General features: G+C 31.9%; 21 protein-coding genes and 4 long non-coding RNA genes across 38 annotated transcripts; 16 read left to right on the plus strand and 9 right to left on the minus strand.

Moving 5' to 3' along the window:
- Positions 1 to 8,420: 8,420 nt before the first annotated feature.
- On the minus strand, positions 8,421 to 134,081 carry Ten-m (teneurin transmembrane protein Ten-m). Of its 10 annotated transcripts, none has more exons than XM_074253076.1 (14): positions 133,690 to 134,081; positions 92,485 to 93,230; positions 89,525 to 89,582; positions 71,954 to 72,253; positions 21,344 to 21,526; positions 19,790 to 19,874; positions 19,560 to 19,723; positions 17,676 to 19,484; positions 17,273 to 17,550; positions 16,233 to 17,190; positions 15,957 to 16,164; positions 15,724 to 15,750; positions 15,315 to 15,531; positions 8,421 to 15,242 (listed from the first exon to the last, which is right to left on the minus strand). In XM_074253076.1, the coding sequence occupies exons 3-14, from the start codon at positions 89,538 to 89,540 to the stop codon at positions 9,864 to 9,866; spliced, it is 9,624 nt and encodes a 3,207-aa protein (XP_074109177.1). In that variant the 5' UTR covers positions 89,541 to 89,582; positions 92,485 to 93,230; positions 133,690 to 134,081; the 3' UTR covers positions 8,421 to 9,863. The 10 variants fall into 10 exon arrangements, with proteins under 10 accessions (XP_074109177.1, XP_074109176.1, XP_074109178.1 ...); XM_074253075.1 differs by lacking the exon at positions 133,690 to 134,081 and adding an exon at positions 106,396 to 106,490; XM_074253077.1 differs by lacking the exon at positions 92,485 to 93,230.
- Positions 100,878 to 104,680, plus strand: LOC141533962 (sialin-like). Of its 3 annotated transcripts, none has more exons than XM_074253099.1 (7): positions 100,878 to 101,602; positions 102,305 to 102,620; positions 102,695 to 103,280; positions 103,344 to 103,476; positions 103,546 to 103,787; positions 103,855 to 104,019; positions 104,663 to 104,680. In XM_074253099.1, exons 1-7 carry the CDS (start codon positions 101,599 to 101,601, stop codon positions 104,663 to 104,665), a joined length of 1,449 nt encoding a protein of 482 aa, XP_074109200.1. In that variant the 5' UTR covers positions 100,878 to 101,598; the 3' UTR covers positions 104,666 to 104,680. The 3 variants fall into 3 exon arrangements, with proteins under 3 accessions (XP_074109200.1, XP_074109199.1, XP_074109198.1); XM_074253098.1 differs by lacking the exon at positions 104,663 to 104,680 and adding an exon at positions 104,188 to 104,527; XM_074253097.1 differs by lacking the exon at positions 104,663 to 104,680 and having other exon boundaries at positions 100,882 to 101,420; positions 101,490 to 101,602; positions 103,855 to 104,124.
- Positions 105,208 to 107,462, plus strand: LOC141533969 (fatty acid-binding protein, liver). Its single transcript, XM_074253107.1, has 4 exons — positions 105,208 to 106,540; positions 106,613 to 106,785; positions 106,852 to 106,956; positions 107,356 to 107,462. Exons 1-4 carry the CDS (start codon positions 106,471 to 106,473, stop codon positions 107,413 to 107,415), a joined length of 408 nt encoding a protein of 135 aa, XP_074109208.1. The 5' UTR covers positions 105,208 to 106,470; the 3' UTR covers positions 107,416 to 107,462.
- On the plus strand, positions 111,023 to 112,267 carry LOC141533971 (uncharacterized). The gene is made up of 3 exons (XR_012480357.1): positions 111,023 to 111,565; positions 111,626 to 112,021; positions 112,131 to 112,267. It is a non-coding gene; the product is annotated as an uncharacterized LOC141533971 (long non-coding RNA).
- On the plus strand, positions 114,065 to 118,942 carry LOC141533958 (uncharacterized). Of its 2 annotated transcripts, XM_074253092.1 has the most exons (5): positions 114,065 to 114,328; positions 114,386 to 114,637; positions 114,698 to 116,663; positions 116,754 to 116,990; positions 117,052 to 118,942. In XM_074253092.1, the coding sequence occupies exons 4-5, from the start codon at positions 116,943 to 116,945 to the stop codon at positions 118,774 to 118,776; spliced, it is 1,773 nt and encodes a 590-aa protein (XP_074109193.1). In that variant the 5' UTR covers positions 114,065 to 114,328; positions 114,386 to 114,637; positions 114,698 to 116,663; positions 116,754 to 116,942; the 3' UTR covers positions 118,777 to 118,942. The 2 variants fall into 2 exon arrangements, with proteins under 2 accessions (XP_074109193.1, XP_074109192.1); XM_074253091.1 differs by having other exon boundaries at positions 114,698 to 116,990.
- Positions 134,082 to 134,379: 298 nt separating the features above from the next.
- LOC141533974 (uncharacterized) lies at positions 134,380 to 134,908 on the plus strand. The gene is made up of 3 exons (XR_012480359.1): positions 134,380 to 134,541; positions 134,615 to 134,711; positions 134,791 to 134,908. It is a non-coding gene; the product is annotated as an uncharacterized LOC141533974 (long non-coding RNA).
- A 14,955-nt stretch (positions 134,909 to 149,863) lies between these two features.
- On the minus strand, positions 149,864 to 151,310 carry LOC141533855 (uncharacterized). The gene is made up of 4 exons (XM_074252947.1): positions 151,072 to 151,310; positions 150,780 to 150,985; positions 150,241 to 150,391; positions 149,864 to 150,131 (listed from the first exon to the last, which is right to left on the minus strand). The coding sequence occupies exons 1-4, from the start codon at positions 151,308 to 151,310 to the stop codon at positions 149,864 to 149,866; spliced, it is 864 nt and encodes a 287-aa protein (XP_074109048.1).
- A 278-nt stretch (positions 151,311 to 151,588) lies between these two features.
- Positions 151,589 to 156,371, plus strand: LOC141533967 (3-hydroxyacyl-CoA dehydrogenase type-2). The gene is made up of 4 exons (XM_074253105.1): positions 151,589 to 151,613; positions 155,185 to 155,336; positions 155,396 to 155,822; positions 155,883 to 156,371. Exons 1-4 carry the CDS (start codon positions 151,589 to 151,591, stop codon positions 156,056 to 156,058), a joined length of 780 nt encoding a protein of 259 aa, XP_074109206.1. The 3' UTR covers positions 156,059 to 156,371.
- Positions 156,372 to 156,514: 143 nt separating this feature from the next.
- LOC141533970 (uncharacterized) lies at positions 156,515 to 157,689 on the minus strand. Its single transcript, XM_074253108.1, has 2 exons — positions 157,472 to 157,689; positions 156,515 to 157,391 (listed from the first exon to the last, which is right to left on the minus strand). The coding sequence occupies exons 1-2, from the start codon at positions 157,550 to 157,552 to the stop codon at positions 157,305 to 157,307; spliced, it is 168 nt and encodes a 55-aa protein (XP_074109209.1). The 5' UTR covers positions 157,553 to 157,689; the 3' UTR covers positions 156,515 to 157,304.
- Positions 157,690 to 158,773: 1,084 nt separating this feature from the next.
- Positions 158,774 to 160,135, plus strand: LOC141533966 (uncharacterized). Its single transcript, XM_074253104.1, has 2 exons — positions 158,774 to 158,907; positions 159,377 to 160,135. The coding sequence occupies exons 1-2, from the start codon at positions 158,809 to 158,811 to the stop codon at positions 160,091 to 160,093; spliced, it is 816 nt and encodes a 271-aa protein (XP_074109205.1). The 5' UTR covers positions 158,774 to 158,808; the 3' UTR covers positions 160,094 to 160,135.
- Positions 160,136 to 205,727: 45,592 nt separating this feature from the next.
- Positions 205,728 to 208,726, plus strand: LOC141533961 (putative cytochrome P450 305a1). Its single transcript, XM_074253096.1, has 7 exons — positions 205,728 to 205,996; positions 206,930 to 207,184; positions 207,255 to 207,498; positions 207,569 to 207,840; positions 207,899 to 208,076; positions 208,144 to 208,400; positions 208,467 to 208,726. The coding sequence occupies exons 1-7, from the start codon at positions 205,906 to 205,908 to the stop codon at positions 208,643 to 208,645; spliced, it is 1,476 nt and encodes a 491-aa protein (XP_074109197.1). The 5' UTR covers positions 205,728 to 205,905; the 3' UTR covers positions 208,646 to 208,726.
- A 317-nt stretch (positions 208,727 to 209,043) lies between these two features.
- On the plus strand, positions 209,044 to 210,066 carry LOC141533965 (uncharacterized). The gene is made up of 2 exons (XM_074253102.1): positions 209,044 to 209,118; positions 209,292 to 210,066. Exons 1-2 carry the CDS (start codon positions 209,065 to 209,067, stop codon positions 210,057 to 210,059), a joined length of 822 nt encoding a protein of 273 aa, XP_074109203.1. The 5' UTR covers positions 209,044 to 209,064; the 3' UTR covers positions 210,060 to 210,066.
- A 729-nt stretch (positions 210,067 to 210,795) lies between these two features.
- Positions 210,796 to 211,708, plus strand: LOC141533856 (apolipoprotein D-like). Its single transcript, XM_074252948.1, has 4 exons — positions 210,796 to 210,879; positions 210,947 to 211,077; positions 211,321 to 211,491; positions 211,561 to 211,708. The coding sequence occupies exons 1-4, from the start codon at positions 210,796 to 210,798 to the stop codon at positions 211,706 to 211,708; spliced, it is 534 nt and encodes a 177-aa protein (XP_074109049.1).
- A 239-nt stretch (positions 211,709 to 211,947) lies between these two features.
- On the minus strand, positions 211,948 to 212,838 carry LOC141533973 (uncharacterized). The gene is made up of 2 exons (XR_012480358.1): positions 212,465 to 212,838; positions 211,948 to 212,132 (listed from the first exon to the last, which is right to left on the minus strand). It is a non-coding gene; the product is annotated as an uncharacterized LOC141533973 (long non-coding RNA).
- Positions 212,839 to 212,966: 128 nt separating this feature from the next.
- Positions 212,967 to 215,182, plus strand: LOC141533959 (esterase E4). The gene is made up of 6 exons (XM_074253093.1): positions 212,967 to 213,273; positions 213,331 to 213,456; positions 213,515 to 214,220; positions 214,291 to 214,484; positions 214,592 to 214,736; positions 214,806 to 215,182. Exons 1-6 carry the CDS (start codon positions 213,037 to 213,039, stop codon positions 215,099 to 215,101), a joined length of 1,704 nt encoding a protein of 567 aa, XP_074109194.1. The 5' UTR covers positions 212,967 to 213,036; the 3' UTR covers positions 215,102 to 215,182.
- LOC141533964 (retinol dehydrogenase 14) lies at positions 215,112 to 218,888 on the minus strand. The gene is made up of 6 exons (XM_074253101.1): positions 218,666 to 218,888; positions 217,110 to 217,390; positions 216,366 to 216,605; positions 216,075 to 216,297; positions 215,841 to 216,000; positions 215,112 to 215,771 (listed from the first exon to the last, which is right to left on the minus strand). Exons 2-6 carry the CDS (start codon positions 217,384 to 217,386, stop codon positions 215,667 to 215,669), a joined length of 1,005 nt encoding a protein of 334 aa, XP_074109202.1. The 5' UTR covers positions 217,387 to 217,390; positions 218,666 to 218,888; the 3' UTR covers positions 215,112 to 215,666.
- Positions 218,889 to 219,554: 666 nt separating this feature from the next.
- On the minus strand, positions 219,555 to 223,038 carry Trc8 (TRC8 ring finger protein). Its single transcript, XM_074252787.1, has 4 exons — positions 222,935 to 223,038; positions 222,238 to 222,652; positions 221,329 to 221,702; positions 219,555 to 221,256 (listed from the first exon to the last, which is right to left on the minus strand). The coding sequence occupies exons 2-4, from the start codon at positions 222,533 to 222,535 to the stop codon at positions 219,883 to 219,885; spliced, it is 2,046 nt and encodes a 681-aa protein (XP_074108888.1). The 5' UTR covers positions 222,536 to 222,652; positions 222,935 to 223,038; the 3' UTR covers positions 219,555 to 219,882.
- A 1,212-nt stretch (positions 223,039 to 224,250) lies between these two features.
- Positions 224,251 to 229,767, plus strand: Cln7 (CLN7/MFS domain-containing 8). 2 transcript variants are annotated; one of them, XM_074252762.1, is made up of 9 exons: positions 224,251 to 224,459; positions 226,473 to 226,523; positions 226,600 to 227,085; positions 227,263 to 227,506; positions 227,599 to 227,907; positions 228,169 to 228,268; positions 228,356 to 228,490; positions 228,554 to 228,666; positions 229,031 to 229,767. In XM_074252762.1, the coding sequence occupies exons 3-9, from the start codon at positions 226,891 to 226,893 to the stop codon at positions 229,591 to 229,593; spliced, it is 1,659 nt and encodes a 552-aa protein (XP_074108863.1). In that variant the 5' UTR covers positions 224,251 to 224,459; positions 226,473 to 226,523; positions 226,600 to 226,890; the 3' UTR covers positions 229,594 to 229,767. The 2 variants fall into 2 exon arrangements, with proteins under 2 accessions (XP_074108863.1, XP_074108866.1); XM_074252765.1 differs by lacking the exons at positions 224,251 to 224,459; positions 226,473 to 226,523 and having other exon boundaries at positions 226,951 to 227,085; positions 227,267 to 227,506.
- Positions 229,768 to 230,602: 835 nt separating this feature from the next.
- Positions 230,603 to 234,886, plus strand: LOC141533714 (uncharacterized). The gene is made up of 4 exons (XM_074252738.1): positions 230,603 to 231,053; positions 231,120 to 232,559; positions 232,619 to 232,770; positions 232,837 to 234,886. The coding sequence occupies exons 1-4, from the start codon at positions 231,020 to 231,022 to the stop codon at positions 232,948 to 232,950; spliced, it is 1,740 nt and encodes a 579-aa protein (XP_074108839.1). The 5' UTR covers positions 230,603 to 231,019; the 3' UTR covers positions 232,951 to 234,886.
- A 126-nt stretch (positions 234,887 to 235,012) lies between these two features.
- On the minus strand, positions 235,013 to 237,543 carry LOC141533715 (uncharacterized). Its single transcript, XM_074252739.1, has 5 exons — positions 237,493 to 237,543; positions 236,730 to 237,173; positions 236,483 to 236,630; positions 236,156 to 236,298; positions 235,013 to 236,094 (listed from the first exon to the last, which is right to left on the minus strand). Exons 2-5 carry the CDS (start codon positions 237,118 to 237,120, stop codon positions 235,136 to 235,138), a joined length of 1,641 nt encoding a protein of 546 aa, XP_074108840.1. The 5' UTR covers positions 237,121 to 237,173; positions 237,493 to 237,543; the 3' UTR covers positions 235,013 to 235,135.
- A 295-nt stretch (positions 237,544 to 237,838) lies between these two features.
- LOC141533623 (uncharacterized) lies at positions 237,839 to 238,805 on the minus strand. The gene is given in 2 exon segments (XM_074252612.1): positions 237,839 to 238,608; positions 238,611 to 238,805. Coding segments are annotated over 2 exon segments (807 nt in total). The 5' UTR covers positions 238,728 to 238,805; the 3' UTR covers positions 237,839 to 237,918.
- A 2,082-nt stretch (positions 238,806 to 240,887) lies between these two features.
- LOC141533581 (uncharacterized) lies at positions 240,888 to 242,565 on the minus strand. The gene is made up of 2 exons (XR_012480317.1): positions 241,147 to 242,565; positions 240,888 to 241,026 (listed from the first exon to the last, which is right to left on the minus strand). It is a non-coding gene; the product is annotated as an uncharacterized LOC141533581 (long non-coding RNA).
- A 339-nt stretch (positions 242,566 to 242,904) lies between these two features.
- LOC141533580 (uncharacterized) lies at positions 242,905 to 244,933 on the plus strand. Its single transcript, XM_074252526.1, has 5 exons — positions 242,905 to 243,382; positions 243,675 to 244,019; positions 244,103 to 244,188; positions 244,273 to 244,513; positions 244,589 to 244,933. Exons 1-5 carry the CDS (start codon positions 243,208 to 243,210, stop codon positions 244,846 to 244,848), a joined length of 1,107 nt encoding a protein of 368 aa, XP_074108627.1. The 5' UTR covers positions 242,905 to 243,207; the 3' UTR covers positions 244,849 to 244,933.
- Positions 244,934 to 247,496: 2,563 nt separating this feature from the next.
- LOC141533760 (uncharacterized) lies at positions 247,497 to 248,399 on the plus strand. The gene is made up of 4 exons (XM_074252799.1): positions 247,497 to 247,910; positions 247,982 to 248,014; positions 248,082 to 248,174; positions 248,245 to 248,399. Exons 1-4 carry the CDS (start codon positions 247,813 to 247,815, stop codon positions 248,333 to 248,335), a joined length of 315 nt encoding a protein of 104 aa, XP_074108900.1. The 5' UTR covers positions 247,497 to 247,812; the 3' UTR covers positions 248,336 to 248,399.
- A 25,965-nt stretch (positions 248,400 to 274,364) lies between these two features.
- Positions 274,365 to 279,198, plus strand: LOC141533678 (toll-like receptor Tollo). The gene has a single exon (XM_074252681.1). The coding sequence runs from the start codon at positions 274,544 to 274,546 to the stop codon at positions 278,435 to 278,437; it is 3,894 nt and encodes a 1,297-aa protein (XP_074108782.1). The 5' UTR covers positions 274,365 to 274,543; the 3' UTR covers positions 278,438 to 279,198.
- The last annotated feature ends 9,160 nt before the right edge of the window (positions 279,199 to 288,358 follow it).

Below are 288,358 nucleotides of genomic sequence, written 5' to 3' on the forward strand. Positions count from 1 at the left end.
CTGTATGACAAGACGGAACTTACGAAAGGATAGAATTCAATTCTATTGAAAAAAATCCATTTTTATGGGGGTGGGAAAATTTTTTAATTTTTATTGAAATTTATGGTGCTTAATTCTTTTTTTAGTGGGGTTATTTTATAAAATACAAGACCTGAAAATAATTTTTAGCCTTTAAAAAACTTTTAAATAAACATAAAAATATCAAAACTGTAAAAAATTTATTAAATTAATTTTTAAATACGATTTTTTTGGATATGGTACTGGATAAATACATATTGTAGTATATCATTTTACGCAAAATTGAGTCTTCTACAAGATCCATCCATTTATTTTTCTGAAAAAAATTTTTAAACCTAAATAGATTACAATTTAATGCAATAAAGTTGAAAAATCTTAAAATTTGGTACGAAAAAATTTTGAAAGTAATTTTATAAACAGTTGGATTACTCAAAATCAATATCATTATACATCATTTTACGCAGAATTGAGTCTTCTATAAGATACATCCATTTATTTTTCTAAAAAAAAATTTTAAACCGGAATAGATCACAATTTAATGCAGAAAAGTCGAAAAATGTCCAAATTTGTGCAAAAAAATTTTGAAACTAATTTTAAAAATAGTTGGATTACTCAAAATTAATATCATTATATATCATTTTACGCAGAATTAATCCCCCTATAAGATGAAATCATAAAATTTATAAATATAATTAATTTTCTCCGAAAAAATCCCATTTTCGTACAAAAATACCGGGCAAAAAGATGAAAAGAGAGTGTCAAGGCCAAGAATTTGGTAATTTGCGGTTGGAATTGTAAAAAATACGTTGAAAGGAGAACTTATTTGTTACGTAACAAAACATAATACACCATAGAATTACCAATTAAATTAGGGGGCCCAACCGCAAGTACCATCGCCTCCGCAATAATAAATAATAAATAATAAATAATAATGTTAACCAAAATGTACAGAACTCGATAATAATAAAATGATCATCAATGCAGATGTTGAGACTTCCGACAGTCGTGAGAGTATCCGCTCTTTTTATAATTCTAAATATATATATATATATATATATATATATATATATATATATATATATATATATATATATATACTAGTAATTCGATCATGTACACATTTAGTTCCACAAAAAAGCCCATTTTCGTACTATCCAACGACTTACATTCTCAAAAGCCGCATAATAAAATTTAAATGCATATCGATACCTATATACGTGGTATAGTGTTTCTATATACCCTCGGATAACAAATAAATGATGCTGAGAAAAACACAAAGGCCTATTTTCTTCAGCAGGTCAAATTTTGGGCCTTATACAGAGCGTGGGAGTTCAGACAGGTGATCTTGCTTCTTGTTGCTCCTTCAGGAATAAATTCTGATGTTTGTACTGTTGAGATAAAAATAATCCCAGTTTCATTCAAGAAAATAGGAATTTTTCGAAATTATTTTTTTATACGGTTGTAACTTGAAAAATATTGGGTTTATAAAAATTTTACAAGAGATAAAAGTTGTAGAGAATTCAATTTCCTTTCAAGAAAATTAAGGATCTATAAGAATTTTTCATTCTAAGATAAAAAAAATCCTAATTTTAATTTTTATAAATTTTTAAAAACACTTTTTTCCAAAAAAAAAACTATAACTCCGAAACTATTGAATTTTCGAAAATCTTATAAGAGATCAAAGTTGTAGAGAATAAAATTTTAAATCCAGGGAGTTGAAGATCGATGGAATTTTCCAAGTCTAAAGTAAAAAAAATCCTAATTAAAGTTATAAAAAACTGAAAAACTCTATAATGGGGATTTGTTCTGAAGGAATCACTTGTTTAATAGGTTTAAAATGTCGTAGCGATTAAATCAGAGGGTAGTGGAGTGAAAACGAGTCGAACTGTAGATGTAGCTGTAGATGTTGCTGTAGCTGTAGCAGTGTCTGGGTGTCCTTGGACACTCGCAGATCGTCGGGCACCGCCAGTCAATGACCTAACATTCTTAAAACACACTACAGATCTACACACACATAATAAGAATAACATCTATACATCTATACATCTATAACTATATCTAAAACAAGTATGGCGACGGTGGTTCCCGTGGTGCCCGTCTTATTCTTCCGTAGCCTCGGTACGCTTCGTTTCGCTTCGCTTATGTTCGTTCGCTCAAACTTGTAATCATTATTATATTCTTTTATGCCTTGTACTACCTACTATACTACCTTTACCTCTACCTCGTGCCTCTACCTCTTTTGTATGTAGAAATAAATATACCAAGGGACAAGTGTCTAAATATAAGAAAATCCATGGGAAAATTTACCCGCTAGATTCATTTGTGCTGATAAGAATGGACGTTAGGGTGATTTATGAACAGTTTTTTTCTATTTCTACTCTCAGTAAGCTCAGTTTGATTTTTTATTACAAAAATATTATAGAATTTTTAAACTAGATAATCATTTCTCATGGAAACTTGATTTAAAAACCATTGATTTTTTTGAAAAAAATTTTTTTACTTGAATAGATCACGATTTACTGCAAGAGAGGCGATAAATCTTCAAAATTCATTAAAAAAAACTTTTCTCTTAGCGTTAAAAATAGTTAGATAGATCAAAATCAATATTGTTATATACCATTCTACGCAGAATTGAATATTTTACAAGCTTTATCCATTTGTTTTTCTAAAAAAATTTTTTAAGCCCGAAAAAATCCTAATTTAGTATAAAAAAGGCGAAAAACTCCTAAAATCCTCTAAAAAATATATAATTACTTATTAAAAATAATTAGACTACTCAAAATCAATGTTGTTATACATTATTCTACGCAGAATTGAGTACTCTACAAGTTATACTCATTTATTTTTCACAAAAAAATTTTTGAGCCCAAAAAAATCCTAATTTAGTGCAAAAAAAGGCGAAAAACTTCAAAATTCATTCAAAAAATATGTAATTACTCATTAAAAATAATTAGACTCCTCAAAATCAAAGTCATTATATATCATTACACGCAGAATAAAGTCTTCTAAGAGGTTTTTTCTTTAATTTGGAAAAAAAAATTTTTTTTCTCAACAAAAATCCCGATTTAAAACAAAAAATGTAGAGAAATCATGAAAAAAAACCTGTAAAGATTAAGATTTCTATTAAAAATCCTAAACTTAAATGACGCCTTTGTATACTTGTTATTATAAATCAAGTGTCGAAATAAATAAAATGCTCGGAACCCTAAAAAGTCACGGTGTCGGGTTTTAAAATAAAAATCCAGGACCTGTAAAATGGGGTCAAGAAAATATAATCTCGACAACAGGTTTTTTTTTATTGTTATCGTTGCTTCGAATTCCTGGGGAATTTTCTCGAGTCATGGTCATTTAACCCGAAGAGGGGAGAGAAGAATAAAACCTGATGCGTTGAATTATCGAGGATTCAATGCCCCTTACACAAGTACAAGCCGGATTATTTATAATATTTTTCTAATAGGAGGTTTTTTAATCTCCAAGATTTTAACAAAAATTCTTAATAAATTAAATGTTAAAAATATTTTATCTCTACTCTGAATTTTTATAATAAAAAATTAAAAAAAAATTGGTAAATCATGATTGTTAATTGCTCGTTACTCCCCTTGCAGCCAGGCATTGAAATCTCCAGTCAAGCACTGATAGCTAAGCGCAAGAATAAACAGTAATAATAGGTAAAATTCATGTATAACAAAAGTATAACAATAAATACAAAAGTAACACGAGATGGAATCTGATATTACCTCACATACCGTGGCAGTGACAGTGGCCCTCACTCTCCTAGCTGGACGAGGTATGCTACTTCTCCAGGTAAGTATTTTTATCTCTATTTATTTTAAAATCAACCGATTTAATGGATTTTTAAAGTTATTTATTCTTAGACGGAGAATTCTACGTTTCTTTTTTATTTTTGGTTGAATATTTTAAATTGTTACGCTGAATTAAATTATGATTGCTATGCATCATTTTACGCAGAACTTAGCCCTCTACAAGATGTTACCATTGGTTTTTTGGAAAAAAAATTTTTTACTCCAATAGATCACGATTTAATCGGAAAAAGTCGTGAATTCATCAAAAATCATGAAAAAAAATTTTTGAGTTAGTTTTTAAAATAGTTAGATTATTCAAAATCATTATTATTATACATCATTTTACGCGTAATGAAGCCCTCTACAAAGTACAACTAGTCAAATTTCAAAAAAAAATTTCTAAACCCAAAAAAATCCTGATTTAGTACAAATAAATCGAAAATCGTGAAAATTTGAGAAAAATAAAATTCAAATGATCTAAAAAAATAGTCAGATCATTCAAATTTGATATTATTATACCCTATTTTACGCAGAGTTGAACCATCTACAAGGTACAACCATTCAATTTTGAAAAAAAAATTTCTTTACCCAAATAAATCTCGACTTAAATGGAAAAAGTGAAAAAATCACAAAAATAAATGAGATCAGAACAATTTCAAAAGTTATTTATTTTCTATATTCTTAGACAAGAAGCTGAGGACTAAGATGAAGAAAGAGGACAGAAGTTTGCGTCCGTAAGAGGCCGACGACCTCCCGGGTACTCAACCAGAGATTACATGGACTCTTACTACGGCTTGCCGGCCATCTTTGTTTCGTTGGAACCTTGGAGAGAGGCTAACGAATGTATACTTGTTGGCTGGGAGAGTCTTTATGTGAACGAGTGTTGCTCTTGCTCTTGAGCCTTACACAATCCAACACCCCGCAAGGTCATAATTGCCGCCGCCATTTTGGTCTCCAATGTCGGCAAGTCCGTATCTGACCCGTTTTTCGCAGCTTGTTTTATTATATTTGCCTTTAACATTACTCAATATATTTACTTTTCAGGTTTTTGGTTCTTTTTGGGTGGTTTTTGGGATTTTTGACGAAAATATCGGAGATATGAAACAAATTACAGAATACAAAATTGTAGAACAGTAAATTTTCTACAAAAATGGTAGGAAAATTTTTAAAAAAAATCAATCTAAGTACTGATAGATCACGGTTGAAAAATACTGAAAAAAAATTCTGAAAAAATGAAATTTCGTTTTATTTTTGAAAATATCCAGCTAAAAAATGGAGATACAAAAAAATTAAAGAATCCAAAATTGTAGAACATTAAATTTTTTAAAAAAAAGATATGAAACTTTTTTCAAAACAATCAACGTAAATATCGATAGATCACATTTCAAAGAGGACAAAATTTCCAATTATAAAGAATTGTCATTTTTAACAAGTGGTATTATCTAAACGTGAAAAGTAAGAAAAATCTAAAAATGAAATGAGGATACACAATGGATCCATGTATTTGTTATTGATATTTATGTATGTGCATACATGTATTTTGAAAATGTATGTTAGAAGAGAGTACACTGTAGTCTCACGACGTAACCACCGAGATAGACCTTATAAGTAGGCAAACGTAACTGTTTTATTAACCGTAAACTGAGAGCTCTTGTATACATGTATAAATATATATATATATATATATATATATATATATATATATATATATATATATATATATATATATATATATATATATATATATATATAAATGAACGAACAAGCGGCAGAACCTCGCTTACATAATCGAAAACACAGAGAGTGAAAATTGTGTAATGGTGATCCTACTTTCGTTATCGTAAATTATACGCATGAGATAGTGCATCGATTCCTTTATTAGATGCTTTGTTTAAATCCATTATATTGAAATTTAACTGTCTTACAGATTCTGGGACTGAGACTTTGACAATTCAACAATCTTACGCAATTCTTCGGCCAATCCAAGATGTAGATCTACTTTTTATTCAACGCTGGTTACACAACGTTCAGGAAAAGTAGGATTTTTTAGCACTAAAAAATTTTTTTTTCATAAAGTAATAGCAGCATCTTTTAGGTCGTTAAATTCTGAGTAAAATGATATATAATAACATTATATTTTGAGAAATAATAGTTTTCAAAATGCCTTTTGAAGTTAACATTAAGAAATTTCACGAAAAAATTGTGTTTTTTGCCTTAAAATAGGATTTTTTTGTACTAGAAAATTTTTTTTTTCCAAAACTAATGGTCACATCTTTTAGGCCATTCAATTTTGAGTAAAATGGTGTATAATAATAATAATAATTTTGGAGTTCAGAAACTTGGAAAAAATTTATTGAAACCTCAAAATTCAATCATTTTGACGAAATCAGCGATCTATCACACTAAATTGTGATCTATTTAAGGGAAAAATTTTTTTTTCCAAAAAACTATGATTGTACCTTATAGAGGACTAAATTATCCGTAAATTTATCAACAAAGAAAAGTTTTCCAAGCAACAGGGCTCCGAAAAACTAAATTCTTATGCAACAAAAAGCGCTTGTAGCTCATAAATCATGTGACCTACAAACTTCCCGTAGTTTTTCTTCCTCGAATCGAAATATTAGCATCTTAAATTTTGGGTAAATCCGAATCCTCAACACGACCACCACCTAAAAGCAAAAGAGCCTTAGTCTTGTAGATCATTGCCCTGAAATAACCTTTAAAAACATAAAGGCCATAAATCCAGTCTATTATCAAAAAAGTAACAAAACCTAGTCTGTCCGAGTCCTGAATAAATTAAACGGTCAATACCGTCCGATTTCCAAAACTCGTCTCGTTAAAATCACCTATATATCCGCGTAGTTGGGTATTTCTCCAAAAATAACCCCTTGAGTAAATTCCGTAGTTGACGTCCTTCAAAATGAGTACTCACAAGCCCTACAAGTCTTTTGGGTCAATGATCTATGGATCATTAATGATCTATGGATCACCTCGGCGAAAAAAATTATATGGGTACTTAAATTAAAGGTCTTGCTGAGTACAAGCTTATGGAGAGTCTGTTTTTGAAAAAATTTCAGTATTTTGGAAGATACGCGGAGATTTAACGCGAGTAGTACCTGGAAAATTTTGAAAAGTCAAGGTTATAAGCAGGTGGCTTGGATTAGGAGGCTTACTAGCGGAAGGAGCGCTGAAGGGGAGAGGGAATGTTGGATAATGGCCCGCGGTTGGAAGGAACAATAATGATGATGACGATAATGATAATAATAATCTAAAACTCAAACAGTTGGTTGGCTGCGTCCGGACATCGCTCCCTATCCCGCTTGTAGCTGGCTATTGAGTTGCGGGGCCAACTAACGGTCTCAACCACCTCCGAGCCGGCTCATCTCGGCTTCAAGCTACGAATGTTGCTGCACTCAACTAAGAACTCGGGGAAAACTCGAGCCGCTTGAGATATCATTGTATCGTTTTTTTTTTTTATTTTTAATTATAAATTTTTGATTTTTTAATTGTGAGGGTTCAAAAAATAATTATCTTTTGTATCTAAGAATTTTTTGAGACGATGCAAAAAAAAGATCTATACACCGGAGTCTACGCCAGGGCCATCTATGGGAAGAGTTTGAAAAATTGTCAGTCGGTAAGAGAGAATAATGCAGTTTGACAGAAGGTAATCTGTCTGAGTTACCTGCAGATCGAGCTACGGAAGTTATTATCAATGGATTGGAGGAAAGTGTGTTATCGATACAAGGTACAGCTATTAAATTTTGAAAAAAAAATTTTTTTACCTAAAAAATCCCAATTTAATGCAAAAAAACTCGTTAATTCATCAAAATTCATCAAAAAAAATTTTTGAATGACTTTTAAAAATAGTTTTATTACTTTAATTCATTATTCTGATACACCATTTTACGCGAAATTTAATTCTCTACATGGTCCATTTATTTGTTTTTGAAAAAAAAATTTTTTTACTTAAAAAAATCCCAATTTAATGGAATAAAGTCGCGAATTCTTGAAAATTCACCAAAAAAAATTTTTAAATGCTCTGCAAAACTACTTGCATCATTCAAACTTACTATTATTATATATCATTTTATGCAGAATTGAGTCTTCTACAAGGTGTATTCATTTGTTTTTTAAAAACAAATTTTTTTCCTAAAAAAAATCCCGATTTAGATAAAAAAAAAAAAAAAAGTAGCGAATTCCTAAAAATTCACTAAAAAAATTTTTTAAATGCTTCCCAAACTACTTGCATGATTCAAACTTATCATCATTATACATTATTTTACGCAGAATTTAGTGTTCTATAAGGTGCATTTATTTGATTTTCAAAAAAAAATTTTTTTCCCCAAAAAAATTCCGATTTAGAAAAAAAATTAGCTAATTCTTAAAAAATCACAAAAAAAAATTTTTGAAGGCTTCGCACAATTACTTGCGTTATTAAAATTTATCATCATTATATATACTTTTACGCAGAATTCAATGCTTTACAAGGTACATGCATTATTTTTCAAAAAAAAAACATTTTTTTACCCAAAAAAATCCCAAAAAACTAAGACCAAACGCTTCTTAAATTCTAGAGGTGAGAATAAATAGAAGATCAGATTATTTGTCATATATTTTATTAGATAGCGTCAATAGAATACGTATTCTAATACCGGATATACATAGTCTTACACAGTTAGTCTTACACAAAACATAAAAAAAAATATTATACTTTACATCAGATTAATTGTCGGTGACATATATATACACACACACTTATATGTACATTTCACCCTCACCCCCTACCCTACTTTCATGTGTCCTTTTGTCTACCGTACGAGTATTTACAAAGCACATTACCCACAACACAGGCACTCAGACATAAATCGCGATAGGTCTATGCGTATTGCTTATTTTTCCATAAATCTACTCTTTTTTATAATTTTTTTTTTTTTTTTTTTTATTTATTCAAATTTCGCCGCCACAGGAGCGTATTTACATTTCCACCCTACCCAGTGGCAACATCTAGAATCGTGATACACTTCTATAACTTAACATTTCCTAGTGAGTACAAAGCTAGATATCATGTAAGCTTTTTCTCTCTCCTGCGATATTTACAATGGGCTCATCAAAAGATTTTTTTTAATTATTTTTTTTTTTTTAATCTCCAATTATAAAATCCTTAACTTTTTACAACGTTGGCAGTCGCTGATTTCTTACAGTATAATTATCATCAATAATAATCATAATATTAAGGTTAGGTTACGTATGTGGTGATTATGTATTGGTTTTTTAGTAAGTATTACGTGTTGCTCCGCAAATATTACAAAAATCCGCACAATAGCCATACAAATCTGCAGAAAATCCGCACGGCTATTCTGCGGCTGTTCTGCGGATTTTCATAACAACCACTCGGATTTTTGTGGCAACATGCTTAGTAAAGAAAAAAAAAATAACATTACATGTCATATATTTTATTATCGAGTATGTACAGTTAAAAAAATTTTATAAAAAAAAAATAATAGTACAATTTTTTCTTTTAAATATATAAAAAAGCCGATTAATTAATAATTAATAATATTGATACTATCTACAATTAGATATTTGATGAATTAGGTCGATATTTACAAAATAATAAGTAATTTGCTCGTAAAAATATTGGCTCGTAAGCCATCTATGTGTAAGTTTTGTGTACCAACAATTTTTGTTTTGGACGAACGTGGACAATGAACATTCTTTAGTGAATTATTGTTTTATTAAATATTTGTCTTTTAGACCCTGTGTGATGCTAAGACGCCATTGTCCGGATATATATTCCTTAACCACTTGATCACCCCCCCTCCCCCACTTTACAGCCTTATCCCCTCCATAGTCACAAAATGACCATACAATTTTCCCCTCCCTTCTCCCCTCCCTTCTCCCCTCTCCTCCTAATATACTTAATATATAACACCTACAAAATAATTATTTTACTAAGCGGACTAGCTTAATTTTGACACTTCCATATACAAATCACTGATAATCATCACCATCATCATCATCATCATCATCATGGCACCATGATCACGTGTCATGCCTGAGGAACCTGGCCCTACGATTGCCGCTCTTGCGGCGCTTCCTCTTGGTGTCTCTAGTGAAGGCAACATTCCCTGGATCATCAGCCAGCTGAGGATACCTGTGAACACTGTGGATGTCAACGCCCTCGTAGCCATCAACGCTGCCTCTGGTGAGCAGCTGGTCCTTTTCCTCTTTGGACCAATCACCTCGGCCTTGGAACCCAGCACCAACCAACTGCTTCTCAATCTCCCAGGCACGCTCGACCGCTCTCTTGTGGGCGTGCTTCAAAATTCTGTGTCGTTCCTGCTCAGGATCAGCACCGTACTTGATGACCACCGCAGCATCAGGATTGTGGAGCCTCAATTCCTTCCAGGTGCCTGCTCCGTGCTCAGTAGTCTCGTGAGTCGACACATTGAACATCCCTCCGAGTCTCCTGAGCTCCTCCATGTCGTCCCGCATCTTCAGAGCATTGTCCTTGACGAAGTAGAAGACATCCTGGTCATGAACGCTGAAGTGCAGCGGCAGGAAGTACGAGTTGTTGAAGACACTGGTGACGACATCCTGGACCACGCTGTTGACGCCATCGACGACGCTCACCAGCGCACGGCCTCCAACTCTAGACACCAGGATTCCTTCACCAAAGACAGCTCTTCGGTGAGCGACACGCGGCAGCAGGTTCCGGGTCTTGGGTTCCAACTTCAACAGCGGCTTGGGCACAAAGTCAAGGTCTGAGAACTTGTCATGGACCCGGTTGACGATGCACTGGAGCCCAGACATCACTCCAAAGTCCGGAGTTAACTGCGGCGAAGTGATGGTAGCTGAAGGCTGGTTCACCATCTGCTTGGTGTACTCTGATCCTAGCATCGAAGGGATGTCGTAGCCGTAGAGCTTCAACCAGCTGGCTAAATCAGTCATGTAATCCACAGACAACTTGAAGTTGATCGGGTCGTTGTTCCTATATCGGTAGATGAAGACATCCGTTGGAGTTGTCAGCTGGTTGACCATCTGCTCCCAAGCTGGTGTCATCCACTGGCCGACTGTTGGATCGTACAGTCGCTTGTTCAAGTAGACCAATTTGGTCACCGGGTCCAACAATCCTGAGTGGAAGTCTATCGGTAAGTAGAAGTCAGGATTAGTGTCCTTGATGATCTTTCCAAAAGGTGTTCTTCGCATCTCCTTGATCAGGTTCCCGTTGGTGTCAAACAACGCCAATGGTGATCCATTCTGATCAGAAGCAACATAGAATCTCTGCTCTGACGTTTCGACAGTCGTCAGGAAGTTCCGGGCGTCGTAGAGGAACCTGAAGGTCTTTTGGGTCTTGGGGAAATGAACGTGGGTGATCAATTCCGGGGTCTTGGGATTCGCGTAGAAAAACTGAGTAATGTTCTCTCTGTCGTCGTTCCAGGACACTAACCGACCTTGGTCGTCGTAGTAATACCAAATCTGGAACTTCTTGTGCTCTGAAGCGTGGATCAGCTGACCTCGGGAGTTGTACCGATACTTGTGCTCTCCACGAATCACAACGAACCCACGGCTGTCATAAGAATTGAACTCGACGTCTCCATACTGGACAACCCGATCTCCACTGTCGTACCCAAGAGTTATCTTTTCATTGTGCTCTGTAACACCAACGACGTTTCCATTCTCATCGTAAGCATACTGCCAATTGTTGTCAGTGTCTGCCACTTCAAGGACATGACCATCGGCATTGTAGGTGATCTTGTCCATCCTGGACCATTCTTTCTTATCCATAGAATCCTTTCCAATAGTAAGCTTCCGCATCTTTATCCTATTCCGGTTATCATACTCCAGCTCCATCCTGAAGACGTCCAAAGACCTGATGTTCATCACGACACTCTTGGTCCTTCCACGGTCATCGTAATCCGTCACGGTGAAGAACTGCTTGCTTGCGTCCTGCATCACTGACCTATTGAAAGTGTTCCGGTAGATCCTCAGGTCTCCAACTCCTTCAAGGACTCCCAAGTTTTGGTTGTACTTGAGCCTCAATTGGGGCAGCTGCTTTCCGTTAATATCAACTTCAATTCCCGAGATCCTGGCATTCCCGTCATACTGATAGCGATAGTGAGCGTTGTCCATGCCACTCTTGCTGCCAAACTTGATCTTCTCATCTTTAACAATTCCAGCGTGGTATTTGTACTCTACTCGCATTTCAAAGTTAGGCTCATTGATGTCAATGCTCCTAACCAAGGAAGTGGTTTCTTGATAAGTATAGTGAATAGACGACAAACCAGCCAACGTGGTCTCCAATTTTCCAGCGTGGTCGTAGACGTAAGCAACCTTGCCACTTTGATGTGGCAATATCTTGGCCAAAATCTGGCCATCATCGTTGTAGAGGATTTCATAGGGGTGTCTGTTCATCGGGGAGTAGTACTGGTACTTGTAGAATCCAAGTGACGTTTGTAGGGAGAACGCATGAATGTGTCCTCTGGGTGTCGTCAAAGACTGGAGTGCTCCGGCTTCGTCATACTGAAGCAGATAGTCGCTTCCTCGCGGCGTTGTTACTTTCAGCGGAAGGCTGCTGAACATGTCCTTGAAGGCGTAAACCATCGCGGTGCCGTCGGAGTACTTTATTTCAAAGAGCCGTCCAGCGCGATCGAACCCGTAGCTCTCGCTAATGTCACCCCAGGTCCACCTGGTCAACCTGCTGAACCTGTCATACTCAAGGTCAACACCTGAGAAGATTCCGTTCCTAGGTAGCCACTTCAGCGGCTGAGCATTCCGGTCATAGGTGACATTTAGCAGCTCCACGCGATCGTCTATAAACACTGCTACTGTGTTGCTATCACGGTCGTACTCCAATGACAGAAGAACATCACCGTTGACCCTTAATTTTTTGCCAACTTGTGCCACTGCTTTAGAATTGCCCCGCTTGCCCTGGACCTTCCTCAAGTAGTATCTCCACTCGAATCTATTAGCTAGATCACCAGCGATCTCAGTCCTTTGCTTCGCTGGTACCGGGTAGCTTTCTCCCAACAGCGGTTCGATTTCCGCTAAGATAGCATAAGGCAGCGTGTCTGTGCTGACAGTATGGCCCCAAGAAGTAACCTTGCCAACGGAACCGTCTCCAGCGACGGTAGTTCGGCCCTCAGCTTCTCCGACCTTGGTTAGAACACTTGACCCCTTGATCAGCATGGACACTGGTTTGCGGTTGTTCTGTCCGATTTTAACCGTAGCACCCTTGACACTTAGGTCAAACGTCAGGTCAATGACTTTTCCAGTTGGTGTCACTGAGCTGGTGAGTCTTCCAAACTCGTCGTAGTTATAAACGTAGCTTCTGCCGGTGCTGTCCAGCTTGGTTTTGAGCAGCCCAGAAGTTCCATGATAGTCAAAGGTGACGTTGTAGTTGTCCGGAGTGCTGAGTTCGTGGAGCATCTTCATCCTGGACATTCTGAGCCGGCACTTCTGGCCCTTGGTGTTCTCAATAGAGTTAACCTGGCTGCTGTAGTCCCTGAGCAAGAATACTTTATTCCCGCTGGCATCGGTGACCGTGCTCAGCTTCCCGTTGCTGGTGTTGACGTTGTAGGTAAACACGTAGAAGGTTTCTCCAGTTAGGATGTTCTTGGTGGAGATGTGCTGCCCAAACCGGTTGAACACGTAGATTTCTTGAGTATCAGGCGAGTAGATCTCGTACTCCCTCGCTCCTGAAGCATCGGGAATGCTGGCCATCACGGACCTGATCCGGTAGTTAGCTTGATCTCCAATGTGGACCACTCCGTCAGGTGAAACTGCCACAGCAGAAATTGTGTTGAACTTGGACGTAGAAGCTAAGTAGTGATCAGCCTCGAAACAATCGCACCCACGCTCAAGACAATTGCACTTGGACTCTGCTCCAGCGAAGGGACCAATCTTGCCGTCAGTCAGGATGACTCTGACGCGGTTGATCCGTTGGGAATCGCTTTCGGCAATGTACAAGCTACCGGATGGTCCAAAAGCGATGGACTGAGGCATCACCAGAGTGGCATGAGTCGCTAATTCGGTGTCTGACATAGATGCGCTGGCACAGTGCAAGGGTCTGCCTGCTACTACCTTGACGCGACCATCAGGGGCCAGTTGAAGGACCATGTGGTCGTCGATTATGTGCAGGCTGTTGTCCAGAGGATTGATAGCAAGCTCAGTTGGCCAGCGAAGATGAACCTCTTCGACGTTCAAGGTCCCTTCGCAGGGGATAGGCTTCCAGTGGGACTTGTGCATGTGGTTCCCAATCACAGTGGTGATGATCCCGTCCCGGTCAACCATCCTGATATTGGTGCCATCAGCAAAGTAAAGGACATTGTCCGCTGAAACGGCGACGCCTTTGGGGTAAGCTAGTTTGGCGTCTCTAGCAAGCGCTCCATCACCACAGTGGGCTTCGTCGCCAGGTAAGCAACGTTCTCCTGATCCTACGACAGTCTCCCAATTGTGGTCCGGGTCTGTGTAATCATTGACGTCCCTGACGCGGATGATCTGGTGGGATTCTGGGTCTGAGATGTACAAGACACCATCCAGAGGGCTCAAAGCAATGTGATACCTGTAAGACACTCTAGTAGCGTTGAGTCTTACGACAGTCTTAACTGTGCCATCAACCAGGATCTTGCGAATCAAGTTGAAGTCTCCAACAAAGATAGCACCATCTGGAGAAGCTGCTAAAGCTACTGGAGCTAGAAGCCGTTGCTTGGAGGCTTGGCCATCGCAATCAAAGCAGTCCAAAGGTCGTTGGTGTCCATCGCCCATAGTAGTAAGGATGACTCTTGGCTTATGCTTAAGGTAGATGTTGCTACCGTCACCCTTCTGCAAGATTCCCTCGTGGAAGTTGTAGCGGTGGTGGATGTCCAGGTTCCAGCCTCCTACTTCTGAGATAGACATATCATGGCCACTGAGCTTGGTCGTCTGGACGTCCCAGATGATGTCTTTGCAGTCCGCATACTCGTACCCGACTTTGACCATGGCTGTCGTCACGCCGTAGACTCTTTGCCGGTAGACGTTCAATCGGTTCCAGGCGTAGGTGAACTTGATCACTGGATCAGCCTCGAAAGTCTTTTCAAAGAGAATTCCTTCAATGGTGATGCGGAGGTGGATCAGGTTCAAAGTCGGTGGGATGCTTTCTGGAGTTAGCTGCAGCTGGATCGTTGATAAGTAGCCTGATGCGCGTGAACTATGGTAGACCAGGTTCAAACCAGTTCCAGGGATTTGCAGACTTTCTTGGACCACTTGGGACTCTGCTAGAATGGCGCTCTTCTCAGGACACGCTCCTTGGAACCCATGCTTCCAGGTGGCCAAGACGACGGGCTTCATTTGGTCGTAATCGTGCGCCGCACAGGCATGGGCGATGTGAATTGGAGGCTTTTCGTCGACGGTGCTCATTACAATCCGGTCGATTATCACCACCTAGAACAATTCAAAGGTTAGGATCCAATTTCCAAAGTCTTGGAGGATTCAAGGTGATAACTGATGACGTACCTCATTCCAGGGAACAAAGACAATGTGGGTCTGGGGCTTGAACGGCGAACGGCCAAATTGGAGAGTGACAGCACCACCGCCATTAACCAGAAGATCGAACCATCCGTCATCTCGGGTCAGCGTGAAGCCTTCCAAGGGTGTACTGGTACTAACTCTGACTCCCATCAGGCCAGTTCCCATTGATGTCACCACTCTTCCACGCACCACAGCAGATCGACTGTGGAAGAAATTGAATTAGTTTGTGATAGCTGACAGATTATTGATAACACTAATGATCTAATTGCTAGCATAAAAGAATGATAAGCTTGCAAAACGTCAACACAGGAGGAAAATGGTCATGCAAACATAAAAATTCGCCGGTTAAATCTACGTTCACGCGCAAGGAATTAATTGGTCACCACAGTCTTACCTGGTGTTGAAGTGATTCCAGAAGACGCTAGCAGCACGGATAAAACAGATTCGTTAGAAATAAATTTATAAATTACTGAGTAGGCTGAATTAGAAACAAGAAAAGCCGAACGAGAGATATGCCTTTATTCCCGGTAGGACAGGGTTAAGTATTTACATCACATGGTATTGACATGGGTCACAACATTGCAGTTATTGGTTTGTCTCTGGGTTAATCTTATTGACGATACTCACCTTTCGTTGAAGCTCTCCTGTCGTGCGTAGTTCTGAAGGCTGCCTTCGTCAATCAGGAATTTCATTCGCTCAAAGAATGACGCTGTTATTGCTGGTGGCTGCTTTCTTAAAAGGATATCAATAGGTTTGGGCGCGGACACGCACAATTGGCTGCCTCTGCAAGCGTGGTTTCCACAGCACTCGGGATCAGCGCAGTCGATTAGTCCATCTGCAATATCATAATCATTATCCCACTGTTAACCACTATCATCATCATCATCATCATCATCAACCTACCTTTGTCGTTGTCCCGCTGATCACTGCAATTCTGCTCCAAGAGAACGCCGCAGTCCTTTCCATCCCATCCATCATAGCACCTGCACTCCCACTGAGCGTCAACATTGACCCTGCACTGGCCATGACCGGAACAAGAGTTAGGACAGCCCTCCATGGTGCAGTGCCTTCCGTTCCACCCAGTAACGCAAAGACAGGTTCCGTTTTTGCACTGACCATGTTCGTTGCACCTGGGATCGCATTGCTTCAGATTGCAAAGCTCGCCAGACCACCCTGGAACGCAGTCACAAGCATTATCCACGCAGTGACCATGAGGACCGCAGTCCAGGTCACAAAGCTCCTTGGAGCAGTCATCCCCTGACCACATAGGCTCGCAGTGACACGTCTGAGTTTCCAGATCAAAGTTCCCATGGCCACTGCAGTCTGGGAGACACTGCAAAGCTTCCTTGTCCATTTGACTGCAATCGACTCCCTTCCAGCCTTTCTTGCAGATGCAGGTTCCTTCAGCGCAGAACCCGTGACCTGAACAGGTCGGATGAGGACAGTCAGGTTCCTCGCAGAACTTGCCCTTGTACCCTCGAACGCAGTTGCACTTGCCGTTGGTACAATGGCCGTGACCATTACAATCAGGAACTTCACACTCGTCGTGCCTCAATGAGCACTCTTTGCCTTTCCATCCGGGATTGCATTGACATTCGCCGTTAATGTATTCCCCGCGCTGGCTGCAGAGCACGGGGCACACACTCTCGCTGCAGTCCTCACCTCCGAATCCTGGGTTGCACTGGCAATGGCCTAGAAGACACTCTCCTTTGCCGCTGCATCCGTTGGGACAGTTGTGGGTCATGTCTTCAGCGATCACCGCGATGAAGGATATTTCTTGTGGGTCTCCGTCGTCGTTGTACAGAGATAGAAACCAGTGACCAGGTTCCATGTAGTGGGTTACCTCCTTTTTAATTGACGGCTGGAACAGATAGGATCATTATCATCACATTGATTAGGAAACATCAGAACCATCAGTTTGGACCAATGGATCATCAACTTACATGAGAAGCTCTGGTAGTTCTAGCTTTGAATCCACTGAGGACCTCTAGGAGATCATACTGAGTGTGAGTAGGCAGCGCGTTTCTCCTGGCATAGACGCCAATAGACGCTCCTCGGGGAATACTGTAATCAAACCTGACGTAAGCAGCCTCCGACTGGTAGAACTGCATATTCCAGTAGCTGTACGCAGGAATCTCCTTGTTTAAATGCTGGCCCAAGCTGACCTGAGCAAAGGTTGTCCCATCTGGAGGAAAAGACCTGGCAGGAAAAGTTCTAGCACCTAAAATTTGAAAAATACTTTAGAAAAGATTCATCAACTGGTGAGATATCAAAGACTATCAAAGGTTAGTTAGACAGCAGTTAGTGTAACTGTGTAACATGCAGAAGCTGTGGCAGCGACCTCACCTTCAAGGATTAGGATTGTTGGCTCTTGTGGCGTGCCACAAGAGTCATTACCAACAGAACTATCAGTAACACCAGTATCATCAGTGACATTATTAGTAGTACCACTTGCATCATCTAAAGTGGTTAAGGTATTAAACTCCTGAGTGTCCTCGGCTGGAAAAAAGCCCCAGTCATCATCGTCAGAGTCCATGCAAGGGCAAGAGCACTCACACTCGCCTCCAGCCCAAATTGGTGGAGGTGTAGCTGGAGGCTTGGGAGGAGGAGGAAGTTCGTATGAATTAGGAATTGTCACCACATTAGGATTAGTGCCAGGATCACGCGGGACAGAGATAGACACTACATAGAGTTGCTTGGGGGCTGACTTGGTGTCCGAGCTGGAGATAGTCACATTCACCTGGATCATTTCTGTGGTAGTATCATGCGAAGTTTCTGTTATTTTGTTGGTCTCCACCTCCATTGATTCTCCAAATTCCGAGCCCAAAGTTGGGGGGTCCTCTTCCTCAATAGTGTATGTATTTCGTCCTGAGTTTGCTCGGTCGTTCAGCGCGACTATCTCAATTACCTCGGAGTTGTACAGCGAACCCGGAAAATCTTGCTGGGGCACTTCATCTAGCAAATCGCGGTCTGGCTCCTCCCTGGAGGACTCTCTAGGAAGGTCAGCGGTGATCTTTACCACTGGAGCATTAGTCATTGGTGATCTGTCAGCAGTACCTAGCCCCAAATTATCAGTAAGTGGGCTTGAATCCTCTAGAGTTGAAATTTGAGGATCGAGATTGCCAGTAGTTGATGTTCTTAGGTGATCAGTCGTTGAAGCTTGAATTATTGAAGGTGTTTTTTTGGCTAGAATTGATCTTCGATCTTTTGAGAGTGATTTTTCAGAGTCTGGAGGGACCTCGATGGCTAAGATTGAAGCTTGATCGTCGGAAAGTGTCTGAAGGTCATTGAGAGTTGAATTTTGAGCCTTAGAAGTTGGTGGAGCAGTTGAAGATGTCTCCTGATCATCAAAAGTTGAAGAGGATATCTCCTGATCATCAGAACTGGATATTGCATCATCAGGATCAGGTGTTTGACCTTCAGGGAGAGTTTGATCAACAAAAGCTGATGGATCAGTCACAGAAGAAGCCTCTTGATCATCAAAACTGGTTTTTGCACCATCAAGATCAGGTTTTGGACCTTCAGAAGGTATCGGATCATCAAATCCCTGGTTCTGATCATTCAAAACTATCTCCTGATCACCAAGAGCTGGCTCCAGAGCTTCAGGATGGACCTGGACATCCAAAACAGAGTCCTGATCATCAACCCTGACCTGCTGATCATCAAAACCTGAGGTTTGACCTTCAGAAGCAGCATCCTGATGATCAGTAGTCAACGTCCAAGCATCAGAAGTCGCCTGATCATAAGAAATCGTTGTCCCGTCATCGCTGAAGGTTGTCTGCTCTTGAAAAGTGGAACTGCTAGTGGTAGACCCGAAAGAAGCGTCACTTGCGTCACTACCTATAGAACTAGCTTCAGAAAACCCACCACCGTGCTCAGTTAAATGATCATGCATAGTTACTGTGTCAAACGGAGGGTTAACCAAGTCCCAATTGTCATGCTGACTAGTGTCTCTACGCTTTCTACTGTAAACATAACCATTACTATTTATATGATCTCCTGGATTCTCACCTCCTGCAGGTTGTCTTGCTCGTCCAGGGCTTGACGTAGCCGAGGCTGACGTCGCGTTCTTTGTCTCCAGGCTCTTGTCCTGGCTGTCCACCAAAACGTTGCAGGCTTTGGTGGCGTGGTACGGCCAAGTGACCGAGCTTGATGCTGGAAAATTGATAATCATTAGAATCAGATTGATGATCATGATTATTGATTATTGATTGATGATTGTTTACTTACCGGCCAAGTAGATCAAGGCACCAATCAAGCAAATGGCAATGGTGATCGCAACTATCGCGATCAACTTCCAGCTGCACCAGTCCATGCCCTTGCGAAAGTGGCACCTGATGCTTTGTCTCCTCATTGGGATCATCGATGGCGCGTGGCCGTAAGGCAGTGGTACCCTGCAACTTTTTTTTCATTAGAATTTGCGGATAAAGAGGGGGAAAATTAAAGAATTTATTACTCACCTGTCCATATTGTTTTGTAGCTCTACTTTTATTGGACTATTTCCCGTTGACTGGTGCTTGTTATTGTATTCATTTTTCGTATTCTCTGGAAAATTCAAAAGAAGTTAGGTTTTGATAGTGAAAATGATGTGTTGGGAGGACTAATCAGTCGATATTGAGTTTTTTTAATCAAATTTTAGCGTTTTTGAAGACTAAATCGGGATCTATTGGTGTAAAAAATTTTTTTTTATAAAAAATTATGATTGGCTCTTGTAGAGTATGAAATTCTGCGTAAAATGATGTATAATAATAATACTTTTGATGGCCTAGATCATTTTTAAATGGATGTTGAAGTGAAAGTTGTGAGAATTTTGAGGAAATTCGAGTTTTTGGTACTAAATCGAGATCTATTGGGGTAAAAAATTTTTTTTTCTCAAAATTTATGACTGTATCTTATAGAATATGAAATTCTACATAAAATGATGTATAACAATAATATTTTCAATAGCGTAAATCATTGAAAAATCACTGTTACAATAAAACTTTAAGAATTGTGTAAAAAATTTTCTCACATTTTTTGGGCGATAATTTGTCGTAGTATTATAAGTGTAGCAATACTTATCCTTGAGCGAAAACTTGAATTACTCGGAGAAGATGGAGGGGGAAAGGAGAAGGGTGGATTGAAGTTCTCAATCGGAGGGTCGATACTTCCTTGAAAGGCTTTGTCTTGCGCTCCAGGACCTCCGTAACCTCTATTTATCTACAGTGCAGTCTAGCGTGGGAAGCCCCTGTAATGCCCCTCTAATTACGGGTGTGCCCAGAGGAAGGCCCCGAATGACCAAGTGATTACGCCAACCGTTTACTGAGATTGCCAGGGCATTTACTCACGTGATATTCTCGTTCTGACTCCAACGAATAAGGCCCCGGGGTAGAAAAACGAAAAAGATTGATCGAATGGGATGGTCTAAGAACATTTTTTCTGACAGTATTTGACGATCACGTGCTTAATTTTACGGAATTTATTTTTTGATCGGGATTTTTTCGGACATCCTGGCAAATAAATATAAATTATTATACATCATTTTACGCAGAATTTAATACTCTATAAGATCCTATCACAAATTTTTAGAAAAAAAATTTTTTTACCTTAATAGATCACGATTTAGGATCAAAAAATTCAATTTTTTCTAAATTCTCCAAAATTTTTCTTTTCTTTACATTTTAAAATGATCCAGACCATAAAAATCCCTGTTATTATACACTATTGAACGCGGAATTAAATACTCTACAAGATACATTTGTTACTTTTCAAGAAAAAAATTTTTTTTCCTCAAAAAATCCCGATTTATCATTAAAAAATTTCTCTTGGCTACCTCAAGTCCGAAAATTCTCACTCAAAAAAATTGTGGGAATAATTTTTTACAACAGATGGACAGCATACGTCAAATCGTCACGCAGCACTTAGAATAAATTAAACGAAAATAATTTTATAGCCCATGAAGCATCTGGAAGGTCAACAGGGTTCGAGCGTGGGACAGTACATAAAAGATTGATGGTCCATCAAAAGAAACTTACTTGGTGGTTTGTTGTAAAAATTTCCTGATGGCGTTCTCACTAGACAGGAGGGCTCCAAATCAAGATCGCGGTCGTGGTCGCTCGCGTGGCTACCGGGCAGTCTTCCGTTGAGCCGACTCATTGTGGGGTTGCGAGGAGGCACATCGGGCGGGCCCCGGGGTGCCGAGTTGTCCAATAAACAACCTGAAAGAAAAATGTCCCTCATTAAGAGTTCTCATAACTCCTCCCAGGAGCCTCCCAATTTAAAATCACTCCTGAAATCTTTATCAGTATTTAATTCTGCGTCATTTAAGCCCCCACATGCCTATATTCGCCATTTGACGCACACAGATAGCACACACGACGCACACAGGGATAAATAATTGTATATAGGCTTGCGGGTATTCATTTTACGCGAAATCGAGTGCTGGTTACGCCACTTGAGCCTGTTTTTCTCTAAAAAAATCCTGGCGCCAGCCAGAGTGGGTAAAACGGGTCACTGACTTGAAGGAGTGTGTTTTTCCGGCTGACAAGATTGTATAAACATGTTTTATGAGTGTTTATCTTTATTATACACTTTTTGGAGCCAGAACCGTTATCACTACTCGAGACTAATATATATATATATATAGGTTTTTATTTTATCTGCTCGGATCTTAGCCCCGAGCTTGTCTCTTCTTTTCAGTCTCAGCCGCCATCAATGCACTTGAGACAGCTATCCACCCACGCTATGAATAAGCCCATAGAAATAAAACGGCTTTTTAAATTCTACAGTTGCTCTTTTCATTTTTTGTTACGTAAATTCCGGTTCTAAGTCGCCGTTTTTCGTTTTTTTTTCTTATAAATAAAATTTCTAAGAAAAAAAATACGGAGATACCCTTAGAGGTTACAAAGGGTTGAAGGTTTTAACCCTAGCGTATTGTAACATCCAGCTGCGAGATATCTATCTAATTTCAGCTTTTATTAACTGATTTTTTTTTCTTAGATATTAGCTCGACTGGATTATAGACTAGGAGGATTATTAGGGACTAAGTTTTGGGTATTGTCACGAGAGAAATTTTTTATTGGTGATTTCTAAGGAGTAGTTGTCAGATTTAAGGTCTAAATAGGAAGTAGAAGGACGGAAAATTGGGTTTTAGAGATAAAGTTTACGTTTTTTAAGATTAAATAGAGATCTATGGAGGTAAAAAAATTTTTTTTCTAAAAAGTTATGATTGGATGTTCTAGAGTATAAAATTCTGCGTAGAATGGTGTATAATGATGATACTTTTAATAGCTTAGATCATTTTTAAATGAATGTTGAAGTGAAATTTGTGAGAATTTTGAGGAAATTCGAGTTTTTGGTACTAAATCGAGATCTATTGGGGTAAAAAAATTTTTTTTCTAAAAAGTTATGATTCTATCTTGTAGAGTATAAAATTCTACGTAAAATGATATATAATGATCATACATTTGATGGTCTAGATCATTTTTAAATGGACTTTGAAGTGAAATTTCTAAGAATTCGACAAAAAATTGCGTTTTTTTAGCACTAAATCGGGATTTTTTTTATGTAAAAAATTTTTTTCTCAAAAACTCATTAACTCAGCTAATAGAGTATTGAATTCTGCGTAAAATGATGTACACAGATTTGTTATTATATTTTATTATATAATGAAGAATCCTAGTCAAAAAATGAATTTCTTCAAATTTGCGTCTTTTTGACTGAATATTCGCTTTATCTTATTAATTAAATAAAAAATTTCGATCAAATTATAAAAATACTCAATTATAATCAGCTTGAATAAGTAATTGACCACTTGATTATTCCATATCGTCGCTCACGGAAATTGCACCACTATCCTATTTATGATCACCTAGTTTTATAATATTTATACTCTTTACTGGTTAGTTTTTGACAACAAACCATAAAATAATAATAAAATAAAATACTCTATATTTCTTGTACCTTTAATCAGTACAAAAAGAAAAAAAATTTTGTATGAATGAAAACTTTGACCTGAAGAATAACAATGCTATTGTACAACTTGGACAGTTATACCTGGGCGCACAATGTCTAGTCACTTTTATGACCCTTTGTACCCTTGGTACTTTTGAAGGACCTAAATTTACTTAGTTGCCAAGATTATAAATTACCTTTACAAAAATATAAATAAATAAATTTTTTATCAGGGGTTGAAAAAAAAAATATAACAAGAATTTTCCAAGATTATTATAATTTTTAATGTACTCTGATCGTTATATCGATACGCCGACAAATGATTTAAATTATAGAGCTTTTGATCTATTGATCAATTTTCTTTTAATTCAATCACTGTCTGTCAAATCACGGCTATCTGATTGAAATTTTTTTATAGAATTTTAAATCTTAATCCGTGGAACAGTTATGTAGCTTCAAAAATTTTATTTATTTGACATTTTTAGATTGACGTTAGATAGAATTGTAAATTGGTATAAAAAAAGACCGAAATTATTAAAATTTTTAAAGATTCTATTTTTAACTAAGATTTTTTTGGGCTTCAGGGCTGATAAATGTTTATTGCCGTACGTCATTCTACGCGGGATTCAATAATCTACAAGGTAGTTGGATGTTTTTTTTTGAAAAAAAATTTTTTTTGATAAATAGATCACGATTTAGTGTCAAAAAACTCAATTTTCTACTAAATTCTTGATATTTTTAATTTAACAGCCATTTAAAAATGATCTAGGCTATCAAATGTATCATTGCCATATACCATTTTACGCAGAATTCTATAATCTATAAGATCCATTCATTGGAATTTGTAAAAAATTACATTTTCCTCAAAAAAATCCCGATTTAGTGCCAAAAACCCAATTTTCTTCCAAATTCTTCTAATTTTCACTTCAACATCCATTTTAAAATGATCCAAACCACCAAAGACACTTTATTATCCACCATTTCACGTAGAATTTTATAATCTACAAGATTCATTCATCATAACTTAAAAAAAATCTCCAATTCCCCCAAAAAATCTCGAATTAGTTCCAAAACTTCTCATAAAAATCATTCACACCTCATTACAAGTTCCCGATTCAACAACATCTCCCCATTATACCTCCTTAACACACATGATACATCAAAAAAGTAACCTTGAAATTGACTCTCGAATTTTCAGATACTCAAAAAATTTTTACAAAAGATCTCGAACTTGAAAACCAACAAAGGAGCATCAATAGAGAAACAAATTCGTTGGCTCGAATTCTCAGAACACAAAAAGAAGTAGAGGACCCTCATCTCTAATAAATTCTATTAGACACGGGCTCTTAGTTCTCAGATGGTGATGGTATGTGTCTTCCCCTCTCTAAAAAGAAAAACACTCTACTCTACTCGTGTTTGCCCAAAAAACAGATATTATGTTACACGTTTTGACATACCGAATTGTGTAAGCATCTATTACGCGGCCGGGTGCTACAACACTGAACAATATAGTAGTGCCCGGTACCGAAAAAGAGCAAGGATCCATTGATCCATTGAAAAGTGTAAAATCTTTGAAGATCCAGCCAAGCTTCAACGAGAGCGTGTACCTGTCTTTACAGTCATTGAGAAAGTACCCCATTAATTTGCTCCTCACCTGGCACCTGGTCAACAGATTTGTTCGCGGTTTGTCCTTACGTGTTAATAGAGACACTTTAGAATGATAAATTGTCGTCAGTTTGGTTAAAATTGATGATTAAAAGAAGCTATTGTTGAAATTTATTCTCAAGAAATCAGAAAAATTGTTTACAAAAAAAAATTTGTGATTTTTCTAACAAAAATTGGGATTATTGGAAAAACTATGGGACTTAGGAAAATTTTATAAGACACAAAAATTATAGAGAATAAAATTTCCTAACTAGCCACCTTCAAAATTTTACCAAAAATTCCAAATATAACTCCATAAATCACAATAACAATTACATTCAAGGACACCCGCGCCTTCATTTAAAAATCAATACAAACTTTCTCCAGAATAAATTTTCCGGGCTCGGTTAATGTTAAGGCTTCCATTGAAGCTCCAAATTATAAATTCAAATTCCAAAAATGTCCATAATTACCCCCACCTCTGACAAAAAAAAATAAATAAATAAATAGGGTGTCATTTTGAAAGAGATCCGTTAATTCCGCGATTAACTACGGACTATTTTTCTAGTCTCTCCTTACTATCAGCTATCCGAAATAAATCCGTAAAGCCGGTGGCTGAAGATCGATGTGACTTGTCTGCGTTAGCCGCCCTCCCTGGCACCCCAGCGAACTAGGAGGGAGCGAAAGAGATAGTTACTGTGAAAAAGGGACGGAAGAACTCTGGGGAAGAGTGTTGGCAAGCAAAATAACTTAGATAAGTCAAAAAAATAGACAGTAGTCCTGCATTTGGCAGCTCAAGGATATTGAACACAGATATCCACGATTCACCCCTGGGTGTGCCTTCTTCCCCGATTTATCGACCCTTTACTCACATACACACACCAATTAGATCCCCAGAAAACGCACGTGCCGTCTTTTAATGAGTAAGATTTTTCTTAGTAATTAAAAATCATTTTTTTTTTTTTACCTAAAAGATCTGAAGTCGAGACTAACGTCATTTGATAGAGAATTTTACAAGGAAAAAAAGTAATTTTGGTTGGTCAAAATTGGTCCAGTGGTTTCCGAGATATCACCATTTTTATTTTTAATTTGACCTGAGCACCATCTACAAAAAAGTGATGACACGGCTTAGAGGAAGTTATAAGGAGTCAAAATATCTTTAATTGAACGGAATCGGTCCAATAGGTCCCGAGATATTTACAGTTTAATTTTTGTTATTATTGAATGTGACGTCGCGGGTTCGAATCCTGAGTAGGTTTATTTATTAATTTTTTTTTTTAATTAAGAATCGTGTTTGTGTTAGTATTAAATAAATTTTCAATTAAAAATTCATTTCAAATTTTTTTTGAGTTTAAATTCCAAATTTTGACCTGCGCGATTTACACTCGGGACATAACCCACCACCTAGAGTCTGTCATAAGGAACAAAACAAACTTTTAACCACCAAAATCAGCCCCTAAAATCCTTAGAAATTCAAAATTTAATTTTTCTCACGAAGGTCGTGGGTTCGATTCCCATCAAAATATTTTTTTTTTTTTTTTTTTTTTTTTTTTTGACTAAAAAAATCTTCTCGGTTATTCTTCCAATAAATTTAAACTAAAATTGCTGTCAAGCACTTCTGACACCAATTATCATAACTTTTTCTCCAGAAAATTAAAAAAAAATCACTTTTTTTGTTTCCAGGTAGTTAAAATCGTAGGAGGGTAAGGATTTGGGCCAAACACTTAATTGTTGGGAAAACAATTTAGTATTTAAGCCCAAGCAGGCTATTAAGTTGACCCTCGCCGGAAGTAAAAATTTCGGGGCAATTTTATAGTGAGGTCTTAATAAAAAACGAACCTCGAGCTCCGTAACAGTAAGTATACTCGTTGTAATCAATGCAGGACCTCTTTATGAGTTGCTCATCGGGCACCAAATCCAGAAGGGCCGTCGGGTCGCACATTATCGAGGATTCATTTGATGAATTAAGCATCAGGACATCGAAATCATCGTCCTTGTTATTTAAATTGTGATGGTGATACATCAATATTATTATTGATATTATTTACACTTATTATTAGCACTGACACACACACACATGTCACTAAATAAGTAACCGGGAGAAAAAAAAATGCGAAACTACCCTCTCGACGTAACAGCGAACACTGAACTGACTTCCGAGCCGAGGCGACCCTAAAGATTCCGCATCTGAGCGTCTGCATTCGAGTGGATGGTGGGGGCTCACTGGAGGAGAAACACTAGGGGAGAAATGCCAAGGAGAGGGGGGTTATTTAAGTTCGTTCATAACGATCGAACATTTACTAGGCCGTAATTTAACTTTCTTTCAGATTTTTTTAAGATTTTCCCTTAAAAAAAAAATGATGGAGGTTTAGAAAAAATTCTTTGTATTTTTTTCTAGATTGCTGAGGGTCTTAGGAGTAATTTGAGACCTCACAGAGCTCGCTAGCTCAATTAGGGCCCGAGATATTCCACGCGAAGTACTTGAATTTTGATAAATTTTCAGTTTTTTCGATTTTTGCGCGCGAAAAACTGGATTAAAAATTTATTTTATATATTTTAGGGGTAGGAATAGTTACTAGGAACCTTTGAGAATGTAATTTGAGGATTAAATTATTTTTAGGAATTTTAGAAAATTATTTTTGGGACCTAAGAGATAGAAAAGTGGAAATTTCTCAAAATTCAGGTACTTGGCGCAGATTTTCTCGAGTCCTAATTGAGCTAGTGAGCTCTGCGAGGTCTCAAATTACTCCTAATAGCTCCTATTATCCAGTTCCACCCTCAGAATATTCAAAAAAAATTTTTTAACTCGTTTTTGGGGACCGAAAACTCAAAAAAGTCCAATTTTCTGACTTTTTTGGGGTTTTAAATTTTTTTGACCCTCAGCGCCACCTGGAAAAATTTTTTTATATTTTTTTCCAGTAACTAGAGTCTTCAAGCTTTCCAAAAAAAATTTTTCCAGCCTTCTATCTCATTTTTATGAGGAGTTACAGCATTTTTAAAATGGTACAGCATACTTCCGATTTTGGTCCGATTGAAAAAAACAGGAAATGCGGTATGAAGATTGAAGCGTATCATTAAATGAAGATCGTTAATTTCAGATGCTCCAGTGCTCCACAGATTATAATTTTAACGGGGCACGACATACGGCAAGCGGTACACATATAGTATGTTTGATAAAATAGAGAATAACAGTAGACACATGTATAATTTCTCATCCTTTGGCTCATGAATTTCGTTTAGCTGAGCGAATGCCTTGTTTGATATCATCGTTATTATTATTTTTATTATTCCAAGGGCGCTTTATTGGTGTGTAACCTGCTCACTATCCGACATCTGTTCGTAATATATATATATATATAATACCTTGTATCGTGTATCGCATATCGCTTTGCCAGATATTTTATAAAACAAATAATCCAGACTCATTCATTTTTGCTCCCCTGACAGATTCTAACCTGTTTTTGTTTACAAATTTGCTCAATCGCCTGAGATTTTTCCACATCATTGCAAGCTCACTTGACCGTTTTTTTTTTTTTTTTTTTATTATTGTATATCATTTTTATCAAAGTTATAAATTATACAACTTCAATTATTGGCTAAGGGATGATTTTTAACTACTTGGCGTTGGATCGTTCCTAGGAACCCGATATCTCCTAAAATATTAGACTTAGGACAAAAGTTATAATTACCTTTTTTATAGAAAATTAAATTTCCTACAAAAAATATTTTAAACGTTTTTCCACAGGACTGATATTTTCTGAGATACGGCTTGGTAAAGTCAAACATCGAAAATTAATTATCTCAATTTCAGAAAAAAAAAAAAAAAACAATATAATATTAATGAAAAAAGTAACCGATACTTCTCCGACAGGAAACTTCAGAAACCCTAGTGAACATCCGTTGGAGCGATAGCATCCATAACGTTCTATTTATTTTTCCATCTATTTCAAGTTAAAACTAAAACCTCGAAAAAATATATATTTCCAATCTAAATTTAAATCTATTTTTACTTTAAAAAGGGCACTACTATCTGCTTACAGATGAATAGTCTCGGGTATCTTATCGTTTTGAGTCATCGATTGAATCATCTTGCTGCTATGCATTTGGGACTAAAAGTCCAGGGCATAATTATACTTCTGTTTGTTGATCCTAAAAATTTAAATTTAAAAAGAACCCTTTGTTACTTTACGAAAGAAACAGATGGACGGGCATCGATAACAATTGCCGTTCTTAAGTGTTCCGTAATAACGTAAACAATATTCTTTTTGTTGATTCAAGTGGTTCTTACAATTTTTATTTTATTATTGTTCATAAATTTATCATATTATATTTATTTGTCACAAATATCTTTTATTTAATGCTAACAATGATATCCATTAAGAATTTTAAAAAACATTTTTTTATTTTAACGACTGTAACTTTTGAACGGTTGAGTTTATCAAAAAAATGTGAGTAATTATTTGTGTTCTACTTCTCAAGGCTGTAACTCGGAAAATATTGATCCTATTGAAAAATTTTTAAAACCTTATTTGTAGAAAATTTAATTTTCTACAAAAAAGTTCCTGACAACTGAGCTCCTAAGTCCAGTAGTTAAGAAGTTAGATGCAAAAGTATCGTCAAAGCAGGTGACGGAAGTCTGAAAAGAAACTTTGGTTTCTATTTAAAGACCCCTTTCTAAACTCACCTTTATATTTGTCTTTTACCCTCGGGTTATAGTTATTATCCACTCTCCTTTGGAATCCGTCCGTCCCTCGACTGACTGCTACCCCGACAGACTCGCAACTAACGAAATAGTAACATGAGAGCACACCGCCTAATGCGATGTAATAGGAGCAATTGTTCGTTGTCAGGCCAATTTGAGTAGCAGCCAGCAATTTGCTCTCACCCCAGAGCCGAGGGTTGAGGATCTGTCCCCTCCGGAAAAGGCGTACCACTGTCCCTTTTCATTTTTTACAAAGGGTTGACACAATTATGAACCGTATTACCCCGTAGGATTTTTTTAGAGCCAAACTAGTTTCATTTTTCGATTCCTAAGAGCATTCCGCGTAAAATGAGTACCCACAAGTATATTTTTCTTCAAATTTGACCCGTGTGCGTCGTGTGTGCTATTTTGTGCGTCGGGGGACTTTTTGACGATGTGGATACTCAAACTCCGTGGAATCGCTTGAGGAATATCGGCACAGGGTTATTTTTGAGAAAATCCAGCTGTGAAGCAACTAAAGCCCGAATAAAACCCAGATGTGCCACGTGGGGATCGAAATAGCTGAACGTGCCGGGGAATTTATGTATATCTGTAAAAACGAGGCAAGTATGTATTGTCGCTTTGGTGTAACCAGTCCCTACACAATGGACCTGCTGCTGCACAAAGGAACAAACGAGAGAGCGTGGGCGCACCATTTGCATAATCGGCCAGCAGCCGGCCACCAGTCCAAGATCTACGGCCAACTTACCCGATTACCATCTCGTTTAACTCCTTTGTTTCTACCGCTTCATTCCGAAATTTGAATTAAATTCAGTGTTTAAAAAAAAAAAAAAATTACCTCTCCGGGAATCGAACTCGCGACTTTCAGGTCGAATTTTAAATTGCGAATATCTCGGGGTCTAGTGGACCGATTTTGCCGATCAAAAGTCACTTTTGTTCCTTGAAACATTCTCTAGTCAATGGTTTAAGGCTCAAGCTAAAATCGCTTAGGTCAAAATTCACCCAAAATAATTAAATTCAATTTAATAAAAATAAATTTCTTCCAGTCATGGAGGAGTGCTCCCGAAATCAGATACCAGTCGAAACAACCTCAGTAAAATCCACCTAAACTTGTTCTCACCCCGGGGGGTAAGCCCTCGGGAAAATATTAACCCCGATCTAAAGTGCTCAGAATCGAAAAACTCGAAACTTTACGAAAAATTTAGATAGCGTAACAGTAGACTGTAGACATTAGACCAGTGGGAAAGTATACAACCGGCTCAGTTACCGGTATAACTATATATGGAGGTATCCGATTCGATGATCCGAACTTCCATCAACCGCCTAAAGTTTCGACCGAACACCTCAGGTGGTCTATCCACCCGATACCGCCCTAACTTTCGTTATATCGCTCTCAATGTCAACTTTTACTTTTGGCCCGACCTGCCCCAAGATTCACTTGCAAGTGATAACACGACCTAGAGGAAGTTGCAAGAAGTTAAGTTTTCTTTGGACGGTCAAAATTGGTCGATTAGTTTCTAAGATATCGCCATTTTTAATTCCAATTTGACCTGAGCGCCATCTACAAAAAATTAATACTACACTCTAGAGGGAGTTGTAAGGAGTTAAAATGTTCTTAATTGAGCGAAATCGGCCGAATAGGTCCCGAGATATTTACATTTTAATTTTTTTATTATTGAATCTGACGTCGCGGGTTCTAATCCTGGGTAATTTTTTTTTTTTTTTTTTTTTTTTTTTTTTTAAGGAGATTAAAACAAGTTATTTAATTTTCTTATATAAAAATTTAAATATCTCAATAAATGTACTCGTTACCACAAAGATAAACGTGAAAGCCGAGACTTAGTGGACTGGTCGGCGTTCTTAGGGCACTAAGCCGGTGAAATTTATGCGGTTACGTAGGCGTCATGCCTTAACAGTCTCAGAGTTGTCATAACACTTATTATTATAGAAATATATATACATGCCCAGTACCGGTTTAAAAGACACCCAGCCGGGTCCAGGTATCGATTACACCTGGAATCATTAGATATTTTATTTCAATATTATTGTAGAGTTAAATAAAATATTTTACCTCCGGGTTTCCGTCTAATAAAATTTAACTGCAAGAAACTTGATACTGGACACAGAGTCTGCTCGTTAAATCACGCCTTAGATCTACGCCATTTTAGTTTCAAAATTTGAAAATTGAGATTCTCAGTCGCCAGATAGAACTGCCGGCCAGCCAGAGGATATTGAATTACTTCGGGTTTCAAATCTAAAAGGTCATCTAGTGTAACCATCCGTGGTATTTATTTTTAAGAAGATAAAATAATTGATACGGAAAGAATTTTCCGTGATAAAAAACTTCCGGGATGATTTTGAAGGCTTGGGAAATTTTTTAGATAAAAATAAACCTCAGGAGGCTGTGAGTCAGACTTTGGTGATTCAAAAACACCTATCATAAGTTATTTTGGGGTAATTTGGACCGTAGTTACGGCGTTCCTAGGAAAAAGTAAGTTTAAGGACTTGGCGTGGATTTTCTCGGGCTCTAATTGAGCTAGCGAGCTCGGATTTGACTCAAAGTTTTCCTAAGACTTGCAGCTATTCAATTCTGAGCTCAAAATGAATCAAAAAAAATTTTTAACAAATTTTTCAAGGCGTTTGAAATACTCTCCTGATTTTCAAAATTTACTTAGACACATTTTGAGCTCAAAAAGGCTCAAAAAAATTGTTTTCTCCAAATTTTAGCTTAGGAGTTCAAAGCCAAGAGTCTAACGTTTCCAAAACCATCGGAATTTTATTTGTGGGGTAATTTGGACCGGAGTTACAGGGCTTTAAAGTAATAAGTGGTATTTTTTGTGTGTTTTTCCTCGAAAAAAGTTGTTTTTGTGTAAAAATTAAAACTTAACTGAGAAAATAAATAGCTCCGGACGTAGCGAAGACTGAAAAAACATAAAAAACCTACGGTTAAATTTTTATCCCTTTGGGGAAAGTTTAAAAGGATTTTTTCAGAAATAATAAAATTGCCGGAGGAATTAGTCGATTATTTTTTCAATAATAATAGATAATCCGAGAGCTGAATAAACAGTTTATTGTTCTGGCTTGGTACTTAAGAAAACTAAACACAAGCTGAAATAAATTTAAAAATTGTTCGGCTGTCATCACAAAATTTTGAAATAAAATTTTATTTAGAAAAAAAAATATCTAGATCAATTTTAACTTGAAAATTCTTGAAAAATTCCGATTGGATTATCGCCCTCTCGTATTTTTCAGCCGTAGATCTCTCGTGACCCCCTCCCCTTTTCTAGTGAGTGGCAGCCCCTTCCACTGGCCGTAAACCGAGGCGTATATTGATCGACGGAGTCGAAAGGAGAAAAAGATAAAGATAGAGAGAAAAAGAGAGAGAGAGAAAGACAAGCTGTTGAAGATCCGTTGGTAAACCTCTACCTGGGTAGGTCAATGGGGCCTTCAAGAGCCCCCAAGAGCCACGTTAACGCCGTTGATGGCTCTAGCTTTTCACTCTCCAGTCCAAAGTTAAGACCGTCTGATTTTTACACCGATACTCAAATATTTATCCCACATCTCGTGATTCTTTTTATTTATTTATTGTCAGTTAACATTGAGCGGCTTGAAAAGATATTTAAAAATTTTTTTTTCAATATTTTTAGTATAGATCTAAATACTGGGAACTCTGAGGAGTTATTTGAGCCAAACCCGAGCTCGCTAGCTCAATTAGAGCCCGAGAAAACCCACGCCAAGTACTTAAGCTCGCTTTTTCTTAGGAACGCGATAACAACGGCCCAAATTACCCCACAAATAAAATTTTGACGGTTTTGGAAACGTTAGACTCTTGGCTTTGAACTCCTGAACTAAAATTTTAAGAAAAAAATTTTTTTGAGCCTTTTTGAGGTCAAAATGTGTCTAAGTAAATTTTGAAAATCAGGAGAGTATTTCAAACGCCTTGAAAAATCTGTCAAAAATTTTTTTGATTCATTTTGAGCTCAGGATTAAGTAGCTGCAAGTCTTAGGAGAAATTTGAGCCATATCCGAGCTCGCTAGCTCAATTAGAGCCCAAGTAATCCCACGCCAAGTATTTAAACTTTTTTTTTTCGTAAAAAATGCCATTACCATCGTCCAAATTGCCCCAGAATAAATTTTAATAAGTGTTTAGAATCACCAGAGTCTGATTACACCACCCAGACTGTCGAAATTGATGTAAAAAAATTTCTAGACTGTCTTTAGGCATAAAGTCACACGGATGCCAGAGTAATTTGAATTTCTAACCACGTGTGAGTTATTTTTTATTTATATACATATATATTTATTTATTGACTCGGTTATTTTGTCAGAAAAATAAAGATAAAGATCTATTTCTAAAGCAGGTATTCAAAATAAAAAAGGTCCGTCTTTTGTAACGGACCCATCTTACTATTTAGCTTTTATTTTTTTTCTTCTTGTCGAAATATAATCCCCAACTATTCCTCGATCTAAACAATAACAGATAATTTAATAGACGTGATAAATTATTTATAACCTCCCATCAAAATATTCAATATGTAAATTATACTGATGTTTGATTATCGATAAATAAATAAAGGCGTGTCGTGTTTTTCGTGTCCCAGTCATTGAGAAAATTTTTAAACGCAATCTCACCCACAGTATCATCTTCTCCTTTCGATTCCCCGTAAAATGAGCACCCACACATAGGGGTACAAAAATTTTCAAACCTGTGTGCGTTGTGTGCGATTTTTGTGCGTCGTCTGGACTTTGACGCACATCAAAGCATGTGGGTAGTCAAATTAACGGAAATTTCCTCAGGAATTTAATGATGAGGTTATTTTTTATTTTTAGTTAAACTGTAAGACGCTAGAGGGCAAAATTGGGAGAAAAGGGATAATTTTACTTTACCAGTTTTTGGGGCTGGAAAATTCAACTCACCTGCAACAGAAAAAAAAATATATTGTCATTAATATTTAATTTCTAAATAATAGTGATAATTATTTAAATATGGCGTCTGTTTTATTTTTACAGAGCTAAACACAAAACAATGAGTAAAGTAATCGGACGATCTCGAGACGCTTCTGGGTGGCTTGAGAAATGTGTTGAGCACTTGGTACTCTTAAACTATCCTATGTGTGTCGTATTATAAGTTGAAGCATAAAGGGGCTGGCTGGTTGGCTGGCTGGCTGCTGGGAATCTGGCATCGGCGTCCTTTATCCGCCCCGAGACCCGAGACCCGAGACCCGACCACGTGCTTGCTTCTGATACTTTTTTCTTTTATATTTTCAATGACAAGTGCTTTCACTATCGCTTTCTTATCGTGATCTCCGACCTACGCATCCGCTGGGTTCAGATAAGCTCACTTTATTTCACACGCTTTTTTGTGGGAGTTACCGGATCATTTTACGGTACTTTTTTTCTCACCAGTTTTTGAAAATTCAAAATGAATCAGTGATTTTAAATCAGGGAGTCATTAGCTGTAAAATGAGTACCCTCAAGCCAGGGTTGGAAAATAGGTCGGATTATTGAAGTACAGTTTAGTGAAGTGCGATGAAGTTCGATGAAGTACAATGAAGTTTAATGAAGTACGAAAAAAATCATGTGGGTACTCATTTAACGCGTAATGACACTGAGATTATGAATGTGAATTTTGAAAATAATAAAATTGAATTGATGGCGCTACAGAGCAGAAAAACACAAAAATAAAGATAAAATATAGTTATAAAAGATATCAATAACCTCAGCTGAACTCATGAACTCTAATTTATGATGCATAATGTATCAGCTTATAGGTATGTATATCCGTCTATTATTGGCGATACAAACGATCTTATAGAGCAGAGTATAGAGTAAAGTCTTGTGCTTATTATTGTATTGGGAGCGTCTGTATTCTGTCGAAGGCCCTCAGATTTTTCTGCTCGGCAGCCAACCGTATACTCGACGTGTGGTCTTATGCTTATTACGTCTTATATATATATATATATATATTTTTTTTTTTTTTTTTTTCTATCTTTTTGTAAAGACGAGCGACCATAACTAAATGGATCGCGGGACCCAAGAATAATAATTCAAGTATTTGCGTTTTTTGTTCGCTAACAAAAGTCCGTAAGATTATCTATTTCTTTGTATGTATTTATTATTATTATTATCATCAAAATGAAAAATGATTTATTTATGTTGGTTTTAATGAAGCTAATGCTAACAATCACTGGTAATGTAATTTAAGTTCAACGTCTCTTTAATAGACCAATCGAGTTTAATAAGCGACTTTATTGTCATTAGTGTTTATTCTAACGAATTGGATGTAATTCAATGAAAAACCATAATAAAAATTTTATAAAAATATTTTTTGAAAAATAAAATGATCTATAGATCATTGATCTATAGATCCTTGATCAAAGATCTATAGATCATTTTTTTTTATTTTAATAATTTTTAAATATATATATTTAAAGGCTTCTGGCGATTGAACGCTTGGAATTATAAGCATTGGTCACGCAAAGTTTCTCATTCTGACATAACTCCATCCATAGCTTCCCTCTTAACATTACATCAACCCACGCACTATATATATAACATGACTGATATCATGATCAACAATAAGAAACAAAAGCTAATTTAACAGTTTTTATTTACGTCTATCACGACTTTAACTTTTATTATTATTACAATTAGCTTGAATTAATTATTGCAAATAGTTTTTTATTTTTAAAGTGAGACAGCCAATTAGCTTTGAGTTTAAAATATATATAATAAAATGTGTCGGAAGAGCTCTAGAGTAGAAAGATAGAAGTGAGACATGTGTGTTGTGTGTTTTGTGTGTTACTTATCTCCGTCAATCGCTCAATAAGTCGTTTATTTTTTTATTTTTTTGGGACAGATATGCATTTGTTGCTCGGGCAAAATAAATATAAATATAAACATAAAAAATGGTTTTTTTTTGTGTGTTGAATGATAAGTTTGAAGAATTTTCTTAAAAAAAGTGACCTTCAAAAGAAAAAAATAGATAAAAATAATTTTAAGAGGTTTGTTAAGGAATTTTTAGGATTCAAGTACTTGGCGCGGGTTTTCTTGGGCTCTAATTGAGCTAGTGAGCTCGGATTTGGCTCAAATAACTCCTAAGAGTTCCTAGTATCTAGTTCTGTCCTCAAAATATTGAAAAAAAATTTTTTTAATTGTTTTCAGCGACCTCAAAGTACAAAAACTAAAATTTTTATCTTTAACCGGATTTTTTAGTCTACTAGCGCCCTCTTGGGAAATATTTCTAAAGTTTTATTTAAAATTTTAACTCTTAGCTTGCATATATAAATTTATTCTTTGATCTCAGCAGATCTTTAAGCTCTATCAGTTCCAGAAAGGGAAAAGTATACTAACAGTGGATTTGTTGATTTCTCAATCGCAAAGTCGAATTGCTGGTATATGTATAAATGTTTCTGTGTGTGTGTGGGAACGTGATAATACGGGGAGAAGTTGAAACAGTGAAAGCCAAGTGAAGCTTTTGAACTGTCTTCCTACTGGGGAAATACGATACATGTACCGTAATGTCACTCGGGCCATTACATTAGCTATTTACAGAAAATCCCACTACAAATAGACGACAGTCCTTTTCTTTACTTCTCTTCTCTTCTATCTATTGCTCAGTAAAATGTTACCTCACAAACAATACATATATATTGCCAAAGGCAATACGTGAACTGTTCTGCGGAATCGAATCGACATAGCTGCCGGAAACAAATAAGAGTCCGATAAAAAATCACAAATAACATTTTCCTCTTGTTTTCCCCAGTGTCTGGAGAAACTTTGAACTATATACTTGCTACAACTCATGAAATATCTTATTTACTTCTTTAAATTATTTTTATATCATAAAAAATCTACTATTTTTATTTTATTTCCACTTTATATTGCTGAAATTTGTTTTTTTTTTTTTTTTTTCCAAAATAATTTTATATTATTAATTCTGAGATAATTACCTTTAAAATAAGTCCCCACAAGCCAAAATGTGTGATCTATAGATCATTGATCTATATATCAATGACCAATGATCTACAGGTTGCATCGAACTCTTCAATAAATGCCATGAAAAATGAGTACCCACTCGCAACAAAGTATGATCTATAGATCATAGATCAATGATCTATAGATCACTCATTATAGGGTGTGGGTACTCATTCTTCGTGAAATTTTCCGAGGATTACGAAAACATGTGATCTATAGATCATAATGTGTTCACAAAAATTTTTGCCTAGAAAATTAAAGTTAAAAATAAATTTTTTTTTTTCCCATTTAAATCTCAATTTTCCAGGAAGTTAGGGTTGAATTTCGACAACTGGAATGGGATAACAAATTCAGCGGTATGGTAATGTCGATTGAAAGCATAAAACAACCCGAGACATGCATGTAAAATGATAATAATAATAACAGTAATATAACATAAAAGATGACCATCAGAGTGGGAGCGGGTCGGGTGTGGGAGTGGATTTGTGTCGACTGGTTCAGTAGATGTTTAAATTGAATGGATCGGTAATGGGTGGTCGTGGGTGAGTACAGGTGCGGGTGAGGATTGAATTTTAAACTCACGAGTCAGTTGTTAACAATGAGGAGAACAATGCTAGCGCCATCACCAGACCCTGACAATAGATATCGCTAAAAAGGAAACCAAGTAAATACGGGCTCTGATGCCTGCTCGCCTGCCCACCGTTATTCTCATCTCAAACTCCTACTACGACGACTACTACTACTATTGCAACGCCCTCTATATAAAAGCTATAGGAATTACCTTAATGAAACTAACTGATGTTGAAACAATACTAACTGAAAGTTTATCCTCTCTCTTTCATCATAATACATGTTCAATTTACTTTTGTCTGACAATCAAATGATAATCTCATTTATTTTAACAAAAAAAATCATATTTTTCGTCTATGTAATTATTTTAACTTGAAATTAAGTTGAGAATTGAAGTCCTCGATAAATTTCACGAAAAATGACTACCTACATGCTAAAATGTGTGATCTATATATCAATGATCTATAGATCCTGGATCTAAGATCTATAGATCATGCATTTTTTTTGGGTAGTCATTTTTCATTAAATTTAACAAGGATTATGATTAAAAAATTTTTGATCTATAGATCATTGATCACTGATCTATAGATCCTTGATCAAAGATCTATAGATCCTTGATCTAAGATCTATAGATCATTTTTTTTTGGAAAAAGTCATTTTTCGTGAAATTCATCAAGAATTACGATCGCCAAAATTTTTGATCTATAGATCATTGATCAATGATCTATAGATCATTCGTTTTAGCATGTGGGTGGTCATTTTTCATGAAATTTACTGAGAATTACGATTTTCGTATAATTTCGGTGATTTGAAATTGACTTTTTTAATATACATTCACGGATTAAGTTAAATACAATACACCCGTATTTCTATTCGGAACAATTGACCCCAGGAATTATTATCGATACAAAGTACCGTGTATTGTCGAGGTTAAATTAGCGTACTCCCTTATATTTATCCGTGGGGGGTTCATACATATATATTTTGGACATTTTTTTTCCTATTGTGTGCCCGGGTATTAACAATATTCGATGATAATAACAGCAGTAGCAGTCACTGAGAAAAAAAAAGGGTCGCAAGGGGGCATTAGCATATTTATATATTGTTAAAATAGAAGGCCGTTATCCAAGATAGAGAGCATGCGATCTACCCAAAGTATTTCCAATTATTTCTTATCAGCTGATCTACAGATTAGGTATCGTGTGTCATCTCTTATTGTCAATATTCAAGCCAAGCCTTGTAAACATATAATACGGTTATTTTATTTATTAATCGATGCCCTCTATATCATTTTTTTCAAGTCAAATCACTTATTTTGATTCTTTTTATTTTTTAGCTCTTCAGCGCCATCTGAAAAATTTTTTTTGTATTTTTTTCTAAGTACTAGAGGGTCTGAGGATTACAAAAAAATTTTTTTAGAATTTTTCACCAAGTTACAGACATTTAAAAATCGACTAGAAGTACAGAAAACTAAAAATTTTAGGATTTGAGTACTTGGCGCGGAATATCTCGGGCTGTAATTGAGATAGAGACCTCAGATTGGTCTCAAATTACTCCTAAATGTTACCAGAAGCTAGAGATACCATCAAAATATTTTAAAAAAATTTTTAAATATTATTTGGAAAATTTTTAAGTTGAAACAGAATACAAATGATAGATAAAGGAAGATATTATTAATAGGAATGACTGGCAATTGGTAACTATGAATTTTAAAAATATCTTGGATGCAGATCAATCATAAGAAAAAGCTCGAGAGTCTAGACGTTTGTGTTATAAATCGCTTTCGCACTTTTACTTGCCTGGGGTGACGGTGAGAAGAGAAAAGAAGATGATATATTAAATTTCAAACGTGCGTTGGGTCATGACAGATTCACTTAACATGATTTATCGGTCGTTTTTGTATTGATTTTTTCCCTACTTTTTTAATCTTGATATTTAACCTCGAGGTTTTTACAAAACTTTCATTTTTTTTTTGCTTTTATACTTTGAGCTCAAATTGTGGCTAAAATATCAGAGATACGTTAAAAACTGCTAAAACTAATTAATAGAAAATTTTATTTCCTACAAAAAAGGTCCTCAGCAATTTTTCTCTAGCTCTATTATTTTAGGAGATATCGCGATCCTAGGAATGAGTCAATGCCAAGTAGTTGCAAAATTTAATTTCTAAGTAAATTATATTGTGATATATGTATGTTTATGGTTATAAATATTAATAATTGTAATGATCAATGAGGGCAGGATGACCAGAGGAGTAATATACAAGAGTGACAAATATCTCATTAATCATGTGATCTATTTCTGGCACCACGGACACATTATTACCAGGAATTTTGTTATTTATGCGATTTTACATTATACAACCGGGGTTGGGGTGTCCCTGGACACTGATCAATGCGCGCGAATAATATTATCCACACACTCGTGGTGTTAGTAGTTGTGAATACACTGAGGGACGCGATCTTTACTCCCGGGAGCCGATGACTCACCCCTTTTTAATTTATCTAATGACCTGGCTCTTTTTTCCACAATCTATTAAAAATTTCACCTAAGCGCCATCTATTCAAAAATAATACCATTCTCTAGAGAATTTTACAAGGAAAAAGAATAACTTTGGTTGGTCAAAATCGGCCCAGTAGTTTCCGAGATATCGTCATTTTAATTTTTTTTATTATTGGATCTGAAGTCGTGGGTTCGAATCCGGGTCAATTTTTTTTTTTTTTTTTTTCCAATTAAAAATTCTTAGGCAACCTCGAGATGGTAAATTTTAATTTTTCTAAATATATTATTATTTTTTATCCACAATTGGAGGTATTTTCTAAAATTTATTCAAGCATATACAGTTACTAAAGAGCATGTTCATGTAATCCGCTTAGTGAATGCATCAGAGTCCCTTAACTGACAATGAAACGCATCAGCTGCTCTGACTGTCATCCAAAGTCTCAAATACCAAATTCTGTTATGCTACTGTTAACTCGGACATCTTAATCTCCCATTGAAATGATCTGAAGTTCTAGAGCTCACAATCTTATACACAGCTTCGGATTTGGGTAATTCGACGACCAGATAAGCCTTATTACAGTCTGTAACTCAACACAAGATCCGATACCATCTACATGCCCAAAAAAAGTATAAAAAAAAAATATTCATTGTTGCGTAATAGAAAAATTAAAATTCTTAAATTAAAAAAAAAAAAAAGTAATCAGAAAGTACAAACATGGACGCTTATTTACTGGGATGTAATTACTCACTTGTGTTTATATTTGTCTGATTATTATTATTATTATTATTATTAGGTTTATTGCGGGAAATTTAGAATGAGTAAACATCAACTAATGAACTTTCTTATTAGTCTTCATACTTTGAGCCGGATTTTCGGCTTAAATATCAGAGAAACGTTAAAAACTCCTTGGATGTTTTTTTAGAAAATTTTATTCCTTACAAAAAAGGTCCTTAGCAATTTTTTTTAACTCTGATATTTTAGGAGATATCGCACTCCTACAAAAGAACCAAATGCCAAGTAGTTGAAAATCGGGTGTTCTACTTTTCAAGGCTGTAACTCCTAAACTATTAGTCCTACAAAAATTCATGTAAGATATTTTTTGTAGAAAATTTAACCCTCTATAAAAAGGTATCAACAACTTTGGCCCTAGCTCCAATATTTTAGGAGATATCGGGTTCCTAGGAACGAGTGAATCTAATTCTTGGGCAAAATATGTGAAAAATACCTCAGTAATGGCTTCTAGGGCATTAAACCCTTGACAAAAAAGTCCCTGTTGCCTTGAAACTGGGCCCATTAGTTACCGAGATAATATAAATAATAGCTTAGCCCGAAGCGGAGGCGTTAACTCGTGGGAGATGTACGATAATTCAAATCAAGTAGATTTCCCATAACACAAGAGGTTGCGAGTTTAAGGGACCAGTACTTGCAAAAGTACGCTCGGGGGCTCTAAAAAATAAGGATTATCATGAATCATGATTTGATGTTGTTACTCTTAGCTCGCAGCTTGCGCACCTGCCTACAGGAGATTATTCTTCGGTTGTCTTTTCCTGCACCTGCTTAGCTTCAATTTGAAAGGTAATATACCAAGTTGCAAAAAATTTACAAAGAATTTCGTATTTGCAGCTCATTACGCTGACAGTCAAAGTACTTGAGAATTTTTGTTCCACAAACTGTCGCAACTGCAAGCCATGATTGTTGGCTCCAAATTACACGACTTTGTTGCAAATTACCCAAATTACGGGGTTCGAATTTTTTAGGTTAGATTTTTGGCTTAAATATCAAAGATATGCAAAGTTTGCCCCTAAGCTTTTGTATGAAATTTTACTAAATAGATATATTTTTTCAGAATGTTTCTAGCAGTGAGAAAAAAAATCAACCATGCGCCACCTATCAGAATTTTGAAAAACTAAAATAAAAAATAAATATTCCTAACACTCAAAAACACACTTAACGCCGTAGGCGGCGGCTTTGATCGACTTTAATGCTCTGGTATTATCCTCTATATCAACTACGGTATGCAGCCGTTATCCTCGGGCAAGTAATATCTCCCACTCACTGTCTCATGCTTTCACCGCTGGATCTTCACACCTGTTTAATATTATTTTTCGCGCATATATATATATATATATATATATATATATATATATATATATATATATATATATATATTATTAATAACGACATTAACTATCAGTACCAATCACTCAGTTATTAACCTCATTACTTTCGAATAATAACTCTCAGCTGATCAACAATCCGTGATTTTACACAAAATTCAACTTTCAAATTTTGACCTCCTGCAACTACCTTAAAAAATTTTTTTTATAAAAATCATCTCCAGGGGGTCAAACTAGACACTTTAAGATTTGAAAATCATTTTTCAAAACTCTGTTATCTCAATTTGAACCTAAGATACAGCGCTCCTAGGAACAAGCTCTTGTTTTTCGTTTTTGAGTACTTGGCGCCATTTTTCTCAGCTCCTGTTCATTTTACCCCAAAAGCCACAGAGAACAAATTTATTGTCGACACTTCAAGCTTTAAGATAGTTCTCTCAAAATTTGATTATCTTAATTTGAATCCGAGATGCAGCCTTTTGAAATTTGACCTTGGATTATTCAGAATTTGTTAATTGTAAAAAATGTTAAAATTGGGGGATTTTTATTACTTAGCGTGGCGTATTTAATTATCTACGGTGGTATTGTTCCATAAGGGAGGTAGTAGGAGTAATTATAAAATTAAATGGAATATTTTGATCGGTATTTGCTTTCGGGAATTCCGTAATTGCTGTCGTGTCGTCTCAAAATCTCTTCTTAGCAATCTGCCGGCGTTAATTGTCGTCGTACGGCTTTGTTGTCCTCAATTAAGACTAAGACGGCTTTAAATTCCAAGCTTATTATCATTATTAATAACTTAATCGAGTAATGAACTCGATGATTTTACGGTCAATAAATATTATTTATATTATATATTTATACGAAAGAATAAACAAATGGATATTTCAATTTAATCGTATATCATTGTCAAAAAAGTTGTCCAACTGAATTTTTTTTACCCTGAAATATCAAACTTTCGGAAGTCGGGTAATAATTCAACAACTTTTAGACAACAGATAACTTTTTAAAGAATCTTGATATCTGGAAGAATTGATTTCGATTAGAGATGCTTCATTTATTTTTCGAAGTGAATATTGATGAAAGCTAGAGATTTGTTTCCAAAACTGTAATATACAGAATTTGAAGAGGAAAAAGGAAAACTTTTGTTGGTCAAAATCGGCCCAGTAGTTTAGGAGATATCGCCATTTTTAATTTTAATTTGACCTGAGCGCCATCTACAAAAAAGTGATACTACGCTCTAGAGGGAGTTATAAGGAGTTATAATATCCTTGGTTGGTCAAAATTGGACCAATAGTTTCTAAAATATCGTCATTTTAATATTTTTATTATAGAATCTGAAGTTGTGGGTTTAAATCCTGGACAATTATTTTTTTTTTTTTTAATTTGAAATTCTTAATTAATTGAAGCTTATGGAGTTAAATTTTAATTATTCTAATCCTAAAATTCGAAAAAATTTTTATAAATTTAATTTAACCTTGAAAATTAAGGATTTCGAGGATTTGGGTACTTGGCGCGCTATATCTCGGGTTCTAATTGAGTTATTGAGCTCTAGTTTGGCTCAAATTACTCCTAAGAGTTTCTAGTATATAGATCTAACGTAAAAATACTTAGAAAAAAATTTTCCAAACCATTTTGACAGGCTCCGAATAAAAAAAAACCAAAATTTCACCTTCTTAAAATAATTTTCCAGTTAATTACTGCCTTGAAAAGATCAAAAGAAATGATTAAAATTGTTTACCCTCTTTGAAAACGTCTTTATTAATAGTGATCCGCATAAGCAAGAATCGTGAATCATAATTTTATTTTTACTCGACGTCAAAACTTACGTTACGCTTCCTTTCATCTCGTCTGTCATACGGAACGGAAGTAAAAGCTCTGAACCCTCAACTCTAGTCTGTTCAACACTAGTGAACTCTAGTTCGCATCACTCGATTTAATCTCACCGTCTCTCTTCTACCCTTTGGCAGTTCACCTCCCAAGTCTGCAACCGACTCTACCGTAAATCGCACATGACCACACGGCCTTTGCACTCCGCGAGACCGATAAAAAACCAGCTTAAAAAAAATACCCGCAAAAAATTCTAATGATAAAGAAAAAAAAATTGTTGAGGTCACAGTCTACTTTCTTATCAAAGTATTTTTTTCTAATACCCGACTGAAAAAATGGATTTAAAAATTCAGGAACCTTTTTCAGAGACGCCGAGGTCAACTGAGAGCAGACTTATGCACACTGGACTTATTATAACGAGAAAAGTTACCCCGAAGCTATCCGCTATCGGAATAGAAAGGGATAACTCCGGGTCTGCATAACCCATGTTGTTACGTCTCAGCCTCGGGGTTTTTAACTTTAGATAATACTGGCTGCTTTCCTTCTCCTCGGTTTAATCTTTTTTTGTCTGACAATCCTCGGAAGTCGCCAATATCTCGAAAAGTTTATTTATCTTTATTTTATACTCCCTAGTGGTCAGAATAAATATTTAAACAAATTTTAAAATCAAAAAAATTAAAATTTTACCTTAGAAGCTTCAGTAGATTAAGAATTTTCAATTAAAAAAAAAAAATAATAAAAAAAACTTTGACCGAGATTGGAACCCACGACGTTCGATTCAATAATAAAAAAATTAAAATGACGATATCTCAGAAACTACTGGACCGATTTTGACGAACCAAAGGTATTTTAACTCCTTATAACTTCCTCTAGGGTGTGTTATCATTTTTTTGTAGATGGCGCTCAGGTTAAATTGAAATTAAAAATGGCGATATCTTGGAAACTACTGGAGTGATTTTGTCCAACCAAAATTTATTTATCTTTTTGTAACTTCCTCTAGGCCCCATTATCACTATTGAATAAAAATCTTTTAGATAAAAATTTAAACGGCTTTGATAAAAAAAAAAAAAAACTGTCAAGTGTAATTGAAGTTAGGAAGATTGTGATAAAGAAAAACGAAATTCCATTTCCTGGAGCCCCGAGGGCGCAGTGAACTTAGTCTTTAATTTTCTCAGATCTTGTCCCTCCTGTAAATTTATTTAGGATAAAAAGGTTACCGTCCCTCAAAGAAATTATTAAGCACAGAGGATCGCGGTGAAAAATTCAAAGGACAGGAGAAATTTATCAATATCAGTGTCGGTTAGTGTTGGCAGTATTTATAGCGGATTCCACCGGCGGAATCAGCTATCGACAGTTCACGGTTGATCGCCTTCCCTCCTGTACACTAAATTTCAGCAACAGCGACAATAAACCTGGCGCGAATCTTCACCCCGACACAACGAAACACCAAAACACCGATGGGAAACTCACCCTCTGCGGTCAGCCAGTCTCAATTCGACGCCCCAGGATATTAATAGGCATAGTTTATGGACTCCCTTTCTCTCCAAATAGCATCTATACTATTTCCCGCGTGATTAGTCACGGATTACAACGCTTACCGTCAAAAAATTCCGTCAAAATTTTCAATTCATTTTGAAGACATTTGAAGATATTTAAAGACTTAAAAATGTGTCTTTAAATGAAATGCAAGTGAATAATAAATTTAGAGGAGAGTTTAGTATGTGAGAGACGACTGAGAGAGTGAATTGGCAACTGATGTGTGTAAATTAACAAGGACTGGATTTATTTATAAATCGGGTTGCTGGAGGAATACATCGGCTTTAAACGTGACTCGTTGTCTTGCTTGGAAGTTTCAGTTAGACAAAGTAGGTTCGTAGAGGAGGAGGATGAGGAGGAGGAGGAGGGGGGGGGGACATTGCCACCATTACGCGTCTTGGACAATCAGTGGAAGACAAACGCGAGGAATACTGATGATACTGTCGTTTGTTTTGTCTTCTCTTTCTCCGATTTCGGCGCCTAGCTCGGTAGAAAAAAAAAATATATATATATATCAAGGCTGAATGTAGAGTTTGTTGAAAAAGTTTCTTATTCGTTGGTGATTTGCATCCGAGGAAGAAGTAAAGAATGAAGGGAGAAAATTAGGCTCTGGGAGTGCTACGACTTTCAATTGAGCTTGGACTTTTTCCAAAGTTACTCTACCTGGGTTCCCTCCGGCTAAGTCTGCTTACTTTATTTCTCTTTATTTACAAGAAAGGACTTTTTTTTGAGTGATCCAAGATTAGCTAGTTCTTAACTTAAGGAACAAAAATATAAAAACTTTTTCCTTGGTTACTTTATTTTGTCCGAATAATTTTTTTAAAATACTTTAAGGGCATATCTAGATCCTAGGAACTTTGACGAAAATTTTGAGTCCTATTAGAGGTCTCTAGCTTAATTATAACCCGAGAAATATTGCGCCAAGTACCGAAAATTCTTGAAATTTTAGATTTTAAAAAAAGAAACACTTTATAAAAAGTGTTTCGCAAACAGTAAAAAGCTCCCAAGAGTGATTACTAGAAAAGTAACCTCTATTGTTAAGAATTTTTTCTACCCGGATGTTTAAGTTATTTATTGTCTAAAAGTAAATTTCTCAGAGAGTCTACAAACAGTCGCGGTTCAAAAGTTTTACAAATAACGCCGCATTACTAGATTAAAACCTCTTTCTGTCGTTCTCAGTTGTGATCTTTTCGCAAAGTGCTATTGACATAAAAAAGTCTCTTGTTTCTGAAATTTAAAAAGATATTCCGATTATTAAAGTCAATTATTTACTGAATTTTCTCACTTTGTACTACTAAAGTGCTTTTACTGCCTTTAGTGGTGGATAGTTTTTTTAATTGACGCTGACTAGTTCTAGATAAGACTTTTAGATATCCAAAACACTCCCCAAAGTCCTAAAAATATTCAGCCAATCCTGAGTTAGAAAGCTCCTAAGAAACCTCAATATCGATTTCACCAGCGAATTGAATAATAAACAAGTTAAACAAGCTAATTTATTAATACTGTAAATCAACTCTCGTTATAAATTAAATTCTTATTGTCCCCAGAATTTGATAGCAACTTCTATTTTTACTTTGCAGGAAGTGACGAGATTTCGAGCTATTTAATTTTTTTTAAATCATATTTTATCAATCGATAAAAATTCTTCCGTTTCCTCGGCCCACGGCTTCCTCGTTTTATCTTTATCACTGCGCATCCGTTTTTTAATTTTTTACATTAATTACAAGAGAAATAATTTTATAAAAATAAAAAAAAAAAAACTTTGGCCGAGATTCGAACCCGTGACCTTCGACTTACTCCTAAGAAATTAAAATGCCGATATCTCATAAACTATTGGTCCGATTTTGACCAACCAAAGATACTTTAACTCCTTATAACTCCTTCTAGAACGTAGTATAATTTTTTTGTAGGTGGCGCTCAGGTCAAATTGAAATTAAAAATGGCGATATTTCCGAAATTACTGGACCGATTTCGACCGATAAAAGTTATTTTTGTTCCTTATAAAAATATCCATCCTTCGACATGACTCACGAGCAAAAACGGGGCAAATTGGACATACCCGAAAGGATGGGAAAAATGGGAAAACGAGTAATTCGGAGCTTTTAGTCGGGAACAATGGGTTTAAAGTTGTCTAGTCAAATAATTGCATAAATGGGGTAGCAAAGGGAAGTAAAATGAAGGGTAGCGGTGAAGAGGGGATGTTGGAGGTTGGAGCTTGGAGCTCGGAATCGGAGTCGCGATCAATTGTATTGTGAAACTGGTGGTACAGCAACTGCTACTGCATTGTCGGTATAAAGTTGAGAATTATACATTGGAAACTTGGGAGGCCAGGAAGGAAGGAAGGAAGGAAGGAAGAAAAGATAGAAGCTGGGTAGATTCGGATATGGACGTACGTATTGGTATCCGTTGCAGTTGCACCCAATATTACCTTTTTATTCTATTCTCTATTCTCTACAAAATCACAATACCGATTGTGTTTCTTAAAATATCTACCCTTAACTTCGACTCCAGTTAATTTTCATTCAATTACTCTCCTCGATGTTATTTTTAATCTATTCGATTACTTGGAAACTCCATTTCGTTATTTAATTATCTTTTATGCTTTACTTTAAAAGGTTATATCTCGAGAATGATCGCTCCTAGGAGGGTCGATAGGGGGTCTTTTGGATAGCCAACAATCTTACTCACAACCTTTCGTTGTCTGTTATTAAAAATATTTACTCGGAGCCGAGAAATATTCAATTGTTTTCTCCACCTAGCTCATTTTTTTTTTTTTTTTTTTTTTTTTTTTTTCAAGACTTAAATAATTTTATTTCGAGGAATAAACTCATGATTTACTAGAGGAAATAAATAAACCGAGAGAGAGAGAGAGGATCAAGTCTTTATTTTAGTGCCAGACCTGATTAATGGCCTACTTTTAGGGAATTTTTTTTTTTTACTTACATTTTTTATAATAAAAACTTGGTAATAAATACTCTTTATTTACAACAACACGTACTTGACGTTATTTAAAGGCCTATAGTAAGTAACTGGATGAATATTTTTTAAGGGTGACGCTGACTAGTTCTAGATCAGACTCTTGGCTATCCAAAACACTTCTAAAAGTCCTAAAAATATTCAACCATTCCTGAGTTATAAAGCTCCTAAGATTTTTTTCTGATAACTTTAGGAATTTAGTAGTAAGTTAGAAAAACAGCGATAACTTTGGATCTAATGAATATTTTTCAAAATTTCCGCCGACTAGTTCTAGATAAGACTCTTGGCTATCCAAAACACTCCCTAAGAAGCTTCATAGGAGCATCCAGTCTTAGGATAAAAATTAATTAAAAAAGAACTTTTATCAGAAATGATTAAGAATAATTGTACTTTTAGTTTCCGAGTTTTATTTAGGACCCTCGAAGATCTTCCCTATCTCCCGATTACATTTCAAAGACACTGTTATTTACGAGTGTCTAGGGAGTATAAATTGCACAATCAGAAATTAGATTTTTCCTTCCTCAATCCCGTCTAACTAATTATCTTTTATTAACTCGTATTTACAGCGACGTTTTTTTTTTTTTTTTTTTCAGCTTAAATTGCGAATAAAAATTAAGTGTCGCGTGAAATCGAATTTTTTTTTAAAAACTAAAATTATATTTTATGATAGCTATCTACTGCGGCAATAAATTGCCTTTTTTTTTCTGCTACAGTCGACCTAGAAAAAAATAATCGGGGTCTAGAGGATCCTGAGCTCGAGTCGAGTAGTTTGAATACCCACACGACGGTACTCGAGGTTGTTATAAAATGTGCGCTCGCTAACGCACACAGTGCGTAGCCAACTGCAATACCAACTTGTGGGTATTCAATCAACGCGTCTTGACGTCCCGAGTCGTAATTCAACACTCATTTGGCATTAAAAAAATTTCTCTGAGATTTAGCTTGAAAAAATACGACAGACTGTTAATTTGTCGAGATATATTGGTACAACGACGCGGAATTTTAAGCACTTGGCTCTATAGCTGTTTGGACAAGCTGAGCCCGGATATTTTAAACGCTCGAGTGTTTGAATAACAAGGCTTCAATCAATTACAGAAATAGATCTTTTAAATATATATTATATTTTGTCGCATGTCAATGTCAACCTTTACTTTTTTTTTTTAATTTGTGTATTAATTAACTGGAGTGCGAATGACATGAAAAAATAAATAACTAGTTACCACCCGGTGATTGCTCTGATTTTTTTTTTTTACTCACCTGCAACAAAAATAAAAAGAAAAATGATTAATTTTATTGATTTTGCAGAAATTATTATTCCTAGTCACATTAAAACAGCGATAACTTTTGATCTAATTAATATTTTTTCAAATTTACGCTGACTAGTTCTAGATCAGATTTCAGGCTATCCAAAACACTCCTAAAAGTCCTAAAAATATTTAACCAATCCTGAATTAGAGAGCTCCTAAGATTTTTTTTAAAAACCTTGATTTCAAGGTTATTTAAAAAATAGCGATAACTTCGGATCTAATAAATATTTTTTAAAACGGCTTTCGATAGGCCCTAGATAAGACTATTGACTACCCAAAACACCCCTAAAATAAAAAATTAATATAATAGTCTACAAGAAATAAATAAAAAAAGAAAAAAGTAATCACGTTGAGAAAATAACGATAATTTATCACGACTACGAGCCGAAGAAATAACGGTGATAACCATGGAAATCCCGAGTCTACTACTCGGAAACTTGATCCGTCCCTCACTTAACCATATATATATATATATATATATATATATATATATATATATATATATATATATATATATATATATATATATATATATATATGTAGTAATCCCTAGGCAATCGATCCGATTGTTAACAGGGCTAACTGCGGCTCCGACCCGGTATCCGACTCTCCCACGAGAAATTATTGAGAAGAGTCAACTTTATTTATCCGCGCTATTTTTTACTATTATTATTTATTCTCGAGATACAATTTGATCTGAGCGCCATCTGTAAAAGAGTTATAACACGAGCTGGAGGAAGTTACAAGAAGTTAAAATATCTTCAATCGGTCGAAATTGGCCCAGTAGTTTCTGAAATATCGGAATTTTTTATTTGTGGTTGTAAATTTTAGGTCCCGGGTTCGAATCTCGGGTACTGATATATTTTTTATTTTTTTTAATTACTCAATTAATAAGGAGAATTATGTCGAATCATCATAAATAAATAATGAAATTACGGTGGTAGATAATACGGAGATGAACGAATGGACGGATGGAAAGTTAAGCCGCAGTAAGCCGAACGGGGGAGCCATGAGCTGATTTTACATATATATATATATATATATATATATATATATATATATATATATATATATATATATATATATATATATATATAGTTATGTGCAATATTAAGCATCAGCCACCGTTCAATGTCGATTATTCGGCAAATGCGCTATTCATTTGTAACATTATGCGTAGAGAATTGATATTCATCTGCGTAATTTCGCTAATAATGTCACACGTTGTTTTAAATTCATTAAGTGTAAAATCGATTTTGAATTATTAAATAATGTATTTTTTAGAAGTAATTTTATTAAAAAAAAAAAAAAAAAAAAAAAAAAACATAATCAGGATTCGAACCCCCGACTTCAGATTCAATAATAAAAAAATTAAAATGACGATATTTCAGAAACTACTGGGATGATTTTGACCACCCAAAGATATTTTAACTTCTTATAACCCCCTCTAGGGCATGTTATCATTTTTTGTAGATGGCGCTCAGGTCACCTCGAAATTTAAAATGACCATATCTTAGAAACTACTGGACCGATTTCGACCGACTAAAGTTATTTCTGTTCTTTAGAACAGCATCTAGCATATGGTAGCATTTTTTACAGATGGCGCTGGGGTAAAAAAAATTATTTCCAGCAATTACCAGGGTTCAAGCATTAAAAATTCACGTATCCTCTCGGGAATTTAACCGCAAAATGTCACCGGGCACATTCGACATCCATATGCCGCATGACGTAACCCCAAGGGGGTTTTCTTTGATCTGAGCTTATAAACCCTATAGATTACAAACCTAATTGTTACCAATATAATCTCCTCCCCTTTATAGAGTCCTTGAAATTTTCTTAAGCTGTCCATTTTACCTCAGATGGTAATTTTATAAAATGTCGATCCCTGCGCGCGCAGGTTGACCTTTTAACGAGAAGAGGGAAATAATAAAGTTTATCGAGCGAGCCGAGCTCCCGTAGGATTAAATGGAGATTTAATTTTTTTGGCATCCGAAATTATCAGTCGTCCCCTCTAGCAACTGCAGGGCGTCCCTTAGGTAGGGGATGGGATGTCAAAGCAACGCTATCAGCCAGCGTTTGAATTCTGCTTTATTTAGGGGCGGAGAGCCAGCCATGGACAGAAACACATTTCGAGTGGTTATATTGTCACCTTGGGAATACACTTGCTCTCTCTCTCTCTCTCTCTCTCTCTCTCTCTCTCTCTCTCTCTTTCTCTCTCTCTTTTATTCAGTACTGTTATTTGTTTGTATAGTTGTAGCTGTGTCGCGAACTACATGTTTATTTTTATTCCCTGGCTTGTTCACTCTGCTGTGAATTTCGAATTCGACACGCTTAATTTTTGCTTAATCAATTTCGACCTACCCGACATCTACACAGAAATATTATCATTTGCTAGATGCTGTTTCAAGAATAAAAAGTAACTTTGGTGGGGCGAAATTGGTCCAGCAGTTTTTGAGATATCGCCATTTTTAATTTCAATTTGACCTGAGCGCCATCTACAAAAAAATGATAAAATGGCCTAGAGGAAGTTATAAGGAGTTAAAATAAGTTTGGTTGGTCAAAATTGATCCAATAGTTTTTAAGATATCGTCATTTTAATTTTTTTATTATTGAATCTGAAATCGTGGGTTCGAATCCTGGTCAAATTTTTTTTTTTTTTTTTTTAATTAAAATGGTACTTTGACTCTATATATGAAATAATTCATGGATTTTATTTAATGGACACATAAGACAGATAAATAACGTCTATGGGATGATTTACCGGGGATTCGGTGATCCGAAAAAAGGAGCAATAAATAGTGGGGATCCGACGTGACTGAAATACGAAACCGCGTCTTTATTTTATTTTATTCGTTAGTTATTTCCGAGAGAATGAATTTTAGGAGGGGACGAGAATTTACGCTGATAAGAAGCCGACCAGGGAGAAAACAAAGGAGATAAAAATATATATCTGAGAAAATTGGGAGTTTTAGTGCAAAAAAAAAAATCTTTTTTTTTGTTTTAACTCTCCGAAGGTAAAAAGTCGATTTTTGTGGTAGAGGAATTTTATTAAAAATAAATCAAGATGATATTTGTAATGAGGACAAAATTCTGCGTTAATTGAGTACCCACATGCGTTTTTATCACTTTATTATCATTATCACTGATAACAAACGATAATTATCATTGATAATGATAATTGTAATGAAAATGCAAGTGGGTAGTCAAACTCTGGGGAATTACATCAGGAGGCACGGGCTGGTATTTAATTTCAAGTAAACTTAAATCCAAAAGTAGGATTTAATTAAATGTTGATTTTTTTTTCTAAAAAAAAAAAAAAAAATACATTCTAGAGGATTATTTTAGCAAGTCTTACGCGCGGATGTAAAGAATAAACAGGGCGCAATAACGTCATAAAATGTCCGTGTCCGGGGCTTAATCCCCAGAATCGTCGCTCGCGAACGTTCATTAAATTCTAGTGCTGCTTGTTAAATAATTCACTGAAAAGCGCATGCAATTGTTTAAAAAAAAAAAAAAAAACAAACAAATATTTCATTACGACTTTTTTTAAATTTATTCTCGGGAGCTAATTAAGATTTTTAATTGCCTTTTTTTAGATTTACGTTTACGGGGTTTTATCGAGGTGGTAAAATAAAAAAATTAATTTAAGAATATAGAAAAATAAATTTAAAAAAAATTTTTATAGCAAAATTTACTTAAAAAAATAAATTAATAATTTAAATTATTGTTTATTTATTATCTAAGTGTACTCACTGGTAATTTTATTCCTTAATTTAATTAAAAAAAAATTAGTTATTAATTTTGCCGCTAGGCGGTGTCCTGGCGCTTTTTTTTCTCGCTTGCAGAATTGTTATTTTTTATTTTTTCACGTTATTATTATTTATACACAGTATAAATTGTAAAAATTCCTTGAATTTTTATTCCATGTGAGTTTATTGATCGATGAGTTGAAAAATGTCTAGTATCAATTCAACAACAATGACCAAAATTAAAACTTTTACACCCCGTCATACAATCTAACAACTAACAACTAATTCAGGTTTGTCAGCGTAATATTTATTATGATAATAATTGTTATTATAACAGCGAGCGATCCATCATCCTTGTCATCCATTGACGAGCGGGGATTAGGGGACCGAACAAAAGAACCAACCGTCATACTCTTCTCCCCCCCCCCCACTGCTCTAATCTATCTCTATTTTCATGAAAATATTAACCTCAATGTATGGACAAAGTACCAGCTTACTTCTTAATAAAACTTCCATCAATTTTTGTCCCGCGTGATTAAAAGGGATTTTTAAAATTTAAAAAACAAAAAATGGAAGGGATGAATTGTAAGCAGGGGACGAGTTTTTGGCTCGAGTGGTGCATTTAGTTGACGGAATTATGCAAATTAGGGAGAAAATTCACCCCACGTAGGAATGCAGTGCCAATATTGTGCAAGCAAAAGTTTGGAAGTTTATTTTTCAGATTTATTTTATTTATGATAATTTAGGAATAAATTATTTATTTTTTAAGGGATTTTAAAAAAGTAGGAAAGTTAAGAGTGGGGAGAAAAAATATTTAATCTTAGGAATTATTTTTTGCTATTTAATGGAAGCAAGGAGGAAAATCCTCCCAAATAAAATCAATACAATAGGAGCCAATAAATTAAAGAATTTAGGAGTTTTCAGCTCCTAAGTTCCAAACGAGGTGACCCGATTTAGTTGCCGCAGCTCGTGCGGCAATAGTAAACACCATTATCATCATAATTATCACAAACAAACAGAATTTCCTCTCACGAATGGAATGGCATGCGTGCAAAATAAAAATAGGACACCTGTACTCTAGGAGGAGCTTTTGTTTTCTCCCGCTTGTATTAGGAGCACACTAGAAGGGAAATATTTACCAGAGTTGAGAGTAAATACAAGAAGCTTTTTATCTGGCACAGCTGGCGGTTCTGTGTTGAGTATGAGGGTGGGGGGAGGTAGCACTTACTGGCTCAAAGCTCGGGCGATAATGCAGCAATCGATAGCCTGGAAGGAGACGGCGAGTAGATGGACTAGTCGACATTTTGACTGGAGGAATCAGCTGTGTGCACTCAGAGCTTTCAAGATGCTATCGCACAAGAAATCGTTTAGCTGGTCGCTCTCTGGAGAAGTGGGGGGAGAGGGGAGTCGTTACTGTTCTAGCTTGGCTGCAGTCTCTCTCTCTTTAACCCGGATAGAGCGCGGACATTACACAGCCTCAACACAACAACATGGACTCGGCACTTACACCAACTCGTCCCGGTTTATTGATCGCACTCACTTTAAGATTTTATTTCTGGTTACTGGTTTATTATTCAAGCTTACGAACCCTTTTTACTCTAATTATGGCTTACCAGCGAGGAGGTTTTATCTTTTCAAGGCTCTGTTTCCGGTTACCAAGTTACTGGGAAAGGGTTATTCTTCTTTTAGACCAAGACCTACGAGAAACTGATTTTGGTTCAATTTGAAGGTCTAAGATGTTTTGGTAATGATTCTTAGGATTATGGGTATTTTAAGGACTTTTAGGAGTGTTTTGGAAAGCCAAGAGTCTGATCTAGAACTAGTCGCCGGAAATTTCAAAAAATATCGATCAGATCCAAAGTTATGGCTATTTGTTTAACCTACTAGTGAATTTCTAGAATTTATCAGGAAAAAATCTTAGGAGCTTTCTAACTCGGGATTGGTTGGATATTTTTAGGACTTTTAGGAGTGTTTTGGATAGCCAAGAGTCTGATCTAGAATTAGTTAGCGGAAATTTTGAAAAATATCAATCAGAAAAAAAAATATAGGGGATGAAAAGCGATGCCAAGTAAAAACGTGTTTATCCCAGCATTAAAAGAAATCTTTAAATATAAATTAATCGGATATTTTTCGAGTTCCTTTGCGGATGTAATAGTTAGCGTCGAGCGAAGTTTACAAAATTCCGTTACCATTAACGAGTGATTGTGAAATCCGCAGACCCAGCAGATCTCAGATTACGGTAAAATAAAAATAAAAACAGAGAGAGTTATAAAATTTGGGTAAATTTGAATAGGAGAAATACAACTGGGAGTTTGTTGATTCGTTAGCGCGATTTACAATAATGAGAGGGAGAATTGGATAGACGATAACTTTATTAAACAAAGAGCATCCTTAATCAGCGTTAGTTTTTAATTTAAAAAGGAAAGAAGCAAGAACTGGGAATGGAAAAACGCAATCGCTTAGAAAAATTAGCCAAGTTTACCACCGAGCTCGAGTTTGTAGCTTGTAAAAGTTTTAGTAGACGATCCGTAAAAAGTTGTTCACTTAACTCACAAAACTCGAGCGGAACATCATGTGAGTTTTGCCGTTAGAGTGCAGTCTGTCAGTCTGTCCATGTAAAATCGTGTCAGTGAGTGTTAGTGAGGAGTGAATACGGTTTATAAACTCGGCATTATACTTTCGTGTCCTTACGAGTTGATTGATCGGAAAGCTATTTTGCGGGAACTTGCAAACTCACCAACTCACCAAATTTAGTGAGAATATTAATGGTCTTTTTCAGTCACGCATCCGCTCTAGCCTTCTATTTTTGGATCGTTTATAATAAACTCCTATTCAAGTCAATCGTTATTCATCGCTTTACTTTTTCAGATTTCCTAATTTTAGCTATTTTTATTTTGATAACCCTCAGGATTGGTTCAACATTTTTGGGACTTTTAGGAGTGCTTTGGATAGCCAAAAGTCTGATCTAGTCTGATCTAGAACTAGTCGGTGGAAATTTCAAAAAATATTAATTAGATCTAAAGTTATGACTGTTTGTTTAACTTACTAGTGAATTTATAAAATTTATCAGGAAAAAATCTTAGGAGCTTACTAATTCAGGATTGGTTCAATATTTTTAGGATTTTTAGGAGTGTTTTGGATAGCCAAAAGACTCATCTAGAACTAGTCGGCGTCAAATTTAAAAAATCTTAATTTAATCCAAAACTACAGCGGGTTTAATATCAAAATATTGAGGGTAAAATTCAGATATATTGATCAGAAGTAATTTAGTTATAAATATCGGAAGAATTTTAACAAAAGAGGTGAATAAAATGTAAAATCAATAAAATGTTTATAAAAATAAAACGAGGACATTGTTCTAGTTAATTAAGTTATAAATTAATGCTCGATTTTTCGAGCGAATAAGCAATAAAGCATCAATTACGAGCTTTTAGCGATTTTACCAAGTTATTTTAATTATTTACTGGAATATAATAGACGTTATTTAATCATTTATAAATCGCTGGTCTAAAAATACAAATTTTATTCTATAGTCATACTATAGTTTCAATCAATTATGTATGTGAATAATCAGAAATTTTTTTTTTTTTATCCAACTCGTTTGATAAAACTTATTATTCTTTACTCATTCTATAATCTCATAGTTATATTATTTTTTTTTTTCTAGGTCGTCGACTAGTTCTAGATCAGACTCTTGGCTATCCAAAACACTCCTAAAAGTCCTAAAAATATTGAACCAATCCTGAGTTAGTAAGCTCCTAAGATTTTTTCCGGAAAATTTTTAGTAACTGATTATAGACTTAAACAATCATCGATTAGTTTTGATCTAATTGATATTTTTTTAAATTTCCGCCGACTAGTTCTAGATCAGACTCTTGGCTATCCAAAACACTCCCTAAAGTCCTAATAATATCTCCAGCAAGTTTAATAATTCCAGTCAATAACTGAATAAACGATTGAGTTCTAATAAAAAGGATTTTCAGCTTAGCTCGACCGGAAGCATCCGAGTGGATCAATACCGATGCATTACATCTTTAGAGCATCTTTAGCGATCTATAAATACATAATAGGCAATGCCGATTGGAGGTATAGCTGACACGAATGGACAATCGAGAATTATAAGAGTAAAGCGTCTAAAATCGCTCCACTTGGGAAACGAGTATAGATCGCTCGGTGGAGTGGATTTGAGCTGGCATGGATATAAGTTCACTTACCCCGCGTACCGATCGAAAGTGATCCTCTATAGCGTACCCGTGAGTTAATAGTCAATAGTCCTCACTTCTCAGTCCTCAGTGGTGGATTTTACGTTGGTGAGCAGCGACAGACCAGAAATCCACACAATGTACTGCTACTGGATTATATTGAAAGGCGTAGGTACTGCCTGGGGTAGATCGTCGCTAGGGAGTACGGAGATATAGAGTCACCCTTCCTAGTTACTAGTCGGCAGTCGGTAGTCGGTACTCGGTTGGCGATACATAAATAACGATATCGCTGTTTTCGCAACTGCTCCTTCTCTCTCGGGTTCTGTGTCTAGATCCCAGTAGAGTATGGATCTACGTCACCATCCAGACCACCAGGAATCAAGAACATCCTATCTGACTATTTGTTCGCCTAAAATTAGCTATCATGCCGGATTGGGACTTGATTTTTTAGCAATTTTTGGTGTTTTAGTTAGACAAGAGTATCATCTAGAACTAGTTAGCGTCAATTTAAAAAAATCCAAATTAGATTCAAAGTTATTGCTGTTTATTCAATTTACTAGTTAAGTATTAAAAATTATCAGGAAAAAATCTTAGGAGCTTTATAACTCAGGATTGGTTCAATATTTTTAGGACTTTTAGGAGTATTTTGGATAGCCAAGAGTCTGATCTAGAACTAGTCGGCGTAATTTAAAAAAAATATCGCACACTTGTTCTAAGCCAACTGAAAATGCCTGAATAAAGAAACTTGAATATTCCCTAGTAGTTTTAGGAGAGAGTTAACTATAAATGAAACTCGGGGATAACAAAAATATTTTCCCACTCAGCGAAGCAATATGGTCCTTCTTATCCAGGCTCTTAGTTAAAAACTAAACAAACCGGTTAAGAAAACAGCGCAAGCACTAAGAATCTTTGAGTAGTTGAGATAACAGCCGAACGAGAGCTCAGTGGGACGTCACAAATCACTCGGTAAATCCCTTCAGAAATTAGTCTCATGTGTTTTCTTAAATCCAAATTTATCGTTTACTTAAAACTCTCTCCATCTCATATCAAGATGAAAATCGTTAAATAAATCACCGGTTTATTACACACTAGATCGGCAATGAATGTTTATTTATTGCTCTCGCCCACGCTTCCTGTCTTCAATGTAATTATAATACCACCCAGCTAGCTCTCGACATCGAACCTCATTCTATCTCCACAGACTTACTCTTTTCATTCAATATTATTCCTTAAGTAGTTCACTAATTTTTTAGACCCTGCTTTTTGAGTTCAAAAGAGTTACAGTGCTTTAATTAATGTCCTGCATGTTACAATTACACTCTCGACACATGAAAGCCGCTAATGTCTATAAATACATTCTTTAAGCTATTTTACACTCGAAAAACGGCAAGCGGCTCATTAAAATTAAAATATACACTTTACGACTCCCGATCGATCCAATAAATATAAATTAAAAAAAAAAAAAAAAAAAAATTCACCCGGGATTTGAACCCACGACTTCAGATTCAATAATAAAAAAATTAAAATGATGATATCTCAGAAACTATTGGGCCGATTATGACCAACTAAAGATATATTAACTCTTTACAACTTCCTCTAGGCCATGCTATCACTTTTTTGTAGATAGCGCTCAGGTCAAATTAAAATTTAAAATGGCGATATCTCAAAAACTACTGGACCGATTTCGTCCAACCAAAGTTACTTTATCTTCTTACAACTTGCTCTATCCTATTTTGTTACTTTTAAGAGAAAATTACTCGGGTTAAATTTAAAACGAAACGTTTTTAAGGTAATTTCCGATGACACGGATGAAAGACGTAGAACTGAACGGTCGACGAACTCTTTGGACTGAATTAATTTTAATAGGCGGCGGAAGAGTAAAGACGATTGTTCTGTAAGTTAACTGTAGGACCCGATGCACAGGCATAAAATTGTGCTCTACTCAGTATTGATTGAAGGACCGTGTATGCTAATGCTCAAAGATACCGCCTCAGGGTTTACTCTTTGCATTTCTTTACATTATAAGAAAGTTATTTTAGTTTTTCGCTCAATTGTATAAATTCTATTGACTGAAATTTATAATTTTATGAATTTATAAATTACAAAGACTGAAAATAGAGAACAAGGGGATGGATTTAGTAAGTAGGGTGATAAAGGAAGCCCCTAATAACTTTTTCATTAAAATGCTCCCGCCAGATGTCATTTTATTTGCAATATCCCCCGACGTGGTAACCACACGTGTCGCTCAGCTCATTGTTTGATTTTCTCGGAGATATTAAAATGTTAGAATATCAATCCGTCAATTATGACATTTTTTTTTTTTTTCTAGGCACTGGATTTGGATTTAGATTTCTATTTTTATTTTTATTTAAAAGTCTAGGCAGTGCTATTATTATTGTTATTATTGACGCCTGATCTCGGGGATGGAGTTTCTGGTGAGTACGCTGGCTTGCTTCCAATCTGTGCAAATCAATAAGGCTCAAGCCTGGACGAGAGAAAGGACTAAACCCACGTGATTAAATTTATTTTTGTGCAATTTTATTTTTTTTTTTTTAATTTTACCATGAAAATTTTTTTCATGGAAAAAATTTATTTTACTATGCAAATAAATTTTTGTGAACAGCATGGACAAATTTTAGTGCAAAAATTTAGAGGAAGAATCAGTTAAATGCATGGTAAGAAATTATTGCGTGGTAAAATTTTTTTTGACATCCTAATCAAAATTATATGTGTGTCAAAAATATTTATTTGCACGGTAAAAATTACCCGAGTGTTAACAATAATAAAATTTCATGGCAAAAATTATTTAAGTGCTAATTTAATAAAATTGTGTGGTAAAAATTTGTGGCAAAAATTTACACGGTAAAAATTTCAAAAAAAAAATTATTGCGTCGTAAATTTTTTTAATAGTACTAATCAAAATTAAATGCGTGATAAAAATATAAATTTGCACGGTAAGAATTACTAAAGAGTTAACAATAATACAATTTCATGGCATAAATTACTAAAGTGTTAATTTAATAAAATTGTGTGGTAAAAATTTTAAAAATGCTTGGTAAAGTTTAAAATAAAATGCGTGGTAAAAAAATTAAAAAAATTGTACGGTAAAAATTTCATGGAAAAAATTTTTTTTTAGTAGCTTAAGAAGTTTTATAAAAAAAAAGTTTTAATGAGAACAAAATTGAGAGGGCGCAGCGGGGTGTTTCCAAAGTTAACGTAAAATAGATTAGAGTGACAGAGACCGAAAAAAAGGAGAGCCGAGTTTGGGGCGGGTCCGCACGAGCCGAATCTTGTGAAGGTCCTTCGATCGAACTCCCGGCACCGAAATTATTTTTCATAAAATTTTAATAAATTTTTCAAGTGATCTAATTAATTAATTTACCTGGTTGGTACATTGATCCTCAAAAAAAAGGCTCACTATTATCATTGCACGTGAAACCATCACCACTTATCAATCACCATAATAATAATAATGATAATAATAATAATAATAATAAATAAATAAAAAATAAAAAATAAAATTTCACACACTTTGCACACAAAAAATAATTTTTTTTTTTTCTAATTTTTATTCAAGTTTAGTCTAGCAACACAAGTTGGTCGAATAGCAAGGGCCGGGTGAAGATTATTCACCAATGAGCAGTATGTCGGTAAAATCCAGTCCAACAGTCCAGCGGACTTAACCAGGCAAAGATCCGACAACAGCAGAGAGTGCACTGCATAAAGCTGGATTTAGTTCCTCGTTCGACCCGAGTCAACGTTCGACTCCCACGCGCGCACGCGCAGAGACCCGGTTTGAGTTGCGCATTCTCTATCTTGTCACTCGGCTAGTCACAAATACGAATACTAATATAAATACAAACACGAATACTATAACGAGGTTTAGATGATCACTGCCAGCTAGTGAGAATGGAAAGAACGAGAGAAAGAGAGAGAGAGAGAGAGAATCCAAACGAGTCCTTATACTCCTATCAATACCCAGCATTTCTGGGACATCGTCCATCGCCAGATGACAGGATGTCTCTAAGTATTACGCAACTCCAGGCTTTACCTCTCATTTCACGGTCAACCTTGTTTTTTTATTTTCCTTTTTTTATTATTTTAAATATTGTGCTGTACTTTCTTAAATATTGACTTTTTTAACGATATAAGCTCATCTTGATGTTACACTCATCAAGAGCTTTCATTTGAGTACCCACTTGTATTTTTAATATATTTTTCATATATATATATATATATATATATATAATATATGAAAAATTCATGTGGGTACTCAAATGAAAGGTCTTGATGAGTGTAACATCAGGATGAGCTTAGATCTTTAAAAATGTCAATATTTCACAAGATACAAGGTCATTTCTTAATAATATATCTTATTATTCAAAAAAATTTCTTCTAGAACCAATATAATAATAATACTAAGATTTATCTTTAAAATGTGGCACCTGAGGCCGAGTGCGATTATGTCAGGCCCAGATCTTGGTGTGTGTGTTTTATCTGATGGTGAGTCTCAACAACAGAGGTGTCGGTTGTTTTTATTTTTATTTGATCCATCTTACATCGAACTTAACCGGCGTCACGAGCGCTCTGCCGGACTGTCACGATTAATGGATCGAATAGCGAGAACTAATTAAGGATTACGGGTAAGGGGAACGGTAAGGGTGGTCGATTTGTTTTTTTTTTTTACCTTCTTATTTTATCTTTTAAATGCTCCTAAATTTTTATTATTTTTTATGAAAAATGAAATAAGAATTGGACCCAAAATAAAGTCACACCCAAATTTGCCTATTGGTCCTTGATCGATCTTCACCTCAGGATTTAAAGCCGTTGCTTATATCCGAGCACACACGTTCACGTCGAAGAGAGGAAAGGTTTTTTTTATTTTATTCCCATCGACTCCCATCGGATCTTATTCCGTCTCTTTTATTTTTCCCGCATCTACATCGGGTTTTAGCTCACTCATCCCTCAGCGTACCGATAAGGCAGCATCATTGCGACTGATTGTAAAAGGGATGGCGTGTCCCTTTTATCCTTCCCACCCTACCTCATACTCGTCTTCATTCCGTCTGATAAAAAAAGTCTTTTTCAACTGCTATCAAACGAACCACCTTTGTTACTTCCGGGTCTCGATTCTCTACGAAGATATAGAAAATTCTGCTGAATTGATAAAAAGCTCCCCGAGTTCCTCTCCCGACCCTAAAATTCCTCTAATGGGATCAATATCAATCATTAAAGTAATTACTTTTTCACAAAGTCACTACCGACACGCTTAAGACCTCAAAAATCCTCTTTAAAATTAGAATATACCTTCCTTGGCTCCCAATTTAGTTTAAAAAAAAAAAAAAAAAAAAAAAAACTTGTCCAGGATTCGAATCCACGATTTCAAATTCAATAATAAAAAAATGAAAATGACGATATCTCAAAAACTACTGGGCCAATTTTGACCAACCAAAGGTATTTCAACTCCTTATTACTTCCTCTAAGGCGTGTTATCAATTTTTTGTAGATGGCGCTTAGGTCAAATCAAAATTTAAAATGGCGATATCTTGGAAACTATTGGACCGATTTTAACCAACCAAAGTTACTTTATCATCTTAAAATATCATCTGTGTTATATTATCACTTTCAAGTGAATATCTTACAGGTCTCAAAGCCAATAAATTCAATAGTTAAAAGAAAAAAGTATTGAAATGTCGTTAATGAGCTGCCTGAAGAGCATAAAAAAGCAATATAAAACGTTAAAGGCACTGGAGACTTTGGGAAAACTAGTAAAGTTTACGCTACAAAAGCAGTAGGTTGGGGTGTCTCGGAACTTGTTCTGTCTGGGATCTCACTCGGAGAATTCACTCGACAGAAACAAGGGAACTGTGTTGTGTAACAGAAGGTCGTGCCCGAGAATCAAACGAACCGATTGCTTAAAACTTTTATTTATCTTTTAACTTGGACGTTTTTATTTTATTTTACCGAAGAAATTCCGTAACTAGGAACAGAAATTGAAATGTCAGTTTTCCTCTGAATTTAAATCGAGTTCCATTAATTCTGATCAACTAATTACAAATTCCCTTTTTATATTTTTTAATAAAAATCAATATCAGCCCACATATTTTGTGCCAGAATTTTCTGGACAAATTGTTTGTAAACAAAATAAGGGCTGTTATCCTATCAAATGATAGGTGAATTTTCGTTTAATTGACGTTAGATAAATACTCACTCTGGACAACTGTGTGGGCTCAGTAGTACTTGGACGTCATTCGTAGGATGATACTACTGTGGGTATTGCTGGTAGCTCTTGGAGTTGAAGGCTCCAAGGAAATTTTCTTTGAAACTAAACCAAGTCCCTTTAAAGACTTATTGGTGAGAATTTCCAGCAGCAGGTTGCTTAATTCCATTATTCTGACTGACATTTTGTTCCAGGCTGACCTGCTGGAAAATTGCCACGAGCCTGAAACTGTTTTCTTCTACGGCGACGTCCAGAACGAGGTTGTGCAAGCAGCAGTGGACAGCAACAGGAAAATTCAGCGGCTTAATTCCGAGGATCAAGGTATCACTGTCAATTCCAAGGACTTGCTGGTGATATTCCTGGACCAGTTACACAGGTGGAGCAGGCGACTGGCTGGAGCTTTCAGCGGGATTAACACAGTTTTTGTGGTGATCGAACAACTGCAGTTCGATCAGGTGAAAGTGATATTCGCGGATTTGTGGAACGCCAGTGAGAGCGCCAATGTTTTTGTTTGCTCAGAGACGGAAGATGGAAAGAGCTTGCAGGTTGTTACTTTCAACCCGTACTGCAGTTACGCCCCCAAGGGGTTTTGGAGCAGGTGGAAGGATCAGAAGATATTTTTTGGGAGATATTCACCTGATAAGAGGATAGGTGAGTTATATAATACTTATTTTGAAGTCATGTGATTTCATTATTCAGGCTGCATTTGAAAATGCTCTTATAAATCTTTTTAATTACCTCAACAGACCCGTGCTCAATCCTGCTGTTCGACCGCACAAAGCACCTAGGTGACTACCCAATCCAGGTTCTGCAGTTCGTAGTGGACACCTGGATAAAATCGATGTCAGGGCATTTCCTGATAACCCGGGAATCTTCTTCGCCTGTGCTAATCTTCCCGCACTCGAGATTTATACTGAGCAGCTTGATCGACTCCTTATCAGTCTCAGTGAACCTAACAAACCTGCTTTTCACAGAACGTAACTTGTCTTCCTTCCTGATCAACTCATCCCTGACCAAGTCTCTGGACCTAAAGATCAAGCCTGGATTCACGAGCGACACCAGCCTGCTCTCCTACTACGACCCGTCGTACCCATTCTTATTCCAGCGAGACATCATAGTGACCCACCGTCGCGGGCTGATGACTCCGCTGGAAAAAATGTTCAACTTTTACGGTTGGCTGACCATCGCAGCCACTGTAATAATAATCTCCGCTGCTTTTCTGGTGATCTACCTGTCAAGTAACCTGCTGCTGTCCTTCAGCATCTTCGATTCTCTCCGGCTGATTATCAACGTGGCAATCGCCTCCAAAATGGAGTCCACCAAAAGCCGAATTTTCTTCTCAGTGATCTTCCTTTACTTCTTGGTGATCCAGGCGACGTTTTCCGGACACTTGGCTGCCTTTCTGACCAAGCTTGAGTACCGCGAGAACGTCGAGAGTCTGGAAGACCTCAAGGACTCGAGGTACGAGGTGATCTACGCGCACCCAGCCACTAAAAGTTACATCAAGGACGAGTTGCTTGTTGCGAAGACTCTTTTTGGAAAATACCTTTGCAACACCGACACTATAGTAAATCCAAGAGCCGCCTGCGTCGAAAACTACAGAACAATCCGCTACCTGATCGCTGAGTTCGATCTCCATCAAGCAAAGAACCCCCTGGTCACCAAGTTCAGCTCCTTTCTCTTGAGGAAAAACTGGAGGCTCAAGGACCGGGTCAATCTGCTGATAGCACGGATCGTTGATTCTGGTCTTAATTTAAAAAAGTCCAACTTCTCCGGCTGGAAGATCAAGAGGTACTTTAGGCAGCTCGAGGAGCGCCTTGGTCCTAACTACTACCGGCCTGTTGAGTTCCAGGATCTACTCTTCATCTTCCTGCTGCTAAGTGCTGGGCTTCTCGTCGCAAGTCTGGTATTCTTGGCGGAGCTAGGTGTCCAGGGCTGGAAGGATCATCAGCGTGGGATCAAAAAACAATGGCGGGCTTTCAAAAGAGCCGCTAAAGTCGCGCATAGTATGGTGCTCTTCAAAATTAAAAGGTGGGTGAGAAGACCTGGGAAAAATCGACGCTCGAAGCCATGAAAAGTATCCCAGATGGAAATTTAGTGAAGGAGCTTGTAGTAGGAGAGATTCTCTGTAGTTTGAGTACTCACATGGTTTTTTGTGCGACCGCGTGCTCGTGTGTGCTTTTATGTGCTTTTTATGTGTAGGTTTAGGAGGACAAGCGTGTTGGTAGTCTAATTAAAGGGAATTTTGAGGGGAATCTAATGATGCTGTTGGAAATTTAATAAAAATATTTTGGAAGAATTGAGGAGTTGTTTTTTTGAAGGAGATTTTTTTTTTTTTTTTTTTTTTTTTTTTTTAGAGTTTCAATTAGACGATTATCGGAGTCACATCCTTTATGTGGTAATACTTGAGCTCGTACTTATAGATTACGGATTTTCTCGGCTTATCTACTTGCGAGGGGATACCTTTTATCCTCGGGGTTTTACTACTTAAAAAAATAGTTTTTAGGAGAGATAATTTAGGAGGGTTAAAATAATTTAAAAAAAAAAAAAAAAAAAAATGAAATTTTTTGGCTTTAATTATTTGACCTTGGAGGAGGGGAGGGGGTAAAAAAAGAAGATTGTGTGCACTATCGGAAGCTAGACGTGTGTTTGAAAAAGAAAAGGGTGTTATCGAGCCTCAAGGTCCTTAATGGGATTCTCGAATAGTCAAAAGTTCGGTAAAGTCCTCACTTTAGAGAGAAAGAGTTGACATGTAGCGAAAAAGGTGACGGGAGCAGCCAAGTATCAACTTGAGTGAACAGTTGAGTGCTAGTACCTCCAGATGGTGCCTTCCTACAAACTTACACTCTTTCAAAGTGAGTGTACATCCAAACTTGTGAGAGATTGCTCTTTTATTATGATTTTTTAAAATTAGGGAAAAAAATACCAGAGACGCCTAACGGCTTTATTTGCTCGAGGAATTTATGCTTGAAAAAGGTGTTTTATCAGACAGGAATTATCAAAATATCCAGCTCGAAGCTCGTGTCGGACTCTGGAGATACCATCACCAATTATTCCTCGGACAACTCTCGAGTACCATCAAGGCCCTCCCTCACACTCACTTTAGTCTCAAACTGGTTCTCGAGCACGAGCCTGTCAATTACATACGAATTTTAAATTTCAATCTTTGGATTATAAGACTATTAAACGACTAGTCAAAAATTTAAAAAAAAAATTTTTTTAATTAGTTGAAACTAAAAAAAAAAAATTTGGACAATTAGACAATTCTAAGCCTCATGGTAACAAAAATAAAAATTTAAATACCAATATTTTTAGTCCGGGTTCGAATCCCGAAGAAGGTATTTTTTTTTTTTTTTTTTTTTGTTTCAAACGACGGGATCACTCGAGACATGTTTAAAAGTCAAAACATGGAAATCCGTCCTTTGATTTCAGAAAAAAAAAAAAAAAAAAAAGAGATTCATTACAAGAAAACTCAGCACTTGACGGCTTGCCTTCAATGGCTCTCCTGTCTCTTAATGTGTGTATATGTGTATTTATTTAATGTAGTCACTGTTTGCTCAGTAATGAGATTTTATAAATACGTAAATTTATTCCGCTAACTTTGACTTGGTGAAATATTTTTTATATTTTGTCTATTAAATTTTTTCACTAGAATAAATACAGAGCATACTTTTGCTCTTAAGATTTTTTTTAAATAAAAATTTTTTATTTATAAAAAATTCTTATTTTCCTGATTTGGAAATTTTAAATTAAATTAGGATGTTAAATTAACGAATTATAAGGTTCAGGGTTCGAATCCTAGTGACTGTCTTTTTTTTTCTATTATTTAACAAAAGAAAATTTTCAATTAACTTGAACATTTAATTTCATAAAAAAAAATAACCGTAGAAGGGAATCAGAGCGAGTCACGCGAAACCACAAAGAAAATTATCATTGAAACTTAGATTGCCGAGAATATGATACTCCTTAGATTCCCATGCCTTCATTAAACCATGACAATATTACCAGGCGACACTAAAAAGACATTTTGTGGTAATTTAAAAATATAATTTTCTTAAATTTTAATAAAATTTTTTCCAGATACAAAAATCGATACAAAATTACCAGCACGCAAAGTTACGGTTACGCCCACGAATCTCGAGAATGTTAACTGATAGGAGGTATCTATAGCTAGAGGTGCGTGAGAGTATTTACTCTTTTAAAATCCGCTTAAAACTTTTATTTTTTTTTTTTTACCCCCTTCCCCTTCCCCTTAATCTATTATTAAGAGAATAAGACAAATGAATGAGCCAAAAATTTTTATGTCAGATTTTGGAAAAATGATTACGAAGGGTTCTAAATCAGGTTTTGGTGTATCAATTTAAAAGAAAATTATTGAAAATTAGACGATTCTAAGATTTTTAATAACAAAAATAAAATTTTGGAAAAAATTTTGATATTAAATTTTGAAAAAATGACTACGAAGGGTTCTAGATCAGGTTCTGGCGTATCGATTTAAAAAAAAAGTTTTGAAATTTGGACAATTCTAAGGCTTGTGGGAATAAAAATAAAATTTTGGAAAAAAATTTGAAAATTGATCTTTTTTCATATATATTATATATTTATACATATTATAAATATGCATATATGAAAAATGTAGCAATTTAACAAAATTCATTAAATTTTCTAATCCACCAAAATGAATTTTTGGAAGGTCAACGCAAAAAAAAAACTGGAGGAAAATGATAAATTAGCATACAAACTGAAATTAGAGTGACCCGGGAGTTATGGACTTACGGAAATCCCAGATTATTTCGGTTAGTGTCTCCAGCGGTGGATACCCACGTGCTCTGTAATGATGTGGTTAGCATTGTACGTGATTCAACGCATTGTCCTGAAAGCGCGACCGATTTCAGAGCAGAAATGATTGATTGATCTTAATGAAAAAGTTACCGAATTAAGGATGCACGCGAGGAATCATGATAGCTGATAGCTGATAGCTGATAGCTGATAGCTGATAGCTGATCGTTGATAGTTGATGGGTGATGGCTGCCTGACGATAGTTGCTTCCGAAGGCAGGCAATTAACCCGATTCGCGTGTAACGAACAAGATTCTGGGCCCGAATCGGGTCATTAGTTCGAGAGATCGATTTAAGCTTGGAACCAACGGGGCACTCTAAATTACGGGAGGAAAACAATAAACCGGGGAGTTTATAGTGCTGCTCGAGGAATACAAGTTTAAGCACAAGTAAAGCAGAAAGAGGAAAACGACCCGTGGCACAGTTTAATTTTCCCGGGAAACGGAAACCTATAGCTTTTCAGTTGAGCTCCTTCCATTGTTTCCCGAGCTTTATAGAAGTCATTATAATTATTCTACACGCCGTCCTCAAACTCAGTAATCCTCGAAGTTTCTTTTTTTAATTACTGCTATGCGCCGTCTCACGGAAAATCGACTCAAGTCTTCTTTAGAATCGAGTATTAATATATAGAAAAAAATTTTTTTTGGAAAATTGACGACGAAAGGTTCTAGATCAGGTTCTGGAGTATCGATTTAAAAAAAAATTTTTTTGAAAATTGGACAATTTTCTAGGGCTTGTAGTAACAAAAATAAAAATTAAAATACCAATATTTTTATTCTAGGTTCGAATCCCGGGGGCTGCATTTTATTATTTTTTTTTTTTTTTTTTGTTTCTAAACAATTAAACCACTGCTAGTGAGTAATTATTTTAAAAAAATAGACATCAGAATTTATTTGAGGTTCATAAAAAAAAAAAACATGTTAAATGAATTCCAGGCCACCCAGGACGTTTTAATTTATCTGCTAATCGATACATCGATGCATCTGGATATCGTGTGTCTGATTAGCATACCTTGTACACCAAGTTATTCACTTATTCGGTTGTAAATTCTGATATTTTTATAATTGTTACAAGAGCAATACATGCATATATACTTGCACCTATAAGTATCGGTCTCTTATTCGGGTCAAAAAAGTATTGTAAATAAAACTAGACATAAATAAATATAATTACTTATGGTGACTAGCTCGCTGCGGGATAGGGATAGCCGCTCGACGTTATTCAAACAAAGAACCTGTTTTACCAAGTATAAATCTACAAATGTATAAATGTATGAGATATAAGATACTCCTTTGTATGAATCGGCTCTTAGTTATTTTATTTATTGCCCTGTCGTCAATCTTTTCACTCTTAAAATTATATTAAGCGGAATCCAAGCTCTCAAGGTCTTTGACAATTAATTATCCGACTTTCTACTATTCTTTTTTCGTATATCAATTTCTTTTTAGCTTGGTAATTGAATTTTAGTCGAAAACAATTAAAAAAAAAAAAAAAAAAAACCCCCCGGGATTTGAACCCAGGACTTTAATTTGGTAGTTTGGAACCTCTGTAACTTTAAATTAAAGCTAATTTTATTTTTAGTAGCACCCTCTATCATTTTTGAAAGACAAGGAATTGTTTTTTTTTTTTTTTTATAATTAGATGGTAAAAAAAATTTTTTTGAATCGTTACAACTCGAATATACAAAGGACAATAGTAATGATGATTAATCAGACATGCGGTTTAAAATTATGATACAAAGTCTTAATATAATGGCGGTTGAACATGCAGATATGTGGTAATTTGCATGAAATGGTAACAGTTAAATCCTCGAAGAACAAACGGGTCTTTAATTCTCGAGCCTCGCATGACACATAAACCAGCCAGTTCAGTACAACGCTATCGATTACCCGCAGAGTAAATTATGCTCTCCTAAATCCGCCGATTGTTTCTATTCCGGGCTATTAAAAACTTCTAGAACTAATAATAATAACAACAACAACCGATCACTAAAGTTGGATGAGACTGGGTAGTGACAAGCAAAGATGAGCCAATAACAGTAGGGGGAGGTCTTATCATTATCAGCGTTATCAGCATGCCTTGTTGATGTCATGTTGACATGTTGTCATGTGTACACGTCACCCCGAGATTAAACAGAGGGAGGATTAGCGACGTATTGTCATTTGCCTCAAGATCTTTCCCCACCCCTTCTTGTAGAGTCTCAAAGACACCCAGCTCATTGATAACCTGGATGTGGATGACAAATGACTTTTTTTATAATGACTACGAAGGGTTCTAGATCACATACAGGATTAATTGGAAAATAAATTTTTGTATTTTGGACAATTCTAAGCCTTGTAGGAACAAAAATAAAATTTTGGAAAAAATTTTGATGCCAAATTTTGGAAAAATGACTACGAAAGATTCTAGATCAGGTTCTGGCGTATCGATTTAAAAAAAAAAATTTATGATAATTGGACAATTCTAAGGCTTGGGGGAATAAAAATAAAATTTTGGAAAAAATAAAAAAAAAATATTGTTTTACACTTACCGTTCCACTCCCGGGCCAGATGGGTCAGCTCGCAATCGGTAAGGGTCTCGTCGCTGGCGTTTCCAGAAGTAGGAGTGTCACTGAGGCCCTCAACTCTGCTGGCAACGTGATACAATTGAGGCTGTTGATAACTCGCGTTTCCTCTTTTGTGGGCCGTGTTATAGTGGCTGTGGGATTGACCGGGCTGATTTTGGGAGTAGAGACTATGGGCCTGAGACGGACCTCTGGTCCCAGAAACCCTGGGGTTGTCCTCGCCCTCAGAGCCACTGAGGCTGTAGGCTGGGTGCAGCCGTCCCTTGCCTGGAAAATAAAAATTCATAATTATTAATTTAAAATTAGAAAAAATTGTTGTGGTAGAACCACAGATTTTCCCACGAATCACGATCCGCGATCTACGAGTTATTTTTTTCTTGAAGAGTTTATGCCCGAAATGGACAAAGCAGGTGCTCTTTATGACGGCGATTATCCGCGAAGGTCGGGAGGAAATAATTATTATTTACATTCTGATCCGGTTAAGGACCAAGATATGCGGGTTGTCCTTCTTCGGTAATTTTCCAAAGCCGGTCTTCGAGAAAAAATTAATTGCCAGACCAGCTGCGCTGCTATTTTTAGTTATTTGTGTTTATTATTGCTCAATTGTAACAATAAAGGAGTAAGTTTAGTTGTTTAACGTCATTGTTTTGTTACTTTTAATTGATTCAAAATTAAAATTTTCGAAATTTTATTTTTATTCCCCCAAGCCTTAGAATTGTCCAATTTTCATAAATTTTTTTTTAAAATCGATACGCCAGAACCTGATCTAGAATCCTTCGTACTAATTTTTCAAAAAAAACCTCACCAAAAAATTTGGCAATCAAAAAATCATTGCCAAAAATCACAAAAAATTGTAATTAATAATTATCACTAAGGAAAAATTGAATTTAGGTCGACCAAAAAGCATAATTCGGGTCCATTTATCCCAATAGAATAATTACTAGTCTAGCAGGTGGTCTTTGATCTAGTAAATGCATCAACTTAGGCAAACATTTGCCAAAATTCTTTATTGAGTTTGATTGTCTTCCATCAGAGGGGAGTTATTGATCGCGGTTGGTCTCCTCTGAAGGGCTTCGATGGTTGTGCCGATTGAATGGTAGGCTCCATATCCAGGAAAATGGTAAAAATAACAGAACTTGAGCCAAAATAAAAAGTAAAAATAAAAGCAAGTGTATTTATTTATAATGAACCCTCGAGGGGATGGCTTAGAGTCCTACTGATGTAATTCATTGCCGGGTATCTTTCCAGTAGATCGGACAGCTAAAAGTAACGCCTACGCGTACCCCTTTGTCTTTCATCCACTCGGGACCGATGCATGTAAGATTCAACTTTAATATAAATAAATACAAACGTATTGTTACAAAGGGCCCTCAGGCGGCTCCGGATCTCACAATTACCTATTGTCCGATACGGTAATTTATGTACAAGGCCGCTAAGAATTATTCGCCCTTATTTCTTATTCTTCTTCGGACATTCCAATCGCACTGCATTATTTTTTCCTGAATTCTGATTTTAATCCTCAAAAATATTTTTTATTAAAATTTATCGGTGACTGATCACTCGGGATTATTAATTATTTTAACAGATACTTAATTAAAATCCCAGCCAGGTGGTCCGAGCCCAGACTAAATCGGAATATCTATCGGGGACTTTCTATTCCGTGGTTGATGGCCGGAAGATGATCGGGTTAATTAACTGTGAGTTTAAATTCTGCCGGCTATCCACTTTTATAAATGTCGGAAATTCATTCGACGGCTAATTTATTTTTAGAATTTGTTTATATCGACTAACGTTTGATCTAGAAATTTTTTTATAAAAAATTACTAAATATTAACAAATATTTATTATATTTTATGACAAAATATCTCTATGTAATATTTCCAGACAAAATATCTATAGGGATATTTTGTCGGGGATTAATTTATTTATTAAATAATATTTATAGCAAATTTTATTGATCCTCAGCAAACTATACAAAAAAAAAAAAAAAAAAATTAAAAAGGAGCCTGAATATTAAATTACGGATACGAGCACGGGTTTCGCATTCAGTAATTAAAACCGTTGAGTATATACTATATAGACGCCGACGGTAGGGCCGTCTCAATAAAGCCATATGCACCGTTTACATCAAACTCACAACTCGGTAAGGAAGAATCGTTTAATTAATTACTGGCAAGACTGATTACACCCTCGTACTTTCTCTCCCGAAGATTTCCCAGGTATCTTCCTCTCTATCGGCTACACATCCACATTTACATCCACATCAAGGAATATCTGCCAAGACTTGCCAGTTTCTGGGGTGGAAAGTGCACTTGAAAGCTTCAATTCAAAGTTTCTCCCCTTTTATATATACATATAAATACCATTTCTCAACGGCATCAATGGTTGTAATGATTTTTGACCGATCAACTTCGCAGAACAAAACCATCAATCAGAAATACATTCCATTCCTGTGTTATCGCGTGGTTAATGGGTTTTTATTCCGCGAATTAGAGAGTTCTTTATATGCTATGAGTCAGTTTTATGGTAAGATATTTTTTTTTTTCTTATGGGATTTATTTTGAATGATTTATTGCTTTTTTGGAGGTAGAAAATTTGGTGTCAGGATTTTTGATTCCCTGAGAAAATATTTTAAAAAATAAAATTTTTTATTAATTTAATTAAATTTTAGTCACATATATAAAACAGAATAACGGGCTTTTAACCAAACTTAGTCATCAGAACATTGAAACAGAATTAAAAACGGTAATAATAATAAACTAAGGTCCTACTATTCTCGATCCTGGATGACCTATTCATGAATAATTCATCTTCCACCTTCTCGACTCTTCGAAATTTTTCTTATTCTTATTCTTATCCATCTTTTTGCTGTCGACGACTTCTACCGTCGTTTAAATCCTACGTGGGAATGTCGAGGCTGCTTTCCGAATCTCCCACCCTTCCTCCTCTTCCCTCCTCCCGGCACTTCTAGCTTACATTTATACATTTATACTTGAAAAGATATGAATAGCGAAATGCCGATCTCGGGTTATTTCTGCTGACGATCCGCTTGTCATTTTGCTTCCAATTGTGTCATCAGATCAATTATTATGATTGTTTGAATATTTAAAAACAAAAAAAAAAAAAAAAATTCTTTTAAATTGGGACAGTAAAATTTTTTAAATTGATAATATTGTGATTGAAAAAATTAAATGAATTAAATTATCAATTGAATATAATTGTAGTAAACTTTTATAGAAGGCGACTAATCAGATAAGCTACAAGCAGACTCGTTACACCACCGGGGTTATAAATGTTTAATCGTCACGACATCACCCGAGACCACCGAGTTGCTCTATCAGGCTCATCATATCCGGGATGAGAGTTTGCGATCCAGTATTTGAATTAAAAACAATTAAATCATCACGAGAAAAATAATATCTAATGGCTCTTTGATGTAATTGATGATTATTAGTAAAAGCTTTCAAAAGCTTCCACACAGGAGGCTAATTATTGATACAGAGTATCATTTGACGGAAGCCCTTGATTCTATTTAGGCTCTCAGGCACTGACCAGGATCCGAGGCTGCTCGAAATATTACCGTCAAAGGACCAGTGACTCTGTAAGGCATCCTCGGAGGATTATCGAGAGATGGAAAATTTTTATTTAAACTAATGGTGCTCTGTTATTTTAAGTAAACTTTATTTAGAGAAATTAAATTGAAGAGTTTTTAATATTTCAATGTTGTAATTTATATTATTAATTTAGGCTGCAGAATTAATAAATGACCTTGTATCTTGTGAACTATTGACATTCTTGAAGATATAAGCTCATTCTGATGTTACTCTCATCAAGACCTTTCATTTGAGTACCCACTTGCATTTTTCATATATTTTATATATTTATATATAAACATTTATATATGTATACATGAAAAATATATCAAAAAAAGCAAGTGGGTATTCAAATGAAAGCATTTGATGAGTGTAATATCAGTATGAGCTTATATTTTTACTAAAGTCAATATTTAAAAAACTACAGTGTAATTTAACAAAAATCTTGTAAAAAAAAAAAAATTTTTTTTTTTTTTTCAGAAAAATCAAAAAAGTCGTATCAATTGAGAGATTAAAGCAAAAGGACTGATGGTGACTTGGTAAGGATTCATCAGAGGATTACTCGGATCTGTAAGAGTTAGAGTATTTTAATTTTTATTTCAACTAACGTTTCAGTTCGAGCTAAGCCTTATTTCGTCGCGAATTAGAAAACTCGAGCCAGCTGAAATAATTGGCTAGAGGATTATCCGAGGCTCTGGGGGATTCTGGTCCTTTTCTGGGTTCTTACCTCGGAAAATTTAATCGAGGAGTTGAAAATATTAACTTCACTGATGATACATCACTTTTTTATATTTAATACCTAAAATAACAAGATCGATGTAATTTGAATATAAAAGAGCGCAAGATGAAATAATGTAATTGTAATTTTTTTTTTTTTTTTTCTTCAGTTTATGAGAAAACGACGTATGGAAAAATAAAAAATAAAAAAAAATAAGGTTGGGGATATGAAAATATCTCTCGAGAAAATATTATGAGTTTACAAGGTAAACTCGGTGCTCTCAGGAATTTTTAATAACTCTAGTCACATAGAATTAAGCGCATTCTTTCTTTTTTAATTACGCAAGATTTTTTAAAGACCTATTTGCATTTCTTCATAAGAAAATATTTTAATGCCCGTACAGTTGAAATTCTCTTTTATTGGCCACTATCTTTCTTGATTCGAGGTTAATATCATTTTTATTAAGTTATTTTTTAAAAGTATAATTTTGAAAAATTTATTATTGATTTAATTTTAGGGTTTAATTTTTTTTTAATTACCAAAAGTCATAGATTTAATTGTAACGCATCGAATAAAAATAAATCAATTGTCCTGTGACAATATTTTTTAACACAACAAGGATTAGAGGTTAATTAAATTTTTATCGGGTAATTTGTAAGGATAATTTTGGAGGTGAACCATCAGCATGTTTGTCGTATTGATCTGGTGCGTCGCGCGCATTTTACTCTCGGGCATCTCCGCTGACCTTCGTTACAACATATAACCTTACCCTTTGTACACAGGACATGAGCATGAGTGCCTTTCATAACCCGAGGATAAATATTTATATCTATCTCCAATTCGATTCAATTCTCATTTTTTATTAAAAATCTTACCGTGTCAATATTGCCTCACTCTTAATATCAATCGAGACTTCAACAATTCAATAATAAAAAAAAAAAAAAAAAAAAAAAAATTTTACAAAGTTCAAAGTTTAGAATATGCAAAAATAAACTTTTTTTTGAAATATCACGTCAACTTCCGGTTCAATATGAACGGCATTGAGCTTACTGGATAGGGAATCTAATTTCCCGTCAATTTTGACTCGTTGAAAATTTTGCTAGGGTCATTATTTTCCGAGTTATGGCGGTTTGAAAAGTGCCCAAAATTTGACGCCCAAAATGGAAAAAAATGTTTTCACGTTTATTTAATGAAATAAATTTTTTTTTACGACTTTTATAGGCTCGAGGGGGTGAGGTGGGGTAAGTAGGACACTGTGGGCTTAATTAAAAAAATTTAGAAAAGCAATCGGACAATTGGAAGCGAGAGAAAGTTTAAATTTGACCTAGATCAGAAGTACTTTGATTTAGTGACTGCATAAATATTTTGAGCTGAGTTTTTGAAATCCAGCGACCCAGTTAAAGCTTTAAAAAGAAAAATATAAATATTGTGAACTTCAGTGACCTGTGTGTGTGTGTGTGTGTGTGCTTTGGTGTGTGTGTGTGTGTTGGTGAGCTGCGTGTGCTGAAAGAAAATTCCGTTCTATAGAGCGGTTTTCATCTAACGAGATTGCGCTGGATTAAATAGAAAGCTTTTTCATAAATAATATTTTACAATAAAATAAAATAAAATAAATTTTTTTATGCCTTTATTTCTTCAAGACAAATAAAAGGCGTTAATAAAAATGCCGACCTCATTTTTAAATTATAAAAAAAATTTTTTTTATAGAGTAAATTATATTTATTAATATCAATGTAAATATTTTTTTTTTTTTTTTTTTTTTTCAAATAAAATAAAATTTACATTAAAATAGAGTTGTTTTTTTTTGCAAGCTTCCGGCAGATTTTTTACCTCTGTTGGTTTATACATTTCTAGGCCAGATGTTTTGTAAAATATGGACACATCCGTCGATATCGTGTGCCGCTCAGATTAATGAGCTTCACCGGCGACGACCAAAATTTTTTACATGCAACAGCTTTTTTAGTTTTTATTAATCGCCGGATAAAAAATCAAATTGTTATAAATGCTTCAGAGGTGATTGGATTTGTCATTTTTTTAAGTGTCGTTATTTACGGAGTTTTATTTTCGAAATGTTTTAGAAAAATGACTATGAAGGGGTCTGGTGTATCGATTTATAAAAAAATTTATTTTAATTGGACCATTTTAAGCCTTGTGGGAACAAAAATAAAATTTTGGAAAAAATTTTGATGTCAGATTTTGGAAAAAATGACTACGAAAGGTTATAGATCAGGTTCTGGCGTATCGATTTAAAAAAAAGTTTTTCAAAATTGGACCACTTTAAGGCTTGTGGGAACAAAAATAAAATTTTGGAAAAAAATTCAAAAATTTTTTTTTTTCTAAAAATGACTACGAAGGGTTCTAGATAAGATTAAATACTATGGATTAAGCTAAAAATTTTAGAAATTAAACGTCATCCCATCAAATCCGAGGCATTAAAAGCAAGAAAAAGTGCATAAATGAGCATTGATTACCAATGAATAGGAAAAAAGGCAAAAACGTGAATGGCTAAGTGGTTGGAAAAAGTGCCGGGGCATTCTGGAACTTATAAGATATTGAAAACGAAATGATGAAGTTATTAACTGCCCGGGGCGGTTTTATTCATTTTGAGTCTGACTCGAGGGAGATCGCAAGTGTTGAGTGTTAAAGCTCAGGCATCCTGCGGTTCCCCCACCCCCTTTTCGCCCGGTGGTTATTGAATTGAATAATAAATGGATGGAAATGATCTTGCGGTTCCATCTTCCATTGCTTGAGAATGTCATTTCCGGTCCCGGAAAAGCCTAGCTAGCTGAGACATCTCGATTCCTAAAAATTTATAAATTTCTCAAAAATTGACAAGTCAACGAAAAATAATAAATTCTTGGTAATGAAGCTTATAAGCTCTTTTATGTCTACATCTATATCCGTTTCGGATCCTTGCTCACTTTTCTACGGTTTTATTTTATTTTATTTTAGTCCTTTTACAGCTCAGCGAGAAAATTTTATCCGCTAGTGAAACTTTATACGATTCGCGATTCTGACTTTGATGTTACTCCTCCTCCTCCTTCTTCTTATCCTCATCCTTGTACTCCCACTTATACGGGAAGCCAGTCGAAAGAGACTCGCAGAGCCGTTGACGTAAAATTGAAGAAATGCAATGCAAATTCTAAACCCATTGGATCTTTTTCATTGATCTTCCTTTCATTTACATGCGACATTTGGGTACCAAAGAATCCAAGAACAAATATATATCTTGGTAATTATTATAGATAGAGATCAAAAATTTATACAAAATTTTAAGCTAAAATTTCTTTTTTTTCCAAAAAAATTTAACCTGTTCAAAAATTGCACGGTATATTTTTAAATATTGATGTTAACAAAAATATAAGCTCATCCTGATGTTACACTCATCAAGAGCTTTCATTTGAATACCCACATGTATTTTTTATATATTTTTCATATATACATATATATATATATATATATATATATAAATATATAAAATATATGAAAAATTCATGTGGGTACTCAATTAAAAAGTCTTGATGTGTCTAACATCAGGATGAGCTTATATCTTAAAATATGTCTACCGTTCACGAGGTACAAGGTCATTTCTTAATTATGTATCCAGAGATAAAATATTTTGGACAATATCAGATAAATGGAGTTTGATTGGCAATAAATGGAATAATAATATAAAATATAAGCGATGAAAAGGCTCTTGTGATATTTCATTTTATTAAATAAGCACAGGGTTGGCCCAACGAACAGGGAAAAGTGTAAAATAAAAAATCCAGCGATAAAGAAAAGCTATTTCCTATAAATCAAGCTTTTTGAAGAGTTTTCCCACTTTTCTCCTTATTTCGGTGAATTTCCCTTGGCACTCGTACCGCCTTCGATTTTCTTGTTCCATAAACTTTCCAGCTCATTCCCAATTTCCTCCTCTCAGCCTTGAACGTTAAAAACGACAATTATAATTTTCTAAATTGTTAATTATATTTTTTAAAAATACAAACGGATTAAAAATTTTAAATTGACCCAGTTGTTGAAAATAATCCAATTAAAATGAATGATATGCCAGGATTGAATTTTTATCGGCAATAATTCATGGAATTTTGGAAAACAAGATTTATTTAGATTTTTCACTGGTTAGGTAGGATGATAAAAAAGTAAATAAATAGAGAAATATATAAAAATCTAAAAATGATTTTTGTACGGGTGGGAATTGAATGCATTTCGTGACTGGAGTACATGAAATGTCAGAAGTAAAGTAGTGCGGAGTACGGCTGTAGGTGCGGCTTTTGTCGTGTCACATCTAGGACGACATTATATATCAAAACTGATCGAGGAGACAGGAAACATGCTTGGACTATATGTACCAATATATTTATAATATCTGTATTTGTCATTTTCTATATCCAATATTATATCTCTATGATTTACTCACTTACCATTTTTTACCTTTTTTTTTTTTCCTTTTTTTTCAATCCATCTAAATCTACGTCTGCATTTACTATTGTTTTTTATTCATTTCATTCCAATTTCAATGAGTACTCGCACTTGTAGTTACCAAATCAATCATATTTGATCACTTAAGGCTTTCAATTAATTCCAAACTTTTCATTTTGCTATCACTTGGCCCAGAATGACCCAATTTTTTAATTTTTTTTGATTTTAATAAATACTCCAGAATCTTATCTAGAACCCTTCGCTGTAATTTAAAAAAAAAAAAAATCAATTTTTGAAATTTTTTCCAAAATTTTATTTTTGTTCCTACAAGCCTGGAAATGGTCCAATTTTCAAAAAATTTTTTTTAAATCGATATGCCATAAGCTGATCTAGAACCCTTCGTAGTCATTTTTTCAAAATCTGACATCAAAATTTTTTCCAAAATTTTATTTTTATTTCCACAACCCTTAAATTGGTCGAATTTTCAAAATTTTTTTTTTAAATTGATACTTCTAAGCCTGATCTAGAACCCTTCTTAGTCATTTTCCCGAAATCTGACATCAAAATTTTTTCCAATATTTTATTTTTGTCACTCCTGGCCATAATTAAAAATAAGCACCGTTTGACGTAAAATCAATGGTCAAAACAACTGAAGCACAGGATTATGCCAAAAGAATAAAGATTTATTCGGCGGTAATCACAAGGTGATCGATGTTAGCACCACCCATATTTTAATTCTGTCCATTGTTGGATATTGCTGGTGTTCATCTCGGCGTTTAATTCGTTTCACGCCTTTTGGGTCGCTGCTGATTTTGTGACAAATGTCGCGCTTTTCGAGCAGCCTCCGGGCTTTTAAAGTCTGCCCCAGAATAAAAATGATAAAAAACAAAATATTTAACTAAGCCGTGTGTCCTTGTCTCTGATGTAGAGGCTTGTTATTTCCATCGACTACGCACTCATACAGCCACCCAATCCATGATAGAGCCCATTGTCCTCGGCAACAATGCTCTGACCGTACTCTCCCCCTCCACCTCTTTTTCCCGCCCAATCGTTTACACAAATGGAACTTTAATCTATTATTAGCAGTAACCATTACCGAATATTTTTTTAACTTTCAGCCTTTTTCGAATAATCCCCGGAATTTTTTTAAATATTCTCAACGTCCCCCGGCGCTTTAATTAATTTTTCGGGTCCGATGTCACTGTAATGACTACATTGCGCTACATCCGGGTCAAACGGCAACTTTTAATGAAACCATTACTCTATTATTTATGGAATTACTCAAGTATCTGAATTTCATTTATTTACCGGTTATACGTCTAAATTAATTTATTCTCTCACTTTTCACTGTTTGAAATTTAATATTCATTTCAAATAATTACTCAAATTTTTTACTATTAATTTATATTATTAAAAAAAAAAAAAAAAAAAATAAGAAAATACTTTCTAGACACATAATTAAGAAATGACCTTGTATCTCGTTAACTATTGACATTTTTAAAGATATAAGCTCATCCTGATGTTACTCTCATCAAGACCTTTCATTTGAGTACCCACTTGCATTTTTCATATATTTTATATATTTATATATATTATATGAAAAATATATAAAAAAATCCATGTGGGTATTCAAATGAAAGCTCTTGATGAGTGTAACATCAGGATGAGCTTATATCTTTAAAAAAGTCAATAGTTAAAAAATTACAGTGCAATTTAAAAAAAAAATCCATTAATTTTATTATTTTTATAATAATTAATGAAATTTAGGTAGAGTGGGTGGTATATTTAGTATTTTATGAGGGTTAAATGAAAACCCCTTTGCAATTAAGTCGAAAGGGCGAAGGTTTTCTTGAGTTGAGTCGGGCTCGCCCTAAAATCCGGTCTTTGTTTCTAGCTTTCGGAGCGTGTGAAAATCCTGCGGGTTGTGCATATCACGCTGCTGTTCTGCCGTAAGTACCAAAGGTTTAAGGAGCGAAGAACAGAGAGAAAAGCGAAGAAGAAGAAGAAGAAGAAGAGAGGGTGTATAAAGTAGAGCTGGTGAGTATTACCGCGTACAGTGTGTATAGTCTATATAGTGTACAGTGGATAGTGGGCGGAGGCAGAGAGAAGAGCCCAAAGTAAAGGCTGAGTGGAGTTGAGTGTCGTGAAAAAACATAGAAAGAAATAAAGAGGAGGAACAAGGGTTCTACTGTCGTTAAAAATGGATGGAGATACCGAGGAATTTAACAGACAAACGTCCTTTCCCAACGTACTCAACGACTTAGATCGACTTGACGCTCCCCTAATTTTTAATCCCAATACTTTTATCATTTATTCACCGCTTTTACTTTTATTTTATTGTTTTAGACTTTAGTTTAGATTTTTTTTTATTTTTCATGATATTTTTTTAAGAAAAAAATATAAATAAAAACAATTTCAAGTGACAAGCTAGATCCTTGGGGTTAAATAATCTCAAGAATTTTAGCGACTTTAAGCAACGATGAATAATGTCACCGTAAATCACTCTTTCCCTCTTGAAATAATAATTATATTCTCTATCAGATAATTATTTACAGAATCGTAAACTAGAAACAGTGGAACAAAAGTCTCGGAAAATAAACATGTTTGTCTATAAAACGAATAGAAATAGTAAGAGGAAGAGAACGAATGCGGTTAACCGAAAGCTTATTCAGCAACACAAGACCCTTTATTTATCCAGGATGACACGTGACCACATTTTCGCGACTACACTTAACCGCCAGCACACTGTGCCTTGTTGTTGTTGTTGTTGTTGGTGTTGCTGTTGCTGTTGTTGTTGTTGCTGTTGTTGTTCGCAGCTGCGAAAAGGCTCCAGGCATATCATACATTTGTGACCCTGAATTTCTCCCTCTAACCCCCGGCATGTCGTGTTTGTTTTCCCCGCAATCATATATCCCCAAACACTGCCAGCTATTAACGCCCATAATTCTTAATGAAATAACTCCAGGGATTAAATATGTCATTAGTTAATTTAAAAAGAAAAAAAAATTAAAAAAAATTTGACTTGGGTTCGAACCCACGACTTCAGATTCAATAATAAAAAAATTAAAATTACGATATCTCAAAAACTACGGGGCCAATTTTGACCAACCAAAGATATTTTAATTCCTTATTACTTCCTCTAGGGCGTGTTATCAATTTTTTGTAGATGGCGCTCAGGTCACCTCGAAATTTAAAATGGCGATTTCTCGGAAACCACTGGACTGATTTTAATCAACCAAAGTTACTTTTGTTCTTTAAAGAAGCATCTAAGTCGTGGTATAAGTGGTACTTATAAGACACAGCGAGGTAATTGCAAGGCTGGAATTAAAAATTTTAGGCGTTTCTCGTAGTCTCGGCCACAAACAACGGTTATTGCAGGGGTGTTGAGCATTTTGGCGAGGAAGTTTGTCAGTGAAATACTCTAGCGTTATAACAGGAGCGATTACTTGGGCTGAGCTCACCACTAACGGGCTTAGTACCACCTGTAATTATTATTCTCGGGCTTATCAAGGTGCATTAGGTCATTAACGGGCAAGAGGTTAGTGCCCACTAATCGGGAAATGAGTCAATATCTAGGAGGGCGTTGTGAAAAGGGGTAAATTGTAACTCCAAGGGGTGAATTGAAATTTTTCGAGGACATAAACTATTCCCGAGTCACATCCTGTCCATAAATTCCGAGGTAGGGCTGACAGCTAAGCGGCACGCACTGCGATGACGTTCTGGGCTCTTTGTGTGTTCCAGACGAGGACTTTTGGAGCAAGACCCGAGACCCGAATAGACCCGAGACCGACAGTAGCTGCACGACAAGTTAATGGTCATTAGCGTGGCGCAACTGTTTTAAATCTTCGCTGACGTCGGCTCTGAGAAACTTGAGGTGATTTAGGGTCGAGTAATATCCATCAAAGATATCCAACCAGACTAGTCGTTATCACTTTACTGCTTCCCTCCTTCGTTTCCTTCTTTACCCTTTTTATTTATCGACCTTTATTTTCCGTTTAGTACCTGTATTTTTTACTATTTTTATTAAATAAAATAAAAAATAAAAAATATATAAATTTTTGTTAGTAGTTTCTGCAAGTGAGAAAAAAAAAAGCCCCACGGCGCCGCCTAGCGGTACAATTAATAACTAATTTTTTTTAAATTAAATTAAGGAAAAAAATTACCAGTGAGTACACTTAAATAATAAATAAATAATTAAATAATAAATTATCCAAAATTTTCTGTCAAATAAATTTTGTACTGTAAATATTCTGGAAAATATTTACAAGGTATAAAACCTCCCTCCCTCCTTACTTATCGATTATTCTCCTACTTCTTCTTCTTCTTCTTCTAGCTTGTTTATCTCCTCAATTTTCTTAAATATTTTTAATACCGATAAAAAACCCGTCTAGACATTAATGGGGCAGGTTGTTAGCGAACATGAGTACCGTTGGCGTTAATTGCCTCCCCTTCGGTCCTCACGCATAAATAAAAGGAAATAACCGGGGTTTTATTTAGGAGCTCGTTAACCAGATCTAGTATTATTACCCAGCCGGTACTGCCGGCAAGACTAACCGCGGATTAATTCGCGGATCCTCAGGATCGTAAAATCGGAAATTGTTTAAATAAATTCTGGAGAACATAGCAAACAGCCGGTTCCGGGTGTTTGCAGATCCAGCACGAGCTATTGTCGACAGTCGATTGTCCAGGATGATACCATTGGTGAGTTTAAACGTTTGCTCAGCACTTGACCTCATCCCAAAGCAATGAGCTTGCATGTTTGATGTCCTCTTGACACTTTTTTTTTTTTTTTTAAATTGTTTTGAATTTTTTTAGAAATTCAAGTGGAAAATTAGTGGTCACTCGGTCAATTAACCAGATCACGGTGATCATCGGATTAGCATACTATTACCAAACTACGGACAGAGGACACCTCTGTAGTTGTTCCAAATTACGAGGAATACTCTCAGAAACTACCACCGAGGCTACAGACTACAGACTAACCGGGAAAACTTTCGCCTCATAACGTGTAATCTACCAAACGGTCCAAACTTTCAACGCGATTACCGAGTTCACTCATCATCCCCACCCTTTTATTCTCTCCTTCCCTTTCTCCTTCAACTGATCCAGAAAATTTTAGAAAATCCAGCGAAGAAAAATTTATCACCGAGAATGCATTTTATTTGGATTTTATCACCGCATTTAAATTCCACGGTGTAGACATATCTACGGGATGCTTTAATATTCAAAGTTTTGGGTGATGAAAATTTAATGGAGAAAAGAAAACTTTTTATATTTGCTTTGGAGGATAATAAAGAAAATCTATCAAGTGTTTTAGGATAAATAATAAAAAATAAAAGACCTGCACTGATATTTTTTAATTTATACAGCTTATAAAATGATAATAAGTAATGAAAAATTAAAAGGACCCGTCAATTAGATTGATATCTAAATAATCCATAGGTTATGGCTCTTGAAGGTTTCCCTCGGGACGAAAAAGAAATAGAAAGCATAGATTACGGCACCGGTCAATTACTTCTCTTGTTACGCTACCGTGGTGGGTGTACCGGGTTCGAATCCACATCAAAGCACTTTTGTCGACTCGCATTCCGGCGTCGTTGTATTTTTTAATAAAAATAACGAAATTGGGCAGCGGAAGGCGCAACAATGTAATTAAAAACCCTTTGATCAGAGTTTAAATAAAAACGTCAATTGTTAATGTTAGTATCGAGCTTCTTCTCAACCTTTTTCTCTTCCAATCCCGAAGAGTCCCGGAATATATATATATATATATATATATATATATATATATATATATATATATATATATATATTCGGCAAACTCAACCGAGAATAAAGGACGCTGTCATAATTGCCAACAGGTCATTTTTCATCTACAATATCTACGAACAAAGCTTCAACCTACTCATCATTAATCACCCATTTTTATTTATATTTATTATTCTCAGATACAGGCTCATTAGTCATTAGTCATTAGTCATTAATTATCTATTACGATAATTTATCGTCTGATTTTTAATAAATAATTACTTTTATGCAATAAAATAAATTTTTTTTTTTTTTTTTTTTTTCCCTAAAATTTTAGCACAAATTTCCTTCGTAAAAAAAGATGACCCATTTGATTAAAGCCGGAAAGTGAAATGTAGGCGGCTGAAGTTATACCAAAGACAGTAAAGGTTGTAGCAGCGAGAGCGAGCAGCTACGGCTGGAATAAAGTAATTTAATTTGGGAAATAGGTGCAAAGAGTACATAATATTTGGGATTAAAAAGCAATATACGAGGGGAGTAGCTTCGGATAATAATAAAGGAAAGACAACTCGCGTCGTATCAAGGAAAGGGCCACTGATGAAACCGAAAGTAATAGGCCAGACGGAGAATAGGTGGATATGGTGTTGTCCCAACAAGGCCTGGAATATCTTTGGGGCGAGGAAACGGAGAAACCTATTAGTATATACCAAGGGGATAAGAAACTATTTTGACTTATTCATTTTTATTAATTTCGGATCTTATCGAATTACCCTGTTAGCTTTTTCCGAAAAGGGTTCTATTCCTCTGTGTGATAGTTACTCCAGTAAATTTTGGCAAGTTCCCATCCAGCGGTTTCTAGATTGATGCTTCTCGTCTCCGCTCGGGTCTGCCCGGGATTGATTTGTAAGTTCCCGAGGTAAAATCGCTGGTGTGTCGAACTACCCTTGCTCGGGAAAAATAATCGAAACCGGGATGAGCCAGGCGTGAAATAGGTTAGGGCGAATTGAGAGCCGGGTAATTATTAGTGTCGATTTGTTGCCGAGATTCCGAGAATCCGATGGGGGCTCACCGGAGTCAGCCCCGGGCGCATTTATTTTTTATTTTACAGCTTAGAAATTTTTATTCAAAGCTCATATAAATTATCTCGATAAATAATAATAAAATTCTACATTGTTAGAATTGTTTTTTACTACTTTTAACAAATTATTGTTTATTATTTTATTTTAAAATTGTTACTCACATGTAATTTTTCGAAAACTCGATAAAAAAGCATCTCTCACTTGGCGACTACTCACGCAGTAATAACTCTCAAAAGCATTCTCAGTAATTTCAATAGAAGCTGATCAATAAAAAATATACATAAAAATATTTAAGTGCACGTTAGCCTGGTTCTATTCCAGCTTCCAGCATGTGTACCAGCTAGCACAATCCGTAATATATTTTGAGATTTCGTTCCATCATAAAACTCTTTGATCATCGACGTCGCCAGATAAAGCGAAATATTGCGCTATCAAGAGCTGAGAAATAATGCGATACTAAAACTTTTCATAAGGATGAATTTATTGTTCCCAAAGCACTCTCTGTTTGCCACTCCTTTTCTTCTCTAAATCTTATAAATAATTTAGTTTATATTTCATTTCATCAACCGACAATTACGCTTACCTTTAATAAAGGTCAATTTTTTCCGATAATTACCGAACTAACGAGACAAATTTTGGAATTATCACCGAGCATGACCTTTTCGTAGGTGACCCTTTCCTTTAAAAGGTCTCACGATTTATTTTAAATAAAAACAAGCTTGTCGGCGTCGGCGTCGGTGGTGATTCATTAATTTTATTTCTAAGATAATTAACGCCCCGTCAGCGGAATAAAAGCCTGGATGTATCTCTCGTGTGAAAGAGGAGCGAGCAAAGAGGCTAGGGAAGGGGGGGGGGGCGGTGTGAGAAAAAGGAGCAAAAGTGAGACCTTGTCACCCGTCACCTGATAAATCGTCCCGAGGTATTCACGACGGCCCGAGTCTTTTCGTTATTTTATCATTTTTCGAGGCATAACAAATGACAAGCTCCATTCATCCCCACCACTTTGCTGTTTATATATTTATTTTTAAACATAAAAAGGACAATTAAACTGTAACATCCTTGCACTTGATGAGTTAGCACAATCAGAGGATCGATTAGTAACGTCCTGTTGTGTTTCCACAGTTCGGTGCTTAGCGTTACAGATAATCGATCTATTACTATCAGCCGCAGCACCTACCCCCCCCCCCCCTTACTCTTGACTCCCACGGCATGGATATGTATATATTATGACATGATTGGTATTGACAATCGCAAGTGTCCGTGACGTTGACATCTACATTATTTATTCATTCGTCACAAGGTTTCAGCAGTTGCAATACTTTGATTGCTTCGACGCCTGCTTTATTATTATCGTTATCGAATTATTATTAACAATTACTTAATGGATTCAGATATTTTGGTTATTTTTTAGAGTTATAAACACCTAAAATAACGTTTGTCGCTATTTAACTCTAGTAACGCCCCTTAACAACATTAGTAACGCCCCTTGAGTTACCATAGCAACAATCATCTACATTTACCACTCCTCCTTTTAATTTAAGATATTTTGGTTATTTTTTGAAGGTTTAAATACCTTAAAACAACGCCCCTAATGTTTGTTGCTAAGTATCGTTGAACACGCCCCTTAGCAACCTTAGTAACGCCCCTTAGCAACATTAGACACGCCCCCCCCCCCGGCCCCTGAGTTACCCTAGCAACCAAAATCCACATAAACCACTCTCCCTTTCAATTTAATCAAATAAAACCCTACTAGAATAATTCTACGGCAAGATAAAGAGCTTACGCGTGTGAATAGAAGAGTAATCGAAAGCGTGAATGGATCCTGATAGTATTTAAAGGATTTATCCTAAGCAAATTGGCAACCTAACTTGTTTAACGGTATTTGATTGGTTGCAAACTTTACTAGAGAAATGTACATCTACCTATTGCTATTGAATTTATCATACGTATATTAAGTTAGAAATGAATCGCTCACCTTGAGTGTAATTCATGTCCGGCACTCCTCCCAGGAGTTTCTAGTCCTCGTGCCACATCTGGAACAAAAAAAAAAAAAAAAAAATACGTTTCAACATGACAAATTAGTTTAATTAGAGGAACTCGATAGTCATGAAAGTTATTGACCGCAATTGCATTTTGCTGGACGGTCAAATAGTTTCCTAGTGAATAGTTTAACCAACTAATTTACTCCTATAGAGAATTTTAAGTCTCACCACCAATTGACTTTTTTTTTTTTTTTTTTTTTTTTAATAATAATGATAACTTTTTTATCGAAAAAAAAAAAAATTAGCAATAATTATTTAAAAAAAAAAAAAAATACAAGACTCTTGTCATAAAATGGTGATGTAATCGTTATTATAGGATCTTTAGTCTTCCTCGAGAGGATATCATGAGGAAAATATCGATGTGTAAGGCACAGAGTGGATGCAGAATATTGAGTTTACATTATCTGCCTGGGGTGTCGTTAAAATTACGATATTACGATATTGGTGCAGTATCGATACCGGTGGCGCTCAAGAACATACTTAGCATAAAAAAAATTCAGCAAACATCCCTTCTTTTGCTAGCTACTTATGCCCAAAATTTAAATACCCCTTGACAATTCAAATTTTAAAAATTCACTCAATAAATTCGTTAATTAACAAAACTATGAATATTTAGTATTTTCATAAAAATTCAATTTTTATCCTCTTTCCTTTATTCTTACTCTCGGACCATCGGAATCTTTAATAACCACCAGAATAAGAATAAAATATGAAGAATCCGTATCGATTTTTTTGCTATAAGGGTGCTCCGTGAATTGATTATCTGGCTAGAGTCCAACTGTCATGATCTGTTGAGATAAAAATTCCGTATGCAGGCTTGTGCCTTCAATAAACCCATATTGACCATCACACCCCCCTTAACAGTCATCACATTCTTTTTGGTGGTAATGTAATGATAATAATGGTCATAACTCGTCAAATATAGACTTTAATAAAAAATCTAAAGGGATATTTTTTTATAAATTTAAATATTTAATAATTTTTGTTCAAAATTTGAAGTAATTATTTTTAAATTTCTGCACTGGCATAAAAATTTATTACGGAGTAATAAATTGATTTAGTAAAAAAATTTTTTTTATTCATTAATATTATTTGTTGGATTTTTTTATTCTAAATAAATTATATTAATATAATTATTAAATATAACTAATAGTAATTTATATATTTAGCGGCACGAAAAGGTTAAAGAGTGGTTGTTGTGTTAGGAGAAAAGTAGGAACAATGTCGAGGTGAGGATGTGAGTGTCGAGATCGAAATTCAAAAGTAAAGGGAATAAAGAGTACGCCAGTGGAGAGATGGTTGTGTTGAGACAATGCCAGATAAAGGAAAGAGGATAGTAAAGAGTAAAGATGAGAATAAGCTCTCTTGAGTCAGAGCCACTAGTATACCTCGCAAAACAATATATGTGTGTATATTTATATATAACCCCGGCACCTTTGAATAATAAATAGGAGAAAGAGAGAGAGAGAGAGAGAGAGAGAGAGAGAGAGAGAGAGAGAGAGAGAGAGAGAGAGAGAGAGAGAAGGGCGCTGTAATTACTGAATTATGTCAGTCACCTATTACTACAGTAAGCACAGGAGTGCCGAGAGGTTGAAGCTGGGAGCTTCCAGCACAAATGCACTTGTTGACATGACCTCCTTGCATTGCCTCTGATACTATTCTCGACTATTATTCTCTAATGCTCAGCACCTTCTCTACCTTCTCTACCTTCTGTACCTTCTGTACCTTCTGTGCCCTCTGTACCAACCTCTATGGCTGTTGTTCTATATTATTGTTGTATTCAAGCACCCGATAAACTAGACGTCGAGAGAAGAGACGCCTCACTAACTTCTATTGTTTATAAATATCCTCTCTATTATTTTGTTTAATTATCTGGTGATTGAGCACCTCTCGAATCATCATTCTCCAAGGACAAATAGATATATAAATACGTCATTTGATTTTTTCTTAAACGTCAATACGTATTAATAATAATAATAATAATAATAAATACACCAGTGACAAAAATTAAAGAATAGAAAAAAAAAATTCAAAATTTTTCGCTGATTTTCAACTAGCTGTAACTCCGACGAAAAAAATCGTACAGCAAAAAAAAAATTAAAGCAAATTGTAGCTCCAAGTGTCTAGTTTTCAAATATGACCATGAAAATTTTTTATCATGTTCTTCGGGTCTGGAGAAATCCCAAGAAAACTACAAAAAAAAAAATTTTACAAATTTTTTCTCGTCTTAAAAAAATTCCACGGGCTTTAAAAAAATTTTTTCCATTGTTTCGCTGAAAAAGCATTTTTAGATAATTTAATGCCCTTCAATTTGACGTAATCAAAAAGCCTGTACGATGATTTGCCGCGGAGTTATCGTCAGTCAAAGCAAAAAAGTACTTTTTCACTTTGACAATCAATAACTCTGGAAATAATGATCGTATAAGAAATTTAAGGACGGTTTTAAAAACTACAGTATATTCTCTGTAAGGTACTGTGGATAACTTTTGTCAAAAAAATTTTTTTTAAATTGAAAACTTTAACTGAAAAAACGACAAAAATTCAAATAATTAAGGATATTTGGATAACTTGGTATAACTTTGGATAAAGTGAATGAACAAAGGATATTGTTGGTAATTTTTCAACCTCCCCTAAGTGTCCCCTAAAATCCCTGAAAAATTTAAAGCGCTGGAATTTTTTTTTCATAGTGCTCTGAAGCTTCAAATTTTTTATTTTTGCAAAAATCACCATTGTGAGTAATTTTTTTTATTTTTTCAATGAAAAAAAAATTTTTTTCTCAAAATTCTTAATTATTATTTTAAATATTAAATTATATTAGTAAATATGATTAAAAATTAAATAAAAAAATAATCAATAATTGTAACTATAAAAATAAATCATGTGTATCAGTTACCGTGACAATGTACTTGATAGGTTGCTCATGATCGGTAGGATTTAAGACATGAATCTGCAGTGATGACCCTCCATAATCCCTCCCACACAAACAAAGAGACTCGGAACACCAGAAGCCCCCTAGTAAAAGGTGTCAGTTGCAATCTAGCATATTATCTGGGTATATATCTGTGGTCTATCGCAGCTTAACGTCAAAAACAATAATTCCAAGTTAATCTTGTATCTCCTCGTCAATATCTTATTTCCGACTTGTTGGTTTTTTTTAAAAAAAAAAATCTAAAAAAAAATTGCAAAGCCAAACCAAGCAACAGGAAAGGAATTAAATATCATACACCGGTAATATATTCAATAATAATCAGAAATACTTATCTCGGTATGAATATAAGTCGCTGGCGAGGTTAACCCTCTGTCGAAAGATCTACCATTGGCCATCCACCATCCAGAGAGTATAAAGGAGTTTAATGTAAAAATTCTTGAAAGTGGGATCTCTTTTGGATCTATAGATACAGATAGGCACCCTGGTCATGCATTTGCAAATAAGTTACGAGTCTTTCTCCCGCTACTATTATATGTCCTCGGCTACATTGCTTTGGTGGCCACGAGCACAAAGCGGGTGACCAAGATAACATTTATCCGAGCAACAAACCTAGTCTTGCATTCTTCTGACCAGATATTGATCTTTGAATATCACGAGCATTCGAGCTGGGTTTATCAACACTCAGCGATGCCAACTAAATGTTTTTTATACTGAAAAAAAAATTTTTTTATATATTTAATAATTAAAAAATATAATAAAATTAAAATCAAAAATAAAAATTGTTTAAATTTTGATCCTACCATTTATAATAATAATAATAATAATAATAATAATAATAATAAAATTTTTTTGTAAGGCGCACCTGTCCTCGAATGTGAAAATCCAACTGCGGATAATGGAAATGTCGCAGCGACGTTAGGAAAGAATACAGATACCATTCAAGATTTCCCGTCTTACTCGAACAATACGTCAAGCTTTCAGTGACGAGCCAGAAGCTTCCGATGTAAATGCATATGTATGCACTTTAGAGTAAAAAAAATGACGAAAAAAAGAATATTTTAAAAAGAGGAAAAACCCGAGAAAGAGTGAACAAATCCAATACGGATGGGAAAAAAAAAAAAAAAAAAAAAAGCGCGTCAAGTATCTGCAATATTTATATTTAAGGTCCCGAGAAAGCTTTTCATCGGCGCATAAATTATTGGTCGAGGTTGCACATCCTCTTTCTCCTTTTTGGAGTTTTCCGGTGCTTGTAAACTCACCCAGGGGAGCCGAACAAACACACGGGACATTTCGTAGACTATTTGACTTTGATAATTCGGAATTAACTCGAGTGTAAAAGTTCCTGCTCGGTATACTCCTGCCGTGTAATTAATAGATTTTGTGTTTATAACAAGATGAACGTCATAGCAAGTTATCTTCTCTCAGCGCTAACGAGACCAAATTAGCAGCTCATCGGCGTCAGTTTAGTCTCCTTGTTCCTACTAACTGGGGTGATCCTCACACACCCTCACACCCTCACACCCTCACACCCTCACACTTGAACCACTCGTGAGTCCTGTGTCCGTACGTCGACGCTGTTTGCGGTCAAGAATACAAATTTGTCGGGAACGTTAACTATTACCCAGTTCAACTGCGTCTCAGTCCTCTGCGACGTCAAACTTTCCCACCTGATTCTACCAATGAGCTTAACGGATCGTTAATTTTACTTTATACGCTAACGAACGCTTTAATTACGACTCCCTGTAGACTTCTTTTACTCTTGAGGCTTGTTCATTTTTTTTTTTTTTTGACAATCATCCGAGATTATTGTTGATTTAATCACTTGCATAGGGATCAATCATGGGCTCAGTAGTCACAAATGAGCCACAAGTGGCTAATTTTCCTTTACATTTTTTTATAATAAGTTTTTAGTCATGTGGGCTCAGTCAATTATCTATTCAATAGACTCTTTGGGCTCAATCAATCAGAAAATTGACTCATTGGGATCAATTAATCATAATAATTGGCTCCTGGGATCAATAATTGCCTAATATAATGCCTTATTATTAATGTTTAATTCCTAATATTTAATCATCAATGGGCTCAATAAATTATAAAATTGACTCTTTGGGATCAGTTACTACTAAAATTTAAAATTCCTACCGATTTGCCAGGACCTAAATTTTTCTTGGCAATTATTCACCCTTTAGGTCTAAAGTCTGGAGCGGTTGATTCACCATCCGTAGCGTCCTCATCTATCATTCCCCAGCACACACCGGATAATTGAGCATGTGGAGAAACGCTTGACGCCTGGATCTCCTCCGCAGATGCTCCGGTGAATTACATCCTTGATATTACAGGTACTTTAATTCCACCCTTATTATTTCGCGGATTCCGACTTCTGAAACTGTTAATGTTCACCTCGATTTATTAACCGTCTAATGATCTAATAATTAAATCATACCAACTCATTTAGAGTTCAAGTCATCTCTCTCCCTCTCCCCTCTAGGTTTTGAGCCATGAGAATAAATAAAATGAGGGCGATATTTAATTCACTAGATGAAATAATTCGCGCCACGTCGGATATTCAATCTTAGCAAAAGCCACGTACCAGGGAGTGTTGGTTTTTATGGCGCCCATTGCCATCGAACCGTCCAAGGTACAAGTAGCTAAAGGAAAGGTCCTGAGGAGTAATGAGAAAAAAGCTAACGCGTAAAAGGATCTGAAGAGCATATATACACTTTATAAGAAAAATATACCCTATAATTCACCCAACGCCCACCGACATAACACTGCTACTACTGTTACAATAACACTCTCCGATATTTTCTTCCGTGTTTTATCCTGTATCGTTGACTGAGTATAACATTTTTGAGATCGCCTGTATTTTTTTTTTTTTTTTTTTTTTTATAAATTTTATTAAATTTTAATTTTAATATATATTTATTAAAAATTGAAAAATGATTTATTAAATACTAAGTAATAAATTAAATCAGTAAAATAGAATCAAAGAGAGCACTCTAATTAATTCAATACACTCGGTTTTATTTAATCCGGTTAGCGAAAAAATAAGAAAATAAAAAATAAAAAATTAAAAATCTCATTAAAAATAATAATTTGGGCATTGCCAAAATGAAAGTAGTTTCTAATAGAAGGTAGAGAAACTAGATAAAGCGTAACAGCTATCCTCCCTGCGGTTAGAATATTGGAATGAAAGAGTCGAAGAGAGTATAGAGTGTATAAAAAAAGAAGCCGAGTGACGAATAGGATGAATGGGGTACATTCAAAAAATGCTAGGATAAAAAAAAAAAAAAAAAAAAAAAAATAGTATCCTCTCGATAGTTCTGGATCCACCGACCGTTGATGTATGAACCCCGCCTGCAGCCCCAATAAATTAAATCCTCTTTCCTTTTTCGGGGCAGGCGTTAATTCTGTTACCGTCCCGTTTCTGAAACTTTAATATATATATATATATATATATATATATATATATATATTTTTTTATCCTTTATCCTGGAACTGGAGAAGAGGAAGAAAGAAGAAGAAGGATCATTGCTTGAATTTAAATAGTTATTTTTATCATCGTGAGCCAATGAGAGGCGGAGGGGGGAGGGGGATGAAAGCCCGGGTGATGATTAATTGGTGATTGGCCGTGAGGTTTATCCACTGGCACAGCGTCTCGTGAGCCAGATGAGCCCGGATAGACATACACCCGGTTAAGCTCGTGGATAACCAGCAACGTTCAGATCCACTCGATTCATACCTATCTTCTATCTTCTATCTGCTATCTGCTATCTTCTCTACAGATCCGAAAAAATTAAAGCCGCATCAAAAGCCATTGATGTATAATTACATCCCAGTAAATTCTACGATATATCCTGGTTTTACTCGCTTGGAAGTAATGCCTATTACTATTGCGTTATGCTCTATTTTCAAAGCTAAACAGTCGAATTATTACAATTCAATTATTATTATTATTATTATTATTATTATTATTATTATTATTGTTTATATTATTAAAAAAATAAGAGAAATTTCGTCTCCATGATAAGGCTGCATTAAAAAATTAGAAATGACCTTGTATCTCGTGAACTATTGACATTTTTTTAAATCTAAGCTCATCCTGACATTACACTCATCAAGACCTTTCATTTGAGTACCCACATCAATTTTTTTTATACACTAGTCACAAAAATTAAGGGATATAAAAAAAATTCCAAATTTTTTGGTGATTTTCAGCGAGCTGTAACTCCGAGGAAAATGATCGCACAGAAAAAAAAAAAAAAAAAAGCAAATTGTAGCTCCAAGTGTCTAGTTTTTAGATATGACCATGGAAATTTCTTGTCATCGTCAGGTCTGGAGAAATCCTAAGAAAACTACTAAAAAAAAATTTTTCGAAATTTTTTTTCGTCTTAAAAAAGGTCTACGGGCTTCAAAAAAATTTTTTTGATTGTTTCGTTTAAAAGCTCTTTTAGTAAATTTAATACCCTTTTATTTGACGTAATCAAAAAAGCCTGTACGATAATTTGCCGCGGAGTTATCGTCAATCAAAGCAAAAAAGGTTTTTTTGACTTTGGAAATCAATAACTCTGGAAATAATGACCGTATAGGAAATCGAAGGAGGGTTTTGAAAACTACACAATATTCTCTATAAGAGAACGTAAACCGCTTTTGAAGAAAAAAATTTTTTGAATTGAAAACTCGGACTGAAAAAAGACAAAAATTCGCATAATTAAGGATATTTGGATAACTTGGTATAACTTTGGATAAAATGGATGAACGAAGGATATCGTTGGTAATTTTTAACTTCAAAGTGTCCCCTAAAATCCCTAAGAAATTCAAAGCGCTGCGATTTTTTGTTCATAGTGCCCAGAAGCTTCAAATTCTGTGTTTTCGCAAAAATCACCATTATGAGCAATTTTGTGATTTTTATTCATTTTTCCATTGAAAAAAATTTTTTTCAAAATTCTTTATTTTTCGATCAACGAGATTGATTTTTCAAGAAATTTGAAAAAAAAATTTCAATTTTTTCGAAATTTTCTCAATTTTTTCGACTGTTGTTTTACCGCCGGCATTAGCGTTACCCAAAGCGTACCACGTGGAGGTTGCTCGGTCGGATTTACGCTTCTCACACACACGTGTGTGTGTGTGTGTGTGTGTGTGTGTGTGTGTGTGTGTGTGTGTGTGTGTGTCTTTGTCTGCGTGTTTGTCTGTTTGCAGCTGCCGAATGACCTCTGTACGCACGGCAGTAACTGCTCAGTACCGTGTATTGCCACCTCTGTTCTGAATCACAGCTCGTAAACGCTCTTGCATGTTGATGCATCGTCGAATATGACGTTGCGAAATTCCTTGCCAACAACATAACAACGCTTGAGTCAACTGATGAAGATTGTGCAGTTGCGGATAGTCTCGCCGCAATCGACGCCCAAGCATGTCCCAAACATGCTCAATTGGGTTCAAATCAGGACTCATCGCTGGATGATTAAGCGTTGTTACGTTGTTGGCGCGGAGAAAAGTTCGCGTACGAACTGCAGTGTGAGGACGAGCATTATCCTGCATCAAAATGAACGGTCTTGCCCCCATGCGTGTGCGCATAGGCAGGACGTGTGGCTCCAGAATTTCGTCGACGTACCTATCGGCAGTCAACGTCCCACGAACGATGACCAACGGGGTTCTGGTATTGAAGGACACGCCTGCCCACACCATGACTGATCCACCATTGAAAGCTGTAACTGGTCTCGTAAAACCATCCCGATCTCGTTCTCCACGACGGCGCCAAACGAGAGATCGTCTATCGCTGCCATGAAGACAAAATCGAGATTCGTCAGTCCATAATACACTGGTCCACTGTCTACGACCCCAATGGTGATGATCATGAGCATAGGCCAATCGGGCTCGGCGATGTCGTGGAGTGAGCATAGGCACGCGATTTGCGCGTCTAGCGCGTAGTCCTTGCTCTCGAAAGCGATTTCGAACCGTCGATGCCGATATGTGTTGTTGGGGAGGACGTTGTCGACGATTGCGAAATTGATGAGCGATCGTGTGGGCATGCGCAGTAGGGTTTCGACGAGCTTCTCGAATGATAGCTCGATCATCACGCTCGGTAGTGATTCGTAGTCTACCTTGACCCGGACGACGATCGTAACTTTGAGTCGCGTTAAATCGGGCATAGGCCCGACTGATAACGGACTGGCTCACTCCCATAGAAGCTGCTACTTCCACCTGACTGTAGCCCTCTTGAAGGAGGGTAACAATGCGAGCCACATCTGTGGCAGCTAAATGTCGACGAGGCATATCAAAAGGTGCTTATCAAAGAAAAGCTTACATAAAATTCACGTAAGGAATTTAGGCTAAAAAGAAAACGTAAAATTCAAGTTTTGTGTGAGGAAAAGCCGAACTCCGCGGGGGTATATCAATTTGTTTTTATTGAATTTTTAAAATGAGATTTAAAACTAAGGCAGTTGTAGCGGACAGAAAAAATTGAGTTAATTTTTTTAATAATAGTGAAGCATTCTGAAGACGATAAAAAAAAAAATTAAAAAAAAATTTTTGATAAAAAAATTTCGAAAAAATTGAAAATTTTTTTTTTTTTTTTTCAAATTTCTTGAAAAATCAATCTCTTTGATCGAAAAAATAAAGAATTTTGAAAAAAATTTTTTTCAATGGAAAAATGAATAAAAATCACAAAATTGCTCATAATGGTGATTTTTGCGAAAACACAGAATTTGAAGCTTCTGGGCACTATGAACAAAAAATCGCAGCGCTTTGAATTTCTTAGGGATTTTAGGGGACACTTTGAAGTTAAAAATTACCAACGATATCCTTCGTTCATCCATTTTATCCAAAGTTATACCAAGTTATCCAAATATCCTTAATTATGCGAATTTTTGTCTTTTTTCAGTCCGAGTTTTCAATTCAAAAAAAATTTTTTTCTTCAAAAGCGGTTTACGTTCTCTTATAGAGAATATTGTGTAGTTTTCAAAACCCTCCTTCGATTTCCTATACGGTCATTATTTCCAGAGTTATTGATTTCCAAAGTCAAAAAAAACCTTTTTGCTTTGATTGACGATAACTCCGCGGCAAATTATCGTACAGGCTTTTTTGATTACGTCAAATTAAAGGGTTTTAAATTTACTAAAAAAGCTTTTAAACGAAACAATCGAAAAAATTTTTTTGAAGCCCGTAGACCTTTTTTAAGACGAAAAAAAATTTCGAAAAATTTTTTTTCAGTAGTTTTCTTAGGATTTCTCCAGACCTGACGATGACAAGAAATTTCCATGGTCATATCTAAAAACTAGACACTTGGAGCTACAATTTGCTTTTTTTTTTTTTTTTCTGTGCGATCATTTTCCTCGGAGTTACAGCTCGCTGAAAATCACCAAAAATTTGGAATTTTTTTATATCCCTTAATTTTTGTGACTAGTGTATATTTTATATATTTATATATATATATATATATATATATATATATATATATATATATATATATATATATATATATATATATATATATTTATATATGAAAAATATATTAAAAATGCAAGTGGGTATTCAAATGAAAGCTTTTGATGATTGTAACATCAAGATGAGCTTATATTTTTAAAAATGTCAATATTTAAGAAAATACAGTGAAAATAATGATAATAATATTATTTAAAAATAATAATATAAAAGCTTAAAATGATAAACTTATATTATTTTTATTTAAAGTGATATACCTCAAAGGTTATCAATATGTATTCAATTTAAAAAATGTGGCTTCTTAAGTCTGGGGGATCTTACCGTAATTTCCCTTATTGAGAGACTCGCCTCTATCCATAAACATTCTCCTCCACCAATCCGGCTTAATACTGTCTGGTGTCCACTGTCCACTCTCAATAAATAATTTAAGTCCCTCATAATCTCAAAACTCAATCATTAATTTCTTAGAAATAAAAAATTTTAAATACGAAAATAAATTAATACACAATTCAAGGGTCGATCGATCATCGTTAGTATTTATTCAGAAGCCTCGAAATATTTTTTCTTAAGCGTTAAATATTTTTTTAAACTATTTAAAATTATTTATAAAATAAATTTTTATTGTATTGTCCTCGAAGGTCATGAATTATAAAAAAGATCATGACGCTTCAGCTTTTAAGCTTATATAATTTATGCGCATGAACAGTTTGTGTACAATAAAAGACGTCATCTGTTTGTTAGTAGTTGTTTTAAATAAGTATCGAAAAGTTTTATTCGCGAAATAAATATTTATGTGTTTAATTTAATAATCTGATAGTTTAAGTTTGTTAATTAAATTTATTTAAAATGAATAATAATGAGAAATTCTGTTTGGGTCATTGATCCGGTTTATCAATCTCAATTGATTTGTTTGCTCTCGATATTCAAATAGATTTATATATTTACTCAAGTTTGTGGTTAACTTCTGACAGCTGATCAACAGTTTGTTGATTTTTTCATAAAATTTACCCTTAAATATTTATTTAATTTCAAAAAAAGAGTCAATTAACTTGACCTTTAACTTAATTGAGTGAGTAAATATAGTGGCCCGATATAATTAACGACGTCATTGTCTAAATAACAAATATTTGATTTAAAGTAATTAAAATTATCTTGAGTAATGGATTTTTTGAGATAAGTGACAAAATTTCAAGCTCATGCTTATCAGTATCACTAATCACACGCTGCATAGATATTCAAGACCTGAAAAACCGGTTTTTAATTTTGATTGGGTGCTTTTATGATTGTTAAGACTCTATGTTGGCTCAAAAGTTGCGCACAGTACTTGTGAGTGTTTAGTCTGTAACTACTACTACACACACACACACATTGGTGTGTATTATCGCTTCGAGGCATTTGTTCGAATCGCTGCCGGTTGATATGCCCAGTCCCGAAGCCGAATCCCGGTTAAGAGAATCATTGTGAGAGACCCACAACAGTTTACATTCTTTAAATATTTTTTAAGTTTTTTTTTAAAAAACAATTATCAGTTTTAGAAAAAACTCTGGTGGCAGAAAATTTTTTGATTTTGAGGAGTTTTAAAGGAATATGATACTTTGAGAGAATAATTGAAATTTTTTGACAGAAAAATTTATCATTATGGGTAAGTTGATAGAAATTAATTTTTTTTTGTGGATATATTACTGAAATTTTACGGATGGTATAAAAATTTTTATTGTTTTTATTTTTAAATAAATATAATAAAAATTCATATTAAATTTTTACTAAATAAATATAGTGAAAATTATGGAGTAAATATACAGCTAAAATTTCAAGCTAAATATAATAATAATGACAAAAATTAAAAAAAAAAAATTTTTTTTTTAAATAAAAAAAAAAAATAATAATAATAATAATAATAAAAGCTATTATTTGAGTACCCACATGCATTTTTTATATATTTATTATATATATATAAAATATATAAAAAATTGATGTGGGTACTTAAATGAAAGGTCTTGATTTAGTCTAACATCGGGATGAGCTTATATTTTAAAAAATGTCAGTATTTGAGGACATACAAGGTAATTTTTTAATTATTGACGTTATTAAACGAATACAAAATTTCTTTATTCTCTTAATAATCTAGATAATAATAAAAATAATAAACATTGCAGAATATATTTTAAATTATCAGAGTAAAAATTTCTATTTAAAAAATAGAAAATAACATTAAAGAAAAATTAATCTGAGAAAACATATTAAAAAAAAAAAAAAAATTTTCCATAATATAATCTCTAACAACAATAACAAAACTAATTATCTTGATTGATTTGTTTGTCCGCCGCTGACCCATAACTTCCAGCCGGTTACGTAAGATTCATGTTCGCAATAATGCTGTGCATCGCGAACATGATAATATACGGACTAAAAGTAAACATATCAACAACGATTATCGGGATGGTTAAACCACGGAAAGTAGTTCAAGGATCAAACGATACATATTACGAGTGTAGCTTCGAAGACACCCCTAACTCAACAATCCAGAGTCCAGATCCAAGCACAGTGGTTTACTTCGAGGATCAGTACGACTGGACATCAACGCAGCAAGGACTGATAATCAGTCTGTACTTTGCAGGCTACATGCTTGGGATGTTTCCAGCTGGCTATTTTGCCGACAGGTTGGTAGTTTTTTACCACCATTATCACCACCACCACCACCATCATCATCATCATCATCATCATCAATTTTCAGGTTCAACACAAAGTGGGTCCTTTTGATCTCAGTCCTGATGAACTCAATCCTAACTCTGATAGTCCCAATAGCAGCCAGATCAATCTCGATGCTTTTGCTACTGCGATTCATAGCTGGACTGGTCAGCGCAGCGAATCTTCCAGTGGTGAACGTCCTGGTTGGCAAGTGGATTGTCTACGAGGAGAAGAGCACCTGGGTAGCGATCATAAACGCAGGAACTTCTTTGGGCACCGTGATTTCAATCCTGTCGTCCGGACTGATTATGCACGACATGGGCTGGAAGCCTGTCTTCTACATCCACGGGGTCCTGCCCCTCGTCTGGTGCGCAGTTTTCGCCGTGTTCTTCGCAGACAACCCAGAAACCCAAAAGCTGATCAGCGAGGAAGAAAGGCAGCTGATAATAAATTCTTACGGGCACCGCCACACCAAAAAAGAGAAGATTGCAGTCCCTTGGAAGGAAATTTTCTCCTCCAAGCCCTTCTGGGCTCTGCTGGTGACAAACTGCTTGGGTAACTTCTGCTGGTACTTCCTGCTGACCCAACTACCGCTGTATATGAATAAGATGCTCAGGTTTGACATTAAGAAGGTAAGTTGTCCTGATCTGGCATTCTGATCAGCCGTTCTGATCATCCATCTAATCTCTTTGCAGAATGCGATGCTGAGCTGCTCACCGTACCTGATCAACGCAGTGGTGAACCCCTTGCTGGGCAAGATCCTGGACATTGGGCGCCAGGGCGGCTACTGGTCGCAGACAACCGGCCGGAAGATCGCCGTTGGGATAAGTAAAGTCGTCTGATTATTGATGACTGATCTAGATCACTTTCTAGAATACAGTGAGTTGATGCTTCCAGGCTGCATTCCACCCAGTATAATGCTGATCATCATTGCGTACATCGGGTGCGACCGGACGACGTCAACGGCTCTGCTGATTGTGAGCATTGTGATCAGTGGAGCGATTTTCGTTGGCCACCTCACGAATCAGAACGACCTGGCCCCGAACTACGCCGGGATTCTGATGGGCATCACCAACACTCCGGGGACTATTTCTGCCTTTATTTTGCCTGCTCTTGTTGGAGCTTTGACCGAAGGCGGGGTAAGTTTACACCACAATCAAATTAAAAGTCTTTTCGACTAATTTTGAGCCTGATTTTTCGTTCTAGCACACTTTTCAAAGATGGAGGTACATCTTTTGGATCAATATCGTCGCACAGTTGTTGGCCTTTGTGGTCTTTGTAATTTTCGGATCCGCTAAAATTCAAAGCTGGAATTTTCCCGCGGGTCAGCCAACGGAAAACGCAAAAAAACACAGCACTGATGAAGATGAGGTTACTTCTAAAATGATTTAGTGAATTATTTTTATGTGCTATTGTAAATTGTGTTCGATTTTTTGTTTTTATTTTATTAAAATTTTTTACTATTTTTGGTGGCAATTTTCTGGAAGACTATTGGTATTTTATCGACAAAATCCAATAATAACCGGTTGAATTTTTTAGGTAAATGTGGTGAAGATTTAAAAGAGTTACTTTCAAGGTTTTAAAAATGGTTTTTGCACTTGACCACTGGTAGTGGTACCAGCGCCAGGCGTCACCCAGTAAAACTGTTCTCTTATTAAATCCGAGGATTTATCGCCGCAATAACGATCTGTGGTTTGAAACAAAACTTTAGCTCCCTTTTTATATATATTTGCCAACGGCCGCTGATTCAGCGGAATTTGAAAGAGCTCAATAAGCTCTCTACTCCATTTATTGCTTTTCTTTTTTATTTATTTTACAGGAAAAAAAAAAAAAAATAAATAAATAAATAAATAAATAAACCCTGTGAACACATAAACAATTGACAGCTTTCAATTTTTGTTTTAATAATCGCTCAGCTAATTATTGTTATTATTATTAGACAGCTTTCAATTTGTGTTAATAACCGCTTAGCTAATTAACAGAAATTTTTGATGGTGGTTAATTTTAATTACAGTGACCTGGATTTTCGAAAAAAGGGGAAGGAGTAAAATTGCCTGGAGCGAAAATTTGAAAAGGGAGTGTTGACATTCCAGGAAGCTGAAATAATTATTAAAACTACTAATACCACTGTCAACATATTGCTTATACATAATTCAACAATCTCGAACAAATAACAAAGTTTTTGCATACTGATGAGCTTAAACTCTAATTTACTTATACACAATCTCGCGGTTGCTTTTTTATTTTATTATTATTATTAAAACATTTACTCGCGTTTCTCCTCCATCATTTTAAAACATAGTAAGAGTTTTAATTAAGAATGCAATCACAACACTTGGACCGTGACTTAATTATAACTAAAATTTAAATTAATGTGTAATTATGTAATTATATTAATTTTTAATTTTTTTTTTTTTCTAAATTAACTGATGGAGCAATCGAGCGTGAATAAGCTGTGAAATTGATTTAATAATATAAATTTAAAGTTTTATTGTTTAAGAATAATTGGAGTATATGTGTGAAGTTTGCATTTCCAAGTTAGAGCTATCCGCCGGAGGAAGTTTACTAATATAACGTTTATATATACCCAGAGCTACACACTGGGAGCAGTCGAAGGAGGTATTAGTACAGAGCTGTACTCACTCAGAAAGCAATAACTTTGAGTGCGCGAATTTCCCGACCACGGCGCCAGCTGACGGCTCACCGCAGCCCTCGATATAACGACACTAACCAATTATTAACGGGAATACCAATGACGGCTAGACGTCACTGCCCTATATTCTAAATTTCGATCCTTTCGTTTATATAATTTATTTATTTAGTTACAATATTAATTTTAGATCAAAATTACTTTTTAAAATGAATAATTAAATCAAAAATTGTTAATTGAAACAAAGTTACCGATGAAGAATCGAGTTCAAAGATTGAATCAGACGACCGTAGGTCAAGATACACAGTTAGCTATCATCAGAAGAGGTATATAATTCTCCCAATGTAATCGAGTGGATCTACAATGCACTAAATTTTGAATAGAACATAGAATAGCGGTTAAGTATACATGCTCCCAAATAGTGGCATGTGGCTAGGACATTTGTTCGCGTTGAATCGTTCACCCACTATCACCCACCGAGCCATCACAGTTCCATTGCTAATTGCTCATTAGCAACCTCCCAGCTCCCGGCTCCCAGACATACAATATTCTCCAGCAGAGAGTAGGATATACACGCATAATTGGCATTTACTTCTCGGACCAGAAGTGTCAGGTTAACCACCGGCCTACGATCCACTGATTTTAATCATCCTATTATTGTTATAATCGATCCCTATTTGCACCCATCTGCCTCTTCATCTATTCATTTGTGCAGCTATTCATCATTCTTTCGGAGAATCTTTCTATAATTAAGAGCCTCATTAATTGACCCAGTTAAAACTCCTCAGTAACTTTTGATGCGACGTCACGGACCGGGTGAAGAGTTTGAACATGTCTTGTCTCATTTTCCAAATTATTACAACAATTCCATCAACAGCAGTACAGACTTTTCCGCTTTTGATTTTACACATAAATGACTTTTGTTTAACAAACAGCCTTTGATTAGTTAGCTGTCTTGAAGGATTCTCTCCGCTCGACTGATTACTCAGACGTAATATAACACGTAACATGTATACTATTCATAATAAAGATGATAATAATAATAATAAAATCCGTATCTACAGATTAGATTCCTCGGATTAAATTCCCCCTCTTACCTTTCTCCCTCTTGCTAACATATCCAGCGAAAGATTCTTCAACACTAGTGTGTGCAAAGCGTCAGCTGATTCAACATGTCCAAAATTTTGGGAAAGTATCAGCATGCACGAAGCGAGAATCTCGACGAGTACTTCAAGACTCTTCGTAAGTTTTTCAGACATTATGTTAATAGAAACAATTAATGATTTATTAAAAATGGTTGTTGCTTTGTTGCAGAACTGCCTTACCTGGTCAGAAAGATGATCAACATGTCCAACCCGAGGATCGAGGTGACCAACGAGGGGGACAAGTGGATCGTAATGAATGTCACTATGGTGCGCACGCAAGTCTGGGAATTCACGCTTGGAACTGAGTGGGAAGAGGTGATGCCATCTGGCGTTAAACTCAAGGTATTTAACAGTCAAGGTTGGCTGATGTCCCACGTGTAAATTGGTCTGTGTGTTGTTCGATTACAGAATACTACTACCATTGAAGAGGACAGCATGATTATTGTCTCGATTACGGAAGACGGCAACAGAACGGTCAGGCGGTATGATTTTACTGATGATGGGGTGACTTTAGTGAGTTTTGTTTCTTAGCAACCTTTTAGCCACTATATCAACTATGAATAAATATTAAATAATTAATTTTATTAAATTGCACTGTACTTACTTTAATATTGACGTTTTTTTAAATATAAGCTCATCATGATGTTACATTCATCAAGATCTTTCATTTGAATACCCACATGCATTTTTTATATATTTTTTATATATACATATATATAAATATATAAAATATATGAAAAATGCAAGTGGGTACTCAAATGAAAGGTCTCGATGAGCATAGCATCAAGATAAGCTTATATCCTTAAAAATGTCAATAGTTCAAGAGATACAAGGTCATTTCTTAATTTTTCCACAAAATTTTAAAAAATTACTTAAAATATTTTTGAATTAAATTGATTATATTTTATTTAGACACTATCGCACGCACGAACGGATATCATTGCCAAGAGACACTTCAAGAGGATTAAGTGATAACAACTGTAAACAAATAATTAATAAATGATAAATTTAAAAACCAAGTCAAAGTTTCTTATTCAAATTCCTTTAGCAAGCAATTTAGGAATAAATCCCTATTTTATTGGTGAATAAGACGAGAGGGACAAGAGCAGGCCGGTGGAGGACTACATATTGGACGGTCCTCTCCCCCTCCTTCTCCTGCACCTCGTCGTCTGATCTTCCGGTAGAACTCAGGACACAGGATGCCAGTTATTATCTTTTTTTTTTTTGAGGTTGTGCAAACAGGATTGTGAAATATTTAACATTTGTCGTGGATCCGGTAGGTCAACTCGTACTTTATTATATTAAATAGTTTGTAAGGAAAATAAGTATCTAAGGTATGTGTCACGGGGTGATATTTCAAGCTGATTGCTCCATTAAACCCCATTTTCCAGATGAAAAGTAACGTGGCTTCTTATTACCTACTGCTAAATCATTTTTATGCTTTGTTTATAAATCTTTAATGTGACAGCTCAGTGGTGATTATGACCCGTTATTGGGTTAATGTTTCGTTAGGATTTTATATAAGTTTAATAAATTATTTTTTGACTCAAAAAAATCATTTTCTCCAAAATTGGTTCAAGATTTTTTTATCCTTCTGGTCTCTATTTTTCCACAAACTCATATTTTAGGCCTTATACAGAATATTCTGTATACAGATAAATAAAAAAAGTAAAAGGGGTGTAAACCCCCGAAAATTTGGTATTGAATATATTTAAATTTGTAAAATGAATATAAATCAATGGCGAACCCCAAATGAATAGTCCACTCGGTGTGGTCGATGTTTAACGCATTGACGTAGGTGTATACGAGTTTAGCATATTAATAATACGTGACAACACTGCTAACGACTCGCTCACCACTAATTTTTCCCCATACCATTTGCATATTTCAATTCAAAATACTCAAATTACAATTATAAAATTCTTCTTTATAAAACCCCTTCTATTTATATTTCAATATTTTTTTTTTTTTTCAACAAAATAATAAATAATAATCGGCTCTTCCTTAGTATATATTTTTTATAAATTCAAGTACGCTCGACAACTATCAGACAGAAACCATTATCCTAATTGGTAGCTGACAGACATTGGATTTTATTTTATTAAATTATATTCCAATTTGTCAAAGACTCGATTGATTGGAAACTTTTATTTGTATTTATCATTTGAAATTATATATATATACATATATTTTTTTTTTTTTTTTTTTTTTTATCATAACAACCTCAACTCGATCGTCAGAAGCAGAAACAGGGGCAATTACTCGAGAGTGGTTAATTCAAGTGCTGGAATGCCGGAAGAAGACCAAGACCAAGACCAAGACGGTGAGAAAGAGAGAGGGAGAGAGAGAGAGAGAGAGAGAGAGAGAGAGAGAGAGAGAGAGAGACTGGATGGTCAGAGAGGAGTTAATAGGGTGTGTGTTGGGTGTCTTAACCTAGATAGAGGATAAAAGGCCTAAGGACAGAAGATACCACGAAGGAGAAGGTGAACGAGCCTGCCCGAAGGGAACAATCAATGTCTGTCCCAGGTCACAGAGCATGTCCCACTACAATCCGCATTATTCCCTCAGCTCAACCAGAAGTGACGTCAAGACGTTTCCTGTCTCAAGAGTTCCCCCTCCAATCGCTTGACTGGTCCTCGTCTGTATAACCAACCTTACAAACTGTGTTTTTACTCAACAGCAAACATGTCTAGGTGGTAATTATTAATTTATTAACGAGGGAACAAACTACTGTTAATAACTCGAGATTATTCACATCAACTGGTAATGGATGTTTGCATGCAATAGCTAATTACTGATCGCTGATTAGTTTACATTACGATTCATTAAAGCTGGCTGATTGCGTTTCTCTGTCCCCGGTAATTGCCGGCTTCACTTTTTAACGATCGATAGTTTGTACTGTGGAAGGGAGGGGGTTCAATTTTTAATTTGGAGTGGGGAGGGAATTAGTAAAAATGGAAGATTCTCTAAAATTTAATTTAATTTAATAATTAAAATATTAAAGATTAATTTAAATGAAAAAAAAAAAAAAAAAAATTCAGACGGCCCAAACCGAGACTCGAACCCGGATCTATTGGTTTCGCGCTAAAAACAGGCTAAATATCTTCCAAAAAAATTGATTTGATTTTTTTTCTAGTTTTTATGCACAAATTTAATGCACCTCTTCTATTATATAAAAATTAAAAATGAAATTTCTTGATAAAAAAGGTATTATTACAATTACTTACAGCAATTATTTTATACAAAAAAAAAAAATGAGTGTACTAAAAATGACTGGCCTAACACGAAGAATGACTCTCAGTATTATTGTAAGCAATATATCTTTTATTGTCGCCGTGTCTGCTTGTGAATAAGAATTAATTCCTGGACAAGAGTCGTGGGTGTACGTGATACGCTGTCAAACAAGATCGTGACATCCTGTTAGAGTTCTTAAGTTTCAGCTTATAGCTAAACTTAAGTCCTCGAGTAGCTCCTTTAAATAGTTTTGATAGAGATCTTGGTCCAGCTCAATCAAAAGAATAATATTTTTTTACTCTCTGTTGCAAAAATAATTCGTAGTTTTATCTCATGTGACAGAGGAAGCAGAGCACATGCTTTTTGTTAGGATGTACTAGTTAAAATTGCAGGTTGGACGACACCCGGCTGGACATTGGATCCAGAAGGATTTATCTTGTTCGCCTCGTCCAGGACTAACTCTCGCTCTACTATTTCGCTTTGTAATTACTATTTTTTTAGCTCATCCGCTTGCTGCGACTCTCTTCCTAGTACTCTATTATTTTTCTATTTTCTCCCCCTCCATACTTTTTTGTTATTATTCTCATTCGCTTTTGTTTGTTATTTTTTCTTCTGTTGTTCCTGCCTCTGTTATTTCACTCTCTCACTTTCTCTTTCTCTCTACCCCCTCCCCGGCCACCAACTCAACAATTATCTCATCCAAGATAATAATTACCAGGCACGAGATTTTTTATGGTATTTTTATCAATAGCCGGGATTTGTCATCGTTTGTCGAATATTGTGGTCAGTATCTGACGTGACTTCCGTCGGGTTTCTCACCAAACGCATACAAATATTATTATCTGTCTGTTTATCGTAATTTATGCAGTGACTCAGGAAAATAATATTTTTTATATTTAATATTTAAAAAATTTTAAAAATTCTAAAATCAATAAAAAAAAAAAACAAAATATAAAAATTTTCTCAGTTATTACTTTATTCATAAATCCACTATAAAAATTTCCACAATATACTTTAACTAAACAAACAATTACTAGTCTAGCATTTAAGTTTTTCCAGCCCAGTCACTAACGATGTTTAATGTAAACTCAACTCTAGCTCGTACTCCACCACGGTCACTCGGTTAAAAAAATAAAATTATCCAGAATTTTATTTATTTACATTTCCGCTCTGAATTGTTTACTTTAGAATAAATACCAGAAACTCGAGTAAAGAGCTGTTTAAACTTTAAATTATCACACAAGTAAACATCCAGAAGCGTTTGCACAACATTAATCGTCATTCTAAAATTAGATCACCGATAAAAAACAATAAACAACTAACTATATAAATGCTCAAGTCTGGAGATACAAGCTAAAAGCTACAAGCTTAAAGATCGGGAGTTAGTAGCGCTAGGAATCAGGAATCAGAAGGTACGACGTGACACGCATAGTACAATTCCTGGAGCTTCACCCGGCATGCTAATGTCGCTTCGAAATCACGTCTTGTCAACTAGAAGCAATGCTCCATCACCATCACCATCTTCATCTCTCCTCTAAAACTCCTGGGATTTACACCAGATTCAATTCAACGCTCGTGTCTACGCATCACCATCACCACCATCACCATCACCATCATCATCACCATTATCATCATCTTCCTCGTCTTACTTGGTGATCATTGATCAAGCATGTTTGCAAACGTAAATATCTGAAGGCTGATCATTGCAAAACAACTTACTGGGTCTACGTTATCGGCAATAAAACTAATTTTGAGTCAGTGTTATCAGCGCTGAGATACTGTCATGAAGCTGTTTATAGTCCTCATCATCACCATCACCATCATCATCACTTTTTCCACGCAATCAGACGGCAAAACACGTCGCAAGTACTATTGCAGCGAACAACGGGTAAGTTTACAAATTTTTTTCACAAATTATACCTTTATTATTTATTGTTCAACTGTTCAGTGCAACGACAATTATGACTGCCAAAAAGTTCATCACCTGTACGTCTGCACATTCTACTTGTTTTGCATGAATTGGGTCTGCAGGCCAAATTGGAGCTGGTAGTGAAAATACGTTTTACAATTTCATTGCAAATATGTTATGTTATCATTAATAAAATCGCTAAAGTAGAATTTGGTTACCAAAAGTATTTTTAACCCGTCCGTTTCTCAAGAGACGAGAATTGCAGATGGGGACATATTAACAGAGATAGTCTCTCTGGTTTCTAGATAGAAAGCCAGAAAGATATAAAGGCAAAGGGTAAACTGCAGAGCTTTGCATCAGTTACTTTGATATCGAATGGAAAGAAATCTAAGCGTCTCTGATCATCGATCAAAAAAGTTTGCTTCAGATATTCGAGTGAGTGACCTTATATTGTAATTTGATTTTTTTTTTTTTTTTTTTTTTTTTAGATGCTTAATTTAGTTTAAATTTTTTATATTACCAATTTTTTCACGGATATTGTTAGATGACTGTAATTGAGGTAAAAAAAAAAAAGGGTTATTGGAAGTGATGGCATAAAGGTAAGACACGGAGGCGTTGAATGAAATGAGAATAGATGGTGACTAGTAAATTTATCAGAATAAGAAAGACACCGTGGTAAAAGGTTGTGCCTCGGATAATGTTGAGATAACATTAAATAGGCGTTGACGATAACCTCTACCACCCAGAATCTTACATTGTTGTATCATATTATTTAGAATCAGTGTCAGTCATCATTAGACTTTCCGTAAATATTCTCAGATTATTGCTTCCTTGTTTACTCTTGAATTTTCAAATAATATCCATTAAGAATTACTAATTGACACATTAATTACTCGATTTGTGATAGAAAATTTCAAGCTTTAATAATACTCAGTGGCTTAAAAAATAAAGTAATTAATCACTAATAGGAATGCTTGCTGCAAGATTAAGAATTCCTCAGATAACATTTCGAAACTCTAAAAAACAAGTTCATCATTGTAAAAGAACATTAGCGTTAAATAGATGTCTAATTTTTGGAACAAAGAATTGTTGGCTTTATAAGGCATATTCTATCAGCTAGATGTCATTAGAAAGAATGAAGATTCTAGTGATAGCGCTTGGGTTGTTGTTGGTGGCTTCAATCCTCGAAGCCAAGTTTTACCGCGATCATGGGTTTCCACTTGCAGGTATGTAATAATCATCAGAGCAATAATACCAATTTAAATAACAATTCATTTATCAGAACGCGTTGGGGATCGTTGTGATCGTCAGCGTAGCTGCAAGAACGTAAGAAACTCCGAGTATTCTCGAGGTAAGTGCAAGTGTCTGCCGAATTACAGGCCTTCGAGACCCTGGGGTAGATCCATCTGCAAGGGGGCAATAAACGCGTTTTGTGAATCCGATGATGACTGCTTAAATTCGGACGAGATCTTTTGTATCTTCAACACCTGCCAAAACTACACAAACTTCCTTGATTCAGATGTTGAAGTTACGAAGCTTTACCGAACTACTTGTAAGTCTATCCACACATTTTATAAGTCACCATTGTAATTTTTTGTTGAATTTAATTTAGCGTATAGATCACGGTGCGAGACTGACGAGCACTGCAGCAACATGCAGAAATCCGTGTGCATCGCAGGAAAATGCGATTGTATTGACGGCTACGGGAGCGATCCTTTTGGAATATGCGTTCCGTTGGACAAAAGATATTTTAAGAACAACAAATCGTGCTGGACCAATAAAGTAACCTGTTTTGAATACTACTGCATGCTACCAGAGGAGTTTTTCATGGAAGCTAATGTTAAGAACATCACCACTTACACTGCTAACAGTAAGATTTTATCAATCCTCTTGAAGGTCCTAAAAAAGAGACAATTGCAATCATTATTTTGATCTAGGTCTTGGTGATGCCTGTCAAGTGGATTTTCACTGCAGTAAATTAGATAACGCTCGCTGTCAAGGTGGCAAGTGTACATGCAAAGACGGTTATTATGACAGTATGTGCATCTGTTTGTACCAGAGAACATTCATGATCGAACGCGACTACGAAGCTAATGTTTTAGCTTTCGAATGTAAGTAACTATAATCACCGATTGATTAATCAGCATCTAACCATTTTTGGAATTGCATTGACAGGTTCTCTTAAGAATTGCAGCTCCGACTCGAAGATTGCGGAAGCAAGCCAAACCTCCACTGCTTCAAAGGTAAGTGTGTCTGCTCAAAAGGGTTCCAGCTCCAAGATGATGAGTGTCAGGAAATTACCAAATTGAATTATTCCAAGCATTATCAATGCTCGCATGGAACTAGGTGCTATCTGAATACCTGTCGATACTTCAATGAATTCTTCAGCTCTGATGATGCTGACAAGTACACTACTGCAGGTATGTCAGGATACAGATCAGTTTTGACAACAATGGTCTTACAAGGTCGTGATTTCAGATTGGGAATCAGATTGTTGGGCTGATTACGATTGTCGTGACATGAACAACACTATTTGATTTGAGAATCGTTCCATATGCAAATCTGGTTACAGAAGGAACTTTTGGGCGGATAAATGCCAAGAATGGCCAATGAGAAAATGCGATGATCGACCTCCGTGTCTGATTGAATACGACGAACAGTGTGTCCTAGGCGTCTGCAAGATGAAATCAGAACTGTACTTGAACCCAGAAAGCATCGACCTTGATCTATACGTTGCAAAAAGTAAGCGTTATATTTTTTTTAATCTTCACGTGATGCTACTAACTTTTTTTTTTCAAGGTCATTACGAATTTTGCGTGATTGATCATCATTGTCGCGATTTAAATAACACTCATTGTCGCAACGGAGCGTGCGAATGCTTGCTTGGGTATGAAGTCGTCTTTGACACCTGCCAAAAGATAATTGAAAAGAATTTTACCCGCAACATCGACTGCCTATTGCCTGGGTCCTACTGCTTCTTCGACACCTGTATGATGTTCCAAGACTTTATAGCGCTTTCTAGCAATAAAACCAGCACCTATGTCGCGAAATGTAAGTTGGAGTTAATTATTATCATCGTAAATTGTGATACTTAATCCCTGATTGTTTCAGATGAGGGGTTCTGTCAAACCACCCATCAATGCCGCGATCTTGAAGAGACCATATGTACGAAGAGTGTGTGTACGTGGGCTTCTTAAATATGAATCTACTAGTTTTTAATTTATATCACACTTTTTTACGGGTGTTTTTGGAAAAAAAAAAAAAAAAAAAACGCTTAAAAATATATATTGGAATAAATATTAAATAAATAATTCTTTAGTGAGCAAATGGGTGTTTTATTCGGAAAACTATTGATTCAAAGAAGGCAACCAAGTACCACCCATACGATTCGTTTATTTGGCAACCCTCCAAAACCGATTAGATGGAACTAAAGTGCCGAAGAAAAACAAAACGAAATTTAAACTCATTCTATTCCCATTCGAGCCACCCTATATTCTCTTTCTTCCCTACCAAGATTCTGGATTGTGAATTCTAGATTCTGGATTCGGGATTCGAGTCTGTAAAAGTTTTAAGTTTAGTCCCAACTAGCAGTGTCTTTTAAAAAGTGTCTTAGTGTACTGCTAACGGTGGTAGTAGTAGTAGTAGTAGTAGTAGTAGTAGTAGTTGACAAAAGTTCCCAACAAGAACCAGAGCTTTTCTCAATAATGCATCGATACGGTTCCTTAGTCCTCACCGTCGCCAAAGTTATCTAGTAATGCCAGATGATGGGTTCGAAATAACTCTCAGTTATGGCTAGAAAAAAAATATATATCGCAATAAATAAATAAAAAATAATAATAAAATTATAGACTTGTTAGAATCGTGATCGTCATCTGGGATCTAATGGAGTATCCAGTATCTCAGACTGGCCTTAGTTGTATGTTAGAGCATACGTGACCAACGAGATAAGGAAGGAGGATGTCGTTAGTCTCCTCGTACCACCGGAAGCAACTCCTCGCACGCGATCAACTCTTCTCACCCTGGTACTTTTTCTACACCTTTAACCTAAAACAAACTTTTTTATTTTACCTTACACTTGTAACTGGTGTCGTATCTGGTCCCGAGATTATCGGGTTGTATGAATCCTCTAGTTTAGACTCTGCTAACTGATAACTGATAATCCAACTAGCAATTTTTTTAACTTCTTGCTGAGAAAATTGAAAATTTTCAAAAATTGGGAAATTATTGATTTAACTCGGTTTTTTGAAAATCGAGTTTTCAACGTCCGATTTCATCGCGGTTGGCGCCGTTCGAAACGGCTTGACTAAAATTAAATTTTGAATACAATTTGGATTGATTCGAACCGGTAGATTTTGAGAAATCTCAAAATAATAAAAAAAAAATTTTTTTTAAACGGCTGTATCGATCGATTCCAAAATCTAATCGGCTTTTAACATCAAAAAACCAATTTCAAAGTCGATTGCCGCTAAGCCGGTCAAAATCGGTTCATTCATTCAAAAGTTATTGTGGTTTGAAAATTCAAAAAAATAGTGTTTTTATTATACTTTTGAGCTCAAACCGTAATAAGTGTAACTTTGAGCGCTTAATTATGGAATTAACAGGAAGTTGCAGGTATAGCCTTTTTCCTAATTTTTTTATTAATAATCCAAGGGGATTAATAAAATTTTATTAGCATAACCATGGAAAGATCTTCTGATGGTTAACAATCGATTCGAGCGGTAACAATGTCGCTTTAAAGCTTAAACAGCCAATGAATATGCTTTGAATTAGATAGAGTGGTGGATACACTCAATAGTTTTATTGATTTTATTGATAAACTCTTTGGTTTACTCTTTTCAGAAGCCCCTCTGCCCATCCCCAGATGATGTATATCTACAGATGGTGTACCAACAGAATATAGACTCAATGTAACGAGTAATAGCAGGAGCACCAGCGCTGGATAGTCAAAGCTTTGCCAGCGAGCCGCTCGTCAAACACCAGCTACTCGACAAGTTTGATTTTCATTTGCATATTGGAAACTCTACCACACTGATGATACCGCTTATACTCTTTGTTCCTTCTATTTCTCATTCTATTGGTTTCATCATCTCTTTTGTTTCTTTAATTTTACCAAAAAATTCATCCTAAAATTTATGTCGTAATTTTTATAAAAATATTTTTTTTTCAGAAGTTATTTTTGTTTTATCAATTAACTGATAACAAATAACAAGTGCACTGAATATGATTCGGGTTTTTACAGTCGTTAAATTTTAAAACAACAAAGCAATTAAATTCCTAAAAAACAATTTATATTGCGTCAGTAGTTACCCAAAAGTTGATAATCCAACAGTTAATTGTTTTTTTTTTCTTTTCAATAATGAATTTCCGAGGACTATTTGTCCTTATTATTCTGCAATTGTACCAGGTAAGACTCTAAAATTAAATAATCCTTGAATTTTTATAACAATTGTGGATAACATTTATAGGATACTGTGGTATCTGCCTTCGAGAGAAATGCCATTGAAAACTATCTGCGTGAAAGAGATACAGTTTCGAAAGCAACGAAAGAAGTCGACCTGCAAACCCAGACATTGTTGCAAATCTTCAGTACCAAGACAATAACTTATGTCAAAGAGGAATTAGAAACCGTGAGCAAAGATATAAAGGGTTATCAAAAGCGATCGTTGATTGCCACGTCGGAATACCTGACAAAAGCGATAGCAGATGAAATAAAACCAATTAAAGAGCTTCTTATTTCCTTGAATGCTGTGAAAAATATTTTCCACGAGGAACTGATGGCTAAGGTAAGGAGCAGTATCAAGGATGAGCTCAAGGCTTTCCAGAGAATGGAACTCGAGTCGTTGGTGTTGCAAGTCAAGAATGAAATCATTGAGTCCTTCAGAGGTGAATTTGCTGATGTGAAAACTACTTTGCAACTTGAAGGAGCTGTAACACGCGATGTTATTAATCAGACGAAGGATCAGGCTGAACAAAATTTGGTCAATCAGCAGGCTGATACTATGATAAGACATCTGAAAGAAAAGTGCGAAGTCAAGCAGTTGATTGAAACAGCTATTCAATTAGCGGGAGCCAATAGTCAAACTGTGGATCAAAAATTTACGAATCTGGAGGAGGGAATTCAAAATTTGACCTTAGCTCAATATAGTTTGCTGCAAGAGAAGAAAAATGATACTGATAGTGAACTCTTTGAACGGCTGGAAGAGAAAATTGGAAAATTGGAAACTGCATTGAAGCCAAATGCATCTTGTGAATTGACACCAATTCTGGAATTGATAAAGACCACCGTTGAAACACTGAAAAATGATCGGGATGCAAGATCAGAGCAAATGATCACTAAATTGGTGGATAAGATAGAACGCCTGATTACTGCGAAACTAAAATCTAGGATTACGTCTTGTGAATTAAACAGGTCGACGAAAGCTACTTTGGCTGCGATAAAGGCTGCGACTGATATTTTGGTAGATACTGTAGCTACGACTGATGAAGAGAATAAATTGAAGGAAAAGTTTAAGACATTATTGACCGAACTTAATGCTAATACAACCGTCGAGTTCGATGGGGTGAATAGCAAGCTGAATGCAATTATAAAAACAGCGAGTAGTTTCAGTAAAAGTTGTAGGGAGATTAAGAGTAGTATTCAAGGGATATTGGCTATTGAATTGGACAAGTTTTCAGGCAAGCAAGTTAAGAGTACTATAACTGCTATTGGTGATGTCTTGGCAAATGTTTCGAAGAGCGAGGTACCCAAACTGGGTGAAGGAGGTGGGGGTGGTAAGTCGGCTGAGATGAGCAAGCTTGAAGCTATCGAAATATTGGTCCATGGAACTAAGGAAAAAGTAAAAATAGAATTGGGAGAGGTTGAAGGTAGGATTTTGAAGGCTTTTAATGAAACTATTGTTGCTAGGCTTGAGACAGATGGTAAAGGTTGTACAGAAGCTCGTGGGTTACCAGGAGACGATGATAAAGAACATTCTGGAGGAGATGATACGGAACATACTGGAAAAGATATGGAACATACTGGAGGAGACGATACGGAATATACTGAAGAAGATGATACAGAACATTCTGGAGGAGATGATACGGAACATACTGGAAAAGATATAGAACATACTGGAGGAGACGATACGGAATATACTGGAAAAAATGATACAGAACATTCTGGAGGAGATGATTCAAAAAATAATTTTTAACGCTAAAAATTTAACATAAATACTAGAAATAATTTTTTTAATATTTAGTTTACATAAATAAATTTTTTTCTCTCGATAATATCGATAAAATATAATTGAAAAAATGTTTTTATCCGGTATCAATTGTAAAATGTCAACAATAAAAAATAATTCATAAATGATCAAAGTCGTCATACAATAATTGAAGCATTTATAGTATTGCAATAGTATTGAAGAAGTAAGAGAATGTTATTCTGGTTGCACCTGTCACTTAACCTCACTTCCTCATATCTGAATTGAGATTCATGAATAAGTTGCACAGCCCATATACACTTTTAGCGACAAATGAAATGTTTTAAGAGGGAATGTCAACATTAAATTCAATAGCTTGTACGTCGAGTCATTGTGTCCTTTATATTGTATATATTATAAATATATGAAAGAGATTGAAATTGTATGAGACACATTTAACTCTTCATACAACCGATTTCGCTCTTTACTCTCGAGTTAAGAGTGAAGAAGAGGAGGTAAAAGGAGGAGGAGGAGGAGGAGGAGCAGGAGCAGGAGCAGGAGGAGGAAGAAGAAAGAAAAGATTAAAGACTCGGAATCGGAATTTAGGTCAGACCACTATCCGCAACACCAGATGCTAGCTGCCATTTATCCATTTCTCAGCGTCTTTATCTTTCATTATTCCTCGAGTCTGTTTTTTTGTTATCAAATGAAACAATTGCTTTTTAATTCCTTCGAGCGCAATAAATATTTTTATCTTTAAATTGGTTTTTCAAGACCAAGTTATTTATTATATTTACGTATTTATAATTCCAGAAAAATAGTGACATAGATTAATAAAAAAAAAAACTTAAAAGTAGTTGATGGCTGATAATTGTGTGGATCGATTGGATGTTATGAGGTAGAGATAGGGATGCCTTAGTACAACATTTATGTAGGGAGTGTTGCTGTTTCTGAGTACTTGAATAATGTTTACTTTGTACATGAATGTTGTAAGCATAAGCATCATGAAAATGTTAGCGTTTGGGAGATACACACTGAGGATTCCCATTGAGAGGAGTGCCTCCTTGAAAGCTCCTGTATTCCAAAGTCTAGACGCTCTACCAACTCCTATCTCAGTTTAACTACTCTTCACACACACACACACACACACACACACACACACACACACACACACACACACACACACACATGTCTATTATTTATGTATTATAAATCTCCCGCAATCACTCTCAACTCTGTTAATTGAATCGCTAATATAACTGCATTATCTACTGAGGTTAGATTAATGCGTCTTTCGAGCAAATAGTTGTACTATTTTTTCATACAAAATTTTTTTTTATTAAAGATACATAATTAAGAAATTTTTTAACTATTGACATTTTTAAAGATATAAGCTCATCCCGATGTTGTACTCATCAAGACTTTTCATTTGAGTACCCACATCAATTTTTTTATATATTTTATATATTTATATATATGTATATATGAAAAATATATTAAAAATGCAAGTGGGTACTTAAATGAAAGCTCTTGATGAGTGTAACATCGGGATGAGCTTATATTTTAAAAATATATATTATACACACATATATATATATATATATATATATATATATATATATATATATATATAAAATATATGAAAAAAATTAAAAATAAAAATAAAAAAAAAATTTTTTTTTTGCTAAAACATCTAATAGACTTTTCAGATAATTGTTTTAACGAGTATTTATAAAATATTTAGCGGAGTTAATGTCCATAATACCTCGATAGGATTGGATTGAATAGAGAATAAATTTAAAAAATACCGGCGTGTTATTTATGTGTACAAACAAGCCAGCAAACAAACAAACAAACGAACAGTACTGCGTATTTGCTTTGTTACCCCAAGATAATAAAGTGTAGGATGTACTGCGGGCGCTTACCTTATCTTGCATGCTCGTATGCTCACTGTAAAACTCACTGAAGAACTGTAAAACTCCCTTCTGCTTATTCACTCTGGATTTATATAAAATCGCGTCCAACTCACTGGATAACGAGTAAAGTGTGTATCTTTTTAATATAAACATCCAGTTACTCAATATCCGCTCAGTGGCTTCAATAACAACCTTTATTACTTTTATTTAAACTTAAACAACAACAACAACAATATTATTTCTTATATTTCTCATAAAATTAACATCACTATTCAAGGAGCCTTTTATAAAAAATAATTATTTTACCGCAAACTTAAATCTAAAATGTAAACGAGTAAATAAAATAGTTTGGTAATTAAAATTATTCAATTAAAAGTTTTTCATCTACAAGTCCGAAGCTGGGCTGGGTGTTATCGAACGAACTTTTATTATTTTTATTTATTATTATTTTACAATAATTATTTGTGAAAAAAAAAATTTTATAAATATAATTTGATCGGTCAAAATTTATTACCGCAAAAATAATTTAAAGATATTTTTAAAAATAAAATTAAAAAACAAGAAAAGACGAAATTTTGTAATCTGATTGGATAGGAGGGAAATAGAGCGACTGGGTAAACGAGGTAATAAAATAGGAGCAAGTCGGTTAAGTCCGGGGCTAAAGTGTCAGTATGTTGTGTGTTGTGTTAGTGACCATTACGCCTACGCAGTATCAGCTCGTTGCGCAGAAGAGGTTAAGGGGGTTTTATGCTTACGATTGTTGGAAGTGTCAATATGGATCAAGTGCCCGAGAATGAGCTCCTAGGTGTATCAGGTATCAGTATCAGAGTATCGGTATCTGTATTGACAATGTATCGAGGATCTAGGATCGAGGATCCAAGCCGCATCCTATCTATCTATATATATATATATATATATATATATATATATATATATATATATATATATATATATATATATATATATATATATATAGTTAGGAGTGTATGTCGTGGTTGGTGCGAACGAGGCTTTATATCAAATGCGAAACAACCCCATTACCGCACTCAATTGCTATAAGCCGTAGATCGTGGATTATCGTCTGAACGATATCCTATTCCACGATAGACGCCACCGCTCTATGGCTTGTTACATTTTAGATCCTCCCACATTAATTCGATAATCGCTCCTAATCATTATTGATATTATTGATAATTTATACTAATTACCGGGCTCTTATTTATTTTATTTTTTTTTTTTTATTTTTACTAAATGGATTTTATTCAATTGCACTGTACTTTCTTAAATATTGACAATTTTAAAAATATAAGCTCATCTTGATGTTACACTCATCAAGAGCTTTCATTTGAGTACCCACATGCATTTTTTATATATTTTTCATATATTTATATATATATATATATATATATATATATATATATATATATATATATATATATATATATATATATATATATATATATATATATATATATATATATATATATATATATATATATATATATATATAAAATATATGCAAAATTAATGTGGGTATTCAAATGAAAGGTCTCGATGAGTGTAATGTCAGGATGAGCTTATATCTTTAAAAATGCCAATAACTGTTCGTTTATTACTCAGCAATAAAATTTATTGACATAAAATAGAATTGATTCTTAAATATAATAAATTGTTATTAATATATAGTGATGTTGAATAAATTAATTTGTCATTGTATACAATAAAAAATAAAAATCACCACTCCGTTGATGATAAAAATATAAAGATGCTTTGTGTGTTGAAAACACTTGTAAATATAAAGTAGCCCTGGGGCCTTTACTTTTCATCCCTTTGGCAGTGTCCTCCATCCGTCTGCCAGCGGACACACATCACGCGCAATTCGCATTCACATCTCTTTGTTTGCTTGTACTTGTTTTTCATTTTATATTTTTGTATTTTTTTTTTTTTTTTTTTTTTTTTTTTATTCCCACCGTGTGTGTCAACGTTGATTGCACCAGGAGAAAACCAAGACCCGGAAATTAATTTCTACCAAAGAATTTAATTTTTGAAAATAAATATCCTATATTTAAAATTATATTAAATAAAAATCAATTATACAAATGTAGTGGAGTGAGCTCATCAATTTGTGTGTAAGCTTCAGTGTTTCAGTCTTAGCGCCAGACAATTACAATAATTGGATATTACTGTTCGACAAAAGATCCTATTATTATTATTTTTTTTTTTTTTTTTATAAAATAAATATATTCCAAGACTTATCTTATAATTACTTGACAGTAGCAATATTTAATTTAAATAAAGAAGCTTAAAAAGGGGAAGGTGACTAATTAACCCTGTGACTCGTCAACATGTCTTGGACAAAAGAAAACAGAAATTGCTGTTTGATTGTAGACCCTCTTGAGCAGTAAAGTGAACGCCGCAGACAGTAGACAGTAGACAGAAGACAGAAGACAGAAGACATTACTTACTAGAGAGGATATATTTATACAAAGTGGTCAAACCGGGAACCGAGAACCGAGAGCCTCAGCCACGCAACTCGAGTACCCACCAACAGAAATATTCATTACCATCTTATTCGTCTGGTGGGACATCAAAGACCGACTCAACAACGCCGCCGTCTTCAGGTTATTGTTTTATATCAAGCAAACTCGGAATGATAAAAAATAATCAACAGATATTTTATTTTATTTTATTTAATATTGTTACAAGGTTTACCAGGTTCCGTGTGGCCGACAGGAGTATCTAAATCCACAGAATACGTACAAAGAGCACTTCCAGTTAGAGCCGTGCTTGCGTATGCACTCGCTGTCCTCTGAACACTTGAAAATTATTTTATTTTAATTTTTAATTTTATTTTATTTAGTTGGATTATTTTCATTTTGATATCAAAATTTTTGGAATTAATTTGTAAAAAATTTTATTTTATACAAAAAAATGTCTTTTGATTTTTTTATACTAATATTTCTGCCGTTATTTTTGAAAATTAAAGTTAAAGTAAAAATTAAAATTTTAATTTAAATTTATATATTTTAGGAAAGCAGCGAGACCTTGAGAAAATTTTTTTTTTTTAATATTTGATAGAAATTTAATTTCATTTTACATACTGAATGAAAAAAAATAATTTAATATTATTTGAGCTTCCAATTTGACATTTTAATTGATAAAAATATTAATAAAAATTTATTTCGAGCAAGATATTTAATTTTTTGGAGCAAGAGGTGAAATTTTATCAAAAAAACAAGATTTTTTTGACTTAAATAAATTTTTTTAGAACAAGATACATATTTTTTAAAGCAAGAGACATTTTTTTAATTTTTTTTAACAAATAAATTTCTTCAAAAAAATTGCATTTGTAGTTTTCTAAAATTTTTAAATGTCAATTTTTTTTATAAATTTTTTTTTTTTGTCACAATTTATTCATTTTTTATAAAATTAAATATCAAAAATAATATTAAAAAAAAAAAAAATGAAAGCAAAAATCTTGCAAGTAGTTTCGTAAAAAATAAAATTTTATAAAAAAAAAAAGGACTTACATAATTGTCAGCACAAAAATAATGAAATTGAGCTTCTACAAAATTTCAAATCCAAAAAATGATCGCAATTAAAAGCCACCGATTCATATTATCAACTAAGTTGACGAGTATCTAATAAAAAACGTCTTAACTCCGTGGATATTTAAAGCGATACTTTGAAGGTGTAGCGATGTATTAGTATTAGTTAAAAATAAAAATAAAAAAATTAAATATAAAAGTATTTAATGGATCCTTAACAGATTATCCAGCAGTTTGTTAAATATTTAATTAAAGTTAACAAGAGCTTTTGTTTCCTCTACAGAGAATCGGTTTTATATTTATAGACAGAGAGATGAACAATGCGCGTTAATGTCATCAATCGAAATTCAGTTAAATTGGATTTTCTATTGTTCTGATACCGTTAAATGCAATACATTGTACAAACGAGACAGCATCACTCCGACAGACAACAGACACCATCTCGTCAAATTAATCTCTCATACATACACCCACACACCGAATCACAATCGGAATTATTCGCCTGGCAATTCAATATTCTTACAACTTTACTCGATATTTATATTTTTTTTTCATCGAGTCTATCTGTATGTTAGCTGCGCCGGAAGAATAAATATAAATATAGAGAATGGCCCATTTGGGAGAGATATTTCTTCAGATACCACGACTACTATATAATATATACCTGGGAAAAAAAAAGAAACAACGAGCTGCTTCTTCAGAACATTATAGGAAAAAAGAGAAATTCCGATTGGTAGACTACTAAGACGTGGTTACACGTTAATCGAGATAAATCGAGATATTTATAGGAACTATATAACCGTCCTGATCTGCCGATTTGGTTGATACTATGGCTATTGTGGGAATAATAATCATTATCATTTTTTTAAGCTTCAAACTTCTTACCTTTATCTATTAAAAAATTATAGACCGCTAATTTAATTTTTTATTTGCTTTATAAATAGTTAAATATAAGAAATGACCTTGTATCTCGTGAACGGTTGACATTTTTAAAAATATAAGCTCATCCCGATGGTACACTCATCAAGAGCTTTCATTTAAGTACCCACTTACATTTTTAATATATTTTTCATATATATATATATATATATATATATATATATATATATATATATATATATATATATATATATATATATATATATATAAAATATATGAAAAATTGATGTGGGTACTCAAATGAAAGCTCTTGATGAGTGTAACATCAGGATGAGCTTATATCTTAAAAAATGTCAATATTTAAGAAAGTACAGTGCAATTTAACAAAATTCATTATTTAGTTAAAAAATCACGGCTTTAATTTTTTTTTTAAATATTTCACTAGGTAACTAAAAATTATTAATTGTACTCAATTCTATATTGACAGTCAATCATACTATTTTTTGGTGAAAAAGTTAATTTAAGTGAGACTTTAAGCCACCTTGATGATATATGTCCGCAAAAGTATTGTAATCAAAGTTTGGATTCCCAATAGATGTCTCTCCTATAACTTTTAGTTATGAATTACCTCGAACGTAGACTAGACCGTCTAGCAGGATCTTATTCTTATCTTACATGTGCCCAGTAGTCACTTTTTCTTTTCGCTGACGCTGATATAAGATATAATATCACAGTGAAATGTCAAAACTATTACAAGTTATCGATCATTCGAATAAAAATTACCTTTTGCTGGGAGTACCCGGGAAAAAATGAATTTGCCTAACCATATATATATATATATATATATATATATGATTATATATTAAATATATATAATTATATATTATTATATATAAATTTTTATATAAAATATATATAATCATATATGGACTAATGTATTATATGTATGTTTTATATAAGTCTATATATGATTAGATCTGATTAGATCTGACTTATATAGGTCTATATATGATTATATATAAGTCTATATATAATTAGATCTGATTAGACCTGAGTTATCTAGGTCCATACATGATTATATATAATTAGATCTGATTAGACCTGAGTTATCTAGGGCTATATATGATTATATATAAATCTATATATAATTAGATCTGATCAGATCTAATTTATATAGGACCATATATATATATATATATATATATAATCAAACGTAAAGCTATGTACATAATTATATCTAATCAAACGTAAATTATAAATTTATCAATGATTATTGATTTTATGTTCTTTAGTAATTTTAAGATAAGTATAAGATCTGAATTTTTTTATTAATAATTGCAGATAAAGAGCTAAGTTTTATTTTATTTTATATTTCATTACTATTATTTATAAAACAATACTAAATTAATAATACATTTTGCTTATATATATTGAAGTAATACACTTATAATAGATTATGTATAATATTTCCTAAATTTTACATGATATATTTATTAGTATTTTAATAGAGTATACTTTGTTGAATTAAATCTGATTATATTCCCGAAGAAAATGATTTTGCCTAATCATATATAGTTATATCTAATTAATAATTAGTAATTATATATAACCATATGTAGACTTATATATGATTATACCTACTCATACTTGACTAATATGAATCTGTATGTAATCAGATCTGATTATATACGGGTCCATATATAATTAGATGTGATCAAACTTGGCTAACATAATTACCCTTTTATAGATTATCATGTATTATTAAATTATATATAAGTTAATATATAATTATATATAGGTTCATGCATAGTCAGACCTAAGCAAACATTTTTTAGATATCACTTAAAGTGCAAAATGATGTTTTACAATACGCTTAAATAGTTATAAAATGAAAAATTTATTGCACTTCCTATAGGATGTCTTGGTTTGCCCTGCTACTGTTTAATAATAAAATGATTATTGGAATAAATATGTTGTTATAATTAGGTTCAGTGAAATAAGCGAATCAAGAGTATCAAAATTTAATATAAAATTAATTTTTATATTATATTTCTGATAAATTGATTTGATACGTTATATACTTCATAGAATCATCAATACTTAAAAGACGACAGCATAGCAGCCGGGAATTTCGAGACGCACTGGGATCATCAAAGTTAAGCAGCATTGCGCGTGGTTAGTAATTGGATGGGTGACCGCGTCGGAGTTATAGCTGCAAAATCATATGTGATGATTTTTTTTTTTGGTTACAGGATTAGGTACGCCGAAATCAAATATTATATCCCTAAAAATAACCACATATTTAATTAGGGGTAATGATATATAATTTAATGTTGTTACATGTAGTTATATATGAGTACATAAAATTATATATAACTTATATATGATTATATATAACTCATATATGATTATATATAACTTGTATATGATTATATATAATTAGACCTGGCCAATTTTCAGGTCTAATTATATATAAGTTATATTATATATAACCATATATAATTAGGCAAAATCATTTTTTCCCGGGTAGATTGAAAAATAGAAGCTGAGAAAAAACGTACCTGCAACAAAAAAAAAAAAAAAAAAAAAAAAAAAAAGAAGGTCATTAGTATTGGGGTGCTCGAGTCTGGTAACTCTGGTAACTCCCGATTGCGATAATTAAACGGATATTCAGAGAAAATAAAAATAAAGAAATTTTGCTTACGCTGATTAAAAAGAAAAACAGAAAATAGTTTGCATATTTGATTGACCCAGATTTCGAGATTCGAGATTCAGATCTGTTAGGCACATTTATTATCACCAGGCTGAATTTCCTGTCCCGGAATACCGAGGTTTTAACGGAAGCAATTAAAATGCTCTTTCCGTACTTAAATATATATCTTCTTCCCCTTCTCTTAATATTTTTATTCATTATTGTGATAATATTTTATTAATTAAAAGCTTGATCTAATTTTGTTAGATAATATTTAAGATTAAAAGAATTAATTTGATATTTAAAATTTTTCCTGAATTTAAGGACAATGTTTTGATATTTAATTAAACAGAAAAAAAATTTTTTTTACAATAAAAATAAAATCAAAGTAACTGTAAACTGATGTATGACAAAAATAGACTGGGGAATAAAATTTTTGACATGGGCATCTAAAACCTTTGCATGATTGTCTGTCAATTATTTATGATTGCCGTCAATTTGTTCAATGCAAGTAAAATCCCATCGGGAATTTAAGTATTACGGTCTCTCGGTACCGTCATTATTGATTTTTATTTATTTTAAATCATTTTTACAACAGTCGAAAATCTTTCGATTGGAAATTTATCAATAAATTGATTAATAATTAATTAAATTAAATGCGTCGAAACATTTTTTTTGTGTTAGATATTTAACAATTTTTTGTTAATAAATAACAAAGATAATAATTGCTCTGAAAGCCGATTCGGAATTCTTGACGCTCGGAGGTGTCAGAGCACGCGTCGAAGATTGGATGAGAACCTCTGGGTGCTCTGCAACGAAGAAACATCCAATCCAACGAACCGTAAACCGATTATTAATGGCTTGATTTTCCGTGAATTATATACGTGAGACACGTGCCAGTATTTTAACCACTTAATAAATATCTCTATTTACCCTTTCATCTTCTTTACATTAAAATTTGTAAGAAAATTTACAATAAAACTCTTTTCTAATAATTTTGTTCCCTGCTTAAATTTTAAAAAAATTAGTTATTAATTGTACCGCTAGGCGGCGCCGTGGCGCTTTTTTTCTCGCTTGCAGAAACGTTATTTTTTTATTTTTTCACGTTATTATTATTTAAACACAGTATATATATATATATATATATATATATATATATATATATATATATATATATATATATATATATATATATATATATATATATATAGTTGACAAGTACACTCTACCGTTAGTATTTTATTTAATAAAAATTACGATAGTAAAATAATAAAAATTCCTTTTAATTAATAAAAAAAAAAAAATTCTAGTAATCTTAAAAGATTATTTTAAATTGAATTTTTTTAACGTTTTTATATAAATAACCATTGAATGTTTTAAATTGAATTTACCGACCTTTAATTACTTGTTTATTTGTATTTTTGTAAACAACAGTCCTCGTTAATCCTATTGTTTATTCCTGAGCAGTCCTTTGATTCAGTGTTGCCTCAGTGGAACGGATAATAGAAGGGAAATGTATAGACATTGCTTATCTGCCTTTACTTTAATTCTACGAAATTTAAAATAACTTTCTTTGATCAGGAAAGAACAATGTCCCTTTTTATTTTATTTTATTTTATTTTTATATAAATTAACCTTATTAATTTATTTATTTAGTTGAAAATAAAATTTAGTTAAAAGATTTAGATTTATTATTATTTAAGAGAAGATTAATAGAAAGGATAGATGGACTGGCGGTGCGGGTTTAGTCGAACAAATGTCGGAATGCAAATCGAGAAGGTAAAACAACGAGAGTAGTTGCAAGACTGACAAAGCGGTGTAATCACGATTCTCCGATGGTAATTAGTTACAACCTACCACTAGATTACTAACTATTTTTCTCATCAGACATTTTATATTATTATTATTTATTTTAATTTTAAATAACAATTTTTAAAAATAAAATTGTGGTCAAAAAAATAGTGAACTATATATTATATCTCAACCCTAAAAATAAAACTCCTTAAAAATGAAATTGAACAAATCTTTTACTCTATAATAATAATAATAATAATTATTATTATTATTATTATTCCCGGGGTTTGTTTCAATTTCTCATTATTAAATTTTTTTTAGTATTTTATTTTAACGTATGCATCAAGTGAATAATTTTATTTCAGTTATTTTTTTGTTGACGAGATTACGACGTTAAAGACTACTGCGTACTTTTAAAAACTATATTCACATGGATGCGAGGTACGAACGAGGAAAAATAAAGACCGTAAAAAAACAAAAAAACAAAAAAAAATTGTAAAAAGAGTAGTCGAGGGAATGGAAAAAGAAATGTTCACCAATACACGAGTGAATTACGCCGTCGTCTGCGTCTAGCCGAGCTGTGTCGAGAAAAATCGACAAAAGAAGAAATTCCCTCCGCCGTGTGAATCTCAACCGTATATTTACGTAGTTTTACTTTTCACTATTGTTATTATTATTATTTAAAAATTTTGAAATCGTCAAATAATAATAATAGCAATCTTGCAGTCACTATGTGATTTATAAACTATAAATAAAAAACATTTTGGTTTATTAAATAATTAATTTTGTTAAAGTGCACTGTACTTTCTTTAATATTGATGTTTTTCAAAAAATAAGCTCATCCCGATGTTACACTCATCAAGAGCTTTCATTTGAATACCCACATCAATTTTTCATATATTTTATATATTTATATATATTATATATATGTATATATGAAAAATATATAAAAAATGCATGTGGGTACTCAAATGAAAGGTCTCGATGAGTGCTTTATTACATTATTAATTAAACTCCAAATAGTCACAGTTGTCTCCAATCGCCACAGCCCTTTTCCCGATTAGTCAAAGATTTTCCCCTCCTTCGACTCCTTTCTATTATCAGACTCTGATTAAATACTTGACACATCTCTGGGGTTTGTTCTTGTACTTGTAAGCCCTCCTTCGTCAGAGGACGCCATAACTTTGTTCGAATTGTAATTACGAGAAAATCGAAGGAGCCGATCCAAACTTTCGCAGATGTACGGGATGAATATACATATCAAGCACAAACTTACACAACCAATAATAATGAAAAGTTTGGTTCACCCTTTTGAAATTTCCCGACAGTTATTTCGTCAATGGAAATACTTTTCTAGTTCAATCCACCAATCCTCCAATCCTCCAATCTCAAGGGTACCGGCGTTTGTTCTTATATTTTTTTATCCCGTAATTAACTGAACAAACTTCGGGCTAATTAACTTTGAGTATTACTTATCATTCGCTAATTGAATAAATATTCTGTTGTACAATTTTTAATAAAGTTAATAATACTTATTCGAGGAATTTTATTACTTTATTTTTTATTAAAAAATCAAAAGTAAATTTTATTATTATTATAAATTATAAAAATTAATTTATTCATTTTATTAGTTGTTATTATAAATATCATGGATGAAGCTTCAGTTATTTAGGATGTATAGAGAATAATTGACTGTTTAAAGGAGCGCAACATTCAACATTAAACGTTTAGCGAACAACCGGTTTTAAGGGGTCTAACGAACTGCGAAGCGACGTTAATTGAGACTAACGGCAACAGTAGCACTCCCGGTACTGTTACTCCACTGTTACTGCTACGTATATTACAAACTCTCATCATCTCACTGACTAACTTTCAAATCCCGATGACGAGGCGCCGAGACAGGTGCAAAGAGACCCAAAGCGACACTCTCTTCAATTTATTAATTCTGGCTCTAATTAAGCGACGGCACAAGTCGACTTCTTTAAAAATTAAATTTTATTTTTTTTTATCAAAGTGACTATTTTTTTTTTTTTTTTAATAATAAATAATATTAAAGATATAAGCTCACCCTGAGCTTACACTCATCGAGACCTTTCATTTGAGTACCCACATCAATTTTTCATATATTTTATACATTTATATATATATATATATATATATATATATATATATATATATATATATATATATATATATATATATATGATAAATATATAAAAAATGCATGTGGGTACTCAAATGAAAGCTCTTGACGAGTGTAAGCTCAGGGTGAGCTTAGATTTAAAAAAATGTCAATAGTTAAGACATAACACAGCTATCAATGATATTTTCAAAGATATAATTTTATTTTTTGATAAATAAAATAGATAAAGTTAAAGACCCCGAAAAGTCTCAAGGAATAAATCTCGGTGATTAAAACTAGGACACTAAACTGCTAAAGTGTTAACTCCAAACAATAAACTGTAAACTGTTAACTATAAACAGTAAACTAGTATAGTGTCCAGTGTTGTATATGGGACCGTAAAGCCTTTGGGGGTTCCGGCCTGGAGTTGAATTAGCATGGCTATCTCCGTGATATATTTGACTCTATCCTACCATCTGGTTGACCAAATTCTGATATATATTCCAGATCTCTCTCTATATATTTATTTTATCACACTTCTCCAATTATTACCAATTATTATTCATTTTATAAATAAATTTTTATTTAATTTAAAAAAATTAAATAATTCAAAGAGTAAAAATAAAATAATTAAATTCAGACATGAATACAAAAGTAAATATATATTGTGATTGATTTATGAATTCGCGCAGTTATACTGGTGTTGTTCGGGTCGAATGGAATCGCTGATGAATGATTGGCTGTCGTATATCGTTAACTTCAACTGCTCGGGTTAAAGTTAAATTTCCGCAATAAACAAACCAGTGAGAAGAGAAAAGAGAACAAACAAATCAATTGTTTTATTATTCGGATTGATGCACCCGTAAATTAATAATAATAATTAATATGTCAATTCTCAATAGCCGAGCACTTGAATAAATAAATAAATGATTAATTAAAATAGTAAAAATAAGGGAATTATTGATTGGTAATTCTTGTTTTAGACAACATACGAACCTTTTAATCCTGTACATATATTCCCCAACAATTACCTGTCAATCATTTTGCTGGATTGAATGGTTTGCTATTTAAGTCTCAACTATTTTAAAACTCATTTACACGCCATTATTAAATTTATATCCTAAACTTTTATTGGAATTTTTATAAAGAGTTATTTTATTGATTTTCATTTAAATAAAATCAAAAATTAATAATTCTGAATTTAATTATTTATAATTCATTTTAAAAAATAATTTTTTACTAAAATTAATATTGGATATTTTTATAGTGACTGTACAATAATTTTTTATTTTTTTATTAACCATATCGGCAACTAAATAAATTATTAATTATTAAAATATAAAAATTAAATAATCTGAAAAATACAGAATATTTTTTTTTGTTTAATTAAAATTCTTCATTTAATTATTTATAATTTATTTTAAATTAATTTTGTCTAAAATTAATATTTTACGAATTTTGGATATTTTTAAAATGGCTATACATAAATTTATTATATTCAGCTAATTTATTAAAATAAAAATTAATAAATAAATTTCGATAATTAAATGCAATGTTTTAAATTTTTTAAAAAAATCTTCCTTGTTACCTTGATTACTAAAAATCGTCTAGCAAGACAATTTAATAATTCAAAAAAAAAAAAAAAAAAATAGATAATAACACCTTAGATCTCCGCCGAAAACAAAATACTATAACAATGGCAACTATTAAAATTCAGTTCTTGCCCGGCAATTTATTATAATTATGCTTATTCTAATTCGAATTATTAAAACAATTACAGGGTTGCCAGACACGTCGGACGTAGTTGGGATTCACGAGTCAAGACAAATTTTCTTATCCGTCCCGCCTCTTTTTCTCTCTCGATTCTCGACCACCCGGTCTGCAATTTGCAACAGCAATTTATCAACCGAAAAATGAGTATCAAAAATTACGCAAAAAAAATTTAAAAAAAAAAAAAAAAAGGAAACTTACCAATTAGCAGGGTAAATTCATCAGCCTGTGAATCGCTTAACCACTTCACAAACCCACGCACTCATCTAGACAAGGTAGGCCAGAGTGTCTTCACTAAGCCGACAACACACCGGAACTTCACAAAGTTTATCTTTCCAAAAAACTGCTGGAAATTTTGACAATTAAGATTCTAATTCTGGTTTTTTTTATTAACAAAGGCGGCGTGGAGACCACGTGGGGAATTCCGGGCACCTTACCCAGGCTGATTGATCTACATTTCAAGGATCTACATCGCGGGGGGCTTGGAATAATTACAGTGCAGCCGGACGGAGGAGAATTGCGGACGGGGGTCTGAAAATAAAAGGGGACGTCTTAGAATTAGGAATTTTAATTTAATATTCCGAAAAAGGAACAGGTCCGTTCGCGAACCTCTCGCCAAACGCACTGACTAGGAAGTAGTTCTTCGGTGACCAAGTTATCGCGCCCTCGCAAAAGGGTGATGGGCATGCGCCTGAGGGGGATCAAAACTTTGTTGCGAAGAGGGAAAATTTTCCAGGGGTAGGTACTGCTGCTGCTGCTGCTGCTGCTGCTGCTGCTGCTGCTGCTGCCTTTTCGCATCCTCCCTCTCTCCCTTAAAACTCGACTTTTCGTTAAATTAAACTTATTTGTTTTAGTTTACCTTCGGCTATTGACGAGCCGGTTATTCACTTTTCAATTTTTCATTTTTATTGTGTGTTGGATTATTAATTCTTTGTTTATCCTTCCAAACATCAAAGGAAGCTTTATTGTCGAGTTATCGGAGATCAAATGGGGTTATTTTGTATTCCGGGTTTTTAAAATGCTTCAAGTCACCAAATGTCTTTTAAATTCGCCGTAGGGTCAAATAAAATTCAAGAAATTTTTTATAAACTCTTTCTTGAAAAATTTATTATTGGAATTTTTTTAGAGTCAATTATTAATTGTTCATCTTGGTTAAATTATTATTCAGCGGGTGTCACGCAGATGATTAGAGCCTTGCGATGAAGCAAAAAAATTAAAAATTGGTAATTTAATAAAATTATATAAAATAAATGTCACCTGAGAAAATTTTACAGCGTTAATAAATTAATTAATTATTTCTAGCATTTGGAGTTTTACTGGAGGTTTTACTGGAGCGACGCACTGCATGCAGAGTCACACTCGGGGGCTAATCGGATTCCGAAAATTAATTATCCGTATTTACATAAGCTACCGCAAACCTTTTTCTTTAAAGTTTTAAACTCTAATTATTATAATAATAATTGATAATTATTTTAATCCAACGGGAGATTGTTTAAATTTGACGAGTTAAGAAAAAAAAAAAAAAAAAGGCTAAATTTTTTAGATAAATTGTAATTAAAAAATTTTTTAAAATTAAAATTAATTAATTACAAGCAAACAATATTAAAATATTAAAAGTTGTCCTTTTCATTCATAGTAAAAAATTTTAAATAATTTTATTAGTTAAAATTTATGACCTAGATCAATTTTAGAGGCTTAAATATTTTTTAATGACAATTTAATTATTAAATAATTTAATTTTTACAATAATTGTTTCATTAAAATTTTTTTTCAGCAAAAAATTAATTGATTTATTGTTAAAAAAGCGTTTTTAATTTTTTAATTAAAAAAAAATTAATTAAAATACGAATTATGTCAAACAAAACTAATAATTTTTTTTTTAAATTTCAATAATTGATTAAAATGTAAATTAATGGCTGGTATTAAAGCAACGCTTGTAGTAATTTTAATAAATTCATATTTTTATTTAATATAATTAAATTAAATCCAAAAAAAAATTAAAATTATAATTTAAAATTTATTGACATAAAATAAAATAAATATTTATTAATATTTATTAATATAGTTGAAGTAAAAATCATTGAAATATTTTCTTACTTAATTATTAATCTACTAAATAAAATAAATCTGCAGTTATTTGCATAACTTAAAGTGATTATATAAAAATACATACCGTAAAAGGAGAATAAGTGCGGGATACGTTGAGATCTTTAGAAGAAGAAGAAAGAGGGTGGTGAGGTGGTGAGGGGGTGGGAGGATCGGAGCCACGCGGTCGTGTTCCGGTTGTGGGCACGCGAGCAAGCGGACGAAGAAATAAACAAATAAAAAGGTTTAAATCAGACTGCTCGAGCAAATAAAAATAAGTGAAACAAACGGTTAAGGATAGACGGAGATGAATTTATACGCAACGGGCAAGTCCGTACGAATGGACGAGTAAAAACAAACGGAAAAAAAAATAACCCCTGCTGGATGATAGAGAAGGAAACGAGGGAGTACTGAGTATAAAATTAAAAAAAAAATATTCGAGATGGCAAGCAGTTGAATGCAATGCATTGCTTCGGGTTTTGCATTACTAACTCACCGTACTCATACAATCTTTCCTTTATTTTCTCCATGCGTAATCAACTCCCTTGAATCCCTTGGATCCTTTCTATTCCTGCTGCTGCTGCTGCTGCTGCTTCATCGATATACCGAATGACCATACAACAAAATTAATTTATTATAAAATTGACTTATTATTATTATTATTATTATTATTATTATTATTATAAATTATAGAATTTTTTCCAGTATATTTAAAATTGATTTAAAAATTGAATAAATCAATTTTTTTGGGTGATTGAAGATTTTGAGTAGAATATGTGGGACATAGTAAACGCAAATAGTATTTTAAATTGAGGATGCATTATTTATTCGAATGTATGACAAGTATTCTCATGTTAATATTATCGAGCTTGCTTCGTGAGGATTTGAATAAAGTCTCAGAGGTCATTACATTCGATTCGTGCTACAGTAATAGTAATAGCAATAGTAATACCAATACCAATATAGTATCCTGACATTCTTCAGTTAGTTTTTCACATGTCACCCGCACAACAGCATACATCACACCCCGGCTAAAAAATAAATAAATAAATATTGTCGTCTTGAAATATTTTTTAAACTTTTTTAATCTTTTGATTTATTAAATAAATACTTTTGTTAAATTGCACTGTATTTTTTTAAATATTGACCTTTTTAAAGATATAAACTCATCCTGACATTTTATTCATCGAGACCTTTCATTTGACTACCCACATTAATTTTTTATATATTTGTAAATATATAAAATATATAAAAAAAATGCATAAATCCAAATTTATAATTTTATTTCTGACAAATAAATTAATTTATAATAATTAATAATAAAATTGAATAAATATTTACAATTTGAATTTTTTAATTATTACAATGCTTTTACGGAGAAATCTAAATATCGGATAAAGGATTTGTACTATACTATCAAAAAGCGATATCTGTTATTGTGAGGGCTATAACCGTGGCAGTATCAGTGTAGCAATTCTACCAGCGCCTTTATCGTCCCTCTATCGCCTAGCCGTAACAGAATGAATTTAATGCGCATATAGATTGAGTTAATTTATAATAAGCGGATTTCGGTGATTGAAATGAATATATACGATTTATACGCTCTGGATATATACGCTCAGCGATCAGTTAATTATTCTGTTAATTCAGTGTCAATTTGCTAACCGAACCTTCCTTTTCTTCGTGTTTTTAATATTTTGTTTTTTTTTTTTTTTTCAAGAACTAAAAATAAGTAATTAAGATAAGATTGAAGAAAAATATCTGTAATAATAAAATTAGAATGACAATCATTGAAATAAAAGGATTTTTTCGGCTGGTAACATATGGTCGTATTTTTAAAAATAAATAACACCACAAGTTTGATGCCTACCAGTGATCGCGTGCTGTAAATTACTCGTTCATATAAGCATTTCAGCATCTTTACTTCACTGAAATTCTTTTTGGGGTTTGGGGATTTGTTTGACAAAGCGAAAGGATACAATAACGAACCCATTATTTGGTAAATAACCCGATCTGATCGTATTCCATATGGTCTTTAATATTACAAACCAAAATTCACTTTAATTACTATACTTTTCACACAAATGTTTTCAAATATTTATTTACAATAAAAATAAAAACAGAAAAAAAATTTTTTTTTTTAAATTAAAAAAATTTTAAGAATAATTTTTATTTTTTATATTATCCTAGATTAAACGAAGTGAAAAAAATTTTCAGATAGTAGCTAGTATAATCCATATTATAATGAGTATAATCTGGGATGATATCCAGTGTCATCTTGTTCTTTTTTAAAAAATGAATTTTTTGTTAAAAAAAATGCCAAATTTTTTTTTTTCAAAAAATTTTTTCTCTTAAAAATTATTTATCGCAAATTTCTGAGAATCTATTTTAATGATGATTTAACGAAATTTTAGGTATGTTCTCTATCTAATAACAGCAATAATAGTATTAATAATATGTATAGTATAACGATAAAGGTAATTGATACATATGAAATAGTACAATCGGAAATTAATCCGTGGGTATGTCGGTAGATCTTGATGCGTTTAATTACTCCAATAATCACTGGGTTGTTGTTGCACAATCAGGTGGTTTACGATTATTAACCCCGTGGAATATAATTCAAATATAAATCGAACAATTATTCTGATTATTTAAAAATTTTTAACAGAAAATTTTTTGACGCATTGACGGAAAATTATAAAAAAATACAACTAATATTAACTTATGAGATGATTAAAAAATTAAAAGGCTTATAATAGGAGCAGTGATGGCGAAGGTGGTGGAGGTGTCCCCTGAGAATGAATCACTGAGGATTATCGCATTCAAAATTCGTTTACGGCACCTCTGTCTCAGTGCAAGAGTATAGAGGAGGAGGAGGAGGAGGAGGAGGAGGAGGAGAATGAGAAGCAAGTAAAAAATAAAGAAGGTCTGAGGCGTAGCGGACTTGCTCTAGGTAATTTTATATAAAAGAATTCAATTGCCCTCCTACTACATCCTACCAGTGAAATATGAGTCTGCGTCGCGTGAAATAAGACTCGATTGGATTGAAAGAGTATCTTACTGCTACTCGATATCTACTTATATACCTTGCAGACATTCTGAACCCCCAGCAGCCCTCAACCCTCAACCCCCAGTTCCCTTTTTTATTTCGCCCTTTTTTTTCTCACTTCATTTCTTACCTCTTAGAGTAAATACTGATTTTACCTTAACTCTACTTCCTATTTCCTTCTGATTTTTTTATTCACATTCAAATATTTTATTTAAATATTATTTTCATACCCACAATAATAATAATAATAATAATAATAATAATAATAATAATAATAATAATATTTATATTCTGCACCGAGAATTATGTGAATATAACCCAGTGTACTTTTAACGTAAATGAAAATTCTATAACTTTAAATATAATACGACGCCGGTAGACAAATAAGTCTGCTCACAAATATATTAATGTATTTATATGCCTTATATACATTTTTTTTTTTTTATCTCTTTACTCTTTTTTTTAACATTTTCTGAAGAAAAGTTTTCATAATAATATTTTTAATTATGTCAATAATTTATAAAAATAAATTTTTTATATTATTAAAAAATTTCCTTGTATCTTCAAAACAATTGACATTTTTTAAAGATATAAGCTCATCCCGACATTACACTCATCAAGACCTTTCATTTAAGTACCCACATCAATTTTTTCATGAAAGCTCTTGATGAATATATAATTTCGGGATGAGCTTATATCTTAAAAAATGTCTTAAAAAAATATTTAAAAAAAGTACAGTGCAATTTAAAAAAATTCATTATTTAATAAATAAAAAATTTTTTTTTATTTTATAAGTTACGGCTAATTATCATAAAAATAAAAATCGTTTCTTCCAATTTCGATAACTTATAACGTCTATTATTAATAAAAGTTTTTGTGATGCGCAGCTGTCGCTAAAATTACAAGATTTATTTAATCAAATAAAATTAAACTCGTAATTTTTATTGTTTATTGATAAAACGTAAAATAAAAATAAAAATAATGCAGAAACAAAATTTAATAAATTTTACATTTATACAATATTTCTGAGCTTCCTCGTGGGTTCGTCTATCTTTCTATTGTTCTCAGAGGCTTTCATGACAATGTTGACATAAGCTTATTGAACTATTGTTTTAAGCTTTTGATATTTGTTTAATTAAACAGCAATTTTATGGGTTTAATCTTACAGAGATTTATAATTTTTTTTTTTTTTTATTATTTTGTCTGACTTTTCTGACAAAAAAAAATTATTCCTTCTGATTTATTTTTTTATTTTTAATAAAATAATTATTTAATAGGTGATTTTTATTTTTAAATATTTTTTTACTGTATTTAAGAAAATTATAAATATTTGTTGTTTGGCTGACTGTAGAGTGGTGGATATAGTGTCGTGACGGTGTATATGTCGTGGATGGGATAGTCACGCTGCCCCGAGGTGACCTCTTCTCTCTCTCTCTCTCTCTCTCTCTCTCTCTCTCTCTCTCTCGCTCTCTCTCAGAGTATTTATATGTATTTATGTTGTTTTACGAGTTTATAGTGTGTATAAGGGGGTAATTCGTGCGAGATCAACGACGATAACAGTAACCACTTAAAGTTATCGCATAAAATCGGATTACCAGATGATGACCCGTCATATTCCGGTTTATTTAATTACCTCGAGTGAATAACTATCATTTTATTTTTTCAAGATATTTTAACGGTATTTATTTTACGAGTAGTAATAATAATTAAAGTAATTACAGGTAATTTTAAATTATTTTGTTTAAATGAATGAAAATAAACGAGAGTTGAATAGATTTATTATAAATTTAATTTTATACTAAATTAATCGTCAATTAACGCTTAATTACGGAGCATTTAGTGAACAATGAAATGTCAATACAGTGGAGGATTATTTTTACGCGACATATTCAACATATCGATAAACATTGTTCCGTCGGATGCGCATTCACAGTAAACAGTTATTATACTGTTATAATAATAATATTATTTTTGTTTCTTTTTATAAAAATTTGCAACAATAAATTATTTTATTGATTTATTAAATAATAAAATTTTTTAACTATTGATGTTTTTAAAGATATAAGCTCATCCTGATGTTACACTCATCAAGAGCTTTCATTTGAGTATCCACATGCATTTTTTATATATTTTTCATATATATAAATATATAAAATATATGACATTTTTAAAAATGTCAATATTTCAAAAGATACAAGGTCATTTCTTAATTTTGTATCTAGAGATAATTTTTTAATGCAGCCTAAAAATTTATCATAATAAATTTTTCTTATTTTCTTCTAATAATATAGATTAATTATTAAAATAAATAATTATTTTATTTTTATAAATAATCTAAAAAAATTAAAATATTTATAAATAATAAAACAAAAATATTTAAAAGATGTTTTATAATTATAATAAGTTAGTATCAACATGAAGCAGGCAGGGTGCTTCTAATATATGGCGCCTTGTAATTGCGCCGCGATAAATTAATACGATTTCGCACGCATGTGCCGCTGAAAATATATAGGTCCATTGTTCATCCAACAAAAGAAGAATAGAAGGACTAAGAAAAGGATTTTAAATAAAATTAAATGAATTAGCAAACGAGTTCTTCTAACAAAATTCCATTTTATATTTATCTTTTTTTCCCCCCTCAATTAAAATAAATGAAATAATTAAAAAAAAAAATTTCCACCGTAAAAATATAAAAGTGTAATTTAATTAACGTTAAATCATAAAAAAATAAAATAAAATAAAATAGCGAAGGGTAATGCAGTTAACAAATTAAATGCCGGGGTTACAATAAAAATTATCGGGCGGAATAATTTAATGGGCACTCGAGTATTAGTTACTGTCCCATTAACTGCTCTCTTTCCCTTTAAAATCCTGTGGTACGATGCACATCGGCATCACCATAACAATCACCCCCTTCCATATACTCCATACCATGTAACACCATAACACCGTAACGCCTACAGTTATATATATGTGATATTATGCAGCTATACTGTGTAGATACTGTACAGGCACTGCCACCGACTCTAAATCCCATTCAACGTTAAATTGCTTAAATAAATTAACTCGTTACATTTTAGTTTAACAGTTTCACATATACCCACCTATGTCTCATACACATTCAGACATTTACATACTTTTATTGATTATATTAATTAATTACAGCGATATTAGTGTACTGACAAATTAATTTATTCTCTAAAAATAAATAAAAAGACAAATTTGGATTTTTTTTTTAATTAATTAAATTAATAAATTTTTAGTACAATTTTTATTTTATAAAATTATAATTTAAATTTAATTAATTATTGACCAAATAATTGAAAAATAAATATTTTAATAAAATTTTATCGTAATATGTTTCATTTGATCGAGTAATGTCGAAAAATGCCATTGGCTCAAAAGTTTATTTATAAATTTATTTATTTAACGCGCCTTGTAAGCAGGATTGCGCCCACAGTTCTCAACCGATCTATATGAAATTTTGTCGGATCATTCTGTGGATCAATACCAAGATCAAGTTTGAAGATGAGCTAAATCCGCCCGTTAGTTAACAAGTTATGGGTGTTTGAAAATTTTTTTAATTAATTCCGTGATTTTGAAAATTTTAAAAAATTTTACATTAACGTTTTTCGGCCTTTTTTCGTCAAATTATTTCTAAACCGTAAAAGATAGCTTAAATTTATTAGGTTTAATTATTTATCAATTATTTTCACTATTAATTTATTAATTAACATTTAATAAAAATATCTTGTAAAAAATAAATAAATAAAAATAATTAAGGACAGTAAGTCGATGAATGGCGCCATCTATGTCCGCCCGTTTGAACTTTATCAGCTTACCGTCCAACTGCATTATCATCGACTTAATAACTAATTTAGCAATAAATAATAATTAAAAAATATTTTTTAACCTTGCAATCTGACAGGAGCTGCGCAGTTGACATTAAGCTTGTAAATTATTTTCGATCGCGTAATCCCTCGGAAGTTATTGCCTAAAAAAATCCACAAAAATGTTTTAAAAAGAAAAAAAAAAATAATTTATGGGCTTAAAAGATTTTCACGCTCTTGTGGGTTATCTTGAATTTCCCGGTTTTGTTTTATATATTTTTTTATAATATCAATTTTCTTTGTTTCTTCATCTCTCGTCACGTCTTTTATCCATTTTATCTCTTCCGTTCTTCCTCAGCATATATATATATATATATATATATATATATATATATATATATATATATATATATATATATATATATATAAATAGGGCGTCTTTTTGTTCCGTATCGCCAGCGTCTTCAGAGTTCTTATACCCGGTCCATTATTTTCTAATAAATTCTGAGATTCTCGGCATCACTGCAGAGCAAGACCAAAGACTAGAACGAAAGAAAAAATCAAATAAAAAAAAAAAAACTTTTCAAGTGGTTCTTAAGTGTCATCAGTTCTTTTTAGAAGACTCTAGACAACGATTCCGATTCCGATTCTTAGATCGCTTTGCTCTGCGTTATTCGGTTCTCTTTTGAGAAAAGAGAAAGGAAACTAGAAAGAAACAACTAAATCGCAAACAGTCGCTGGTTCCTTTTATTGATAAACTATAACGAGACAAATGGATGTGAAAGGACCAGTGATCCTGACCTGTATGTCTTTTCTCTTTGGGCTTTTAGACACCCAACTATCTACACTTTTATTTCCTCCTTTTTTTTTTTCAACAAATAAATTACAAACTTCATTCTTTATAAACTTTTTATTTCAAACTCGTTGATAATTTTTTAATGATTTCCTTTCTAATAAATTTTAGTAAATAATATATAAATTTGGTTACAAGTCTCTGCAAGCGAGAATAAAAAGCACCGTGGCGCCGCCTAGCGGTAACATTAAAAACTATTTTTTTTTTAATTAATTGAAGCAATGAACAAAATTATCAGTAAGTAGACTTAAAAATAATTTAAATAATAAAATATTTTTATATGAAACAATAATGCGGTAATTTATTTAGGTTTGTTAAGAGGGTGTCGGAGCAATCAAAGCAAAAGATTAATTTCTCATCCAATTCTCATCATCGTTTGAGTAGCGACGATTCCTTTATTTCCCGCCCGAGCTTCAGCTTCAGCTCAACCACTTGATTCTTCTTCACTGTACTAGAAAACTTTTTGTTAATCTTTCTTTAGCTTCACCTCGTTATTTTATTATTGTTATATATATATATATATATATATATATATATATATATATATATATATATATATTTTATTTTTTTTTCACCCTCCGTTCGTTCTCTTTCACGCCCAAGAACCGAGAAATCTCATTCCACTGAGACAGATACAAATTGTTGGGTATCTTAAGTTTCTTTAATTCTCTTTACTCTCTTATATTTCACATAATTAATTTCACCTGGTCTTTGACATTTGTTGTTATTAAAGTTGTTACAATTTTTTTTTTTTTTTTTTTTTCACAACAAATAAATATATATACATCCAATTCTCTGATGGAGTTTCTGCTGATGATATAAAATATATTTTAAATAGGTGACAGATCATTAGCGTCCGAAATAAAAGGTGACATCATTATATAAATTAAGAAAAAAAAAAAATATATTTGTAATGCTGATGCTGGTCCTCAAAATATGGCGAGGATTAAATCTAACGAAGCTTATTTAAAAATTTAAGATAAAAAATTATTTTTATTTTTATTTTTAAAAATAACAACAATTAAGAAATGACCTTGTTGGTCGTGAACTATTGACATTTTTAAAGATATAAGCTCATCCTGATGTTATACTCATCAAGACCTTTCATTTGAGTACCCACATAAATTTTTTATATATTTTATATATTTATATATATATATTATATATATGTATATATGAAAAATATATAAAAAATGCATGTGGGTAGTCAAATGAAAGCTCTTGATGAGTTTTATATCAGAATGAGCTTAGATCTTTAAAAAAGTCAATAGTTAAAACAGTACAGTGCAATTTAACAAAATAAATTTTATAAAAAAAAATTTTTTAATTTTTTTTTTTAAATAGTCCCAGATTGTTAGTGTTTATATTTTATATATTATAAATTTTTTATCGTGTGAGTTTTGGGAGTCATGATGTTATCGCGATAATCGCAACTCGATAATATTCGACAATAAATTGTAAAGCGATAACGAAGAGAATTTATATTATTGAAGCCGTCGCGGACTATAAGCTTACTGTGTTAGTTGTTACAATCTACTCACTATTACAATCTCTGGATATATCCCAGCCAATTCGTTCTATTTTGACATTTTTACCCCGATATAATCACATGCAATTTAACCGCTATTTATCAAATAATAACTCTTTTTTTTTTTTTTTTTTTTATTTATTTATAAACTCCGAGGTGAATTTTTATTTCGTTTTATTTACCTCGCAGAATTTTTTTTTTTTTTTTTTTATAAATAATTCAATAAAAAAACAAATTTGATTCTGCATTAATATAATAACAAAATGCCCGGGCTGATTATTCAAATAGCATTATATAAAATAATGAAAATATTAAATTAATGCTCGTTAAAAAAAATAACTTTGTCAGCAACAGGTTTGCTTTTTGTTTTATTATTTTTTATTTTTATATTTTGTCCGGGGATTTCAATAAAAATAAAAAATTATAACGAACAAAATCCAATAGAAATTTCGTGGGAATTACCATCGTTTCATATAAAGAAATTACATTCTCACCATCGGATGCACTTTTTTAAATTGAACTGTTAAATTAGATTTCGACCTTTTTCCTTAATGCCAAAAAATAATCTTTTCATTTATTTTTAAAAATTAAACTCTATTTTTTTATTAATAAAAATTATTACGCATGATAATAATAATAATAAGATAGTTTCCATTAGATTGGGCTGATATTAAACGCGCAGTCGCATCAAACGATCTGGAAATAATCGAAATTGCATATCGAAGGCTCAGCCCGTCTGGCCTATTGCCACGAGGAACCTTTGTCCCTTAATTCTTGATAAATTGGATAGTTTATACGACTTTAAGAGGCTATAAACTTTGATTAATGTTCATTCACAGTTACTCTTTATTTTTGTTTGCTACACGCTTTGAGCTTACTGTCTTACAGTTAACAGCTCACGGCTTACAGCGCCTAGGCGGTGGCGTCATTAACTAACTTTTAATCAAGCTAAGATATATGACAATATTGATAAATATATCGGATACAATTAGATAATTTTAATAATAATTTTTATTAAATTTTTTACAATAAAATTAATTTATTACAAGCAAAAAATATTAAAATAAATTAGTTTAGATCCCGGAAAGCTGTTTTTAATTTTTTAAATTAATTATTAGTCTACTTAGATTAAATTAAAAAATTTTCAGGATGTTTTAAAAATTTGACTTTCCGTATAAAATTCTAATTTATTTTTCATCAATAAAATTTATTGACCCAAATAATAATTAATACTTGTAAAAAAAGAATATTTATAAATACTTTAATTAATTTTTTTCAATACCACCAACTAATTATTATCGTTATCACCAGCATTACGTTCAATTATCATTGTTAAAAAAAACAAGACAGCGATATAAAATGTAACATGCCAGAGAAAAGTGAACGGAAATGTTTAAAAGGTGTACTTGCTGTTAAAACTTTTACTGCCTCGTTAAACCAATGAGCAAACTCACCGTCTTTTGTACTATCATAATCGTTGTTATGTTTCTCCCCTCTCCATCCTTTAATTGCTTGTAACAATAGGCCAATAATAATTACCATTTGATAAACACAATTCCTTTTTTTTTTATTATTTTATTTTTGTCTGTACAAAAAAAAATATATATATCTATATTATTATCAGAAGCTGCGTTTTGCCTCTGAAGATACTTGAGTAAAGAAGTAGGCGAGGGTGTAAAGTCGATACAAAAAGTAGACTCGGATGAACCGAGGGGCGTTTACGGGAATGAAGGCGTTAGATTAGCATCATCTCATGATCTCGAGATAAAATTTATTTTTTCCTTGAGCCTTTTTTGCAGTAGTTAGCGAGCCCCGAGGCTCAACGCCGAGACGGGAATATTAAAAAAATATAATTGTCGTCGAGAATTCACAGATAATTATTGATTGACTAAAATCTAAGACTCCGGGGTTCAAAAAGAAGGAGAGAAGGCCAGGAGGGGGGGGGGTAAGTTTTTACCCAAACATACACTTGATAAATTTGTAAAAACGGATCACAAGGGTCAATGCTCCTTCGAACATCAAACATAAATATAATAAAGATATTCCAGCTGATTCGTTCCGTCCAATTTTTATCCGTAAGGGTCAGTGTGATTTTTGTCACACTGGAAAATCTATTTTATTAGTTAGATAAAGCCCTTGGCTCCTTTATTTATATACTTTTATTTTTATTCTGATGCTAAGGATCTACTTTTATAAAATATACATTTTTTATTTCATTTCATTTCGGATCATATGGTTGATCGGGCAAGATTTACTTTTTGCTTGTTTTTTTATGCTGACCCTCGGTTTACGTGTGTCAGAATCAGGACCCGGTTCGTTACTTTGTTGTTTATTGTTTGGATGCAAGGATTTTATGGAATTATTTTATACAAATAAAAATTAACGCCGATTTATTTTATAAAGAAAATCCAAAAATGTTATTAATTAATTTTAAGATTAAAATTTCTACTTTTTATTTTTTAATAAACATTCTTACATCAGGAGGATACTTAAATGGATAAATAATAAAAATTAATGTCTAGTATAGTTGGAAAAAAAATAATTCGAAAACTGGGATTGGCTCGATAACAAGACAAAAGACACATTCGCAATCTTATAGACGAGCTCTTATTGTTTTTAAAACTATTGTTTTTTTTTTTTTTTTTTTTTTTTTTTTGGGACCATTGTCCTGGTCCCTGGTCAAAGGATAATCCGGCAATCCACCCCAAACCTTGAATAAGCTCAATGCTCAAACCCCCAAACGAAAAGGCAACAAAGTCCATTTGACTGGAGACTAGAGACTGGACTTGTACCAATTGTACTCTTCTATCTCCTCCTTCGGACGTGTTGATTGTCTTGGCTTCAGATAAACCGTTTCCACGTACTTTTCATCATCCCAATAATGCAATCCATTTTTATCTTTTGATCATTTCGGCTTTTGTTACTAACAACTTTATCGCGAATGATTACAGAGAAAATTGTAAAATATTAATTTATTTTATAGGAAAAAATTAATTTTAACGGGGAAAAAATTGAAGGAATTTTTAATATTTTACTCTGCTGTGTATAAATAATAATAACGTGAAAAAAATTAAAAATAACGTTTCTGCAAGCGAGAAAAAAAGCGCCACGGCGCCGCCTAGCGGTCCAATTAATAACTAATTTTTTTTAAATTAAATTATTAGATATTTTTATGTAAAATTTTTTGCTTACTGTAAATTATTTGAAAGTTACCGGTAATACAATATACTGTGTATGAATAATAATAACGTTTAAAAAAATGTTTGTTTGGTTATATCTTACGGGTGATTGTACACGAGTAGTTGGTAAACCAATAATCCTGGCAAAGTAAACAGCAATAATCCGAGGCTTTGATAGATATTAGAATCTTGTCAAAAGACAGAGTAGAATTTCCACTAATTAATAACATCAAAGGAGCCATCCGAATGTTAACTCGCAGAAATTACTCAAAAACTTAACCGATTAATCGATTATAAATTTTATTAATCACTCGGTTGCTTTGGAAAATAGTTGCAATATATTCCTCGGAATAGAGTACTTTACTGTGGAATAATTCCAAATCAATCATTAAATCGAAAGGTAATCCCCCGGTCCTCTATACCTCGAAACTAAGTTCCGAGGCAATTTGTGTGTCTCTTTGTGTATAGGCTTGTGGAAGTTGCGCTGGAGAAGAACAAGAAGACGTTTGAAATGTCGTCGACGTCGAGAAGGGTCGAGATGTGCTCTAGACGTCGCGTAAGGAGGACTTTGGTACTGTTCGTTCTCTTATTCTCATTCTCCAACAATTTCTATCTACCTACGGGTTATTTTCCATTTTATCCCCCGTCTCATTCTAACTCTAGTAAGAGAAGGGGTAGACCCTTTTTCCCACCTGGCCACTACCACTCTATTCCACAATTTTCTCCAATTCTTTCCTCGAAACAAGTTTGTAAAATGCAATTTTCCCGGAGCTTGACAAGTCATCTAATCGCATCTTCTTTTATTATTATTATTATTATTATTATTTTTTTTTTTTCATCACTTTTATTTATGTCCGCTTTTTTAAATAAAATTCTTGCTCATCCCCCCCAGCTCACGGAAATTATTAATTTTACAAGTACTTCGGGATAATGTTAATGATTATCGATATCCAGGATAATATATCCGGTAACAAATCCAGGAGTATCACGATGATATTATATTTCGTCTCTCGAGATCATCAACAGAGAGCAATACTCCAAATAGTCTGGGGTGGTTCTCTGCTTCTCTGGTTCTCGCCTATCTCGTATAATTTTGCTCTACAATCTCCGACTATTTTCTCTTTATTTCAACCTGGAGCTAACCAGATACCAGATACCACTAGCGCATCGCCAGAGAATACGCTAAATATCAAACTCAATACTTCTCTTTATTTTTTATAACAGTATTTAAATTTTCGTTGAAATTTTTTTATTTAAAAAAAATATTTAATAATTTATTATTTAATTATTTAAATTATTGTTTATTTATTATCTAAGTGTACTCACTGATAATTTACTCCCCTGCTTCAATTAAAAAAAAAATAGTTATTAATTGTACCGCTAGGCGGCGCCGTGGCGCTTTTTTTTCTCGCTTGCAGAAACGTTATTTTTATTTTTTCACGTTATTATTATTTAAACACAGTATATATATATATATATATATATATATATATATATATATATATATATATATATATATATATATATATATATATATAGTTGACAAGTATAGTCCACCGTTAATATTATATTTAATAAAAATTAATTGTTTCTTTGTTTTGCAATGTCTAATAAAACGACAAACAAACATCTGGCAATTTTTAAAAATATCCGGGGGACATTTAAGTGACCCTCGCACTTTCTCATATAATGAATCTGTCATTTAGTAATAGAATTGGTCCCCCGAAAATTTACCCTATTCTCAGGCGATTATCTCCTCAGACATCTGTCAGAGATTTTGTTAAAAATAAAAATAATAACAAAATAAATTAGTAATTAATTATATTTTAAATTCAACCCTACAATTATTTATAAATTAGTCTTTACTATTATTTTAGGTGCAATAAATCCACCGTAGCCTCTTCTACTCTTGTAGTAAATTCCAACCCCGATAATAGGAGACGCCGGCTCAGTGACGACCTCTTGAAAATCCAAAAAGGGAATCATGTGCTGTGCAAAATCGTACTTCCAGTCGCTCGGGTGGAATTTAATGTAATGTTTATTCGGCGTACTGATTTCTTTACTGCCAGAAGGTGGTATTAAAGAAATATTTGAGTCAGATATTAACAATACTTTTCTACAAAAAAAAAAATTTATCGATAGTTCCGGTCAATTTTAATTAATTAATTTAGAGAAACTTTAGAGAGCTTTTGTGGTATTTTGTTGTGATAAATTTTGAGAAGTACCTTTTTCCTTGAATTCTGTGATGTGGGAACCAATTTTCAACCTCTAGATTTCCAGCTGGGTCTACTGTAGTGCCTATTACTCCCAAAGAAAATCTTCCGACGCTAAAACCGTGAACTTTCGTCTTTGAATTGTATCTGTTGAATTGGACTCCTGAGAATTGGATTTAAAAAATTTATTGTAAGAATTTTTATTAAGAAATAAGCTCATCCTGACATTACACTCATCAAGACCTTTCATTTAAATACCCACATCGATTTTTCATATATTTTATATATTTATATATATTATATATATGTATATATGAAAAATATATGAAAAATACAAGTGGGTACTCAAATGAAAGCTCTTGATGAGTGTAACATCGGGATGAGCTTATATCTTAAAAAAAGTCATTAGTTAAGAAAGTACAGTGCAATTTAACGGGAGTCATTATTTAATAAAGCAAAATTTTATTTATTTGTTATTATTATTATCATTATTTGACTTTTAAAAATTTTTTAAATAATAATAATAATAATAATAATAATTAATAGAGTACCTGTTAAAACTTGATCTTCCGGAAGAATAATTTCATCAAGTTGAAACGCTCGACTGTCGTAGTTCATTGGACCGGGCATGGTGCACCAGTTTTTGATGCTCCAATGGACGGTGCTCTGGTTGATGAATCCGTTCACCAATTGGCCTTGTTGAATTTCTAGATGGACCACTTTTTCTCTTATGACAAGTCGTAATCCCGTAATTACACTTAAAAAAAAAAAAAAAAAAAAAAAAAAAAAAATTTATTAATTATCAATATTATTGATAAAACAATAATAATAATAAATAGTTACTATTCCTCCTCAGCCAGTGACTGAACGGTATCTAAACAAAAAGACCGGATGGAGTTTTTGCTGTGAGTGTCTTCGCAGTAACATTTACAAGTAACGCACTGACTGTGAGAAGATACTGAGTAATTTCTATATAAATCATGAGTTCTGTGAAAGTGATGATGCTGTCGATCATGCAGTCCTTCGGTTTTTCTTACGTTAAAATCAGAGCCATCTTCGTTTACTTTGTAGCGGTACATCATGTTGTCTACGTGCTGAAAATAATTAGTTATTTAATTTAAAATTTATTTTAACTGTATAAGCTCATCAAGAGCTTTCATTTGAGTACCCACATGCATTTTTTATATATTTTTGATATATACATATATATATATATATATATATATATATATATATATATATATATATATATATATATATATATATATATAAATATATAAAATATATGAAAAATTGATGTGGGTAGTCAAATGAAAGGTCTCGATGAGTGTAAGCTCAGGGTGAGCTTAGATTTTTAAAAATGTCAATAGTTAACAAGATACAAGGTCATTTCTTAATTATGTAGCAAGAAAAAATTTTTAAATCCAGCCTAAATAATTTAAAATAAACTCACCAAAGTAACTGTAGCGTCAAAATTAACGTCTTTGCATTTAACAATCCGTTCATTGCACTGAAATAATTTATTGACAATAGTTTTATTATAATGATCATTGTAGTGATAATAAGTATCTTCATAATCGGAACACCTTCCTGTGCACTGTCCATTCTTACTCAAATACTGTTCATCAAAAAGTTGTCCTTTTAAAAATGTCAACCTTCCAAATGTAACATCTAAAATTAAAATCACTTGTTTAATTTAAAAAAAAAAAAAATATAAACACTTTGATAAATTTTTACCATTTTTGTGTATTTCAGGGTCTCTTTTTTGGATATACTTATACGACTGAGCAAAAATAGATTCGACTGATAGTAAGAAATAAATTAATACTAAATTAGTGATATTCATTTTAATATTTTAATATTTTAATATTGGTATTGTCATGAGCGGAGTATGAAAAATGACTAATGAATAACTAATAATGGTTTTATATATTGAATTTTTATTATCTCAAAGATTATTAACACATTAATTTTTATTTTAAAATAACTGTGAGTAATAGCTTAAATAATTATATCACTATTTGTGATATACTGATGTTGTATTATGTGTGAACACTTGTTTTAAATAAATTTTCTCAGAACATTTTGTAATAGTCTTTTAATATTTGTCACGTACTCATTGTTGCTTCCCATTGACTCCACTGACTAAATATTAATTCAGTTTTATCGATACAAACTATGCTCAAAAAATTATTTAAATTTAATTAGTTGTTGACCAAATTGTTGAAAAGTATCATCAAAAAATTTTTCAATTTTTTTACATGTGAAATTTTTTTTTTAATTGTTAAAATAAAATTTTTTCAAAAAATAAAATTTCTAAAAATTTTTAAATTAAATGAGTAAAAAAAATAAAAAAAAAAAAAAAAACAATTTATTTAAAAAGATTGATATCGCAAATGAGCTTTTGTATCTTGTCACACAAGAGTGAGTTATAAGACACAAGACATTGCAATCTGATGTGAATTTATTTAATTTAAATCCACAAATACTCTTTATAATTTAAATTTAAATGTAATAGAACAATTAAATGTATAATATAATTTACACTTTAATAAAATTTCTAGTGCAGTGAAAATAGTAATTAAAACCTTTTATCACTACAATGTACTCTTTACTCTCGGTTCATTATTCCGAGCTTATTGTTCTGCAAAATTTTCAGTATTTACTTAATACTATTTTATCATAATTTTTTTTGTTTTCTAAAGGTCAACTATTTTGCTAGACCATCAGCAGATAATTAATTAATTAATTAATTAATTATTATTATTGGCATCTGTATTTGTACTATACACGCGTAAGCTTTTGACAAATATTTATCAATTGTCGAAAATACCAATTCATCTATATTACACATGAGCTATTTATATTTTACTTAACCTAATTAGATGAATGTAATTGAAGCATTTTTATTCGAGACTTGGAGAAAGTGGAACAGTTGACACATGTGTGTTTTTGTATTTTTAATTTTTTTAAAATATCGTAAACGGTTGTATTTATTGTAATAAGGTACTGGCGGGTAATCAAGCATAGCTAAAATTAGGATAGGGGTAATTATAGTGTTACACTCATCAAGAGCTTTCATTTGAGTACCCACATGTATTTTTTATATATTTTTCATATATTTATATATATATAATATATATAAATATATAAAATATATGAAAAATTGATGTGGGTACTCAAATGAAAGGTCTTGATGAGTATAATATCGGGATGAGCTTATATCTTCAAAAATGTCAATAGTTCACGAGATACAAGGTCATAGATGATTGAAGTTTTTGATAATTATAAAAATCTCAATATTAAAATCATTAATTATTAATATTATTAATTTTAAGGCAAAAATTTAGTCCCTAATAATAAGGCAATTATTTGGAGATATTTTGTCTTAGAATTGATTATATTAATGATTAAAATGTGAATAAAAATTTTAATAAGGTTGTTAATAGCATTAAGCGTAGGTGACGTGAAACACGCACGTCATTGTAAAATCTAATTTAGTCCGATTAACAGTGACGTGGTTGATAATGCTTGTAAATTGGGTAAATTATGTTGCTGTACCCGAACAGCCGTCTCTGACCCTGCCACTGTCACAGGCATTCGTACACCTATAACAATATAACTATATGCAATTGTTAACGATTAACATATGTAGAGAGACACACCAGACGTAGCAAGAGAAATGTTTTAATTCAGAGACATCGGACAACAATCTAAAATTTATATTAGCTGTCGAATATATATATATATATATATATATATATATATATATATATATATATATATATACATATATTTATATTGATCAGAGTTAATTACCCAATTAAAAGTTAGCTGACGAGAGTCAAAAGAGGAAGATAAGGTAACAAAACTAAAGGGACAGTGAAATAGTTAACCGCAGTCGTGTATGCAATTTACCCAAAACTAAAAACTACTTTTATTTCAATTAAAATACTTAAAATTTTACTAATTGCCCTTCACACTATTAGTGGGATCTTTATTAGTAGAGACTTTGATTGTCGAGCTGGTGTAAGCACTGTCAAAACCAATACGACCCTTTTTTGTACTCTAACAAACGATCTGTCGCCTAACTGACGGGTGTATCTTTCATTTTCACTCGCTTTAGATAAAATAGTAACTAGTAACAGTAACAATGACAATGTCGAGCAGTTTATTGTTATCAAGGGGTTATTATTCTGGTGAAGTGACTTTATTTTTGGTCTTTAGTTCTTCGAGTCATTGTCAACTGTGACAAGTTATGGTTTGCTGAAAAAATAATTTTTAATTAAGCTAAAAATAAATTTTAGTTGTTAAAAATAAAAGCTCCTGTTGAGTATAATTTCGGGCTTGTATCTTGTTAAATAATGACATTTTTTAAGATATAAACTCATCCCGATGTTACACTCATTGAGACCTTTCATTTAAATACCCACATCAATTTTTCATATATTTATATATTTTATATATTTATATATATGTATATATGAAAAATATATAAAAAATGCATGTGGGTACTCAAATGAAAGCTCTTGATGAGTGTAACATCAGGATGAGCTAATTTAAATATCTTATTGCATCACAGAATAAAGACACAAATTATATTATTACGTAAGAATTGTTCTACATTATTTAATAATCACGTTATTTAATATCTTATTACGATAAAAATTGACGACCACATCGGCTTATTAAGTATTAAATTAATATATTATTATTTTATTACACAACTTGAGTGATATATATCTTACTTATTAATTTATAATCTAATCAGTTTGTATTTTTACCTCGAGGAATAATAAACTCTAGAGCAATGGAAGCTAAAATTAATGTAAAATAATTATTATTTATTTATTTACTTTTATATTTTAATGATTATATTATATTAATTAATTATTTTTATTTTAATAATAAATTATAATAAAAATATGCGAATTATTTATTAGAAAGTGGTAGCAGTGGTAACAGGTGGTAGCTCTGGGGTGGGAAAATCTATCGTCGAACGGATAATTCGCAATAATGGAAGAGTAGTTGTGATAGACATTGATGAGGAAAAAGGCCAATCTGTTGTTAAATCTTTGGGAAGTAATGTAGTGTTTGTAAAAGCTGATGTAAGTCTTTTTAAATTAATTAAAAGCTTGTATAATAATTAATTATAATTTTTCTGAAGGTTACATCCGAAAAGGAAGTAAAAGAAGCTTTAGCGATAGCAATGGAGAAATTTTCGAGGATAAATGTCCTGATAAATTGCGCGGGAATTGTAAAGTGGGGCGCTCCGTATAATTTCGAGAAAAATGCGGCCTTGTCAATAGAGAGCTTCCAAAAGGTGATGGACGTAAATGCTCTGGGGACTTTCAATGTCACGCGTTTGGTCGCGGGGCTCATGGGGGAAAACGAACCTGACGAGAATGGGGAACGAGGTGTGATAATTAACATCGGGAGCGTGCTGGCAGCCGACGGCAACGTTGATTTCTTCGCTTACTCTGTCAGTAAGGCCACGGTTGTCGGAATGACAATACCTTTGGCACGGGCCTTTGCTGATAAGGCCATCAGAGTCGTGTCACTTTCTCCAGGGTATCTTGACACGCCGATGACACGTTAGTATTTTAATTGTAAATTAATTTTTTTTTTAATTTAATTGTTGTTTCTTTTTTTAGGAAATGAATTTCCAATCGAGAAATTGAACGAGACGATGCTAAAGTTGAACTTATTTCCAAAGCGACTTGGCCAGCCAGAAGAAATTGCCCACTTGATCCAGTGCATAATTGAAAATCCGTTTATCAACGCCGTTAATCTTACAATCAGCGGTGGATTTCATAACACCAATAAGTAGAGCTCATAAATATAAAAAGCATCGCTCGTCATGTTTATTTCGGCTTATATACTTTATTTAAAGTGACAAATGGTACTTTTTTGTACAGTATATTGCAAGATTGCAAGACGGATTAATTATGGTATTGTGATACGCACGTACCAAAAGGTTCATTTTGTAGGGACGTAAAATTTACGATATTTTATGGCCACTTGAAACTGGAAATCCCGTTTGATGTTGAATAAATTTATCTGTATGAGTGAAATATGAGTGCGACACGACGTTTATATTAAACATAATCATCAGTAGCATCAACCACGACAGCTGGGACAAGACCTTTAAAAATACTTTCCCCAAACTATGTATATTTTAATGAAAATATATTTTTTGCAAAAGTAAAAAAGGGAAATTTTTTTTTTTTAATTTAAAAAAAATTTTTTTTTTTTTTGTTTCACATAATTTTAAAACGAATTAAAATATACAATAGATTTTTTCATAAAAATTTATCTTTAATTCACTAATACATTGTCTTAAATAATTTAAAAGTTAATGGTGTATATTTAGATATGTACTATGTATTAAAACAGATGTATCATCCTTCCCCTTTTCATCTTAGTCGGATATCCATTTTAGAGTAACCCTCGTGAATTAATTCTTCATCGTTTATTTATATCTGTATGGGGTTGAATAAAAACCTCGTATATTTCTAAACTTATCACTTTTTTTCATCGTTATCATTTTTCACTTTTGGTTAATAAAATTTTAATATATATTTTATTTTACTTTATTTTTATTTCGAATAATGTTCTCTAAGATTAATCGTAATACTTAAACACTAATTTTATATTTCATATCGTGAATCATGATTTATTGTTATCGGATGTATATCAATGAGATAAAACTTTAAATTTTATTTGATAGATTTATTAGTTTTATCGCTCTGATACTGATTGATTAATTACAAGATTAAGAAATATTTTTAACATTTAAATCATTTTGCAGTCACTGTAAAAATAATATTTTTAATCGTAAAAATTAATAATTAAAAAATGACCTTGTATCTCGTGAACTATTGACATTTTTAAAGATCTAAACTCATCTTGAAGTTACACTCATCAAGACCTTTCATTTGAGTACCCTCATCAATTTTTCATATATTTTATATATTTATATATATGTATATATAAAAAATATATGAAAAATGCATGTGGGTACTCGAACGAAAGCTCTTGATGAGTATAACACCAGGATGAGCTTATATTTTTAATCAACACTTCTTAGAACATTTTCCATTGTCTTTTCTGAAGTAACCACTTTCGCAACGACAGCTCCTCATTGGGCCAGGATTGCAAGACTATAAAAATTTCAAAATGATCCAAATTATAATAACAATACTAATAAATATTTAATTAAAAAAAAAAAAAAAAAATTTACTGGAGGAACACCAGGACCAAATCCACAATCAGGAGCTTGATTTTGACAGCTAGGCTCACAGAGATTTCCGCAATTGTGCATCTCTTCGTGCTTTGAACATCCTTTAGCGCAATTGACATCTAAAAATTTTAAATATTTTATTTAGTAACAAATAAACTTATAAATTAATAAATACTAACATGTAATTGCAAGAAAGACAAGCAAGAGAACAATTAATCGACGAGTCATTGTGTAACTTTGATAATAAATTAATAATACGAGTGATTGTGAATTTATATACTAAAATTTTGTTATTGCAATTGTTAAATTATCTAATAAAAATATTTTTTAATGTGATTGTTTTTTTACAATAACAAGAAAAAATTAATTAGTTGTAACAATATTTATTTAAGTACAAGTAGTAAAAATAATAAAAAAAAAAAAAATATTTAATAATACAAAAATTATAATGAATAAGGTGGTTATAGGGGAAGGGGAAGGGGAAGGGGAAGGGGGGGGTAAAGAGATGGGTGGGAAGTTGTTGGGTTTGTAAGCTAGGAAGATCTGAGGAATAGTTGTGAGTTAACGAGTCGATATGCACTAGATATGCGTTATTCTCGTAAAATCCTGAGGTAAATCCACCTACCAGGAGGAAGATACCAAGATAGGAAGATTTAAAGGTGGGGAACTCGGATCAAATCCAGAATCCACTAACAGCTGGCTTGGATCCTGGTATTTTGCGAATTCCCTTACGCATGGGTTCTTCCACTTCTCTAAAGTTTACATCGAGGCTTTTACTTCCAAACACCAAGCTACGCTTTTAATATCATTATTAAATCTCGTTAAGAAATTTTATTATATCGCCGTAAATTGACACAAGGTACCCGCGGGGGGGGGGGGGTAATAAGGGTCATAAGGCAAAGGGATATTTTTTAAAAAATTTTAAATATTATATTTAAGAAAATACGAGTCATTAATCGTTTAAATTTTGAAAATTAAAAACAAAAATATAATAAATAATGACGTTAATTGATTATTAAATTGAGTTATTATGATTAATTACCAACAAATTGAAGGTAAATTAAAATAATAATAGCGACAAGTGGATCAATAAGTAAGTTATTATCGGTTGATTTATTTAGCAACTGGTGATACCCATTGTGTATCTTCTATTCATTATTATTATTATTATTATTATTATTATATCTTTATTCATCGAAACGCGGAAGTTGATAGTTTGAATGGTTATATTGACAACTGGGGTACAGTATATAAACAGGTATAGTCCTCGATAGTTACGTTAGTTAATATCTGCTCGCTGATAAATTATTTATTATTTATAAATTTAAAATTAAATAATGAAATTTAAATATACTTTAGTGTTATGTCTGGTGGGGGTGGCCGAGCTTGCTAGTGGTGCGAAAATTTTTGGAGGTGCTAGTATCGATTCTCAGGCTGTAAGTTTTGTTTGTTTTTTTAACTTTTATTTTAAATTATTCAATTCAATAAACAAACTTTTAATTGAATTAAATTTTTAATTAAATATCGAGGGTAGTCTATTGTTGTTGTTGTTATTTTTATTTCCTGTTAGAAGACATTCTAATATATAAATAGTATCAATTAGATACGGAAAAAAAAAAAAATTTTTAGTTTAAAAGTTTTTTCTTTGAATTAATTAAACTTAAAATGATAGAAGGATTTTTTAAAATTATTTTTAATGATTTTTTTGGGAGGTAAATTTATTTTTTAATTATTAAAATTAAATAAGAGAGTTTTTTATATTAAATAAATTTTTTTAATACAATTAAAAATATTTAGTAGATAATTTATTAAATAACAAGAAATCAAATTTATTAAATACTAAAAAATAATTTTTATTTTTTTTAACAATATTAAAAATAAAAAATTTTAATTTTAATATTTTAGGCTGGAGTCCAAGCTGGATTGACATTTCCAAAAATTCCAGGACTCAACAGTCCAATCTTCGGCTTAAGTATTCTTCCAACTGCGTCATCAAACAACATTTGGGACGTTTTTTCGAATTTGTTTCCCCGAATTTCTTCAAACGACAATGAAAGCATTTCTTCAGACGGAAATCGAAACGGCAACACGTCTATTGGTCAAAATCAACAAGGCACCACCACATCAACCAATCAAAACGAAACTCGCACCACCCCTTCGTCTACCCAAAGCAGGAGTACAACGCAAAGAAGCGTCTCATCATTGATAAAACGAGCTCTTACATCAATGCTACCAAACATAAATTCACTGGTACCAACTCTAAGAAACCTAACAGGCAACATAACCCTTCCTTCAATCCAGGGCCCACCTTCCCTAGATTCCCTTCCGCAGATTCCTGGACTGTCAGACGCGATAACAGAAGCCCGTCAGCATGTAAGAATAGCTTTGAACGCAACCGGGGACTTTGTTGATGGAATAGAAACAGCTTTGCAGCAAGCCCTTGGAAGCAATAATCCCACTGAAGCAGTCCGGACTTTGGTCAACACCATTTTGAATGCTTACTTGGTAGTCGCTCTAAATTGCCCGATGATTGTCGTTGGAACTCGCGTGCTTAGAGAGGGAATCAGGTTGGCTGGTGAGGTCGCCACATCCGCTCGCAATGTTGTATTTGGAGCGCCATAATTATCTTTATTTCATTTCGATTGTTGCATACAAGGTTATTGTTGTAATAAATAATTTAAATAATTCATTAAATTGATGTTTTTATTTTTTATATAATTGCGTGCTTAAATTTTGAGTCTGTAGCTTGTGATTTAATAGTTAAACATTTTCAACCCTCTACGTACCAAAAGTAATATTTTTACAAAATTTCAAATTTTTACTTCCGTTAGTTTCCGAGATTTTGTAATGAGTTACTTTACAGACAGGAATCTCCTTTAATTATATAGATTTTATGCATCAATAATATGTATAAATTGAAAATTATTCCTTGTTATAAAGTCAAAGTTAGTTTAGTTTATTATTCTCGTAAAATTTGAATTGATAATCAATGCTAAATTTTATCATCGTTTATCCTCTTTATACTTAAAACTTTAAAGTAACTTTTTTAAAAGTCTACTTTCTGTAAATGGCTCTCAAGTGACATTGTTCAGTAGTTTCCTAGTTTCCCAGTTTGGGTAGTTTTGATATCCAACATTACTATAAGCCAAAAATGATCCATCCGTATCATATACTCATAACATTATACACTACATTTACAAACTTATTTTTATATCAAATATCCTAAACTATATATATTTATTTTTTTATCATAAAATTAAATATTGAACAATTTATTTCAAAATTTTATGAGACCAAAATTTTCGCGGGAATATTTAAAAAATTGAAGCTATTATTTGTTAAATTTTTTTATTCTAAATAAATTATATTAACAGTTAAAAATTTTTTTAATTACAATTTATCATTCAAGTACAACAATCTGCTTGTCAATTAATTTATTTAGTATATAAACACGTAATAAATATAAGTTAAAAATTTAATAAAATTATAAAGCGTCAAATAAAAATTTATTTATTATTTAATAAAAATATTTTTCAGTGAAAAAAAAATATTTGAACAAACATAGCTATTTAATAAATAAATTTAAGGTGACAAAATTAATTACTGTAATTAAATATAAATTTCAAGTGATTTAAAAACGATAAAATATTTAAATAATAATCCATATTTAACAACCTCCAATTAAACTTGACGGAATAAAGAAGAATTACCATTAATTTCTTAATTAATTAACTTATCCAAATGGAGAGAAATAAACTCCGATAAGTTATTCATGAGTACCTCGAGATTCAGAATTTGTCCAATGGTTTAATTTATTATTATTATTATTTTTTTTTTTTTAAATAAGAAAAGTGTTTTTTTTTTCCGGAATAAAACTTTTTCAAAAGTATAAGTAACGAGGGGTGTATTACGTATATAGAGAGGGACAAAGGTATCGGCGAAATGCTCAAGTAGATGAGTAACGCGAAGATGAAGCGCGTTGTTGAAAACCGATGGTAATATTAATAAGTGGACGAGGAAATATATATATACATGCATTTTGTAGGTAGTAGGGGCAGAACTGGGAAGTTATATAAACTAGGAATGAATTTGAGAAGAAGACGGCAGGTGCGGGAACTGTATCAGATAAAAAGAGTAGACCGAGTGACGAATGGATGGATGAATAAAATATGTAAGAGAAAGATAACATTCAACCACATCAGAAAGCTCTAAAACCAGCGAGAGCTGTTAGCATAATTACAATACCTCGCTTTGATTATCCGACTTTCTGCTTACTTCAAATCCCTACTCCTTTTTTTTTTTTTTTTTTTTTTTCTACATTACAGCCATATAAATGGTTACCCCTTCTCAGCTTTCAGTTTGTCTATTTGACTTTCATATTTATACGATCTGATTGAAAAATCTATTAGTGATTCATTACTTCAATGGATATTATATCTGAGCATAAAATATAAATATTATTAAAAAAAAAAAAATTTTTTTTTAATTAATTTTGTGAGTTAAAATTATTTCTAATTAATTTTTTTTTTTTAAATTTATACATTAATTAACGAATCAATCTATTTTTGCAAAAATAGTTTCATTAAAATTTTTTCTTGTTAACATATTAACTGCAGTGTAGTTAAAAGAGTGTTTTTAATTTTTTAAGACAAGCAAAATAAAAAATTAATTAATCAAAATACGAATTATATCACAAGAAAGCAATGTCAATTCTTAATTATTGACATTTTTTACGATTTAAGCTCATCCTGATGTTACTCTCATCAAGAGCATTCATTTGAATACCCACATGCATTTTTCATATATTTTTCATATATACATATATATAAAATATATGAAAAATTGTTGTGAGTACTCAAATGAAAGGTCTCAACGAGTGTAAGCTCAGGATGAGCTTAAGTCTTTAAAAATGTCAAAAGTTAACGAGATACTCTACTTTATTTCTCAGCAATAAAATTTATTTACATAAAATAAAATTAATACTTATTTACAATAAATATTTATTAATTTATAAATTAATGTGTGATGTTTAAGAAAAAATCCAAATACATATTTTCCTCTTCGATCAATTAAATCAAAATATCATTGATTGGAATATTTTGAAATATAGTTAAAAAAAAAAAATAGTTGATTTTTTATTGGCACGGCTGACTGGTAACGGACGGTCGAGGTCAAACGTGCATCCGTCGGTTCGATAACGTTTTCCAGTGATTCGTGGTGCTGGTGGTACTGGTGCCGCTAGGGTCGCGGTTGGTTGCTGAATTGCCTGGTTAATTTCACACTCCCATGATTATATAGACGAAATGGGAAGCATTTATATTCGCAGACGCGTATATATAGAGTCAAGGGTGTCTGATTGCACCCGATGTTTAAAGTAAAAAAATTAAGCGAAAAAAAAAAAAATATAATTTTTTTTTTTTTTTTTTTTTTTTTTTCCAGCTCCTGTCATCTTGTCTACAGTGTACATAATCGAACGCTATATAATGTGTCTTCTTTTCTGGGAAATCGAAATGCTCGATCATACGCGAGATTGGCTCATTCTTTACTTTCTCGGAGACTCTATTTTCATAAGATCAAGAGCGGAAAGACTCACGGTTCAACTACATATTCTGTTATAACATTCTCGATGGGTATATTAAAGAAAACGTCCAACAAAATTTTATTTCGACTTTACAAAAATCAATTCTCTTTTTTATTTTAATCGCTGAATTTTTTTTTTTAATAATTAATTAAATTTTAAATTATACCACAGATGATAATTATTTTTGGATTTTTTATTGAATATTAATCACTAAGATGTACTATATTTTTAATTAATTGATATTTAATTACTTTTTAAATGATATGATTTATTATTAACTTAAAATATATTTAGAGTGTATTTAATAATCCATATTTAACAATCTGTAATTTAATTTTATCAAATAAAATTAATAATTATTAAATAACTCATTAAAATTCAAAGAAATAAATTTTGATAAATTATTCATAGAGTACCTGTCTAAGAAATTATTCATTATTATTTAATAAATCATTTTTTAGCATTAAAAATATTTATTTAAAATAAAAAAAGTGACTTATTTAATTTTAATAAATTTTTTTAATTATTAAAAAATAAATTTAGCTCCCAAAAAAATTTTTGCACTTGTTAAAATGATATACAATAAATAGAGAAGTGATTAGTGCCCCTAGGACAGTACACATGATAGACTGCCAGTTAGTAGGCAGTATACAGTAGCAAGTCGTAGAATATAACCGAGTAAGGGTGCTCTGCTGATTCAGCTCTAACTACCCAGGCGAAACACCCTTGTAATTTCTCTCCCTTGAGTGAGACGCTCGCTAAATAGAAAACAAGAATATCAAAAGTAAAAATTTTTAAAAACATAAATAAATTTAGATTCTATTTTAAATAAATAGAGTCACTGAAATAAATAATGGGTGAATTAAGCCATATATTTGTGGCGGAGCTTTTTTACTCCCTTCCAGAAACATTTGTAGTGAATGAGAGCGAAAAAAAGGTAGCTGCTGCAGCAGAAAAAAAAATATAAAAAAAAAAGCTTGGTAAAATTGGTAGAGAGAATTAGAGCAGTGACGGAGTTACGTTTGTCGCTGTTAACGAAGCAGATTAGTCAGACTGACGGAAAGCTGTAATTCCCTAGGCAAATGACGTCGATCGTACAACTAACACATTGCACATTGCGAGACAATTATTCAACGGTGTCCAGTTAAACCCCTAACATAATGCTACCTTTTTTTTTTCGGTATTTAACCATCCTATTATATATTACACATCATCATCATCTATTTAAATTATTTATTGTTGATATTTAGGAAAAATTTATTTTTTTATTTTATTATTGTGTACACTAAGGCAAAAAAAAATTTTTCTAAACAATTAGACAGACATTAAAAATTTTTTTAATTATTTTATTAGAAACTTAAATAGTGAATTTTGTTAAATTGCACTGTAATTTTTTAACTATTGACTTTTTTAAAGATATAAGCTCATTTTGGTGTTACACTCATCAAGAGCTTTTATTTGAGTACCCCACATGTATTTTTTATATATTTTTCATATATACATATATATAATATATATATATATATAAATATATAAAATATATGAAAAATTCATGTGGGTATTTAAATAAAAGCTCTTGATGAGTGTAACATCAGGATGAGCTTATATCTTTAAAAAGGTCAATCGTTGACAAGATACAAGGTCATTTCTTAATTATTGACATTTTTTAAAAAATAAATTTCTTCAGTGTATTAAAAAAAAAAAAAAAAAAAAAAAAATGTCAGTGGAATAAAATCTGTTAAAATTAAAAAATTGATTGCCGGTGTATTGCATAAAGAGGATAAACTGTAGGATTAAAAGCTTAGTGATTAATAAAGTGTCTCATTAAGTTTTAAGGATGAGTGGTGTTGCCCGGTTTACCAAGACCGTGTTTTAATAGAGCACCAGTAGTTGGGATCATGTTGACGGTATGCTTGAGGTCCACCTACCTAGTAATCCAGATAATTACACGTCCTGGATAATGGTAATAACGAGCGGTAAACGAGTTACCAGGTTATTAACTCTCCGAATGATGACACCTTCAATGTTTCCTCTTTCATCATCCTTTTTACCCCCCCCACCACCACCATTATAATTTACAATCGTGACTTTCTGGTGAGTTGTTTGGGAACAAATATCCCGAAGAGTAAGTTATAAAAAAAATCTGGGGTGTCTACGAGCAGTCTCTCTCTACTAGATACTAGAATAGTCTTGTGATAGTATCGGTTAGTAGTGGATAGTGGGTAGTGCGAATGGCCGGAAATGATTACTTCTGATTTAAGAGGCTCTCGGACATTTCTGCTCCGGCGGATGCATTTAACCTCCTACTTGCAGGCCCTACTCTGTTTTATCTACCGAGTGCAGTAGACGTACTCGCCAAAGAGCTTACACATACTCACACATCCTCAATAGACTTTGCCTTTTTTTATTTTTATTTTTATTTTTATTTTTATTTTTATAGGTACACTTTAGTAGCTGTTATTTTATATAAAAGTCCACCATAATTTCACTATTTCTAGTGAGAAGCAGGAAACAATCACCCGCAGTTGCTGGACAGTGGATCACATCGGGAGGATCACAATGGATGCAAAGTGGATGACGATGAGTTGAACCATCGTCAGATCCAACGGTGAATAGTTTGAATTCTCACAGGTCACCTCAGTTTGAAATTCCACACAGTCGGGTGAGTAAGCTTAAAGTGTCTTATGTAACTCTGTATCACCAGATCGCCACACTATTCGGGGATTTAATTATCCTCTTTGATCTGATTCGATACTGTTTAGCTAGAAAAATTTATTTTATTATTTACTAAAAAATAATTTTTTTTATTAATTTAAGGCACTACAATAATTAAATTCTTAAAATTATTTTTAAAAATTTTTTTGGAAGTTAAATATATTTTTTAATAATTAAAAAAATTTATTAAAATTAAATAAGTCAGTTTTTTATATTAAATAAATTTTTTTAATACAATTAAAAATATTTAGTAAATGAAATATTAAATAACAAGGTTATGAGGTTCTTTCGTTGGGTAAGGCAATGATCTACAGAATGATTTATTAAATTTACGAAAATTAAAACATAAAATAAATATTTTATAAATTTTTTACGAGACATTAAAGTATAAATTGAAAAGCATCTGGCAATCAACCAAAAAGCCAGTCCTTTCATAATGCCTCGGGTCTTTGTAGGAGGAAAAATCAAATAAAAATAGAAAAAAAAAGAATCCATACATGGATATCATCGAATGGTATTGACGCAAAATGTACATCTGTAGACTCAACAGAGGGTAGCTATTACAATTAGCCGCCATTATGCCAGAGCGAATAACACTGAAAAAGGTCCATCGAGCGTCCATCACAGAAAGAGAGAGAGAGAGAGAGAGAGAGAGAGAGAGAGAGAGAGAGAGAGAGAGAGAGAGAGAGAGAGAGAGAGAGAGAGAGAGAGAGAGAGAGAGAGAGAGAGAGAGAGAGAGAGAGAGAGAGAGAGAGAGAGAGAGAGAGAGAGAGAGAGAGAGAGAGAGAGAGAGAGAGAGAGAGAGCGAACAAGTTCACTGAATTGCAGGGCTTGCTATTCAACTCTCTTCAGTTAAACTCTCCTCTCCAATCTCCAATTTCTCATGCTCTACAACGATTCTCCTCCTACCCTTTTATCCTGTACAGTCTATGTGTCTATATGTACCCAACATTCAACTGAAAAACTTTGACAATGTATCTTCTCATTTTTTCGTCATTTTTTTCAAATTATTATCAAATTTAAAAAGTACAATACACTAAATGACTAAACGTTTATATCCAGACATCTATCAAATTCGCGCGATTACAGGGTTGTCGTTTAACCTCGATTATCCCAGACATTCACGTGTCCCAACAATTCGAATGTGACGTGTCCATACACCAGAGAGTACTCTTCTATTGTGTCCTGCTACGAGATATATCCATCGATCAACCCGATAGATGTCCAAACTTTAAATTAACAATCTAGATTTTTTTTTTTTTTTTTTTTTTTTGGTAGATTTAAATAAATTTTGTAATTAATTAAAGAAATTAATTTACTGAATATTAATTGCTAGGGAATAGTTACACACGGATCGAGGAAATTGCGTGTCTGTTTAATCTCAGTCTCATTGTTTTGAGGGTAAGTAGTAAGGCTTTGTCATTGATACTGTCTAACTGCCAGAGATACGATTTAGATTTAGCTTTAAAATAATAATAACATCAAGATGAGTTTATATATTTTAAAAAGTCAATAATTAAAAAAGTACAGTGCAATTTGACAAATAAAAATAATAAAAATAAAACACGTGTATTGTTTTATTGCGTGATCACTATTTGCCAATCAAACATACTTTGGAGTTAACAAGATGAATAACGCGTGTCTTGTTGGAAAATATTGGCAAAGGATCGTAAGCCGGTATTGTGTCCAACAAAAGTCTGCTAGCCAACAACATATAGGTCCGTTCTTTAGAAAATCCTCTTGAGAATTTATTCCAATATTGAACAAACCCATTTATCTATCTATCTATCTATCTATTTGAATTTTTTTTTTAAAAAAAACTTGTGAATAATTTTTTTAAATGGTAATACACACTCAAATTGCTTATAATTAAATAAATAATAATAATATATGTACATATATTGTAAAATCTATAAAATAATAATAATAATAATTATGATTATTAGTGAAGCAGTAGTAAGCAGTAAAAAGTAGTGAGGGTCTATAAGCTGAGAGGCTTATGAGATTTTCTATTTCATTTAATTTTTCGCAGATCAGACACGATGAGAACTTGTTCATGTATCTTCCAATCTTGCTCCCTTTTCATTCTTGTACTTTATTCCAGCGTTACTTAGGAGTTTGTTGGAGCGCAAGACCGAATAAAAATCTCGTCTCGTGTTTCTTACAGCCTATCAAAAAATTAATTTTCTCTTTCCAGTATTTAATCTTATAAAATATAATATTAAATATCAAATAAAATTAACTTTGATTGTAATAATTACAATAATAATAATAATTATTATTATTATTATTGTTGTTGTTGTTGTTGTTGTTGTTATTGTTGGTGTTACTAAAAGACATTGGTTGAGAGACAATGGCACTGATAAGCGTGCTCTGTCCATCTATAGTCACATATTATATCAGTTTAAGCTAATGGTAATTACAGAAAACGCCCGCGGCATTGTTGGAATGCAAGTAGACTGACGCCAGAAGGACAACGCTACAGAATCACACTACCAACAATAGTATTGGGCTCTAAATGTTAAATAGTCATTATTGCCTCGAGGGGATCCTGCCCGATAGCCCGATAGATCAGATGCAATTAAAGATGTCTTGGAATTAACGATTATTATCGACAGCTGTTCAGAGACTGATTAATAAATATAAACAATTAATTAATAGGTAAAAATATTTATTAATTATTTATTTATTATCTAAGTGTACTCACTAATAATTTTCTTCCCTGCTTCAATTAAAAAAAAAAAATTAGTTATTAATTGTACCGCTAGGCGGCGCCGTGGCGCTTTTTTTCTCGCTTGCAGAAACTACTAACCAAATTTTTTGTATTTTTTAAATAAATTTTTAGCAAAATTTATTTTATAGGAAACTTTGAATAAAAAAATTTATTAATTATTTAAATTATTGTTTATTTAGTGTTTAAGTGTCCTCACTGGTAATTATGTCCATTGCTTTGATTTAAAAAAAAAAATAGTTATTGATTTTACCACTAGGTGGCGCCGTGGCGCTTTTTCTCTCGCTTGCAGAAACGTTATTTTTAATTTTTATTTATACACAGTATAAATAATAAAACTACAGTAATGCTGGACTTTTATTTAATAAAAATTACAATAGTAAAATAGTAAAAATTCCTTTAATTTTCTCTCCGTGTTTTGATGTTAGTTAGTTATAAATTGCAGCGTTGGTGTCTTTGCGAGGTCTATATCATTCGATCCAACATCCAGCAGGGGCATTATGGTATGTCTATTTCGTAAAACAATTTCAAAAGCAGTGATGCAGTAATGCGTGTAACTTAGTTACTAAACCGATTGAACTGAGCGCAAGCTCCCAAGTTTTCGGTATCGGTTCAATTACTCCCGTTCAGGATATAGGAGTACCGGAGCAAGTGCTACTGGATATGAGCAGCTTAAGGATGAGGATCTAGATGAGGATGAATTTGCCAACTAAGAACTCCCGGTCCGTGTATACGTCTTTATTATTAATTTAATTTTGCATCCACTGCAGTTTTGTCGACACTTATATGTACGTAACGCTTTCGTCGTTTTAATTTTGTTATCATAAATTAATTAAATTTTTTTACTTTTTATAAAAAAAATTAAACAATTGGCAATGCGTTCATAAATTTAATACTGTGTACAGGGACGTAGATAATACTGCTAATATGTTACTCGGGAATGACAAGACGATAAAACGATAATCAGAGACATAAAACGGTGGTGAATGAAGGGGGCATGGATTCTGTGTATGTGTCTGGTCTGTATAGAGCTGGTAAAGATTAAACCCAGAAATGAAATGTATGAAAGTAACACATTTGCAGTACAGGACAAATGTTGAAGGCGTTGGAGGGTTAGAGGAGAGTTTCAAGAGAGGGTTGAGGGTTGAGGATTGGCTGATTGGCGTCAGCGACGTTAACTGGGAAAGCTAAGCTAGATTCAGCTCTTGTAGAGAACTACTGTCGCTACCGCTACGTCGTCATCCGTGTGACAACTTATAATTTGATAGAGCCCCGTTTTCCCGCAACCGTGTACTACTACTTCTGTCCCTCAGTACCTCTCACAGCGAGCAACCATTGAGCTAAGATATATATATATATATATATATATATATATATAGTGCTTTAAGCTTCTCATTCTCTGGGTGTGTGTATATAACTTGTTTCCTTTTCTCTACTTTACATCTTTGTCGACATTATTCAACCGACTGCGGAACATTGCAAGCTGAGCTTTTTTATTAAATCGGCCTACTGGAATAGTTTAATTTTTATTATTATTATTATTATTATTATTATTATTATTATTACAATTTAAAATTTTTATAATAATAATAATAATAATAATAATAATAATAATAATAATAATAATAATAATAATAATTAAAAAAAAAATTTTTTTTTTTTTAGTATTTAATTTTAGTTAATTTGGAAAATGAGATTTTGAGGTGTGCATTTTTGAATTTTTTCAAATTTTTTATAATTATTACTATGATGCATACAGTTATTTATAATTAAAGATTATTAAAATTTGTAAAAGCTATTGAATGGGTGATTTATGACTTGAAAATGTCAAGTACCTCGATGGAACCAATGCAGGAACCAGAAACTAGGAACCAGGAACCCTCGTTAAGCAACGAACTTCAGGGTTTTAGGCTTCAGGCTTGCTTTTCCTTTCATCGGTTTGCTTCTCAGTCTACGAAGCCCTTGAGCCAATCAGCTGTCGGGGATGGGGCTAACGTTAGTTATATAACACTACCACACTTACAACAAGTAATTACCTTGTTATGTAGATACATATACATCAAGTGGTTTTCCAGTATTACTATTATGATATTTTGTTGTATACAAGTTTGATAATGATATCGTGAGAGAGCAATCGACTCATAAATAACGAGTCACATTAAATATTTTTTAAAGTAAATTACTTTTAATAAAACTTTTCAGACTTAAGATTTTTTCGGCTATATATGTTTATTGTTAAATAATAGCTTGTGTAAATGCTCAATGTTCATTGGTACGTAAGTCCGGTCAGTTATGTACCACTCTCACAGAACTTTGTCTTTATCCTCGGCCATACTTTACCGGATGTGGTTTGACCGTCTGCTATGCTTTCACCCGACACGGAATATTTTCTCGAGATTTAGACAATCAAGTTCAACTACTCACTGATTTATAGATAGAGATAAATAAATAAAATTTTGCTTTATTAAATTATTAATTTTGTTAAATTGCACTGTACTTTCTTAAATATTGACGTTTTTAAAAATGTAAGCTCATCTCGATGTTGCACTCATCAAGAGCTTTCATTTGAATACCCACATGCATTTTTCATATATTTTTCATATATATAAATATATATAAAATATATAAATATATAAAATATATGAAAAATTGATGTGGGTACTCAAATTAAAGGTTTCGATGAGTGTAATCTCAGGGTAAGCTTACATCTTTAAAAATGTCAACATTAACAGTGATATTTATCAAAATATAAAAAATTTTTAATAATAAAAAAAATTTTTAAAGAAATATTGAGGTAGGATCTTTTGGGTAGCATTTATTCGTACATTATTTTTCCAAGGGGGTTTTGTCTCTGGCGCTTGGAAACCTCTAACGAACCACATTTACATCTGAAAGGTGTACCAATTACCGAGGGGTGCGTTTTATCTCAACGTAGTTACTCTATAGTCTCACACATATCGTGCCATTACCGATATATGCATGACTGCTTTATATATATATGTACATATATATCCACACTAATTTTTTTTTTTATTTTTTGTTGACGCTTTTTACATTTTTCCTCCCAGTAGACTTTCTCACAGTTACATTTTTATTATTTTATTTTATTTTATAGCACTTGTGTCACAAAGGTCTTCGAAACAAGTCTCTTACGCTTCGAAAAATTTAAACGAGCCACACTTGTACCTTCGACACATTTATTTATTTATTTTGATTTATTTATTTGTAAATTTTAAATTGTTTTATTATTTTATTTCAGTAAAACTTTATGCCACTAATTAAATTTTCCCACGTTACAGGTCGTTGGGTTGAAAATTACGCGGTTGGATGATTGTTCATGTGAAGCGAAATTGAAGGGTTCAACCAAATATTTTTATTTTCATTTTTTCCAAGTCAAAAGAGTTAAAGTTATGATTTTATTAAATCATTCAAACTTATTTTTTTTTTTTTTTTTTTTTTGACAATTAAAACTTCTGATAAATAATTAATAATAAAAATTATAAATATTAAAAAATAAAAAGGAGTTTTTAGAATATAATACATACATTTGTAAAGGATTTAAATGTGAGTCAGCTCAAGCAATTTAGGTATTTTTGTTAGATGCGGATGCAGCCTCAGGGAAATGCTTTGAACTTTGCCGTGTCGGTAATTTTCACACGTTAGCGAACAGTGGTGAGAGAATTCATCCACCCGAAAATATACATATATAACAATTTTGTATTCTCATTCACAAGCCGCGAAAAAAAAAAAAAATTATTGTTATTAATTATCTATATCGTTAAGAGAATAAGAGAAATTTTTTAGTGTAATTTTTTTTTAGTGTAATTAAAAATAAAAATTATTAAAAATAAATATTTTTTAGTGCAAATAAAAATAAAAATTAAAAAAAAAAAATGATGGAAACCCAGACCGAGAATCGAACCTGGCTCTGTCATACTCGCTCTAAGAGCTCTCTAAGTTATCCGGAAATTTTGAAAAGTTGCCATCGTATCGAGTGTTTATAGACGAACATTAGGGTTAGTTACGGTTAGTAGATTTAAACGTGACGATAGTCTGAAATTAGGCACGTCCGATAATTATGGAGACAAGCATTAGATTAAAGTTTAGACACTATAGTGTACTATCGATATAATTAAGGATCCCAAACAGTTGTTCTCGCGGTGGATAATTTGTCGAAGGACTCAAGGCGGAATATTTCCTTACAATTATACTGTCGAATAATATTATTCATGAGTCTCATCAACGATTAGAGTAATCGATTGTCAATGAGAGTGATCTAAGGGCTCACTAATTAGTTATGCTAATCGTTATTATTCTAATGATAATTATAATTATAATGATAATGATAATGATAGTGATATAGTGATAATAAAATAAGGCATTAGCTATTAGATTAACTAAAAAGTTTGGCTGTGATTTTCAGTGTGTAATAAAATCCAGTCAGATAAAATCTTGCCTAAGACTTTTTTTTCATCCATTTAATACTCGGGGAAAAACTTTTTCCATCCTTTTTCTCTGTGCTACGAAAAGTTACCGGTGCAAAAACTTTTAAGTAAATATCGTAAAAATTCATTTCTGTAGGCAATACATTGGCTCTACCCCCGTATATATACTGTGTATTGCTTTCGTGGATTCAACCCCACACTTTAAAAATTTTTTTTTTTATTCTATTTTTTTTTTTCCCCGGTATAACCGACGGCTGTAATATTATCTACCACCGCAATAAATATTAGACAATAGAATAATCCATAGGCTGGGATCTCGAGTGTCACTTTAATTTGTTGGTGAATTAGCCGAAGCAAACAACAGCAACTGGTGAGTGAGGCTTACCAAAAATCATGGCCGTTTTTTTTTTTTATTTTTTTTCAAGAGGGGTTTTGCAAGCTACTGCCCGGTAGGTGTTAGTATACATCGTTTAAAAATTTATTTATCTATCGATAAATAAATTCGGCACTGTTGTATAACCATAGAACCATAACTGGGATTTAGTTCTATTTAATAAAATTTAAATATTTAAAAAATTATTTTTTGCTACTCAATAAATTATTTATTAAAAATTTTATTAATAAATCAATTAAATTTTTTTTTACCTACTCAAAAGATTTGTCAACGAATTACGACAAAATTATCCGTGTTAAATTTAATATCGTGATAATAAGAGCCATTAAAATTTAATTATAGCGAATTTGGTGGCGACAGCGAGCTGTTAAATTTTTTATAAATTATTCAAAAGTAAAATATCCATATACATCCTTTTATATTGAGGAGAATAGAATTAAAGGAAACGTTATACGATACGCATGCGATTTACTGGGGCCACCATTCTCAGTTCACTTTACTTTCATATATATATATATATATATATATACACATATAATACAATACTATGGACTAGACTTTGGCACTGACTATCGCTCCCAAGGCGATAATAATATTTTACGTGGGATATAGAATAAATGCCAAGAGAAAGTTTGTTATTATTCGGAAAAGCTATAAGAGTACCACTTTTGACGCCCCAGACCCACCAAATAATAGTGCTTTAGTACTTTGATTGCTTCTTTTATTCATATATTCAAATAATTTTTTTTTTTTTTGAATAATTAAAAGTTTTTTAGCTATTTAATCATCTCCGACAAATATGATTAGAATTCCGAGTAATCACTCAAGATGATAGACCAATAGTAGCTATTATATTAATTAACTAAAAGCTCTTAAGAGCTTTAAGAGTGTTTACTTAAAATTAAAATTAGTACTAGTTATTAGTTGATGTGATGAATGCCCAAGGATAGTGACAGTGTGGTAAAATTTTGACAGGTTCGCATAAAGCATCCCACGGAAGCGTAACTTTAAGTCATGGCACGGGTCATGGATGGTGAGCTTGATCGATCTATATTAACCAACCGGGTGACTCAATTTGTCTCTATTGATAGCAATTTGCTGAGCAAGCGATTTCTCTTGGATAGATTTTTGTAGGCCTATCACATATTCTATTTTTTCTTTTTTATTTTTATTTATATTAAGTCTCGAATATTTATTTAAATTACCTTGTATCTTGTCAACTATTGACATTTTCAAAGATATAAGCTCATTTTGATGTTACACTCATCAAGAGCTTTCATTTGAGTACCCACTTGCATTTTTGATATATTTTTCATATATATAAAATATATAAATATATGAAAAATGCCATGTGGGTACTCAAATGAAAGCTCTTGATGAGTGTAACATCAAAATGAGCTTATATCTTTAAAATTGGCAATATTTAAGAAAGTACAGTGCAATTTAACAAAATTAAAAAAAAAATAGTAATAATAATAATAATAATAATAGACAAAAATAAATAAATATAATGAATGGATGAATGTATTAGTTGAGATTACGCAGTAGTCAGTGAATAGTAAATGGGATCCATTTAAGGGCAACAGAAGGAACTCTTACTAGTGTGTAGATAGCACCTGGTTATTAAACTGTACACTCTGTACTCTATCCAAGCTCATTCATTGGCATGTCCCTTCATCACTCCTACCAGTGATACTATTGCTGTATATACTACTATTACTGAAGTAGATTCAAGCAGTACTCTCTGATCATGTCATACCTACCACTATTACTCGTTGAAATTTATTTCTCTTTCTCTGTCATCTCTCAGGCTCAACATATAATAACAGTACGTTTTATGGTTAAGCTAGTAGAGAGTACCGGCGAGTATTACTTTTCACTCATCGTCTGCTCTTCACAGTTATTGTTTATCTCTTTCTCGGTAATGGGAGCCCACCGACAGCACCACCAGTTTATTTCTACTCTATCGAGGATAGACGAAGACAGAAACTGACAACTGGTACTATCTCTCAATTGCAGTTACAACTGCACAAAGGTTAATGCATGCTATTGTTGTTACCGGCGGTCCGACAGAATAAGGTTCAACTACTCTAGCATTTTGGTGAGTAAACTTGATTCACTCGGCACTATGATTCACAGCACACCATACACCCCTTTTTTTATGCTAAAATTTTGCTGCTTTATAATAATAGTTCTCTCTGTTACTATTGTTATTATATTTAAAGCCATTTCAATCTTCAAAGGTTGCAAAAATAAAAAAAATCTCTACCGTAATATAATTGATTTATAAATTGGTTATTAATTGTACCGCTAGGCGGCGCCGTGGCGCTTTTTTTTCTCGCTAGCAGAAACTTTATTTGTTATTTTTTTTTTTTTTTTTCACGTTATTATTATTTGTACCCAGTATAAATTTATAATTTTCCATTATAACAAAAGATATAAAAATAAAACAATTTTTTTTAAATGGTATTTATATATATTGAACAGAGTTAGGTGTCGGTTTTTTGTCGTTATAACCGAGTAGCTTTTGGCAAGAGCCGAAGAAACGAAATCGGATGATCCAGCAGAATGTAAAACTGAATTTCGAATTGAAAATACGTTGGTCCTCACCATAATCGAGAAAAGTTGGGTATAATAGCGGCAACCGGCTACTAACCTTGCCTCAAAGCTCGGCAATGCAATGCACTAGAGAGCTTTGCATTGTCGATGATCGTTTGTGTCATGAAACTCATTTTCTCAATACGCCAGTAGCTTCTTATCGGATTTAACCTTCTCGATAACAACCTGATATTCTATATTCTGGACTCTTGTCAAAGAAATCATTTTTTATTATCTTATTTTAGGATTTTTTCTCATTTTCTTAGATTTTTTTCTCAGTAAAGTTATAATTTGAGACTTACAAGAGAATTTCGAGGACCCTTTATTCGTGCTAAATATTATTAGTACCGAGTTGTCGAGTAGTAGTCAAGCTGATGGTAATATGACGAAAACTACGGGGTAATAACCTGACCTACTACTACTAGTACTTGTAAATTATGAATATATTTAAGATTAATTTAATAGTATGCTAGAAAAGGCACTTTAAAAGTTATAAAATTAAAAAATAAACCTTGAATTTATTTATTTTTTTTTTTTAATTTATTAATTTTTTTTTTTTTTTTTTTTGGAATAACGAGTAATTAATACTTCTTCTGTTTAACAAAAAAATAATTTTATAATTATTGTAATTAATATAGCGCGAGTTGGATGAATCTGTATAAAAAGCAACTCTATTCACACATACGATAATAATATCGAGGATCTATTGAATAGTTGTGGATGTAAGAGTGCCAGAGAGGATGAGCGAGCTTTCCATCAATGGAAAAAATAAAAACATCAGCAGCAGCTTCAACTAGGAGCTGTGTTATAAAATCCGGTACTGCGTGATGTCTTTATGAATAATAATATATTTTGAAATTTTATAAATACATATACATCTCAATTGGCGCTTTTCATTAAAAAAACGTAAATTAATTTGATAAATCTATATATAAATTCAGAATTTAAATTTTGTGGATTTTTTTACAGGAAAATTTAATTAATTTATTAAAAGGATAATTTAATAAAAAAAAAATTTATTTTGTTATTTTTCACGACACTATTTAAAAAATTATTTAATAAATCATTTCTTAATAAGTAGTAAGTATTTTTAATTCAATAAAAAATATAATAATCATTAAAAATATTTATTTAATATAAAAAAGTGACTTATTTAATTTTAATAATTTTTTTTAATTATTAAAAAATTTATTTTGCTCCCAAAAAAATTATTTTAAGAAAAAAAAATTTTTTTTTGTGAGGGGCAAGATGGGCCATCTCTAAAAAATGATGAAAAAATAGAAAAATACATTTTTGGTCAATTTTTGAGGTGGCCCATCTTGCCCCAGATGGACCATCTTGCCCCCCCCCCCCAAAAAAAAACTTTCTTTAGAATTAAGTGTGCAATGTTTGACTTTTTTTATTATTTTTTTTGTCTTATATATCCATTTAATTTTCTTTTCTTCAGTCCCGAGTCTCATTCGATATTCTTAATATATATAGAAGATATCTTGAACCGCTAAGATACCACAACTGATATTGCGCGCCTTCAATATCCAATTGTTTGCATTGATTCTTAAACGCTTGAAAAAATTCGTTAAATTATTCTTTTTTCTTCCATATAAGAAGATACTTTCTTTTTGTTCCCTATATTATACTTTTTTCCAGCAAAAAAAAAAAAAGAAAAAAAAATAAAATCGGATATATAAATAAATCTGGCTGAAGAGTAGCATCAAAGTTTATTTAAATGATTTATTGAAGATGTAGATAAAAATTGTATGAGATGTGATTGAACCTCGAGGAGAATACAGAGACGTTTGGTGTAAATTTAAAGCACTGTACCTAGAGTGAAGCTTTTGTGAGTAAAAAGGAGAAATAAAATGTATAGAGGATGATACTGAGGGACAGGTGAAGTAAGTTCTACCCTCGATAATTCAAGTAATCTATCACGGACACACGTCAGCGCTTTTAATGTAAAATTTCGAAGGAATAAAAAGCAAAAGGTTGATTTTTGAGATAAAAAATCTAAATTTTCAGGCACTAAATTCACACATAAATATTAAACCAAAGAGGATTGGTATATAGCTTGAGATTTGGCTTACAGTATGAATGAACAACGCCAGCAGCTGAGTAGTAGGCTAGTAGTAGAAGTAAAGGGGATGAATCACGCCCTACTCGAGCAAGTATCACGCAAGAGCATCCATGAATAATCTTTATGAATAAGTTGTGGAAAATCCACTAAAAGGGTGTTTAATGACCTGTAACTATTCGTCGGGACCAAGTTACTACTTTATTGTCTTCATCTTATCTATTATTATTTTCTTAAATCGGAAGCCGAAAATATTACATGAAAAAAAGTGTTTTAAATTTTATTTTGAATAAAATAAAAAATTAACAATTATTTATAATTTATTTTCAGAAATCAAGTAAACTATTTATATTATTATTATTATTATTATTATTATTATAACTGTTGAAGCGTTAGAGTCACGTTTCGATGATCTTGATTCAATACTTTGACAAGTTATCGAAAACGAAAAGCAATATTGAATCTTTTTTTCTCAGAATTTAAGAATCTAGAAATATAACCATTGCTGCAGTGGACTAAAATCAACGTTACAATCTTTGTATAGTATTAAACGTACCGTGAACAAACTTGATTGTCCATATTGTACTCACAGCATTTACTTTTATATATATATATGTATATAACTCATGAATCCATAACGTGAATAATATTTTGTGGAAACTATGCACGTAATCTCTATTCTAAAAAATACTTAACCAACTTTTGGACTTACTGTTGTTATTTTAAATTTAAATAATACAAATGTATTTTTTATGATAATATTTATTATTTATTTTAAATTAATTTAGATTAAAAAAAAAAATGCCAGATTGATTTTTTTAATTTTAAAATCCAATATAGAAAAAAAAAATTCTTAAATTTATTTTTTTTTCAGTAAAATTGTTCATCTGGAAAACACACTGTAATATTATAATTATTATAATGATGATGATAATTCAATAGAAATGGTGGTCTTTCTGATTTTTAGTTTTGTCCAGTGAATTTGATGAAAAGAATAAAATGTTCGTTCTAACACAATAGTTAAAGCTTTATACAATCGATTGATTGGTAAGAATTACCGTGGCGATTGTTCAGGTCCAGTTTCCGTCATCGTAAAATCTAGTACCGAGCTTTCTAGCTTCTGCCGTTAGCTATACTACTTGTGCTTCAGCCGTCGCTATATATAGACTCCGTTATACTGTCTGAATGAAAGAGAGAGATTGAGTATAAGAGAGGGGTAGTTGCTTCTGCTTCAACTACAACTGTACATAGATTTAACCTCGAGAGGGTAAACGACAAAGACACACTGGAATACAGCAGTGGTAGTATTAAGGGTGGAAAGCAGTGTGCTAACGAGGCTTGGGGACATTCCTATAACTCTATGACTCCCAATCGCCAGCTCAGCGTCACTCCCAGACACTGAAACTAACCTCGTTTAATTTGGCAATGCCCTTGGAAATTTGCCCACCTATTTCCTATCTCCTATCTCTTGTTATTGCTTTTTTATCCTTTTAAATTACACCGTACTTTTATTCTCAGTTATAAACTAAAAATAAATTACATTAATAGTTACTAAAAAATTGTTTAGTAATTTTAAAAGAATAATATACATTTTCTGACTTAATAAAATCACCTTTGACTATTATTCCGCAGGAACGTCTCAACAATATTTTATACTTATGATAATAGAAATTTACTGTAGAATATATTGGCTTTTATTATTACAAATCGGCTATTACCGAGAAATAATGTCTTTTGTTGGATCTATCTTTTTTTTTTAAGCCTTTTTTATTCAGAAAAATTTAAAAATTTCACTTAACAATAATAATAATAAAATAACCGAGAGCAAACGCGAATTCGCCATTACCATTGCGGTTGTTTAAAGTGATAAACATATATATCATCGATATAATGGAATACTTTTGTGAACATCACCTAAAATCATTAATTATTCAGGAACGATCTGCTTGCATTAAACCGAATGCTATTCTACACTCAACCTGTTTAACCTCTACACTCAATCCATAAATTACTTTGTGGTCAATTGCTAAATATTTTTTATTTAAAAAACTATTTAAATTACAATTTTACATATCTACTTGTCAATTATTTTTAATATTAATTATTAATTAATATATAAATAAAAACTTTTTAAATATGACTCGTAAATTATAAATAATTATTGTTTGCTTGTAATACATCAATTTTATTATAAATCTATAATTATAATTATTTCTACATTGAAAATTTTGTCCGATTGGTTTTATTTAAATTAATAAAATTTTAAACTTCAAGATTCCTCGATTTGGTGGATATAACATTAATATAAAAAACTTTATAATGTATTTGCATAATAGAATTTTTAAAAGAGAATTAAAAAAATATAAAAAGTTGATGAATAGAGTATAAAAGCATTGGTATGAATTCCGGGTACTTAAAGTCCATCGAGATGCGATGGATCCATTAGGACATTCTACCTGGTGTGGTGCTACCACTAGCATTTACATTTGAATTTGCATTTGCCATCTATGAACATACTCAAACACACATACACACATACTTTTGCACAACTTTACTATATGTGTGTATGGTTAACAATTTGGAAGGTAGTTTACTTCTGTTACTTAGTGAGGAGGAAGAGCCAAAGAGCTACGCAATGACTAAGGATTCTCTAATCAAGCTACTGTCCATCTACATATACGAATATTCACTTGGTAGATATGTCAAGCCTTAAAATTTTTATTTAAAAAAAATTTCTAATGATTGAAAATTTTCTCACTATTTTTTTTTTTTTTTTTTTTTTTTTAAACTCGATTGTTAATAACTTTGTAATAATTAAATATTTTTTAATAAAAATTTAGGGTAATAATCTTAAATGTATCCTTAATAAAATAAAAAAAATCCAATCTTGAAATTCTTTTATTTTCCCTGTCAAAAAATTCCCGAAAGTCTTTTTGTTTTTTTTTTTTTTTTTTTTCGATCGTCAAAAATGAAAATTATAAAATTAATAATTTAATTATTTAATTGCCGATGTGGTTAATAAAAAAAAATGAAAAATTATTGTACAGTCACTATAAAAATATCCAAAATTAATTTTAGTAAATAAATAAATTTTTAAAATGAATTATAAATAATTAAACAAAAAATATAATTTCAATCACTTGGGCCTTATAATAAATATTTAAAAATAAAATTAAAAACAGTAAATCTAATTTGATCGGCAGAAGAATTAATTGAAATTCACCTGAATGATTACAATAGAGTGAGCAATATTTTTTGCATGATCGGCGGGGTCGAGAATATTTTCCACTATAGATATATAGATATAGATAGTGCTCGAGCAGCAGCAATACCACCCGCGTAGTAGCGCGAGTAGTAAAATATATATATAAACGTTTGACGTGGAAATTTGCCCAGGCGACATCTGGGCAGGCGATACATTAGCGTGTCAAAAATCGCACGCGCCCACAATTATAATTGATGGAGCCTTTGGTAATTAATAGAAGCGGTTCAAGCGAGCAGTGTGAATGGTTTGAGTCCACCGTTCCAGTCACTCTACATATACTATCCTCCAGAGTTTTATATAGTACGGATAGTTGCTGGGTGAGAGAATAAAGAGTGCTCTTTACACACACGTACAAAACGGGGGTGGCTGGGATGAAAATAATAGGTAGGGTGTCAAATCACCAGCTACGGGCTATCGGCTGATTTAAAACTGGCTTGGCTTACCAGAAAGAGAGAGAAAGATTTTTTTTTTTTTAAGAGAAAGCATGCGCAACACTCTACGCTAATTGATACGTGTTCATTAATTATTACATCATTTTCCGTTAACCCTGTTGTGGTCCTACTGCACGTGCCCCTGACAAGATTGTTTTCCTTAATTTTTTATCAACAATCTGGCTTTTATTATTCAATAATTTAATTTATTTTAAGACAATTATTTAATTTTAATAAATATTTTTTAAAATTGGACTTTTTGGAAATTTTTGAGCTCTTCGATGTCTTAATTATAATTTGGCGTAGTTCCAGTAAGTTAAAGTTTGTCAGTAAACTTTTTGTTTTTTTAGGCTAATAGAAAATACTACCAGCACTTATATTATCTATAGAACAATACCATAATGTGATTTAAACATTGTAAATTTGTAAATGTGTGAATGTATATGTATATATAGATGAGAGGAGTTACCATCAGCATCAAGCATTGTTGCATTGTTCAACTGCTGATTGGAATTTAAATTTTATTCATAGGCTCGTTTATATCCGAGCAGTTATGTATTCAAATTGAGCGGTTGCGCATTTGGGACTCACGCGACTAATACCCACCCAGTGTATGTATGTCGACGTTTTTCTCCAATAAAATTATTAAATATACCATGATATACATATACATATATAGATTTATAATTCCCGGACGATTCTCTTTGAGTTTCTCACTTCTGCCAATCGCGTTTGATTACAAATCCAATAATAAATAACTAGATTAATTTATCCACACATCATGTATATGATACTTTGTTAAAATAAAAAAATATACATGTAAAAATAATTTAGCTACTAGAAAACTTTCAGTCACTGTGTACTTTCTTAACTATTGACATTTTTTAAGTTATAAGCTCATCCTGAGATTACACTCATCAAGAACTTTCATTTGAATACCCACATGTATTTTTTATATATTTTTCATATATACATATATATATATATATATATATATATATATATATATATATATATATATATATATAATATATAAAAAATTGATGTGGGTAGTCAAATGAAAGGTATCGATAAGTGTAAGCTAAAGGTAAGCTTAGATTTTTAAAAATGTCAATAGTTCACAAGATACTTTACAAGATCATTTCTCAATTATTTTAGCATAGATTAAAAATGTATTTTTTAAAAATACTTTTGATGAGATATGTATCATGGCATAATTATCGGTATAGCGACAAAGGGGCGAGGTATACTCTATCTGTCTGAATAACTGGCAACACTGAATAAAAGGTATAGCAAACGTACGTCAGTATATATATGTATATGGGGTATATACCGCATCAAGTATCACTCTATTTACCCGTCAAATATTTGTGCTTTTACCGTGAAGCTACGTATCCTCTTCTCTCTTCTCGCTTCACCATCCCTCTGGTAAAGTTTAAACCCTACACCAGCACTCGTTGATTTCTCATCCTATATATTGCAGAGCCACTTTGTATACGGTGAACATTGCCGGCTGCGATTTCCCTAACGAAAACTTACCGAAAATTTGCAATTCCTAAAGAGCTAGAAGAGAATGTCTCATCGGGCTAGAAAGCTGCCACTGTCTACGCAGTAGCTATATATATAAATATATAGATATATATTTAAAGCTTTAGTTGGAAAATACCATGTCATTGGTAGTCAAAACAGAATCAAGTACAAAATCCGGATCAACGAAACTCTATTCTAAATTTGTACATCTCTTGTTGTTAACTTGTTATTATTTATTATTATTATTATTATTATTATTATTATAAAAAAAATATATATATATATAGGAAATAAAAATGGATTATAACTGGAATTTTTAATTTAAAATCAGTCACGGAATTTGAAACGGCTGGCTCAAGTTCAAAAAAGGATGTGGCGATGTGATTGGTGTGCATGCGCCGAAAATAAAGTTTAAGAAGATTGCCCGTAGGCCGATCACGAATGAGACGCACGACCGGCTAACACATCGCCTGGGTTCTTGGTCTCAACATTATATTTTTTTTTTGGTTTTTTTTCTAGTGCAACTGCTACTACTAGATACCTCGAGGATCGGAGAATGCTTTTGACCGACTAGACCTTCTTCTTTTAGTCTCGTTCTTCTTCTTTTGACTCATACTCCAATTGAATCCCCTCCTTTTTGCTCCTTACCCCATATCCTTCATGAGAATCCTAATATCTACGTTTGACGTCATGCCAAATGTTTACTCTTACTCGTCTGGAATAAGACTGAAAAGTATAAAAAAATAAAAAGACACACCGCACTGCTGTTCTGTTTTCAGTTGCTGGTCTATCGATAGAATAAGCCATCTAAAAAATTTTATTCCATGTTTTATATTACATTTATTTTATAATTAAAATAATAATAATTTTAATTATTAAATATTTTTATTCAAAATTTCCTGTCAAATAAATTTTGCTAAAAATTTATTTATTTAAAATACATAAATTTGGTTAGTAGTTTCTGCAAACGAGAAAAAAAGCGCCACTGCGCCGCCTAGCGGTACAATGAAGAACTAAGTTTTTTTTAATTGAAGCTCGTTTTATACTTTTATTCAATCATTGTTTACCGAAAAAAAAAATCACTAAATTTATTATTTGTACTTAAAAAAAAAAAAAAAAAAAAAAAAATGCAGCAGTGATTGATGCGTCGGAAGGATATATAAATGGACAACATTGTCTAGCACGAGTGGTTTCTTTTAAGTACCAAAACAGTATATAGACTGTATAAACTGTATAGTCTGGTTGATGTAGGAATAACCGAGCGAGAAAGCGAGGTACATCAGCTTTCTGACGCGTGAAACACCTTGCGACGCTGATCTATTGCGTCACGTTTCACCCTTTAGTACTTTAGTACTTTGGATCCAGCCGGGAGCCGTTTGCTATATATCAACCCTCAACGTTTCAATCGTCAACATCTCATTCACTGAATTTGAACCCTATCACATTAGAAATTTTTTTATATCAACATTTTTAAAAATTTTACCGGTTTAAATCGGTCCAAATTATATTTAAAATCTAATTTTGGTCAATCCTTTTTGAATAGCGCCAACTGCGATGAAATCGGTCAAATCAGGCGTTGAAAATTCGATTTTAAAAAAAAGGCGGTAAAATTAATAACTTCTCAATTTTTTTAAATTTTCAAATTTTTTTGCGGGAAATTTAAAAAAAAAAAAAAAAAAGGGAAAATTACATAAATTATCATAATATTTGGCAAAAGTTCCTTTGGGTCTTCTGGATCATTACGTAAAAATATAATATGTTAGTATGATGATAATAATAACAGTAACAATAACACTCTTGGGGTCAACACATACCCCGTTGGGATTTACATTTCAACGAGAGTATATTCATTGGTAGTAGTAGTTAGGACCTGAACGAGGCACTCTCAAATGATATAACTCTATTTCAAATCTCGATGATACGATACGATGCATCATGCCCAATTTATTTGTATATTTCTATCAATAGAAACGTCAAGAGCTGGTTGATGGTGGTGGTACTACTTAAAAATACATTTTGTATACTCAAAAAAATATATCCATCTTTTTGTGGATGTGTAGAGCCTTCGCGGGATTCAATAATAGCAATGAGGCCTTTCAAATTAGTCTTTTAATAAATTTCTATGAAAGAAAAAAAATTTTTTTTTTACTTCTTTACTATCGCAAATATGAAAAGATTTTTCTGTATTCACTTCCAATGAAAAATTTTTTAATTATTTATAATTACGTGTAAAAAATTTTTTAAATTACAAAAATAATTATTGAAAGAGCTCCAGATAAATAACAAACTTTTTTTTTTATATGTATATCTTTCTCAATTGACGTAAATTATATTATTTCTTTTCTGGGGTTTTTATTCAAATTTACGGGGAATTTAGTAGTATACTACAATGTGGAAAACTTTAAATGAAATTCATTCACGAGATCTCTGATTTAACATTACCATAAATTTGCAAATTCAAACTGAGCGAGTCGTTTCAATGTACATATACATATTGGATAACATTGAAAATATTTTATCATGGTAATTTCTTTATTATTAATATTTTATATTTTGTAACGCTCTTAACTAACTTAATTAAATAAAATTTTTAAAAAATTATATCATCTATATTATTAAGATTAATGATAATAATAATAAATATCTTAGAAAGGGTTTCTGTATTGTCTTTTGCATTAGATATTTTAGAACAAGGGTTGAGAATTGTAGTCTGAACGGTTCAGTTAATTGTAAGCCCTGGTATGCGTTAGTAGCAAGTACCAACTATTTTGTATGTAATATACAATTCAAGTAACAAAATACAGTCTTTATCACTCTCTTACTGGTAAAGTAAAACCAATATAGTACTCTCCTTCGTATTTTCACGACATAGATAGAATTCCTGGGACAATTTTATAGAAAGATACGTGCAACGAGTAATACCTTAATGCCAACTGCCCTAAAGGTTCTGACTTTTACTTTTAGTGTGTATTTTAACAAATTAAAATGCACATTATACCAACAAAATGTGAGAGAAAGAGAGTGCTTTTTGAGAGCATAATTCTCCAAATAGTATGTACAGTTTTGTTAAATTTAATTTATTTAATTAAAGTAGTTTAAAAAAAATTTCGACAGGTGGCGCATGGTAGCTAAATTTTCTCACAAGTAGAAACTTAAGTTCTAAAGTATATATTAATTTTTTTTTTTATTAATTCTTAAGTACTAAATAAAGTTATTTGAATTTGGGAATATTAATTAATTTATTTAAAAAAAATAACCATAAAAATTGAAGAGTACTTTCTAAAGTGTCTTATCTATCGTTAAACATCCGATACTCGTACGGACGATATATTGGCAATTGTAGTAAGCTTAAAGACCTTTACCGATGCCGGTGTTGAAATATTTTCCGCCGGATGCATAGCAATACGGACCATCACTAAATATACGCATGCGCTCTATGAATATTGTTACGCATTGCGGTTGTAGTAATACTGAAAGAAACGAACTAGAGGAATAGAACCAAAATGAAGAAGAAAAAAAAAATAAGAAAACGAATTCGCATCTTACCGTTTTCTTTTCTAGGAATACATAAGCCCTGTTACTTGTTCTTCTATAATTCTGGTGGTCTCTATCTTATGTACTAAATGGAAAAAAAAATAAAATTTTTTCCTCTTATTATTTTTTACTGCTCTTGTTTATTTTTTGGACCTTTCGTTGGAAAATGTCTTACAAAACGATCGAGGTCGGCACCTTGGCGTTAAGAGTCACTTGATGGTCTAGACACCATTTTTTTAACCTGAATTAAAAGCTTATACATTTATTTGAAATGCAATTACCTAAAGTTTAAAAAGCCAATTACCTTTATTGCAAATAAAATTACAAAAAGTCCGATAAAAAATTGTAATAATAATAATAATAAACTATGTGACTGCCATGATTTGTAAAATATATATGAATTATTAAATTATGAATTTTGTTAAAATGTATTGTACTTTCTTAAATATTGAGATTTTTAAAGATCTAAGCTCATCCCGATGTTACACTTATCAAAAGCTTTCATTTAAGTACCCACATCAATTTTTCATATATTTATATTTTATATATTTTATATATATGTTAGGGTGGGTCAAAAAAATCGAATAATTTATTTTTGACTTTATACTCTGAAAAATAGGTTCGTAGACACCTAAAAAGAATTCTCTCCAAGTATAAGCTCTTAATTATAACGGGAAGGTCCTCCGCTTTGCGGGTTTCTATTTTTTTCGAATAATCAGATAAAAAAATTTATATCTCGCTTCCAACTGCTTGGAAAAATATTCCGTGGCATAGATTTTGTGAGAAATTGAATGCTTTACAAAAAAGGTCTCTTATGACTTTTTCAAAAACTCAACCGATTAAAAGATATTCATAGTTGAAGTTTGGCTATTTTAAGGAAAATATTCGTTTTTATTATGAATTTTATAAGTCGATGAAAAAAATTATTTCGGATTGCGGAACTCATGATTTTGTAGGAAATTTACTGCTCTACAAAAATGGTCTCTTATGATTTTTGATTAAGTGAAGCCGTTACGAGATATTCATCGTCAAACATTAACGAATATCAATATTTCCAGTTTTTGATCAATAATTCGATAAATTTTAATTTAAACTATGAGTTTCAGGAAAATTTACATAAATTTGAGTTTCGATCGATAAAGAAATGTTATAATAAGTTAGATAAAGAATTATTGGAATTATCATTGATTTTCCTTGGAGAAATGCCTCAAGAAAAGATTTCTTTCAAACGTCCTGGTGCTGTTCATCATGCTAGATGGATGGCTAAGGCCATTTATAGTTTGAAAATGTATCTATTCAGAGATGAATTCAAACTCTCTCAGAAAGAATTGCATGGTCTTCGTCATTTCTGTATTTTTATAGTCACATTGTATTTAAAAGCTTGGTTTTCATCAACTTCTGCAACAACTGCTGCTTATCATGACTTGCAGTTTATGAAAAATTTATTGGAGTACAAACATATCAATCCTTTGATTTCTTCAGCTACGTGTGAAAAAATGATTTCGCACTTATGGTATTTGAGCGATGAACTTGCCATTTTATCACTGTTTGATGATGGCGTTCCATTAGAAGTAAAAAAGTATTGTTGAAGCTGTTAATACTCGTGAAGGTACAGATTCTAAAGCTAAAAGATTTGTAATTGCTAAAAAGATTTGAATTCATTGGCGCAGAGAACTCTGAGTGACTTTGTGTCTAAAAAGTCATTAAATCTTTTCAAAATCTTCGATCTACCGTATGACTTTCTTGATGTCGATGTTGAATTATGGCCTACTAATGAGAGTTATCTCGAAAATAAAGAATACTTTCAACAACTAAAAGTTGTCAATGATTCAGCAGAGCGAGCTGTTGCATTAGTCAGTGAATATAATCAATGCTTGACAAAAATGAAGAACAATTCCAGTACTTATTGCAAGTTGTCAAAGAACATCAAAAAACATTCCCAAATTGTAATAAAAGAAATTATTTATAGTAATAGCGTACTGTTATGTTAAAAATATAGACAATTATATTGCAATTGATAATTCAATAAAAAATTTATCTATAAAAAAGTTAAATACTGGTTGTTTCTCACTTGATTCAATACTTTTCATATTAAATTTGACAAATAAATATGTCATTCACTTCAAATTAAACTAATCATTGGCTATATGTCGAAAAAAATGCTCTAATTTCTTGTTTTAATGCAATCAAACAAGCTCAAGACTGAAAACAATATTAAAAAAATTGTTTATAACATTTCTTTATCGATCGAAACTCAAATTTATGTAAATTTTCCTGAAACTCATAGTTTAAATTAAAATTTATCGAATTATTGATCAAAAACTGGAAATATTGATATTCGTTAATGTTTGACGATGAATATCTCGTAACGGCTTCACTTAATCAAAAAATCATAAGAGACCATTTTTGTAGAGCAGTAAATTTCCTACAAAATCATGAGTTCCGCAATCCGAAATAATTTTTTTTCATCGACTTATAAAATTCATAATAAAAACGAATATTTTCCTTAAAATAGCCAAACTTCAACTATGAATATCTTTTAATCGGTTGAGTTTTTGAAAAAGTCATAAGAGACCTTTTTTGTAAAGCATTCAATTTCTCACAAAATCTATGCCACGGAATATTTTTCCAAGCAGTTGGAAGCGAGATATAAATTTTTTTATCTGATTATTCGAAAAAAATAGAAACCCGCAAAGCGGAGGACCTTCCCGTTATAATTAAGAGCTTATACTTGGAGAGAATTCTTTTTAGGTGTCTACGAACCTATTTTTCAGAGTATAAAATCAAAAATAAATTATTCGATTTTTTTGACCCACCCTAATATATGTATATATGAAAAATATATCAAAAATGCAAGTGGGTATTCAAATGAAAGCTCTTAATGAATGTAACATCAGGATGAGCTTAGATCTTTAAAAAAATCAATATTAAAGAAAGTACAAAGCAATTGAACAAAATATATTTTAATAATCATAAATTTAAAACTACATTTTTAAAGATATATATTTTCTTATTCATACCACAAATAAATAGCATCATTTTGATTTCTCGTCAATCGGACCCGTCGATATATTTAGACTGAATTTTTATCTCTCTATAAAATTTATATTCAATAAAGTAAAAGATTCGTGGTGTAGATTTTAAAGAAATATACTATGACAATAAATGACGGAAATTTGCTAAAAAAAAAAAAAAAGTAAAATTCCAATACTGAAAAAATAATAATGTCGTCTTTAAATAATTTTTATTTATTTTTTTTTTTTTCGTTATTGAAAAGGTTGCCAAGTTTTTGTTTGTTTACATTTTTTTCGTTTACTTTTCCCAATAATTACAACTCGTTAGCGAATAATCTTCTCACTTAAACTTTTAATCTTATTGAATTGAATTTTGTTTAGTTTTGTTCACCGTCACGTCAGTATCTATATATATATATATATATATATATATATATATATATATATATATATATATATATATATATATATATATATATATATATATATATATATTTTTTTTTATTTTTGATATCCATCCCCTAGCCCATGGCAATTCTTTCTTCTGGCAGGCACAGCTCAATTGTCCGCGAGAAGCGGGAAAAGATTCCATTAAAAGTTGACGATGAGCTAGCGGGTGAGAAGAGGGTATAGTAATAAGAGAGGGTGAATCTAACGCTCGACGGACTTTTGAGTTTTAATGCACTCGATATAATCAGCCCTCTTATCTCAAAATACCTAAGCGCCTTTCTCGTAAATTGGAAAAATAATTTGCTGTTTTATAACAACTTTCATAAAGCTACATTGTGTATTTTTTTTTTAATTTTTTATTTTAATTACTTTTATAATATTTTTTATATATGTTTACATTAATTTAACAACAAAAATAATTGTAATTGAATGATAAAGTAAAAAAAAAAAAATGAAAAATAAAGGAATAAATTAATCTTGAATTAGAATAAATCGAATCGGTGAATTTAAATGTGGTTGATTAGAGTTGAATTGATTAAACGGGTAAATACAAACTCAGTCCAGCATAAAATACTGATGGATTGCTTTAATTACTTAGCACTTGAATTACAATGTGAGTCGACGGTAAATTATACTACTTGAAAGTTATCTACACTTATCGAAAGAGCTTAGTAGCTTTGCTTGTACATATATTATATATAAACCATTATTTTTTTAAAAATATTATAACTGTCTTTCTAGTAACTTTTATCAGAACTGTAAATAATTTTTTATCAACTTTTAAAAAAATAATAATAATAATAATAATAATAATAATAATGATTGCAATGATAATGCCTAAAGAAAAAAGTACCACGTTTGTATTTTTTCCACGTATCCTATGGGTTAATTTTAGGTAACAAATGTCCTTCTTAAATTGCCGAGACTAAGAAAACTTTTTTAAGTGTAATTGCATCCTTTCTTTACACACACATTCTCACACAACTATTATAACGTGTTGTACTTTTTAAAATATTTTTCAACTTTTTTCGTTGTTATCTCGGTAAATTAATCTTATCAAACAATATATTATTTTTATTATTAAATTTTTCTATCCTCATTATTTTCAGTGACAAAAAAAAGAAAAAAAAAAGTCAACATTATAATTAAAATAGTTTTTAAATAAAATAATAAATTTAAATGTTTATAAATTATTGAAATATATATTTGAAAGCTCGGTGAATAAATTAAATATATACGTAGATAAAATCAGAGACTTAAAGTTAATCTTTTTAAGTAAATTTTCTTGCGGTATTGAGTTTTCTTATGTGTATCTTGGTTCTTTGAAAGAATCCCGTTGAGATATTAGGTTTTTATCGTAATTAAATTAAAGTACCGAGTGAGATCACTGAAAAAACAACTTGTGCCAGTTTTTTTATTTTTTCATTTATTTTTTCCTCCTTATACTTGTTCGTCTTCTTCTTCTTCTTCGTCTTCTTTCGCGCTGGAACCATCACGAGAGGTTTGTACGATCAACTCAAGCATCGGACTATATGAAAGAAAACTCGATGAAAACTTCAACCTCAACTCTTCTTTCACTCAATCTTATCGTCAAAGAATTCATTTATACATTACCATTAAAGCATTCGTTATTATTAATAAATAATTATTATACATAAGTATCAATTATATTTTGTTATAAAAATTTCAATAAATTACAGGATACAAGGTCAGTCCTTAATTATTGACATTTTTTGAAATATAAGCTTATCTTGATGTTAGATTCATCAAGAGCTTTCATTTGAGTACCCACATGCATTTTTTATATATTTTTCATATATATATATATATAAAATATATAAATATATAAAATATATGAAAAATTGATGTGGGTACTCAAATGAAAGGTCTGAACGAGTGTAACGTCGGGATGAGCTTATATATTTAAAAATGTCAGTGATTGATAAGATAGCAATATCAGTTATTAATTATTGATATTTTTAACGATGTAAAAAAATATATGATTTATAGAACTAATAAAAAAAAGACAATTATTCAAGACACGTATCCATTTATCCTTTTTGAGAGATATGTGATGATAATAATTGTGCAAAATCAAATTACGAGGTAACCGGGTGCCGTAAAAACGGATGTTATATGTTCGTATATATATATATATATATATATATATATATATATATATATATATATATATATATATATATATATATATATATATTAATAATGTTTTTTATTTTTTATTTATATTCTTACCCTCTTTAATTCAATTTTCTTTTATCCTCTCTCGGCTGAAGCGCGTGTTAATATATGTATATATCTATAAAAACCTTTTCGGTAACAATTTGCGTTTACAAATTTCATTATTACAGTAACCTTGTACATAAAGATCTTTATGGGCTGGAGTATATATGTAGAGAAGTGTATTCATAGGTCGTAGTGCATGAAAAAAAAAAAAAAAAAAGTAATAACAATAATTGCCAACATCGCACTTATTCTTGGCAATCGTCATCTCTTTTTTATTATATTTTATAGACTTTTTAGTTTTATTAATAAAATTTTTTATCATCTGGGTACATTTATTTTAGTTGTTAGTTTTGGCAATTGTTTCCACCGCGTACTTTATATTTGATTATCCTCGAACTGCATCCGGCATGACAATAGCTTTAATTTATAAGCACTATAGAAAATTTTAAATGATTGTGTGTTGGTTGGTAATAAGTTATTATTAATAAATTAAAGTGATAAAAATAGGTTTTTATGGTTTAATTTTATATATATATATATATATATATATAGAAAAAGGGACTAATAAAGAATTAAGATGTGATAAAACTTTTAAGTAAAGTTTTAAGAAAAAATAATAAAAAATGGTTATATGAATACTCAATTAGGTGGTTCAATTTTCTCGCTATCTATACTCGGTACGAAGGTACTTGGTACTTGGATAACCAGATTAAAATTCACTGTCTAGATAGAGCTTTGAAGAGGTAACTCTGAGCTGGTGGACGATGGTGCTCATCATCTACCTCAACTGATCAAACACTTTATTAAGAAAAACTTTCCAATAACGACTCTATAAAAAATATTGTTCGAGAAGCCTCGCTAAGTTAATTGGATAATTTAAAACAAAAAATTTTACTTTATTTTTTTTTTTTTTTATTTTATTTATTATTCTTTATAAATATTCTATTTTTTTATTCAAAATAATTTTTTTATCAATAATTAATCTTTAGATAATTTAAAAATTAAAAAAAAAATAGTTTCAAAATTTGCCGATAGGTGGCCAAGAAAAAAAAATTCTTCTCGCTTGTGGAAGTTTAATTCTAAATTATTTCAGTCATTAAATTTATTTAATTAATTTATATAAATTTTGTAATGTTATTTAGAATAAAAAAATGTTTAATTAATTAAAAATTAATTAATAATGACATAAATAATTTATTAAAGAAAAAAATTAAGCAATTGTTATTAATTGTATCAGAATATTCATATTTTGATATTGATTAATTTTTAGATTAATAATAATATTTTTAAAAAATTTTAGTTTTAATTTTTGCCGATAGATGGCCGATGGAAAAAATTCTTCTCGCTTGTAAAATTGTAATTTTGAAGTATTTAAAGTAATGAGGTATTTTTTTTTAGAATTTTTTAGCAATAAAATAATTAATTAAAAATTTAGTTAATAATAAAAATAAATTATTTATAAAAAAAATGAAACAATTATTATTTAATACTTATTATTAAAATAAAAAAAATGAGTATATGATATAATACCGGGTAGAATGACTGTTGAGACATTGAATTATTCTTCATTAATTAAATACCGTCGAATATCGAAGGACGTCTTAAAAGGATTCCTCATCTAGCTGAAAAGTCTTTCTTTCACAACTACGGTTCAATTAATCTCATAGAACAATGGGGTTTGATGATAATCCCGCCGTCGTGAAAGATCCTTAATTATTCACAGCTGCAAATCTACCTTTAACAATAAAAATTTATTTTATTTTTATTGTTTATCTTTTTTATTATTTATCAAAGTGTAATAATAATAAAATAAACCTTTTTTTTTTTTTTGTAATATTTATTTTTTGACAGATAAATTTATGAAAAATTTTTTCGTTTAAAAAGTTTAATTTAAAAATCATAAACAATAAATTTAAAAATAAGAATTTAAGTTTGAAAGGTTTGTTTTATTTTTTTTTTTTTTACTGTCGTTTAAAATCGACGTATTTATTACGGAGTTTTTAAATAAATCGAAGTGTCCAAATGTTGTTTGAAATAAATATATGTACTAAAGGTAAAACCGTAAGACATATTGGCTATATAGAGAGTATATAATATAGTAATAGATAAAAGAAAAAAAAAAATAAAAGATATAAATAAGATGGACAACTTTTCTCATGCATCGATATGAATATAAATAACTCGAGTTACCCTATACTTGACTTGCTATCTTTACTTTAACCAATCTGGCTTGCGTTAAACTAACTTTTCCCGTTATCATATCTTCCGTTATCTACCGTCATCCATTTTACTCAAGTCTTTTTAAAGCCCACGATATAATATCATTACTCGTCAATGACATTTTATTATAACGACATATTATTATAATGACTATTAAATTCAATTTTAGATAATTTGATATTTAATTAATGAGATTAATTTTTCAAATGTTTGACAGATATATTTGGAGGCTGAAAGGGTTTACTATGAGTGGGAGCAATTTATATATGTGTAGAGAGAAGAATTTGATCATGAAAGTATCGTAAGCTCTCGCAAAGCAAACAACGTTTCGGTACAATGAAACGCAATTTCCTGAGCGGTACTTCAAGACATACCCGTAATAGTAGCATCAAACTCAAGGTATCATTATCATTCTCATTCTCATTCTCAGTCTTCTAACAGTATATAAGAGTTAAAAGCTTTTCAGTCATTCTAGATTATATTTACCGCGTTAAACAATTATACATACGGAAAAAAAACATTTTATTAATCATTTTTTAACCGAAATAAATTATTTTGAATTTTTTTTAATCAAGAAAATTAGTTTTAGAATTTTTTACTATTTTTTCAAGACATTCTTGGCACTAGCAGGCAACTTGGATCTCCAAAATAATTAAAAATAAATTTAATTAAAAAGTTAGTTTCAAAAAATTCCGCTAGGTGGCTACCGCTCTCGTAGTTAGAATTTTAAAATCTATAATTTAATTGATATTTAATCTTTATTTCTACATATTATTTTTTATAGACATTATTTACACTAGAAGGGTACTTGGACCTCCTTAAATAAAAAAAAAAAAAAAAAATTAGCTCCGACGAAATTAAAAAAAAAAAAAAATTTTACAAATCAAGATTTTCTACAAACCAATAAATTTATCAAAATTTTATTATTATTCTTTAATAAATGCGTAGTCTTATCGCAATATTAGTATTCACGTTATTCAAATGATATTTAATTTTTTTCAGAGTTACTTTTTTTTTATTTTTTTCGATTTGCATTTTATTCATTAAAAATAGTCTTTCGTGTCTTTTATTCGACTTAAGCGGTATTTTTTTCTTATCTTAAGTCGCTTAAATTTGTGCTTTGAAAAATCTGCATATCTTTATTTTATTCTATGCAGATGAAAAAAAAAAAAAAAGAAAAAAAAAATTTTTTTTTTCTTTTGATTTGGTTAATTCAACGAATTTATTCATGTGCTATGATCTGTTAGTAAGTAATATAAAAAAAATATCCAAAAAAACTTTGAAATTTATTTTTACACTTCCACATGCGGAAAGAATTTTTTTTCAAGCCATCTATCGGCAAAAATTGTAACTAAATAAAAAAAATTTTGTAAGGTATTTTGGGAAGTAAATATTATAAAAATAAATAAATGACTATTAATATCATTGTTTATATGATACATAATATTGCCAAAGGGAAAACGGTTGATAGTATTGAAAGAGACTTGTCAGCTAGGCATCAAGTAACCTCTCCAACTATTTACCATATAGATGACTCGTTAGCCAATGTTAAATTACTGCATTTGCCTAGTCGTGATTTACCATTCATACCGCGAGACTTGCTAATACGATGGCTTCCTGCTGATGATAAGATTTCATTCATCTTAAATTCGATACACTATTATTTAATTTATTTTTCGTTCGATAATAATTAAAAAAATTTTAATTTATTTTTAATTCAATGAAATTTTACAATCTTATTTATTTGCTCGGAATTTTTTCATCTTATTATGTCAATATTTTATCGAAATAATGATTTATTACATAAAAAATGAACCAATAAATAGGTCATAATTTTACGAGGTGAGAAAATAAATTTCTTAAAAATTCTTAGCTGACAGATACTTAAAGTTTTTATATTTTTATTTTCGTATAAATTATTTTCTCTACCTTTGACAAATATTCACTATTAATTCTTGGCTTTTTCTATTAAATTTTTATTTCTATTCTTCCATTAATTCTGTATCTTTTGTAAAAAAAAGTGGAAAAACTAAGATCTACACAAAAAAATGATTTATTAATCAATTTCAGAAACTATTTTTAATTTTAAAATTAAATCTACAGAATTAATTTTCTAGAAGCGAGATAACTAACTACCATCCGCCACCTGTTGACAATTTTCAGTACTACTTTATAAAAAAAATTATATAAAGGCATCTACTTCAAATAAATTAATAATAATAATAATATTAATTAATAATAATAATAATAATAATAATAATAATAATAATAATAATAATATCAAATAATGTAATCAATAAAATTTCATAATAAATGCAAAAATAAAAAAAAAGCGAAATAAATCTGGGAAATTTTCAATTATCCTACGAGATTATATAAAATGATATTGTACGTCTGCAAATAAGAATGGCGGATGTCGAGACAGTCACAATAATAGAACGGAATAAGAAATGGAGTATTTAATTTATTTCGAGTGGATTTATTATCCCTATTATTATTATTATTTATTTTTTTTCTATATCCTGTCTTTACAGCCGATATTGCGGCTTTATTACTCATTAATGTGCATCTTATCAATTATTACAAATTTTTTTTTTATTTTTTGCACTGTACTTTCTTAAATATTGACGATTTTAAAGATATAAGCTCATCTTGACGTTACAGACATCAAGAGCTTTCATTTGAGTACCTACTTGCATTTTTGATATATTTTTCATATATTTATATATATAATATATATAAATATATATATATATATATATATATATATATATATATATATATATATATATATATATATATATATATATATATATATTATATATAAAAAATTGATATGGGTATTCAAATGAAAGATCTTGATGAGTGTAATATCAGGGTGAGCTTATATTTAAAAAAATGTCAATATTTCTCAAGATACAAGGTAATTTCTCAATTATGTAGACAAAATTTTTTTTATTAAAAATTTTTCTTATCCTCTTAATAATATAAATTATTTACTTGATTCAATGTAAAGATACTCTAACAGTTTTTCTTTATTACTCAGTAAAGTTAGAGTGATAGTAATAACAACAAACCCTCAAACACTGAACAGAGATAGTTAAAAAAAAAAAAAAAAAAAACTAAAGAATTTTGTTAATCACAGATACAACACATAAATTCTCATTGACCTTTGGTGAAAACCGGGGGGAATCGGGGAATGAAGGTATAGCACCTCTAACGATATTATTACGCGGTTCATTTAAGTTAGATAACAACAACTCTATAGCTAGTAGTTTGGTATGGTATCAACTGGAGGTGGTGGTGGTGGTTTTACCAGCCACCGTGCTACAAAATCCACAACATCTCTCGCCTGCAGCCTAATTACTTTTCAGCCTATATATATATATATAAGCAAATCCTATGACTGTGAGCCCTGAGGCCACCGACCATTCTATTTTCATCCCCATCGTCTTATACTCTTTCCACTTTCCATTTAGCTTCGACTCTGTACCACCTACCGTGAAGCGCTAGTCTATCGCAAGAACGATAGCGCCCACCTTTTATTTTATTTCTTATACTCGAGTTTAATTAGTTCCTTGATAATACCTCCTATCTCTTCTCAACAGAGAAAACTCTTCTCTCACTCATTTCGCTTACGTTTTTTTTCCCCTCCCCTCTTTTTTTTAGTTGCTTTCTGCTTTTATTGCAGTTTAACCCTTTCGTTATTTTCTTATTCATTTACATCCCTATTCATTTGTTTGGATCCAATCTTGTACAATAACAACAATCTTTTTTTTTTTATTAACGAGACCAGAGCACTACCTCAACGCTTCGCTTATGAGGTGTGCAAAGCCAATAAAATAACTGATGAAGCAAATCTGTCACTTTGCTGAATTATACGCTCGTCTGGTTGGAAATTATGTGTATGTATGTGATGCGTGTGACAGATAATATGTCCCTTACGACACAATAATCCAACACATTCTCTATAATCAAGAACATGCTCCCCATTATATTATTTAATTGTTAAAAAAATTTTTTTTTTTATTTTCGGGTAGATAATACGGGAGTAACACTGTGACCATTATTCAATGGATTATCTCCTTCGCTTTCGAATATATACACACAGCGAGGCACTACTCGCGTGTTGATCCTTAATCCTCGTATGAAATTGTTATCAGAACTCTGTAAGACTGATATATAGGTCTACCATAGCTTACCGTCATCATCATCATCATCATCATCATCGTCATCATCATCATAATATTGTGTGAATAAATAAAAATCTAAATTTTTATTAAAATTTATGGATTATTAGCGGAGTATAGAGGCTTATAAAACACACAACTGATTATTTTCACCGTTAAAAATTGTCAATTTCACTAACGAAGGAATTGCCATTCGCAATTTTAAGCTTTTCATTGACGTTTGCTTATAAACATGCAAATCGTTTACCTCCAAACTCAATATCTCTATGTATTTTATGATTGAATTTTATTCTATTTTTTTTTATTTTTTCATCATCGCTATTGCAAATCCGCTTATTAAATTCCATCGTTTTATTTGTCTAAATAATCTAGTTATTTAGTTTTATAATTATTCTATAAATGGAAAATTACAACTAACAAATAATCAATTAAAGCAATTGTAATAAAAATTTTTAAAAAATTATTCAATTAACAGGCTCAAGATTTTTGTCATAATTTCTCAATTAAAATTCATAATCAATATTTAAAAATTTTGATTAATTACAAAAATCTTAATTTTTTAATTCTGGCTTTTTGATTGGTTTAAAAAATAAAGACATTTTTTTTTTTTAATTCAATTTTTGTTTAAAAAATTTTTTTTTACAAAAATTACACACTTATTAATTGTTAATTATTATTTTAAAAAATTTTACCTCAAATTAAACTAATCAATATTTAGGCGCGTAAATTTAAAATAATTTTAAATAAATCAATACTATACACTTCAAAAAAAAAAAAATTTATTTCGTCGCTTGAAAACGTTTCGATAATCAGTTACATGACAGCGTCACCACATCTACGCGCTTTCGTGGATTCACTGGTGCACGTAGTGCGCAACGGCGCGTAATTTCACCGCATTCCGTAAGTATTTATACGCATCGAAAACTTCAAAAGGGTTGATATGGTTTTTTACCTTGAGGTTACTATCAACCTATCAATTTAATTTTAAATTATTATTACAAATATAATAATTATAAAAAAAAAAAAAAAAAAAAATTTTAATAATTTAATTAAAAATTTTGTAATATTAAAAATTTCTAAAATAAAATTAAAAAAATAAACAAATTAATAAAAGTTAAAAATGAAAGAAAAATATTGAATTATATTTTTAATATTCGTTTCTATTTCTATGTTAACACAGCTGTTGCTGTGTGTCACGATATGTCGGATTTAAAATTTTTTTTTTTTTTTAGTTTAGTGTTTATACTTTTTATACTTTCATTGTGAATTTTAATGATTTAATATACTAACTGGCTTATTTATATTCACACCATTACAAACTGTGATAATTGTATAAAATTTTAAAAATGTTTGATAAGAAAATAAATAAAGGAATGATAGAAGAAAAAGTAATATAAAGTTTGCACTAGCTTGACAAAACGATTTGTGAACATAAATCATCGTTTCCATTTCTTTATATCTCTTAATATGAAAAGCCTCGCAGATATCACTCCTCGCGTACTACTCTATTTCTGTACATATATATATATAAGCTTGTGAAAGCTGGGGGACATACGCGAAATGTCTGAAACAACTGCCGTAGTGAGATTGATCACGTGTCTCGCTACTCGCTTTACCATGTAGGCCCAAGTTGTACCTGAAAAATAGCACCAATTTTAAATTTAAAGTATATATCTTAATTTTTAGTTCATTAGTAATCGAATAATATTTTTTTTTTTTTTTTTTTTTAGAGCAATTTTATATTTTGACGTATCGGAAATAAATTAATATAAATATTGTTGTAAAAAATTGACAGATTTTATTTCTAAATCGAAAATAATTAAGAAATGACCTTGTATCTTGTGAAATATTGACATTTTTTAAAATATAAACTCATCCCGAAATTACACTCATCAAGACCTTTCATTTGAGTACCCACATCAATTTTTCATATATTTATTTATATTTATATATATTATATATATGTATATATGAAAAATATATCAAAAATTCGAGTGGGTATTCAAATGAAAGCTCTTGATGAGTGTAATATCAGGATGGGCTTACATCTTTAAAAAAGTCAACATTTAAAAAACTTCAGTGCAAAATTAATTATTTAATAAAGCAAAATTTTGATAAAAAAATAAAAATTCTGTAATGTATAAAAAAGTAAATGTTATTTTTTGAAGAATAAAACAAGAGTAGGCGCGTGAGGTCGTTAATACTTGGATGGCCGACGACCGGTGTCTCGGGGTCGAGAAGATTGCACCCTCACCAGCTATACAGCCCTTAGAAGCTCTTAATTAATGGGCCGCGAGGCACTCTCTCTCTGGAGTAGTCTCTCTATGTACTACGACAACGACTACGACAATGACAATGACTACGACTAGTAGAGTAAAGGAGGGTTTATGTCGTAGACTTGTAATCTCGTCATGTCGTAAGTTATTCTAAATACGCTAGTGGGACCAACAAGATATCTTTCTTACTCTCTCACTTTCTCCTTTAGTATTATTATATATACCAAACCCTCTGTATTATATATTTTAGTCTCTTCTACAAAATAGTTTTGACCTCAGCACATCACCACCTACTGTTTATCAACGACAGTTATATAAACTCTAAATAATATTTACTATTATTATCAGAGATATCTTAACAATTTACCCGCAATAATTTAACTTTCATTGTTATTAGTTTACTTAAAATATATGCCTTTTACAATTTTTTTAAATAGTTCTAAAAAATTTCCAACAGGCGGCGCATGGTAGTTAATTATTTTCGCTTGCAGAAAATTAATTCCTGAGTTTTTAGTTTTAAATTGAATGTAATTCCTTAAATTGATTATTAAATCAATTTTAATTGCACATTTTAAAAAAATAAAATTCATATTTTTAATTAAAAAATTTTTTTGAAGGATTACAAGTTAAAAATCAATAGAGATTATTTGTAAATAGTAGAAGAAATTTAGTTAAAAATAAAAATGCATAATTTGGAGACAAAAATCGTTACTTGAGATATTTCAAATAGCTTCAATGTTCGAGCCGTTAGTGTGTAATCTGAAGAACAGGGTTCGATTCCCGGTCCGGGCTGTCCGAATTTTTTTTTTTTTTTTTTTTTTTTTGTAAGTTTAAATTAATTTAAATGACTATTAAATTAAAAATAGTTTAAATAATTATATATTTATATTTAAAATCAACCTGAAATATAATTAAGGATAAATATTGTATTACACATACGATTAATAATTTTAGGAGTCAATGAGAATAAAAAAAGGTGACAGCCCGAGATTAAATCACCAGATGGAACGTTAGACATGAGGTGTAAGATGTATAAGGATAGTGTAAACTTGGAGAGGTGAGTATACAGATATATACAAAAAGAGAGAAGGTAGATGTGAATCGTCTGAACCGAACGCCTAGTGGTAGCTTATTCGAGGAAGTAAAAGGAGAATAACCGAGTAGTAGACGGCTGAGGTATATATATATATATATATATATATGTGTGGGATAGAAATAGTGGTGATGGTGTTGCACACCAGGGGATGTAAGATGCCAAAGAGGGTGAATTGAGGGAAGAGGAGGGGGGGGGGCTTATCTCCGCGCACCGAGATTGACTTCCTTTCTACCTATTCACCCGTTCAAATGAGTTCCTTTGATAACTGTTGTGTGATGGTGTGATGGTAAGATGGTAAGATGGTGGTGTTGCGCTGATACACTTGTGGTTGTTGTAGTGATCCCAGTGATGGTTACTTTTTTACTTCCTGGGGATTTTGCAGCCGACTAGCCAGCATATACGCGACACACCTTAACGGGAAAAATATTTTCTTCTTGGTCTAGCTCTGTTGGCTCTCATCCTTCTTTTGCTGAACCAACCCTTCGCTTGTGATGCCACCGTTGGTCAACGGAGCTGATGATGTATTTCGAGTCCTTGGAAATATTATATAAATATATAAAAACACTTAAAAGTCGGTAAAAGCGATTCAGTAATTTTTTTACACACTTGATTTAAATCTTTAATAAAAAATTTAAATATTTTTGAGTTTAAATTTAATTGATATTTTTTTTTTACAAATTAAAAAGAATGATTACACTTTAAAAAATATTATTTTGACAAATTTTTTTAATCCGATCATCAAAAACAGCTACCATTCGAAAGCTTCCTAACTACATATATGTATTTCCTAAAATTACATTTAAAATTCATGAATTCGTCATGCAACTGCGTATACGGTGTGTTGATCATGTGGGAACTGTATTAATAATGATAAACACAGACTAAAGTTTAATATAGTCATTACTGGAATAAATATTGTGTATACATGTGCGATGGTTTGGCTACGATATATACTGAATGTCGCAAATATCAAGCTTGTCTCACAAGTTCGTCTTCTCATACCTGTTTCAATGTATAGAAATTTCCTCGTTCTAAAATACAATTAAATATTTATAATATTTTATTATTAGGAATTTTAATTGAAGAATTTTATCAAATTTTTTTTTTAAGAAGATTAATAATTTCAGGAAATGAATATCAAAACTTAAAACAATAAGATAAATTATAAGTAACAAGGTTAAATATCTCATAAGTTTCAACAATAAATATAAACTTATGATCCTCTTTGTATAAGTAAAGGCATTTACCAAACTGTCATTATGCTAAATAAAACTAAACATATAGAATATATATTAAATTTTAGTTGGATCAATTGAGAAATTCAGGGTTTAATATATATTGCAAAGTAAAATATATGTATAACTATTTATTTGTGTATCGAATATCGGAGTAGTACTACAAACTATTAACATTTACTGGTGACAAGTATATCCGATTAAACTTTCTGATTGACTGAATCACTTGTAAAATAAAATTCAATTATTATTATTATTATTTTTTTTTAATTCAATTATTTTAAAGAAAAAAAAAATTATACATACAATAAATAAATCTCTGTTGATAAAAAAAAAATCTCTTGGAATAATTTTATACTGTTTTAAAATCGCCAACCCTGTTTCTCGTTGAATGAAATAATTCTAAAGTGATTATTATATTTTATATTATTAAATTTTTCATGTTTACTAATAGGATGGATATAACTTTTGGTTGTGACTATTACGGTTTTATCAGCGATGAAAATTTAAATTATTATTTGCTATATAAACATAAAAACAACCACGTAGAATATTTTATATAAAAGGTAAATAAAATAAATTAAAAATTACAAAAATAATAAAGTAAGGGATATAAATATAAATAAATGAATAGTAGGCCACCGGATTAATCGGCGGAGAAAATTGATAAAGTTTAGATTCTAAATAGAGTTGGTCGCTCTTCTCTCCTCTCATCGATTCACACCTACATAATATATATATAGATAACATTACGTTACGGGATACGGGACAGTATAGAAGTATATATAGAGCAATAGCTTTGGGTACGCGGTTACCAGTTTGACAGTTCGCACAGTTCGAAATCCAATAAAAAGCTAATTGAATCTGTGACGCCACCTGACTTGACTAATGAAATTTCAAAGTACCAATTTCACGTTACTCTATACTGTAGATAATATCGGTCTATATATACATACGTACATATCTACACGTATATATATTTGCTATAAAGATATCTGCTGTAGCAAACCACAGTCTAGACCTCTTCAAGTTTTTAGAATGCCTATTTAATTTTATTTTTATTATTATTGGCTATTTTCATTTTTTTAAATTTGAAAAAATAATTTTTAAAAGGACTATTAAATTAATTTTAGGTAAAATTTATTGAATTTAACTTAACAAAATTTTTTACTCGAAAAATAAAAATAGGATTTAATAAATTAATAAATTTTTTAAAATAATTAATAATTAATATTTTATAATTTTACAAAATAGTGTTACTTTTAATTCCAATTTAAAATCCAATAAAAAATTATTTTGAAAGTTTATTTAAATAAATTAATCTTTTTTTTTTTTTTTTTTTTTTTTTTTTTTAATTATTTAAGGATTTTTTTTTTTTTTTTTTTTTAATTAATAAAATGGCGACCTCAGGAAATTTTTCGGAAAAAAATCAACAGTTAAATTAGTCATAAAAAATCGAAATTAAAAAAAAAAAATCTTTCGATCAAGCCCAAGATTATCTATTTATAAAACTAAGTCAAAATAAACAGCTATAACTTTGGGAATTATAAATTTTTTTTTTTCAAATTTTCATGACTTTAAGTCAAAACATTGTGTAACAATACCATACTTTTACTTTTGTAAAATTACATGATTTAATAGACAAAAAAAATTACTAAAAATTACCTTAATTTAAATGTAATAATAATAAATTACCTGCTTTAGCTAGAGTCAATATTGCAGAGACATATTGCTTCAATATTTTATCATACTGTGATAATTTCCCGACCGTCATAACTTTACTGAATCTTGCTGTTAATATACGCCCACAATTTGAAGCTAACTTACCGGAAAAGCTCAGAAAAAATGAAAGCTTAATTAATTTCTACTTTAATTTAAAGCAACTTTTTTATAGTAAAAATAGCAATTAATCGATTAAAAAAATTTTTAATAAATTAAAAAATTATTTCTCTTTCTTAAAATGTGCTTTTTATATTAATTTAATGGATAATATAATTGTTTAATTTTATTTAATGTTATAATTAGGGAAATGATAATTTTTAAACGTTCTAAAAAAATTAATCATCTAAATAAATTGATGTGTAAAATTGATTAAATATTTTAAACACATTTAACACTGAACATAAATGTACATAATCTACATAATTATAATTAAATAAAAATCTGTGAATTTAAAAAGAACGTTAACATTAATAATGCATACAGTTATTATCAAAGAGATAATTCTTATCCGCTAATTTAGAGAGTGTTTTAAAGATTAGGTAGGGATGAAAAAAGTGGAGATGGTTAGGAAAATTCGAAGGAATATTCGGATCGTATCAGTTCTTCTAAAGTATCCTGAGCAAAATTATTATTACCTTAATTTTAAACTCTTGTTTTATTTCAAGTTGTAAAAAAAATTCATCGATCATTACAAAATGATATTGAATGCATTGTATGTAATCTTTATTTGCTTGGTGACGACATTAGGAACCCTGTTTCTCACAAGATCGAGGGACTCTCCTCCAGGTATCATTAATTTATTTATTAATTATTAATTTAAGTATTTAATCAAAGTAATTTAATATTCTGAATTGATCATAGATCAAAGCAACTTGATGATAACGTTGATATTAACAATACTTATGATCTAATCATCAACCTACTGTTGAGTTACCTCTGACTCCATATTTTGGAATCTAAGCTGCCAAGTTTACCTTGTATATTTTTTGACGTTTGTTGACCTGGTTCAATACATTTGCGGTTACGTATAAATGAATTGAATTATTTTTTATGATTAAATCGAACCAGGTGCTAATTATATACCTGTAATTAATCATGCTAAATTTTATAGTTATTGTTCTGATAATGATATGTTTATTTTTTGTCTGGATTAGTAATTGTATTCATTTTTACGACTTTTGTGGATTAGTTTTTAAAATTAAAATTTTATTTTAATAAATGAAAATTTTTTTTTAATTGCACTGTACTCTCTTAAAAATTGACGTTTTTAAAAATACAAGCTCATCCCGATGTTGCATTCATCAAGAGCTTTCATTTGAGTACCCACATGCATTTTTTATATATTTTTCATATATACATATATATATATATATATATATATATATATATATATATATATATATATATATATAATATATATAAATATATGAAAAAATGATGTGGGTACTCAAATAAAAGGTCTCGATGAGCTTAATATCGGGATGAGCTTATATCTTTAAAAATGTCAATATTTCTCGAGATACAAGGTCATTTCGTAATGATTTATTTATAAATTGTGCAATCAAAAAATTTTTATCATAGCTAGAATAATTAAGATACTTATGTTAATGATTGTAAAGAGTTGTTATGAGAATACCGATTTAAAATGTACATAATAATTTTTTTTTTATCAAGTAGAAAAAGCTTAGATAAAAAAAAAAAATTGTTCAACATTGACAGGTCCTTACCCATGGCCAATCTTCGGTAACCTTAAACTAATCCGAAAACTAAGTCGAAAATTCGGCGGCCAGCATGTCGCATTTATGAAACTGAATCAACAATACAACAGCGACGTAATTAAACTCTGGCTAGGAAGTTCTAGCGTTTACGTAGTAGGTGGGTTTGAAAGTATCCAAAAGATTCTCCGCGACGACAACTATGACGCGCGTCCTTGGACTGAGTTCATCAAGGTCAGGAATATGGGGATCAAGAAAGGTTTGTCTTGTTTATAACATTAATAATTGTCCCTAAAATTTTTTCTGACTTAATATTTCTGCTGATCAAGGCATCACCATGACGGACGGTCCCGAGTGGAAAGCAGTCCGAGGATGGTTAGTAAGATCCCTCCGAAACTTGGGATTCGGCCGTGAAAAAATGTGCAACAGGATAAGCGAAGAATTGGAGATCCTGATCGACGGATTGAAGCGTCAAGAAGACAAGCCAGTGCGAATGAAGTCGATGATTGCTCCAGCGGTTATCAATGGACTGTGGACGTTGGTGACTGGAAAGAGGATTGATGATAAGAGAAGGTAAGTTAGTTCCAAGCGATCCTTTCAAATCCTCATCAAGATCCATTCAAAATTAATACGTTTCAAACAGATTGATGGACTTTCTGGATATTATGGAAAGAAGAGCCCAAGCCTTTGACGTCACTGGCGGGATCCTCTCAGTATTTCCTTGGCTCCGCCGTATCGCGCCGAAAGCATGCGGTTACGAAGTGTTGGTCACTCTGAACAACGAGCTGAAAGCTTTATTGATGGAGACAATTGAAGAGCACAAGAAGAATTACGTCAAGGGCAGTGAGAAAGACTTGATCGACATGTTCCTGACGGAAATGCACCTAGGCGACGTCTTTGACGCTGAATTCGATGGTTTGTTAGCACTTTAAGCCTACCTTAGGATCACTTAACGATGAAAATTCCTTGCTAGATGATCAGCTGCTGATGATTCTGGTGGATCTCTTTATCGCCGGGTCGCAGACAACAACGCTCACCCTGGACTTTCTGTTCTTGTGGATGACAGTCTATCAAGACGCTCAGGCGAAGCTCCAGGACGAATTGGACGCAGTGGTTGGAAACCGTCTTCCTGATTTGTCTGACCGGCCAAAGTTAATCTTCAAGTTGTTGAGCTCTTTGAATTTTGAATTAATCTAATTTAAAAATGTCTTTTTCCAGGCTGCCATTCACGGAAGCAGTAATAACAGAATCTCAAAGATTACGACTGGTCACTCCGATAATTGGGCCCCGTCGGACGCTCAAGGAAGCAAGCTTCAACGGATACAGAATACCAAAAGGCGCGACTATTTTGATGAATACCTACAGTGTTCATGCAGACCCGAATATTTTTCAAGACCCGTTGTCTTTCAGGCCTGAAAGGTTCATTCAGGACAATGTTTACACCCCCAGTAAGAAGCTGACATTCTTTGGAGGAGGTAAGATCAAGAGCTTATCAATTTGAGAATTTCGCACGCCTTAGGTGCGACTGTTTTTACTTTTAGGTCACCGAAGATGTCCTGGAGAAACAGTCGCCAAGTCTGAAGTTTTCTTGCTGTTCGCTGGGATCATGAAAAACTTCAAGCTGCTTCCGATGTGTGATAATGATCTTCCGGATATAAATCCGCAGCCTGGATTGACAATCTCGCCAAAGCCGTACGAAGTTTTGCTCGTCAAACGATAGATTACTGATTAAATTTATTTTACTAATTATTAAATTGTAATAAAAGATACTAAACAATATTTGAAACCATTAAATTGATTAAATCACTAGAATCCAATTTATCATTTCATTTAAAATTTAACAACCCTGTTTAGTAGCTGGTATAATTGATGCGATGAAACGTAACACCTGTTCTCGAGTATTTTATTTCTCGTAGCTATACAATCAATTCCTATTGCCGATATTAACAATTAATTAAATAACCTGTATTATAGTTGTCATAAAAATAACAATCAATCACTTAAATCAACTGGTGAAATAACTCGGCACCTCTTATCACGGAAATTAGATTCTGCTCTGACTATAAAACGATTGAAATAACCGAGTACTGACTAACGTGATCCGTCTGTAGACAAAAGCTAACTATATTTATCTCAGTGATGTATTCATTCGGATTTTTCATCATTTTGATCGCTCAAGTCTTCGTAATTTCGGTAAGTGCATTCTAATTGTCTAAATAATTTAAAATCATAGCAACTGAGCCCATAACCTTTTGAGTGACAGGTTATGGCCCCAGGGCTAGGTAACAGGTTATGGGCTTAAACCTGGGTAATAGGTTATGGGCCCAGAGGAATGGAATTAATTTGCAATTCTTGATTCTAAACAGTGCGAAGAAAGAGAATCATGGAACGAAGAACGTCGCCACATCCATCACTTCGGACACACAACTCCGGATGATCAATTCGTTATGGTGGTGGAATACGACAATTGTGCCGCTCAAGACTATCCGCATCGCAAGGCAACAGTAACGAAAGTTCCGGTTAATGAAATGCGTCGTTATCATCTGTATCATCCTGTCCACGTGAATTCTAACGCAAACAGCAACGTTAACTCCAACCAAATCCGAAGAACTCTTGATGATAACAGCAACGTCAACACTAACGTCAACACCAACCAAATTCGCAGATCTCTGGACGACAACAGCAATGTTAATACCAATGTGAATACCAACCAAATTCGCAGATCGCTGGACGACAACAGCAATGTCAATACCAACGTCAATTCTAATCAAATGCGCAGATCACTGGATGAGAATACCAATGTCAATGTCAACACCAACAGCTTCGGAGGTGATGGTGCTGATACCTCTGTTTTGATCAATGATCGCGAGGTCAATGTTGAAGCTCATAAGTCTCATGAGTCCAGTGGATCTCGGCGGTATGCCAATCACAATCATCTTCCTAATTCTAATTCCAAGATCAGGAGGAATTCTAGGAATCAGTTGAATTCACTTTATGGGCACCAGCACAGAAACTCTCAGGGTTCGAGGAGGAATGTTCTGGTGGAAAATAAAGGACAACGTGTAGAGGTTGATGATGCTGAGGGCAATGTCTATGTTGAACATGCTGATGATGTTGATGATATTGCGCCGTAAAATTTAAATGTGGAAAGCTTTGGTTTTTAATTGAGTTATTGTAAATAATTGTTATCACATGTAATCTGAATTGATGAGTAATAAATATTAACGATAATTCGAGACTGGAGTTTAATAATTATTTTTAAATTAATTAATTGGTATTTTAACAATAATCATTCTGGATATTATTTACTTTGGTCGACTTTGATAACTGATAAGACTTTGTAATATAAATATTGCAATATATTTAATAAAAACAAAAATCTGTGATTATTATTTTTACTATTGAGCAATCGTTAAATTTTAAAAAATATTTTTATTTTATCAAAAATTATTTGCTTACTTATTTATCAAAGATATGTATATTTAGCGATAAAATTTTATCAATTTATTAATTTAATGCCGTCAATTTTCCTCCCAATAATTTTGTAACGTTTACATTCAATGAAGAAATTTTTTTTCAACAAATTTCTGTTTAACGATTAGCTCAAAAAATTTTTTTTATTGACATTAATAAAGCACTGTAATCTGTAATAATCACACCGGAAAAATTAAATATTTCACCAGACTTAAATAATCGTTATTCAAATGAATATTGTCTGACCTTGATAAAAATTTAACGACTTAATGGGACTTTCCTCTAGATATATAAGTCACAAAATTTCCGAATAAAATTAAAAAAATAACGTTTTACTGAAGAAAAATGTTGCGCATTGGAATTTATCTGTGCTTATTGATCATTGGCGCTTTTACCATGAAGGGCTTTAGAGGGCCTTTTGAGTTGCAGGCTGGTCAGTGTCCTTCGATTCCTTACCAGGATCAATTTATTCCATCTAGGGTAATTTGTTATTTTTTAAATTGTTGAGAAGAAATTAATACTGAAGAATTTTAATTTTTGTTTTTAGTTGAAAGGCAGATGGTACAAGCATCTATACATTGACTCTTTTTTTGACCAAGATTCTATATGCCAAGGCATTGACATTAGTCCGTTTGTTAACGGGAAAACGAATATTGTGTTCTTTGATTATTCAAATCTGTACGGAAAATTTTTATTTATTTATATTATTTTTAATAAAAATATTTAAATCATTTTGAATAATTTTTTAATCAAAAAAACGTAGTCAAATTTAAAAATTTGAAAAATTTGAAAAAATTTTTAAATTGAATTTGAATTTTTTAAAAAAATGTCCAACAATTTTAATACTTATTTAAGACACACTCCTTTAAAAATTTATTTTTTAATTTAATAATAATAATTTAATTGATCTTTAATCCTTAGATCAAAATTGAGGTCAAGAATCGTCGTCGAAGCGCATTTCGACCACAGTAGAATAACTAACCAGCTGCACGCCCCCGGCTTTGGAATCATGGAGAAAGAATTGCACATTCTTGATACAGATTATGACAACTATTTCATAATTATCGGCTGCGAAGAGTTTGGCAATCAACAGTAAGTTCCCGTGATTTTTATCGCTACTATTGTCTAATTAATAATTATTAAATTAATCAAATGTTTCAGCTTGCTCCAGGTCTGGGTTGACACCAGAAAGCCGTATCCCAACATGAATATGACTGAGAAAGTTGCACAAGTAATGAATGAAAAAGGCTTCCGATCGGTCAACCTCGTTGAGGTTAACAACAAAAACTGCGGGTTTTCACCTTTTTAATCCTGTATGGCGTCTTCAATGAATTTTTATCGAGACATTTATTTTATTTGAAAAATATTGAGGATAATAATAAAAATTTAACATTCATTTGCAATAAAGATAATTTGATTTTAATTTTATTTTAAATTTTCCTTAAAAAAAAAAATTAAAAAATTTTTTAAGGCGATTTTTTTTTCAATTTTTTTTTATCCCTACTTTAAATTATATTATAATTACAATAATTATATTTGTCGTTAAAATATTTAATAAAATTTTTTATTTCGCCATCAAAAGATAAAAATTAAAAGAGAGGCAATTATTATTATTAGCGAGAGGCAATGCCACTTTTTGGAAATAGATTTTGTCAATTATGCAATAAACGTCGCCTGTGAAGAATTTGAAAAATATCAATAAATATTTAAAACTCAGTAGTTCCAAATGTCACCTAGAAGGACAAAAAATAATTTTTTTAACCATTAATTTTAGAAGAAGGGGAAAAAATGAGATTATTGATGAATTGTTTCAGCTTGTTCCAGGTCTTTGCTAACACCCGATCGCCCAAATTACCTCCAAGCATGAATATGAACAGTATAGTTGATAAAGCATTAAAGTGCAAGGGTTTGAAGCCTGTGCCAATGACTAATGTTGATCACAGTCAATGTTGATCGTATCAATAATTGTGACACTAATGTAAATTTTGAATAAAGCAATAAAATTTTAAGAATTAAATTCTGCATATCAAAAATGCACAATTTCCTTCTCCGAAAACTTAATTACCTCCGTTTTACTGTAGTTCTAGTTATTTATCAAATTTATGTCACTTGGCACAATAAATTTCCAGCCCGAAACATTTAATGTTACTTCCAAAAACTCCTCGGTCTTCATAATAAAAACACTGCCGACTTTGCAATTGAGGAAAAACAACCGTACTAATATCAATTAATATCTTGGACAAAAAGGAGGACAAACATGACATATACCTTATCAGTCTAACATAAGCTATTAACAACAAGGAAACTCCTTTGAGTGTGTATTAAAAATTATTCGTATGTACATAAATAAATTTACACACTAAAAAAAGACATTTGAATGTATCTTGAATGTGATAATGAAGTTAAGAAGAAAAGCCGCCTGGAGGTTATCTAATAATAGAAGATTACTGCTACAGCTCTCTCTGATAGTTTGATATCTTGCTAGCATGTTTATAGTAATAACAAGCTGTTGACTTTAATGACCGATTTAAATGAGACTGGATCTTTGATGACACTCTCTATAAATCCCCAGTCTATAAATCCCTACCGTCGAGTGTTTACCAGCCAGTCGTGGTTAAACCACCGCACAACCTAGAAATGCTCTATTATAAATTAAAAGTGAAGATGTTAAAGCTAAGTGTAATTTTGCTCTACAGTATGCTTTCTGTTGATGCCGGAAAAAGTTGCAATGGAACAACTTCTGATTTTCCAGAAGTTACAACTCCCCTCGGGAAAGTCAAAGGGTCCCTGATGACAACGCGATTGGGCAAGACGATATATGCCTTTCGCGGGATTAAATATGGTGAATCTCCTACTGGTCAGCAGCGTTTTAAAGTAAGCTTGCTGAATTATTAATTTTAGCAAGAATTTTTAAGTTTGTTGGTCTTGCAGCAAGCAGAGCCAGTGAAGCCTTGGGAAGGGACCTTTGATGCTTCAAAAGAAGGCCCTTCTTGCGGGTGGCTTGAATCTAAGCTCCAATCGGAAGACTGTCTTCGTTTAAACGTCTACACTACGAAGGTGAGTCGCTAATTCTGATTTCTGATTATTGTTGATCCTCTGCAACAATCTTCTTTAGCTTGCAAAAGCAGAAAGTGCTCCTCGTCCAGTAGTAGTCTTCTTCCACCCCGGCGGATTCTGGTCCCGGTCCGGACAAAGTTACATCTACGGTCCTGAATACCTATTAGACGAAGACATCATTTTGGTAACCTGCAACTATAGAATTGGAGCTTTAGGATTTTTCAGTACCGGCGATAGCTTAGCTCCGGGAAATCTAGGTCTGAAGGACCAAGTGGAGGTGCTTCGGTTCATCCAGAAGAACATCAGAAGCTTCAACGGTGACCCAAACAGCGTCACTATAACGGGCCAGAGTGCTGGAGGCTGGAGTGTCTCTCTCCATTTGGTCTCTCCGATGTCTAAAGGGCTCTTCCATCGAGCTATAGTCCAGTCTGGAGCAGCTACCTACCAGAATCCGCTTCCGCCTAATCAGAAAGACCTGGCTAAGAAACTAGCTCGGCTGTTGGATTGTCCTACAGACACCACTGGGTCTATGTTGCTTTGTCTGAACACGAAGCCCTTTGAGGACATCGTTGCTACTCTGCCGAAGTTTTGGAAGTGGCACGGAGATCCTATTTTAGTTTGGACGCCGGTTGTAGAGCCAGATGTCCCGGGGATTGAACGGTTTCTTGTTGAGCAACCAGTTGAATCCATCAAGCACAGAAGGTTTGAACAAGTTCCTATCATTGGCGGGATTGTCAAGGACGAATTCGCTGGAGTTGTTGTTGGTAGGCTGATTTAACATCAGCTAGCTTATATTGATCAGCTGGACAATTTAAATTGTGCTTGATATTGCAGGAGTTGTTCAAGCAGCGCGAAAAGGCGACAATTCGGTGTTTGATGACATCAATGCTAATTTTACTACTATTGCGCCTATAAGTTACTTTTACGAGCGAGGAACCAACAGATCCTTGGAAATCAGTCAAGATCTAAGGGAATTCTACTTTAAGGGAAAACCTGTTGAAAAAGACAACTATGTCGGCCTCGGAGAGGTAAGTAATTAATTTTTTATAAACTTCTAGTCGTTTAATCCAAACAATAACAAAAAAATGTTGCGTAATTTCTATAATTACACTTTTAATCACCAAATTGTTATCAGTTATACGCAGACAGTGTAACTATCTTTGGTGTACATCGATTTATCAACCTAATTGATAAATACTCGAGCAAACCTGTTTATTACTACAACTTTGCTTATCAAGGTCGATACAGCCACGTTTATTGGGCGGACAAAAAACCATTTGGTAACTAATCCATCTATTTTTCAAAAAGAACATAGAAAATAATATATTATATATTATATCTCTTTGCAGGAGTCGTTCATGAAGACGATTTGCTTTATCTGTTTAAAAAAGAAGAATTTTCCGCTATTGGAGGAAATGATCCCGAAGTTTTGACTTTGAGACGCATGACGTCGATGTGGGAGAACTTTGCAAGGACTGGCGAACCAATTCCCGTTGGCAATCCTGACTTTTCTGGCTTTATTTGGACTCCGTTTACCCGGGAAAATCCAACGTATCTTGAAATTACGGATACTCTTCAAATTAAGAAGAATTTGTACATTGATAGGATGAACGAGTGGGATAAACTATTTCCTATTGAATATTGAACCAATTAAGTATTTTTTGAATATTACATTTATATTCCTTGTATTACAATTAAATCAAAATTAATAAATAAATTTGTAAAATTGTATGTTTATAACTTTGACAAGGTGCATGAACTGAAAACGTGATTACAATTATCATCATCAAAATAACTTTAACGATCGAATTTATATCGTTGATTGTCAAATTACATATATCTGTCTACTCTAAGTGCACTGATTATTAAAATACTTACTTACTCAGTAAGTACCCGTCTAAACCTGTTTACTGCTACCATTACTCGTCAAGGTCAGCCGCTCAACACGGTCTAGCGAAGAGAGCCTTAGTTCAATAACACTTACAATTGTTGTACTTGTTAATGAATCCCAAAATCCTTATATGGGATACCTTCCTAACGTAATGGAAGCTTTTGAAAGGATATTTCCATTAAAGGAAGCTAATTGCAAGAATGATTTTCAGGGATTCGGTTGATAACAATTAGATTAATAAGATAATAAAAAAATATTATTAAACTTTCCAAATAAATAAACCAGAGTATAAAAATAATAAAATTTCCAAAACTTAGACTTAGATTTTAGGATCTGAAGATTGTAGATTAACAATAGTCTCACTTAATTCCCAGAACTTCTTGGCTTTTGCTGGATCTTTGACTCCAGATGACAGACCGTACTCCTGGAATTGGAAGGAATTGGAAGAGGTGTTAGAAGTAACGAGGATGGAATCAAAAGTTAAGATACTTACCCTGCAATCCAAGAAGTATTTTCCAGTGACTCCTTCAAGTTCTTCTGAAACAGCCAAGTGGATTGTCGTCTGTGCGCCTTGCTTAGGAGTCTTGAAGAATCCACGGATTATCAAGTACAGTCCCCAGGATAATGGAGCTGGAACGCTGCGCCAGATTCCGCTGGAAGACAGAAATAATCATCAGTGGTATCATTAACAAACATCAGATTAAAGGGGGAAGGGATCAAATCATACCTGTCGATCAGACCTGGATGCAAACAATTGACAGTAATTCCAGTGCCTTCCAGACGTCGTGCCAGTTCTAGAGAGAAGACTATGTTCGCGTATTTCGAGACGTAGTACAAGTAAGCCGGGAAGGTTGTCACTGGGTTCAAGTTATCCAGGTTCAGGGAAGCAAGCCGGTATAATTCGGATGCTACCACCACGACTCTAGATGGTTTGGACCGCTTCAACAGATCTGGAAGTTGAAAACTGGAGTTAGGCTACGTTTGTTGGGGGTTTTTAAGTTGGAGATCCAGCTGTTACCTATCAGCAAGTGAGTCAAGAGGAATGGTCCGTACTGATTTGTCGCCATGGTTATTTCAAGGCCATCTTCAGTTGTCTTTTTTCGGAAAGTTTCTGCTGTACCGGCGTTATGGATCAGAACGTCAAGGCGCGACTCCTCGCGGTTTATTTGAGAAGCAAATTCGCGGACGGATTTCAGTGATGAAAGGTCCAAATGTTTGACTACTATGTTGTTGTTTCCGGTTTCTTTCACGAATTCATCTGTTGACGGAATTATTTTTTAGATAGAATAATTCTTAAATGACCTTGTATCTTGTGAAATATTGACATTTTTAACGATATAAGCTCATCGTCCCGACATTACACTCATTGAAACCTTTCATTTGAGTACCCACATTAATTTTTCATATATTTTATATATTTATATATATTTATATATGTTTATATGAAAAATATATAAAAAATGCAAGTGGGTAATCAAATGAAAGCTCTTGCTGAGTGTAACATCGGGACGATGAGCTTATATCATTAAAAAAATGTCACTAGTTAAAAAATTACAGTATAATTTAACAAAGCAAAATTTTATTTATTTATTATCAGACATATTTTCATGCTTATCGTTTTATTACTCTAAATACTTCTCATAAATAAATTACAATAAATTAAAAGACCCCGGAAAGTTAATAATAAATTTCTTCAATGAATAAAATCAGCACAATTATTAATTAATAATTAATCACTTAAAAATAGGAAGTGTGGTCTTACCTTTCAACTTATTAGCAGCTTGGACATTGCGACAGGCCATTATCAACCTAGCCCCGCGGTGTGCTAGATCCCGCGCGGTTTCTTTACCAATGCCCGACGTACATCCCGTAATAATTACTGTTTTTCCGTTCATTTTTCTCTTGCTCTTGCAAACCCCAGTTGTCATGTAGATAAACAGTTGCAGTAATACGAAGAAGAATACTACTGCAGCTACAATTAATGATAGTATCACACCGCACACTAACCACAGTGTTATTTCAATCCCAAAGACCATCATTTGTCTATAAAAAATTTTATTAATTAATTAATAAACAATAAAATGAAAAAAAAATTTTTTATTTCATTATTTGGGAGATTAAAAAATTCTGCTATTGTTGTCGGCAATATCAACAGTCAAGGTAAGCAAGGTAAGCAAGGTAATTTTTTTAATAGACATAAATTTAAATTTAAAAGGACTTTCATCCTTACTCGTAAGTAAAAAAATTTTTTTTATTATTTAATGCCAAAAATTTTTATTTAAAACTTTACTTTAAATTAAAAGAAATTTCTATTTAATTAATCTCGATTTGCGTGAAGAAAGTGAATCGCTTTTTAATTGTTTCTTCCGAGTGCGTTGATATATATATATATATATATATATATATATATATATATATATATATATATATATATATATATATATATATATATATATATATATATATATATATATATATATATATATATGCTTTAACACAGAACTCAATTATTTATGGTAAAAAATATAGTTTCAAAAGGTCAATACAAAAAAAAAAAAAAAAAAAAAAAAAAAAAAAATAAATAACTAATATTTTATCATACATCTGCTTTCAGTTTATCATTATTCAATTATTATTATGTTAATCCTGATTAAACAGGGCATGAAACTTTTTATTAATTTTTTTTTGAAGAAGAAGAAGAAGAAGAGAAATTTTTAATGCACGCACAAGATTTTTCTGACGGGTTAAAAATTTATGAATTTAATTTTACGCGATTTATTGTAAAATTTTAGAAATTTTTTATAAAATTCATAAAATAAAAATAATTCTTTATTTTTCTTAAAATTTTTTTTTTTTTTTTTATAAAAAATTGAAAAATTTTTTTGTATTTAAAAAAAAAAAAATATTTTTTTACAATAAAATTAAAAAAAAAAATTTATTTTATTGTTAAAATTATAAATTGTATCATTTGCAATTTTTAAAAATTATTTTTAATTTCTCTAAAATTTAATTTATAAATAAAATTATTTATTTACTGTAAAATAATTATTAAAATACATATTTATTATAAAATATCCAAAATTTATTATTACATAATTATAATTAATTAATTTAAGCTTACAAGTGCCGGTTGTAATTTTTTTTTCCGTATTTAGAATAATAATTGTAATAGAATTAAATTTGACAGATTGACAGAAAAATTATAAATCATTTTGAGCATTAACATTGATTTAATTAGAATTATTTATAGTAAAAATAATAAATTATTTCGGAAACCAATAATGAAATTATAAAAGAAGCTAATAAAAAAATACTTACATGAAAAACAAGTTTTGGCGTTAACTTGTCAGAAGTTTAGATAAAACTAATGTAAAATGATATTCATGTACAATATTTATATATGATGGAATTATTTTCTCTGAAGCGATACAAAAACTGGACATTACGGTACTCTTCACCTGTAAGATTAAAACCGTGTATCCTCATTCCCCACTTTTATCCGATTTCTCTATACTCTATGCGCCAGTGTGTGTGTGTGTGTTGTGTGTGTTAGCATAGGACAAGTGTGTGTTGTATTAGTACTCTCAAGACGCTATCGAGCGAGAAAGATTGTTCAACAGACTGAGACCGGTATTGAGAATCAAGCATAGTTATAATGACAATGGCCATGAATTTTGTGACGTCACTTGGGATTGCTAAGGTTTTTCCCTTTCCCGAAGAATTTTATCTTGGCGATTTATTTATTTTATTTGAATAAATTTTAGAAAAATTGTCCCTGGTTTTAAAATTGAGAAAAAATTTTTATATCACCAATAATTAATTTATAATGATATAAGTATTTAGAAATGACGTTGTATTTTGAGAACTATTGACATTTTTTAAAATATAAGCTCATCCCACTGTTACACTCATCAAGAGCTTTCATTTGAGTACCCACATGCATTTTTTATATATTTTTCATATATACATATATATATATATATATATATATATATATATATATATATATAAATATATAAAATATATGAAAAATTAATGTGGGTACTCAAATGAAAGCTCTTGATGAGTGTAACATTGGAATGAGCTTATATTTTTAAAAATGTCAATATTTAACAAAGTACAGGGCAATTTAACAATTTAAAAATTACAGCAAAATAAATATAAGAGATTAGGTTATTAAATAAAAAAACAGAATAAATCTTTGAAATATATTAAATAATTTTTTTATTTATCCTCAAGTACACAATAATCAAATATTTAGTGACAAAAAGTCGATTATCAGATATTTATACATATATAATATACTCAACAATCGATAATTGTCAACACAGTAAGCTCATAGCCTCCCGAGATCATATAAAAATTTAAATTTAAATCCAATTACAATTTAAATTCAACCAAATGAACCGTGAAACCCCTTAGACATCACCCTTGAATTAAATAATCGATCATAACTCCCTCGTAAAACAAAACGTATCACAAAGTCTTAATAATAACATAAACATAACCAATAATTACGAATTGGGTAACCTATTTCACCTGATAATAGTCGAAGACTCCCTCCCAGGCGCCAAATCAGGGCGTTCATTTTCAACATTATCTCTATCTTGATCCCTATTGTTCTCCTGACTGCCGCCAGGTGCCTGAAGCGGTTCCTTTTCGGCCTGAACCTCCACTTTGTAGAGAATATCATGGCACAGCGGACACCTGTCCTGAACATAGAGCCATTTTCTCAAGCAAACACCGTGGAAGAAGTGGTTGCACCTTGTCACCTTTGCGCTTCGCATTTCTTGATAACATATGGCGCAAACATCATCGAGAGTGCGCAGTTGCTCAACGTTGGCTTCTGGAAGGGAGTTGATCTTGTAAACCGCGGTGCGTCGCTTCATGAAAACACTCCAGCCGGCTTTAGCTTCGCTCCAAATATTGAAGTACGCGTGAATGCCCATCATAATAGCGCGAATAGCGCCACCGGATTCGAACAGCAGGATCCAGATGCCATTAAAGAAAAGAATAACGCCAAAAGCGAACTCAACAGTGTTTCCAAAGCTGCGGATTACGTAGAGACAGTCGTCCAGCGGCTCCCAGAATGTGCTTCTGTAGGCGTCGAAGAGGAAAAGCCCGTAGATCGCCAAGGACACGCAGACTTTGACGATCACCTCGATGCAGAAAATGGACACAGCCAGGAGCCAGGTGGACAGACTGAAGTGGGACCAGAGGAAGACCAGGAGGACAATTGGAAAGATTATCAGGAAAATGCAGACACTGAGAGCGCGCAAGTGCCTTCTTAGCGCGGGATTGTGCGACGCGCTCAGTGACATCAGTACTGGGTTGACGATGTTGTGGACAAAGTGCAGGACTGCGGTTGACAGCAGGCAAAAGTTCCGGAAGAGCCGCACCAGGCGCTTCTCCCGGTCCAGGGAAGTCAGGCCAGTTTGCAGAGCCAGGATGTAGAACAGGATTGCCGAGACTGTTCCGATGCTCTTCTCTTCGTCGTCCTCGGTGAGGAGCACCCAACGGAAGAAGCACCCAATGTAGTGGCAGATTGATGAAATTATGGAAGTCATTCCCAGCAAGGCGGTCAGAGTTTCACAGCCGTTAACCAGCAACGTTCTGATCAGCGTGGATAGAGTGAAGGAATCCTCGGTGTAGTGGGTGCTCAGCAATTGGACCACCTGCTCCAGGACTCGCAGAAGCCAGAAGGTTCGCAGAACATTGGGAACGTTCAGCCGCATCCACTCGATTTCTGCCAATGCTGACAATCCGTAGTTGCTGATGAACGTTCGTGCGTGGCGGTACCCAGAGTGGATTATCTTTATCATTGAGATGCTGCTGTACCACAGGATGAACTTGCAGACTAGCAGGGGAAGCAGAGCTGCTATTGCTGGAGCGTGGTGCAGGACACTTGGCTGGAAGAATTTGATGGTTAGTTTTTTAGTTCTGCGGGAATTTAATTAGCTTGGGGGGGGGGGGATACTTACAGGCAGCGGAAAGATCCCCAGGATTGTGGGAGTTAGGAAGCTTATGAACAGCAACTTGTCCAGAAGAACGTGACGCGGAGCCAGGTTGATGTAGTAGAAGACTGTCGCCAGGGAAAATTGAAGCAAGTAGTTCTGGATGATGACGCTACCGATTCCGTCCAATAGGTGGCTCAAGCTCACTGGGAGCACGTCCGACACGCTTTTAAGAAGTGTGATGTTCATGTCGTAAGTTGGGGTGTAGGAGATTATTGATTGCATTGTTCTCACGTTAGACCAGTAGGACACGAATATTGTGCCCACTGAGATCAGGTACATGTAGACGATTATTAAATGACCGGTCCAGAGCATAAATATGTAAAGAGAGGCTGCGATACCTGCAATTTTACAGGATTAAGAAGTTAGTTTTAATTTTTTTAGGGAGCGGTCCATCACTTTTATCAATTTGTGCTAGTGTTATTGACTTAAAAAAAAAAAAAAAAAAAAAAAAAACATCGTTTACAAATGATTTAATTTGATAATTTACTCTAATTTTTATTTGCAATATTATAAATCCAAAAAAACCTAGTTGCTTGATAATAAATAATTTTTCTGAACCATAAATATTTAATTTTATGCTATTAACGCTACATGAAAATCATGTTGCCACATGATTTATCTCATGTTACCGCAACATGACAAATCATGTTGCTACCACATGTAGCCAAAACATAATAAATCATGTTGCTGCCACATGACAGTCACTTTTTTCTTTGTCTCAATACTTTTTTTTAATCAGAGCCAGCACTTGGACCTAAAAAAATAATTTCCAGCATAAAATATGACTTAACATAAAACCAGAGCGTTATAAAGTGACAGTGACCCATATAACATAAAACCTCTATGAAATAATAATGCGAAATATTGACTTACCAAAAGAGCAAGCAAAAAACCTCACAAGAGTGAGAACGTATGCTTGAAAAAAGTAACAGTTAATATTAAAAGAGTGTATTAAAGAAGGTTCAGTTGAAGCGACAGAGGCTATCGATCCGACAAGTGTGTTTTGGATACTCGCATATTTGTTGTAATCATAGTCAGTCGCATTAAGGACTATTGCATCCTCCGGCATCCCCACGCCGATTCTCAGTAGCTCGTCAATGATAAACAGCGGTGGTACTCGCATCACCACATTTGCGATCCCCAACATCCGGTCGCCGACTAGCAGATCCATTTTTATTATTTTTCCTTTTTGTTTTTTTTTTCTTTTTATAATTTTGGATCTTTAATTAATCAATTTTTTTTGCTTATCATATTTAATCAGTCGTGTCACGAAAACTCGAATTTAATCCTGAAAAAATAAAATTTATTAGATGTTTTGTGTATTTATTTTGTTTTACTTACGTGTATTTTCATTCGCATGACTAGATACCAACATTAGTCGCTTGAAAATGAAAATTTGAAAAAAAAAAAAAAAAAAAAAAAAGGTTTTCCGTGATAATAGGTTATTATGCAATAAACAAATAAATGACGTAGCAATTTTTATTTTAATCATTATTTTTTAGATAATTCGGGGGTATTATGGACTACAAGGCTTAAATACGAGGTTTATATTAATTAAAGCAATACTAACCTCGAAAAAAATTTGTCGTTAAAAATATTTAGTCCAAAATGTGTATATTTATGACAATAAAGTTATGACTGAGTGTATACACTATTTTAGAGAGTGTGGTTGTGATTGCTCAGTTGTTATAGCAGGAAGCTAGCTACACTCTTTAGGTGAGCGCGAATTTTTGAAATATTTATTAAAATTAAAGATCCAATTTATTATGATTATTTAGGCTGCATTAGAAAATTATCTTTAGATAGGTAATTAAGAAATGAGCTTGTATCTTGAGAAATATTGACATTTTTAAAGATGTAAGCTCATCCTGATGTTACACTCATTGAGACCTTTCATTTGAATACCCACTTGCATTTTTCATATATTTTATATATATATATATATATATATATATATATATATATATATATATATATATATATATATATTTACATATATATATGTATATATGAAAAATATATAAAAAATGCAAGTGGGTAGTCAAATGAAAGCTCTTGGTAAGTGTAACATCAGGATGAGCTTATTTTTTAAAAAATGTCAATATTTAAGAAAGTACAGTGCAATTTAACAAAAGTCATTATTTAATAAAACAAAATTTTATTTATTTACAATTAATTTTATTAATATATTTATCAAAAAATTTTATTTTAATAATTATTTTAACAACTATAATTATTAATTAATTTTTTAATAAAAAAATTCAAAATTTTTCACTTAAAAATTGCACTTAATAAATTATAGTCTTTTTTTTTTTTAATTTAAAAATTAATCATAACATAATTTCTAAAATAGATAAATTGTTGACATGTTTTATCACATAAATAAATAATAACATAAAAAATCAATATTAGCCGTCCAACAAAAACATTTTTCAATAAAAAAAAAAAAAAAAAAAAAAACATTTAAATTTACCAAAAAAAAATCTTCCGACTCACTGAATAATGAATAATAACAGCGCACATCGCGCATGAACAAGATGAATAAATTTCCCGCGTATTTTTGAACGCGATTATTGTGTAAGCGCCCGGAATAAAAATAAACATAAAAGAAAAATAGAAAAAAAAAATTGAACTAGATAGAAAGATCTATGATCTATGGGCCGAGGATCTACGCCCGATAATACGTTACTGTGACTAGCTTGGTATATAGATATCTCAAGGATAAACAAAGAAAAAAGAGGGGGTAATAATTTAATAGTCAGTATGCGTGTGGGAAGGTTGTCGTGACAACAAACTCACATTGATAGCTTCCATCCCACCATCCGAGAAAACAGTACGTGTGCACTCTACTCTTACTATCACGCTCAGTACGCTCTTATTTAACGTAAAGTACTCAGCGTAACTCTGTTTTTTTTTTTTTTTAAATAACTATTACTATACTTAATGTTTTCGTTCTTATACCAATAAAAACAATTAAAGATAATATAATAACAAGTACAATTAAAATTTTACAGTAATATGTTTTTAAATATTTTTATTTTTTAGTTACTTAAATTTTATCAAGTGTTTTTTTTTTTTTTTTTATTTAAATGACGGTAAGTTTTATTTAAAGTATTTGTTTTTCTTCTTTTCGCACTTTTTTTTTTTATTGAAAGGCTAAAAAGTGAAAGGAAAACTCTTTGTTAGAAGGATCAGACATTTTTACGGATGAATATTCCTCAAACTTGGTGAAAATACTTGCGGTCATTTTTTAATAAATTTATAATTTATTATTACAATTGTAATCGGTTACTATTCATCATAATTATAACGCAGATTGAGAAAATCTAATAGATATAATGCACATTCTGGATAACATCCAAGACAAAGAGATCGCGGCTTATTTAATGTTGTCTTCTTTGTTTTCGTGCTTACTCATCGCTTGTTGTGTGTATCGCTAATGTGTTTTTTTGTTTGCGATGATAATGCTGAAAATATCATTTGTTATTGTTTCGATAATGTTATGTCAGATGAACGAGGTTTCGATTTTTTATTAATTTTTTAATTGTGGTTTAATTAATATTTTAAACAAATTTTTTTTTTTTTGTGCTCTCTCAGACCGGTTCCCCATCAGATTTCCTACATTTTTACGGACAAAATTTTTATTTTTAATTAAAAATTGTAAAATATAAATAATAGTATTTTTTATAACAAGATAAATGCAATTTTAGTTTCTAAATTTTGGAGCAATTAAAATCGAATTTATTTTTTTATATTGGAGCCATTAGATTGCAGAAATTTTATTGTTAAAGCTGATAGGAAAATTTTATTAATTTATTAAAAAATTGTGAAAATTTTGGAGTATTTTTTCGTTTAAATTAAGAGAGATAGCTAACTGTGGACAGCAAAAATTTTTTTGTTGAATATTTAACATTTTTTTGTATTAATTTAACACAATTAATGTTAAAGTGTTAAAAATTTTTTAAACAAAATATATTTCGTGTAACACCAAAAAAAATAATCTTGAAATATTTTTAAAAATGTAATTAATGATTTTTTTATAAAAAAAAAAAATTTTTTACTCGAAATTTACGATTTAAAAATTAATTTAAAGCACAAGATTTTCTCAGTGATATTTATTTTCTCTATCTATATGATCTATTTGATATTTACTCATAAAATCGCTTTAACAATTTTTTGTTTGCATGTAAAATAATTATATAATCATTAACATGCGATATTACTTGTTTATATATTTTTTCTCTTTGACTATAAACTATAAACTGTAATTTCCAAGCGCAATAATTTTAATAATACTTGAAGCTTCGAGAGATATCTTAATAGCAGACATTTAACATACGATTGGAATTTAATCACTTTGTTTCCGTTACAGAAATAAAATAATAAAAAAAGTTTAGATAATTGAGACTTTGAAGCCTTTTTATCATACTAATTAATTCATAATCGTATAATTAATAGTGTGCTGTAGTGGAATGACTTATAAAGTTTCTCAAAGAATTATAAATAAATTTATAAATTTATAAATTATTAATTTTAAAAGTTTAAAATTTTAAACAGAAAAAAAATATTTCTAAGCTTTAAAGGTATGAAACAGTAATTAAGATATAAATAAATTTCAGTAATTATCAATTAAAGTTATCTATCTCCTGGTTGGAATGTTTACTTACTCGCTATCTATAAATCCTAGGATCTGAAATTTATTTTTTTTATAAAGGTATTTTAAATTCTGACCTTGAAATAGCGAATCAAACAGGTTTTTCATTCGATAGAGACGAAAATTATCAAAAATCTAATGGCCATATTGGACAGCTGAATATATTTTCCGTAATATAAACTAGGCATTGGCTAGAATTTTATATAAATTCTTCAATTGATTTTTTATTTAATGAAAATTTAGAAAAACTTGGATTTCAAATTAAATTTTTTTTTATTTAAATTTTAGGGAAAAAATTAAACAAATTTGGGAAATAAATTTTTTTTAATTCTAAAAATTAATTTTTTTTTTAATTCTAAAAATAAAAATTTTTTGGTGCTCCTACGAATAACTAATTAAAAAATTTCTTTTAAAATTCAACCTACTTACTAATGAAAACTTTCTTTATTTTCAGAGTCAAATTTCTCTTGCCACAATAACTGATCTCATTGAATATCAATGACTAGTAAGTAAAAAAAAAAAAAAAATAATAATAATAAAAAATCTTCAATAACAATAAAAAAAAATTTTTTTGTTTCCAGATAAACGATATGTGATGAATACTTTAAAATTAACAACTAAGTCCATTAGATGACAAATGATAAAATAATTAGTAACTTATTTTAATGTCAAAATAAAGATAAAATTTATCGAAAATGATTGTCACTCTATGCGATAATTATTTAATTATACTCTGATAATTATCTTGTAATTACCGCTGATATTAAGCAATTTAAGTGATAATTAATTGATTACCAGATATATATATATATATATATATATATATATATATTCATATTTTTATGCATAATTAAATTAAATTTTTTATAAAAATGGAATGTCTACCTTGCGTTAAATTATTACGTTCATCAGAACGTAAACGAAAATTGAGAGTTGACGACGACTTGGAGACCGTTGACGAACGCACAGAAAGATGGAGGAGTATTTACGTTATATATTTTACAATGTTTTTAATGTCTTTAGCGTTCAGTATTGTTTTAACTGGAGTTTGGCCATATTTAGATAAGGTAATTATTTTATTACAATTTATTGTAAGTCAAAATAGTAATTATTAATTATAAATTATTATAATTACTTAAAAAAAAAATTTTTAAACCAAATTTTGGCTTGAAAATATTTTTATAGAAAAAATTCAAAAATTTTATTAATTAATGATTTTTCATTTAACAAACTTTTCTGTTTAGTTAGATCCTAATGTACATAAAGAATTCATTGGGTATGTAGTAGCAGCAAATCCATTTGGGCAGATGTTATTCTCCCCAATAATTGGATGGTGGGGGAATAAGCGTGGATCTGTTCGACTTCCATTATTATTAACATTAGCGCTATTTGTAATTGCATCAGTTATTTATAGTACTCTGGAAATAATTCCTGGGGATAAAAAGACATGGATGGTTGCTGCAAGGTTTATTGTTGGGATTAGTTCAGGTAAATTTTTATTTTAACTCACTGTAGTTGAAAAATACCAAAAAATCCAAAAATTTCTAGACACATAAGTAATAAAATTTCTATTTTAACAGCAAACATCGCTGTAGCGAGATCTTACTTATCAGCTGCAACAAAATTAGCTGAAAGAACAAAAGCCGTGTCAATGGTTTCACTAGCTCAGGTATTAGGATTCGTAGTGGGTCCAGGTCTTCAAGCGGCAGTGACTCCTTTAGGAGATGAAGGGTTTACTATCTGCGGATTGCCTTTTAATATGTACACAATGTCCGGCTGGATAAATGTATTTTTCGGATTGCTTAATTTCATTTTTATCCTGCCCTGGATTTTTAAGGAACACAAAATCGCTGCCCGTGAAGCCATGAGAGATCAAGGAAAAGCTTCTGGTAATTTTACCCAAAAAAATTATTATTTTAAAAAAAAAAAATGCAAGCTTATTTCCGAAAAAAAAAAAAAAAAAAATTACTGACAGCTAAAATTTGAATAGTTCTTTTTTTATAGTTCCTTTTTTTTTTACCGCGGCGCTGCTTGTCTTTTCCATTTTCGTAATTAATGTTAAAAAAAATATTAAAGTAGAAAATTAGGAAATTTAAGCTTTTTAAAATAATTTTAATTAGTTTTACATATTTTTTTTTTTTTTTTTATAGAAAAAGAAGCATGGAAAGCAATAAAGCCAGATTATGTAGCAGCTTGGACGCTCATTTGTGCTTTCATTATTTTAGTTTTCAATTTTGTATTACTAGAAACGTATGTAAATTTTAATTTGTTTTGGTAATTAGAATAATAATTTATTAGTTTAATAAATAATTTTTTTTTTTTTTTTTTTTTATATAGACTCGGTACTCCGTTAACCATGGATCAATTTGCATGGACTAAAAAGGAGTCTCTTTATTATATGGGGATAGTAATGAGTGTCGGGGCTGTTATAGCCTGTGTTGTTTTTGTTATTATTGAGCCCCTGTGCAAAAGGTAATTATTATACTAAAAAAATTAAATAATTTTTTTTAATAAAAAATTAATTTCTTGCGATAGATTTGACGAAAGAAGAGTAATGATTTGGGGCGGATTCCTTGTTATGGTGATTGGACGAATTATTTGTATACCATTGCCTTCTACCGACCCGCCAATAATTGCCGAACGAGAATGTAAGGATAAATTTAGTCGAAAAAAAATTATAAAAATTTTTTTTTAAGTAAAAAAAAAAAAGATACATAATTATTAAATGACCTTGTAACTTGTGAACTATTGACATTTTTTAAGATGTAAGCTCATCATGAGCTTACACTCATTGAGACCTTTCATTTGAATACCCACATTAATTTTTCATATATTTTATATATATATATATATATGTATATATGAAAAATATATAAAAAATGCATGTGGGTACTCAAATGAAAGCTCTTGATGAATCTAATATCAAGATGAGGTTATTTTTTAAAAAACGTCAATATTTAAGAATGTACAGTGCAATTTAACAAAATAAAGCAAAATTGACTTTTTTTGCAGTAATAAATAATGCAAGCTTATCATCAAACGGAACAGAAATAGTAGGCTGCCCAAGTGACCAAGAGTGGTGTCGATATACCCCAGCAATGACAGTGATCCAATTTATAATCGGATACGGCTTTACAACAATCGGGTACCCAGTCGGCGTGACCTTAGTACAAACAATTTTCACAAAAGTCCTCGGACCGCGACCTCAGGGTCTTTGGATGGGAATAATGACCGGAGCAGGATGTGTGGCTCGAGTTCTCGGTCCAGTCTTCGTGGGTTTTATCTACACTCGCTGGGGTACTTATCATACCTTCGGGATCACTGGACTGACTCTTGTGATTGCGATGATCTGGCTGCGAGCTGTCAGCAAGCGTCTCAGCACCAAGAGCAGCTATTTGGGAGTCGCTTCTTCGCCGGAGACTGAGCTTCCAAAGGAAGTCGAGATGCAGGGAGTTGTCTCGGGAAATCTTCCAGTTTCTGAGGATCTTACGGGTGATAAATGCGGGTCTAATGGCGGGAGTATGCAAAATGACGAATTTAAAGCTTTCATTGGTGATAAGGAGACTCATCGTTGAAATTATTATTATTAAATATATTTTTATATGAGATTATGTTTTAATGTACAATTTTTGATTGACTAGAAATTATTAGTTTATTTTTTACAATCTAAAATTTTGACTGAATTTAATAAATATTTTTTTGTCACTGTTTATTGAGAAATCACAAAAATAAAATTTTTTTAAAATAAATTTTTTAATTATTTATAAAATTTAATTAGAATTTTTGAAAATTTTTTTTTTCCAAAATATCCATGATTAATTTTTTTTCTTCGATAAAATTCTTTAAGGAGATCCACGTACCCGCCTAGTGTAAAGAATGTCTAAAAAAAAATAATAATAATTAACCTTTAAAGTGGAAAGTAAATAAAAAAAAATTATATATGGTAAATTCGATATTTAAAGACAGCAAGGTCGATAAATACAAAATAAAATAAACAGGATGATGGTATCATTACTATTCTCAATAAAAAAAGTCTTTTCTCAAGTGTGAAGACAACGACATGCATCACGCACGGTTTGGTCATAATAACATCCGTTGTTTCATTTTTTATTTATTGCTTTTACCTATTTCTAACCCACAAGCTTATCTTACAGATCCTGCATCCTTCATCATATCTTGTACCTTTTGAATAGATTCTTATTTGTTAATACTGGTCTCTTCTTTTCAATATTGCGGACAATGAATCATTATATCAAAGATTTATATCAAAGTCTGAATATTTGATTTTTTTTCTTCTTTTCATCGAGACCTTTCATTTAAATACCCACATCAATTTTTTTATATATTTTATATATATATATATATATATATATATATATATATATATATATATATATATATATATATATTACATATATGTATATATGAAAAATATATCAAAAATGCAAGTGGGTATTCAAATGAAAGCTCTTGATGAGTGTAACATCAGGATGAGCTCATATCTTAAAAAATGTCAATATTTAAGAAAGTCTGAAATAATAATTATTTAAAAAATTAAAACCTATGAAATACAGAAATTAAATTTCTCCATAAAATAATTATTTAAAAATTTGACTCATATATATTTCACAATTATAAAATTATAAATATTTGAATCTCATATAAATTAATTACCAGTGAATATGAAAAATCATAAACAATTAGATATATATGAATGATAAGTTAAACGCCAAGACCTTAAAAAAAAAAAATTATTATTAAATATACTTACAAATTACCTCTCTTAGAATTGTTCACGGAAAGGCTTGCAGCAACATCCTCAGATTCCAAGTGCACAGTAAACTGCTGACTCTTCGACGTGCAACTACAATTGTATTGTGTTCACAACAATACTCTTTTTATTAAAAAATATTAATAAAACTGTAATTCATTCTTATTAGTTGTGCCGACAAATAAAGAATAAAAGTGTCTTATTTAATTTTATAAATTTGAATTAATACCATGGATATTAAAATTATATTTGTGTTACTTTGCAGTAAGTATTAGAGAATATTTTTTAATTATTTAAGCGATTGTTAAATTTAAAAAAAAAAATCGGCAGGTTTCAATTTTATTTTTGGAAGAGATGTAGAGAAGAAAATAAAGAAGCTAAGGGGAGATTTGGGGGAGGAAAGCGACGAAGATGAAGATGTTGTTAGGATCCAGTGGGAAGGAAATGGAAATTTTGGGAAAAAGTTCAATGTTTTGAGCGACATAGATTCCGCAGAGTCGGGAATTCCCTGGCCAATTTTACAGCCTCCCTTTTATTACTATTCGTCGTCGATTAATAATTTTCAGAGGGAAAATTTGAGTCGGGAAAATCAAAGTCAAAGAGGGTTGGAAGAGGAAGGGAACTCAGGGGAGAGAAATAGGAGTGACAGTGTAAAAAAATTGAGAATTTATGAGATTACAGGACCAGAAAGAAGGGATGGAAAATTTGGTGAAAATTTGGGAAATGTTGAGAGCCAAGATTCGGGAAAAATTGAATTAGAGGGTTGGAAAAATTTTGGGAAAAATCCGAGTATTGGAAATTTAGGAGAATTTGAAAAGAATGGTAATGTTAGAAAGTTAAATGAAAATTTTGAGCGTAAGGATAATTTTGGAAGGTGGAATTTTGGTGATGGAAATTTTGGAAAAGGAAATAATCAAAGTTTTGTAAATCAGAGTGATGATAATGATGAAAATTTTGGAAATGGTAGAAATTTAAAAGTTTTGACGGTTGATGAAAATTTTGAACGTCCAAATTTTGGAACTGATCAAAATTGGAATGTTTTGAAGGTTAATGAAAATTTAAGGACTCAAAATTTTGATAATGATCAAAATTATAAAATTTTTAACAGTGGTAAAAATTTGGAAAATGATAAAAATACGAAATTCGATGAAAATTTGGAAAGAAAAAATTTTGAAATTGGCAGGAATTTAAAAGTTTTGAAAATCGATGAAACTTTTAGAAATAATGAAAAAGTAACTCAAAATAATGTAAATTTTGGAAATAAAAATTTGAAAGTGGTAAAAATAGGGGAAAACTTTTCTCCGGTACATGTAAAAAATTTTGGGAATAATTTCCAAGCTAATAGCAATGAAAATTCGGAAACTATCAAGGCTCACAATGTTCAAATTTTGAGTAGACCCAGAGACTGGTTTGATGGTATACAAAAATCCGATGATAGAATAAAAAACGAGAGTGATTTTGGTAGCGTCAAAAAACCGAAAAATTTTGAAAATAATCGGAAAAGTGATAATCAAAACGAAAGCGAAGAAACAGATGGCGCTGTTAGATTAACAACTTGGGACCCTAGCAAAACTGTTGTAAATATTAAAAAATTGAGACCAGTGCAGTCGTTGAGTGTCATTAAGCCTCTGGAAGTTTTGCAATTTCCGCGGGGAAATCGCAAGTATGAAGACAGCGAAGAAATGTCTGGAAGAAGAAATTGGAAGTTTTCCACGGATAGTCATTTGAGGAGAAAAGAATTCCAGAGGGTCAATCATTTTAAATATTTGGGTAAATATTTTAGTCAAATTTAATTTTGCACTTTAAAAACATTAAAAAACTTGTTTAAGATTCACACTCAAAATTTGGAGCGATCCCTGGAGTCCCTGGCAGAGATTATCCAGTAAATACCGAATACAACCAACGTTCTACGAAGAAATTTTTATGCCCGACGCATACAGATACACATATTTACATTGCGGACCGATCTTCGCGTTGTCAAGTACGTATTTCACGATTATTAATCAGTAATTCCTTTAAAATAATTTTTTTTTTTTTTGTGTTCTAGATCTTTTATGTTTGCTACGGCGGCAATTCGGGTGTACAGATGGTCTGTCCAGACGGAACGCTCTTTAACCAACAATTGCAAGTGTGCGATTGGTGGTTCAATGTCATTTGCTGACTAAAATCTATAAAATAGATTTTATAATGATTGTTATAAAATAAATTAGAAAGCTTATTTATTTTCCAATAGTTGAATTTATTAAAAAATTAACAAAAGAAATAAAAAAATTTTATGTTTTAGTTTTGAGGATTTAAATTAAATTTAAAAAAACAATAAAATCAAATTATCAATGACAGAAGAAACTTAGTGTTAAATTTCACAATTTATTATAAAGTTCTTCAACAAAATTTTCTTGCAAGTAAGAAGAGATACTCCAAACAAAACAAGTAGAAAGTATGTTCCAAAAAACATGGTCCAAAAAACAATTAACTTTCTGCAAACGTTTATGTCTAACCAAAACTCTCTCAAATTTATATTCAATAATATCCCAATAAAACGGAAATTCTTTTTTGTGATCCAAAATATTTTCTCCACAATTTTCCACATACTTGAGTCTCAAAGCAGTATCTTGTTCCTTCGTAATTAGCAAATCATAAAACGTAACACGGGTACGATTAATTTTCAAATTCTTCATAATTTGAATTTCATTGCAACACAAAAATTAAAAAAATCCTCGAATTCCTTTCCATCAATCGCTTTTAGATTCTTTTCACACAAAAACAAACCAGCAGCTTTGATCTTGACCAAGTGTTCTTTAATAACCTCAGTGCTCATCGTATGTATTTAATAACAGCGAGTTCCAAAATAGTGCGATTGTTAAAGTCCACCAAATTAATATCAATCCCGGCAGCAAGAACGTATTTAACAATTTTTGGACCAACGAAAACTTGAATAGCGCTGTGAAGAATGGATTCTCTTCTGTTAGTCGTCAGAGAATTGACGTTGGCATTTTTGTTCAACAGAAGCTTGACTATTTCCGTTTGGTTCTGCTTCACAGCCATGTGCAAAGGCGTTATCTCATCGTCCCCATCATTGCAGAGTAAATTAACATCAGCGCCAGATTCCAGAAGAACCTTGCGGCTATTTCTTCTTGATGATCATGAATTGCCTTAACCAAAGGCGAGTAACACTTGCCGCAAAATTCGTTGGCATTAACATTGTGACCCAGCAGGAGCTTCAAGATCGCCAAATTTGGACTATTGTTGACAGCGAGGTTCAAAATCGAACAGTTTTCTCTGCAAACTCTGAAAAACTCACTGTTGACCTTCGCTCCGGCTTCAATTAAAATCTTCACGGCTTAATACTGGTTCTTAACTACCGCTCTTTGAAGCGGAGTGAAGCCCTTGTCCTGTCTGAGGCCTCTTCTGTTGATGTCAACCCCCGCAAGGATGTAGTGCTTCAAGATGTCAATGTTTCCAAGCCGAGCTGCCATGTGCAAAACGTGGATCTTCAATTTGTCGTTGTCCTTTATCATTTGGTGCACCAATTTTGTTTTTGAATCGTGAATTGCCCAACGCAGCCTCGATTGCTCTTCGTCGTAATTTGTTACGTAATTTAGGATGTACATTATTGATTTTTGAATTTTTTATATTACACTAAATTTATTTTGACGGTAAATTTATCATTTAATATTCTGCAGACCTTTTATTTGTAAAAGCTACGACTAAACTGCCGAAAATAAAATAATCCAAAGAATTTATGGTTAATCCTCAAAGTTATACTCAAAGGCGCAGGTAAATATATATATATAAAGAAATTTCCCCTTCTCCTTATTCCCTAATAATTTTCTCAATAGGTTATGAGTCATAACCTTGGCTAATTAGTATATAATGTATATATTTATAATTACACATTTGTGATAAGTGATAATTTTTCATTGTCACTTAATATTTTATTCCTAAGACTTTAAATAAAGTTTTGGTTATCTTTTAATTGAGTTAATGAGGGTACATCAAAATTTGTTTCAAGGTTAAACTATGACCGCTTAATTTAACATTGTTTGTAGTAAATAAATTTATTTTAAGTAGTAATTTAATTTTTTTTTTTTTTTTTTGATAAATTAATAATTTTTTAAAATTCACGTCATTTATTTAATTTGGACTATCACGTATATAAGTTAACTTTCTAGGTAGGAAAGAATTTTCGAACCATACGCCATCTGCTAGAATTAGAACAATAATTATTTTTTAAAAAATTTATTTAAAAAAAGGAATACAAAATTTTTAAGTATCAAACTTTAACATCTAGCTCAACTAGATTTTATAAATAATTAATTAAACTAATTAAAAAAAATAAATAACTTTCAGGAAGACACCTTCGAAGTATCACCGTCAACTTTATATTTCCGAAGAATATCAGCCATAGATCTAATTTCATCGCTACTATCAAAATTTCTGTCCTCTTTAGCTTCATCTTGATCGAGCAGAGATCCAGTAGAAGAAAAAATCCTGGCTGAAGAAGATTTCTTCAAAGAAAATGAACTAGACATATTCATAGTATAACTCCTGTCCATTCCGGAGGTGCTGAGAGTGCTGATGAGGTTGCTCTTGGATCCAGTGAACAGGCGCATCAAGTTCGGAGGCAGGCTCTTCTTCTCAGTAGCACTAAGATCAATGGAATCATCAAACTTGAGCTTGGGGACCTGGATGTCCTTGAAACCGGAGAATCCTGTTGAAGGAGCTGCCAACGGCGAAAACACATCAGTTTTGAGGAAAATGGGAGGCATGGAGGTATTGGGCGTCAACAGCAGCCGCTTCTCGGTCATGTTCTCGACTTCTAAGCTCAAATCGAGGAGCTTGCTGCTATTTGGAGCTCCCGGCTGCAGCTGCACCTTCGGCAGCTTTTCAGCGAGTTCCTTCATTCTATCTTGGATCTGCCTCAGCTCTTCCGACATTCCTCTCAACACCTCCATTTGCTCCTTGATCACCTCATTGTCCTCTGGCGTGAATTCTTCCTGAGTGAGATTCCTTGCGGAACACTTGAGCACTGCTTTGAAGATCACCAGCCAGTTACGGAGAACCAACAGCCCGTCTTCGTTGTACATCTTCTGCACCAACACTCTAGCTTCTGGGTCCAACGGGTACTCGCTCAGCTTCTCCACATCTACTGTGGGAAGCTTGCTGCCGTCCAAAATTACGCGGTCCTGGCTGCACACGCTTTTTACCAGGGCATTTACTTCTTCCGCGTATTTCATCAGTTCATCCTGCTCATCTACCTTTTTTCTCAGCTCTTCTATTTTTGAGTAGGTATCTTGCGCCATTTCTGGAAGGAATTAAAATAAATAAAATAGTTAAGGTTTAAATTAAATTAAATTATTTGGTACCTTTTATAGCTTCTTTATCTTTCATATCAACCAGCCGCTTTTTCAGATCTTCATTGACGTCAGACTTGGCTACTATTTCTGATAATTCAGGTTTTAATTTAAAAATTTTTTCGTTGTAATTTGTGATACGCTCAGATGTTTCTCTGAAAATAAATAAATTTTCATTTTAATATTTTTTTCAACGTCTACAAATTTTATTATCATTATTGTTTAGAATTTTTTTGTAACGAGAATGATAAAAAAAAAAAAAAAAAAAAATAAATCTAAACAATTAAAAAGTGTTTCTAAAAAATATTATAAATAATCAGAAAGTCAATAAATACTTACTTCATTCTTTCCACAGCTCGTTTTTCAATATCCTCGTATCTCTCCGTCTTTTCAATAACATCTTGTTGCATTTTGGCGGTGATGTTTGTAAAAAGAGCTTCTGTCAACGGGTCCCACTGCTTTGGATATCTCAGCCCTTTTTTGCCAGCTAAAAAAAAAAAAAAAATAATGTTTAATTTAGAATTAAATTACTTTTAAATTACTTTTTTAAATATTGAAGAAAAAAAAAAAAAAAAAAAATTCTCACTTTGCCGCTCGCAAACTTTTCTGAGAACAATCAAAGTTAAATCAACCATCAGGTTGATAAAATGTTCTCCACGTGCAGTGTGCAGATGCGAAGCCTGAATCGAGGACATGGTAAAGTCATCGTTCTCCTCGAAGACAGTCGCTATGAAGCTCTTCACCTGAGCGCGGTACCTTCCTTCCTCGGTTTTGTTCAGCAGCGGCCACTGGATTGTTTGCTCAAAGCGCTCCTGGTCGTAAGTTGACAGCAAGTACTGAGAGAGGAGGATGAACCCGGTTGTGTTTGGCTGCTCGAACATCGTCGGATTCACCAGCTTCTCCAGGTCTTTGCTCATTGGGTGGATCCTGTTCAGGGTTTTCAGCATCCTCTCTAGTCCGTCGCCGTAATCACTCATTATGCTGCTGGTAATTTATTTTTAAGCCAAAAATTTTATGACTTAGATGACATCTAAAAATTTTTAGAATTTTTTATTGAAAAAATTATTACAAAAAAATTTTTTAATTGTAAAAAATTAATTTAGCATTTATTTTATAATTTTTTTACAAAAAAATTGAAACTTAAAAATTTTGGAAAATAAGAAATTCAGTTTTTTTGTTAAAAAAAAAAAAAAATTAATTGTCAAGTTACTGGCTAACTTAAATTTCATAAAAAAAAAAAAAAAAACTTGAAAAATTATATAAGTGTAATTTTTAAAAAATTTTTTTTATTTCTAATTAATAAATTAATATAAAAATAAAAAATGTAAAAATTAAAGAATTTTAATAACTTTTTAACAAAAATGAGGTTAAACTGAATATATAGTTGTGACTGACGCCGATTACAAACTAAAATGATTAGTAACTAGCAGAGACATCTACTTTGATGTCAAAACATATAAATATTTTTTTTTTTTGCTTTAAATTTGTTAAAAAATTTTTTTACTTATCAAATATCTGTTTAATTAATTTTCATAACATGAAAATTAATTTATTAGATATTTAATAATTTTTTTAATAAATAAATATTGGAAAAAAAATTAATTTTTAATTTAAAAAATAAATTTTATCACTTACCTCCAGAACTTTTTCATTAAAAAAATCTTAATTTTCTTATAAAATAATTAAGAAAAAAAATTTTTAACTACGTTATCAGAATAAGTATTTATTAAAATCAAATTACAATTAAAATTCTTAATAGATAAACTAAAAACTGATCAATCTTCATCCGAACTTTTCTTCTCCTCCTTAACCTTGACCTTCTTAACTTTCTTGACCTTGACAAGTTCTCCGGCCAATGGATTCCTAACTTTCAACCCTCGCGGAAAAAGTACCCTTTTCTGGTCTTGCTGATCATCTTCCGCACCATCCATCCCCTCCTCTGTCTTATCAGCAGATTTGATCCTCTTGATGCGAATTTCCCCCATGGCCTTGACACTGAGAGCGCGGAAGGGCTTCTTGTCTTCTTTGGTAGGAAAAATGCAGGTGATGTCCTCGCTTTCTGCATTAGGGACCCAGGTGAACTTGTTATCGCTAATCTTGAGCTTCTTCTTGCTGCGATCAGTGTCTAGAGTCACACCAAGCAGATCATGAGGGTTCAAGTGCCTGGGGATGTCAATCAGAAATAGTTCATCATCCTCTTCAATGTCCTGGCAGCAGAAGGAAGCCTCTCCTTGATTTAAAATCAAGCGCTCTTTAGCGACAAAGTCTTCCAGAGACCGGTAGAGTTCCGCAGAATTGCCAAAAAAATTTTCTCCACTGCCTCCCACGCTTCCTGGTTCAAGGTTCTGATCCAAGTCCGCGTCCATCTCAGGATCTTGCGAGAAACTACCCCTGACTTTTAAAATACTCTTGCGCTTGGGTGTTGATTCCAGGTTTGGAGAGTAACGTTTTTTTGGAGATGTTATTGACTTACGGGGCTTCTTGGTTTTGATGAATCCTCGGTTTCTACAATTGCTGTTGATTTATTTAGAGATGTGTTTAATTCTGTTAGCTTGTCACAGTCACTTGGATCACTCGCTACCATTTTAATAGAGACTAATATTTTTTTTTCATTTAATAACTCAGTGTTTTTTTTTTTTTTTTTTTTTTTTTTCACCCACGTGGATAAGATACCTTTTCTTTACAGGTTAAAGTAAAATTATGTCTATATAAATATGAATATCTGGACATGGTAACGAGTTTTCGTAGCTTGGAGGCATAATTAAGTTCGGGGAGAATATCATAGATGGCGCCAAAAGTAACTTTCTCGAAGATTGTGGGTATTGGCTGTTGATATTGACTTATGCTTGCATGACTATACTGTCTGTAGTTGACGTCAATTTAAAAATACTTGATAGCGTCACGTTTAAAAAAAATGTTTTTATTATTCTTAGATTTCTGAAAATCTATTGGTTTAAATCCGTCCAAATTGTATTCAAAATTTAAGTTTGCGTCAAGCCCTTTCGAATGGACCTAGTCAATAACATATTGATGACAGTAGAGCTTAGTTATGTTAGGAGTTTTATAGTTAAAAATTCTAATAAAATCACGAAAAACAAGTCAACAAACCTGAGGTCCATCACAACCATTTGAGTTATGAGCCCTTTGTCTCATGACTTTACCAATCACCAAGGACCCTTCAATCCAAACCCTTGTTCATAGAAGCACTAGCATCCCATCCACCAATCCACCCTCCCTTCCAAGCACTTATGCTGGCAAAAATCCCCGTGCAAGTGCCTCTAATTTGGAACAGTACCTAACCCTCGTTCTCCGTTGAAGAGAAAGTATCCCCAACTCTTCCTACTACAGCTGAAACATTAGAGCGACACATTGGATTAGGGTATCTTCCTTGGTAAGTACAAACAAGCTCCCTTGATCTATGGCTATGCAAGCTATATATACTACATAGATGGAATCGGAATATTTTATTATGCTGGAATAAAATTTTTTTACTCAACTTTTTGCGCCAACAAAGGACAACCTTACTGATGAGTCACGTCGAGTTAAACTGCATCATGACTCGGCCTATCCGGCTCCCGATATTCCTGGGTTCTGAGGTTTAGGGGACACTCCACTTACATTTTAGGGTGTCGGGGTGTCATTTATTTATAGCAGTTTATGTTTTATTTGATAAGATACTCGTTGGGGCTACTGCACTATTCGGAAAATAACTTTTCAGACTCAATAACGGTTCATGGTTTATTTAATAGATTTCTCAGATTTATGGAGTCTTTGATGCTGCTCTCGATCTTCATCTGCTTTAATATCAATATCAATGGATACTAGAGATAATTTAGGGGCTATATCACGCCCATGAGATCTAGATAAGATGTGAGAAAGCTGTTAGCCAAGATTGTGATCGAATTTTTGGTTAAATTGGTCTTATATCGTACTGAGATTTCCTTTTATTTTAGTTTATTGGGTTATGGATGACTTTCACGATATATTTCAAGCAAATCCAAGCACCCTCCTAATGCAAAGAATGTCCAAAAAAAAAAAAAAAAAAAAAAAAAAAAAAAAATAGTACGTAGAAATTAGAATTTTTGGTATACATTTTAAAATTAATTAATAACATTTTTTCCAAAATTCTTTACACATTAAAATTTCACGATTGATCACCACAAAATTACAATATAAATCATGTATTATCATAATTCCATCTGCATCCTTTCATTTATACTCATTATTGCCTCAAAAATACTTGAAATTCTTTTACAACCGCGCTTTCACATACAAATTACGAAATTCGAGCACCCATTAAAAAGTCGTTAGTATCAAAGTACTTAAATACTGTCATTTTTAGACAGTTAGTCACGCATCCCGTTATATTCATACACGCTTAACAAAATAATTCACCATTGAAGAGTACGGACGATTGCACTTGAATAAAACTTAAAAAGTCATAAACTGTTTAAAAAATCAAAAAACGTCCAAGATATTGACCACTTTCATTTAATTATAATTGTAATAAAGATATATGTTTGCAAACTTTTCATCTTCGAATTACATTTCTATGGTAATTCGTTGCGATTAGGGTATGCGGGTCGATTTTGTGTGGCGAATCGGTTGAGGGAGTTTATTAAGCACAAGGGGTGACTGGAGTTTTTTTTTTTTTTTTTTTTTTTTTTTTTTTTTGTGTTAAGGGTGCTAAAATTATAAAATAGGAGAGCTTGGAAAAAATGTTTATTGTAAATTTTAACATCAATAATATTAATTATTATTTATTTTATCAATTCTTAAAAAATAATTGCTCAATGATTAACAATAGAACAAACATTTCTTCCGATAATTGGATTGTGTATACACTCATAAGGCTCACAGCACCCTTTTCCATAGTTGTAACACTAAAAAAAAAAAAAATAATTAGAATTTAAAATTTAATTTTTGCTAAAATTTTTTTTTTCAAAGAAATTAATATTATTATCATCTTCCAAAAATAATTAATAATCGCTTAGTACTCTTACTACTTCACATTCCTCCATACAAGGTGATATATTTGTAGTTGGTATGTATGAAGTACATTTTTCTGAAATATCTTCAGAGGATTTTTCAATTGATAGCATAACAATTATCAAAAAAAAAAAAAAATTGATACAAAATAATTTTACGGGAAGACACTTTTGAGAATTAAAAATACAATTTTTCATTAAAATATTTTTAAACGTGCTATTGAGATTTTAAAATATTTAAACGTGACTAAAAAATATGAAATATAAAATTTTTAAAATATATTTCAAGCCACTATCTTTCTTTGTTATCTACAAAGATAAAGAGTGTCATTAAATTACCTAATGGAAGTTTTTTTTTTTAATCGACATATATTTTTATGTGTTGCGATAGTTAAATTTTTAACAGAGAAAAAATATTAATTTGAAAAAAATTTTTTAAACTTAAAAATTTCAAAATTAAAATAAAAAACAATTTTTTTGAAATTTTTCTTCTTTTTCTGAAATAATAAAAAAAAAAAAAAAAAATTTTTTTTATTAAAAAAATTAACGCTTGATTAATTAGAGTGTTACCGATTCCCTAGAGATAAAATCAGGTAACATTACACATTGATTTAGAAGACACCTCTATGGCTTTATGGATACCCAACTGATTAGCTATATTATATAACAGACCGCATATTGCATATACTGCCGCTCGGCGTGCGTGCGGTCCAAAGCACGTGCGCCCTTCGATCTATAAATACTTTTACCCTTCATAAATGATCTAGGAATATCTCAGCTTAGTAATTAATTGCGCCTAATTAGACAATCTGTAATTTGCGTTAGATAAAAATTAGAAAAAAAAAAAAAATAATAATTATTACACTCTGACAATAAAAATACATTAAAAATTTTTTTTTAAATTATCGAGCTTTGTATAAATACACATTTGGTGTGTTTATTATCGTTTTTTATTAACAGGTGTCTCTATAATCGTAAAGAATACAATATAAAGGCATATACATTCCTCGGGATACTTAGTGTATTTTTATTTTCTTTCCGATCGATTGACTTCGTAAATTCTCAATTAACCAGCTGTCCAGCTTACGAATTTACACCGAGATATTTTATTTCCATTAAACGGATCCTACGTTTATATAAAATTCAGTGGACTGGATAATGCCTCTAGACTTTAAATTATAGAACTAAATACTTTTCTATTTTTAAGTCAATTAAATATATCATTTATAATTGCTATAAATTTATGTTTATTATGTTGTGAAGAATCAATGATAATAATTATTTTTATATTATGTTATCATACTGTAGTATCACCCTATTTAAAAATATTGATTGAAAAGAATTAAAAATGATGAAATTCGAATTATTTTAAATAATCTCCATTCTTTTGTTTGTATATACAGATATACAGTTTGCAATAATTAATTTATTCCATTCTATTATTAATTAATATTATACTCACTTAATATGCACTCATTATATACTTAATTATGAAAGTCCTTAGGGAGCACTTTCTCTAGGATCAAAATTAAATAAATAAATATTTTCAAAAAAATTTTTATCCCCATCAAATTGTGATCTATAAAAAATAAGCAACCAAAAAAACAGGTTTAGATTTAATAACCTACCTCTACTGGTGAGCCAATACGTAGGATCCCAGTACCAAGCCTGCTGTCGACCTGCCTTATTCAATAATAAGCCTCTCGGATCGAACTCTACCTTCGCAACTTCTCTGAAATCCAAGCGCAAGCGGATTACTAACGGCCAACGCAGCTGCGTAGTAATTGCGCTTGCGCGTACTAACACACACACACACACACACACACACTCACTCAGTTTTCTATAGCTGTCTATAGCAGTAGCCGAGCACACAGCTGTGTTATTGAGGACAAAGAATAGAACGACTACACCAATACCTAGCCTACTTGGAGCCTCATCGTCCTACACACATTATCGAGTTTCTCAGTAGGTCTTTGTATGCTGTGTAGATACCACATCGTTTTAATAATAATATTTATTTTAATATATTATTTTCGATATTGTTATTTATAAAATATAAATAAATAATTATTTATAATGAGTAAAGGCTACGCGTTGATTTATTGGGTTAATTCTAAAAACACCGATACGGTTAAGTTAGCTACGATTCCTAAAAAATGCAGGCAAGATGGCGCCGTTATAGCCTTGAAATGGAAAAATACCGTTACGGGTGTTAGTGAAAGAAAAGTTGCCAAGATTTTGAAAATTGCTAGTAAGTTTTTTTTTTTTTTTTTTTTTTTTTTTTTTTTTTATTATTTAATAAATTTATTTATGATACCACGTGGTCAAAATTTGTATTAATTATTATTATTATTTTTATTTAATAAATTTATTTATGATACCACGTGGTCAAAATTTGTATCAATTATTATTTTTATTTATTTAATTGGCCATGAAGCCAAAACTTTTTGCGGCTATCCAAAATTGATACAAAAATCTTAAAAATTAAATGATTATTAAAAAATAATTTGACATTTAATTAATTATTCCTTAAATTTATACAGGAGACAAACACGAGTTGAATAATTTAACAGTTGATACTTCAACGGGAATTTTATTGGAAAAACCAACGCAGTCTCCCCATCCAAGTTTAATTATCTCAAGATCGGATTTATTGTATGCAGCAAAGAAAGCGGCAAAAATAAAAATAGCCAAACAGAAAGACTTTGATTGTAATAAAACCCAAAGAAATAATAAAAATTACACTTCTGCTGTTTTTACTGCGTTAAGTGGCGACGACACTTCGTCTTCTGATTCCAGCGACGACGATAATCAAAGCGATAACGAAGATAACAGACAGTGTGAAGAGGATGATGTCGCTGAGCAAGTTAAAAATTTATTGCAAACCGGTAAATTGCTTTAAATAATTTTTTTTTGACAAATAAAATTCTTCAAAAATTTTATTATTATTTAATAATAATAATTTTTCCAGTGACAGTAGAAAATCTTAATTTTCTGAAGCGATTAGTGGGAGTAATGGAAAAAGTCTGTGAGGCACGAGTCCCTGTAAAGCAAGAAGTAATTAATTTTTTTTCTTAAAAATTTTATTAATTCATTACAATTAATTTGATATAATATAATTTTTTTTTTTTTTTTAATAAGAAACCTAGCGTGCAAGAAATAATAAACCAAGAGAAAGAAAACATTCACTCAAGCCTCGGTTCCTTTTTGCCGCCGATGACAATAAACGCAATATCGCACCGCAATCCAGATTTAAGCGACTGGAAAAAGCTAACTACCGACATCCTCGTTGAAATTTACGGCAAGGAATTAGCATTTTTGTCTGCGAAAGGTCGCAGAGGTGCCCGGGGCATCGATCCGAATGTCTATCGCTCTGTTTACGGTATGTTCTGTTTTTTCATTTTTTTTTTTTTTTTTTTTACACTTCTTTAAAGCTAATAATTAAATTTGTTTTTAGATCTAATTAACATGCGATTAGGTTGGATTTTGCCCTCCAAGGACTTTGTGAGGCATGTAAATAAAGTGTGCTCCAACCGCAAGAAGTATGCCAGAAAAGCACCCACGGGAACTTCAACTAGTCAAGAAGTTGTTAGTGAAGAAGATCCGATTGCTACTTTGGAGCAAGGTGACTTTGATCACCACCACGAAATTCAGTATCCTGATAGTAATTTTTGCACGATTCAAATTTCTGAAACTTACAGCCAAGCTGATTTGTAATTTATTTATTTATTTTTTTTTTTTTTTTTTATTATAAATACTTAAATTTAGTTGAATTTACCATTAATTTAATTAATATAAAATAAATAGTTTTTTTTTAATATATAAAAAAAAAAAAAAACGAATTATTTATAAATAATGTTTATAAAGATAAATTTATCGACATTTAATCCCTGTTTTAAAATATTGATTGAAAAGAATTAAAAATGCTAGTTTCATCACTCATGCGCTACAAAATATATCATAAACCGAATTTTACAAAATTTCATTGCCAAAAAAAAATATTGAATACCTGCCTGCAGTTAAACTATTAAAAAAATAGCATTGATCTCAAAAACCGCGACTTACAACGAAGCTTAACCTCAAGATAAACAGACTAACAAAAAAAAAAAAAAAAAAAAAATATGTTTTACTATAGAATAGATTAAGAATCACGCTCACTTGGTCTTCGGTGTTTATACATAGTCTTTTCGAGAGTCGAAAAAAAAAAAAAATTAAAGAAGGGACAATAAGTCATTCTTGAGGTAACTGTGACATCGAAGTATCAACAAGGTATAAAAGTGCTTCCCCTATTGATGTCCCGAGGTAAGAAAGGTGTTCGTTTGAACAATTTAACTCCCTAAGGCGAGGATTAAAGCAACTACGTTAAATGCTAAGGCTACAGTATAAGATTTTTAAATAAAAACTATTTGAGGGTAGGCTCAGTATTTTTTTTATTTTTATTCTTCTGCTCACCTTTACTTAAATTGGATGTATCGCATCGATGTCGGTAAATAGACGACATGATATATATGCGGATGGAGGGACAAAACTATCTAACATCAATGGAATATTGTCAAAATATTGCTGCGGTCTTGGATATGTCGATAGTTTATTATTATTATTATTATTATTATTATTATGGATGGAAAATACGGGCGTAGAACTTTCTTTTGAAAGTTACCTTTGTGGCCACTGAGAACATGTGCCTCAGGGTGACTCTTGTGTGGTGCAGGATGCTGAGAAATAATAAGTTCACCGTTTTATATGACTCAAATAATCGGCTGGTAGGTACATTGGATACCACAGAGATATTCAATTTGGTAAAGGAGTTTTAAAGAATTGGTATTGGGTGGTAAAAAATATTTTTTTTTTTAACTTCCTGGTAAGAAAATTGAAAATTTTCAAAAATTCAAAAAAGTGTTTTTTAACCGCGTAAAAATCGGTTCATTAATTCAAAAGTTATTGCGGTTTGAAAATTAAAAAAATAGTGTTTTATCAAATTAATATAAAATTTGAATTCTTGAAACAATTTAAAATATAATAACATAATTTAAAAATTTAAAAATAAACTTTGATCGAAAAGAAGTAAATTTTTATTCACTAGAGACTTTATTTTGCAAAAATAATAATGGTTTATTCCAGTAAATAAAATACCGGACGGTTTAGTAGTTTTTAGTATAACCGAGCTAATCTCAAAAGCAATCGTCAATACTTGTTGGACTTATAAATGTGAGAAGGGATATTGGTAAGTTGTTTTATTCGGTATATTGGGCCTTTGAGCGTATACAAGATGCGAAAACTGCTTGTGCATTCAAGAGAGATCTCGGTCTTGTAGTCTCCCTGGATAGCGGAAAATATTAGCGGCACCTTTTAACACACAACCTAAAAAAAACAATCTTGGATCTCCATTCTTCATTCCCTTCTCAATATCCTTCGCATTTTTCACGGTTCCGTTGCCTCCAATCATTCTCTTTTCTTCTGCACTCCACACTATGGAGATACTCCATTTCTACATGCTCTTTTATTCAATATTTCTTGTGTTACTGTAGAAATACCAGTGGAGATACTTGACTACACACTATACTAATCCAAACTCGTGCTCCAGCAATCTCGATTGAACCAGCATTGTTTTTATTCACCGAGGCATTCCGAGTCATTTAATAAAAGGGTTAAATTAAACAGTTTCGATGGATGAATTTTAAAATAGATGTTTTTCCTGGAAACAAGTCCTTAATTATTATTTTTACTTAAAAATTTATACAAATAATTAATAAATAGTTTAAAAAATTATTTTTCAATTTTGTTGGGGTGATTGATTGATGTTAATAACGTTGAATTGTTAAATTAAACCGTCCCATTAATCAAGTGTGACTTAAATTACAAAAAAATTTATACATTTTTTAATTTCGTCCGTCTGTTTCTCATTTACAATCATTTCAATTTGAGGCAACTGGAATGAGTTGAGGTAATTGGCTTGGTACGGCTCCATAAACGCCGCAAGTTGTGTGGTCGGTAAGAGCAACCATGATCATAATGAGCTTAAATATGGAAAAGAAAATATTCCGCGGTACTTGAGAAAGATGAATCAACTCAAGGTTTAATGATGCTGTTACGTCTCCTGATTTATGCTTTTTTATTTATTAATAAGGCTTGACTCATCCTAGATTAATAATTTCCATATCTTTTCATAGAATAATAATAAATAGCCTAGAAAATTTTTTTACGTAAAAATTTCTACTCCATGTTTAAAAATAATAAATAAAAACAAAAAAATCCACAACATGAGGACTAGATTTTTCACCGTACGCCATCTCCCGGCGGAATGCAAACTTCGTTGACAGTTCCTTCTGTTCCATCCCCACTTTTTATTAAAATTTTGCGTTACTCCTTGCTCTACTATCTCTTTAAAAATTTCCGTTGTATGTCTTAAATATACTGAAATTTCTGAATCATCACCAAGAACCTTCATATTAATGATTAACAGTATTAGTGTTTAAATAAAAAAAAAAAAAAAAAAAAAAATGATAACAATCTAAAAGTAGAAAAATATCTGGCACACACATGTTTTATTTTTAATGACGTTTATTTTAATAATGACACATCGGATTATTCATTTTATTCGGTGGTATATAAGAATGGCGACTTTTAATCACTGGTTTAGTTTAAAAATTTTTTTCGTGAATTAACAATCAAACGATAAACATGAAGTCAATTATTCTCTTGTGCGCTGTCAGTATGGCGGCAAGCTACCCAGTTCTTGAAGACACTAACCTAAACTGGGGAATTTTCGAACCTCCTGAGTAATTATTTTATATTTTTTTGTTTTTAGATAAACGTTTTACAATTTTTTATCCATATATTTTAATTTCAGACCGGAATATTACGATGATGATGTTAATTATGAGTAAGTGTCATTATAATCATTATAATGAATAAATTTGGATAGTTAAGTAAAAAATAAATTTTTTCAGCCATCGTCCAATAACTTTTGATATACTAACGTTGAAACCTAGACTTAAAAAATCAACAACGTCAACAACAACTTATAGATCAATTGAACCTATGTAATTATAAAATTTTTTTATTGGATATTTTAGGCAAAATTAATACTCATTTATAAATAATTTTTTTCAGTCCTGACGAACCAACGATCATAGATGTTGAAAGTATCATGAAAAAATTCTACCAAGATCATATTGTCTTTAGAGATGATAATTATGATTAAAGAGTTGGAATATAATAAAATAAATATATGTTCAAGGTCAAGAAATAAAATTTTGTAAAATTTACTTATAATGTTGTATTTTCTTTATCTACTTTTGAATCAAATTATTAATTATTCATTAATAATTTATTAATTATTAATTGGAAAAAATGTTCAGTCTTCCTTAAGATTTTCTTGATTTAAGAAAATTTACGCTTGACTCAAAAGATTATATATATATATATATATATATATATATATATATATATATATATTTTTTTTCTTTTATCTGTCAAGTGTATAAGTTAAATATGATTCAATAAGTTAATTCTCAAGCAATATATAATCTCAATGATTTATTTCTTTGTTGATAACCCAAATTATCAAAGATTAACAGACGATTTAAATTTTTTTTTCACATAAATTTTAGAATTGTTGACTCTCATGAGTATTTTATTATGAAATCTATTAATAAAAACAATAAAAAGTATATAATCCAATAAATCTTCTCAGTATATTTTTCTTAACAAACTTTAAAACAAGCAAAGCACACAATTATCTTTTTACGATTTGACAAACGATCAGCAGTTAGAGCGTCCTTTATTTTTCTCCAAAGAAAACTGTTAATTTCAGCAAACAATAGTAACGTATAACAATACCGAGGAAAAAAAAAATTTTTATGACAATAATTTAAAAAAAATTTTTTTTATTTTTTTTTTTTTTTAGATAAATAAAAGTGAAAAAAAAAATATTCTGATTTTTAAAGGTTCTCGACAGTCCGTGAAATTGGTTTCCGGTCGATCGAATATACGAAGAAGGCTTAAACGCGGGGAAAAAAAAAAAAAAAAACTAAATTCACTCGGTCTGGCTGCTTACAAATTTAGCCTGCTTGTTTAAAATTTTTTTTTCTTCCTTTGGTTACTTTACGGTGCTTTGTCTCATTATCAAAATACGATTTTGTAATTGATTGTGTAAATTATTAACTGATAAAACGTCAAATTTAATAAAAAATCAAACTCATAATTAAAATTATTTGTTATAATATTTTTTTTTTAATGAAAAAGAGTTTAGAATATTTTTATAAAAATAAAATAGTCAGAGGAATAATTTTATGGAGCGTGTCCAAAAGTGCAATGAACAATGACACAAAGATACTGCAGTAATATATAAAAGCATAAGAATATACATGATATACCAATGCCACCTCCGTTGACATCCAATTGGGAATTGGGTCTGGAGTTTTATTTTGTGATATATATTTTTATATAATTCCGTGTCAGTGACTATTTTTGAATTAGGTATTTATAATCCTAGATATTTATTTATTTATTTATTCATTTAAGTGTCAATCGGCTTTATTCATTAGATTTACATCAATTAAATTTAGTTATAGGTGAAAAAATAAAGTAAAAAAAAAATATTAACATTTCAAGAAAATTAAATTTTAATTAAATCAATTTTTATTGACTTTAGAAGTTAAAATTATTATTATTCTTGACTGGAGTGTAAATTTTTTTGGCTCAAGAAAGATTAAAAATTTCTTGAAGTCAAAATCTAAGATAAAATAAATTTCTTGAGTGAAAAAAATTTTTTCTTGCTCCAAAATAATTTTTTTTTTCCTCAAAATTTTTTTGGCGCAAGAAATTTATTTTTAGTGTGTATTAAAAATTTAATAATTTTGAAAACAAAAATTAAGTCTGATATTTTAAAAAGTCGGCTTATTACAAAGGATTTAATAATAAAATTTAAATAAATATTTTTATAAAATTACAATAATAAAATAATAAAATAATTTTTTATTGATTAAATATTAAAAAAATAATTTTTTGACTTAATTAACAACGCAATATTTTTTAATTTATCTAACTAGTCAAAAAAATTATTGCTTATAAATTTGAGTGAATTACAAACCCGATTTTAGCACCTGTGAAAATGAATACCTTACCAAATAGCACACTCCTTCACTCGGTATCAAATAGGTAATCAAATAACATTACAAACAGGTGATGAGTATCAATTAACATGCAGACAATAGATCAAGTAGCGCACAGGTTCCACAAAGATTTAGTTATACGGATTCTCCGTTCTGTGGTGCGAAATCTAACTCGTTACGTTGTCCAAGTTTGTTTTAACCTACCCAAGTTACAAGTTGGTCAAACAGTTTAAATCGTAATTGAAAATTCCGATAGTAAGACCATTAGAAACTTGAAAAGCCAAGGGATTAAATGTTAAAGCAATAAGTTAAATCTCTTTGCGTTTTTGAGTTGTAGTGATATTATTTAACTTGTTTGCTCGTTATTTAATCAATGTAAACCAGTTAAAAAAAAAAAATATTGGCTTTGATGCAACGAATTGCTCTTTATAAAAGTATTATTTTAACTACAAATGTTAAGGAAGTTACGCCATCTTTCGGGTAACAGCGCCACCTTGTTGACAACTCTTACCGACACGAGCTTTAAATAAGAATTATTCATTGTTGTATCAACCAAAACCATTTTGTGGGTACACAGCGAGGCATTATTTGAGGGAAGCATTGTATGAGATCGTTGAATTGGGGTGAATAAAGGAACTGAGGGGCAAACAGCATAAAAACTTTTCGAATAGAAAATATAATAAATTTTAAATAGTACTATTTATACTGGGAGGTGACCTACCAGGTGCATACCGACATGCGCGTGTGTATATTGTGATTCTTAACTGCCAAATATTTTCTCAACTATTGAAAAGTCGCCTTTGAAATACTAAGTATTGTATATGTTTATAAAAAAAAAAAAAAAAAAAAAAAAAAATAGTCTAAAGAATATACAGTTGCGGTATGTCTCGAAACTGTGATACGTATTTGATTGTGCTTTTAGAGATGAAAGCTATTTTTTTTTTTTTTAGGTACTAGAATTCAAATTTGCGCGCGCAAACGCGCGACTGACTATAGACTTTGCATATATTTTCATGCTTATGATATATTCAACCAATCACGTTACGAATAGTTTGGAACACATATTTTTCATCTTAATTTTATTAATTAAATTAATAATTAATAATTATAATTATAATAAAAAAAAATTTGGTCCTTTAGGAAAATATAGTTAGTTAGCATCATTATTTAATTGAAGTTCTTATACCCAAAATAATGTATTATATTGTACTTTAACTTATACTTTATTTATTATACAGAAAACTATATTTTTCCGCACAACCATCCCACCTGTTTCCTACGTTAAGACACCCTAACCTATTTTTTCCTGTGTCATTCCCCATACGCTTAATATTACAACCTCCGAGCCAAATATGTTAATGCCACAGCATCCTCCATCAAATTTCATTAACAAAAAAAAATTATATAATCACTCATCAACAGAACTTGTCATAATTTCCATAACTTCCCACTACCTCTCCCTGAAACTTGGATCTTAAATCTAAAATCAAATCGAATCATATCTAAACCTTCTATGTATTTATACGAATGCTACATACTTGCCTAATAAAACCGTGACATTAAGAAATATCATCACATGCCCAGTGAAAGTATCGATAAGGATTAATCTGACAGCATCAAAACGTCTTATGAATAATAATTATTCAAATTCAATCGAGCTCTGGCATGACAGCTTCTAAATTCTAGCTCATATAAATTATTCATTTTAATAACAATAACATCAACATTTATAATTATAACGGTAATAATATAAAAAACACTTGGAATAATTTTTATTTTAAGTTTAATGTATCAAAAAAATTTTAAAAAAAATTTTTTTTTATCAATAATATTTTTCACTAATTTTTCGGTAAAAATATAGTATCAATTATAATTTTTCTAAAAATTATTCAAACTGAATAAATCAATAATCAGTCTATTTATTCAAATTAATTACCGGACAATGACCACAACATTAATTAGTCACGGTATAATAATAACTATTGATTATCGGAGCGTACATAAATAATTTAATATACACAGGTATGTTTACACACTCGGTGATGTGTGAGTAGACTACATCTCGTATGTATGGTGTGCATATATGGTGTACGGTGTGCATATATATGCAGTTACTGGTTTGTGGTATTTACCGTGCATTACATTAGGTGTATAATATATTGGCTCATCTGCATAGTACATGAGGCGTGTGACATACGGCAGCCAGCTCACGCTTAGCTGCATCTGCTTCTGCTCATCTTTACTCCTATCCCATCCCTCATTCTCTGTGTGTATAATATGCTCCTATATCCTCCACTCTCATCCTCATCTGACAACTTTCTCCTTCTTTGTCGTCTTTTTAGTCGCAAAACCGTACACAACTATATATTTATGTCATATGTAGAAATTTCATACAGTATAGTTGTGATACCTTCCCTAATTTCACTTCTTCTATTATCTCCTCGACGACAACACGACATTATTGTTATTATTCATGTTATTTCGGTGATAAACTGTCTTTTTTATGGGAATTCAAGTCTCTTGTGGTTTAATATACGGAAAAAAATAAATTTCTTTTTTTTTTTTTTTATTGATGTTTTGAGTGGTGTGTGAAATTTTTTACCGGACAATTGAGGGTCCTTTGAATTATAGAGGCGATGGGAATTTTTTTTATCAAGCAGAATAAATTATTGCCAAAATGGATATAATTATTAGGGAGGGCCTCAAAACAATGGATTTATTTTTTTTAATACTGTAGTATTAAAAAATAATCTCTAGATACATAATTAAGAAATGACCTTGTATCTTGTCAATTATTGACATTTTTTAAAATATAAGCTCATCCCGATATTACACTCCTCAAGACCTTTCATTTGAGTACCCACATTAATTTTTCATATATATTATATATTTATATATTTTATATATATGAAAAATATATGAAAAATACATGTGGATACTCAAATGAAAGCTCTTGCTGAGTGTAACATCAGGATGAGCTTATATCTTTAAAAATGTTGATCGTTAAAAAGTACTGTGATAAAATTTAAGTCTCAATTTTATAATTTTTCCTTGAACTTGAATAATTTAAAAATAAAAGTCAAGTAACTACAGATAAAATAATATTTTTGAAATCTTTATGTTTATAATTTTATTATTTTTCAAGAATTTGAATTTTACTATAGTATTTTTCAAGAAAAATACATTTTATGACCTGCTGCGACTGTATAACATATGAAGCTATTAAACTCCAAGATACTTCTTGAGTAAACACATGATAAGTGTATCTAGAAAAAAATTTTAGATTAAACAACCTCTTTTAAAATATCTTACTTGGGAAATTTATTTGTGGTCCATAAAATAAAGAAAAAATCTAATTTTTTTAATTTTTTATTTATTTTCTCTACCTATAATAGCATAAAAGTTAAATATTTCGGATAAAATAACCCTGGCTCAATAACAAAACAATTTTATCGCAGGTACTAGACACAATAATTCTTATAAATAATACTCTGAAAATCCCCTTCTACCTGCCGGGGAACAATATGTACAGTAACAGTACATTACAGTACGATCTGAGTCATAGAATTTTCAAGGTTACGGGGTCTGTGAATTATATTTCCCCCTCTAGATGGCGATAGTGGCCCAGAGGTCTTAACAATCACTTTTTTGAGCGATGGCGACCGAAAAAATTGCGACACTAGGTTAAACACAACATATTAATAATAACCCTTACAATTATTATTACGAAAAAAATAATAATAAAAATAGCAACTCACGAAGGATTGAGAAATTAATAAAATGATTGACGGAAAATTTAGAAAAATTACTTTAGCCTCTTCAGCGCTTTGTTAAAGTTCTAAATATTTTTTAAATGTCTTCGAAGTTATATATATATATATATATTTATAATCCGATAATCTTAGCTTGTTATTTTTGAATTAAAAAAATTTTTTTTTTATCTTGTAGGAATTAATTTTAATAATTTATTTATTTTAGATGTTTTTATAGCCTAGAATATTTTTTATAGTAATTTATAACTTATTTTTAATTTTATCTTTAAGCTATTAATTTATTAACGGTCAAGGAGAATTTTTACAAGCTTTAAAAAATTATTTTTCCGATTAAACAGTATTTATTCAAACGATCACTAAATCACTAAATATTTAAAAAAAAAAAAAAATTGTGGATATAATTCCTAGAATTTCTCAAGCAATTTAAAAATGCCTATACAAAAACCTTTTCTCCAACCTAAACACTATTGTGCTCTAAAATCTATTGTGAAAAAATATTTAAAAAAAAAAAACCTAAGATTCCAAATGGAGATTCCATCGTCCCAAGCTATAGGGTTACCGTACATGATTTTTAATGATCCGGATCATTAAAACCCGAAAAAAAAAAAAAAAAAAAAAACTAAAGGGAAGAAAGATCTTGATAGGGCCTCGATTATTCAGAAATGAGACAGCATGAAATTTAATTGGGAGAGTGACAAAATGACAAATAACAAACAGTGTCATTTGATAGAGAGGAAAGTGGATTGAAATGTATGTATGTTAAAGTAATCAACAAATCATGTTACCGAGATTCGAGAGATAGTAGATATCTGTAGAGAGAACCACCAGCCTTTCAACAGGTACACAGGTGATTGAATTTTTGTGACGCGTTGTCAGAGAGATAGATATTCCTGTCACGAGCTTAATGATTATTCAATCAAATCAAGAATTGGGTTTACGTAATTGAAAAATTTATATTGCCGTTTCACCTACTGGTTTTATTGTTTTGTTTTATTAAAGGTTGGAATATACTATACAGACCAGTATTGATTCTCTGGTTCTTCCGCGGTGAATTATTCGTCAGCTTTATTTTTATTTGATTTTTAAAAATATCAATTTTCCATGAAAAGTGAGAGAAGTCACAAGAAGAATAATAATTCTGAATTTTTTTTTTTTTTTTGTTTAAGTAACTATTGATAAATATATAGTTTTACGGATAATATTTTTCTGTTGTCATATTAAAAAAAAAAAATTATTAGATGACTAATAGGTAGCTACAGACAATGTCTCGGATAGCTCAACTGCTCGAGCCGTTAGCGCGTAACCAAAAGATCCGGGTTCGATTCCCGGTCCGGGCTGTCTGAATTATTTTTTCGGAAATCAATATTCTATTGTATAATCAGCATAATCATTACTAAAAATTTTAATTGCCGCTCCAATAAATTCCCCCAACAAATGTTATAAATTTCCCCAGCCCGTGTTTGATAAAATCAGCATTCACCTTCGATCTGATATAGATATCCGTGTCCCAATTCAACAAACCTATCTAGCAGATCTTGAAAGAAATTCTAAATTCTCAATCCTAAATCTGATCCATAAATTTGAACAATATTTGTCTCCTATTCACTGATTCTGCTTCTTGTTTTCCAGTTGGGAGCCAAAAGAGTCCCTTGATCGATGAGAAAAAGGCAGCATTGTTGCAGTTGATGATAGCTGATGGGTGGAAGGGCATTGTCTCATAGTTTGAAGACAATATTGAATGTTCCTGGTATCTTGAAATAGAAGGCGCTGTCCTTATTTCTTATTGTGATCGAGGATGATGTTCCGTGTTAGCTATTGCTTGTTGGTTGTTGGTTGTTGGTTGTTGGTTGTTGCCTGTTGCCTGTTGCACGCTGGCTTGGTTCTTGCGAAGGAATCCCAAAGAGGCGGGCCTCAAGCCATCGCCTTTTTTCATTTAATTTATTTTTTCCGTACAAAACAACAGAGAACTGAGAAGAAGAAGAAGGAGGAGAACGGGGATATTTTAGCCTCCAGGTAAGTCTAGACGTTGAGGTTGGGCCTCTGTTTACACAGTCCCCATCATCCACTACACTACGAGGTCACGTTTTTAATACATAATATACCTGTGGCTGTGCGTGTGCCAGACTGAGTGGATGTTAAGCCAGTCTGTGTGCACTAAACGGAACTTTTGTGATGCAAAGCCAGAGAGCTTCAAGGGGAATTGAAGGATAGGGCACCGTAAAAAATCCTGGTAAATATTAAGTATCTGATGGAATGAAATAGTGATGGACAAGTTCATACCAACAGAGGATCCTGGTCATGATTTTGCTGTTCTTGGAAGTTCTTACGACAAATGCTGACGGCTTCCTTGGCTCTGTTAGAGCCCAAGCCAAAAGGTTTCATCCGGATTCAAGGCTTTTGGAAAACGGTTCGATTGCACTGCGGACAATGAGCTGTCAGATTGGAAAAGTCATTGAATTCGTCGATGAATAGCAGACCGACAGATGCGGTTATGGATATAATAGACGTGTGTGCATCATCATACACACGGATTCTATTTATATGAGCTTCACACCTCCGTGTATTCTGTTTTATCGCGATCAATGCTCGAGATGCTATGCGACGTTTGCAAACATTCCGGCTCCCCGCTGGGAATAATGCTCGGGGACAATATGGTCATTTGGGACGCACATCCTCGTTGTCATTTTTTATCGCTGTTTGTTGGATATTTTGAATTATTTATGGGATTCCTAAATGGGTAATTAGGAGTCAGTTTGAAAACATCTTGGCTTTTTGTGATTTTTTAAAGCAGCTTGCCGGTTTTCGGGTGGATTTAAAGATATAATTGCGGGGCAACATCTACGGTCGATTTTGGGTGTGTCAATACAAGGATGATAGATTGTAGATCATCATAAATCATCTCCAATTTTGGTTTTGGGATTTTTGAGCGTTATGGAATCTTAGTTTTTATTACGAAAATCGTATTTATAAAAAAATAATACGTATAAATAATTAATATTGCTCCAAATCAAATTCTCCGAACTCCAAAAGTACTTCACAATAACAAAATAAATAATTCTTTTCTAACAATCTCGACAATTTCCAAGTAACTCATGAATTTTTACAAAACCTATATTTGTTTCAAAACTAACCAAGTTAAAGTTTAAGTGACAAACCTCGGTAGTCTAGACAGTCAACCTCTTTAGTTAAACTTACCCGCTCCCTTTCTCCAGTATCAACACAATTGTCCATTCTATTGCCTGCCCCAATCTATCAATAGTAAACACAAACACTTATCCTTTGATCAGTATATCACCCACGCTCGTTAACCAAATGAAATGTCTTCCACCCAATTCAGTCAAAATATTGAATTTACTTTCATTGACCCTATCGATACTCCCTAATTCCAAAATTTTAATTATCTAACTTTCGAATAAAATCGATGAGTTAACTTTTGATTCTGTAGGGCGTATACCATTCTATTTAATGATGCCAGAGCACCAGCATGATACCAAAGTATGAATGCACTCCCAATATTGTAAGCAATAAAATATTCCGTTTCTATTGTTCGGTTAAGTCGGCAACAGCGGTGTAGGTGTAAACACAGCCATTGATAAATATTTAATGAAATCATTCACCAGTTGCCTCCCCCAGCCTTGTTGGGAACCCAGGAGAGAACGTTGGGCATTTTGCAAACAGATTTTAACAGTTGGCCTTGCCTGTAAGCCCTTTTGGCAATATGGTATGTAGCTAAGAATTGACAATATTGAATGAATACAGTCCAGTGTCACCTATGAGACTATAGTTTGGATAATAGTGTCTAGTGACTAGTGTTGAGCCTGCTATTTGCTACCACAAAACCCCGGGATATTATACTGATTTAGTCAGTACCCTAATTGCCAACGTTCATTGTCCTTTTTTCAAAGGCCGAGTTGTTGGGGTAATTGGTGAAAGTTTTATTGATGGGGGAGTACAATTGGGGGTTCGACGATGTATCGTCAACGATAGGAGGTTTGATGTTCAAAAAAAATTGAATTAAGCCAGTAAAATTATAAAATTGTAGACTGGGTTTATCTCTACAAAAATAAACAAATATTTATTAACGTTAAATTAATAAAGTTTATTAAATATAAACAATGCAAGTAAATTATTTCAAATGGAACAAAAAAATAGGTAGTAGTTAGTATATTTCCCAACAGATCTAATAATAATTTAAATCTTGATCCTACCTCGAACTCACTGAACCCGTTTAAAAAATCCCTATCGCAACAGCTCCGTAAAATCCTTTTATTAACAAGCTCCCCTTATTAAATCCATTATTATTTTACGTAGATTTTCCCCTTTGGATCCCCTCGGCAGCCCTTAGCCCTCGAACAATCTATTCAGGGTCATTTTTATACCACAAAGCACATCAACCTGCCGCCACATGGTGTCTTTAGTCTTCTGTGGCGCTTAACTGACCCGTTGGCTACTTTTATGCACTTACATATCCACACGCGTGACATGAGGCACTAGAATATTTTATCATCCGGCAAATTACTGCTCCTCTCCTCCAGAGTAGACCGTGCAGAGCGTAGAACATACAACATACAACATAGAACATAAAACCCACTACTTGCTAGATATTCACATCTATAAGCTCTAGCTAGCTTTATACACCTCGCTGATGTATCTGTTCCACTGCAGCATGTATAATACATGACATTATATAGAATATAGGGATGGATCCAAGCTCCCCAATGGTCTTTTATATCCACAGCCAATACATAGTCTAGAGTACATATTGCCCCGTGCATCGAACACATACTATGAGATCAGAAGAGAGTGAGCCTGAACTTGCAACCCTAATATACAGCTTCATGAATTTTTATTCCTGTTAACAAGATTTAGTCATGTGAAAGATGCTTTTTTTTTTTTATTTTTATTTTGAAAAACTCTCAATCTCCATCATGTGCTATAATCTAATCAATGTTATATACACACACGTGGTTATTTATATTTTATTTTATATGTATATTTATTCATGAGATAGCGGAGAGCTGACCTCTTCAAGCTATTGCAGATTTATTATCATTGACATAATGGTGCTGCTAGATATCATATGCGGATCCCTGCCATTTTTAATCACTAATAATTAATACAATAAAATAATTATTTTCAGTAGCGCTTTGTTCTCTCGGATTTTAACGCTCTATCTCCGGTATTTTAATATAATATTGTGAGTATCAGTATTAATGATTGATATGCTCATTAATTCATTTCTGAGAATTATTATAGATTTAAATGTCGGAAAATTACGTACGGGATAAAGAAATAATGGAAATATTAATAAATTAAATTGATCATTTCAATTTGTGATGAATTAATTTTTGCAGTGGGTTTTAATATTTTAGGTGACATCGGAAACGGAAATTATTTTTTTATTTTAGATGGTGATACTTTAAACTGGAGAAAATAGAGTTTTATGAATTTTTTTTTGTATTTTTAATTTTAATAAATATTTTTTTGTTATCGTGTTAAACAAAAAATTATTAGCTGACTGAAAGGCGGCTACGGACAATGTGTCTCGGATAGCTTAACTGTCCGAGCCGTTAGCGCGTAACCAAAGAGATCCGGATTCGATTCCCGGTCCGGGCTGTCCAAATTATTTTTTCAGTGCTTCAAGAAATTACAAATATTTTCAAAAGTTGTCAAAATTTCTTAACACACTTTTTGTAAGGCATACAAACAAGCATCCAAAATCAATTTTTCACGGGAAAAAATGTAACTGAGACCATAAATCACCGCTCAACAAGGAAGTAAACTAATTACTCATCTTAAAGATAACAAGCGGCTTTAAAATTCATAAACTCTTGATTAAAAAAGCATTGAAAATAAAAACAAATAGATTACATTAAGATAGTCTGATTACTCAAAGCAAAGCGGTATTCCACAATCCACTAAGGATCCCTGGTTTAGGCTCTGATGGGTAGATACATAATGACCGGCCATCAAAATGTCATTACCGAGATATCTGACGTAAGGGTTTTTCGAATTTTAACTGCCGAGGCTTTAACTCTGAGGCTCGGCATATCTTACGATACATTAACATTAACATTAGTTGAGGCAAGTATGAGATATAACTCAGTTATGCCTCGATGCGAGTCGTTAGTCCGGCAAACTCGTGGCTAGATTCCACAATTTACAATGTATAAATATATAAGTAACCATCGATGTAATTTAACCTGGCATTACTTGGCAATTATTCTGCTTATTGTTGGCTATTATGTTCTTAGAATTATTACTCTACTGCTTTTTAATTACCTGTTCTTTTTTTTTGTAACAATAATGCTTACTGATTCTATTTCACGGAACTTTTCATTTATTCATGAGTCATGAATAAATTTATTTGAATTATAACAGACGTACCACGATTTTAGAAATCAGTTTTATTGTTTTAAGCTTCCCACGATATTTCGTTACTTTTATTGAATTTTATTTTAAGTTATAAATTATTTATTACTGGCCAATTTCCGATTTTACACCGGAAAAAAATTTAGTGTTTTCGTCTGTTGGATATTTTTTATTATTATTATTATTATTATTATTATTATTATTATCACCAAATATTGACATTTTTAAAAATCTAAGCTCATCCTGATGTTACACTCATCAAGAGCTTTCATTTAAGTACCCACATGCATTTTTTATATATTTTTCATATATACATATATATATATATATATATATATATATATACTATATATAAAATATATGAAAAATTGATGTGGGTACTCAAATGAAAGGTCTTGATGAGTATAACATCGGGATGAGCTTATTATATCTTTAAAAATGTCAATAGTTCACAAGTTACAAGGTCATTTCTTGATTATCTATCCAGAGACATCCAGTTATGAAACTTCTATTCTAAAATTTTTAAAATTCTCTAAAGTTTGTCGAATCAGACGGATAATAATAATATAAATGCACATATTAATCGAGATAAGTCACTCTATAGACTGGAACTAAACCAATCAAGAATGATTTAGGTTATTCGATAGCCAATTCAAACTCTCAAACTGCCAAAGTAAGTTTAGTTGTGAATAATATCAACATTTAGTTTTCGTGCATACGAATATATCATCCAGTCCTAAATACAGTTGGATTATTTGCGAATGGACATCATGTGCTATCAAGCAGAACGACCGTTTTAATTTTAAAATAAGCGTAATCGAAATAACGAGTTAATATTTGCTTGATCACCGGGTAGGTTAAAAGCATCGTTATCGATAACTCTGTGTACTCTGTATTTGAGAGCTTCAAATTGAGGCTCTGATAAACTAATTATTTGAATTCGACTGCGGTAACTACTGTGTACCGATTTCGATAAATAAACACCTAGATTATTTATCGATAAAAATAAAAAAAATTTAATTAATTCATTGAATAAATACTTCTCTTCCTGCCAGATATCACACATAACATCACAAATATGATGTTCAAATTTTACGCTAATTATAAATTTAAAAATAATGTTTTTTTTTTTTTTTTTTTTTTTTTTTAATTGACTTTTAAAAAAATTTTTTTTTAAATAAAAAATGTTTCATTTATACGAGTGAATTATTTTTAACGAGTCATGAATATTCGTTGAGCTTTTTTATGTGTCAAAGAATTCGAGACAATTGTTCCATACATTTTATTATTTATTATTAAAAAAAATTTTTAATTGTTTACTTTTTTATAATTTATTTAATCTTTGCAATGGAATAAATATTTTTTTTTGTAATTGTAATTACAGTATGTTGTGGTCATGGCATGAAAATATAACATATGATGAACATATGTGAGGCAAATTCAATATATGTAATAGTTATTCTGTGTTAATTGAGTGTTAAATTTGAAGGGAGTTTTATTGTAAGAATTTAGGGAATATAATTTAAAAAAAAAAAAAAAAAATTAAAAAGTTTTTTGGTGATTTTTTGGTGATAAAAAAAATTAAATTTCTTTCTAAAAAAAAAATAATTTCTCATTTAACAGCCTTTTTCCGTAACCTTTTCCTTAAAAATTATCTCTAAAATCCGTCATAAATTATTTTCTGTACACAAGTCGTATTTTCAACCTCGAAACTAAAACACCTCGAAAAGTACACACAAAAAAAAAAAAAAAAAAAAAGCAGTGCAATAAAAATTAACAAAAACGAGCGTAGCAAATGAAATCTGTTAGTAACTTGAATTGCAGTTATGTCGAAGATTTACAGCCTACAAACTAGCGACAGGCGTCCCACTGTCCAGCACGAGCAGGACACAAGCCAGGATCCAGTGATTACCCGATTTTGATTATCGGACCTTTTTCACCCAGTGACCTGGCGAGGCTTGCCTGCAAGGCCGTGAATTCAAGGATAGCAAAAAGTGAAAGCAATTTCTTTAGAAAAGCAAACCCAGGGGCAGACAAAACTCGGTATTAGCTTAAACCTAAGACCGGAAGGATTGGGTTCGGTTACTTTAAATTTAATGCAGATTTTATTGACACAGGCCAGTTCATTTTGTAGCAGCTTCTAAGTTTGTTTGGACTCACGATGTTTCCGTACAGGATTAGCCAGTCAAATCCTCGCAACCAATAACTGAAACACACAATAGCAGAAAATGCTGAAAATGGTCGAGCACCCCTCGGTTTGCAGCTTAGGCGTCCGCAATTTCCTTTCTGTCAGTCTTATTCTCATTCTCGTATTATAAAACGAAATTCTGGCTCTACATTCAGGATATCCAGACTATAGTCTATATAATAGCTATTTTGACACGTTCTGTGTTGTTTGCCGCTGAGTTTGCCTCGTCTAGCAACGGGACGCCGTGTTGCCCTCAGCGGGTGTTCCAGCACGAGAATCTCTTTGTTAGTTTAACTCGCTAAGTAAATGCTGTGTTGCTTTTTTTGCTTACAGATATACAAAATACAATATACCCATTTTTTTTGTTTCTTTTAAATATGACTCGTTCTAGTTCTGCTTTTCATTGTGATCATTTTATAGTGACAGGTTATAATTGTTTTTCGGACCAAGATTGAGATTTTAATCTAGTGTTTCGCGGAAATTTTTATGATTGAGGTTTCGGTTTAATTGTCATGGGTTGATCCATTGGATTGCTGATATTTGAGTCATCGGATGTGAGAAAAAAGAATAAAATTGTTGCGACATAAATTTTTAATTAAATGGATAGCTTTTTTTTTTTATGTATTGACCTTGTTTTAGTTTTTTTATAATTTTTTACGATCTTAATAAGGAAGTTTTTGCAAGGTCAATTATTTTAATTAAAACATTTCTAACCTGATCTAGTGTCAATTTATTATTATAAATATTTTCTTTTCCTGTACGCTCGAGATTTAAAATCCTTTGGATCCTTGCAAGCCTTTCATCAGCATATGTTACAATCCTTGATAGAAGAAGGTAACCAGACACCTTTTCATACAATATAAAATACAGTATATATATATATATATATATATATATATATATATATATATATATATATATATATATATATATATAATAATAGTAAAAACCTCATAGAAACTAAAATTAATAGCTTCTGGGCGTGTTACGCCAGCTCACAAATGTAAACAAACGCTTATGCCATTTAGAAAAGCACATCCGTAGCAAATTAAATTTTTTACCTCTACGGCTTACGTTCTATCCTATCCGTCCTAGCAGCATTTAAATCTCAAAAACACACATGCAACCATAATAATAAATAATCACAATAATAAAACATACCTGACAGTTGTCGAACTTTGAATTGCCAGGATGCATTCCCACATTCATATTGTATTTTTACGATTTCACATTGATGATGCAGTGTCCTGATGTTCCGGAAACGTGAATCGATTCGAAACAGGCTTATTTTTTTTTATTTTATTTTTTCTTTTTTATCCTCCCGGCGGCTTTTTGGAACGCATTCAAAAATTTTACTCGCTTAAGTCGATTGGGATTTGAATGTATGTGTGCTTTAAATAAATGTAACTGACGATTTTTATTTTTAGCTTAATAAATATTTTCTCTGTACATAAAATTTGGAAACGTGTAAATTTAAATTCAAAATTTGGTAGATTGATCCTTTAAAATTTTCCCGGATCACCTTTTTAATTCGTCCAACCGAGTCTTCTGATAACTATCTGACTTGAAAATCAAAAAAAAAAAAAAAAAAAAACTTCCATATTTTCATCAATTTGACTACAAACTAAAACTTGTCTACAATTTTATAAATTTGCTGGCTGAGTTCCATGCAATTTAACCAACTTTTCTCTGGCTAGACCACCCTATCAGCTTAACAGGACGACAGCAAAATGGCATCCGATTGCCACGTCCGATTTAATCGCCGGTGTAACTTAACTGCAGACGGGATTGCAGAGTCCAGTAATATAAAGTGGAGACGTCAGGCATCTTTTGTGGAAATAAATAAAAGACACATCTGTTTTTAAATCACAGAATAATGTAAGATCTAGAACGGATGTGACCACATCCTCAAGTCCAAGGAAATCCTGGATGTATTGAGACTTTACCGAGCACGGATTTATTACTTTGGTTTTAGTTTAATTACAATCTGTAATTATGTAAAATATAATGTGTGTGTACAAGTAAAATGTTGAGAACATATATGAAAAATTTAATAAGCTAAATTATTCTAATTGAGGAAGGCGTGCCAAGATACAGGCGCAGGCGGAGCTTTAGTTTTTCTTAATAAAAAAGACATGGAGACCGCCCCTGAAGTTTCGGTTAGCTTAACATCGCGTGGCTCGAGCACCGATGCCACACGTACGAATAAAATCGCTAGAATTCCACTTTAACTTCACTGCTTAGCTCGGAAAAGTGTGTACCCTACTCCGTGTATGCTGCATGAGTTTAAAGACGCAATGATACTCTATACTAACCAGGGAACGGGAACTGCTTTAACGCGTGCGTGTTAACGAGACTCTGAACTGTTAAATAATAATAAAAAAAAAAAAAATATTTTATTCGCTCGGGTAGATTTTAGAATTTAAACTCTCGGTTGTTTAAAACTTTGGTTTGTAATTTTTGTTTCTATGTTTGCAGTAAAAAATCTAAATTTCCACAATTTGGTTTCATCATTTGCTGACATGTACAAAAATATACTTATTAATTTATTTTAAAAATGCAAGTGAGAACTTTAGGCTTTCCGTTGCCACCTAGCGGCTGTCGCGGAATTATATTAAATTTTTAATTTCTAACCGCGCATAATTTCTTGTAATTATATTTACTTCTTAAAAAAAATCATAAGAATTAAAAAAAAAAAAAAAAAAAATTATTAAATTTTAAAACAAAAATTTTAAACTTTGTTGCAACAATCTAAAATCGATAATCGATCAAATCTTATTGTGTAGCAACAAAAATCCTGACAAAAGCTTCAAACAACTTTAAAACTTACACAATCCGAAATAACGAGAGAATAATTATTTATCTGTATCACAATCAAAGTTACGCAATCTCAACAAAACTGAATAAATCATTCGAACAAGAATTATGACATCATTTATTATTTTAAATTTCTATTATATTTCTTCTGACACTGGCAATAACAATGGGATCTTCGTTTTGATACCAAGAATTTAATTGCGTGATTCCTCCAAGAATGACAAGTTGATTTTTGATATGAGGTAATATTTGAGCGTGAACCAGCAGTTTTCGGGTCCTTCATCGACTCAAATATTACCTGTCTCAAGTCTCAAGTACAATAGGCTGATGAAACTATTTTTTTCGTTGATTTGTCTGTTTATATTTTTACAACTTGTGTCTATTTTGACACTTTGATATTTTTGCTCTTGACAGGAGACGAGAGCTGTAACTAACTTCTCAATGATTCAAGCCATGGCTATTGCATTTAAATATTAGGTTATTATTTTATTTGAGCAATCGAATTTTTAAGGTTATAGGTCAGATAGAATAGACAATTGTATTTTTCGATCGGATAAATTTCTATTGCATTGAATTTTTATTATGCAACTTTAATATTTCATATTGTTCTAGTTAAAAAAATGAAAAATGATTTTTTTTTTCTTATATTTTAAGAGTAATATTATTTTTTTATGATTTTTTAATATTGTTACAAGGTCGTCTTTAAATTTTTTAGACAAAGGTATCAATTTTTTGCATTTACAAATTTTTTTTATATTTATTAAAAATTTGGAATTGAAAAAAAAATTTCAATAAATAATTTGTTGGAATTAAAAGCTTTAAAATTTTTTTTTATAATTATTAAAAAATAAAATAAACTATAAAAATTGTAATTTATTCAAAAATTTCTTATAAAGAGGAAAATTCTTAAGTAATTTTTTTAAACTTTCTATTAATTAAAAAAAAAAGTCCACAAAATAATTTTTTTTTTTTCCAACTAAAAACATAAAATGAGTTTCAAATCATTCAAGGCTATCTCCAATTAACTCGATGCTTATTTTCAAACATTTAAACGGCTCTCATGATCACTTTCACATTATCTCGCGTTTGAAATTTGAATAAATGTCATCTCAATTATTCTTGACCGTATCTAACAAATTAACACTCGACTAGACTTTTTAAGTGTTACATATAACAATTTTCTCCAAACGAAGTAACAAAAAAGGCAAGTACTTATCTAATAAATATAATTATTAAACTTATGAAGAAATTATCGAAAATTACGTAGAGTTTTTTTTTTTTTTTCTTTTTAAATCATCAGGTACATTAAATAGAATCAGAGATTGTAAATACTTCAAGTAATTATTGCTGCACGTGGACTAAGGGTCAGATGATTTGACGATCGTATTATCGTAATATGAGCTTAACGTGAATGTAATATGAACCTTAAGGAGAGTGTTGTGATCACGATTGTCATATTCGCTTCTTGGTCCACCTGTGCACATGTGATACTTAGTTTTTTTGCAAGCCTTGCTGAGAAAGTTCCATTTGTGTGAAATATTATTGCTGAGATAGTTGTTTATCTTTTAAGAAGATCCAAGCACCATTTTAGTGTAAAAAATGTCTAAAAAAAAATCATACGTAAAAATATTTTTTTTTTTATATATTTTAAAATTAATTCATAAAATTTTTGATTTATTAATAAAAAATGAAATTAATAAAATTTACTGTTTATTAATTTTTTTTATTAATTATTAGGCTGTGTAGATTAAATTTACAAATTTTCAGGAAGTTTAAAAAATTTGACTACTTTTCGTGGATCTATTTAAATACTTAGATTTTAAAATTCTAACTATGAGAGCGGTAGCCACCTAGCGGAATTTTTTTTTTTAACTAAATTTTAATCTAATTTATTTTTAATTATTAAGGAGATCCAAGGACCCTTCTATTGTAAAAAATGTCAGTAAAAAAATACCTTAAAAAATTTTTTAATTTTTTTTATTAATTATTAGGCCGCGTGGATTAAATTTAATAATTTCCAGGAAGTTTTAAAAATTCGACCACTCAAGTACGCTGCTTTGTTTCCACAAAAGAAAGTCATATTTATATTTATATCACGTAGGAGTTACTCATAGATTCAATTGTCCTGAGTCTTGTCATCGATAAAAATAACTAGCAGTATGTTATTTTATAAATTTGATAAACCGTTATCTTGATATCTATGATACGAACAGAGTAATATCACAAAAAACGCTGTTCTTTCATGTATTTATTCATGTTATCACTTATCTGGCTATCAAAAAACCATTATTGATAAAGACACTTGATATACATTTACAATAACTTTTTTTTTTTTTTTTTTTTTTTTTTTTTTTTATTTATTTATTTCAAAATCCACACTTGAGCTCTCTTTGCACTATGATTCATTTCTGATAAATATGTTATCATCTTTAAAAAATTTTTGTGCTTTAATTCTACCTGTTACCGAAATTTTATTATTATTATTATTATTAATTATTTTTTATTTAAAAAAAAATTAAAAATTAAAAATTTTGTAAAATTTTTATGAAATAGATAAATATAAAATAACAATACATAAAATCCGTATTTATTTTTCTCATGAGCTCCAACTAGATTTTTATAACTTATCAGTAAATACAATTAAAAAAAAAAAAAAAAAAAAAAAAAAAAAAAAAAAATTTCATTATAATTGAACAAATTAAAGTATTATTTTTCCAGTTACTAAATAACTTAAAACGTTTATGAATTTTGTCGAGTAGATAACGAGTTTGTTTAGTAACTTATAAACTAGCGTTCAGTGAACTTGGGTGACCTCCACTACTAGAGTACTAGCCGTCGAGTGTATGTTATGAATTTTTTAACACACCCTACTACTCTTTACTCCATGACCTCCATACTCTCTTAGATTCACTTTTACCATACTCTGCCATATAATAATACCTAACAAACTATAACCCACAATAGTTATATTACACATATCAACGGCAATCATAATGCCAATAGACGTATTTAATTTTTTTTTTCTCCTACTTGTAAAGTTACTTGCTCTCTATCATTGTTTTAATGCCACCGTGTATTATAAAGTCTTAACATTTGCTCACTAACGTCTCTTGAATTTTGCTATACATCTAACCTCATATCACTTCTTACGTAATTACTTACGTATGTCTTAATTACATCAGAAAATTATTATTATTTTGTAAAAATTGATTTTGAGAATTTAAAATGAATTATTTGATTTTTAAGACTTCTTAAAAATTTTTAAATTCAATCTACGTAATAAAAAAATTAAAAAACAGTTGATTTAATTTTTTTACAGACATTTTTTAGACCAGGAGGATATTTTGATCTTCTTAAAAAAATTCCAAGCCTTTACAAAAAAATATTTAAAAAAAAAATTCCTCTGATGTTAACATTTTCGATCAGCGATCACATGTCTGTCTATCGCAAAAAAAAAGAAAAAAATAAAAAAATAAAAAAAAGAACCTACAGATGTGCGAGTGGCTGCAGTGCACGCGTCTCGTTTTTTTCATCCCAATGTAACCCACACTAGATTTATCAAGCAACCACACGTTATATACCATAACACAAATACAGTGTAGAGTATATACGAGTGCTCGGTTCTTTTAATTCTCTGTAATTGTGCAACGAGCTGACAACAAACCACACAAGCCCATAGAGTACCAAGCACAGGGAGTTTAAGTTACAAAAGCAGATGCAATTCTCGATCGGGCATGTCCCATGTGCTGCGTCAACTTAATACTTTAATACTCGGTATCATTACGCCCGACATACTTTTAAGTGAAAAATAATCGAAAATCCGCGAGTTAAAGTCAACTGAACCACAACCCGCAATTCGCAACTCGCTCCTTTGTCACTTACATTGCTTTATCGGAGTCTATTTGTTTTCATTCGCATCACGTTTCGAGTTAGTCATTACTTCGTTATAAACTCACTCACATTCTAGCTGATATCAATCATTGTAAATATTTATTTCAGTTCTAAGATTTTTTAAATGAAAAAAAAAAAAAAAAAAAAATCGAGTTAATTTTGGACTTTTTTTTATGAAATAACTATTTTTTTTTAATAAAATTTGGGAACGTTAATTAAAATTCAACAATTGGTTTGAGGAAATAAAATTAAATACTGTGTATAAATAATAATAACGTGAAAAAATAACAAATAACATTTCTGCAAGCGAGAAAAAAAAGCGCCACGGCGCTGCCTAGCGGTACAATTAATAACTAATTTTTTTAAAATTGTAACTCCTACGTAAAAAATTTCTAAAATGGATTTTCTCTATAATTACCTAAATTAAGTCTCAGTTTGTTAAATTGATCAGCAATTAGTCAATTTCAATTGACGTAAATTGGTCTAGTCAAAGATAGATTAATCAAGCACCGGTTATAAATAATTTTGCATCCAACCTAGTTCTCAAATAGCATAAAAAAGTGATTAGATTCCTCTGGTTTAATGTAACACCTCCCACATAGTCTGAATTAAAATCCCGAAATCTAAAATAGACGGGTCTGAAATTGAGCACATTGGATAGATTGACCTGATAGCGTTAGTGGTTTGAACTCGCGTGAGGTCAAGTGTGGGCCGCATCTCGTTTAATATTGATGCAAATAGTAACGATCAGCGTGCCGTACATAGTTGCATCAGTGAATCCAAAGCGTTTACGGTTACCAGTTAAGATCTCAGAAGACCCTATCAATTATTAACAATCCTGACGACGTGAGATGTATTTTTCATGGACCATTGAATTATTGAGTCATCTAGATCCCAGGCTCTAGACTCTAAAATGGAGGATCTAGATTGATATGTGTAGTTAAGTCGTTTCCAGAACAGAATGCTTAAAGTTGATGACTGGTGGCCAGAGCACTGCATTTAAAAGGCTGATATGAAGATGAGCGGTGGCATAACTCTTTCTGCTTGGTCGACAGAATAATTTGTTAAATGTTCCGAGGGCATATGGACAGAGGGGCCCCAATACCAATACTAACCTCAACATATATGCACACACATACCGAGAATTTACTCGTACACTCAAGACTCTCCATGGAGATTCGCATACGAATGCCCATCGGCAAGCTGCCAGGCTTACATCACGTTAACAAGACTACACAGCCCGTTAGCTCTGTCAGGAATTATTTAGTTGTTGACTTGAGAATTAACCAGATTCATTTTTTTAACAAATTATCTTTGTCATGCTTAGAGATAAGTTTTTTTGTGGTTATTTTAGTGCTTCTTTGTTCTTTGAAAAATTCTTGACAAATATGACATATATTATTGATATTTTTAAGATATAAGCTCATCCTGGTGTTACACTCATCAAGAGCTTTCATTTGAGTACCCACATGCATTTTTTTTATATATTTTTCATATATACATATATATGAAATATATAAAATATATGAAAAATTAATGTGGGTACTCAAATGAAAGGTCTTGATGAGTGTAATCTCGGGATGAGCTTATATTTTTGAAAATGTCAATAGTTGACAAGATATAAGGTCATTTCTTAATTATATAAATCTAGAGATAGAGCATATTTGCTTATTTTCTTAATAAATAAATTTTATATTAATATCTACAATAGTGTTTCTGTGTAAAAAAAATAATTAATAATTAATTACCCTTTAAAATAAATTTTCTGCTCTAAAAAATAATATTAAAAATAGTTCTTTGAAAAGAAGTTCTCTCATTAACGATATATATCGATCAAAAGTTTTTATTTATTGATAAAAAGTTTGGAATAAAAAAAAAAAAAAAAAAAAAAAAAAAAAAGAAGCGTTTGAAAGTACTTGCTGTCAATTTGAAAGCAATTACTTAACGATAAAAGGAGCAGAGCTGTGCAAAAAAGTTGAAATGAAATAAAGGAGAATGTGTTTGCTTAGAATGGAAATGAGAGAAGAAGAAATGAATGACTTATAGCTGTAGTACCGGTCAATAAAACGAAACAAGGACTACAACAAGTTTACAAGTTTTAAAATAAAATTAAGGGTATATATATATATATATATATATATATATATATATATATATATATATATAGGTAAGCTTGGGATAGAAAGAAAAGGAAGGGGAAAGGGAAAAGAATATAATCGGAGCCAAGAAAATATCGCAACACGAATTGTTGGTAAGAAAGAACAAGTTAAAGAACAAAATAAACCGGGAATAGAATAAGAAGTAGAAGGAGGATAAGTAGAGAAGGCACAAGGCCACACGAAACGACTGATTTGCCCGTGTATTGCCTGATTTATCGGTCTCGTTGTTGAATCCTCGTTGATCGGTGTGTTTGATAGCGGTTAGCTTGGACAGTAAATCCAGATCAGAGTGTACCAAAGTCTACAGTGAAGAGAACACATAACCATACACTTTACTACAGTTGTTGTGCTAAGGACAGTGGACGGTGGACGGGGAGTACGATCTTGGCATCGGTGGAAAGAGGAATTGATACAACAGACAACTGTGAAAAAGAATAAATAAATTCAACGACAACGACGTTGTTGCCAAGAATGAGATCGAGATCCTGATCAAACTCTACTCTCCCCAGTCCGATTGAAAACCGACCGAGGCAGCTCAGTTGAGGGACTCAATGAGATTAAAAGGGTTTAGTTTATAAAGAGTTAAGTTCTCAAGATTGAGTGAGCGTTCGAATGATCGAAGAGCTGACATGTCTTTACCTTGACGTGTACATCCACTTTTTAATTCGATAACGTCCTATTAGTCTCTTTATCGCTTACTTTTACACTTTAGGGTCTATTCTTTGTTGTCATGGTCATTTTTTTTAGTTTTTATTTTAAATAGTCATTTTTTTAAGACCTACAAAATTTAATAATATTTATTCGGAAGTTTGAAATTTACAAAAAATCACTGTCAAAATAATTTAGAATTAGATCAGTTATGTCATGTATGATCATATATGAACCCATATATCATGTTTATTGACAAACATGTCACATATGATCAGATACGTCATTAACATGCATGTCACTTATGATCATATATCATCATATATGTCAGATATGATCGGTATATATCATGTTTTTTAACATATATGTCATGTTTATCAACATATATGTTGACAAACATGAAAGCTCTCAATGAGTGTAATGCCCGTAAGACCGTAAAACACCGTAAAACAAAAATCCCACGACTAACCAAAAATACCAATGCATTATTTTGGAATAAAGTGACTTGCTTACATTTTAAGAAGAACCGTAACCCGAATTTCCTCTTAACGCGCCCAATACAGCATTCTCTTTAAATCTAAACGCTAATGAGATTGTTAATTAAAGCTTGAGAAAAAAAAAATTTGTTTTTTTAACTAAACGAGGGTGTAAAGCATGTTTTTAAATCCCGACTTAGTATAATATAATAAAATAGCATGGGGGCACACGAAAAATGGGTTTCACACGTGTGGGGTGCTAGACGACAAGCTGAGCGGTTCGTTTGAATTGGATAAGCACCAAAGAACTAAGAAAAATAAAAAGGGAGACAAGACTGTACTGAGAAAATAAAATAACAAGATACAAGATGAGCAGATATATATGACATTTTATGTACATCCATCGTGTGTATAAATGTGTGTATGTATATAAGGCTGCGATTTGTTTAGCTAGACGCTTGGATGTCAAACAGATGGCCAAGGACGTTTTAAATGCTTATTACACTTAGTAAAATTTGTTTTTATGTCAAGTACATTGCTTTTATATAATTAACAACTTAGTAATACAATTAACTGCCGTTTTTTAATTTCAAGTAGTCTTTTTTTGGGTTAAAAAAATTTTTTATGCATAAAAATAAATATTTTAAAAATTTTATGAAGACTGTTAATACATCGAATTAGTAAATTAAACATTAATTTGGACAAATGCATCAGAATTCAATTAAGTATTGAATTGTACATTGTCGAACAACAGTTTGATCAATAGCCGTTCAATCTCAAGTCTAGACAACTTGTAGTTAATAAATATCACCCAGTTTAATTATAAACTCAAAGATAGAACCTTTGTAATAAATAATTTTAAGTAACTAGTCTATTCATTCGAAAGTTATCAAAAATTTACTAGCTATTTAAATAGTTGATAAATTTTCCAAAATTAAATTTCTATATTAATTCCAGCAATAAAATTTAATTTAAAAAAATTTCTGTATCATTTTTTTCCAAAAGAACAAAATTTCAAAAATATTTAACGAAACATATAAAAGTATTATTTTTATAATTTTTATACAGATTTATATTTATATACTAATTTTGATGTAGAGTGACTAAAAAGGTACCTTTACCCTACATACAAACAGAGAGGTATATAAACATCTTATAAGAAATGATCAGAATATCCTACATAAAGCAGCTTCCAATTTTTCATTGAAAACGTTTAAAAAATTATTCTATTAAAAATTTCTTAATTTTTTTCAATTAGTAATTTTCTAAATAGATTATTAAATTATTTTTAATTTAAAAATAAATTTTATAAAATTTCCTTTGATGCTTTGAAAGCTTCCCCTTTTAATTAACTCACAATAAATATTAAAACAATTGCTAATAAATAAAATAAACATATAGGTAAAAAGTATTCCTGTGAAATATTTAAGTTGTCCAGTTGTATTGATGTTCACCCACAAGTGCCGGCGTGCCTCTAATGTTTACCTAGTAAGTAGCATAGTCGAGCGTTCTTGTTTTCCCCTTCCCTCTTGGCTGTATACACACTCCTCACCCCACTCTAGGCTCAGCTTCACTTCACAACTAAACTCGGATATTCACTCGGCAACCCTTAGCCCCCCTCCCCCTCCCCCTCCCCCGCCACTGAACATCAACGGTGGGTCCACAGTTACGTAGTAACCCTAAACAAAGACAGCACTCGGGAAGGGATTCCGAGAATCTCCGGTGGCGCCTGGAGTAGGGATACCCAGTAGTGGGGGTAGCGAGCGTCTTGGTGGACTCACGCATCGCCGATTGTCAGTTATCCACCGTCGCTGAACGCGAAATGTCAGACCGGTGGCTTTAAAAATTCACGCGATGCCAGTATTTTAATGGATTACTAACACTTAGTTTAAATATATTAATTACTGTGATGAGTGCGTGACGAATAGTGAATAATATATAAAATTTTTAGTGTCTAAAATTATCAGGCATCATGTCGTTGTGTGATATGTTATTGGGTATTATTTTATTGGGTACAATAACCTATGAATCTACAACGGCCCGCAGTATAACGAGCCTAGAGGCCCCTCGTGGCTGCAACTGGTCAAATTCAAACACCGACATCCAGACCCTCGGCTGTAAATTACGGACTATCGGGAGCGCTGAAGAAATAATCGGAAATCTTTCATCAATCCAATTAGAGTCGATTGAGAATTTTAAACTACAGTGCAATGACGTTCTCTTCTTTGAAAGCCAGTTTGAGAACACAAATTTCCTGGGGGCTTGTAAGAATCTCAGAACTCTGGAGGTTGAGAAGTGTAAAGTGCGTTACGTACCCGCGGGTGCATTTGCAACGTTAAAGACCCTGCAGTTGCTGACGTTGCAGAGCTTCAACAATGATTGGTCTGGAATGACCCTAGAACTACACCGGGACTCGCTGAGAGGACTTGATGCGTTACAAGAACTCTATTTGCCGGATAATAATATCTGGACTCTACCTGCTGAGATTCTGTGTCCAGTTACTAATTTGAAGAAACTTAATTTAACGCGTAACAAGTTACAGGACACTGTGTCGCTTGGATTTACGGACTGGACCTCAGCTTGCACGCCGCACCTCAAGTCCTTGGATTTAAGTGACAATGACATTAGTGTTTTACCAGATAATTCATTCGTCGCGCTTAAGAATCTCAAAGCGTTGATGCTCCAGGATAATGAGATCCGTCATGTAGGCGATCATGCACTAGCAGGTCTTGGAGAGCTGGTGAAGCTTAATATCTCAAGCAATAGACTGGTCGCCTTGCCGCCTGAACTCTTCTCGGACACTTCAGACCTCCTGGAGCTGGTGCTGAGCAACAACTCGCTGTCAGTGATAGCTCCGGGTCTGCTGGACAATCTTACCAACCTGAAGAACCTGGACCTCAACAGCAATGAATTGACCAGCAACTGGGTGAACCGCGACACGTTCACACGCCTTCGTGAATTGGTTTACCTTGACCTGTCCTTCAATGCACTAACCAAAATAGACGCCAGTGTCTTCAAAGGACTCGTCAGCCTTCAGGTTCTCAAGCTAGAGCATAACAATATTGACATCTTGGTGGACGGATGCTTCAGTTCATTGCAGAACTTGCAATCTTTAACTCTTTCCCACAATCGGATCACGCGATTTGAAGCCACTCATACTTTGGGATTGAATTCAGTAATGCAATTGTTCCTGGATGCAAACAAACTCAAGATTCTCCACCGACGGACCTTCAGCAACATGAGCAACCTCCAGGATATTTCATTAAGCGGAAATTTGTTCACAGAAATTCCGGAATCGATTCGCGAGTTGAAGGACCTGAAGACACTGGATCTGGGGAACAATAAGATTGTTAAAGTGGACAATGAATCTTTTTATGGATTAAATGAACTGTATGGACTGCGTTTAGTGGACAATAAACTAGAAAATATATCCCGTGATACTTTCTCAACACTGCCAGCTCTCCAAGTGCTTAATTTAGCGAGCAATGCGATAAGACACATCGAACAGAATGCTTTTGCAAACAATCCAGTTCTCCGTGCGGTACGTTTGGACGGTAATCAGTTGACCGAGATTCGCGGGGTATTTACGACCGCATCCACGCTTGTTTGGTTGAACATTTCGGACAATAAGTTGCTGTGGTTCGATTACAGTTACTTGCCGGCTAATTTAGAATGGCTGGACATGCACAACAATCAGATAAGTGAACTAGGAAATTATTACACTGTACACGGTAACTTAAAGATCAAGATGCTGGACGCAAGTTGGAATCTTATTACTGAAATCATGGAGTCGAGTATTCCAGATGGGATAGAAACTTTGTTTCTAAACAACAACAACATTCGCAGTGTTGCTCCTAGCACCTTTTTACGTAAGACCAGTCTCGAGAAAGTTGTGCTTTACGGTAATGAAATCCGTCATCTAGATTTAACGGCATTAGGAATTCAGGAAGTACCAATGGATCGTAATATTCCTGAATTTTATATCGGTGATAATCCTATTTTGTGTGACTGTTCAATGGAGTGGCTGCCTAAGATAAACGAACTATCACGGTTAAGGCAGCACCCACGTGTTATGGACTTGGATGCGGTAGTGTGTGAAATGGTGCACAAGCGCGCGAGCCCCAAAAGACCCTTGTTATCACTTAAACCAAAAGACTTTCTTTGTCATTATGACGCCCACTGTTTTACACTGTGTCATTGTTGTGACTTTGACGCTTGTGATTGTGAAATGACGTGCCCAGACAATTGTTCTTGTTACCACGATCACAATTGGTCAAGTAACGTTGTTGATTGTTCAAATGGTGGTTATAAAATGGTGCCAGAAAGAATACCAATGGACGCTACGGAAATTTATTTAGACGGTAATAATCTTGGTGACCTTGGAAGTCATGTGTTTATCGGTAAACGTCGTTTAGAAGTGTTGTTTTTAAATAACAGCAAAATAAATACCTTGCACAATCGTACATTTAACGGTGCGCCTTCATTAAGAGTATTGCATTTAGAAGACAACGGATTGCGTGAATTACGGGGATTTGAATTCGATCAATTAGAACAGCTGTCCGAGTTGTATTTAGATCACAACGCTATTGCAATGGTAGGCAACACGACCTTCAATAAAATGAAGAGCCTGCAAGTTCTCAGATTAGATAGCAATCGTATAGTTGATTTTCGCCCGTGGGAAGCGCTAGCAGACGCGGGAGCTGGCGCACATGTTGCTCTAGAAGGCAACGCGTGGAATTGCGAGTGTATAAACACAGCTAAGCTTAAAGTGTGGCTGGCGCAGCATCCTGACGGTGATGCTGAGAAAATGTACTGCAAAGACGGAACAGAAACTTTAGCAGAAGCGTTGAGACGCTGCAGAGATCCATCAACCGAGGCAGTTTCTCGTGAAATAACCAAGAGTTCAAACAATTTCGTTCCACTGCTGGCTGGAGCTCTGGTTGTCATCATAGTGGTCTGTCTGGCCATAGCGCTAGCCTTTGCCTTCCGGCAGGACGTCAAACTTTGGCTCCACTCAAGATACGGCTGGCGATTGGGCAAGCGGGTGGCTTTGCCGGATGAAGAGCGTGACCGGCTGTACGACGGGTACATAATCTACAACGAGCGTGACCAGGACTTTGTTTCTGGCTGTCTGTCAGCGGAGTTGGAGCAGTCAGGTCTTTCTCTGTGCCTTCACTACCGCGACCTGCCTCCAGCAAGGCCCCAAGAGGCTCTCCCACCAGCTGCTGGAGCAGCGAGAAGAATTGTCCTGGTGTTTTCACCGGTTTTCCTCGCCAACGAGTGGCAGCACTTGGAATTCAGGAGTGCGTTGCGTTGCGCCCTGGAGACCATCAGACCCAGCTCCCGCAGACGTCGGGTGGTGATCCTCCTGGCAACAGAGGCGCCCAGAAATGACCCGGAGCTGCAGTTGCTTCTCCAAACCTGCGAAGTCATTGTCTGGGGGGACAAGCGGTTCTGGGAGAAGCTCAGATTCGCCATGCCCGACCCGGAGGACAAGAGCAATGGGAAAAAACCCGACAGATGTCCGGGATCAACTAGAGCGCAGGGAATAAGGGTACCTGCACGCTACACGCCCGCTCCTTCAGCACCCAACGATCTCTGGACGAAACCCAATGGCATTTTGGTCGCTCCAGTTCATCATGCTCCTACGCCCACGCCTACGCAGTCCACCTACGTCAGCTCCGCTTCCAGCAGGACCGAGGACGAAGACAGTGGAGCCGAACATCAACATCACGGCTACAGTGTTCTTCATGGTGTTAATGGAAGACCCGCCAGTCTCTCCTCCAGAGGCAGTCATCTCTACAGCACCATCCCTGAACCTCCCGCCAATCAGGGCGCTATTAACCCGCGTACTTATTTTGTTTAGGTGAGGTTCCCTTTTTTATGCGAAAGATTTTTGTACCAGTTATTTTGAATAGAAATCTTGGTAGCATGTCTGCTAAATTTATTATCCTTTTTATGGCCTCTTGTTCTTTTATCTCCCACGCTATTTGTACATACTTTGTTTATTATTCTGGGAGACGGAAGAGATCACCGAGCAGACTTTAAATTAGTACGGATAATAAAGACTGGAAATATTATTTTAAAAACAGCTTTTATGTGTGTGATTCATTTTTTTTTTTTTTTTTTTTTTTTTTTTTTTTGGGCAGAATTTTAAGATTTTTTCTGCTCAAGACTGCTGTTGCTGGAAAATATTTTTTTTTTTTTAATTTATATGACTACGAAAAATTTATAAAAATTTTTTTCCATCAAATTAATGACTGTCCGCTCGATTTTATTTTAAATAAATCGAGTCAAACGCTTATTTTTTAAAAAATTACCCATGTAAAAAAATTAATTTGGCTTTCAAAATTTTTGGAAAAAAATTTTGTCAAGTCACTAACCATGGGTACTTAATAAAAATATATGTAAATAAATTGTATATCTATAAATTTTTGTAAATAATACTAGTTAAAAATTTAAAATATAATTTCTTGGAATAAGAAATTAAAAATGTTCTAAATAAATAATTTAAGATGTAAAATTGTATTTTATTGTAAATACGCAAGCGCATTTTATCTTGTCACTTCATATTATTATTAATTATTATTTTTCATTATTATTATTATTATTATTATTATTATTATTATTAAGATAAATAAATATATATTAAAATAATAAGAACAAATGTTAAATTAAATCTGCTAAATTATAAACCGAATTACCAAATTTAAAAATTATAAATTTTTTTTTATAAAAAAAATTAAAAATCACGATAAATTAAAAATTCTATTTTAAAATCATTTATCATACCTGACTTTTAAATATAATTCTTTATTTAATTAGAATTAATTTAGCTTTTAAATTAAAGTATTTAAGACAAAAAAAAAAGGTAAGTGATTATTTTGATTTATTAAATATTTTGTTAAATGACACTGTACTTTCTTAAATATTGACATTTTTTTTTAAAGTAAGCTCATCTTGATGTTATACTCATAAAGAGCTTTCATTTGAATACCCACATGGAAATTTTTATATATTTTTCATATAAATATATAAAATATATGAAAAATGCATGTGGGTACTCAAATGAAAGGTCTTGATGAGTATAATGTCGGGATGAGCTTAGATTTTTAAAAATGTCATTATTTGACAGGATACAAGGTCATTTATTAATTATGTATCTAGAGAAAAAATTTTTTAACTATAAAAATTACAAAAAAAATTATTAAAAAATTAATGACTGTATCTTACACTTATTTGTTTTCATCTTAGTATAAAGCTAATTTTTTTTTTTTTCTTTCATATATATTTAAATATCTCTTTGAAGACTATTTCTCAGATGCTGATAAGTAAATTGGATTTACTGTTTTTCATTTTATTTTAAAATATTACTTATTTAAATTCTAAGGGAGAATGAGAAGTTGAAAACCTGCTGAGCTATGGATATTATAATGTACCTTAGTATAAAAATTTATATGAATATCAATATATACATATTCTGTATTGAAAGATATGTATATGAGAATTATTGTATCCTGGTTATATTGCTGACTGCATAAGTTTGCAATAAGTGACTGCAGTAGTTGCTGTCTACTGCGTGATAAGAATTATTTATTATTTATTATCATTATTATTGTGGTTATTGTTTCGTGAGTATGTTGATGCAAGAGTATTAATATTAAATCCTTAATTACAATATTAATTTTTTCTTTCAATAAAATTAAAAAAATAATTTTAAAAAATTTTTTATTAAATAAATTTATTTTTAAATAAATAAATAATAAGTAATTATATTTAATGACTTGTGTCAATAATTACTAAAACAATAATTCAATTTTAATTGATCTAATTAGCCGATAAATAATAAATCAAACTATCAGTCAAAATAAATTATTAAATTTTTTTAATAATTATTATTATTGAAAGGCTGAAAAAATAAAAAATTATAATATTTATCATGCCAAGTGTCAATACCCTTCACTCGGCATATATTTTCCATCTGCATACGTCATGACTCAACTATTATGATCCATCGATTGCATCTACCCGTCAAAGTTCTCATCCTAAAAATACTCGCACCGCAACTAAACATCTATCTATATATAAAAATACAAATGCGTAAAATCAATTAATTATGCTATTATTCCATTGTTTTCCTTAAAAAATTTTTTTTCAAATTTACTTCGTGACTAAAAATAAATTTATTGTTAAAATTCATTAAGATAAGACCGCCGCAGGAGTAATTAATTACAAGTTTATGTTTGTTATTAGTATTCTACATATATAACACTTAGAAATAGTGAAAGTTCATTCAGTTGTGTTATATATCGGTAAATACTTAGATAACACAAGTATTTATATTTCAACAGTTCGATAAATGAACACTTTATTAATTACTCTTAATATTTTTTTAATTAATAATTTGTAAAACCTAAATAATAATTATTTATTAATAGTTGAAAAAATTAACTTAAAAAAAAAAAAAAAAAAAAAAAATAAAGGTAATTATAAGAAAAAGAAAAATTTTTTTTACCCAGTTTCAGCAACTTAGTTAAGGGACGTGTCTCATAATTGTCCATTTGAAAAACACTTTAAGAAAAGTTTGAGCTTTTATACACGGGCAGTCGAGTGCAAACCTTCAAAGTACTTTTACTCCTGGTTTCAAGCACAAATACAGATATAAAGTTTATTATTATGTATGTAAGGTTGTGGAAGATGGTCGGTAACGAGGTAAAAACTTTTTATATTAGTTAAACTCATTTACTTTGACGGAAGATAAACTTTTTTACTTTTCTTTATTCTCTATCGCTGGGATAAGGGCTCTAGAGAATTTTTTTAAATAAGATCACAAAGATTCGGTGAATTATTATATTAATAAATTCAATTAATATCTTGGGATCTTGCCGGAAAAGTTTTTATTTGGGTCAAGCCTATTCTGCTGGTATTTAAAATAATTTTTTTTTTTTTTTTTTTTTTAATATCATCCCAGATTATACTCAGTGATATCTGGATTATACTCATTATAATCTGGATTATACTAGCTACTATCTGAAATCCAGATGACACTGAATATCATCTCAGATTTTACTGAGTGAAAAAAGTTTCAGATAGTAGCCAGTATAATCCAGATTATAATGAGTATAATCCAAATTACAAAGAGTATAATCGAGATATCACTCAGTATAATCTGGATTATACTAGTTAATATCTACAAAAAATTTTTTAATATTTTTCCAATCAGTATTTTTTTTTTTTTTTTTTTTTTTTTTTTAGTATTGTTACCACGTAAAATACCAATTTATTATAAAAAATTAAAAAAACTCCTTCCAGGACTTGAAAAAAATCTCATCTTGACATATTTTTTATTTACTCAGCTCTTGATGTTCCTTGACCTTTTTGTACGGCTCATACTTTTCTCGGTACAGTCTCAGACTGAGTCTCATCTTCATCCTTCTATCCAGCTCAGCAGCATATTCGGCCTCGACTCTCCTGGATATCAGTATATATATCCTCAGCATTACATATCCTATCTTTCCACTATTTTTTCCCATGTTAAAAATTTATTTGTGTATTTTTATAAAATGAAAATATGTGAGCAATGTAAAAGTGGATAAATCTAAAAAGATACAAAACAGGCAGAGGTGTATTATCCACCTACATATAAATATATAAATATATAAACATATAAACATATAAACATATAGTTTTACAAAAGATATACTCGGTGCTCCGCGCAATCTAAAATTCTCAGCAAAGATCCGCAGTCGTTGAATTCCATCTTCGAATATACATTATTGTGTCCCTGTGATTTTCTCTCTACTAGTATTCTTTTTTTTTTTTTTTTTTTTTTTTTTCTTGTCCCTCTGCATATGAATGTAAATATCTTTGATATTTATATTTATTGTTTTTTTTTTTTTTTTTTTTATTTTTTAATATAAATATAAATAATTAATAAAATAGAAAGTATATGGATTATTTATGTTTGTTATTTAAATATGAATAGAACGAATTTCTTAATTCTAAACGTTTCATATTTTTTGAAAAAGATATACAGTTTTATTTATAGATATCTGCCTGATAAAAAGGTTATCGGGTTAGTAGTTATAACTTGATGAGAAATTTTTTTTTATTTAGTTTCATTAGAGCACAATGGGGTTCTTGGAAAACGTTGCTTCAATGATTTTTTTGATATATTTTTAAAGGTTGGAAAGTTTTTGATAAAAAATAGAGTTTGATTAATAAAATCCGTGGAAAAAAAATTTTTATATGATAATTGATTAATTTTTATTTATGGCCATATTCTGGCCATATAATTATGGACATATAAAATTATAAATTGCCATATAATTATGATCATATTGTGGCCATATAAAGTCATATACGATCAAGTTTGGTCATAAAAGGTCATATATAGTCAAATCTGGCCCTATATGGCTCAATATGGTCACATTAGGCTATATGAAAAAAAAAAAAAAAATTTTTTTTTCCTCTACAAATTAAAAAAATTTCAAAGGTCTTTATTAAAGATTTCTTATATCAAAACTCGCAATTATATTGTTAAGAAATAAATTATCTTTATTGAACCCTTAAGATAATTATTATCCTATTTCTGAAAGTGATTTATACAACTAATTAAAATAAAATTTCAATTTCAAATTTTGATAAATAGCTTAACGAATTCTCACGACTATGTCATAACTCATAATACAGAATATTGTCTCCAAGAGCAAGAATGTCTTGAACAAACACGGCTCTCACTAATCGGTTTGTTTCGGTTTATAGAAGTTATGAAGCATGCTTTCTGTGCTCCGGCAAGCGCAAGAACAAAATTTCTTGATGATCAAATTTACATAGTCTTATTGAACTGAGACAGGTGATCTTTATTTAGCGCGCTATTGTAAAATATAATAATAAATTATAAATTAGATCAATATAAAAGTACCGCGAGTCTTTACTCTAATTGTGTTCATTCAACAGAAAACCACAATTTTTGATTTATTGAAGCTTATTTTATTATTACGCTCTATTCATTCGTACTTTTGTGTACATAAGTATAACAATAGTCTTGTGTAGGGTGGTTCTATTTATTACATCAAAATATGGACTGTAAAATGGATAATTTATGCTGATTTATGTTTGTCTCGTATTTGTACTGTCAACATAATTACTCAGGTCCGGTGTTATGTGAATAGAATTTTTTCTTTGAGTAAATATTTAATGAAAATTATTTCTCAAGCTAAAGAATTTTTTTTTAAATAAATTAATATATTTTTGCAGACATCAAAATTATTATTAATTTTGTCATTAAAAAATAAATTGTTTTTTTTTTCTCATCAAACTTTCGCTTCAAACAAAAGAAGAGAGCGGATAATAATGAAATAACAAACAAAAAACTTTCTCCAAAATTGGACAAAAACAAAATCCCTTTCTATAAAAAAATCTTAATTTCCATTTCTTCTTAAATCGTCCCACTTGCGCTTACAAATCGTGACCCAAAAAATAAACGACGATTTAATTTAAAAAAATTCATTCATCATCACAAAATACTTAACCTATATTAATTTGTATGAACATTGTCGAGAGACTGTAACTTAAAAGAAGTAAAAAGTTGTCAGACAATTATTTGATAGCATAGGCGATGAAAGCTTCTGAGTGTTTGGATCTAAATATTTGATAGTGGTGTATCTCGCGTTTACAATTAACAATATTATGACGCGTTGTGAAGCGTCATCATCATAATTGATTCTAACGGTTCTAAAGCGTTCTATTGTGATTGATTGCTATGATATAGCACGGACAATATAGAATATAGTAGCACAAGCAATTAGGATTGCTTTCGTTCGACGTTTAACGTTCGCTGACCTCGTTTTGTTGGTTTAATTAATTATATCGAAAGCCTAGGCTTATTAATTTTTTTCTTCAACATTTAAGAGATTATTGTTTTATACTCCGCCGTTATAGCTATTATTATAATTATTATCGGACAATTGTGTCGAGGCTCTTATGCTTTCTTATTTATACTGTGTACAAATAATAATAACGTGAAAAAAAAAAAAATAATAAATGACGTTTCTGCAAGCGAGAAAAAAGCGCCACGGTGCCTCCTAGTGGTAAAACCAATAACTTTTTTTTTTTTTTTTTTTTTAATCGAAGCATTACGATAGTTTTATTGAAAAATTTCATAGAAATTTTTTCCATTTATTAATTCTAAATATTGACAATAAATATACAATTTTATTGAATTTAATTTCAATCACATTTTTTTATTCATAAAAAAAAAAAAACTGATTTTATCTTAAAATTCTTAAAATTTGTAATTCTTTTATTATACTCTTAGAAAAATAAAAATGTCAAAATCTTTTCAACTACTCAAAGTCAATTTCAAGGAAATTATCGGTTAACCAATTGAATTTTCCAAATCCCGTTAATCTGATATCAGTTGATCTATTCAGAAGTTACTAAGTGTTTACATTTACATACAACTACACGCATGTAAACATATTTGTCGGGCTTATATTAAATAGTAGAAATATCTTTATAAAAAAATTTCGAAATTTTCCAAACTTAAAATTTTTAAATAATTTTTTTTTTTTTACAACAAATTAAAATAAAATTTAAATTTTACACTTCCTTAGAATTAAATTAATTTTTAAGTTCGAATCAGTCATTAATAAAAACATTACAAAGTGAATGAATTTTAATTTTATTAAAAAAAAAATTCACCGGCTAGAAAATAATTTACAAAATTTTTAAGACACAACCCTCCCCCACATATTCATAGCGCACCACGCCCCATTATTTTAAAAAACTTGAGAGCATAAATAAATGAATTTATTAATAATTAGAGAACCAGCTGAAAAAAAAAAAAAAGAAAATATTTCTTCCCAATTTTGATATTTTGCCCCGCCCTGCTCATTTGAATATCCGTATGTTTATTAAATGATACGAAGGTATTTTCGTAATGACAAAGCAATTTTGATACATTGATATAACATGTTGAATTTAAAATAACACAAATAATAATAATAAAGTACAAAATGGACTTACTTTTTCCGTAAGAATATTTAATACGTAAGAATATTAAAAAAAAAAAAAAAAAACACCACGTGTCCATTCCTCACTCTTCTCTATATTTAAAACTTTAATACCATACTCGTACCGGAATCGACTGGCTCATGCACATATAAGAGGCTTGTACCCACACACACCATTAAATAAAGCAATGAATTAACTTTATATGACGTACACTGGAGTTTAAGTCGCTGTTTGCTGTTTGCTGTTTACTTTTTTTTATTTTAATGCCGATAAACTCTATTCAATTTATACATAATATGTTCAATGCTAATAAGAATAAATTATTTTTATTATTAGATTCGTATTTTTTCTGGGCTATGTATTTTACTGTTTTATGGCGCGAGAATATATAATAATATCGCACCTTACAGTCCGAGGTAGTAGTAATTATAGTTTCTTGGTAATAAAATAATTTATAATTAATTAAAAAAAAAAAATAATAAATTTAATTTTGATTAAATTTATTAGGATTGAGATTTTTTTTATTATTTATGGGGCTTTTGGAGTTGGAATAATATTTAGGAGATACTAAGTAATTAAAAATTAATTGGATTAAGGAGTTAGTTCAGAAAAATTCCGCTAGGTGGCCACGGCTCTCATAGTTAGAGTTTTAAAATCTGAGTATTTAAATAGATCCACGAAAAGTAGTCAAATTTTTAAAAATTTGTATATTTAATCTACGTAGCCTGATAATTGATAAAAAAAATTAAAAAATATCTATGTGACATAGGAAAAATTAATTTATGGCGTGAAAAAAATTTTTTTCAATTGAAAAAAAAAAAAAAAACAATTCTGAAATTTGGAGTTTTTTTTGGAAAATCTAAAAAATAACGATGAAGATAGGTTTGAATAATTTTTTTCTATTTTTTCCCAAGAAAAAAATTTAATAAAAAAAATTTAGAAAAAAAAAATCGTCCCGATAGATCAATTTTTAAAAAAGTTATGGCAATTTAAGAAACACTATAATATGCTGGATTTTTAATTTTTTCGAAATTTGAAAAAAATTTTCTCGAATTTTTTTATCACAAATCGACCGCAAAAAAAGGAAAAATTGCTATGTTGTTTTCTCCGTGTGTGTATCTAATCCACAATTACAAGTGTTTATTTACGATCCCCGAAAAATAATAATTAACTTTCCTCAACAAACTATAATATCAAAGACAAAAAATAAGAATAGTAATAGTAATAAATAAAAAAAGAAATTATGCAGGAATCTTACCGTCCAAAGCGGCGTCTTTGTCAGTCGTTTTTTTTTTTTCCTTCGATCGTTGTATTATATTCTATCCCAAGTTTGTAATCCCTAGGTTTAGGTACAGGTTTAGGTAAAGGTATAACATAAGTACGGCACAGGTATCGTCCCCATTCCCTTTCTCCTTTCTCGTTTCAGTGTCTCTCTCTGGATGTCTGCGTACTGTATCACACACATATACAGTAAAAAGCGTGGGTTGGCTCTAGCAGCTCTGTTGGCGCTCAGGCACACAAAATTGCCCTGTACACCCTGTACCATTAAATAAAAGGTATATTCTTATGAATAGTGTTGGGCTGTGTGTTCCATATGTAACGATTCTATTCGTATGCAGATTTTAGAGACACAAGAATTTATACGTGTGTTGCATGTATCTCTTTGTCGTTTTTGAATTTATTCTACTCTCTAAAATAAAATCTATGGTCACATTTCATTATTTTTCAAATTCTCAGACTAATGAAAAATTTTAAAAACGCTTCTTAGTTTCTTTTAAAATAGTTCACTTGGAAATACCGTTTTAGCTCTCATAAATTTCACGCAATTGAAAGCTTCAATATAACAGGTGTTTTTTTTTTTTTTTTTTTTTTTTTTTTTTTTTTTTTTATGACTTATAACAGAATATTCAAGATTAAGGAGATCCAAGTACCCTCCTACCATTAAAAAATGTCAAAAAAAAAAATAATACGTAAAAATACTTTTGTTATGCATCTTACAATTAATTAATTTACTGATTAAATAATTATTAACATTTTATTAAATAATATAAAATATATAAAAAGTTGAAATGTTTCTCTATGAGTCAGAGGGGTAGAAAAATATATCCGTAATATAATCTAGCTGTAATGAATGAAACTATTATGTGTACAGTGGATGGTATACATTATATAGTATGCAGTGTGTTGTATAGAGTGTAGAGAGTATAGCCGGTATTGCCCTTGTATTTTGAAAATGTGGGCAGTCGTCTATAAGTAATTGAAGCGAATTAATCATAATGCTAGTCACTTGGCTTGGGGATATTTCATGACCATATATATATGTGTGTTTAGATTAAATGTCTACATGTGTAGATCGCTATTGAAAGGAATAGCAATAATGCTAGTTGTAATAATCATAACTAAAGTAATTGGATAATATATTATTGCTCCTACAATTTAGTTGTAATTTATATCCTATTCCATTCAATACATTTGGATTAAACTAAATACATAAACAAAGGTTTTATTTTTTTAGCTCTTTTGTAAACAACGTTTATATTAAAGCTTCATTAATTTATAGTTTAAAAATCAACAAAAAATTGCATTTTTTTATTTAATATTTTTTTTTATTTTAGGAACTCTTGGTTGACATTTTTAGAAGCTCTAGAAATATTTTATAGTAGAAAGAATTTATTAAACATGATTTTAAAGGCAAAAAAAGCCAAAAAAATACAATTTTTTCCCAAAAAAATAGATCTAAAATTTTTTAGAACAATAATTTTTTTTTTTG

Source organism: Cotesia typhae, unplaced genomic scaffold (genome assembly GCF_013202065.1).
Source record: "Cotesia typhae breed Kobodo isofemale line unplaced genomic scaffold, CoteBio_Ctyphae scaffold_121, whole genome shotgun sequence".
Classification (NCBI taxonomy): domain Eukaryota; kingdom Metazoa; phylum Arthropoda; class Insecta; order Hymenoptera; family Braconidae; genus Cotesia; species Cotesia typhae.

Coding starts and splice junctions, on each gene's coding strand:
- LOC141533965 (XM_074253102.1), top strand. CDS start 209,065: ATGTATTCATTCGGATTTTTCATCATTTTGATCGCTCAAGTCTTCGTA. Junction 209,119..209,291: donor CTCAAGTCTTCGTAATTTCG/GTAAGTGCATTC, acceptor GATTCTAAACAG/TGCGAAGAAAGAGAATCATG.
- LOC141533959 (XM_074253093.1), top strand. CDS start 213,037: ATGCTCTATTATAAATTAAAAGTGAAGATGTTAAAGCTAAGTGTAATT. Junction 213,457..213,514: donor TAAACGTCTACACTACGAAG/GTGAGTCGCTAA, acceptor AATCTTCTTTAG/CTTGCAAAAGCAGAAAGTGC. Junction 214,485..214,591: donor ACTATGTCGGCCTCGGAGAG/GTAAGTAATTAA, acceptor AATTGTTATCAG/TTATACGCAGACAGTGTAAC.
- LOC141533855 (XM_074252947.1), bottom strand. CDS start 151,310: ATGATGTACCGCTACAAAGTAAACGAAGATGGCTCTGATTTTAACGTA. Junction 150,392..150,779: donor GGAAGATCAAGTTTTAACAG/GTACTCTATTAA, acceptor TCCAATTCTCAG/GAGTCCAATTCAACAGATAC. Junction 150,132..150,240: donor CACAGAATTCAAGGAAAAAG/GTACTTCTCAAA, acceptor TTTTTTTTGTAG/AAAAGTATTGTTAATATCTG.
- LOC141533678 (XM_074252681.1), top strand. CDS start 274,544: ATGTCGTTGTGTGATATGTTATTGGGTATTATTTTATTGGGTACAATA.
- LOC141533966 (XM_074253104.1), top strand. CDS start 158,809: ATGAAATTTAAATATACTTTAGTGTTATGTCTGGTGGGGGTGGCCGAG. Junction 158,908..159,376: donor CTAGTATCGATTCTCAGGCT/GTAAGTTTTGTT, acceptor TTAATATTTTAG/GCTGGAGTCCAAGCTGGATT.
- LOC141533964 (XM_074253101.1), bottom strand. CDS start 217,386: ATGATGGTCTTTGGGATTGAAATAACACTGTGGTTAGTGTGCGGTGTG. Junction 216,298..216,365: donor CTTGACTCACTTGCTGATAG/GTAACAGCTGGA, acceptor TTCAACTTCCAG/ATCTGTTGAAGCGGTCCAAA. Junction 215,772..215,840: donor AATACTTCTTGGATTGCAGG/GTAAGTATCTTA, acceptor TTCCAATTCCAG/GAGTACGGTCTGTCATCTGG.
- LOC141533580 (XM_074252526.1), top strand. CDS start 243,208: ATGAGTAAAGGCTACGCGTTGATTTATTGGGTTAATTCTAAAAACACC. Junction 243,383..243,674: donor CAAGATTTTGAAAATTGCTA/GTAAGTTTTTTT, acceptor AAATTTATACAG/GAGACAAACACGAGTTGAAT. Junction 244,189..244,272: donor GAGTCCCTGTAAAGCAAGAA/GTAATTAATTTT, acceptor TTTTTTAATAAG/AAACCTAGCGTGCAAGAAAT.
- LOC141533967 (XM_074253105.1), top strand. CDS start 151,589: ATGTCAATAGTTAACAAGATACAAG. Junction 151,614..155,184: donor AATAGTTAACAAGATACAAG/GTCATTTCTTAA, acceptor AAGTGGTAGCAG/TGGTAACAGGTGGTAGCTCT. Junction 155,823..155,882: donor TCTTGACACGCCGATGACAC/GTTAGTATTTTA, acceptor TTCTTTTTTTAG/GAAATGAATTTCCAATCGAG.
- LOC141533961 (XM_074253096.1), top strand. CDS start 205,906: ATGATATTGAATGCATTGTATGTAATCTTTATTTGCTTGGTGACGACA. Junction 205,997..206,929: donor ATCGAGGGACTCTCCTCCAG/GTATCATTAATT, acceptor CAACATTGACAG/GTCCTTACCCATGGCCAATC. Junction 207,841..207,898: donor CTTTGACGCTGAATTCGATG/GTTTGTTAGCAC, acceptor ATTCCTTGCTAG/ATGATCAGCTGCTGATGATT.
- Cln7 (XM_074252762.1), top strand. CDS start 226,891: ATGGAATGTCTACCTTGCGTTAAATTATTACGTTCATCAGAACGTAAA. Junction 227,507..227,598: donor TATTGTTGGGATTAGTTCAG/GTAAATTTTTAT, acceptor CTATTTTAACAG/CAAACATCGCTGTAGCGAGA. Junction 228,667..229,030: donor AATAATTGCCGAACGAGAAT/GTAAGGATAAAT, acceptor CTTTTTTTGCAG/TAATAAATAATGCAAGCTTA.
- LOC141533760 (XM_074252799.1), top strand. CDS start 247,813: ATGAAGTCAATTATTCTCTTGTGCGCTGTCAGTATGGCGGCAAGCTAC. Junction 248,015..248,081: donor GATGATGATGTTAATTATGA/GTAAGTGTCATT, acceptor AAATTTTTTCAG/CCATCGTCCAATAACTTTTG. Junction 248,175..248,244: donor TATAGATCAATTGAACCTAT/GTAATTATAAAA, acceptor AATTTTTTTCAG/TCCTGACGAACCAACGATCA.
- LOC141533969 (XM_074253107.1), top strand. CDS start 106,471: ATGTCCAAAATTTTGGGAAAGTATCAGCATGCACGAAGCGAGAATCTC. Junction 106,541..106,612: donor CGAGTACTTCAAGACTCTTC/GTAAGTTTTTCA, acceptor GCTTTGTTGCAG/AACTGCCTTACCTGGTCAGA. Junction 106,786..106,851: donor CATCTGGCGTTAAACTCAAG/GTATTTAACAGT, acceptor GTTCGATTACAG/AATACTACTACCATTGAAGA.
- Trc8 (XM_074252787.1), bottom strand. CDS start 222,535: ATGGATCTGCTAGTCGGCGACCGGATGTTGGGGATCGCAAATGTGGTG. Junction 221,703..222,237: donor GTTTTTTGCTTGCTCTTTTG/GTAAGTCAATAT, acceptor GTAAAATTGCAG/GTATCGCAGCCTCTCTTTAC. Junction 221,257..221,328: donor TGGGGATCTTTCCGCTGCCT/GTAAGTATCCCC, acceptor AAATTCTTCCAG/CCAAGTGTCCTGCACCACGC.
- LOC141533958 (XM_074253091.1), top strand. CDS start 116,943: ATGAATTTCCGAGGACTATTTGTCCTTATTATTCTGCAATTGTACCAG. Junction 116,991..117,051: donor TTATTCTGCAATTGTACCAG/GTAAGACTCTAA, acceptor TAACATTTATAG/GATACTGTGGTATCTGCCTT.
- LOC141533714 (XM_074252738.1), top strand. CDS start 231,020: ATGGATATTAAAATTATATTTGTGTTACTTTGCA. Junction 231,054..231,119: donor TATATTTGTGTTACTTTGCA/GTAAGTATTAGA, acceptor AAAAATCGGCAG/GTTTCAATTTTATTTTTGGA. Junction 232,560..232,618: donor CAATCATTTTAAATATTTGG/GTAAATATTTTA, acceptor AACTTGTTTAAG/ATTCACACTCAAAATTTGGA.
- LOC141533970 (XM_074253108.1), bottom strand. CDS start 157,552: ATGCACAATTGCGGAAATCTCTGTGAGCCTAGCTGTCAAAATCAAGCT. Junction 157,392..157,471: donor TTGGTCCTGGTGTTCCTCCA/GTAAATTTTTTT, acceptor AAATTTTTATAG/TCTTGCAATCCTGGCCCAAT.
- LOC141533856 (XM_074252948.1), top strand. CDS start 210,796: ATGAAGGGCTTTAGAGGGCCTTTTGAGTTGCAGGCTGGTCAGTGTCCT. Junction 211,078..211,320: donor TTCTTTGATTATTCAAATCT/GTACGGAAAATT, acceptor TTTAATCCTTAG/ATCAAAATTGAGGTCAAGAA. Junction 211,492..211,560: donor GAAGAGTTTGGCAATCAACA/GTAAGTTCCCGT, acceptor CAAATGTTTCAG/CTTGCTCCAGGTCTGGGTTG.
- LOC141533715 (XM_074252739.1), bottom strand. CDS start 237,120: ATGAGTGATTACGGCGACGGACTAGAGAGGATGCTGAAAACCCTGAAC. Junction 236,631..236,729: donor AAAAGTTTGCGAGCGGCAAA/GTGAGAATTTTT, acceptor TTTTTTTTTTAG/CTGGCAAAAAAGGGCTGAGA. Junction 236,095..236,155: donor AGATAAAGAAGCTATAAAAG/GTACCAAATAAT, acceptor AATTCCTTCCAG/AAATGGCGCAAGATACCTAC.
- Ten-m (XM_074253074.1), bottom strand. CDS start 72,272: ATGAATTTTTATTTTCCAGGCAAGGGACGGCTGCACCCAGCCTACAGC. Junction 19,485..19,559: donor TGCCTTGATCTACTTGGCCG/GTAAGTAAACAA, acceptor TCAATTTTCCAG/CATCAAGCTCGGTCACTTGG. Junction 15,243..15,314: donor TCTTTGTTCCCTGGAATGAG/GTACGTCATCAG, acceptor GAATTGTTCTAG/GTGGTGATAATCGACCGGAT.
- LOC141533962 (XM_074253098.1), top strand. Junction 103,788..103,854: donor GAGCTTTGACCGAAGGCGGG/GTAAGTTTACAC, acceptor TTTTCGTTCTAG/CACACTTTTCAAAGATGGAG. Junction 104,020..104,187: donor ACAGCACTGATGAAGATGAG/GTTACTTCTAAA, acceptor TGAATTTTTTAG/GTAAATGTGGTGAAGATTTA.